The 238,761-nt window shown below is 33.2% G+C and overlaps 5 protein-coding genes and 3 long non-coding RNA genes across 10 annotated transcripts; 2 read left to right on the top strand and 6 right to left on the bottom strand.

Annotated features, from left to right (window-relative positions):
• Positions 1–3,294: 3,294 nt before the first annotated feature.
• LOC143052267 (L-amino-acid oxidase-like) lies at positions 3,295–29,993 on the bottom strand. The gene is made up of 7 exons (XM_076225255.1): positions 29,860–29,993; positions 23,204–23,401; positions 22,166–22,358; positions 16,361–16,465; positions 8,013–8,228; positions 6,476–6,590; positions 3,295–4,016 (listed from the first exon to the last, which is right to left on the bottom strand). The coding sequence occupies exons 1-7, from the start codon at positions 29,984–29,986 to the stop codon at positions 3,333–3,335; spliced, it is 1,638 nt and encodes a 545-aa protein (XP_076081370.1). The 5' UTR covers positions 29,987–29,993; the 3' UTR covers positions 3,295–3,332.
• On the top strand, positions 11,552–14,347 carry LOC143052268 (uncharacterized). Its single transcript, XR_012971058.1, has 3 exons — positions 11,552–11,614; positions 12,451–12,530; positions 13,896–14,347. It is a non-coding gene; the product is annotated as an uncharacterized LOC143052268 (long non-coding RNA).
• A 12,860-nt stretch (positions 29,994–42,853) lies between the features above and the next one.
• On the bottom strand, positions 42,854–54,960 carry LOC143052266 (organic cation transporter protein-like). Its single transcript, XM_076225254.1, has 10 exons — positions 53,390–54,960; positions 51,919–52,165; positions 50,422–50,525; positions 49,126–49,280; positions 47,470–47,638; positions 46,845–47,057; positions 46,118–46,344; positions 44,133–44,314; positions 43,448–43,599; positions 42,854–43,123 (listed from the first exon to the last, which is right to left on the bottom strand). Exons 1-10 carry the CDS (start codon positions 53,530–53,532, stop codon positions 43,060–43,062), a joined length of 1,656 nt encoding a protein of 551 aa, XP_076081369.1. The 5' UTR covers positions 53,533–54,960; the 3' UTR covers positions 42,854–43,059.
• A 6,453-nt stretch (positions 54,961–61,413) lies between these two features.
• Positions 61,414–80,470, bottom strand: LOC143052263 (organic cation transporter protein-like). The gene is made up of 10 exons (XM_076225252.1): positions 80,176–80,470; positions 73,047–73,293; positions 72,003–72,106; positions 71,448–71,602; positions 70,264–70,432; positions 68,614–68,826; positions 66,751–66,977; positions 65,684–65,865; positions 64,891–65,042; positions 61,414–61,720 (listed from the first exon to the last, which is right to left on the bottom strand). The coding sequence occupies exons 1-10, from the start codon at positions 80,316–80,318 to the stop codon at positions 61,651–61,653; spliced, it is 1,662 nt and encodes a 553-aa protein (XP_076081367.1). The 5' UTR covers positions 80,319–80,470; the 3' UTR covers positions 61,414–61,650.
• A 2,871-nt stretch (positions 80,471–83,341) lies between these two features.
• LOC143052264 (organic cation transporter protein-like) lies at positions 83,342–113,618 on the bottom strand. The gene is made up of 12 exons (XM_076225253.1): positions 113,380–113,618; positions 111,899–112,148; positions 110,359–110,462; positions 109,697–109,851; positions 108,863–109,031; positions 105,915–106,127; positions 104,085–104,311; positions 102,830–103,011; positions 102,365–102,516; positions 102,106–102,153; positions 101,437–101,892; positions 83,342–84,588 (listed from the first exon to the last, which is right to left on the bottom strand). The coding sequence occupies exons 1-11, from the start codon at positions 113,520–113,522 to the stop codon at positions 101,889–101,891; spliced, it is 1,647 nt and encodes a 548-aa protein (XP_076081368.1). The 5' UTR covers positions 113,523–113,618; the 3' UTR covers positions 83,342–84,588; positions 101,437–101,888.
• On the bottom strand, positions 86,719–95,511 carry LOC143052261 (uncharacterized). Of its 3 annotated transcripts, none has more exons than XR_012971057.1 (4): positions 95,428–95,511; positions 91,774–91,915; positions 87,886–88,005; positions 86,719–87,060 (listed from the first exon to the last, which is right to left on the bottom strand). It is a non-coding gene; the product is annotated as an uncharacterized LOC143052261 (long non-coding RNA). The 3 variants fall into 3 exon arrangements; XR_012971055.1 differs by having other exon boundaries at positions 87,886–87,989; XR_012971056.1 differs by lacking the exon at positions 95,428–95,511 and adding an exon at positions 94,635–95,375 and having other exon boundaries at positions 87,886–87,989.
• A 22,029-nt stretch (positions 113,619–135,647) lies between the features above and the next one.
• LOC143052262 (organic cation transporter protein-like) lies at positions 135,648–145,525 on the bottom strand. Its single transcript, XM_076225251.1, has 10 exons — positions 145,215–145,525; positions 143,679–143,925; positions 142,571–142,674; positions 141,214–141,368; positions 140,394–140,562; positions 139,342–139,554; positions 138,131–138,357; positions 137,396–137,577; positions 136,636–136,787; positions 135,648–135,977 (listed from the first exon to the last, which is right to left on the bottom strand). The coding sequence occupies exons 1-10, from the start codon at positions 145,355–145,357 to the stop codon at positions 135,899–135,901; spliced, it is 1,671 nt and encodes a 556-aa protein (XP_076081366.1). The 5' UTR covers positions 145,358–145,525; the 3' UTR covers positions 135,648–135,898.
• A 3,069-nt stretch (positions 145,526–148,594) lies between these two features.
• Positions 148,595–150,905, top strand: LOC143052260 (uncharacterized). The gene is made up of 3 exons (XR_012971054.1): positions 148,595–148,792; positions 149,640–150,037; positions 150,782–150,905. It is a non-coding gene; the product is annotated as an uncharacterized LOC143052260 (long non-coding RNA).
• Positions 150,906–238,761: the final 87,856 nt, after the last annotated feature.

Below are 238,761 nucleotides of genomic sequence, written 5' to 3'. Positions count from 1 at the left end.
TACATTTCTTTGTCCTTTATACTGTTCACCGTCATTTATATTTATCTTATATTTTAGGACCCAATTATTCTACATAATTATTATTTCTTACTTTTCTTTCTTCTAATTTTCTGTACAAATATTGTAAATTTGACAATAAATTTCTATCTGTAAGCTACATACAGACCCTAATGTTTTATTGTGTTAATTTTATTGATTGATATATTTACATGTAGGTTAAGAAATTACAAGAACGTGATTGATAGCTATCTTAACAAAGATGACTGCAGTTGTAATGTGTCGTTGCAGTACATTCTTCAGTAAAATGTGATTTAGATTTCTTTTTTAACAAGTGATTGTTATAGAACATAAAACCACAGTATAATGATAAATGACTTTTATGCTCTCAATCCTTCCATTTTTAAAATCTCCGGGAGTTTCATTGTCAAAATGAAAATAATTTCACGTCATTGGATAAATTTTCCTCGTTTATTACGTTTAAAAGTCAATCGCGACGTTTTTGTCAAAGCTTGTAAAGATATTACTCAGAATCAGTAGATTCTGAAAGATAGAATTCACATGCTTTGGCGATGCATACATTATTCCCTTACTCTTCCAATTCTAAACTTAAAAACTTCGTTTCAAGAATTAAATTTGACAATTTAAACATTTGAATTAAAGATGGAACGAACTGTTATGAGAAGTCTTTAATTTCTGTAATTTTAACTTATCTTTATTTTACCTTTCCTTATGCTCTACTTTTTATATTACAGATGCATAGCGTGTGTTTTTTTTAAATCTCTTTGCCTATTTTTCCTATTTTTTTTTTGGGGGGGGGGGGGGGGGGGCTTTATTCTGTAGTTTCTTACTATTGTAATTTCAGACCCTCTTACTATACTAATATTCGATACTAATTTATCAATATAAAACGTGCAACCTATTATACAATTTTGCAAGTTGTTGCTTACAGAAGATATGCAAATAATTTATCTAAAACAAGTTGTAAGTAAATAAACAAACACCTGGCATAAACGATTATGAGGTTAAAAGGAATTGACAATGAATACAAACGTATTTATTTGTATCCACAACATGATAGAATATTTCTATGTATACTGTAACTACCTGTGTTTATTTCCTAAATATAGTAACATAGCTATATTTTGTATAATGTCAATTTCATATTGAAACACTTTTTTACAAGCAGGGGTCCATTAAGGGATGAAAATAAGTTGACAAATGTGTTACGATGTAAAAAGCTATTAATGTATTGATTTAAGTTGCAGTATAAAAACAATATCAGGTTAATGTCATAAAAACATAAACTTTTTTGTAATCGGCGCAAAACTAGGGAAGGGCTCAGTTTTCTATCCCAAATTCATGTATTTGGTTTTGATGTTATATTTGTTATTCTTATCGGATTATGCTTAATGCTTAGTCCGTTTCTGTGTGCGTAACATTTTATTGTTGTGTCGTTGTTCTCCTCTTATATTTAATGCGTTTCTCTCACTTTTGGTTTGTTACCCCGATTTTGTTTTTTGTCCATGGATTTACGAGTTTTGAACAGCGGTATACTACTGTTGCCTTTATTTATCATTCTAATACAAAAAAGTTTATATTTCCTGACATTGACCTTATATTGTATATTTCCTTGACAATTAGGACAAACAACATGTATGTTAAAATTCTTTTTACTTCTGATTTCAAGTTTCATCATATGAACACTCTTCTATTTCCTACGTAAATGAATCGTGACATGTACTTCATTCACTTAGAATAAAATGTCACACAGTTGTAACTAATAACTTAGGAGTTATCTCGACTTTAATAGAAAATTAAAACTTTAAAGTTTACAGATTCACATTTTGAAATGATATACATATTTCATATCAATATAAAACAAAAATGTTAAACAGACAAATGACAGCAAACACGAAAGATTATAGAACACGAAAGTTAATAATTCTAAATGGTCTACAAATAATGATAACTTGGTACTTCTGAAGTTATAACGTGGATTGGTGATTGATTAAGGACAGGTTTAACGATTACAGTTCGTGTTGCATAGTCTTAAGTTTTCTATGTTGTGTCTTGAAAACCATTATTTGTCTGCTATTTTTTTAACAATGGCGTTGTTACTTTATGTTCTATCTATGAGTTTGACTGTATATTAAAACCCTTCCGGAGCACATTGTTCGGGTTGCGAGTCAAATGTAGTCTGTTTCTACGCTGAATTTGCACATGCGATTCAATTTGACGCCGGAACTCTTTTTGAACCGGCAACAACAAGAATACGTACTTAAAGGAGCTTCAGCAACACATTCAACCTACATTTCTGAAAGTGTGTATTGATAAAAAGTGAGTATACTTATGAAAAGCACTCATGACTGACATGGAAGATCGATTTTCTACTAAATGAAACCCAGTACACTATAACCTTGCAATATCACCAGGTCCTTTATTCTTCAGGTAATGTAGAATGTTTCACTTTGCCAAAATGTCCTTTGCCTCGTGGGCGTGTGTTTGGCTTTTCATATTGGAGGATTACTAGAGCAGAGTTCACTTGTTTTGTATTCCGAAGAACTATGAATTAACTTATCACAGATGACCATTTATATAATCTACATATCTATTTTTACTCTGATGCTCTACTAAGCAACACAATGTGTGCATTAGTAGAGCACCACATAGTTACCCTCTGGGACGCACGTGATCACTCCCTTTTGTTAGTGGGGTTAGTTTAAACATATTTATTTATAGTGGATTGGGAAACAAGTTTTGCAACTTATATTAATCCCTTTCCACTTTGCGGGTGCGAGTGCCGTCATGTAGCGGCATTAGCCTACTCTTTTTCGAAATCTACAAGGGTGTCTTTAACGTGCAAGAGATATGGCTCTCTCTTAACACGGGTCAGCCATTTATCGTCCCCTTCCGACGGACTATCATCGTTTCCTCAAGACCATACTCGCAGATGGTGTCAAGGGAGAGCCGAAAATTAAGTTCCTGAAATTTTCATCCCAAACGGGAATCGAACCAGGAACCCTTGTGTTAGTAGTGGGGTTCATAATGCTTTGTCTTATGTTTTCTTTTGTAGTGGTTTCTAGACTACTGATAGTTATTAAGTCTTCATCATTTTGGCAAACATATGATTTTGAGTTATCATCTAGGAATAAACTGCCATATTTGTCAACCTGTGTCAAAACTCATTCAATATCAATACTATATTTGTGTATTTAGGTTTATGGCGGCCAAAAATGGTCGGGTTGTAGTTTTTGATACATTTAAAGATGATCTAGGATGGTAACAATATAAAAAGACAGTTAATTATTTTTTTTATTTAATTTCTTATTATTCTATTTTTGTTTCAATCCAAAATATGGCATAGCAAGTTCAACTGCTTGTAGCGCTGCGTTAGACCAATATGAGAAAGAACGCGCATTGAAAGCGTTTGAAACCACAAAGACATCATCATTTGGCGACGGTTTTGTCATTTGCCTTTCAACCGACGGCCATATATATCCCGGCATCCAAATCTGCCATGCACCACCGTACGGATAATTTTCCCATAGATATGCAGCTGCTTTGGTTGGCTGAGGTATGTTTTCAACAGGTATTTTATATATTTCAGCCAAATATTTATGTGCAACCTGTTCAAATTCTTTTCCCATTAAGACAAAGTGACCATGAGGTTCATTTACATACCCTCTGGTGAATAATTCGTCCCAGTAAGGTATATCACTATCCGTGTACATAGCTTGTAGTACAGATTTCTGAGGGTTTGATTTGGATGTACCAAAATCGTACGTTTGCCTTAACGGACTGTCTGAAATCATATAGTCAGAATAAACCGGAGATTTCCTCCACCAGGGATAATCATAACTGAAATAAAGCTTTGCTGCGGGAATATCTTTTACTGCTTTTGTTAAATATTCTCTAATACGTGGTTGTTGAAGACCTTCCCAGTCCAGTTTTTCTAGTGAAAATCTATTGGTTGCCAGTATGATTTTTTTAGCACACTCCATCGTAAACGTTTCAGGCTAAAATAAAATAAAAAAACTAGTTTATTGCATGAATAATACACATGTTGTTTTAAACGTTATATATGATATGTTATGTGAATATTTATAGTGTTCGGGCAATGTTGAGCCAAGATGAATATTGCTATACCCTTCATTTAACCTTTGACCATATTTAGCTCCTAACATGTTTTATTTTACTTTTAGAAAAGTTGACGTTTTTGTTATTTTGATGATGTAAAATCAGGAAAAGGCGCTTTGAACGCAACACACGAAACAAGAAAAGTTTTATGTTCGCATATAGACGTTTTATTATTATTTGTGAACAGCTTCGCATAAAATACAATAGTAGCTGCTAAATCATGGTTAATAGATTAATTAAAAGGTGTCTTTCGGCAAATAGATGATTGGTTGATGGCTTTCATAATTTGGGGTATAAAAAAAATCAAAAACAACACGTTTAATAATTTATTGCGTCCGAAACGCTTTTCTGGATTTACCTTCATCAGGAACGCTAAACGCCAAACATTTGAAATCCGAAGATCGATAAGTATAGAAAATCGTTGAAGAGTTATGTGTCAAAAATACCTAAAATAAATAGCCAAATTCATCAAAAGCCAACTTTTCCTTAGGTAGTTGAAACCTTAGTGTTATAATAATTTCAAAATTTATAAACGGACAATTTTAGTAAAGTTTCTTAAATCTTGTCAGTACCGAAGCACTGACTACTGAGCTGATGATACCCTCATTGTTAATGATGAAGTTAAATAACACAAAAGTGTTTTGGAAGCAACACATGTATTAAGTTTTTATGCATTTTAGATTAACTGCTTCACAGCTGCGCAAATTGTATACATGTATCAGGGAAAAGAAAAACCCTATTGATTCAGCTCATGCCATTATACAATGGTTCGGCGAGTCTTCTTGGGATAGTATGTAGAATATTTGTAGGTCAAATTCAATACAACACACAATGTACTAGTATTCATATGGCATTAATATGAATTTACCGTGTAATAATTAGTTGATGTTGTTAAAACATTGAATTATATATAACGTGCGTCTTTTACGCTTTTCGTGTTTTAACTTCACCAAGAACTTTCAAACCCAAAATAATGAAATCAAAAAGGTAAAATAGAGGCGAATTATCCCAAAAGGATAATCAAACAAAACAATATCAGTTGATCCCGAAGGACAAGCAAGATTCTTGAATACCAATGATTTAATTGGGAACGTTATCCCAAACACACGTAGAACTACCCGAAACAAAACGATAACGCTTTCGCGAGGATACATATCATAGCAGAAAGTTCAGAAAGATACAATTTGAGATTGAGTCACAAAAGCAAGGGCCTGCGTTTATATTTAACCTGTGTTCATAGAATATGCATTTTCAATGCAATGTAAACTAAATTAAATAACCCAACGATGGCAGTAAACACGTAGATAAGATGCAATTTAACGTCCATATTTTCACCGGAAATAATGCTTTCTGCACAACCTAAAGAACACCCGCTTTACCATGAGTTTTAATATTGAGTGTTAGAAGACCAGTTCACCATATTTTTATACCGACGTAAACTCTTGGAGTACAATCAAAAACGACATCCAGCAAATTCATTCAGGATCTAAAGCGGATAGTTGATATGATCAGCCTACCCATCCGGAGCAACAGAGCGAAAGTCCGGTTCTCGTAGTTTTAAAGTTGATCACCTTTAGTTTATTTCTAATTTTTGTATAACTATGTTTGTTGGTTTTGTTTTAGTTTATTTCGATTTATGAGTCTGAATATCCCTTCGGTATCTTTTGTCTCACTTGTATGTGTTATGACAAGGACCTAATTCAGATTCATACATGCATATTGAATCGGGATAATAATTTCCCATTTAAAAAAGCCCCATATTTACCAATTGATTGGAAATTACAAATATATGTGTATTAAGGGTGTACTACGGTCAGGTTTAGGAATATTTGTCAATTTTCGGACTGCATGAGTTCTTGTTTACAATACAGAGTTGAATATCTTGCCTCGTATCACCGATATTTTTTTTTATAGATTTTTTTCCGTAGCTTATAAAAAGTTCATTTCAATATATAAACAGATGTTAGATTTTTTTCTGATAATTTCAGTCTCAAATCATGCCAATGAAAAATTAAAGTGACAGCCTTTTCCCTCCATTGAAAAAAATTAAAGATCTAAAACAAAAGTATCATAATTCTATTTATTTCGCTTGGGTTGCTTAGCTAATGCTCTTGTGATTGAAAGTATCAATTTGAAATGATAGATTTTTAATATCACCTAACTACATTATTAAAATTGAGAATGGAAATGAGGAATATGTCAAAGCGACAACAACCCGACCATAGAGCAGATAACAGCCGAACTCCACCAATGCGTCTTCAATGTGGCGAGAAACTCCCGCACCCGGAGGCGTCCGTCAGCTACATTATTATCATGATTAAGATATTATATAAATTACCTTTGGGGCCCAAGTGGTACTGCTTCTAGTGATTGTAGGTTGAAAAAAAAGGCTGTAATATCCATCTTGTCTTTTTCTGATAGCTTGAAGGTCATTATTCAGCTTGAGAGAATGCCTTCAATGATTATTGTAGTTTTATTTTAATGCGAGAAATGACAGATGAAAATGTAAAATATTAAGTACTGATCTAATGAATGTTAATTATTTTGTGCATTAGTACAACTGTACCCAGAAAAAAATTAGTTGATGAATTCTAATTGACAACGAGAATAATGTAACGTAAGAATGTTCTCTGTTAAGTTTTAAAATAACAAGCTTTTTAAAGGGGTGTAATAAATTGGTAATATATGAATCACGATGATATAGCACATTGGAATTTGGAAAAAAAAGAATATCTCGATTTTTTTTATACATTTAACACCTTTTTTCAGATCTAGTAAAAATGACGAGGATTCTTCAAGATTTTAAAGGATATTTTTTTTTAACTCTGTGTTATACAAATTATGAAAAAGGTACGAATCCTTAATTTTGAAAAGTAAGCCATTGAAATTTGGTGGATATAGATTTGCATACGTTGAACATTAAACTTATTTGTTATATTTAAACTAAAAAATACAATGATTTTGTAAGATCTAAACAATTTTGTTTTAAATTAAATTATTTGAAAACCAGTTTCGGCTTGGGGGCAAAACTTTTAATATAAAACAATAGGATTCATAATATCAAAGGAAAAATCAGCAAATATCGTCAAAAATATTTTGTGTTAAAAGAACAAGTGACAGTCATTCAGTTATAACTGCAGTTAAGACTGTAGATTAGAGAAAATGACAGGTCTACATCAATATGATATAAACACAATTTGAATGTGAAGAGTTACCATTGGCCATTTTTGCCACGATTATTTTGAACGTGTTCTAATGTCAGCAAAAATTATCAACTGATTAATTTTAAACAACTCGATAATATATCTAACAATTCATAGTGTTGGTATGATTTACGATATTTGAAAATAGGAATAAGCTCGTAATCCCCGAAAATATTGTACAAATTGCCTATGTGAAGGCGATTTTATGCTAAACTTCATAGTAATCTGGAGAAACATGACATCCCTGGATCCACCAATATGATTGCCAATAAAATACAAATTCATCAGTGACCACATGATGTGAATGTATGTGACCGTTTTAACACCTACCATTTGTGTCATCTTTTACCTTTTGTTCACCAATAATAATTAATGACAAAACGTAAAAACTAGCTACGTAAATCTTCTGTTTGATAAGTAATCTCCATTGGTACCATTAAACATATATTTATAAAAAAGAAGATGCGGTATTATTGCAAATTGGACTATTCACTGGAGACTGTTTCACGTGAACCGAATATACATGATCGTATGCTTATTTGTTTGGTAACATGATCAGATCTTGCTTAACAAATATGTCCCCGAATTGGATCCACATATAAGAAATTTTCTTTTTAACAAACTTATATCATCCCTCTGCGTTTTAAGTTAATTGGCCAAACTAAAACTCACCTTATACTTGCACGTAGAAATTCCTTAAGTAATTTAATTGGTATGGAGGCCATTCCTGTCGCTACAGTTAAAACTTCATCGCTAGAATTAGATGGCGGAGAGGTTTGAACTGCCGTTGATGCACTGATTTCGTTTAGTAATGAAGAAAAACCGTCAGTCTCTCTGATGTATTTTTGTGCCTCGGCGCTTAAATATTTATGAAAAAAAGACTTGACACTGAAAAAGAAACATTTAAGAGTGAAGTTAAGATTGTTTACAGTATTTGGTATTGACATAGCAAATTCAGCATTGATATAAACAGGTAAAATTGAGAATGGAAATGGGGGATATGTCAAAGAAACAACAACCCGGTCAAAGAGCAGACAACAACCGAAGTCCATTGAAAAAAAAATAGGAGATAGAATATGATTCTTTTTTTTCTGATGAACCAAAACTCTATAAAGCAATAATTTAATTTTGAATGTAACGCGTCTTCTGATTGGCTGACGTCGTTTTGTTTATCAGGCCATAGACGTAATTTAGTCATGTGACCGTGGCTCATCAACGTTTTTCCTGGTTTATTCGGGTTTAAAATAGAATTTAGAATCAAATTATAAGAAATGACTGTAATATTTTTTCTGTCTATTCGAAATAACATAAGAGCCATTCTCTGTAAGGACCAAAATTAGTGTTCACACCTATGTCACATATTTTTATCATTCTTTGTACAAATACTACATAACTAATATAATTAACAACTAACACTTTAGAAATTAATTTTGGGCTTTGTTACTATGGAAATGGCGGCCATTTTGATTTTGGGCTTTTTTTTCAATGAAAATTCTAAAAAATTTCCTAAATATCAATGCTTATTTTCCCTTAATCCTGACAGTAAATGATGCAGACAATTATCACATGTAAAAGCTGTTACCTTTGCCTTTCTAAAAATATATCACACATTTGGCTGACAATTGTGTACATATGCTTATTTTCTATTGGAGAAGGGGGTGATTCTGACATCTAAATGAAAACCAAATTTCACCAAAATTCATTGAAGCTTTGACAAAATTTCCGAGATAGTTTATAAAAAATATTGCTAAAATCATAAAGATAACCCCCCCATTTAAAAATTTAAAAAAAAATCAGGGATGTGTTTTTTTTATTTAAGAAAAATAATGTGGATTGAAAACTGAAAAAAATCAACTATGTGTCTATGAATTATCTCCCCTTATGGTTCTTCTTCATTGAAAACATAAAGGAACAACAGGAAGTACAAGGGTTAATGCCCAAAATAAAGTGCAGACGAAATGCAGACACTGATAAAACCATCATAATGTTGGTAAAAATAAGATATATCAAGGTAGATACTATGTAGTGCAGTTTCTCTCCAAAGTTTGTGGATCGTGATGAACTCACCAAGCTCTTGCCAAACACTGAAACAGTGAAACACAGGCAGTGCATACCAAATATTTGCTATTTTGTCTGAAAATGGTCTAAAACCACCAGTAGCTCTAGATCTTCACATCAATATTGTATTTTTACCAGCCGTTTCAATTAAATGAAAGAAAAAAAAAACAATTCAAATTGTGCACGTCGCATGTTATGCCAACAAAAAGTTTTCATCTAGATATTGACCACATCAAGGATTCTGGACTCAAGTCGTTACCACACAGACCTAGCCTTAAACTAGCAAGTAGCGGACCAAAGGAAAAGGATTTTATTCATCTTATTAACTAGACAGAATGTGAGTAATGGAAATAAAAAGAACTTGACATGACCTCCCCCTTTTTCCCCTTTTATTTTTTTGATTAGTTTATGTAATTTTTAAATTTTCATTATCATCATTCATCATTGATTATTTGTTAAACATTCTCAATCACTAAGACAATGCAAACATGTCTTTTAATGAAAAAAGGAGCACTTTCTATGTATTAAATTAGTTTCAAAACAGATATTTAATTTACCTCTTTCATGAGTGTAAGAATTGGGGTCATATAATATTTATGTATTATTTACTTTTTACACATTTTCTATATTTTTGAAACAAATAATTATTCTGTACAATTCTAAGGAAAATGATTTTATAATTAAATTTTAGATTTCTGTAATAATTTGATTTATTTTAATGTTTGTCCTCCATTCTGTGATTTATAATCTATATTGTATTACCTAATTATTTTGTTTTCCAAAGTTATTCTTCTTAATTTTGCATCCCATTATTCTCTATTTTAATTATGTGTGCTTACCTATCTCCAATCATAATGTTCATAATTATTTTTTAATTCAATAATTGGGCATTATATTAATTAGTCTTTGTTTGGTAAACCCTATTAAGCCCCTGAATGATGAGTGCATGGTTTTAATCGATTATTTTTACAATTTATAAATTATTTGATATTTATTTCAAAACAGTACTTTAGCTGTAAAATTGTCAAAACTTTAAAACTCCTATTTACATAACACCATGGTTGTGAATATAAATATTTGATTTGCATTCAATATCCCCCTTCCCCTCCTGACCAAAGATTAGATGTGTATTCAATATCCCTCCTCCCCCACCCTGAGATTTGATAGGGTTTTTAAAACATCCTAAATAAGGAGTATCTTTTAACAATGTTTTGAAGCTGTAAATAAAAAGCTTCCCAAAAAAAGTTAAATTGAAGAAAAAAAATATTCTAGAAAAAATTGTATAATGATAGAAAATAGATGAGTACTCTGTTGAACATCTATGTATGGTTTAGTACCTTTCACTTAAACAAATGTATAATTGGTATGCAATATTAATAAATCTTGAACAGCAATACATGTATAGATTAACACAGAACTTGTTTCAATGTTTTACTGTAGTTTTATAAATAATTGCTATAATTTTTTCCAGCATGTTGTACTTTGTTTCTGAAGAAAATAAGAATAGATGTCAATGATGCAGTACTTGAAGGATAAATGAGGTCATAATAATATATCGTTTAAAAGTAATCCTTGTATCTTCACACAAGGTTCAGCATGTGTTTAGAAATAATATTATGATATACATGTATGTCATACGAAGTCTTCACATACCAGAATAGAGACTAATTGCTACAGTCCCTGAGTCAGGAAGGCTAGAAAAAAATATATTGGAGAGTCTTATCCTTTTTACAAATTGCACCTAATTTATTTAACAAATGATACTATAACTGTATCATAATAATGTTTATTTGTCTATGAAAAAAATAAGCATTTTAACAAAAATTACAAAACTTATTTTCTGTTTATATTGCTGATTCTTATTTTTATTCTCCATATAAATAAGCTGAATCAATTTAATTGTTGTGTAAATAATTATTATTCTTACATAATCAAAAATATAAATTTACTTCCCCTATAGAAAATATTTTTGTTAAACTGCTAATGCCTTATATATTTAGTAAGATACAGTGATTGAATATGAAGGGAATTAATTGCTGTTTAAATTTATATTTTGCTATTTAATTTTTATTACAAACAAAAATTTCAGCTTATTATAGATGCTGTTAGTATTTAGATCCTGTTAGTATTAATTAAAATTTATTTTCAAGGTTAAATCAACAAGAAGAAAAGGGAATCTACCAACATATCCAGAAAAGATGGAAACAACAGAAGATGTATGTTAGTTATCAACCCACTTTAGTAATTGTTTTATTCTTCCAAAAATTTTTGGCAAATAATTTATCCCTGTATTTCCCCAAAACAATCCATTTAAGAAAATTCTATTTATACTATATGAACTATAATTAACTTTGTATTTTATGCAATTGCTGAGCAATGCTATCTAACATCAAGACAGATTCAGATTCAATATTTCATAATAGTCTCACTACTTGAAATTCATAAATATACAGTGCATACAGAGTATATACACAATATAAGACAGCCAATATACAAATATAAAACACAAGTACCAAGACATCTAACATAAGGGATATTTTCCAATTAACAAAGTTCCATAACTCATCAGTTGAAAGGTAAAATTTGTCACAATCAGAAGTGCTGACATCCATTATTCCTAAGGTTGTGTAATCATTGTAATAAATATTCCATTCTCAATTTTATTCATTTAAAGAATTTTATCAATGCAAACTGTTAATGAAAAGGTGTACAGAAAGCAAATGTTATATCAAAAATAATCATAAAGTTATTGCATAGAATTGAACCCCTAGAAACTATTACTTGTAATAATGAAATATTTTTTTGCTGTATTATTGCCAATGAATAATATCGCTACTAGAGATCAAAGAACATAGAAGTAAACAGTATAGGTCAGCCATGATCACTCAGAGTCAATATTTTATGTGCCCATAACTGAGTTGTATTGAAGTTACAAATGTTCCTCTGTTTTTTTTTAAACTTTTCAAAACCAGATTTATTTGACATATTCCTCAGAATTAACCAGGGGAAATAGCAATTTAACATGAATTCATCAGAAACCTTTTTTTTTCAGAGTGATGTAACACAGGCAAGAATTTAAGTGAATGAAACAACATCACTTTTATAAGTAGCATCATGGAATTTTTATCACAGGTATTACTTAGACAGACAGATTAAAAAGTGATTTTTAATTATGAGTCCTGTTTTCAAATTGATCTACAATTTGGGATCCAAGGGTCCAAAATTAAACTAAGTTTGATTTTATCAAAAATTTAATTCTTGAGGTTCATTGATAAGCCCAATTTAACTGTGTATTTCGATTTTTGATTTTGGGTCCCGTTTTCAAATAGGTCTACATTAAGGTCCAAAGGGTCCAAAATTAAACATAGTTTGATTTTTACAAAAAAATAATGTAAGGGGTTCTTTTACATGCTGAATCTAACCATGTATTGTGATTTTTGGGCCCTGTTATCAAATTTGTCCATAACTAAACTTTGTTTGATTTCATCAAACAATTGAATTACTGGGGTTCTTTGATATGCTCAATCAAACTGTGTATTTAGATTTTTGATTTTGGGTCTCATTTTCAAATTGGTCTACATTAAGTTCCAAAGGGTCCAAAATTAAACTTAGTTTGATTTTAACAAATATTGAATTCTTGGGGTTCTTAGATATGATGAATCTAAACATGTGTTTAGATCTTTGATAACATGTGTTAAGATTTTTGATAACATGTGTTTAGATTTTTGATAACATGTGTTTAGATTTTTGATAACATGTGTTTAGATTTTTGATTATGGGCCCAGTTTTCAAGTTGGTCCACATCAAGTTCCCAAATTTAACAAAAATTGAAATCTTGGGGATCTTTGACATGCTGAATCTATTTAGAGTTTGGATATTGAACCATAATAGCTTAATTGTCAAATATTTAATCACAATTCAAATTCAGAGCTGTATTAAGCTTGGTTCTATCTATGCAAATTGGTTAAAACATTTTTATATGCCCTGGACGTATTATGGTATACAAATGTCCTCCGTCTGTCCGTCTGTCTGTCTGGCGTTAACATGTCGCACTGTAACTTGAGAAGGACTTATCCAAATTTTTGGTGATGATTCAAAATGTTTATATTTAGAGTTAATGAGTTTTTTGGTATGAAATTTTTTTTTTCACATGTCTAGCTGTATCTCAGAAAATATTGATGATTATGGCATAAAACTTACACACAAGACGAAGAACGTATCATGCACTCATGGCGCAGCAGTTTATTGAGTTTATGTCCGACATGTTGATGACCGATAGACAAACGGACAATGGTATGCCATAATAGTCCTGTAAATGATGTATAAAAAGTGCATAAATAATGCACTCAAAAGTTAACCATGAGAAAAACAAAACTATCTTTTGAATTTTGTGTAAGCATCAATCATTATGAACAAATTATTTAAACTAGTAAAAATTGCTTAATACCTCATATTTGATTAAGTTTGTAAAATAAAATACTTTCTTTTTTTTTTTAGAAATAATCCAGCAGTTTCCAGATCATGAATTTCACCATGTTAATGAATTTTACAAGCAGTTAGGATGAGGTGTTTTTCAGAAGAAGAAAGGAGTTCCTAGAATATGTATTCTAAAAGTTCCAAATCTGTTTATTGTAATAGATTACTTGAAAGAATGAAGAAAATTATTACAACTGTTTTTCCACAAAATATAGAAGATGTCCTTTATTCACTAACAATGTAATAGAGTTTCAATAACCAGGAACAGAAACCTCAAGTATTACCAAAAGGTTCATTTGGTTCTTTTGTTGATTCATTGGAAAAGGCTGAATCTTAGCGCCACAAACAAAATATACTTTCATTCTAGACACAGACCATGTTGTATAATTAAGTTTCTCAGATGATTCCAGACATAACTGAGAATAAATATTATGTGACATCTAGCTGTAAAATAAAACTGAATTCAAGTTTTCTGTTAATCTCTTTTATTAATGCCAATTATTTTGTCATAGTCGCATCTCAAGTTGCGTGTTTTACCTGCAACCTCTAGAAATGTATCCAACTGTCATACAAGTGAGTGGTTTAGCATAAAACCAGGTTTAATCCACCATTTCTACATTAGAAAATATCTGTACCAACTCAGGAATATGACAGCTGTTATTCATTCTTTGGACGTGTTTTAGCTTTTGATTTTGCCATTTGATAAGGGATTTTCCATTGTGAATTTTACCTTACTTTCATTTTGACCAAATAACTACTTTCACTTTAAACAATATTTTTTCCCCATGTTTTACTTATTTCAATATATATATGCAACTGATATGACCAATTAGACAGTAAACATTTCAAAGAAAACAGTAGCCAGAATACTTAGGAAGAAATACCCCTTATGATAATTGGGAACTATATTCAAAGGCCATGGAAAAAGGGAATTAATCGGGTCTGAAGCCAACTGCAATGTTCTTTGTAATGTGTTTCCATAGCAATTGTTATTGATATTTATTTTGAATAATATTAGTTGTGTATCAAAACAATTCCTAATCAGTATGGTTTTACAAAGTTAAATAAGAAAAACTTTGAAATTGACGAATATAACCACTTACTTTCTTTTAATCTGCACAATGCAATTTCAAGTTTTGCCAAATTTCAGAAAATTTAAAACAATCTTTTTTTTAACAAAAAAAAAAAAAAAAACACACACCCAATTTTTTTCTTGGTAAAAGAGTGATATATGAAGATCATTTTGGAGGCATAACAATAAAATGTGACGTTGGGAAAAAAAATAAAATCATTTTGAAATTTACTAAAAAATGTCTTTTTCAGCAGTTTGAAAAAATGCAAAATCGGCACTTTTCAGATACAAGTTTTAATGTTTTGAATGGGTTCAAGACAATGTCTGTTTACTTTAATGTGTTATTCCAGACCTTTATTTGTTCAGTATACCTATGATTTAGGCTAAAAATGTATATTTGTAAAAAATAATGAAAGTTGAAAAATGATGCATTTTGAGATTTTGCTACTCTGTTACTGGGCTTATATATATGGGACCTGTAACCATGGCAACAGAAACCCCAAAAACAAAAATGAAAGTTATTTTTGTTATCAGGGCATCATATGGGCTTTTAAATATTGAAAAGATATTGAAAATCTGTGACATTGGTGTGAACAGTCTCATGAATTTCTTTGGTTTTTACAGAGAATGACTCATAAGAAAATGTTGTGCACACTGTTAAATAGCCAACTACGCGCGTTATTCAGTGTGCACCACATTTTTTATGTTATTTCTTCATACACAGAAAAAATATTGCAGTCATTCCTTAATTAAACAAAGAACTTATATGTAAACAAAAACTTTGCCACATTCATAACATGTGAAAATCAAGTGGATTAATAAATTTACAACAATTAAAATGTTTAAAAATGCAATTAAACTCAAAACACTACAGACACACGTTTACTATTTGTACCAACATTTATGTCCGAAAATATTTGATGTGTAGGTTTTAAAAAAATAAAATAGAGAAATATACCGAACTCCAAGAAAAATTTTCAATACATAATCAATTGGCAAAAAGTTAAACTGCTAATATAACAACTACATGGAGTCATTAAGGTTGAAATTTGCCACACACTTGTGACCACTATAACGATATCATATTTGTACTATGACATCATCGGTGGCCGAGTTTGTGGGTAATCAAACTACCGTGACAATAGCCTGTTGCTAGAAACTTGGCGCCAAAATTGATTGTTGATTGTCGGTGTTGACTGGCTATTGGTTACAGTAGTAGACCAACTTATACCACTTTGTATACAAATAATTTTACTGTTATACCATTATACAAGATATATCGAATTTTGTATTTACAGTTATAATGTAGGATTCAAAATAAAAAGCATTTATATATATATTTCGACGATCTATCACTTGATTATTGTGAAATCGATTTCCGAATAACAGTATTCAATCATATAGTAAAACATACCTTTGTTTATACATATATACTCCACTTTTATCTTTGACATAAAACTTTTTAGCAGCTTCTGGAACATTTGTTGTTAACACATCGGTGTTATTCCTAATTAACTCCCTTCAATGAACGATAAAACATAAAAATATAAAAAAATCAAATTTTATTTAAAAGGAGAAGATTAATTGTAAATGAAACATTTGTCTGTCAATGTAAGTTGTTCTATGTCACTTATGGAATTGGACTGACATGAGCAACACAACAAAATCAACAGGATCTGCTTACCCTCAGAAGCACATAATATGATTCCCATTTGAAGAGCGGTTTAATTTTTTTCTTGTTTTTCTTAAAGTTCTTTGTTTCCTTGTTTCCTCGTTGATTTGAGTTTTTTGCCGTGACTTTGTCAATTTTTCTTTCACTAAATGATTTGGATGTTGCGTTGTCCTTGTAAATTCTATTTTAGTTTTTAATTAACTAATATTTTGGCTTCGAGTATCACTATTTGTCTCCTAGCGAATCACCAACCTAATAGACAGTTTTGTCGGTCCTGGGATGGAGATACATTATTGTTTTGAATGAAATTTACTGTTAAAATTTCGGATTTTTTTTAAATAAGGAATATATCTTCCTCATTCAATGCTCTTTTTTCTAGATCTGGTCCGAATATGACTATACTGTGTGTCTTTTTATTTTTATTTTATCTGCTCAATGACGTTTGTTTTTCGGTTTCGGATGAACAAATATTTTGGCTTCGACCCTGCATCACTGATGAGACATCAATTTTTGTATTTTGTAAGTATACATCTGTTTCAGTTAAATTCACTACAAAAGTCAAAAAGTCTGAAAAGACCAGTTTTTGTCTGAATTTGCATGAATTTTTACTCGACATTCTTAATTTGTCGGAATAATTTTTAAAAATTCTTGACATAGTATTAATTTGTCTAATAAGCTTCTTGATTTTTCTTGACGAGTGTCTTGACAGTATGAACATTGTCTTAAAATTTCTCGACACTTCCTGTTTCATCTGATAAGAGTCTGGATCAGTCTCGACCAATTCTTGACTGTCTTAACTTTGTCTCGATCTGTCTTGACATATTCTTGACATTCTTAATAATGTGTGAATATGTCTTGACATATTCTTGACGTTCTAAATAATGTCTGAATATGTTTCGACACATTCTTGACAGTCTTAAATATGTCTTGACACTATCTCAACAGTATAAATTTCGCCTGAAATATGTACAGACTTATTCTGCATTGTTTGTGACATTCTATTGCTGTTTTATTATGGCTAAACTACACTTTGAAGAATCAAGGATAAATTTGGTATAGTAAGATACCTTTTTTGTGCACCAAAGTTGGAATACCCGTAATGATCCCCCATGTAGTTTAATTTTGATTGATTTTTATTAAACATTTAATTAATTGTTTTCACTTTTAATACAAGTCGAAGTAACTGACAAACAACATTTAGATATTTCGCCACTCGCAAAACTGCTAGTCAAATTTGCTTCACTACAATGTAAAATAGGTGTCTTGAAGGCAGTTTTAACATGTGACCATGTGTCCCTTTTGGACCCCACGATTCATCTTTAGGGTTTGAGTGGCTAAAAAAAGAAGGGGGGGGGGGCTTTCGTGTACGTCAAAGAATTTGTTCTCATCTTGATTCAAAAACCTTATCCATTTTTTTAGAACAACCCAAAAACATTTTTTATTCAAATTTGAGTGTTGAATTATATAATTTTATATAACAAAAATTGCGATAACTCCTTCCTGAAAAGAAAAAAAAAATGTTTAAATCTATATTGTGCATGTCTGTTTGAGATCCATTTCATAAGACCCCATTATGAATACATTTTTTTTTTTTATTATTCCGGGAGTAGATAATAATTTTCTTTTAATCTTTGGAATGGTCAACTGATAAGTTGTATGGCTGCTTACAGGTAAATCAGTAATTTCTATTTGACAGTTGCGTGTATTTTGGGTGTGGAATACCTTAATTTTATGGGAACATCCTGTCCATGTGTAATACTTAATATATATTCTAACAGATGACATTACACAAATTTTTCATCTATTAAATGAATGCTTTGTATATCATCATAATTTGTCATTTATATAAACTACATTTTTGTACAATAATTATTTACCATATTAACTTTGAATATTATGAATGTAGAATGATTGAAACATGTATACAGTATGATTGGTTTTAATTATTTAATTAATAAGATTTAGGAATCAAAATTTGAAATTATTTAAAAACCCACATTTAAATTGTTTTATATCAACACACTCACATTTAAATTATTTTGTACATTAGATTTCATAGCCATATTTGCATTTGTAAAAATATTTAGATACCCAAATTTTCAATTATTTTACATGCCTAACTTTCATATTTTTTGTAACGTAAAACAACAGTATATTATGTAAAGGGAAATATATCGTGAATATTGGTCATGATTGTAAAACTCAGAACTGTCAAGTAAATTTAAGACACAATTCAAAATGTTCAGAATATGTCAAGCCATACTGAGAAAAAATAAGAACATCGAGAATATGTCGAGAAATTTCAAGACAGTATTTAAATGTCAAGAATTTGTCAAGAAATTTTAAGACCATATTCAGAATGTCAAGAATATGTCGAGTAAATTTCATACAAATTTGATATAAATGAGAATTTGTCAAGAAAAATTAAAACACAAGTCATACTTTTGGAGAATGTCGAGTAAAAGTTCATGCAAATCAAGACAAAAACTGGTCTTTTCAGACTTTTTGACTTTTGTAGTGATTGTGACCGTTTATGTTATCAACAAGTCAATTAAATAATTGAATGCAACGCTGTATTTCTTAATTAAAAGTTACTAAAATACTTACCCGAACGCCCCCTATCCACGAAGTAAGATCCATAATTTATTTATTTGTTTATGCATTGGATTGTAACGTCTTTCTATTGACCAAAGCTTATGCGCAGGTTTTTCACCATTTTAAATTTTCTCTTGATTTTCTCATATGAACTTGTGTAATGATCTTTTCCTCCTAAATTTACTCTGCGGATTGTTTTCTAATTCTAATCCTAAACATTTTCCATGATTTCTGTTCATATCTTGTGTATTGGATTTACATTAATATCTTGTTCACTGTATTAACTTTAATTTTACCCTTATCTTTATAGTTATTTCTCAGTTATCATAAACCCTTATTGTCTCCCTTGTATTTCTACCTACTTAATGTTGTTTACCTTACTCACTGGTATTGTAATGTATTTATAATATCATAGGTAATCGCAATATTCGATTATAAAAAATAAGACTATGCGTGACCGAACAACGCATGCATTAGACAAGTGTAGAGTCTTCTGTGTGTATTGTTGTTTTTATTGTACTTGTTTGGCGTATGAATATATGTGTATTGCACACAGTTTTCAAACTGACATATCGTCACGATGAGAAGATTGATGTGCACCTTTGTAATGATAATAAAAAAATAAGACTATGCGTGACCGGACAATGCATGCATTAGACAAGTGTAGGGTTTTCGTTGTGTATTGTTGTTTTTATTGTACTTGTTTGGCGTATGAATATATGTGTATTGCACACAGTTTTCTAACTGACATATCGTCACGTTGAGAAGATTGATGTGCACCTTTGTAATTATGAAGAAGCCTAACATTATTTTAAATGAACCAGGTCTATGATTAATTGTTATATGTGACACAATAAATTAGTTATAAGTGACAATTTGAAGGCCAAAATCTGTAGTTTGCTTAATGCAGTGAACGCCCGGTGAGATTATAGAAATTCATGAAAACCGAAACTGGCCACAGACCACAATTAATTCCTATATTAGTTCTTTATAACGTTTTGTCATTTTAAAAACAATTCCCTGTTTTGTTTTGGGGTAAAATATTTTGTGTATGTAATATACAGTAAAAGTCTCAAAATATATCAAACTTTCAGAAAAATTGCATGTTTACCTCATACAAATTTGGCCAATACACACCCATACCTTTATAGACAAGTCAAAAGATGTTTCGAAAACTGTAAATATAACCTTTTTGCAGCTGGCCTAATCAATCTTTCTTTATCAAAATCAGTTCAAATAAAACATCCAAAACTTTATTTCAGCTCTCTTCTTTCATTTCCACCCCCTTTAAAACTAAGAAATGTATTAGAAAGGGAAAGAAACAAAGTAAGGAAAAAAATCATTTTAATAAAAGGGAACTTGATTGATCATTAATCAGTCAGGATTCTACTTCGTCAAAATTATCCCCCCATTACGCCAGTTTATGTTCACAATCGTAGAAATGGAAGCCATTGTAGGGATGACGCGCTGCCAATTTTGCTCTTGGAAACCGATCAATTTATCCACATTGCACCATTACGATCCTTATATGTCAGTTGTATTTTAAAAGACAAATGTATCAACTATCTAATGAGCATAAGTTAATGATCTTGTCTGCATTGATTCAATTCAAAACTATTGTCTGATCGGTTGCCAGGTGGAATGTTCGAAAATTTATAAACATTTAAAAAAATTCTAATTAAACATTTCGTGGAAGGGCAGACTAGATTTTTTTACTTGTTGAAGACTATTAACCCTAGCTATCACACACAAAAAAAGTCATAATTTTTCGAAGAAATGCATTTTTATCATCCAACTTGAAAGACTGTCGTCAAGTACTTTCAGTAAGAAAAATAGCTCTTCGAACACACCTACTCTGTTTTTGTGATTCATTAGATAGGTATTTCACTTGACCCATATATTTCATCTTTTAGTACTCTGATTTTTTTATGTTAAAAAGTCAACCTGTAGCTTTGATATATAAAAATGATAGAATATGAAGTGAGACGGTGTATGAAATATTCTTGCTTTGTGAGATATCCAGACAAAATATTCAACTCAAACACGCCCTTACATAAAAAAAGTGAACTCGATCTTCTCTTTTCGATAAAATTGTTACCCATTTTTTGGAATTTTTTCTTGAGTCACGTAATGGAAGGGCAGACACGAAAATTACTGAACTAATAGATTGATATGTTTTCCGTCCGTGGTAATTTTGTTTTTTTTAAATCGGAGGTTATGCATTTCCTACATCCAACTTGAAAGATACCCATGTCGTCGACTTGATATCTAATTGTTTTGCTTAACTATGTACTAAATAACTTGAAAACTTATGCAAATGGTGTTTTTAAAATAAAACACTTTGTAATTGAGAAGAAAGTTGTAATTTTGTTTGTTTCTATTAACTTTTAAAAATGTTGTCACTATAGTAAACATTACAGTAAGCATTTATCGCCTTCTCTAACAAAGAGCTTCGATTCTTTTGTTCTGTTTCAATCGGGTTTCCGACTGTAATATTGGTCTAGAGCCAACTCTTTTCCCCTTATTGAAAATCCCACTATATTGGAGGACACAGTGCTAACTGTTTTCCCTTTTTGGAATACCGAATAGTTGAAAATTAACATATCCACAGTAATATTATTCCAGAGGTAAAATGCTGAATACGTCCTTTGGAAAGCGCTGTATATGCACCAACACTTTTTACATATATTTACACGATTTGATTGAAAGGAATCTACTTTTACCACTAAGTAAAATTTATTAAAATACACCTAGAGTAAATACATGTTTTATATCTATTAACGTGTACTTACTATTTAAGTGCATTCCATTGATTAACGTCACACGCTGAGTTGACAATATAAAGTAGGTTTCACTTTTTTAAATGGGACAAGGGAAAAAACGACTGAGAAAGGATTTTCTGTCATTGCTTCAACCTCTGTCAACGTTTATCTTATTTGATAATTTAATTACCAGTTTAGTTGACTAACTGTTTTTTGCTCATTGGGTTGTAGTCTGTAGGGTGTTTTATTGCCGCCTAATTCGCTGTAACGCAAGTGGACTCCCCGTACATTGACAGTAGTGTCAGGTGATGGTCCAGAGCCTAAATCGAATCTTTTGATCGGAAGTCCCAACTGCTGTATTGTTTCATGTAGCAATGCATGTGCTAAAACGAATAGATTACTAGTTAAGAAAAAGTAACAATCATTATGTTCTAAACCATAAATACAGATCCCTTAACTATCGTATGGTTTATGTAGTAATGCATGCATGAGCTACGATTAATAGATTAACAACTAGAACAAGAAAAGTATTAGCCAGTAATGTTCTAAAATGTAAAGTTAGATCATGAACTGAAAAGTGTAATTATTTGTATAAGCAAATAATATACAATTACTGTCTTTTGAAGAGGCAAATCCAATCTTTTTATTGGAATCTCTGGCTGTCGTAGTATAGCATCGGTTGAAAAAAGATAACTTATAGACAAGGAAAATATTTAAAACTCATCTTAAAAATTGATGAAATGATAAGTGCCTGATGGTGGCACGGTAGTACTTTCCGGGAACGAGGTTGCTCTTTTGTGTATCCTACTTAGGTAAATAAATATGTACAATGTGAGTGAAAATAATACAGCATCATTCTATTAAATATATATTTCCAACCTGATAGAAAAAAAAATTGAAATAAGTTTACATACAGGTGAAATTTTGTATTCACTGCATCATGAAAGACGTGAAAGCATTAGTGTCGAAGGTTTATGAAGATAGCAGAAAAAGTAAACGGTAATCACATATACTCTCATGAATATCGTTATAAATATATCCAGTTATTGAATTAGGCTCTGTTAAAATTTCTTTGTTAAATAGTCGGTAATAATATATTCCTATGACCTTGAAAATACAACCGTACCACATTAAAGTTGGATTGTATGATGAAAACATTGCGGCACCATTTATGTTTTAAACTATATTCTGTTATTTTTTTTACACATTTAACATTATATAAACTTACCGTCACGGTAGAATCTCATAGCCCCCAATTCTACATTTATATCTGGAGTATTTGGGAACTGTACTGTGTACATTCTTCCTCCAACTCGATCTGAGAACTCGTATATAGATATCCGTTTATTTTGATGTCTCAGTCGCCATGCAGCATACGTACCGGCTATTCCGGCACCAATTATGGCTATGTCGTCACATTGGGGTTCTACAATATCAGTATTATATACTTAGTAGTATGACAAAACATTGTGTGTACTGTTTGTTTGTGAATATGCAATTTTGTTATATTTTTCTACGCAAAAGCTAGAACGCAGAATGTAGAAAAAAGGTTATAGAATACATTTGACGTGGTTCAAATGTTAATTCATAGGGGGGTTAGGGAACAGAAGTTTAATCACTCTTGTTCTTCTTCCCCTGGCAGTAAAAACTTTGCCAAATTTGTGCATTTGTTCAGATGTGCGGAATGTACAAATCACCAGCGACGACCGGACAGAAGTGGGATATGATGCCGCGTGTAGAGAGATAACTACGTTCTCTGCATATAAAGTATCCTTACGAAATCTCTTTGAAGGGTCCGTTCCTATTGTCACCTTAGTAGCAATATACCAACTTCACCTGCACAAAGGATAGACGTTTTCCAACTCTTATATTATTTAAGAGGTTGCAGCTGCTACATAGACTTTATAAAACTAGTGAGTTAGTTTTAAGTTAATAATTCAGGGTTATTACCAAGAGCGTCTCGGCATTTTTTAGAACAAAGTTCACAAGAAAGGTACCAAGACCTTATAGAGTATAGAATATTAAAGAATATTGCGTATCAACTTATCAAAAGATGATGGTCTTGAAGTATAGATTTTAGGTACCGACATTATTTATCCTCTTAATTACGCGTAGAAGTGTTTTTTAATTCGTCTTAGTAAATTATTAACCTTTACTGTTTAGTCTTTTAACGTAATATCATTTTGGCGTAGCTGGAGATTATTGCATCTCGCCAATGTCACGGCCGACACTCGGCTAACCGAGAGATTGGTCGGTTAATCTATATTGAGTATGCGGCTATATCGGCAGTGGGTCTGTTAATCGGGTTGGCTAAAGTCTGTTAATCAGGTGTTATCGAGAAAAATCATTAAAACTCAGAATGTTTCATTGTATAACCTTTTGAATATATGTTTATCATAAAAAATATTTATGTCTGACAAAACTATTCAATGTACTGAATCCAGTGGTGTAATTATTATTTTTCTAGCTTCTATGTACGATCTATAAAATGAAAAGGCAAATTACTCATCAGTAAATTTATACACATTTTACACACACAAAATGTACACAAAATGACACTTGGGTTGAATTTACTTGCATGCAATATTTTGAACATCGAAAAAAGACAGGCATTATGAGTGTTAACCAAATTGATATCATTTTGTGAAAAATCTACACGAAAATCTGTATTTTGGTGACATAAATCAATCTTTATTTAAAACCTGGTCTGTTAATGGGTCGGATGTATAAAACCCGGTCTGTTAATTGGTCTGTTAAGAGTTATGAATGACAATAAAAGTATAATTTTATTACTTTATGGTGTGTTCATTTGGTAGGCTTAAGACGAGCGGCTAAAATATACGGAAACAACACTTGAGCAATGGAACATAAAATATATACGGAAACAAAACATGAGCAATGGAATATAAAATATACGGAACAAAACACATGAACAATAACAATGTAGGCAATGGATATTGAAAATTGATAAAAATGATTTCAAAAAGTGTTAAATTAAAGTAAAATTGATTTTATCCGAGAATGGTCGCATATATTATGTGGATTCTGTTTAATTGTCATGAATGACACCAATTTTTCATCTACATTGGTAACCAGTATATAAATCAGAGATTAACGTCGTAATGTAACTAAACATCAGTATATCGGGATGCCTAAATATAAAGAATAGAGAAAGAATAATGGGTAAGATAAATAAAATGTAGAGAAAAGTAACATAACCATTTAAAGAATACAGAAATAACCCCCCCCCCAATCCGTACCCTCATGGTATACACGAGAATCTGGATGGAGATACAGAATATAAAATAAAAGATAAGGACAGTAGAGAGTGATGCATTGCTAAAAAAGAGAAGAAAACAAATTGTTTAAGAATAAAGACATGAAACCCCCTTGGGTGTTGAAACAGTAACGGATTGTGATGTACTCATATTGGTGACAAATGCTTGACATTTACATGTGGACACCTGCAGTTCTCCTCTGCACATATGTAGAAAAGGAACTAAACGGAATAAAATGAATTAAATTTTAATACAACCAAATGTAGCTGCATTCGCTCCTTTCCATTTACTTCTTTAGAATGATTTGTAAACAACAGATGATTAAGTAATAGAAGAAAAAAAAAACAATTGGATGATGCTGACGAATTAGGATTAAGGTTGTACCGAGCACTTTCACTAAAATCAATGTAGTTCGTTTAATTTGGATAAAATTTTGACAAAGTATTTAATTTGACAAAGTATTAAATTTAACAGAAATATAAAAATTTCAAAAAATTTGAACCAACCGTTTTTTCAGAAAAATTAACTGGTTATATAGCAGTTTGACAAACACCAATTTTGATCTTCGAGAAGCTTATTATTCCCTTTACAACACAACGTAATTAAAACGTATCACTGACTTTACAAAGTTATCTCCCTGTAGTGTTGGGTACCACCTAAACGTCCAGTGACAAATGTCATGGGCATATGAGAACGACAACACGTTATATATGTACCCTGTGTTGTATTAGAAAGACACGTTCAATCAGATTTGAGAACGTGCTACTTTGAGCAGACACAAAAATTAAGGCTGATTGAAATCGTTAATAATAAATTCATGCATATTCCAGTGACCAACCCAGATCACGCTATATTGAAGTGACACACTCTTGAATAAAATGCAAAGAAAGTCAAAATAAAAATGCTTTTCCTGGAAGGATAGTGTTGCATCGTATTATTATTTTTTGTCGAGCCTTCGACTTTAGTCGAAAAAGCGAGACTAAGCGATCCTACATTCTGTCGTCGTCGGTGTCGTCGTCGTCATTGAACTATACTGGATTTCTAACAACCTTGGACAGAAGCTTGTTTATGATCATAAGATAGTATCCAGAAGTAAATTTTGTAAAAATAAAATTCCATTTTTTCCGTATTTTACTTATAAATCATGGACTTAGTTTGTTCTGCGGGGAAACATTACATTCACTCTGTGGTTAAAGTTTTTAAAGTTTTAATAACTTTCTTAAACTATCCTTAGTTTGTACCAAACATGGACAGAAGTTTGTTTATGATCATAAGATAGTATCGAGAAGTAAATTTTGTAATTAAATAAATACATTTTTTTCCGTAGTTTACTTTTGAATGGACTTAGTTTTTCTGCGGGGAAACATTACATTCACTCTGTGGTTAAAGTTTTTAAAAATTTAATAACTTTCTTAAACTATCCTGGGTTTGTACCAAACTTGGACAGAAGCTTATTTATGATCATAAGATAGTATCCAGAAGTAAATATTGTAAAAAGATAACTCCATTTATTCTGTATTTTACTTTTAAATGGGCTTAGATTTTCTTCCAGTTACTATTACATACAGTCTGCAGTTAAAGTTTTCAAAACATTTATTAGATTCATTCACTATCCTAAATTTTTACTAAACTTGGACAGAAGCTTCTTACAATCATAAGATAGTATCAAGAGGAATATTTTTATTGATTTTTTTCCTCATTTTTCTTGAGCCTGCGATTTACAGCAAAAGTAGGCGAGACACTGGGTTCCACGGAACCCTTACAATATTTTTTTTTACTCAAGAACATCTCATTCTTAACATTTTCAAGGGGAAAATATAAAGGTATCACAACTATTTTCGTGGCTAAATAACTCTTAACTGACACAATTTCAATTGTCCAACCCATTAACAGACTTTATTCACATAATTTTCACTAAAACGTGGTATTACTCACGTTATATTACAATTATGAAATATTTACTAATGTCAATTTATATTTAAGAACCAAAGTAGTATTTTGTGTCTTTTAAATGATATCTAAAATTGTTTGTTTCGCCTTTTATTAAAAAATTGCTATGCGTGTAATCATAAATACTACATACTTGCGCGACGCCTTTTACTTTTACTGAAAACTGCGCAGACTATGAAATGTTTTTAAAGGTGCAAAATGTTCTTTGATAGATATCATTTTGTCAGACACTTTTCTGTTTTTGATTTAATTCTTATAATATGCCAAAAATCTGTATATTTGATAGAATTTAACATTAAATTGTGCGTTTTACTCTTAACAGACGTATAGCCAACCCGATTAACAGACCCACTGCCGATATAGCCGCATACTCAATATAGATTAACCGACCAATCTCTCGGTTAGCCGAGTGTCGGCCGTGAATGTGTTATTTGTAATATTTTGTATTCTTGCTTATGCTCTTTGTCTTTATGTCCTATTGTGCTTCTTTTCTGACATTTTTGTTTGTTTTTGTAATGATTAAGATTATAACACGATGTCTATACCCAAGTTTTGGACATTCTATGTCTGTTTGTTTAGTTCACTCAGTGTTGTCAAATATAATGGATTTCTTTGCGACTGTCATACAAGTGGGACGTTTAGCTACTTATATATAAAACCAGGTATAATCCACTATGTTTTACATAAGTAAATGTCTGTAGCAAATAATACATATGACATAAAATTGAGAATGGAAATGGGATATGTGTCAAAGAGACACCAACCTGACCAAAGTGCAGACAACAACCAAAAGCCACCAATGTGTCTTCAATGCAGCGAGAAATTCCCGTACGCGGATGCATGCTTCAGCTGGTCCCCAAACAAAAATGCATACTAGATCAGTGATAATGTACGTCATATTCAACTCCAAAATATACATAAGAAACCAAAATTAAAAACCATACAAGACTAACAAAGGTAATAGACTCCTGACTTGGGACTAGCGCAAAAATGCGGCGGGGTTAAAAATGTTTTTCTGAGATCTCAACCCTCCCCTATACCTCTAGCCAATGTAGAAATTTTTTTTCTGTTCATTTAATATGTTTGTGTTTTCGACTTTCCGATCTGAATATCCTAGGAGTTCTGCATTTTTGTAATCGCACTTTTTGCTTGGCTAAGTTCTATATTTTTCCAATATACCCTCATTAATAAATGTCAGACTAAAACTTCCAAAATCTTCAAACTGGACGACATCTAACAAATGATCTAATTATTTTTATTTGGAAATTCTGAAATAAATCTTGAATCTTGACTTAAAAATAGGCCATTGGCATAACCATAAATACATTCTATTTTTAATAGAGTAGTGTTCATTATGTTTATGGTTTCTTAAAACAATCAAATGTTGTACATCGGCATTAAAATACGGTTTTCAATCTGTAGATTTCTTTTTATGTTTTCCTTATAACTTTCGTTTTTAAATGTTCGTCCTTTAATCGTGTGACGTTTGTAATGGTCGTTTGTACATTGTATTTTATCTATAGTCTATGTTATTCTGTGTGACATCGAGTCGTTCATAATTTGAGATGGTTGCACAGAGCTTGTACTATTGCATATAATCCTGAATAATCGTTAGTATACTATGATTGCGATTATTTATTTCTCCTAGAATCATATAACTTTCGGTTGAATTGTGATATATTGAATTCCGAATATTTTGAAAAATTCATAACACCTGTAAGAATTGAATGATTTTGGTAGTCTAACGTTCGGCGATTATTGAGTATTGTAATTTCTCACTATATCAGTTTTAAGTGTCACTACAAAATTTTACATTTTGAAAGTTCTTCGTGTATTATTATATAGTCGACTACAGACCTTCCTTCCGCTGAAGTATATGTAAAGGTATATTTTATTCATCAGTATGTTGTCTTAGTGGTCTATGTCTAGAATTGTACCGCGGTCTTAATCACAAATAATAAAGAAATCGATCTTAAACGTCGTTTGGAGAACAAATGTTACGCATGCCGAATTTCTATATTTATTTAGGGTGTACACAATTATTAAATCGTCGTGTCATGCATTGATGTATAACTATATAAACGGGGATCTATAGAACTTTTTATACGCGAAAGAAAATATTTATAAAGCCTGACGCTAAGTTATAAATCATTACATCGGCAATAAAATCATCTAGAAAAATAGTACATTAACGATAAAAATGAATGATTCTTATATACAAAACCTATGACAGAAAAAAGTTCTCGCTTAATCCTAAAAGAGAGACTTAATAATGTTCGCAACTCTGTTTCAAAAGAACAAGCTTTGAAAAAGACTGTTATGAACTAATAGTATATAATTAAAAAAAAAAAAGAAAAAAAAGAAAATAAAGATGAATGGTTTTATTTTAAAGATATAAAGCATTCAGAATATAGCAGGAAACTTTTTCTAGATTTTTCCTATATTTAACATTGGCATATTTTTCTTCAAAAATTATTTATAAATAACAAAGATTACATAACATTTAAAAAACATTTATTTGTTAAACAATATGAAATAAAATGATGAAAAGTACAGTAAGTTTTATCGGGCACTAACATGGATAAAACCAGAGGATTTCGACTATCTGACAAAAAGTCATTAAGGAGAGTAGCGAACATTTTTAAACTTTACTTACCTGATCTTGTTGGATTAACTGCGTCATCGTCACCTTGCGATGCAGCAGGTTGAAGGGTCAACAGAAAGGCGATTAAATACTCCAAAACTACCACAACAGATATTATTTTTCTTTTCTGTTGGCTCATATTGAAGTTTAATCCACATTACATTCAACGAGTCTTGGTAGACTAAATGTATTAATTAGTATTAATTAATATTCTAGATGCATTTTGCTTGTAATTCGCGCTTATCATCTGTTAATTAAATATTAATTAATTATATACACTGGAGATTGATTTGTCATAAAAAAAATTATATCCTGGTTCATTTTTGAATATTAAAAAATATACATAAAATAATACATGATGTTTTGAATCAATGGATGTGTATGTAAAAAAAAAGATCACTTCGTTGTCAATTAACAATACTTTATTGACTATCACAACGATAACTTAATTATTACTTAAGTTTGTCGCATGACTCTTTTGTATGAAATCTCTCACACAAGATTAAGAATCATTGCATTTAGAGCAGTTGCTATCAAATTCGCATTTTTTTCTTCGCATATAATTGTCCAAGTTTAATAACTGTTTTGTATAAGATTAAAACCATACTGTAATGAAACCACAAAACGCGAATTGACCTCTTGAATTATCCGAGGATTGATATTCAAAATGTAACGATAATGAAAATTCAAGTTGTGGTGAAAACAATAACTCATGACAAAAGACGATGAACGATTGACTATTTTTGGGAAATCTAAAAAGCCAACAACTCTTAAGTCTTAGACACCCCAAGACAATATTCAATAGAGTTCTTTTTAGTCTTTTCTTTTCATCATACACAGCTAAAACTTTTATTATTTTTCGCTTCGGAAACTACATTTGTATTTGGTGGTTTTCTATTTCATGTTTTCAAGTTTTATCTGCGGTGAGGATTGACCTGAAATACTCGAAGACTTTGAGCAAGCTTCCAGTTTGAATGTTAGAAAATTATAAATTATAAAAGTGAAAACGCCAGCCATCGCAGGATTAAAAAAACAGAGAGGAAAAGAGGGAATTTATAAATTAATATATAATTAAAACATGTATTAACCAGGTATATTAGTACATCTTTAAACATTCTTCATATGAAATGACAAAAAAAGATGCAGAAGACACTAAGTGAAGCGAATATTCAAAACTCAAAAGATGAACAAAAACCGATAACGTAACGGCAAAAAAGACGAAAACACAAATTAAGGTGGTACCCAACACTTTAACTAAAATTAATTTGGCTCGTTTAATTTTCTTAAAATTTTGACAAAGTATTTACTTTGATCCTTTTACAAAAATATAATAATTCAAAAAATTTGAACCAACCGTTTTATCAGAAAAATTACACTGGTTATATAGCAGTTTGACAAACACTTATTTTGATCATTCAGAAGCTTAATATTCCCTTAACAACACAACGTAATTAAAACGTTTAGCTGATTTTACAGACTTATCTCCGTGTTGTGTTAGGTTCCACCTTAATCAAATATAAAGAACACCAGGAAGCCTAACAATAAAGCAGGTTTCATAAAAAATCTATTGACAAAATTTGCATCCTTAATTTAAAACTTTGTAAACTCGCAAGTGTTAACGGATGAAATCAGATTTTTGCTACTAAAACAATAATATTATTAACCCCTGGACTAGGATAGCACCTATATTCACAGATAGAGACAATATTGGAATATTTGTAAACTATTCTATTTCTATTACTATCTGAAGGTCTGGATAGAGGATTCTTCGTTTCCTTTTGAAATGTTAGGTTATTGCTCTCTTTGTTGTACAATTTTCATTAATTCTGTTCTATTTTCAAAACCCCTTTTCTCAATTTTTTATTTGTTTCCTTATATTCCTATATTATGCATTAGCCCTATTATTCTTTTTTCAAAGTAAACCCTTATGAACCATTCCTCTGTTGTTGTTAGGGTCTTGTTCTATTATAAAAGATATAATCTCATCTTGCAGAACAAATGTATCACTGTCAACACTTTATGTTTTTATGTATTGATGATGACCTTGTCTATCAATTAAATTGTAAATGTTCATGTCACTTATGAATAAAAACAAATGGTGATATACGATTGGCATTAAAATCAAATGAAAATGAAATTGCATCTATAATAAATTATATCTGTTGTTAACTGATACAAGGTTTTCCTATAGATGACAATTTCATTTAGACTCACGTATGCATCTGTGCACCATATAATACACATGTTTGAACATTCTGACATAAGGGGGTATTTCTGTATTCTTTATCTTGTTAAATTATCTATCTTTGTTTTCATATGATTTGTTCTTCTTTTCTTTATATTTAAGCATCCTAATATTTTCCATTTTGTATTTTTCCGGGAGGGGGTTGCCTTTTTTCGCTCTATTCTTAATATCGTGGCCAATTTCGTGTATATTCGACCATGTTATTTTTTTTGTGAAACCCATACTGACCCTTATTTAATATCTTAACATATATTGTTAGCACACAGTGCATATTAATAAGTAAACATTCTCTCAGGTAATTTTAAGACATATTATAATTACATACAGTTGTAGATTAAAATAAACATTTAAAGTATTTGACCTTTTTAAAGCTGAAAAAGAAATTATGTCGTCACTTCGGGGCTAATGTAATGCAAAATATCATGCTATAAAAAATTATCTTATAAGACAATATTTCTCTATTCTTAATATTGAATATGACAGTTGAGTCAGGATATATGACAGCTGTTTTCAATTTGATTGATGGGTTTGGCTCTTTGATTTTGCCATTTGATACGGGACTTTCCGATTTGAATTTTAATTGTTGTGTTATTTTACTTTTTTCATGACCTCTGTATCATGAAATTGTGTAAATATCTACGAATGTTTTTTTCAGATAAATATAAATTTCCACATGTGAAATTTTGTGCATATAAACATTATAGTTTTATGGTGAAAAGAAGAATATTTTTCTGTCTTTTTAAAGGGATGTTATCTAAATTGATATTTTGTGCACATTGAGACAATATTTCATTTGATATTTTGAATAACGATATCATTGAAAGGTTTTATTTGAGTGATAATAACAAACAAACTTTCTTTAGTAATCTATACAGCAAATTATGGTTATACTCATAATTTTCATAAAAAAATATTTAAAAGAAATTCAGAAACGCTCTCATTTATTTGGTAGATGAATATTTTTTTGATTTTAAAATATTTTCGTGGACAGTATTTCAATATAAAATTATGTAATGGGAAGGATATCACAGTGAAATATTGTCATGTATAGAATTTTATAGTTCTTTTATAGTTGATGTGTTTCCCTCGGTTTTAGTTAGTAACCAATATTTGTTTTGTTTTAATCGATTTATGACTTTTGAACAGCGATTTACAACTGTTGCCTTTATTTATAGTAAAATATATTGAAGGAGTTGATAAAATTTCATGGTGACTATTGCATAATGAAAATTTTTCCTGGTCTGTGTAACACAGACATACAATAAAATATTTGTTGTATATATTGTACCGTTTCGACGAAATTAACGGGTAATATAATTCTAAAACAAGATTGTGTCCATAGTACATGGATGCCCCAATCGCACTTTCATTTTTTATGTTCAGTGGACCGTGAATTTGGGGAAAAATCTCTTTTTGGGCATTAAAATTAGAAAGATCATATGATAGGGAGTATGTGTGCTAAACTACCTCTATCGAAAACTTTAGCCTGAAAAGTAAAATCACAAAAATACTGAACTCAGAGGAAAATCAATTCGGAATTCAATAATCACATGGCAAAATCAAATAACAAAACGCATCAAAAACGAATGGACAAGAACTGTCATATTCCTGACTTGGTACAGGCATTTTCAAAAAGCTGCACAGACGGACGAACGAACGGACGGACGGACGCACAGACCAGACAACATAAAGGTGGGGCATATAAATGAAAGACAAAGTGTTTATTTAATTATTATTTAATAGATGTTGATGTAATATAAATAATTAATTGGCATGTCCATTTGTGGTTTGTCGTGCATGTGAACTAACTGTTTACTTTAACTTGTATATGATTTATAAAACATAATGCATACAGATATCCGTGTTTACATATTTGACTTGGTAAGTGCAATAAGGTTATATTAGAGGGAGAGTTTACGATAGACACTATTCACATGGAAAACAAAGACGCCTTTTCAGTATGTTTAGATATTACAAAATAAGTCCAAGATTCTGCCTCACTGCTCGATAATAACACAACTTCCCGGTTTGGCAAGGATCCCATGCTATTATGAATATTCAACCGATTGTTTTGTTTTTTCAGTCACCATCTGAACATTTTCTGGTAATCTGTTTATAATAAGTCATATAGAGGTGTTTGGGATAAAGAGAATTTGATGTAGAAATTTTTGAGCTCGAAAAGACTAACTTCATGTGTCGTGTAATTGAAATTTACTACATATAACAATTTTAAAAAATGGGCAGAAAAATACCTGTAACGAACGAATGGGTTTTCTGTCGTGGCATCTTTGTTATCAATTGATTTCATTTCCTTTTCAAACGAATATTGCAAATGTGGCCTGAAAACATTATTGATGAAGTCGTCTCATCAGATAAAAAAAAAAAAAACAATGGATCTACACATAACTTGTGAGTCATCTTTATAAAAATAAAATTAATATGAGTGAGGTACCAATATAGATGCTTCATGAAACTAGTATTAATGTTCATGAACAAAATGTTTGTGTCAATCTCTGACACTTAATGGTGCTATTAAATATTAAAATCATAAGAAACAAGATTCTTGTCATTTGAATGTCATCGAAGTTATTGAATCAGTGCGTCCATTTATACTAAATTAAGTCTCTGTGCACGTTTTAATATCTATTTTTATGAATTTGTAATGTTTTACTTACAATAATATTTTATTCAGTGATTGTTGATTGCAGGCTTTTTAACATTTCGAGTCTGTTGTTGAAGTTTACCGGATAGTAACATTAATAAAAAATCAACACTGAGTACCTGGAGCTGGTGACAAGTGAGTGCATTATAAGCCATGATATTTATTGTTTTTGTCTTTTTTGATATTTTTTATCCTTTACCATTTTTTAATTGAATTTTCCCTGAACAGTTGTTAAATGGTTTGTTGTTTTGAATTTGTTCTTATTAGTTATCCCCGGTTCACGTTTGTATACGCTTTCCTTTTCGCACATGCGCTTTACTGTGGTCGAAGTTCTAACGACAGTTCTTGATGTTAAATTCTCTGTATACGGTAAAATATTGGCGAGTTATTAAATTGCAGCTAGGGCATTAATGAATTTTGATGGCACAAAGGATGATATTTTCTTGTAATCTCCTTTTAATTATACACTACGTATAACTAGATATTGATTCGGCGTTGCCATTGTGCCTTTTACACAATTGTAATTATATTTTTGTCGGTTTAGATTGATTTGATTCTTTTTGCATTCATTGAAGGCAAACAGTAAAATGATTATACACATACAGTTTATGATTGTTTTAAATGAAACGCTCTCGATTTCTTGGCAGATTGGTACTTTGAGGAGATATTAACTTGATTAAAAATATTTTCTTGGACCGTATATCACTCCTAAATAATGTAAAAGGCAGAATTTAACCTTTATATTTTCATGAACAGAATTTAATAGTAATGTACTGTCTAGAAGCAGGTGACAACGATTCAATGACACTATTTCATAATGAAATATAGTCCTGGACTGAAAAGCAATATAAACGCGGACTATATTGTATATGAAATTTTGTCTGACATTATATTATGTTTCACTAATACTTTTTTTCAAAATTTATAAACTATGGTTAATTGTTGGGATTTATAGGATCATTAATAGTTGTAAATGAGCCCTACAAAAAGTAACGACCTTTTTGTATTTTGTGAATACATGGAACATTGTTATTTCTTATTTATTCAAAAGAAAAGTGGATTGGGCTCAGAATCCATATCTTTTAATATATTCATAATTATCATGGTATATTTTTAAACCCAAATACTGATAATAAATGTCGCCTTATCCAAACACATTAACTGTCTCTGCATGATTATGAAACGTTAGAAAATAAATAGTCATTCTCGAAAAAAATGGGTTTAAGGCAAAAATGCTTATTGAAGCTAAACAGAAAAGGACCGATTGATTGACGATGATCCGATAACATCTCTGCAGCAAAAAGAACGATAACGAGGCGGTGAAATAAGGCGGAAGTAGTTAACCAATGTTGAAATATTGTAAATCGACTAAGAATAAACACATAAGGGTAAAAACAAAACCGATGGAACCGTATGGAGTGCAAACGAAAACATGTGTGAACTGATACCAGTAGATATAAAATATCTTAAACTAAAATGTACTAGGATTCATTTATTTTAATGGGCCTCAATTTTCGTGGATTGAGGAACACTAGCGCTTTCGTGAATATTTTATTTCGTGGTTTTGCCTATCTCTGCATACAAAGCCTATAGAAAATGTTTAATTCGTTGCCCTCGAATTTGAATTCGTGGTTCACCTGTACCCACGAAAGCCACGTAAATTAGTACACAACGAATAACACCGAATCCCAATTATTGAAATATTTTATTAAAAAAAAATCTCAACTGTACATAATCAATTGATATAACACAAAATACACAACAATGATTTATTTGTTGTAAATATTTTACCTTTCCCAAGAAATTCACTGTAAAGATAGTACTAAAAATTGAAACAAAGTATGCATGTTTTAGTTGATAGATGCATGTTGATGAAATACAATAACATAATTAACTTGTCGTTTTGGTGTTTATCGTACGTGACTAATTTATTTTTCGTTTTTTTTATCAATGATTTATATTGCATTTAATGCATACTGTGCAGATATTCTTATTCATCTAGTTTACTTGGTAAGTGCAAGGAGGTCATATTATATGAAATGATTGATTGACTGGTGTTTAACGCCATGTTCAACACTATTCTGGTATTTCGTGGGGTCAGATGTTATTGTTTTATTTATTGTTATTATTGGAGGAAGTGGATGTTTTATTAGAATGGGAGTGCATGATAGACGATAATAACGCATAAAACATTAAAGCCTTTATAGTAAGTTTAGATTTTACAAAATAAGCCTGGATCCCATGATAGACTGTTCGACAGTTATACAACTTAACCTGTTTTGCAAGGACCCCAGGCTATTATATATACCCATCAAATGTTGTTTTTTTTTTGTTTTCTCAGTCACCATTTTGGCGATCTGTTTGAAAGCCATATAGAGGTGTTTGGGTTCAGAAGAGATATAGATATACACATCTTCTACATCTGCAAGAATACTTGATTTGTCGTGTAATTGATCACATGGAGTTGCAATTTACCACATAAAACATTTGTAAAAATTGTGCAGGAAAAATACCTGTAACTATCGAATGAATATTGTTTTTTCTGTCGCGGCATCTTTGCTAACAATAAACATCTTTTCTATTGAAACGATTATTGAAATCGTGGCCTGAAAATATTACAGATCACTATATAGACAATAACTGTTTAGTGTCTTGAAATATTAGCTGTATTTGTACGAGGCTAGGAAACAAGGTGTATGCGAGCTTTTAGCGAGCTATTACACCGGTTTCGAGCCGAGTACACATACAGCTGATATTTCAAGACACTAAACAGTTATTGTCTTTATCCAGCAATTAATTCAGTATATTATTTGTGTTTTGAAAGATACAAAAACGCATGTTTTGCATTTATTTTCGATTTGAAATCCCTTGAGGCACGTGTAGTAATACGATACAGTAATCACACATTCAGCTGAAGACGGGTTCGCAAAAAAAAAGAATCTCGAATGGTCAACAATAATATATCGCCAAAGGTAAATAATTAACCATGTAACATCAGGCCACACCAATTTAATTTCTTGTTCTACGGACTCCAAAAATTGGGGCGAGCGAGCGATTTGATAATTTTAATAAAAAAATATTTAATTTGCAAATTTTTGAGGCGAAGTTTGAAAAGTAAAGGCGGTTTAACATTGTTATAAATACAGGTTAGACTGTGATTTTAAAAACAAATGTAGATATCTTTTTATAATATTTACAGAAAACGGTGCGGGATATAGACATGATTACATTTCCGGATGCAGGAAGCTGGACTATAAAAAAAATAAAAAAATTCTGTTTCGAAAAAAATAGGTGCGGGCTGGTCCGTCGAACAAGGAATTAAATTGGTGTGGCCTAACAACTAATTTCAACAGTAAAAACAAATAACAAAACATTGTCCAGTTTGAAACAGAAGTGTACGAGTTTTCCTACGCTTCAGACTCGACATTCACTAAACATGTATGCTGAAATTGACATGGTTGTTTCTGTTTCACAATCATACAACTTCAAGATTTGAAATCGATAGGTGTCATCGTAGAAAAGACTGCTGTTCATGTGTGTATGTTATCAGAAAATTGGTGTAATTCAATTGCTCTAAAAAAATGTTTGAAAAACAAACAGAACGTATAAAAGTAATCATTAATTCGCCATTAATACGTCATTGGAATGCGGCTGCAATACACATTATAAGGTAACGCAGGTTAATACAATACTCAGTCCGGCAGTGGGTGGAGCTTTAAAGCGATATTGTATAGTATACAGATACAGCATAGCGATATTTGTAGGGCTGTATCTGTATAATAGAACACCCAATTGCAGGATAAAAAATTGAAATTTACCAGATAAAACATTTGTCAAAATTGTGAAGGAAAAATACCTGTTACTATTGAATAATTATTGTTTTTTTCTGTCGCGGCATCTTTGCTATCAATAAACATCTTTCCTATTTTAACGATTATTGTGGCCTGAAAATATTACAGATGAGGAAGTCGTTTCTTCAATTATAAAAAACACAAAAGATCTACACATAACTTGTGATTCATCTTTGAAAAAAAAACATCACATGAGTGAGGTAACAATATAGATGCTTCATGATACTAGTATTGATGTACATGAACAAATATATTTGTCAATTTCTGACTCTTAATAGTGATATTAAAGTCATGTGAAACAAGCGTCTTGTCATTTTAATGATATCGAAATTATTTAATCAATGCATACATTTATACTTAATTTAGTCCTCTGTGAACGTTTTACTTTATATTTTTATGAATTTGTAATGTTTTATCGTCAAACATATTTTATTCATTGATTGTTGATTGCAAGCAACACGACGGGTGCCACATGTGGAGCAGGATCTGCTTACCCTTCCGGAGCACCTGATATCACCCCTAGTTTTTGGTGGGGTTCGTGTTGTTTATTCTTTAGTTTTCTATGTTGTGTCATGTGTACTATTGTTTTTCTGTTTGTCTTTTTCATTTTTAGCCATGGCGTTGTCAGTTTGTTTTAGATTTATGAGTTTGACTGTCCCTTTGGTATCTTTCGTCCCTCTTTTATCAAGTTCTGAGTCTATTGTTGAAGTTTACCGAGTTTATAAACAATCATCACAGAGTACATGAAGCTGGTGACAAGTGAGTGCATTGTAACCCATGATATTTATCGATTGTGTCTTTAATATATTTTATCCGTTCCCATTTGGCAATCATTTTCCCTGAACAGTGGTTAAATGATTTTTGTATTGAATTTGTTCTTTACAGTTATTACCGTTTCAAGTTTGTTTACAGTCTTTCAACACGTTCTTTCCCTATTTCATATGTGCTTTGCTTTGGTCGATCTTCTAACGTCAGATCTTGATCTTAAATTCTCTGTATACGGAAAACTTTTGGCGAGTTAGTGTACAAAAAGACAATAATTCAATCGCAAGGCATTTATGAAAATTTTTGATGGCATAAAGGATTTTCTCTTTTTTAAATTCACACACACTTGTTATCACACTTGTTATCGTAAACTTTAGGCATTTGTAACGGCGACCCTATGTTTTAGAACCGTATTATGTCCCTTTAAATGGACTGTTGTAAAATTAACATTTAATTACTATTGTTAATATGAATTATTGATAAAAATTGTTGTTTAACTAGTCAAAATATTTAGTTACATTATTGTGCTATAATTCATTGAATCTATTCTCAGATTTTGTTGAATTTGCAACTTATAATTTAAAAATAGAGTCTTTACATTTGAATAATATTTGTTAAATAATTGCTGATTTCACCGATTGTACTAGGGTTGTTTTCATAAGCCACTTTGGTTAATATGACAACCTCTTATTTTAGCTTATAAGTAAGAGCGTACCGGTCTTGCACAGGCTTTAGTCACTGTTTACATGAAAGGCCTAGCACAGAATTCAATGTCTAACTGGTCTGAAACAGACCTCAGTCACTGTCTACACGAAAGGTGTAATGCATTTCACTGCATCTAAAAACAATGTCGCTATTGTGTCTTGATTTATAATGCACCTAGACAAAGGTTAAAATGACAGATTGAGCTATGTCACTTTTATGTGAATTTTTACTTACTTTTCATATACATGTTTCGTGTTTTTATCTTTAAAAACTATGAAAACTTGCTGGTGTTAAGTTTTGCAAAGCCAAATATGAAGGATCAGAGACTCAGGATACCGACACCTACTCTTTATACGGTCTGTGGTAAATATGTAAAAGTTGACACAGAAAATACACCACGTAAAAACCCCTCCGGTTACAATACACATCCAAGTATATAAATCAAATCGACTCTTTTTTTTAAATTTGAAGTTTCATATTACTATTAGAGAATGTAATACTGCCTCCTCACCAAATTAAATTATACACCGATTACAACTAGGTATTGATTTGGCGAGGCCATAGTGACTTTTAAACAATTGTAATCATAATAATCGGATAAGATTGTGTTGTTTCCTTTGCATTTACTGATGGCACGTCGATTTAAAAAAAAAAAAAACATTATGGAATATAGGGAAAATAAGTTGAAATAATAAACGAATGATCTAATTTGGCACAAACAATACGGTATTAAAAAAGTGTCCTTGACCAGATAAACATTATATTCTGATAAAGTGGTGGTTCTCGATGAATTCCCCTTAGGTCAATAAATAAATCGGTCAAGTCGCTAAAGGTCAACGAAACAAAGGTATACAACAATAATCCTATACTCTCTTGAAGACATAAATTTTCATTTTCAGCTCCATGAACTTACTTAGACAGTAATTAAGTATTAAGTATTAATCGTTCACTATGTTTCAATTACAAACATTCGCTCTTGTCGCAACCGATCTTCGGTCTTTGCATAGGTTCCTTTGATTCCTGTATGATATTACTTGTCAATATTCATTTACCAGGACATTGTTGGAACAGGGAAGCAAAAACTTGTGTGTATGGCAATTAGGAATTGAACAGAAAAATATTATTTTTGGTGGTAAATGCTATTCAACTTTGTATGGCCTTTTATAAATTTCGAGCGTCGCTGATTAGTTTTCTCTTTAAACAAAACACAATTTTAAGCTGGTTTATATGATGAGTTTACTACAAAGATTGTTATGGAGATATTTGAATTGAGCAGTCAGGATTCTACTTCGTCAAAATTATCTCCCCATTACGCCAGTTCATTTTCACAATCGTAGAAATGGAAGCCATTGGATGAGGCTCTACCAATTTTGCTCTTGGAAACCGATAGATTTTACCACTACGATCCTTATATGTCATTTGTATTTTAAAAAGACCAATGCATCAACCAGCTAATGAACATCAGTTAATGATCTTGTCTGCATTGATTCAACTTAAAACTATTGTCTGATCGGTTGTCAGGTGGAATTTTCGAAAATTCATAAACATTTAAATAAACTCATCAACGCCAGACGCAAAATAAAACACTTCGTAATTGGGAAGAAAATTGTAATTTTGTTTGTTTATATTAACTTTTAAAATTTTTGTCATTATAGTAAACATTACAGTCAACATTTATCTAACAAAGAGCTTCGATTCTTTTGTTCTATTTCAACCGGGTTTCCGACTGTGAGTACTAGCATTATAGTAGCTTCTCAGACAATAGACCATTTTCGAGTTTGTCCTCCACAAGAAAAAACTCGTCAATTATTCGCGCCTTTATGACGTTATTTACCAGATAGAGGAGATTGCTTGTATCCCTGTACTGTTAACGTTCATCAAGCGTCTTGGTGATCGCCATTGTGCAGAATAAACTAGAAATAATGTTTGTTCTGTAGGTACTTAATCACAATTCCTTAATGACAGCCGTGAGGATTGTCAATTATGAGAATTTAATTTGCCGAATGATTAGAACAAATAGCATCATAGTTTTTCAACCACTTGCACAACATCGAAACGGAAGTGACGATGCCCTTAAACGCACGAATGATGTTCAATAAAACCAAGTTTTTAACGGAAATGCACCGAATTCGAAAGTTGTATATAATTATACAATACGTCATAATTTGTATACTAGTATTGAAAATCAATCATTTCCAAATGTAGACTTGACTCGTCAGTGCTATTCCAAGGGAACACCACATAGTGGTATAGTAGGGAAATAAGACATATCACGCTAGTTCTTTTATGCATTCTTGTAACGTTTTATATATACTTGTAGTCTTCAATGTTTTCCCTTTTATAGGTGCCCAATTGTTTATAAAATAATATTCAGCTATGAAATAGCTCAAATCATTTCTGTTCAGTGTAATTTCAGTGCAAGCCTGGTCGTATTCGTGTTGGTATTAATATACACTACATAATCGTTTTTGAGATGAGCGACATGAATGGGGTCACTGGTAACTACTGACCTTTGTCATGCAAGTTTGTCATTCCGATTGATAGGATTCTAATGGGCCTTGATCATAGCGAGAAAATCCCGCATCCGGAATAGAAATGAACGTCACACTAAACTTGGAAACACATGAATAATTCAAACTTATCAAAATATACCAGACTAAGAAAGGCCAGAGGCTCCTGACTTTGGACAGCGCATCAATGGCGCGGGGGTTTCACATGTTTTTTTTGAAATATCAACCCTCCCCATACCTCTAGCTAAATAAGAACAAACAAACACACAGCATGCTCATTTGTTTAATCATCAATACTTAACTAATGTGGCGTATTGAAGAAAATATCGATGTTAATTCAATTGAATAGAAGAAGAATAAGTTCAATTTATTTTTAAAGTGATTTTTATCGTGGAAAATTGTCTTGAAACTATTAAAACAAATGTCACAAATATGAACCTCTTAACTTGACGTTAAGACCGTCTCCGTACACGTTTACTGTGTCAAAGTTTCCTCTGTTTTCACGATAATTTCTTCTTGTATCTTCTTGTTTAATTCCCTAAAGAAGAAACAAATTCATTAAAAAATCTTGTTACAGACGCAAACAATGAACTATCAGTGCTATGGAATTAATGTCCCTCTTCTAACCGGAAAACATGCACCGTATGGCCGATTTTAAAAATATGACAGAATTCAATTGAGAAAACTAACGGCCTAATTCATAATAAAACAATTTATGAAAAACAAATAGGGCAGACATGAACGAACGACAACTACTGAACTAAATGCTCCTAACTTGGGACATGCATATAAAGAATGTAGCGGGGGTTAAACATGTTTATGAGCGCTCAACCCCCCCCCCCCCCCCCCCTATACAACTTACTTTCCAAAATTCTTCCCATCTTCTATGCTCTCTGGTAGATGTTGGTTTAGCGTCTCCGGAAGTAGTAACGTCATACCTGCTGCTACTAAACATGAACCTCCAAATATAACCAAAGGTATAGCAGTACCAGTGGTGCCACCTATGAGGCCAGCCTGAATAATGAAAAATTGACAAATTCAATGAATAAAGATTGTTGCATCGGCTTTGTGATATCGGTCAGGTCAGCATCCAGAGACTTCTTGGTCCACATAAGCTGCCAATGGCAGTCTCGTCACAACCGTGGGTTGATAACCGGGTCGATATTGAATTAATATTTAATCGTAGTCCTGTGACATGCGATTGATATACGATAGTAAAACGGGTGATAACACAATATCAACCCGACCATGTTGTATCAATCTGAACTTATATAAAATAAACAGCCTTGGGACGTTCGTAAATTTTGGTTGGCGTGTCTAAAGCTATTGATACATTGTATTTACATTGCATAATTGTACAGATTTTATTGGACGACGTTATGGTCTCAACAGATAGTTTTAAAAGTTTATGCTTACAAAAAGAAAAGAAACACCAGTGAAATTTCAATATAATTTGCATTCCCATGGTAATCTGATTATGCGGAAAAATATGTTATTGGTGGATAATACATGCAAGTATAATGAGAATATATGTATAAAGTACATACTGTATCAGCTATGAAAGGTGAGATCATTCCTCCAACACGTGCCCAACACGAGCTTAATCCCATTCCTGTATTACGTATGGCAGTGGGAAAAACTTCAGCGGAAATGACGTATATAGTTGCAAACGCTGCAGTTGAAAATAATTTTCCTACTAAAGCTAATGCTGTTGTTAAATATTGCAGTTCTGAAATAAAAAGATTGTTCATAATTTGAATTGTTCGTAATGTTCTACAAAAGTTGCATTTTATACACACATGAGTTTATAATATCAACGATTATGTTCAATTGTACTGCACAAGATGCTCATTTTGAAAATTAGTGTATCCTTAGTAATGCTCGAAGTCAAAATATTTGTAAATCATAAGCCTAGTTTAAAAAGGTACGAGAAGTAAAAGCCAAACACAGACAATAAACCATAAATACGACGAAGTAACTGAATTAATTCAGAATGACATAACACATTTTCTAACAGCAAATTTCAATTAGAAATACATGTATACGTAATACCATGGCCGAACTAAAGTACTGGGTACTTAACTGTATGAAAACATTGTTTAAATATTAAATCTTCTAAACTTGTAGAATGAATAGTAAGTAACCTTTCTAACTGCGACTTTTTATTCTTTATTGAAAGATGGTAGAGAGCAAAGGAGTATTTAAATTCATAAGTTGCAAACAAACAGATAACAAATACAAATACAAACTTTATTAATCAAACTCAGACGCAGTAACTGCGCTACAGGAGCATCATATATATATAGTATATTATAATTACAGGTGACAGAATGAGTATAGAAATTATCTTACATGTATATATTAAACTATATGATTTCAAGTCATTTGAACTTATACAAATGTATAACATATACAAAGTAAATATAGGTAGTAGCATTATCGTATATATATTATAATTATTAACACATATTCAAAGGTAATACACAAGTTCATGCTTCAACTATGTTTTGGGTGTACTCGATTCGGTTACAGTACGTCACGCCACCACGTGTAAATAGACTAGTAGTAAGAACGACGAAACTATAAACAACAAAATATCAAAACTAAAACAAACACTCAGATAGTCCTCCTTTGCTCATTAGTGATGAATATGTCTTGTTTCACATTGGTCAGCCATCGTGGTGTCCTTGTTAGAACAAGTTCGGTTCTATGTTTAATTCGGGGATGACACATTGGTCAACACGAAGAAGGGAAGGTGCTTTTTTTAGCGGAGAAAAAAATATTTACCGTATACATTTTTGAGTATACAAGTATCAAACCAGTCAGCCTTAATAAGAGCTTACAATAAATGTTTAAATAAACTATACCGTTCTTCACGTAGATTTGATACTGTAATGTATTCCATAATATGTATTTTTCTAAATTAATTGATTGGAAAATTTAAAAACAAATAATAAAAAAACAAACACTTTTCATTTTAACCCTTGTCATGATGGAAACCAAATATAAGAAGAGACAACACCAATAAGTTGATGTTTCCATGCAGGAGAAGCTGTACTTATTCCAACACCGCATCCATTTCTATCAGACGTTATGCACGTTTAAAAGAATCAAGAATTTAAAATTGATACTATAAGCCCGACTATAAGTCGGAAGACCATTAGTTAAAAAAACAAAATAGGATAGAAATATTGATAGGTAATGGAGCTCCTTTTCGAGATATTGATTTTTAAAATATGACGGGGAAAAAAGCTGACTCAGACTTTGACCTTTTATTTGCATTGGTATTGTTTGGGTCTTAAATCAAACGTAAAGAAATCAACATCTGCCTAAATTTTGGCAAATGACCTTTATGAGCTATTTAGTGTATGTGATCAGATAAATGGGTGTTATGGGGAAAAATATTTTACCTTCAAGTTGTTTTGAATGGAAAAAACATGGAGTTCGAACATGTGACACAAATTCCAAAACCTCACCTACATACATTGTACATCATTAAAATGACTTTGAACAGAAGCATTTCTAGTCTTACCTTTCCCGCCATAATTAACTGTGAATATTGTACTGAGGCAGGAAAACCCTCCTACAGTCATATAGATAATGTAACTCTTTTTTCTTCCAATTCTGTCTATCATGAAAATAGGCAAAGCACTCCCTGGGAATTCCATAAAAGTGGCCAACAGAAAATTAATGTAGTAGTTTCCGTACAATATTCCAGTATTGAGCGACAAACCAAAAAATACCATACTGACTACCATCCTTCAAAGAAAAGTAAGTATTTCTCGTTTTTCGTTTTTACATAGATTATACCGTTGCTTTTCCCCTTTGAAGGGTTTTACTCTCGTACTTTTTTGGGGCCCTTTGTAGCTTGCTGTTCGGTGTGAACCAAGGCTCCGTGTTGAAGTCCATACCTTGACCTATAATGGTTTATTTTCATATATTATTACTTGGATCGAGAGTTGTCTCATTGGCACTAATACCACATCTTCCTGGACATTTGCGTACATAATTTCGTATATTTAATTGCTTAAAATCTGTTTATCACACATGATGAACACGAAATAGGACTTTTGAAATAAAAAAGATTAAGGTTGTTTAAAAGTGTATATCATTTCAACTCGATTGCTTTTCTCACTTTCGCCGTACCGACTCAAGCGAGAAAAATCAATCACGTTGTAATTAGATGATCAACGATAATCTATAAATACATGTATTTAAAAAATCAAATTTTAACGAAAATGAAAAATAAAATATCCTACCAATTATAAAATATCACAACAGTACGACAACCCAAAGTTCTATTTGAAAACAGGAGCCATGGTTTTCCCGCTTCTTTTTTTTCTAATGGTATTTCTTCCATATGTTTTTCTATAAATTCTGTCCCGTTAATGAAAGCAGCGTGCTGAAGAAGAGCTGCTGCTTCCTTTTTTCTACCTTTTCCACACAACCATCTTGGAGACTCGGGTATAAACCTATCAAAGATAAATACTGCCAGTTTTATATTATCACACATTATCTAAATCCTTAGACAAAGTCGACTAATGGCATTGTTGAAGGCTGTACAGTGACCTACAGTTGTGTATTTCCGTGTCTTTTTGGTCTCTTGTGGAGAGTTGTCTCATTGGCAATCATACCACATCTTCATTTTTTTATATGTTGTAGTTTATTGTTTTTTAGTTTATTCTTTGGAAGTGGTTTTTTCCTAACTGTCCCAGGTTAGGGGCGTGTTGGGAGCCCGCTTACATCCTTAACTATATGCAAGCCATAATTCTGTATTCGCCTTTCCCGAAATGTTTCCTATCTATTTTTCTGTTGTTGATCCTTGACACATTCCCCATTTCCATTCTCAATTTATTAGTTCTCTATTTGAAAAACAAAACATACCAACACAAAGCGAGAAAGACACCAACAGGGGCCGCAAATGCAATAATGATCAAGTTCCATCGTCTAACGTAGTACGAAACCAGAATAAATATCAGAGTTCCTACTGTTCCAAGAAAGCCCATCATTAGTCCAGCAAACGTTCTTTTAGAAGGTCCAACCCATTTCATAGCTGTTCAAGAAAAAATTTTCAGTGTTATAATTTTAAAATTGTCACAATTTTTGATATATGTATATATGTGCGTGGATCTCTCTGTTATTTCTATCACCTCCCAAGAGATGCGAAGGTACAGTGGAATCCGTGTACACTCATTATCGGGATTAATTGAGATGGATCACTAACGTATTTACAACAATATTAACAAAGGCAATCCCCGCCCAAAAACTCTTAAAAATTAATGGTACGTTTGTGTCAAGCATTTTTTTTAATATATCCCGAGAGAGTAAGGAACTTCCTTTACACGAACTACTAAAGTGCAAAGTATAACCGATTTAAAGAGTTTAAGAGTTATCTCCCTGAATCAAGATTTATCATCTTAATGAGTCTGGATGGGGCATAGAAGAAAGTTAAACTAATATACAGAAAAACATATAAAAAATATAGAATACAGACTAATTGGCTGCTAAAATACAAATAAAGGTCAAACTAAATAAGAATAGAAAGTCTTTAAAATTACAGAAATGAACGACCCACATTGCTGGTGGAGTTTTTATTCCGCGAGGGTATCGCCAACCCAGTAGTCAGCACTTCTGGGTTGACTTGCGTTATCATTGATATGTTCATAATTATAAATTAAGGTAGATCACAAGTATATATTTTTTGAGACAGAATTTTTTCATAATTTGCCAAAATGAAGATTTTATTATGCTCTTTTCAAAAATTTAATAAAAAGTATGGGTCACCGTGATATTTTTCAAGCTATGGGTCGTTGAAAATTGCCAAAATTTGGTTAGTTTGTTCATGAAAAAACACATTAGTGTGCATAAAAAAAATTCTATGAAATAGAATTTTGAAATAAATTGTGAGAAGAAAGGTTTCATAATATGTTTTAAGAAAATAAAAAGAAAACATGGTGTCACCGAACTTGTTTTCTTGCTACAAGTAAAAATAAAAAATTTCCCTATTAGCCCAGTATAAATTTTGTACTAAAAGAGTTATTTCCCCTTAAATGGCTCATTTGAAAAAAATAATTTTTATACCAAAAAAATTGATATTTGTTAAAATATTTTGAATAATACGATTAATTAACAATTTGTCTTCAAATAGAAAAAAACAGTCTAACCATTGAATTGCAAATCTGTCTCCAAATTTGCAGATTTAGGCAAATAATTAGACTGATTTTGTACTGCGATTGTGCAATCCAAGATGGCGGTATACCATGAATCTACCTTAAGTGTTAACCAAACTTTGAATTTTTGAAACACTAATGATTTTCTACCTCAGGAATAGATTACCTTAGCTGTATTTAGCAAAACATTTAGGAATATTTGGTCATCAATACTCTTCAACTTCGTACTCTATTTGGCTTTTTAACATTTTTTTATTCGAGCGTCACTGATGAGTCTTTTGTAGACGAAACTGGCGTGAATACAAAATATTAATCCTGGTATCTATGATGAGTTTATTATCAGATCCTCCTTTATTTTTGATAGACTTACCGAGGACATAAACTGTGATAAAGACTCCAACAGTTGACATACCATTACAAAAGCGTAGAATAACGAACATCAGGTAGTTAATCGACCAGGCTAGAGACATTCCGGATGAAAACATAAGTAACACAGACACCAATACAGTTTTCTTCCTGCCTAAACTGACAAAAACATGCAAAATTTGGAAAGACAGATACAATGTATAGGGAAAGATTAAATATGATAACAAAGATTTAACAAAATGAATGAAGAAAAGCAATATTTTCTTTTCACCATTTTTCATCTTTTCATTAAAACGCAATAATAATAATGTATTTTTTTTTATATCTTGGCAAGCTTTACATTGCTTTTTTTTTCTAATTTCAAAATGTTTTTTAATTTATACGGCGATGGTGTCGTATCGCTGGTTTTGTTTTAGAGCATTTTACTTGTAGATTTCCAGGACGGACTCTAGCCTGCTTGCAGCTTTACTAATGGTGCAGACTGGTTTGTTGTTAAAACTTAGTATTGATCTTTATATATTTAATCTGATGTGTTGTGTTGTTAGGTTGCTGTTACGGTCACGGTTACATATTACCTGAATTTCGTTCTAATGTGAAGAAGCCATAAAGGAGCAGGTTCGATAAGATCCTAAAATGGCCTTCTATTTTACCTCAAATTTCAAATTAGGATTTATTGACCAATATCACAAGGAATCATAGCTAATATATTGACTAGATAGGAAATAAGCTTATTTGTTGAAAAATTACGTTCCTGCGTTCTACTGATGACGTCACAGACAGTACTCATTCTGAGTATTGGATTTTTTAAGTTTCCATTTTTTGACTGAACAAAGGTTGACCTTATGAGGCCTGTCTAAAATATTAGAGCTTTTAAACCTTTTGGTTATGAGTGTTACTGATGAAGGATGTCATGTGTGTAGAAACTAATCTACATGTGTTTATTAGCGTTGTTGGCTCCGAATGTCGCGCCATAGTTTTCATGTAAATTTTATCATGTATTTTGTATGTAGTGAATAAACTCATCAAAGATACCAGGACTAAATTTTGTATATACGCCAGACGCGCGTTTCGTCTACAAAAGACTCATCAGTGACGCTTGAATCCAAAACAGTTTAAAAGGGCCAAATAAAGTACGAAGTTGAAGAGCATTGAGGACCAAAATTCCTAAAAGTTTTGCCAAATACATTCAAAATTTTGTAAACAGTTAATTTATAAATATAACCATATCAATGATGAAATGGTTCACATTGTTGTTGATTTAAATATCTGTTCAAAAACTTAATGTTTACGGTTGACTTACGCATCAGAAATAACTCCAAACACTATAGATCCTAACAGGATTCCAGCAAAGAAAATAGTTTTTGACAAGGAAACTTTGTATTTGTTTTCACATACTAAATTTTCCTTAAATAGAAATATTACAAGGTGTCAGAAGTAAAACTTATTATTTATAGATATAAGAAGATGTGGTATAAGTGCCAATGAGACATATATCCATCTAAAGTCAGATTTTATAACAGTAAACCATTATAGGCCAAAGAACGGCATAAACATAGAGCCTTGACTTACACCAAACAGCAAGCCAAAAAGGGTGCCATAACAGACTAAGCATAAGTGTGAAACCATTCAAACAGGCAAACCACCGGCCCGTCTTATCTATCAATTTTGTTATATTGACATATTAGATGGTTAGTCGTAGTATTTCTAGACACTAACAACAATTCATGTATTCTAAAAATTTAAATCAACACATAAGTCAGAGAGAACATAATAAGATGGGAGATGTAGTACGATTGCCATTGAGACAATTACATGTATACAACCAAAGTTGGAATGCTGATTGATTTCAATTTACATTGTTTAGTTTATAATTTTTGTACTACTTAAGTCGTCAATTTTTTTCATGAATTTTACTTATATATTTCTTCTTTTAATCTGACAATTAATTCGATTTTTGCAATTTTGAAAAATCTGTAGTTTATGGCATTTGAAAACAAACAACGATGTTGTCAGTTTTATTTTCCAACTTATGCTTTTTGATCGAACGCAAAATTATTTGTGAATGTTGAAGTAATTAAATTTATGATTATAAAATCATTTTACATTCTAGCATAGATCACAATGCTCTCAATGAATTTCATTCACAAGGTCGAGATAAAAAAAAATGTCAAATATACATTACTTAAAACGAAATTCCCAACATAGAATAAAAAGAGAGACAGACTAATTCACAGACATTTTAGTAGATACAGAGCAATCAAAACGTGGTCTCCAAAATATATAACACAAACTTTCAATGACAGTTCCAACTGAATTAAACAAAACAAACAAACAAACAAAGGTGATCAATTAATATAACATACATAGTAAAATACCACACAGAGTAGACAAACAGATTAATCATTTTATTTGTCTCGAGTTAACCGCACAATAGGTATATCAGCATGTCAAAAGTCATACATTTAACTGTATATTTGTCAGAATTATGCTTGATAACATGCTTAAGGTGGTGCCTACATTTGTAACACTACTGGGAGATAACTCTGTAAAAATCAGATAAACGTTTTAATCACATAGCATTGTTAAGAAAATATTAAGCTTCTCAATAATCAAAATGAGGGTTTGTTAAATTGCTATATAACCAATGATTTTTTTCTGATAAAATGGTTCATTCAAATTTTTAAGGATAAAAGTAAATATTTTGTCAAAATTTAATGAAAATTAAACGAGCCAAATTAATATTAGTCAACGTATTGGGTACACTTTAAAAAGGATTACCGGTCACATAAATTCTTACTTTCATTACGAATGTGTCATCAAAGACTAGTTTACTGTACACCCATGATCTACATGTCGATATGGTAGCATTGATTGGATGACTACAGTTATCGTAAACTGTATTTGATTGGTTAACTTTGTACACGTGACACTGGTCATACACCTGGTTGTCATTTGTTGATGGTGGAATAAATTCATCAACCAGTCGTTGATGTTCGGGTCCTTGAATTGCATATGTATCGTTTTCGTAACCAGGTATTCTACATCTAAAATAAATATAGAAATATGTTTGATAAATATCTAAAAATGTTAGACAATACATAATCACTAGTCAATCTCTTTACCTTCTGCTGTTCTTTTACGATGGGCGCTTAGCATTCTTATGTAATGTTGATTGAGAATGGCTGAAAAATAAGTACCAAACACCTTGACTTAAATTAATTTGGCTCGTTCAATTTTCATAAAATGTTATCAAAATATTGACCTTCACCTTTTGAAAAAATATAGAAATTTCACAACACTTGAACTACACTTCCTCGGAAGAATTTCATTGGATAGTTAGCATTGTTTTCAAACATTATTTTGACCATTGAAAAACTTAAATATTTTCTTAACAATAGAACTTAAAGGTAGTATCTAACACCTTGACTAAAATTTATTTGGCTCGTTTAATTTTCATAAAATTTTGACAAAATATTTACTCTGACCCTTCGACAAAAATATAAAATTTCAAAAAAAAAAAAACCAACCAATTTATCAGAAAAATTTCTCTGGTTATATAGAAGTTTGATAAACACTAATTTTGATCTTTGAGAAGCTTAATATTCCCTTAACAACACAACGTAATTAAAACGTTTAACTGATTTTACAGAGTTGTCTACCTCTAGGTACCACCTTAAACGTTCAGCTGCTTTTTATAAAGTTATCTCCCTGTAATGTTATGTACCAACTCAATATGTGTGAAAATAGTTACGCAGTACTTCGATTTATAAATCTGTCTTTACAATGCCAAAATAGCTCAGAAAAAAAAGAGTTGTAAAATACTTCAATCAAAATGCATAAAAGCAAAGTTCTTAACACGGCGGCTGTAAAAAGTACAATCACAATAAATTGTCCGTTTTCTCAAGGAGTAAGTTTCTCTCATATATAAACTCCTTGGTTTGCTCTTTTTGAGATATACAAGTCCTTTGTTGTTGGAAAATCATATTATCGAGAAAATTAACATTAAAGTATGTATCGAAGCACGACATGTGGTTTATACATAGAGACATACTATTAAGGTCTGCTTTTAATTTATATATTTAAGATAAATATTTGTTTAACGAGATTACAACATTGTTAAATAGTGTTATATCTAAAATATTGTCAAGAATGAGCATACATTAAATATGATTTGTGGAAATAATCTAATTAATTATTATTGTTAAGTTTTCAGTGGGACAACATCTTCTTAGTATATACTTTGAATCAAGTCTAAAGCTATATTTTACCTATGATCAGGAACTCCACTTACAAATACAGAAAGCGTTATAAATGGTCCTGTAAGAGTCCAGCCAATCAGTAGGGGTATATAATTCCTCTTCTGGTACGGTCCAAATGCTCCAATTTGTGTTAAAATGTCGTCAAACTTCATATCAACTTTTCATGTTTAATAATAAACAGACTTTATCCTAATCACATGTGTTACATTGACCTAATACTAAAATGTCAATTTTATTTTAATGATAAACAATTACAATTTATACATAAATAGGATATATATATATACATGTATATGATGATACATAATTTGATCAAACTTAAATTTACGCAGTCAGTACACAATTATTGTACGCATAATTTGTTTTTCTTTCTTTTTTCTCAATCTCTTATCTTAATTTTTAAATTTCATGTCATTTGCTTTGTTATTGCACTACGATATAAATGCTGACAACTTCCACTGAAGATGATGACGATAAATGGCTGCTTAAGTTCCGCTGCAAATTAATATGCATAAATAAGGCCGTTAGTTTTCTCGTTTGAATTGTTTTACATTGTCATTTCGGGCCTTTAATAGCTGACTATGCGGTATGGGCTTTGCTCATTGTTGAAGCCCGTACAATGACATATTGTTGTTAATTTCTGTGCCATTTTGGTCTTTGTGGAAAGTTGTCTCATTGACATTCATACCACATCTTTTATATTCAGAACGAGAACATGTTGACGTAATTTGATTATAAACCCTGCTTTGTAAAAGACTCGTTTAGCCGGTTTATTTGACGTGCTTGTTCACAAGGTAACAGTTCGCCAGAAGTCATGTCACATTACCTGGGCACATTATTCTGACTCCGAAACAACCAGTCTTACTTCCTAATGCAGCGTGGTAAGCAGAGAAGCAGCAAATATAAATTTTGAAGTCCTTTTTTACCCTGTCGTCTATCGAACGCACGACCACCCGGACTCTTTTATGCGAACAAGCGACCCCAAGCCAACATATGCCGTTTGCACACTAAGTAGTTCTCATATTATAACAAACAAAACCATTCCGTGACTCCGAGACCGCTCATTATCTATACTTGTATATAATTTCCAATGAAAGAGAAGATAAACATGGTATAGGTATAGTGTCCGGTTAGGATCGTGTTTTTTCGAGTGATTATGATAAAAAATGTGACCAGCCACGACATATCCAGGCTTATGGAGGTAGAACGTCATTGTGAGAAAAACGCCGTTAACTATATGTGACTAGCCACTTCCAGGCTTAGGAGGGTACATTGTCTAAAATTTGCTTTTTGTATATTTATCTAGAATATTCCGAAACAAAACTCTCTGTCATGTTGTTATGACATATTTGTTGTAATAGCAATGAAACGAGTCATTTCGAATATCAGTATGAAAATGAGACTGTTCTATGACTGCTTTTATTTATTGAATGCACTAATTTATAGAATACAAAATCATTGTATGTATTGGCTCTTAGTAATGTTCAATAGCGTATTTGAATAAAATTTCAAAGACTTAAATTTACTACAATACAAACAATTCTTAGCTATATTTTAGAACCTGTAATTTAAACATGTTGAAATGAAGTTAGTTTAAAATTTGTCAAAGTAAGCTTAAAGAATTCCTTTTTTTTAAATTCGTCTTTTAATTAAGATTTATCATAAATGTCTCTATACTTAGTATGCGACGCGTAACAGTTTAAAAGTAGGTGTTCTCTTATATCTGTCACCGGGGAAACTTGGTGACTTGTTAGGATGTGTAACAAGAGCCTGACTGAATGGCCTCTTGTTACTGAAACTGTGTGATGCACCTGATCACACAACGAACGATTGCTGTGAATAGCAATGAGAACTATGAACTCTGAATACTGGTGAAACCTAACTTTTGAGACTCTGGAACTAGCGATGAATAAACCAATAATTCAGTATGGAATACTAATACTTTTATTACAGATGGACTGTGTTCAGTGTAAAGTCCTGAGTCCAAATCTTGCTTATTAAAATTATAAACAAGTATTTATACACAATTGAATAAACAAGTATAGACATAACAAATAACAATTAATTTGAGTGATATTGTTCACGGACAAAGATTAAACTATTTTTAGAACTTGAAGAATAAATATTAAATGATAATCTGATTAAGACAATTAAGAACATACATTGTGAATAAGGCAAAATGTCACTAATTAGCTAACAGATTGAAACATGTCACTCAATGTCCAAACTAAGAATTAAATTGCATAACAAAGCATGTTTAATTTAAGTCCTGGATATGAAATGTAAATAGAAACGAAATTATAAAATAAAATAAATTATATAACACAGAGAATTAAAGTCTGAAATATCAAAATTGAGAATTTTATATTAAAGTCCAAAATAATAAACGAAGCTGCTTTTTCCCTGGTCACATATGCATTTTATACGGTGCATTTTGGAGCAGGATCTGCTTACTCTTCTGGAGCACCTGAGATCACCCCTAGTTTTTTGGTGGAGTTCGTGTTGTTTATTCTTTAGTTTTCTATGTTGTGTCGTGTGTGCTGTTTTTTGTTTGTCTTTTTCATTTTTAGCCATGGCGTTGTCTCAGTTTGTTTTAGATTTATGAGTTTGACTGTCCCTTTGGTATCTTTCGTATACAATATATACAAGATGTGTTATAATGTAAGATAAAAAATATATTATCAATTCGATATTATTTTTATTAAAAAAAAAGTTGAATTTAGCCTTACAAATGAATGCTTTTATTCCAAAAATCAGAATAAAGCCAATTTTATACACTTTCCAATGCAAATGTCGATGGAAATGCATTAATAGAATCCTTATATCACTAGATATACAGGCACTTTACAAAAATTCTTGTTAGTGCATTGAAAACGACATTTTAAGACTAAATTCATTTCTATGTGTTCGGGTTTTTTTCGAGAGCAGACCGGGCTTTTTCGAGTGCGTCCGTGTTTTATCGAGTGATTATTCAAATTTTATATAGCTTAAAATGTTAAATGTCAGTGTATTTGCATTTAAAACAATAAAAAAGAGTTCAAATTATGCACTTTTTAAGGCACGAAACAAATGCATTCATCAGTTTGATGGTATACTACGATTAAATTTATAAACAAGTATCGTTCATTTGTAATCCCCAAGGGTGACTGGGGTATAGAAATATGGTCACTTGGTCTTCTCCCGACCGGCAGTAAAACGCTTGCTGAAGTGGGGCGTCCGTTTGGCTTGCGGGATGTATCAAGTTCGCAGTCGCGTCCGGTCAGAAGGGGACGTTAAATCCGATGCCTCGTGTAAAGACAGTACTTAAGAACCCTTGCAACAACTCTTTGAGGGGTCCGTAGGTGGCCTGTTGCAAGGCAAAATGTTTGTCCCTATCCAATGTACCCTCATTTTCCAGTGGCAGTCCAAATTTCCCCGACCATCATTCTAGATGGCCTCTATTAGAACAACCTACCTATTGTATTTATTGTGAACTTGTTCTCGTTCTGAATATGCATGAAATATTTGCCACTGGACGTTAAGCAACCAACAATCAATCAATCAATCAATCGTTCATTTGTATATATTGTTGTTGTTCACTTCTTATAAATTACATATAAAAAGAAGATGTGGTATGATTGCCAATGAGACAACTGTCCACAAGACACCAAAAAGACACAGACATTAGCAACTATATTCATTATAAATATATTCATGACGCCAATTATATAATGTAAGCATAGTCAATTTGGATTGAGACGTACGTACATATAATGTGTTTAGCTGACAAACTATTAATTTCATTGATAACTGCATGTCTATATAAAATTCTTTCTTTAAAATATTTCTCACTACATAGAATTTTTCTGATTCTTTTCTCCTGTTCAGTAGGTTTCTTACTGCGTTTTTGATAAACAGCTGCACCATACATGAGCGCATGCTACGTCCGTAGCGTTTTCAGGGAATAAAGTTCATTCTCTTATGGTTTTGGCTTATTATCTATATCTGAATAGACATTTCTCGTATCACACTGCACAGAGTGTGATACGAAAAAGTGATACGAAAATATGTGTGAATTTGATTTGCTTATCAAGAATGATAAGATGTTATTACGGAATCTCATTGGCTATTCGCCATGTCATTGATGACCTTAAAATCCGAAAAAAGAGGATACCTTAATAGATATAAACAATTCCCCGAAATTTCATGTAAATTGTTTCCAGCGTTTTGGGGTTATTTACCGACTTGCTGACGACGGACGGACAACGGTAGACATTTTTATAGACATCCGATAATTTCTAATTTAATACTGGAATGTTGTGGTAGAACGTTTTCCGAACAGAATTGAATTGAAAAGGGTTAATTTTGAACGCCGTAGTAATATGGCTTTGTGATTTTTTGATATGATATTGTTCTTCACTAGATTACAGTTATAAACTAGCAAAAGTCATTTTTTCAAGTCAGGAATATCTTTTTTTATCACAATTTTCTTTGAAAAAACCCGGACCATTCGTTAAAAAACCTGGACGATTTCACAGTTGCTCTCGTAAAAGCCCGGAGAATAATACATACTCATTATTTTGTTATATAAAAGGAAATTGTGCTACTTCGTTGATCAAACAATGTAAAGTAATAAAAATAAATTGGGTAGTCATAAAACTACTATATCTACGAATTAGCAGTTAATTGACATTATCAGATGTTTTTTTTTTTCACTCAAAAAAATCCCGAGCTACACTCGAAAAAACGGAACAAATCACTCGGAAAACCACGATCCTAGCTGGACACTATACCTACCGTGATAAATGTTACCTAAGTTAATGCTTACGATTATCGTAAAGATTGCAGTTCATTGTATATACGTATATAGTCTTACACATCTGATAGTTTATGTAAAATAATCAAACCTAAGCTTCAACGATTATTTAATTATATCTACAGTACGATTAAGATGTCCGTTAAAAATTGGAATACATGCGACTGTCGAGTAATACGGACGATTATTTTATTAAATATACATTTGTGTTGCTCAAACTTTTGTACAAACGCAACTAAACTACTGAACTTACAAAGCTACATGTATAATGGAGATATAGAATGTTCATCACATATACAGCAAGCCAACCACAAGAAAAGACATAAATACGGAAACAAACAAGTTGAAAGTAAAAAAAAAACAGAAAGTCCGAACTCCGGGGAAAAATCATATGGGAAGACCCTTATAAAATGACAAAAAGAAAAACTCAAATACATCAAACGAATATATAACAATCGTCATATTCCTGAATTGGTACTGGTATTTTTCTATGTAGGAAATGGTGGATTAAACCTGGTTTTATAGCTAGCTAAACCGTTCATCTAATTGATTGATTGCTGGTATTTTAACGCCACTTTTAAGCGCCACTTTTCAGCTATTTCGTAGCGGCCAGTTTTTATTAGTGGAGTGGCCGTAGTGACCAGAGAAAACCACCGGCAACATTCGATAGGGAAACTGACAAACCTAGTGAATAAAGATTGCAGACGAGTGCAACCACACGAGCGGGCTTCTACTCGCAACCTCAGTGTTGTATGGCTAGTGATTACATACATGTATGTAACTGCTTAGACCATTTGGTCACGGAGCCCCCCTCCCCCTCTCTCACAAGTTCTATGAAATATGTCAAGCTCCATAAAAGTAAAGTACATTAAACAAAAATGATTAAAGAGTTACCATTGAAAACTATTTCTCCAAAATAAGTAAAAACATTAAGAAATGACTTACGACACCAACTGACGAGGTTTTTTTTTTTTTAACTTGGCACAGATGCATACACATTTCGTGGGATTAAAACAGTTTTATGAGATCTCAAACTTTTCCCAATTTAATCTTGACCAGTAGATGAATAAAGCGTTCGTGAAATTACATACATAAAAATCAAGTACTAGAAAATCACTTAAATCTAGAATAACAGGCCAATAAGGTAACAAAGTTGAAAATACCAGGAAAATAGCAGATAAGTATTACATGTATAGGTAGAAAGGTTTTGAAATATTCTTTAAAGTAATAAAATGAAAATATGGTGTCAGCAAACTTGTTTTTTTTTGCTACAGAAAAAAAATACTACAAAATTTTCTATTTGAATTATCGCCCCTTTGAATGGCTTACATTATATATGTATGTGCCTGTCCCAAGTCAGGAGCCTGTAATTCAGTGGTTGTCGTTTGTTTATGTGTTACATATTTATTTTTAGATCATTTTCTTATATAGATAAGGCCGTTAGTTTTCTCGTTTGAATTGTTTTACATTGTCTTATCGGGGTCTTTAATAGCTGACTATGCGGTATGGGTTTTGCTCATTGTTGAAGGCCGTACGGTGACCTATAGTTGTTAATGTCTGTGTCATTTTGGTCTCTTGTGGACAGTTGTCTCATTGGCAATCATACCACATCTTATTTTTTATATTAATTAGACGACCATTTGATTTGAACAAACACAAGTATTTTTTATTTCATAAATCAATCTGCATAATAAAATAAATCGTTTAATTAGTCTGCGAAAATTGTAGATTTAGGCAAAGAACAAAATAATAGGGATAGTCAAAATCGGTACCTCCCATCCCCGGTCGTCGTCACATGGAGTACAGGAACTGCCATATGATCCTGAGAAATTTTTACCGATGTTTTGTGTAAACCATGATCGGTGCTGTCGCAACCAGTCACAGGTAGAGTCACCCGACCAGATTTACGTACCTTTGTGATTTTATAGCTTGTATAGTTAGATAGATTCATGTACGTTTTGTATGTAAAAATTATTCATTGACAATTATCTTAAAGGACAGTATGTTGAGAAACCCTAACAACAACTGTTTGAAGTTCTTAAGACGCCTGTTGCTTGACGTAACGTTTGTCCCTATACAACATAGTTTACCTTCTTTATCCAGCGATAGTAACATTTTTCGCCTTATTTCCTTTTTGTCCGCTTTTCATGACTTATGTTTTGGACCTTAAGATGGATGAACATTTTGCCACTGGTCCCTTAGCAAACAACTATTCAATAAGTCCATTAAAAAAAGACTTAGTTATTTACTAATACATGTAGTTGTTTAATGTTTAGATTTACGCATTTCTGAAGAATGTAATTCCAGAAAACGCTCCTGACGAATGAAATGTATAAATTGAAGTTTTTTTCATAAACACTATTTTAATAGTTTTAAATTTAAATTTGAAAGGTGGTTTTGGTACATCAAGATATTTTCACTTTTCCATTTGTTTTACTCCAAAGCGTGTATATGGCTTTGTACGTATTGTCTATGTGGCAGCCGGATAATGTACATGTACTACTTTTGTTTATTTTGTTATTAAAAATACATGGTCTCATGAAAAATGTATTTGAATTAGTGTTAAGAAAAAACATGTATTCTCGGCAGTCCCAGATCCGGTCCACATGCTACACTATGAAGTAAAGAAATCGATTACATTCTCTTATGTAGAGTTATCGGTCCTTGCTATCTCTCAAATGAGCATGGACCGATAACTCTGCATGGGAGATAGACAGGATCGATAACTCTGCATGGGAGATTGGAATCGATTAGTGTATATGATTGATTGATTGTTGGTTGCTTAACGTCCAGTGGCAAATATTTCATGCATATTCAGGACGAGAACAAGTTCACAATAAATACAATAGGTAGGTTGATACAAAAGAGGCCATCTGGGATGATGGTCAAGAAAAATTGGACTGCCACTTGAAAATGAGGGTATGTGGATAGGGACAGAAATTTTGCCTTGCAACAGGCCACCTACAGACCCCTCAAAGAGTTGTTGCAAGAGTTCTTAACGTGCAAAGAGCGTGGCACTTCCTTTACACGAGGCATCGGATTTAACGTCCCCTTCTGACCGGACGTGACTGCGAACTTGATACATCCCGCACAGCCAAACGGACGCCCCACTTCGGCAAGCGTTTTACGGCCGGTCGGGAGAAGACCAAATGACCATATTTCTATACCCCAGTCACCCTTGGGGGTATTTTTTTTAGTGTATATGAAGTTGCATCTTAATATAAATTATATACGGAAACAAATTGACATTTTTTATTCAAGCAAAACACAAAAACAAATACATTCCAGGCTAATTCGGTTTATTTTTTTTTATAGTGATATATACATGTAGGTAAAAAAATAAAACAATCAACAACGAAACAAATGAGCATACTTGACAATATAAAAAATTGTAATGTTTACTCCATAAATTAGTCTTAAGTATCCAATAATCTGACGTACATTTTACTGATATCTCATTTCAGACAAATACTGGTTAAAACTTTGTCATTAAGGCAGTGCCATTCTTTACTGTAAATTCCTCAGGATTCTTCTTATTCGATTTTCTAAAATAACAAATGAAATTTAGAGACTTAGTAAGCGCGCTCACATACCCCACGCCCCCACATTGTCACTGGCAAAATAAAATAACTCTCAAAAATATTGAATCATAATTTCCTGTCAATATGCACATCTACATAGTACAAATGTATGTCCTTATTATCTAAAAGTTTTCATGAAATTCAGTTGTGAGGTTTCAGAGGAGTTTTGATTACAAACTGTTGCAGTAGTATATTGAATCATTTAAGTATTTTTCAAAGGCTCGTAACTACTAGAATAAAAATTGAATCATAATTTCTTGTCGATGTGCACATCTACATAATATGCCCTTATTATCTAAAAGGTTTTATGATATTCTGTTGTGAGGATTAAGAGGAGTTTTGATTACAAACTGTTGCAGAAGTATATTGAATCAAAAAAGTTCAAACGGGCGTAATTTCTAGAATAAAAATTAAATCACAATTTCCTGTCGATATGCACATCTACATAATATGCCCTTATTAGGTCTTTCCACTTTTCTGTGGAAAGACCTATTGTTTTTCTTCTGATTATTTTTTTTTTTTCTTCCGCCTAATTTTGTTCTTGCGATAAACATTTGTTTCGCAATATGTCGCTTAGATATTTTGTATATGATATCGAACAGTTTATGCGCTTTTGAAATTTACCCTGCGTAAACAAATACTTTTCTTTGTAGGAGTTATCTCCCCAAACACTGTTTTCCTTGTTATCGCATCTCCTTCGCAACCGTAAAAGATTATGACAAATTTATTTTACAAAATTGCTCGTTATATCCTTCGCATGATTTGTCCTATTTTGACCGAAGCGATATGACCGCTCCATATGAGAGTAATTTCCCCTTATGCATCTGATATAAGTGATATGAATTTCTATCTTATAAACCATAAGTGATAGAGACCTAGGATCTTTTGATTTGAGGTCCTTGGTCCCAAAAAATGAAAATTAGGTCAAGGTCAAAGGTCAAGGTCATATTTTAATATTTGAATTTGGCTTATTTTCACTTATATCCAAAGACTGTATAAGATATCAACAAATTATTTTTACTAAATTGTTAGTTGCGACATGTCGTAAGATGTACATTTTGATTGCAAGCGTACGTTGAATGTAAAAGGGAATTTTCTCCCCTCTTGTATTAAAAAATACGCGTTTGGTGATATAACTCATTAACTAAATATAATTAAGACCTATGGTCTTTTGATTTGAGGTCCTTGGTTTATGACCTTGAAATTGATCTCAAGGTCATAGCTTGATTTGACGTTCTAGATTTTGACCTTTGCTTTTATTCTATATGTATACATGATAAAGATATACAACTTTTAGAAAAAGGTATCAAACCATTTAACCTTGAAAAAAACAACCGGAAGTGACCTTTTGTAAACCGGAAGTAGCTATTTTTTGTACTTTATTAATATCAAAGTATATAGAACCAGATATTTTTGCAATCGGTTTCAAGTAAATATTCAAATACAATCGGAAGTAACATTTTTCAAACCGGAAGTAACAAATTATCTCCCTTATTTAAAAAAAAATGTATGGAAACAATATATTTTTGGAATCAGCTTACTAGGAGCTATCATTTGACAATTGAAATGACATTTTAAACTTAGTTTCACAACTTTTCATATCAAAATACATTGTTTTGATGGAAAGACCTTCAATTGTTCTCTGAACAATTGGTTTTTAATTATCTAAAAGGTTTTATGATATTCTGTTGTGAGGTTTCAGAGAAGTTTTGATTACAAACTGTTGCAGAAGTATATTAAAGCAAAAAAGTTCAAACGGGCGTAATTTCTAGAATAAAAATCAAATCAAAATTTCCTGTCGATATGCTCATCTACATAGTATGTCCATATTCTCTAAAAGGTTTTATGATATTCTGTTGTGAGGTTTCAGAGGAGTTTTGATTACAAACTGTTGCATAAGTATATTGAAGCAAAAAAGTTCAAACGGGCGTAATTTCTAGAATAAAAATTAAATCACAATTTCCTGTCGATATGCACATCTACATAATATGCCCTTATTATCTAAAAGGTTTTATGATATTCTGTTGTGAGGATTAAGAGGAGTTTTGATTACAAACTGTTGCAGAAGTATATTTAATCATTTAAGTATTGTTCAAAGGCTCGTGACATCATGTACTAGAATAAAAATTGAATCACAATTTCCTGTCGATATGCACATCTGCATAGTATGTCCGTAATCTCAAAAAGGTTTTATGACAGTCTGTTGTGAGCTTTCAGAGGAGTTTTGATTACAAACTGTTGCAGAAGTATATTGAAGCAAAAAAGTTCAAACGGGCGTAATTTCTAGAATAAAAATTAAATCACAATTTCCTGTCGATATGCACATCTACATAATATGCCCTTATTATCTAAAAGGTTTTATGATATTCTGTTGTGAGGTTTCAGAGGAGTTTTTGTTGCAAACTGTTGCAGAAGTATATTGAAGCAAAAAGTTCAAAGGAGCGTAACTTCTAGAATAAAAATCAAATCATAATTTCCTGTCGATATGCAAATCTATATAGTATGTTCTAGATAACGTGCAGTGGCAAATATTACATCCATATCAGGACCGAAAACATGAAGATGTTGTATTAGTATGAAACCTACGCTATACTAGTTCGACATGTTGAGCTGGATTTAAACGTGTAAACAACTATTTAATGCCGCATGATAATACATCTGACGCGACAAATTACAATTTTTAAATAATGTCCTGCCGATGATTATACCTAAGACCTCCCACACGCAAGACGGGCATGCTCCCTACAGATCAAAGTGACAATTACTATAATGAAAAAAAAGGTGACAAAAGAGTCACTTGCACAGCGAATTCCAGTAAGTTACTGTGTTTGCATAAACGGACATAGTTTATGCATTAGACACGCACCATTTATCATCAATGTTTCAATTCTATCAATTGCTATCGATGATACAATGTACCAAGGATGTCTTTGGTCTGAAAACATATTTTTTTATATAATGAAAAAGTGCCTTATATAGTATGAATTGTATGAAAATTAATTTTAAAGAGATAAATATACGGACGTACATGTACGTACAGACAGACATTGGTAACATTAAACGCCCCTCCGTAGCGGCGGGGGCATAACAATAAATACTAGCATTTGTTCAATACCGTAGTTGACTAAACTCACTTTCCAAAATTCTTTCCATCTTCTATACTTTCAGGCAGATGTTGATTCAGTGTTTCCGGAAGAAGTAACGTCAATCCTGCAGCAATCAAGCAGGCCCCGCCAAATATAACCAATGGTACGGCTGTTCCAGTAGTGCCCCCAACTAAATCAGCCTGAAGTTGAAAAGTTCATTTCGAAATATTTTTGAAACTGATTATTTAAATTGGTATTGATAAGCGATTCATGTGACATGTATCATACATTAAATCGTGATCATATGGACTTTGCTACAAGATTTCATAAAACTCTGATTTGCAGTTTTGGGTAAAGGTGAACGGATCAATTAGCATCACGACGGGCACAGAGAGGTTAATATCCTTCTTCCCTTGGACACGAGCCACCCCCCCCCCCCCCCCCCCCCCGTCTTGTAAGTCAAGCATATCATAATATTTCCGCTGTTTTAAATGACATTTTATCATTTTGTTTTCTTTTTTTCTGCGACCTTGTAATAATCTTGTTTTAGGTTTAAAGAGATATGTACTGTTTTTGTTGGAATTGGTTTACATTTGTCATTGGTGGGCCTTCTATGATAGCTGACTATTCGGTATGGATTTTACTCTTTGCTGAAGCCTACGGTGACATTTAAGTGTTTCAGTGACATGAAACCATTTACGACATTCCTTTCTTGGGTTATTCTTGGAATCGATACATTGCATTTATAAGCACTGTTAAGCATCAAATAGCTTGTCTTTACGGGCTAAATGTATATGCCGATATTTTGACTGTTTCGTTAATGGTCGTATAAAGTACATACAGTATCGGCTATGAAAGGCGAAATCATTCCACCAACACGTGCCCAGCACGAGCTTGATCCCATTCCTGCGTTACGTATGGCTGTTGGAAATACTTCAGCAGATATGACGTATATTGTTGCAAAAGCTGCAGTTGAAAACAGTTTGCCTATCATAGCTAATGCTGTTGTCAATGGTTGCAGATCTGAAAATTAAAATAAACTATGCTGCAAAAAACAGTACTGGTTAGTTTAAAAAAAGCACCATTGAATATGGTGATTTTATATGTAAGAAGTTAGTGTTGGAATGTATTCAGTCTATTATACTGAAAATGAATCGAATTGTGTCTGAGAAAATAACCTCTTTGATTCAATTTAGACATTCATTATGAAATCGACACGATGATTTTGTAAGGCAGACAAGAACATTTGGTCCCATTTGAAAAGTCCTCCGTTATGTTAATAAATCTGTAGCGCCTTCTCTGGATGGTAAACATTTTCCAAATGAAAAAAAGTATACGCGCATTTAAAATTACCGTTTTTTGCACGTCATCTTTGTATATTTAATGACAAGGAAAACACGTCAATTGATATTTCGAAGGTAAAAGTATACAAATAAAATAACGCAGATAGATAGAACAATTTAAATCTTATTAAATAAAGTAATATTTAAGGTGGTACCTAACACTACAGGGAGATAACTCTGTAAAATCAGCAGAACGTTTTAATGACGTTGTGTTGTTAAGGGAATTTTAAGTATCTCAATGATCAAAATAAGTGTTTGTCAAACTGCTATATAACCAGTGTAAATTTTCTGATTAAACGGTTGGGTCAGATTATTTGATTTTTTTTTTATATTTTTGTTAAAGGGTCAAAGTAAATACTGTGTCAAAATTTTATTAAAATTAAACGAGCCAAATTAATTTTAGTGAAAGTGTTGGGTACCACCTTAAGTTATAAAAATTCAAGGTTTGATGAGAGGTTTATTCCTATTATCAGTCTATACTGGTTCTTTGTCCTCTACGTCTTTCTTCCAGATTCCATGAGTGACTCAGTTACCCGTATGTTGCAAGGGAGATAACCAGCCTTACCTTTCCCGCCATAATTAACAGTGAATATTGTGCTAAGACAAGATAACCCTCCAATAGTCATGTAAATAATATGACTCTTTTTCCGACCTATTCTATCGATCATGAAAATAGGTAAAGCATGTCCTGGAAATTCCATCAGAACACTAAGGAGAAAATTAATGTAGTAATCTCCATACAACATTCCTGTGTTCAGTGACAAACCATAAAACACCATACTGGCTACCATCCTGGAAAGGAAAGAGAGAACAATTAATGATACGCTCTTTTAAATTATGTACAAACTTAAACAGCCTTCACGTTTAACTTTTGAGTCCACCAGGTAGAAGCACAATTTTTGAAAATATTAGTTAGATTTTGTTGGCTTGTAGAGAGGAATTTTAAAAGCCCGAAAGCATTGCCGTAGGACTTAAGCGTGAAGACTGTGTACATGACCGATACACCTTTCTAGAAATGCAATCATCCGACAAAACTGACTTATACCCAAGAAGAGTGGGTTGAGGACGGCATGATAGTGCTAGCATAATACTTTGGTACGTGGTATAGTCGTAGTAGAAGTGTGGTTGGGTCGCGGTGAAAACGTGATGGTTGTAGTGAGGTCATAGCAACGTCGCTTTAAGATCGTAGCACAATCTCTCCGACTAGAATCGCGATTTAGCTACGCTCTCGCTACGATGGTACATCCATATTTGTGAGCTCACCACGACCTTACTACGCTTCTACTACGACCTGATGTCGCCACCACCGCACCACGATTGTTTTGGAAATGTTCCAAGTTTGCCACGCTCATCACGATCATAGAGACCTTACCACGACCATTCCACGACCGTACGACCATCTTACTGCGGTTTTTTTTTCTGAGATCGTAGTGCGATCGTGGCCTAGTGTGACTGTTGGTTTAAATGAGGATCTGAATAGGGTTTTTCAAATTCTTCAATTAATGTATTTTATTGATTTTTTTTAATGGTTGTCCTGTTTTCATTGTTTTCATTTCTCAATTAGTGTCTGACTTGGGATTTATGTTAGAAAAAAATATGTTTAAATCAACTTAAATATAAAGAAATAGGTAATAGAAATAAAGAAGATGATAATTACAGAAGTTAAGACTACCTCCAACCAATCAAATGAACTTTATTATTAATCACAAAATAATTAGATGAAAAGGTACATTAGATGCATTTTTTAATACTTTTATATGATCAATATAAAAATATAACCATGTATATAGAATTATCTATCAATAACTGCGAGTACTCTAAGATCTATGCATTGTGTCATTTAGGTTTTTGTGAGATTTTTTGTGCGTTGAATCAATCTAAAGAGTTAAGCCCTTTTCAATTAAATTGTGTTCTAACGTTGTGCTGTAAGACCACGGTGCTATGTTAGGGGTGGGTTAAGCGCCAAATACATGTTTAACCCCGCCCATTTTTTATGTCAATGTCAAACGCAGGCAGGTGCATGTAACTCAGTGTATCGTTTTATACATAAATCCGCCCAGGTAATTTGTCGTTTAAATTATTCTACATCAGTAGTTACGTGGCCTTTTATGGCTTGCTATGCGGTGGGAGTTTTGCACAAAATTGAAGACCGTACGGTGGCCTTCCTATGTTGTTTGATCGCTGGTTGTCTGTTGTCTCATTGGCAAGAGTACCACATCTTCTTATTGGTATGTTGTGCAATTAATGCGAGTAAAAATACACGAATGACTCATTTAAACAACATTTAAATTTAAAGAAGAATAATTCATTATAGATACCAGCATTAAAGTTTTGTACGACATTCGCGCGTTTCGTCTACAAAATACTCATCAGTAACGTTCGTATCCAAAAAGTAAAAAAAGGACAAATATAGTGGCACACATCCTACCAATTATAAAATATCACAACAGTACGACAACCCAAAGTTCTGTCTGAAAACAACAGCCACACTTTTCCCGCTTCTTTCTTTTCTGGTGCTAATTCTTCCATAACTTTTTCTGAGAATTCTGTTTTGTTGATGTAAGCAGCATGTTTAAGTAGAGCGGCTGCCTCTTTTTTTCTGCCTTTTCCACTCAACCATCTGGGAGATTCTGGTACAAACCTAATAAATAATTCTACGTTTATATACTTAAACAAGAATGTGCCCTTAAAACATGAATGCTCCATTCGCACTTTCTTTTTCTATGTTCAGTGGACCGTGACATTGCGGATAAAAACTCTGATTTGGCATTAAAATAAAAAAGATCACATCATAGGAATATCTGGAACATGTGTAATAAGTTTCAAGTTGATTGGACTTCAACTTTATCAAAAACTACACTGACCAAAAACTTTAACCTTGAAGCGGAACATACGGACGGAAAAGCGGATGCATATACTACAAAACACAATTCCCCATGACGGGCATAAAACAGTGAAAACATCATAATATTTAATTTATCGTATGGAAGATCAGTAAATTGCAGTGTGAATTCTTTATAATTTAATTCAAGTTTTATTTCATTCTCAAAAAAGAAAGTAAAAATATAGTAAAATGGTTATAACTCTAATTGAAAAATTATAAAAAAGTGATGTCTTCGGCTAAATTCATTTTTAGAACAGTTGTCAATGACCCCATATAGGGGCATCATATTTGTGTTGAGTGTGAATTCAATAAACAAGCGTTTTTATATCTTACATGTATAGAGTCTGTAAACAGTTCAGTGCTGATATTTACGATGATTATGAACACACAACAGCTATATTAACTTTGTTGCACACGGTAAGAGTTTGACAATTGAAGGCCAAATAGACAATCAATGCCGAGTAAAGACAGAAAGTATAGCCAGCAATTTTTCATCTAATGCACTGCGTGACTTAAAGAGTTGTTAATAAAAATACTAAAAATCCAAGCTTAAATAAACGTCCTTATGTAATTCTGTCAGAGAACCGCAATATTGCTGGTTCGTTCTAGTATATACATTTATAATAAGACAAGGCTACATACCACCAGAGAGCAAGGAACAGACCAATAGGGATGGTTAAGTATTTATATAATAAGACAAGGCTACATACCACCAGAGAGCAAGAAACAGACCATTAGGGATGGTTAAGTATTCATATAATAAGATAAGTCTACATACCACCAGATAGCAAGGAAAAGACCAATAGGGACGGTTAAGTATTTATATAATAAGACAAGGCTACATACATTGTACCACCAGAGAGCAAGGAACAGACCAATAGGGATGGTTAAGTATTCATATAATAAGATAAGTCTACATACCACCAGATACATGTAGCAAGGAACAGACCAATAGGGATGGTTAAGTATTTATATAATAAGACAAGGCTACATACCACCAGAAAGCAAGGAACAGATCAATAGGGATGGTTAAGTATTTATATAATAAGACAAGGCTACATACCAGCAGAAAGCAAGGAACAGATCAATAGGGATGGTTAAGTATTTATATAATAAGACAGGGCTACATACTACCAGAGTGCAAGGAATAGACCAATAGGGATGGTTAAGTATTTATAAGACAAGGCTACATACCACCAGAGAGCAAGGAAAAGACCAATAGGTAAGGTTAAAGCAATAATTATCCAGTTCCACTGTCTGACGTAGTACGATATCAAGATGTAAAATAGACTTCCTACTGGCCCAATTAATGCTATCACCAGTCCAACGAATGTTCTTCTTGATGGTCCAACCCATTCCATTCCTGGTACAAACACAATAAAATATACTCTTTTTTAAGAGAGGTATGTTAATTGTGTAAATTTGGAAAAGTTAAGTATATAGTACAAAATTAAGGACGTTCACCATTTATGTCCAGTTTTGTCTTTTTTGTTTGTTTTCCTCGTACGTTCAAGATCAGAAGGTTATTGGACACTCCTATTATATGTTAAAAAAAGCTAGTATGTTTGAAAAACGTTAAGTACATGAATTACCAACTCTTACGAAACATCACTGATAAATTGATTTTAGTGTTTTTTCTTTCTTTCTACGTGTATGGCTGTCTCTCATTCTATGTTCTTTGATTTTTTTTTGGTAAGAAATAAGTGCAGACTAGTATTCTTTATTGTAATATGTCCCAAAGTAAGAAGTCTATGTATCATAGGTGTCATGACTGGTTTCAAGTTTGTTATGTCTTGGTTAAGGTGGCACGGTAGTATTTGCATTCCAGAATTTAGGTTGCTCTTTTGTGTACCCTACTTAGGTTAATGTATCTAAACAGTGTGATTGGACAAAATATACAGTATCAACTGAACATACTTTCCCAAACTGAGGGATGAATCAGGTGTAGAAAAATATGAAATAATTTTACATACAGATGAAAATGAATTTTTGAGAATTTTTTTTAAAATTTGTATTCACTGCACCATAAAAGACCTAAAAGTACTAGTGGCCTTAGGTTTTCAAAAATAGCAAAAAAAGTAAACGGTCATGATACATATTCAAATTCATTTCTGAATAGTAAAATGATAGTAATTCAGTTAAATGTGAATGTAGAATTTTTTTGCAGTGTTAGAAAGTGTTGAAAATTCTAAAAAGGGTTTCATTATCCCTATGGGCCAGGAAATAATACCGTGCCACCTATAGTTGAAACTTAAAAATAACAAAAACGTTATTGTTAAATAAGATACTAATTGCCGGAATGTTCGGTGGGGCAAGGAACCGATTAATTACGAAAGTGACAATAAGACTTGTATAAAAATATAAAAAGAGTTACTTACCAATTACATACACTGTCATAAACATTCCCACAGCACAAAAACCGGTACAAAAGCGGAGAATGACAAACATCGTGTAGTTAACAGAAAAGGATAGAGATATTCCGGATGCCAACATGAGAATCGATGCCATTAGTAAGGTTTTCTTTCTTCCTATACTGACAAGAAATGTAAAAGAAATATATTTTTATTCTTTCGATCGTTCATCTGATAATTTGCGACAGATTTGTACTGGTAGTTTTCTTAAATGTAACTCAAAACTCAATTTTTAAGGAAATATGGAAGTATGAAAAAAAGAACAAAAACATAAGATTTTGTGATACTTTTCAAAAATGAAGTTAACATCTTTCTCTTGCTAAAAAAAGTACAGATACTGTGCTTGTTCTCTAACAAAAAGATTTAAACAATTCTCATTCTTTGTGAGGATTATTTAATTTTTTTTTTTATATAAACGAAAATCATTTTATTGCGAAAATATAAATGAAATATATTATGCATGTGTTTTAAAATCCATTTACACAAAAATAGTTTTAACACAGTAAATATTCACACACTTACGTATCGGAAATAACTCCGAACATAAAAGATCCCAACAGAACACCACCAAAGAATATTGTCTTTGACAAGGAAACTTTGTACTTATCGTCACATACTAAATTTTCCTAAAATGAACAGAGACATATCTACATAAAACAATTCAGAGACATAGTATAAACACAACAACTAATATCATGCAGTACTTAAATCGCGGGCATTTGAATGAATGAATATTTTTAATAAAAAAAATTCACAAGTCATTTGCGAAAGTATATGTAATAATTAATGCTGGGTAAGTGTGAATAACTGCATCATTTTCGATCATTTATTTTTTTTTTAATTTAATTTTGCAACGTCATGACTAATTTAATGTCCAATTTATAATTGTTTATTGTTATGCATTGTTGTTCTTGGTTGTTTTTGTACCAACATTGATGCATTTAATTTCGTTGTGGTGCATTTTCAAGTGAATATGCTGTTATAATTTGATTAAATCTTCTCAAACAATGTACATGCTAACATGGTTATCCGATATATTGACCCAAATCAGATTGAATGGCAGTGAACAGTTTGTTCTATTGTGTTGAATAAAATTTGAATAAGTAGAGAGAAACTTGAAACAGCAAACATTATACTCAAGATCCAATCTACACATAAGTCAAATAATCGACTTTTTCGACTATTTCATTTATTAAAACTCATCTGTATAAAATCATGTAGAAGTGCAACCAAACACGAACACTCAATTTAAAACATCGGTATAAAGGATAGAAAAATACCCCCTCCAGTGGCGGATCCAGCCATTTAAAAAAAAGGGGGGTTCCCAACCCAGAACAAAAAAAGGGGGGGGGGTTCCAACCCCCGAAACCCCACCCCCTGGATCCGCCACTGCCCTCCCAACCAATGAAAAAATAAATATGTATAAAAAAAATTAACAAAAAACGGACTAAACAAAACAATAAATCTCTAACAGAAAAACATAGATAGAAATGTGTTAATTTGGTATTAAAGAAACATTCTTTAGTATAAAGATAAAAAAAAAAAAGAACAAAGATTAAATCTTACTTTCGTAACAAATGTGTTATCAAATAGCTTTTTGCTGTAAACCCATGAACTGCATTTGGATTGTGTAGCATTGATTGGATGACTGTCATTATCAAATACTGTCTGTGATTGGTCAATCTGATATACGTTACATTGTTCGTAAATTTTGTTGTCATGTTTTGACAATGGAATATATGCATCAATTAGTCGTTGATGTACAGATCCTTGGATCTCATACGTGTCGTTCTCTAGGCCAGGAATTCGACACCTAAAAATATGAAAAACAAGAAGTTTACTCTCTCCATAGTTTATCATTATGTTTTTCTTATATTTTGAATATTATGTATGCAATACAATACAATACATACTTTCAAACTCTCTTTCTCTCTCTCAACCTGCCGATATTCTTACTGCTCTTTCTTTATCAACACAGTAGTAATTGTACAGAAAAGAGCATTTCATTGTATTCATAATTAGTCCTTTAAGTTTGGGAACACCACATGAAACACTCCGAGTAAAACGATATTTCCATGGTGGCACACAGATCCGAGATGAAAAAGAAATAAAAGGAAAGAAGTCGGAAATGGACATTGCGGACTTACTGCGAGCACCATAACTGTAAGAGATGGACGAAGTATAATAAATTTTGCTGAAATATTAAGTTATATACTTTAAAAAGGTTATTGTTATTAAATTGAGGCGTGTTTAGCAACAGCGAGCGACAATGTTCATAAATAAAATAGCGATAACCGATTTAGTAGCCAAACATGGGTATCAATAAAGCTAGAACTACATGTATCGATATTAATCACAATGTACTTAAACCTGCGTACAAAACACTTAAGAATTGAATGCTGCTTTTTGTAAATTTATTGGGGTGTAAAAGCGTTGACCGAAGTACATTTTGTATGAAGCGCGGTTTTTATCTAGTTTTCATTTAATTTACCTGTGCACTTTTTTGTGGGACCTCGTGTCATCATGAATGATAAATGTTATTGTCTAATACAATTGTTTCAGGAATAGCACGTGATGTGCAGTTAGCCAATCAGAATAACGTATTATAATGAAACATACATCTAATGTAATTATTTGTTGATAATAAAGTTGAAAAAATAAGTGCATGATATGTTATGATGGTCTGGATGGGTTCCCTCTTGTTCTTTATTCTTAGAATGTTTATACCGTGCTAAATTTGATTTCCCTGTTATTCTTTTTCTGTAGCTTTTTTGCCTATAATTGTCTTCTCTTTTGTTTCTGCGTCTATTTTCCACTTTATCCACACATAGACCCTAACATATTTGATTTATTGAATACAATTTGTTCAAAGAAAGACATATTCAAAAAAGATTTGATTTTATCACTGAAATTCTTCCAATAACGGTCAAAATGACATTAAGTTGGGTTACTTACCAAGTAAATCTTAGTATAGTCTTATCATTTACATTTCTAAACAAACAATTGGCTCGTTTGTCGACCAGTTTTGTATAGACCTGAATTTATATTGATTTGGTTATATATTTTGGCAATGTTTATATGGGGACGAAGTCCCCAATAACAGTAGAAAATTCAATAAAAAAACAAGAAGTAATTGTAACAGGATGCTGTTACGAAGTCTCCCAAACAAAGCTCCCATATTAATTTGACTTGTTTAATTACAAGAATGTATATGGTTTAGGGGTGGGGATCTTGACCGTTTACAAGTTTTCAAACAAGAGGGGGTGGGGTGACCCCCTAGGGACTTCCGTTTTATTTCATTTTATTTATCTTATTGTCCCCTACAAGAATATATATGGTTTAGGGGTGGGGATCTGGACCGTTTACAAGATATTAGCACATTCTCAAATTGAGCGGGGTAGGGGTAACCCCCATGGACTCCCCCTATATTTCAGTTGATGTGTTTTATTGTTCCATACAAGAATATACATGGTTTAGGGGTGGGGATATGGACCGTTTACAAGTTTTCAAACACGAGGGGTGGGGTGACCCCTAAGGGACTTCCTTTTGATTTCTTTTCATTAGTTTTATTGTCCCTTACAAGAATATATATGGTTTAGGGGTGGGGATCTGGACCGTTTACAAGATAATATCACATTCTCAAATTGAACGGGGTGGGGCGACCCCCAGGGACTCCTCTTTAACATCATTAAATTTGTTTTATTGTCCCCTACAAGAATATATATGGTTTAGGGGTGGGGATCTGGACCGTTTACAAGATATTAGCACATTCTCAAATTGAGCGGGGTAGGGGTAACCCCCATGGACTCCCCCTATATTTCAGTTGATGTGTTTTATTGTTCCATACAAGAATATACATGGTTTAGGGGTGGGGATATGGACCGTTTACAAGTTTTCAAACACGAGGGGTGGGGTGACCCCTAAGGGACTTCCTTTTGATTTCTTTTCATTAGTTTTATTGTCCCTTACAAGAATATATATGGTTTAGGGGTGGGGATCTGGACCGTTCACAAGATAATAGCACATTCTCAAATTGAATGGGGTGGGGGTGACCCCCCAGGGACTTCCATTTAATTTCATTCGATTTGTTTTATTGTCCCCTACAAGAATATATATGGTTTAGGGGTGGGGATCTGGACCGTTTACAAGATAATATCACATTCTCAAATTGAACGGGGTGGGGCGACCCCCAGGGACTCCTCTTTAACATCATTAAATTTGTTTTATCGTCCCATTCAAGAATATATATGGTTTAGGGGTGGAGATTTGGACTGTTTACAAGATAATAGCATATTCTCAAATTTAAGGGGGTGGGGATGACCCTCCAGAGATTCCCCCTTTATTTCAGGTGATTTGTTTTATTGTCACTTGATCATTTCCGAAGACTGTGTGTGTTTATCACTTAAAGTTTTCAAGTTATATTCATTTGAAAATTTTCGAAAATAAAATCCCATAGGATTCTATAGTAAACCCCTCCCTTCTTTCAGCCCCCTAAAATACCCCTTAATAGACCCCAATGCACAAACGAACGATTGATGGCTCACCTAGACATGTTAGTCTAACATTTAATGAAATCCTATGTAAATCTGACAAGTGGTTTTGGAGAAACGCTGCGGACAAGTTCATTTTTTTAAAGTGGCGGAAAAAGAAAAAGAAAAAGAAAAGGAAAAAGAAGAATAATAAAAATAATAAGAACTGAGCAAAAACAATAAGTCTCCAAACTTTGTTTGGGAGACTTAAAAATACGGGAAAATTTCCCGAATTTTTCATTGTACTAATGAACTCAAAATCGTTCAAATTTTTTTTGTCGTGTTTTGAAATCCCGGACCTGCGCAGAAATGTACAATGTACTTCCTTTTTCCGGTCTCGTTTGTATGAAACTTTGAGTAAAATATATATTTATCAGTCTAGTATAAAATAGGAAGGAACGCGCATTACCAATTTCATTTTTAATAATTCCTTGATATGAAAAAACGTTACCTGATGATAGCGTTTCTTTGTTTACATTGCATATGACGTCATAATTTAAATAACGTCACAACTAAATCACTAACAACAGAACCAAAATCGGAAACGTTACGGTATTTCCGTTTCTTTTTTTTTAAACAAATATTTAAGTTACAAAAAAATAATTCATACAGACTTCGTCCCCATTTACAGGTAATGCCTGCCTCATATTACTTTCGAAAAACTATTACGATGAAAGAATAATAAAATGACGGCTATTTTCCATTTTTACAGAGGATGACCTTGAGGTCACTCCGATGTATTGTTATCGCTTAAATTTCCGTCATGCATAAATAAGTCAAATTAGTTTTGGGTTTTCAACACCAGTGAAAAAAGTGCATTTTCATACCTGCGATTTCTGTTCTCCGGTTGTACGATGTTTCAACAAAATATGGAATCATTTCAGTTGTTGATTTAGTGGTGAAAATTTGACTGAATTATATCTTAATAAATACGGTTTTATATGTTTAATTGGTGTTCAAGAAAGAGGTCAGGTGCTCTTGTTCATTCATAAAATTATCGTTCATTCATAAATTTATCGTAAAACAAAAATCATTACACAGGGTTATACGTGTAGTGTAAATGACCACCTGTAATCTAAAAATAGCGGTCTCACTAATAACGACAAGAAGAATTTTAGCGACAGGAAGCGTCAAGAACGGACAAGAAGAATAAATTTAGCGACAAGAAGACTATTTAGCGACAAGAAGACTATTTAGCGACATCAAAACTTCTCGTATCGCATGAGGATGACACATATCAAATGAACAATTATGTGTGTGACTTAGTTTTAAGAAATTATGTCAAAGTAACACTATGAAAATATTAGTAAGCTGAAATATATATTTATTTTTTACATGTTTATTTCTTGGGGGATATTTTATTTCTGTCCCATTTTTCAACATTAGCGTCTCGAAAGGTGAAATGTTTTAACTGAATGGTTAATTTAAATTAATTATGAAAATTGTTAAAATTAAATCAATAAAAATAATTATTGCCCAGTTACAAACACTACCAGGGGATAATCCATAGTTATCCCCAACTTTAGCCTGGTAAACTTGTCTCCTTGTGAAATATAAAACATATCAAAAATGATTTCCTGCTTAAGTCTTTAATTTATTGATATAAAGTCAAAACTGTCAGGTTTAATTCTTATATATGTAGATGAAAAATAAAAGTCCCCAAAACATTTAAAACATGGCAGCAATCGCTTTTACAGCCTTTAAGGCTTTGATTGATTTACAGAAGAGTGTCCACCATGCACTTGCACTTCACTATAATAATAGTAGAATAGAATAATCATATACAAGTAGATGAAAATTATATAAACATGCAATCGTAATATTAATAATAATATATATGACAACAAACCAGTGTATTCTCTACGACTATTATTATATAAGTATAATAGTCCAAGGTATACTGATTTCTTGCACTACAATATAATAGTTATTACGGTGAGGTTGAATTTCCTGTCATTTATTCATCATCCAAGCACGAACTTGTATCAGAAAAAATATCTCTGTAAATTAACCCCAGTTTCAGGTATAGAGATGTGATCTGTTTCTGTGACATGTGCTTTTGACCATCCACAAGAACCTGCAGTCATCCGATGTTCAGTACTTCAGTACTTTGATTTTTATTCTAAAGGCTAGCATTTAATTACATTTACTCTCATACTAGTGTTTAATTCATTTGATATACACCATTAAAAAAGGTAGATATCTTGTCATAACATATGACGCCAATGGAAGAAATACGGAAAATTAAACAGTCATACGTATCAGATAAATGACTGGACGAACTACAAGTAGAGTTGAACTGTTAAGTCAAGGTCACAACCAAAAAGTAGTTGAATAAGTAAAACAAAATGGTAACAAAACGACGTTACTATTACATTTTTAAAACTCATGGATTGAATCTGTGGGAGGGGCAGCAATACAATGAAACTATTAGCAAAAATACAAACCATATGTCAAAAAGACGTTAGATATGACAAAAAAAAAACAACAAAAAAACTAAAACATACAGGTATTGAAAATGAAGCATATACATGAAACATATTAAAATAATGTCTATGGAACAGAAACTCGATACCCTGCATGATACCTGAGTTTATTACAAGTTTAAAGTTCATCCAAGATGCCAAAACATTTGTTTTGTGTCAGTGATCTGCTTTTGTCTATATAAAAAAGGATGTGGTTTTTATTGCCAATGAGATTGGTTGATTGTTGTTTGCTTAAGGTGGTACGTAACACTACAGGGAGATAACTTTGTAAAGTCAGCTTAACGTTTTAATTACGTTGTGTTGTAAAGGGAACATAAAGTTTCTCATTGATCAAAATTGGCATTTGTCAAACTGCTATATAACCAGTGTAAAATGGTTGGTTCAAAATCTTTTATATTTTTATATTTTTGTTAAATGGTCAAAGTAAATACTTTGTCAAAATTTTATGAAAATTAAACGAGCCAAATTAATTTTAGTGAAAGTGTAAGTTACCGCCTTAACGTCTTGTGGCATATATTTCATGTTTTTTTTTCCGAACGATTGTCAATGAGGCAACTATATCCAGTCTGGTAAAAAAATGTGAAGACAACGGCAATCACATAAGGTCGTGATTTCTCAATTTAACTTTATCAGGCCTAAATTTACTCCTAAATATGCTATTTCGAAAAGGACCTTGAAATTCACAATTAAACCAAAGGTACAAAAGTGTTATTAATTTTATATACGTCTACGATACTAGTTCTTGCTTTTATTCAACGGGAAAGAGACTTAAAATTGTGGAATTTTGAGCAACATCTAAACTACAATATTCATATAAGAGTAGTAATCCTATTTTGTGCAATTTGGCAAAAAAGGGTAACAATAAAAATAGAACTGTTTGTATCGATATTTATCACAACGTGATTAAAACTGGATACAAAATATTTGTTGATAATATAGTTGAGAAACTATAACTAAGTACATGGTACATGATGGTCTATATGGTGTTGATTAAATATATTTTGCCTTTGAATATTAAAACATTTGGTCAAGATTTCTGTTCTTAAATTTTATTAGGTCCAAATATACCCCTAAATATGCTACTTCGAAACGGACATTGGAATTTACAATTAAACCAATAGATACAAACATTTGTAATAAAAACATATTTTTAGAGTTTGAAATAATGATAAAAAATTATGGTAAGTTGCATCAAATTAATTTCATCTTTAGCATGACTGATTTTATCAGTTTGCAGACATTAACGGTTCACATTAATTAAAGCCTGACCACGATAGAGGATGAACCTATTTGTCGAAACTTTGTTAGTCATGCAGTTTTTTTTTAATCTCAATTAAGCATTAAACATTTTCAACTGGACACAATGCAAATAAAAATCTTTCAATCAAAACTAATACTATTGCTTTTAAAGGAAGCTACTATTCTCAATATTAAAGACCAACAAATAAATCTAAGTTTTGCAAATATCTATCGAAAATTATGATCTTATACTTATAAGTTAATAAGGGAATAAGGATGGACGCAGAATAAAGAATACATTACATGTCTTGTATAAAAATAAGAAGATGCGATATGATTGTCAGTGAGATAACTCTTTACAAGAAACCAAATCACAAAAAAATTAACAACGATTGGTGACAGTACAGCCTTCAACAATGAGTAAAACTAAATTTTTATTACCTGTGTTCCGGAATTCCATTGATAAAGACTGAAAGTCCCATAAAAGGTCCTGTGAGAATCCAACCTATCATTAACAAAACATAGTTCCTCTTTTGGTAGGGTCCAAAAGACCCAATTTGTGTTAAAATGTCGTCAAACTTCATGTTAATTACTAGTGTTGTCCTTAGAATTTAACTTAATGAATAGATATAAAAACAAATTGCATACATGTACACTGATTTGAACTTCCTGTAAAGAGGATAAAGTATCTTAGTGATTGGTAAATGCATGGTAAATATCAACACCAGCTTTAAGCGGTCATCAAAGATACAGATTCATGAAAGATATACACATTTATATATTTATCTAACATAAGTTATAAGTTTTATAGCTGGAAACGTTAAAACTTGTCTACTTTATAGGAAAAACGAATACAAAGAAACAAGAAGTTTTTTGAATAATAAATTAAGATAAGACTACAATTTCAAATGCCAATTGATCATTTACTTTTATCTGTGTAACGTTTTTGCAAATTTATGAGAATGTCACAGTGAATGTAGGTTAAACGACTTTAAAGCTTGAAAAGAAAACGATTACAATTGAGTGCGAATTTATATTTATTCCAAATCTTTATCCAAATTAAACCTATAGATGTAAGGTGTTTCAACTGATTTGGTATAACCGAGCATGTCCATTTTATGTTACGAAACTATGTATTTATTTCTGAAAAAACAAAATAAAATAAAAATCACAAAGAGTAGCGCTAGAAAACCGACGCACAAAATGAGTTACACGCCAGCAGCCTGTTCGTAATAATAATAACATTAGATGTATGTTTCATTATAATACGTTATTCTGATTGGCTAACTAGCAATCTCGTGATATTCCTTAATCAATTGCATTACACAAATGCAACTTTTCATTCGTGATGACACGAGGTCCCACAATAAAGTGCACAGGTAAATGAAATAAAAACTTGATAAATAGCGTGTTTTCATGATCCTATAGGTAAAAATGTAATTATAAGCATTGAATGCCTTTTTTTGTAACTTTATAGGGTTGTAAAAGCGTTGACCGTGCGCACATTTTTAGTATGCGCTTCATACAAAATGTACTTCGGTCAACGCTTTTACACCCCAATAAATTTACAAAAAAGAGCATTCAATTCTTAAATATAAGGGTGTGGATTGTGGTGTACAGAATAGAAGTAAATTGGCAAAAAATCATTAAAGAAATAGAGAAACGCAGACAACAACAAGTAAGAAGAGAGAGAGTAATGAGGTACTGAACTATGAAGAATATAGAATAATGGGCAACAGTATTATGAATAGAGAATAATGGGCAAAAAGTATGAAAAAAATATAGAGAAAATGGAATAAAAAATGAAGAATATAAAAATAAAGGACCCCTCATCCAGACCCTCATATACATGAATCAGAGAGGTTGAAGATCCTAACATGTACTACTTTTGGGTACGAGCGTACTGAAAAAAATATACATTGCTGTATTACCCAGCAACGAGTAGACACACTTGCTGATGGACTATCAATTCGGGGCAGAAATACGTGCATGTCCATGAGAAACATATCGCATCTGTTTAGACTATAGGAATGAATTACTCGTTGTTAATGCTAGTTGTCTTAATTCACCAGCCGTCACGAAGCTCCAATTTTCCAACAGCCTTTAAAAGTTTGTATATATAAAAAGTAATTATATTATACAAAAATACATAACAATATAAAAGAAAGACAGCAAATAGTGCAGAACTCACTTTCCCTTTTTTGTTGAGGTCGCAATTCTTAATATTTAGTCTAATGTATGAAGTCATTCAAACTAGTAAAAAATTGTCTTTTTTTATTCGTTTTTATTCATAGCGTTTTGAGCCCAACTGACCTATAGGACAAAAACTAAACGAAGATAACGAGAATTTATGAACAGAAAAGAAAGATCAGCAGTAGAAAGATCAACAAAAAAGAAATTTGTGTGATGAATTGTATTACACACTTTAATGTTGGAGAACGTTCATTGTTACTATGTACATAGGGCCTCTAGTTTACCTTCTTTCAATTTCTACCCATCTTTGTATCGTTTTCCGTTTAATGTTATTAATGTATGGCAATCGATTATTACGCCGAGTGTTACAAGACTTTAATGTTAGCCAATCAGTCTTCTTTCATACTTCTAAATATAGCGTATTTAAATTTTTTGTAATAAAAAAAACCAGCAAAAAATCAAAAACATCAAGTGTTCTTGTTTGTCCCGGTTGAACCTCCCGTATTGGAGGCAAACATGCACTTATAGAAAACACTTAAGCGGGCTGCGATTTAAAGTATGTATTTTGAAGATTGTATATATAATGAATAGTACATGTATAATACTTATATTGAATAAAAGAATAATCTTGATGTTATATAATTATCCTTATAAGTTATTATTGTTTTGAATTAATTTAACTTTTCTATTCTTATTAAGATATTTTGTTATAAATTTGTAGGTAGATTTATATAAACACTTTTCAGGATGATATGTACCTATGAACCCAATTTAAAATTACGACCTACAGTGCATTTATAAGATATCTTGTTAATATTTACATAATCGTCAAAGGGAAGTCCCTATGTATAAAAACATCATTATATCTTGGTAACTAAAACATTTATTTACACAAGTTTAAAAAGTGTGTACGACTAGTACATCATATGTAAACAATAGTAAATTGGAATGTTATTTACAAACAAGTTTCGATATTTTGAATACAGTCTGCTTTTATCAAAAAAATAATTTGAGCATCATTTTAGAACCAAGTTGCAACTATTGTTCCATTGATGTTCATACATTATATCTTCTAATAAATAATATACAATTCGCCTGTCAAGAATAGATAGTGTTCATTGTTGCAATTCTATGTTGCAAAATGTGTGAAATTGATTCAAAAGCATTCTTACGATATATAATGTATCGTCTAGATACATAGGTACTTTTATTAAAAAAAAAAGGAGACCTGATGCACATTTAGTAAGGTGCATTTAAACTATAGATCGTTTAGGATGCATATACACATTTAATACTGCTTGCTTCCGGATTTCAGTTGTATTAATATGTGAATGTGTAACCATATTATTTAACTTGAATTTTATTAATTAAAAACATATTTTTTGCACAAACTGTATGGCCATTAATAAACAAATCTGTGATCGTTTTTATTCATAATAATACAAATACGTTGATTTATTTTGAATATCATGGTTTCACCAATGTTGTGCACATTTGCATTACAAAAATCGCATAATAAATATGAATGACGAGAATGGAATATATTATATATCGTCTAAGCCACACGCATACTAAAAAACTCATATATATTTATAAAGTAAAATAACAAAAATACTGAACTCCGAGTAAAATTCAAAATTGAAAGTCCCTAATCAAATAGCAAAATCAACAGCTCAAACACATCAAACCAATCGATTACAACTGTCATAATCTTGACTTGGTACAGACTTCTTACAGCTTAAATGATAGAATTATGAGAAAACGAAGGTTTTAACTCCCTCAGACAAAGATGGCCTTAGATTGATTTGGCTATTTTTAAGGTACTTTTTAGATGTATTTAAGTAGTTTTTCAACAGTGTCGGTTTTTATACATCTTCGGATTTCAAATATTTGGCTTTGAGCGTTCCCGACGAAGATAAATCTAGAAAAGCGATTCGGACGCATGCAATGGATAACGTGTTGTTTGCATTTTTTCCAAGTATAACTTGTCAGAACTTGTAGAATCTGCAATACAGTTATAAATGTTTACCAATTATATATTACCTACATTATATTAAATAAAAATGAAAATTCATTCTGGCAGCTGCTTCTTGTACATGGAAAACAAATATAACCCTTACTATTCAGACCAAAAGTCGACCAGCCACGGGCCCAAACATAAACGATTTTGGCCCAATATAAATGTTACACCAACAAGTATAAAGTTAGTGTCCTTTATTTATCATCCTAATATGACGTGCTTCTTTCGCTTTGTGAACAAACCCATGCTCTTAACCCAATAAAATTTGTTTGCACATGCGTATATTGAACTTTTCAGAATAATGAATTTGATCAAATTATCATGCACTTAATATATTTCCTTAACTTTAAAACACTTTCAAACTCTTAATTGATGCACATGATTTTACTAATTCATTTATTATGACTGTAATGTGTTGCATTCCGAAATTGACATATTTGACCTAAATACGACAGCCGTTCATGCTGGCTGTTCAAACTCCTCCCTATGAAAAATCACAGTGCCAGCCGTGTGCTTCTTTACAAACAAAAAAGTGAGGTTCATTGAAGATCCTACACAATCGCTTTTAAACTTATACTCATAGGACATAGAAATTACCTTAGTTGTCCTATTCAGGATCGAAATATTTGATGCAAGATATACTTAAGGTCAAGTAACAGTAAATGAACGCCGTCTAGCGGATTCCGCGAGATATTGCGACGTTTTGTACGAATTACGTCCCTTTGACCAGATTTTGCAATGTTAAAATTGCACCCGGCGACTTTTCGATGGGACAACGTCAACGGTAAATTTGACGGAAAGTATGTTACTTCTAGGAGAATGAACTTGTTTTTCTAAAAATTAAAAATTGAAAATGAATATGAAAACAGTCCTGAAGACGATGTTCAAAATGAAAATCAGGACGTAGGGTGGTAGAGTTTGTATATCTGCCGACCAGTTAAAACAAGTGTAAAAACTGTTGCTCACTACTATTTCTACATAATTGTGATGAGAAAAAAACAGTGTGGTCTCAGAAGTATTCAATATGTAGTATGTCAATTGACAAAACTGTCCTTTCAAAAACCCTATATTCACTGGGAAAAGACATCGTCTAGCAGACAATATAAGCAGAAGGGGTGCAAGTTTGGGACATTAATTAATATTAAAGTCAAAACTTAGTATTGTACGGTAAGACTATATACATGTATCTCCCATATTTTGAAAATTATCACACCAGTCGGAACAAGTAAAAATATTTTCAAATAGAGAAAAGGAAATGAACCACATAAAATATACTGGTCATAAATTCGCCGCTGCTGTCAGTCAGTCATAGATGGCACTAAACTATAACACACTTAAATTAATTAACCTTGTACACGGTTGGAACAATAGTTTAATATTCATACACAGATTTTAGACTATAACAAGTTAAAAATAAGCAAAAATGATGTTTCACGATCATTAATCCGTCGTTACATTTTGTAATCGTTGTTTTTGTTTGTTTGTAATAGTGCTTTCTTTCACGTCCGCAATTTCGATGTTAAAAATAGAACACAAATCTTTAAATAGATACATGTATAAATAGTATATGGTTTGAAGATTTATACAGGGCTTAGTACACAGGCAAATTTTGTTCACGTAAATATCACGTGAAATTCACGTGAATTTCACATGAAATTTTTCACGTGAGATTCACCTCAAACGAGCTTATACATGAAACTCACGTGAAATTTTTCACGTGAATTTCACGTGAATCTGATGTGAAATTCATGTGAATTGAGATTTTACGTGAAATTCACGTGAAATTTTACATGTGAAATTCACGTGAATTGAGCCTTCACGTGAAATTCACGTGAACTTTTCACGTGAAATTAACGTGAATCGAGCTTCTTTTAAAAAAAATGAAATTAAAGTGAATTCAGCCTCAATCACACAAATTTCACAGGATTTGAGCTAATTTAACATTATTCTTAGTCTTCACCATGTGTTCATACTTCCATCCTATTTCTACTTTCTTTGTTTCCAAATGTTTTTGGTCTTAAACAAAGAAAGCAATAAAATCATCACAGGTTATAAATAATATCCAGGGCACCTTAATTCACTCCTAGAACTATTTTGGTTGTGTTGGAGTCTCAATCCTTATTTGTAAATGATTTATGGACTTTATAGAAGATGTTTGCACTGATGTATATTTCATTTCAGTTGATTTTTATTATGTATGTATGAATAAGTCATATTGTGTGGTCATCAGTTTTGATACAAACCAATCACATAATATGGAAAAGTACCTGCACAAGATGCCAATTCTTTTTAAGAAGGTTTTAAAGAAGAAAAAACAGTTCACCTCGCAACATATGCATGTACCCATTTAAACCCAGAAAGCGTTTCAGTGGTTGTATTAAATTTCATCTTAACTAAAAGCAAATATTCAAAGAATTTGATGTTGATGGCTATTCTCGATTCATAGATCGTGGCATATCTTTAAGACACCGGTCTTTTGTTGAGGACTGCATGTTAGAACCTAAATGCCTTCAGGTGTTTTTGTTGTAGTATTCATTGCTGTCTGATTGATGTTTACCTCATATCTATTGTACTAATAAACTAAAATAGAAAGTTATGTGAAATATAGCTGATATACAAATGTACCATATTGAAAGTCTCTCTGTAATTTACAATCATTTACTTCTTATTTCATATATGCAAAAATAGTTTGTTTTTCTCATTTTAACCCTGATCTTAACGTTAATGCATGTTGATCTCAAAGCTTGGCTGCACAATAAGCTAAAAAAAAATGTTATTTCATTTTTTTATATAAAATTCATTTTAAAACATTTTCATTTTTTACTGTAACATGTATGTTGACACAATAATTTGAATTGTATTATAATTCTGAAAGTACTTGAGGTTGAAAAAATATACACAATAGTTAATTCCAGTTGGTTTACACTTCTTGAATACACCACTACTTTTGACTCTGTTAATAATGTTTAAGACTCCTCTTCTGCATATAATTGCTTTTTGTTCCCAAGGATTCCTTCATACATTTGCACTTATCCTCCTAAGATGTTGCTCCAATAATAAAATCCTGTAATGCATACTTAGCAATCAGACTCTTGGAATACTTCCTACAGTTCCTGTAATATAACAAAATCAGCATGTTTGTATTTGTAGTTAAGCAAAAAAGATTACATCAATTTAACATGTTTAATCTCCAATGATTTATCAAACTTATAAAAGGAGATAACTGTATTGTATTTTAAGCTTTGACATGATCAATTGGTGATTTGATGGTGATTATTATTTACCCAGTTAACATAACCAATCATGACCCATAAAACAAATACTGTCAAGCAAATAATACCAAGTTCAAGGTCAGAAAAACCAAGCAAGACAGACATGTGCACCTTGCAATAATTACCTACACCAAATATAGTTGATCTCTTAATTAATTATAGCTTGTATATAGTATACAACAAACAGACCAAAATATGAAACTTATTATTGACCAATGAACCATGAATATCAGGTAATGGTAAGATGAACCCTGCCCAGACAGACATGTACACTATACAATCAGTTGCAGAGTCAGACAAGACAAAAATGGCATGATTCATGATACCAGTAATTGTTTAATCTTGGTCAAGCTCTTCTGATAATTTTCCTCAAACAACAAGCTTAATACATGGGAATATCAATATGAAATAAGAATTGAAATCCTAGGAAATACAGATAATAAAATTATATTCTCATAAATTTATATGGACTGAAAAATGGTAACTAAATGCCTTATTCCATACATGTATATAGCAGATTAACTTTACCATTGATCTGTTGATTGATAGTATTTTTTTTATTTTGTCAGTTTGAGTCGACTCCTTTTTAAATTTGCACAGGCATGACAGGATTCTGCATCTTTGTTATATACCATTTTGACTACAAATACTGTAACAAATACATACCAGTTTAAGTTACATGTACTGTTGATCTAGGGTCTCCTCTACATGTATATCTAATCAATTCATTCATTTATTGTATAGCTTCACTTCCACTTACATCTTGGGAGCTACAAATATGTAATTCTGAAAATTTAAATTCCATTTTAAAACATGATTAATTATTATAAATATTAATTACACCTTATGTAAGAATCCGGGGTTTTGATTGGTTAATAGCCAGTGTATTTTTCACCAATTTACTGTTATCAAATGAATATCGCTCATTTTTAACGCCGCCGGGGTATTTGCTAAAAGGATATGCCTTTTTTACCCTCTCTGCCGTGGTATTTGCCAAAAAATACTCTATCCGACTGGACGCTTGTAACGTCACGATCATCAATGCGTTTTAGTACATTAACATTCGGTGTAATTAAACAGATATATCATGTTATTGAGGGGTATTTGCGAAAAATACCAGTCTTGAGAATGAATTTCCCTTGCCTTACGGCTCGTGAAATTTAACATTCTCTCGACTGGTATTTTTCGCAAATACCCCTCCTTAACATGATGTATCTGTTCAATAAGCCCTGAACCTGATAAATGTTTTCCAAATAAAAAAATAGGAATACAACTGAAAATTCATTTACCTTAGATATATGTCAAATTCACACAACCAACTGTTGTAAAAAAATATTTGCCAAGAGCAGTGAATCGGATAATTAGGTCAGACACTCACAGAAATTTTTAGATTTTTTGGTTGACATACAGACATAATAGAGAAAAAAAATCAAATTTCTCTTTCGGTCAGACAAACCCTAGTCAGTTTGGCACAGACTGCAACGTTAACAGAGAAAACAATTGATTTTTTTTTACAACCAATAAGTGAACATCACTAGCAAAATGACTAGTACTAGTTTTCTAGATTGAACTGTTGCACATTTTGTCAGGATCATTAACAGCTGTATTGTTCTGTTCATTGTTGAAGGTCATAATAAAAGTGGCCTAAAAGTGCTTGCATCCCCTTCATGTTGAACGTGGCTGATCATGATCATTTTCTTATTGGCAATCCTACCACATCTCCTTATTTTTAATTTACTAAAAATTTTCAATCTTCAACAATTAAATTCTATTCATATACAAAAAAAATGTACACCTCTACTTTTGCAGACTGCTAGGTACTATTTCTGAGACTGTACCAAAAATATGTATTACTGGAAATCCACTTTTAATATTCAGTACTATTTTGTAACTTTAAAATTATTGTAATTTTAGGTACTGTATTTTTGTACTAAAATAATTGGTATAGAAATAACTAGATATCATTGAGATGGACGCAAATCTCTGTGGGCCCCGCTGTGAATAATGTGCATTAAAAAATTGTATCTTTACCATAGGACATGGGTTTGTCAACTGAAATCAAAGTTTTTGATCTTGACCTTTGACCTAGGAAGTTGTAAATAAATTATGACACACCCTTTGGTGTTGGTTTATAAACATGTCAAGTATAAACTATGAAATGATAACGGTTCTCAAGATATAGAGCGGACACAATCTTTACCATAGGACATGGGGTTGTCAACTGAAACCAAAGTTTTTGACCTTGACCTTTGACCTAGGAAGTTGCACATAAATTATGACTCACCCTTTGGTGTTGGTTTATATACATGTCAAGTATAAACTTTGAAATGATAACGGTTCTCAAGATATAGAGCGGACAAGATCTTTACCATAGGACATAGGTTTGTCAACTGAAATCAAAGTTTTTGACCTTGACCTTGACCTAGGAAGTTGTAAATAAATTATGACACACCCTTTGGTGTTGGTTTATAAACATGTCAAGTATAAACTTTGAAATGATAACGGTTCTTAAGATATAGAGCGGACACAATCTTTACCATAGAACATGGGGTTGTCAACTGAAACCAAAGTTTTTGACCTTGAACTTTGCCCTAGGCAGTCGTTCATAAATTATGACACACCCTCTGGTGTTGGTTCATATACATGTCAAGTATAAACTTTGAAATCATAACGGTTCTCAAGATATAGAGCGGACACGATCTTCACCACAGGACACAGGGTTGTCAACTGAAACCAAAGTTTTTTTACCTTGACCTTTGACCTAGGAAGTTGTACATACATCATGACACGCCCTCTGGTGGTGGTTAATAAACATGTAAAGTATAAAGTATGAAATCATAATGGTTCTCTAGATATGGAGCGGACACAAAGTTAAAGTGTTACGGACGGACGGACAGACAAACTGAGCCCTAATGAAAAATATTGAATAACAAATATTATTAGATATCTGTTGATATAAGTATTTGAGGAAAATTAGAAGAAGGAAACAAATTCATCTACAGTTAAATGGCTATAAAGATGAATATACTGCGGACGGATGGACAGACTGATCACTATAGGGCGACCTGCCTAAAGGCGGGGCCCTAATAAAATTTGGTATAGAAATAATACCCACAGTGATCACAATATTCCATGTTGGAAAATCATAATTTATAGAAATTTGAAATAGACAAGTACTGTAAAATACATGTACAGAATGTCCAGTACTATAATTTTTTAGAACAGAAATAGTACCTGCAAAAGTAGCAGTGAACATGTACATGTACATTGTATATACCTGTAATCAATTAAAGGTAATCTGATCAGCACTATGAAGCAATGTCATTAATATTCAAAACACTCTGCCATTATCAGAAATCAAATTAATCTAAACTCCAATGACATTCTATATATATATGTGCTAAACACTCAAAACTTTTTTAATACCACAATCTGACAGAATTCATAGATATACATGTACACAATCATCATCAAGTATAAAAAAGAAGATGTGGTATGATTGCCAATGAGACAACTGTCCACAAGAGACCAAAATGACACAGACATTAACAACTATAGGTCACCGTACAGCCTTCACAAATGTGCAAAGTCCATACTTAATAGTCAGCATACAAGGTAACTAGAGGCTCTTAAGAGCCTGTGTCGCTCACCTTGGTCTATGTGCATATTAAACAAAGGACACAGATGGATTGATGACAAAATTGTGTTTTGGTGATTGTAATGTGTTTGTAGATCTTACATGTACTTTACTGAACATTCTTGCTACTTACAATTTTCTCTATTCATAATAAACTTGGTCCTTTAGAAATGTTTAGTTACAGAGGAAAATATTTTTAAAAAATTTACACAAGTTTACCAAATTAATGTAAATTGTTAAAAATTGACTATAAAGGGCAATAACTCCTTAAGGAGTCAATTGATGGTCATTTTTGTCATGTTGACTTATTTGTATTATTAATGTATATCTTACTTTGCTGAACATTATTGCTGTTTACAGTTTATCACTATATACTAGATATCAGCCAAAATCTACCTTTTACCCCCATGTTCTATTTTTAGCCATGGTGGCCATCTTGGTTGGTTGGCTGGGTCATTGGGCACATTTTTTAAACTAGATACCCCAATGATAATTGTGGTCAAGTTTGGTTAAATTTGGCCCAGTAGTTTCAGAGGAGAAGATTTTTGTAAAAGTTTACAGACGACGGACGCCAAGTGATGAGAAAAGCTCACTTTTTGTTGGATGCTGCATCATAATTATTGCAAGTTAAATGAATGCAAGTCATTAAGTACATATATGTAGTTACTACACAGCTACTTTTGCATAAATACTAATTAAAGTAAATTTCCAGTACTACATATTTTAGTACAGATATAGTACCTATGCAAAAGTAGGTGTGTAGTACATAATATTTGAAGATAAAATAAAGGATAATCTAATTATTATCAGTCTCTGGTCAGAAATGAAGCCACACAACAGCGAAATGTAAGTCTCAGAGATGCACATACAATCATTGTATATACATTTGTACATGTATGATGAAGATTAATACTTACCATTGGCTGTCAACATACATTTTATGTACATATAAAAATGGACTGTCAGGCATGGAATCATTTGACACTGCATATAGGTTCCTTTATTCCAGTATCAGTCATTATCCATAGTCAACTCCTCTGTCCATTCCTTGTTATATTGCTGAAAGGGAGAAAACAGTATTTAGCATGTGGACACAATACTATTCAAAGAGTTTTGCAAACAATTAGCTTATAATATCCATGAATTTCTTTCTGTTTGTATTAGACTTGGAATTGTACAGTGGTCACACTACTAATTATCTACATGTATCAAATATCATGATCATGAGCCTGTGTCGAGCCTGCGTCGCTCACCTGTCTTCACTGTTTTAAAAATCACAATTAATAGCATTAGATACCCTTTAAATGATTGAGGCAAAGTTTGATTAAATTTGGCACAATAACTAAAAGCAGGTCATCCCATTCATTGTCATGATTGTAGTCTTACAATAGTAACTGAAGACCCTCTCCCTTTTTGTCATTATTAAATTGTTACCATTTGAAATTGATTTTTATACAATTTTCCCTTACACTTCAATAATAAACCCCTTTGATCTTATATTTTTACCACTTTGGTATCGAACCTTGAGGCTCAATTTCATAGAGATCCATAGAAAGGTACACTGTATGGGATTTGCTCATTGTTGGAGGATGTACTGTGACCTGTAGTTTTATAATATGTTAACCTCTATGTCAATTAATCTTGGGTGAAGGGAAATAATATGATATCTTCTTATATCTATATATTCGTTCAGATGTATGAACTTATACAAATGATGCACAATGTACATGTATATTATTCAAGGGTTTAATGTTTGGATACCAGAAATCCTTGTTTTTTACCCATAATTATAAAAAGGTTTAGTCCATTACCCCAACAAGTAATCCAAATCTTCCTTTTGAGGTATGGAACTTACAATGCTACATGTACAAAGTGGTACAATTTTATAGAGATCCTACACATGTACATACACAATTTATTGCCATGAAACATGAAAAATGCTTGTTTTGGACCATAATTCCAGATCAGTTTCTGCTAAAATAAAATAGTCTGAACTGAAACAAATGTTACACTTGATATGCAACTTGTCATGGAAAAATTATACAATAATCATGATAATCATAATAATCAGATCAATATCTTCAAGCATATATACATGTAACCCCCAAAAAAAGAAATAAACTGATTATTTGCATGAACTTAGTACATAGCTCTGCAAAAATAAAACATCTGAAGTTATTTATTCTGAACAGAGTATTTAGAGCTTCATTTGTAAACTTGTTACTGCTTGTCATAATCTAAAATAAAAATATCTATAATAAGAGTGAGGGTTCGCCAATGATGTTTAACCCTCCCCCTCCCACTTTCTGTATATGTACAAAATGTATGTGCCAGTCCCAGGTCAGGAGCCTGTAATTCAGTGGTTCTTCTTTGTTGCTTTGTTTGTTACATAATGATATAACTTTGTTTTTTGTTCATTTTTTTGTTTATTAATTCAGCCATTAGTTTTCTTGTTTTAATTTTTTACATGTACATTTGTGATTTTTGGGACCTCCCAATTCAGGATTGGAAAAAACCCAGGTTTTATGAGTATTGCCCAGCCCAGTGGGAAATACTGGGAAAACCCGGGTTTTACTGGGTAATACTGGGCAACACTTGGTAATATAGAATACTGGCCTGAATTTTAAAGAGGATTCATTTATAAAACACAAAGTCAAATGCAATACATTTAAGATATATATAAAACCGATTTTTATTTATAACTACATGTACGTTTACTTGTTTGAGAGTCCTATAAGACATACATGTACAAGCGTATACTATACATTTGAGAAATAATTATTCTAACAACTCTGAGATTTTTGTTTTCAACTATATAGCTAATATAAAGAATTGACCAATTACATGTAATAAAAATTACTCTGAAATAATTTATATGTACAAATGTACATAACTAATTAATAAGACAAGTAATTATTCAGATAAGAACAAAGATATGTTTATATAACAATAATCAGCCTTTTCATTTCTATAAGAGTTAATGACAAGACCCTGTAGGGTGTTTATTTAGCAATCATGATTGCATATACATGTATAGCAATTTAATTTACAATCCACATAAACACTGCAATAAAATGTTTAGATTATTGAAACAATGCTTGGAAATCAAATTAACAAAGAATCCTAAAATGTGTAAGTCTTGTGTTTTGCCTACATGAAAGTTAAGTAGAGAAGAGAATGATATTGAATTTTTTAAATGACTCTCAATGGTTATCTGTATCAAATGTATATATTTAGCTATAATACTATGAAACTACAACAAGTCTTTACTATTTATTGTTGAAAAAGCTTGAAAAATCATATTGCCCAGTATTGCCCATTTTTGGGAGTATTGCCCAGCCCGGGAATACCCGGGTTTTCGCGCCACAGTAAAACCCGGGTGGGTTATACTTTGCCAACCCTGCCTCCCATACATGTAAATGTAGCTGAGTATGTGATATTGGCTTTGCTTATTGTTGAAGGCTGTACAGTGACCTTAAGCTGTTAATTTCTGTGTCATTTGGTGTCTTGTGGAGAGTTGTCTCATTGACAATCAATTCCATATCTTTTTTATATTGTATCATCTTGTTGTAGTTATCATGGTTATTGATTCATACCATTTTGCCAGTTCAAGACTTACAAAAATGTATGGGAACATTTCCCTCCCCTAACTGAAAATCCCCTGGCCCTTGTGGTAGTTTTCTATAAATTGTTATCCAAATATGTTTGATTAAGAGAAATCAACACAATTGTTTTCCTTATGATATGACGTTAAATGGTATCTAATGTAAAAAGCCACCTGCAGAATAAGAGTGTACGCCAGATTAGGTATTTGTGCTGGATTTCAGTTACTGCTAGCAACTAAGTCTTGAAACTTGTCAGTGATTGTCCTGTGTCATGTACAAATGTATGTGATATTAAACTGCACGTGTTTTGTTATCTATATGACTTGAGTTAATCATAGATAAGATACATGTAGTACAACATGTACAATGTAGTATCGGTTTGAATCGTAAACAAATATTCTTCTTGTCGCTAATTAGTGAGACCGTAAATTACGTTTTGTTTTGATAAACTAGTCAAAAATGAGTAAAAACAATGATGTACATTTTTTGTACATACAATGTATACGAATTGTAAAACATGAAAAGTATTTTGATAAAATTGAGAATAGAAATGTGGAATGATGTCAAAGAGACAACAAACAGACAGTTTATTTATTATATATGTCTCTGTTATAATACTGCATGAATTGTAACAGTAAACAAATATCAATAAAGATATTAAAGTACTTAAACAAAATTAAAGGGAAAATAATTTTTTGTTTGCAGCAATACACATATTCGCCGAATTTTTCAACATTCTTTGCCATACTCTGTTCAAATAATAAACATTATGCAAGTAGACAACATATAAAAAAAAATCAGGGCGAATCGATCATGGGCAAACAGGTACTTGGGCGAACGTGAATCATGTCGAACGGACACTACATGTATTGATGTAAGTCACTATACCAAACTCGAAGATGAAAACATTCAGTCATTGCAGATTTCTGTTTATTCCTGCACTATTAAATCATTTGTTTGAGTTACCTGTAGTATATCCTCGAGTATTTATTACTATTCATAGCTCCTTGATATTGGTTGTCTTGTTAAATTAGCTAAAACAAGTACTATATGTATTTTATTTCGTTTGAAATAGGGTTTTTCCCGTTTGCTATTTGTAGTTAATATTTACAGATGGGAACTAGTATAACTAGTTCGGATACTGGTTTTGTAACAGTATGTACTATTTATAAGTTTGACGTTAGGTGCAGGAGGCACGAGGAAAGTTTTGGCGGTTTTTATGGGTGGGGTTTAAAGGTACTATATAAAGTTTGGGATTTAAATGTATTAGTATCGAAGGTGCTCGCAGTTACGTCGGATTGAAGTTGGTATATGTGCAGTTGCTGCTATGTTTATTGTACGTACAGGCGTTGGAGGCATTAGCCGGGGGAAAAGAAACGATGCGAAAGAGGAACAATGTTATATGTCATGTGTTTATATAATGTTTCGATTGAAGAAATATGTACAATTCAGTAAAATAAAATATTGTATCGCAAGAGAAAATAAGATGTTACTGCGAGCAACTAATCCTATATCTGTGTTTGTCTTGTTTATAGCCTATTGAATTAGAAATTAAATGCTTTAAATTCGGACGAGCAGGGCGAGGGAGAATTTAATGTTGTTGACAATCGGCTGCGTCCTTCTCTTCAAAACGCGTCATAATCTGTATCTTTCAAGCGTTTTAAAAAAATCCGAATCCGGACTAGAGATTGGCGGATATTTTACTGATGGTCAAAGCATTTCTCCATATAAAAAAAAGGTATCCCCATTCTTTTAATATATACTATACAAATTCTTGGAACATATAAATAATTATTTTGTTTATAAGCATCCTTTACAAAGGAGCACCTCCACATGGACACCCCTAAAAACCATTTAATTTATAAAATATAATAACTTATTTAACTATAATTTCAATTAATGACTAAGGGACTGTTATATTAGTTAGCATAATTACAGATTATGACTGTGATTTCATTATGTAAAATAATATATATATAAAGATAAATGTTTAACTTTAATTCAATGAGAAATAACCCAGCCTTGTCTAATTCGCAATTCATTTACCACACATTTAGCTTTCAAATACAAGGGCAGATCCAGAAATTTTCATAAGTGGGGGGACCACTGACTGCCTAAGAGGTGGCCCACCCAAGCCACGCTTCATTGATTCCCTATATAAGCAACCAATTTTTTTCCCCAAAAAGGGGGGGGGACAGGTCCCCCCCTAAATCCGCCTCTGAAATAATATTTTACTGTCAGTCAATTAGTTTTCATAACATACATAAAACTTAGAATGGAAAACAATTGTCAAAGAGACAACAACCTGTCAAAATAGCAGACAATAAACAGCCTACTAAATCCATCTAAGGCACTACCTATATTAAAGACCATAAATTTATTCATTATAAATAAAGTTAAAAAGAGAATTAAAAATTTGAAATCAGTTCTAAAGCAGATTTTATTGGAAAAAGGGGGGGGATTTACCACATTCCCACGGTACCTTTTCTTTTTACAAGTCTTCTCACACTTTTTCAATATCCTGGACCCATATCAGTCAATTATTGCAACTTTACTTACTTTGCCTTTTTTTCTGTAACTATTTTCCTACATTGATTGGAAAACAACTCAAAATTTTACATTAACTTTTTTCCAGAGTTAATAAGGACAATCCTAAATAAACTATTTAAAATATACCTAATACAAATGTATTTAAAATACCAAAAATTATAAAAACTAAATAAAGATAAAGCTTTTTACATTTTTTAGTTTAAATTTTCCCAATTAATTGACAAACCCGGACAACTAATCAACTCTTAATGAAAATTAAGAAATCTTTTACAGTATTAAAAACAGTATGGAATATTTGTAAAGTGTACAATTTAAACAAATAAATTGCTATCTAGTCAATACACATATAATCCCTGATATAATATTTTACTTCCTTAATTTGGGTGAGGGATCAAGTTATTAACATTCACCACTTTTATAATGCATGTTGTCAATGAAACATTTTTGATATTTGTAAAAGCATAGCAGTTTTATACTGCACTTTAAATATACTCTTAAGAAATTAATAAACATTTAAATTTACATTTATTAACAAAGTATAGTACAGATAAAATTCTTTTCTGTATACTAACTGTTTTTATTCACATGTCCTACTAATAGTTATGTGCAATTCAAATTGCTCACAAATTTTCTTGACATTTATTAGTTTGAGGAAAAGTTTTATGCACAGTCAAAAAGGGAGATAACTCATGTTTGGAAGTAAATGATATATATATTACCCTTTTTTTTTCTTTGCAATTATGGGAAGTAAAGAATCTATGACTGTAACTGTGAGTGAGTAATCTATTTAATCATAAGTTGGAGTCACCTTCAACATTTTTTAAAAGTATAAAAGTAAAAAAGACATAAGATGTGTAAAAGTAATTAAATTTACTAATTAATAATTATAGTAATATTACTAGTAAATCAATTAGTTCATCAATATAATATATGCATCTATGAATTTGAAATTCAAATAAAAGATACACATGTATACAAAATTCCAATTTAATGACTCTACTAGAGATATATATATATAAACAGTGATAGAAAATATAATTCAAAACCAACATGTTTTTGTAGTTGCATCTAACCCATTATCAAGGGAGGTAATTCATGCTTAAGAAAGGATAAATATTAATTATTTACATTGATGTACTTCTTGAGACACAAAGAATAACTGCTTTGAAATGATTCAATTTAGCAAAAAGGAAATTGGAATGAATAATAGTATGTGTAAAATTCAGGTGAATTTGTTTCTCATATTGCATAAATTTGACTCGATAAATTTAAATTTGTCTTATTAACTCATGGTTTAATTCAGATAAAATGAAACATAACTTTCACAGGGGTTTTGATTCATGTTAATTTCATGTGAAATTTTTCAATTAAATTTAACGTGAAATTTTTCACGTGAATATAACATGAATATTTTCACATGAATTTCACGTGAAATATTCATGTGAATTTCACGTGAAATTAGAATTTTTAAAATTAAATAGATTCCCAGGGAATATATGATACATATAATACAAGGTATGAGATATATAGATGTTGAGAAAATTTTTGATTTTCAGTTAATTTTTTATAACTTAGACACCATTTATTTTTTTTCACGTGAAATTCACGTGAAATATTTACGTGAAATTCATGTGAAATAATTTCACGTGAAATTCACGTGAAAATTTAATGTGAATTTCACGTGAAATCTCTTCACGTGAAATTCACGTAAAAAGTTAACGTGAATTTCACGTGAAATCACTTCACGTGAAATTCATGTGAAATTCACGTGAAATTCACGTGAAATTCACGTGAAATTTATGTGAAATTCACGTGAAATGAGATTCACGTGAAATTCACGTGAGCAAAATTTGCCTGTGTATAACTAATAGTTTTGATTCGTATGGTTGTCTCCTCAAAGTAAATTGTTATATATATGGGTAAAAATTAACCGAATAAAAAAAAATGTACCCTAGCTGAAAGTAGCATCTCAAATATACAATAGAACTGTTCTCAATTCTATTTCACTCATAAAACTTAAAAGTTGAGAACAAAATTATATCGATCACCTCTATATCATAGTACTACTATATATACCTACTGAAAAATATGCACAGTGTTACAGACTTTCAGTACCTAAAGTTAAATGTAAATCCCGTAAGTAGTTAGTACTTCAATAAGACAGCAACCAGACAATAACACAAGGCCAAAAGAAAAGGAAAAGACATCTTATGATATATGCATTTGACGGATCTTTGGGGGGGGGGGGGGGGGGGGGGGGGGGGGTGCAGTGGTCCTGATTCTGAAATCCCGGACTTAAAACATGAAATCCCGAGGTCCCGAATTTATAGAAATGTCAATCCCGCCATACCGAAATTTTCGAAAAAAGAATTATAGCTGGATCCATAAAGGATCAATCCCGAAATCCCATGCTTAAAAACACCCGATCCCGGAGTCCCGTTTAAGGTCCCCCTCATTTGTGTAGATGGACTAAATAACAAAACACAATATAACCAGTCTCAGCCTGTGTGCGATTGTCTTTTTCTTGGGTTTTATTTTCGGTTTTGAAGGCATATTAAACATAAATATGTACATCTGTTTTTATGTCATATCTCAACCTCCGTATATTTGGTTTCCTCGTAAATATATACTTCATATAGACCCTTAAAAATCGTTGGATTATCTCGGTGTTGCTGGTAAGTAATGAATAAAAAATCACTGGTCAATTTAAAGGTTGTTGTAAGTGATGCAATATATTCTTATTTTTCTGTTCCCCCTTATGTAACTTCCAGTTTTATCAAAGTTTACATTCAACAAAGCCTTAGTTTAATTTAGTTTTAGTTTAGTTTCCTGTCATTACTACCTCCCCCCCCCCTTTTTATTTGTCGCATGTTGTGTATCATGTACTGATTCTATATATACTTCGAGCATACATATGTACACTTATGATTTCACTTATGGAACAATAACCATTTAGTTAACTTTTTAAAACGTTTTTGTAGACTTGTATACAATAAATTTTATACAGAACAAAAAAGATATTACCAAAGATGTCAGTTTGTCTGTATGTTTTACTTGTTAACTTGAAGATGTATAAATAACCACACAACACTCTTTCAAGAATTTGTAGAATCATTGATATAACGTTTGCTTATGCGATGTTAAGCAGCAGTATATGGACAGAACACGTTCTGTCGTGATCCCGATGATAGTACCAAAACACAAGCTATTACATGTTGCGCTGCTAAAAAAAGCGGCCAAATCATGATATATCGGAACGGAGAAAAAGTGTAAACAGATATGACTTACAAGATAGTCTAAGAGATTTATGAATTGGTTACTCAAAAATGACAAAGTTCAACTATCTCTCATTAGACCAAATATTAATAAAGATCAAAACCCTGACCACATGCAAACAGACAGAAAAGTACGTTCTAGGATTCAAAGTGTAGATGTTTTGCGGAATAACTATAAACTATAAAGGGGGACGGACGGGCGGCCAGACGGAATGACGGACAGACAGACGTACAGGGGTAGTTGAGTTGGGGGGGGGGGGGTGGGGTGGGGGGCTTGGGCATTAAAAAATATAGCTTCAATTACATCTTTTATTGCGTCAACTTGTAGACAGTAACCCTGATGATTTCTTAAGTTTTTACCATTTTTGCGTTCATGTACTTACAACGTATTTTTGTCTGAAATAGTAATTGTTTTAGATATCGTATATTGATAATGAACATACCGTGGTATCACATTTTTTACAACATATGATTTCTTTTTAAAATGTTCCATAAAAGAGGGTCTGATTGGGGTTTACGGAATACAGAATAATGAGCAAAAATTGCAGAATAAAATGCAAAAAAGAAAAAATAAAAAAAAGTGTATAATGGGGTGCTAAAATAAAGAAGAAAGAAGATTGGTAATACTAAATAAAATTTTATGATAATTATCCAGACTGTTGTGATAAAAAGAATCTATCAATACGAAACACATAATCAACACGAAGAACGTTGGAAATTATTAGCATGATAACTTGACGTTATGTAATAAAAATTACGACGTCACGAATTTTGATGGTTTTTTTTGCCAAAATGTTGGGTTTGCGTCGCTTCTACAGGGAAAACGAAGTCGGTGACCATATTTTTTTTTTTAATATCATCTAATTCCTAAGACAAAGAGAAAAAAATATTAATTTAAAAAAAAATTCTATGGAGCGGTTCTCGTGATTTATACCAGAAACCGAAAATTGTAAAAGAAAAATTTAGATTTACCCTATATATGCAATGTAATTTAGTACCCTCTCGGACCATTTTAAAAATGGATTTTTCTTGAAAACGAAGTCGGTGACATATATTTTTTTTTACATTTTCTGATGTATATTTTCAATATCTAATTGAGTTCTAAATTTAAAAAAAAATCTATGGACTAGTTTATTTACTGATCCTTGACCTTAATTGTAGTTTTAACATGGGTAGGCATTATATCGTGTTATTTTAGCCCCCACTATCGCTGGGGCATAAATGATCACGAATTTAATGCCTACTCATATTAAAACTACAATAAAGTATAGCTTGCATCAATTATTTCTTACACACTTGTCTGTTATTGATAATTGATAGTTGAACCCTAGAAGTCTCTTTGTTTTGTGTGTGTTATCGGTGATAGCCTAGTTTATTTTTTAAGGAAAACAATAAATTTGATCACAGATATTTTTTTTGTAGATCATTATGGTCCGCTGCAGGTCACATTACGAGTTTAAAGATTTGTTCATCAGTTGAAATGGAATTAAAATACCTCTTGATGAAAACATATTTGAAAAACATAAACTTATACAATCTTTATATAGATTAGTTCAGGTTGAACTAGAAATTGGCTTCCTCAGTTTGAATTTACTCAGACCATTAAGGGGGTAGACCTTGGTTCAGGGAGATAACTCTTTAAATCAGTTATGCGTTTGTAAAAGTAAAGTTTCGTCAATGAATTTTAAGCATTTACCTGAAACAGATTTAAAATAATCTATGTAACCTAGAAGCTTAGAATATATTTTTGAAAATGGTTGACACAAACGTACTAATGATTTTAAGAGTTATTTCCCTTAACCTAGGTCTACCTCCTTAAAGTCTAGTCTGTTCTTTTGATTCCGCCTGCTTCTTCTTGTCTATGTTTCTGAAATATATAAATATTAATAAATTGAAAAAGGATTTATCTCTCAAAAGGAAATTCAAAGAGGCAATTAGTTTAATAATTTAGGAATAAATCTTTTGATTTTGTGAAATTATTTCGTTAGGAACTCAACCTATTGCATAACTGGCAAGTGATTGTAAAATACGAAATATAAACAAACAAGGTTATCAACAAAACACATTTGTTTACATACCTTGAGAAGTGCTTTCCGTCTTCAATTGTCTCCGGAAGTTGTCTATTTAAAGTTTCAGGTAATATAAGTGTTAAAAGTGCAGCCAGTACACATGCACCCCCGAAAATAACTAACGGAACAGCCTTGCCTGTTGTACCACCAACTAAATCTGCCTACAATACCACACATAACATATTAAAATTGGTACACAATATTTTAAGCCATTTGTTTTACATAGTTACATTACATTTGCATGTTTCATGTGAATATATTTATTTGTTTGCATACAAAAATCGCGAGGCATTCCAAAATAATATTTTATTTCAATAAAAAATTTAATGTTCATGCTTATACGTGCAATTCATGACAAATGTCAAGAAACAGAACGCTGAAACATAACTCAGCTTTTAAGAATTCAATCGTTCGTTTAAAATTTTAAAGTATTGTGAAAGATATGACCATGCGCAGAAGAAAATAGACACTTACAGTATCTGCTATGTATGGGGAAACCATTCCACCAACACGTGCCCAAACGGAACTTGACCCCATGCCAGCATTACGGATCACGGTAGGGAACACTTCTGCTGAGATAATGTAGATGGTGGCAAATCCTGCTGTCGAAAATAATTTTCCAAGCAAGGCTAGAGTCGTAGTTAATGGCTGAAGATCTTTAAAGAAGCAAACAAGCACTATATTTACACTTAATCCACTGGATGTGTACGCAATGATTAATAATACCTCTGTATTAAGATCAGCTCATTGTTCTATTGCTCGAAGCCAACGGTTGAGGGAAATAGAACAATGAGCTGATCTTCATACAGAGGGAAATATATTTTGATCTATTGCACTGTTACACATTCAATAACTCTTTTATTACCTAATACATACTGAGTCAGTTCTAACAAATTCATAGAACGTTTAAAAGACCCAATACATTGGACAACATGAATACCTCTCAACTAATCAGATTTCCGAATAAAAGGTCATAACAGGTCAATGCAATAGACCTCACACAGGCGCAATAGAACGATAATTTCCAGTGCAATAGACCATGGAACAAAAATGGCAGAAAAATAGCAAATAATATAGAAATATTTATAAAACAGTAACATACTCTTTATTTGGTAATAATGTTGTTTGGTATATCATGTTTTCTTATTGTTTGAAATTTGATCTTTAAATATTTTTTAACTGCGGGTACTCTTAAATTGGAACTTTGATATTTTGTTTCTCTTTGATTTGTTTTCTGTTATGCTTTTTGTGCTGATCAAACTCTTTCAAATTAATTTTTACATTTTGTTTGTTGTGTGACTGTCTGCATCATTGCATTTTTGTTATTGCTGAATAGTGTCTCCCTTGCAAAAAATCTGTATGTACATGGAGTTTATAAACTTACGAACAGAAGAAAATCAGTTAAAAAGAAATGTCGATATCGTATGGATATTATCGAAATGTAGAAACATATGGACCAGAAAAAAAATATATGGTTTACAGAATAGAAGATAATGAGAAAAAAAAATACAGCATAAAAGACCATCAAATAAAGGATAGAGAAAAATAGGTCAAAATAAAGATAAGAAATAATTTAGTTCTAAGATAGAAAGAATATTGATTAATATGCCCCCAAAAAATAGAATAACAAAAATGGCAAACAAATATTTATGAGTTTACAATCAAAAGATCCCATCAAGACCCTCATAAATAGCAGACATACACGTCGAGACATCAAACCAATGTATACCTTTTCCTGCATAGTTTGCTGTAAATATAGTACTTAGGCAAGCCAACCCACCAACACCCATATAAATGAAATGACTCCTTCTACGACCAATTCTTCCCAACATCAACAGTGGTAGAAATTGACCTGGATATTCTACGAGTACACTCAGCATAAAATTGATATAATAATCTCCGTACAAGATTCCAGTGTTTAGTGACAATCCATAGAATACCATAGACACTACCATCCTATCAGGACAAAAAAATTAAGTAAGGCAATATACAAAATAGTAAAAGTTGTCATTACCTTATACTTGTGTGGCAGAGTCATATTTGATCGATATATTAAAATATGATGGTGAACCTCTTTTCTTTCATATCATTTTGGAGGGAAAATTCTAACCTTTTGATTGGTCAATTTTTAGGCCATAGGCCTTAATATAGGTTTTCATTGTTTCTGGTAGATTTAGACTGTAGACATATTGGAATGCAGTGAAAATTACCTGCTTGATATATTCAACTCTGACATTCATAAGATTTATCTAATACTTCTTGGATTTTCAATATTCTTATATTCAGGTCAGTTGATTAACCTTATTTCTAATTAACAAACTAATAGTATGTCATTTTAATACTTTGTGAAAGGATTGATTGTATGTATTGAATGGAGGAATATTTGGAGTATGAAAGAGTAAAAGATTAAATCATTTTATAAAAACACAGAGTCATATTAAACATTTTAATATAAAACATTCTAGTACTTTAAATATTATAAAGTTACAATAAAAGTAAAAGACAGATAACTTTGGTATTTGAATAATACAGAATTCTGAAACTACATATTTTAGATGTAGTTGTGTATTTTATCTAATTGGTGAAATAGTCCTGTCACTGGACTTATGAATGTTATATTTTTATTTATTCAGGATATGGATTAAATACCTTGTCAAATTGTCATATGAGTAGTGCTCAGATTTTATATACACGTACAGCACTGTGATGCTTCCAGATATTACACAGACCTATGTACCATATACATGGTAAGCATTGTGTTCTATGTTGTCTATGTGTAATGTCTGTGTTGTCTATGTTTTATTTAAGTAATTGTCTGTTTATGTGAAGTGTAGTTTATGTGATATATTTATGTTGGTCAGAATTTGTATACTTTGTATACAAATCTATTTATAAAATGGACAACTCATTAAGAGATTTGATATGTATTCTTATGAGATACATATTAATTATATTGTATTGGAAAGTTAACTAAAGAGTTAGATTTGTGCGTTTAAAGTACTTATTGTAATATATAGATATTTAAGGAATAAGTATGAATTGTAGTTATTCCCCTTTGCCCATATGTTACATGTACTGTCTTGTCATGTGAATATTTATTATTTGTTATTATATGTTGTAGGATCTAAATATTGTGTATTAAAGAAAAGATCCCTAGAACATCGTTAATGTTGTATTTGCCTAGAAAATACCCCGTTACATTTGTTCTTATAAACTGATTAATAAGGCATATACAAGTAACAGTTGTATCGACCGATATTATGACATTTGTACCTGAGCCATCTAAGCATGCTACAAATTTGTTCTACACAGTGTTATCGTAAAATATCAGCAACGGGTCAAAATGTGAGCGTTTTTGGTGAGTGAATGATACATTTGTACCGGTATTTTATCAATAATAAATCTATTTAACCGTGTGCTAATAATACAAGTATGTTTTTGTACTTGTTTGGCTTTATAATATTTTGATATGAGCGTCACTGATGAGTCTTATGTAGACGAAACGCGCGTCTGGCGTACTAAATTATAATCCTGGTACTTTTGATAACTTTTTACCTACCAGTTAAAAAAGATGATTACTGTCCTGCAGGCTAGAGTCTTGTCTGAAAATAATAGCCAGACTCTTCCTGATTCTCTATTATCAGGTGTCAATTCATCTAACATTTTGTCTGGAAAGGTTGTTTTATTTACCATTGCAGCATGTTGAAGTAAAGCTTTTGCCTCCGCCATCCTTCCCTTACTGCACAGCCATCTTGGAGACTCAGGAATAAACCTGACGAAATTTTTATAGAAATAAGAAGATGTGGTACAAGTGCCAATGGGATAAATAGTAATAATATAATTTTAGTGTATGGATGGTTTGTGGTTTGATGATGAATGACATTTAAGATAGATATTTCATGGTAATGACCTGAATGTAACAGTCACTAGTTCCACACAAAAATCTTTTATTACAAATTACACCTTCTTTAGGTTGAAAAAAGTATGTCTATATTTCTAAACCGAACCTATTGCAGAAAACGGAAAGTTATAAGTGATGTTTAAGAGTCCTCCACCCCCAACAACAACAAAAAAAGGAACTAATTACCAACCATTATTCATAAATAGAACTTTCGAGGACTGAAAAGCTCAATAGAGTATCCTCTAACATATTCTTGAATTATTTTTTTTGTGAGTAAACCGTACGGTGACCTCACATCCATGTCCTTCGGTCTCTGGTGGATTTATGTCTCATCGGTAATCATACCGTGTCTCCTGATTTGTATATTTATGTAGAAATAGATGCGAGTGACAAGCTTATCGAAATTTATTACATGGGTGACTATTTAAATGACAGTTTAATACAGTCATTTAAATCGTATTTAATAATTATTTTTATATTAATTCTCAATACAAATATTTTGTTTTTTCAAACTTAGAAATCAACAACATTCTAACAGGAAACCGATTAGTCGAGTATCATTTTGGTTATCGATACTCGGTTCTATCGAGCGATACTCGAGTACTTGATTACTCATTGACATCCCAACTACTTGTAGATAATTCCAATATCAACCGTACTAATTTTTCTGCACTAGATGAACATTTCGACAATCAATGTCTCTTCAGTGATGTTAAAAGACAAAATTTTGAAAATCTAAAGCTTATAAACCAAAACTGGATCTTTCATCACTGTATTGGATACCTAAACTACATAAGTGTCCCTACAAACAACGGTATATTGCTGGGTCTTCCAAGTTTTCCACGAAAGCTCTTTCTAAATTATAAACATCCATTTTATCAACAATCAAAGACGGGCTTCAAAGTTATTGTGAAACTGCCTATTATAGAGGTGGCGTGAATCAGTTGTGGATACTTAAAATTTCCAAAGATCTTTTAGAGTACATACAATCTAACTCTCTTTCATCTTGTAATAGTAATAAAACATTTAACTTTTCTACACTTTACACAAGTATTCCACATTCCAAACTAAAAGACAAATTGAAAGAGTTGGTATTGATTTGTTTCATAAAAAAGAATGGCCAAAGTAGATACAAGTATCTTGTCTTAGGGAGGGATACATCCTAATTTGTAAAGGATCACTCTGATTCCAACAAAAAGTTCTCTGAAACTGACATTATCAAGATGCTTGATTTCTTGATTGACAACATATTTGTTACGATCGGAGGACGCGTTTTTCGACAGACTGTCGGCATTGAAATTGTGCCCCTCTTCTCGTTTCTTTATTATTATGAGGCTGACTTCATACAGGAACTTCTGAGGAAGAAATATAAAAAGTTAGCAATATCCTTTAACTCTACTTTCCGCTATATAGATGATGGTCTTTCACTAAATAATTCAAAATTTGGTGACTATGTTGAAAGCATCTATCCTATCGAACTGGAGATAAAGGATACTACAGATACAGTTACGTCGGCCTCATATCTTGTCTTACATCTAGAAATTGACAATGAGGGTCGGTTGAAAACAAAACTTAAGAACAAAAGAGATGATTTCAGCTTTCCAATTGTGAACTTTCCATTTCTAAGTAGCAACATTCCAGCAGCACATGCATACGGGGTATATATCTCCCAATTGATACGTTATTCTCGTGCATGGATTTCCTATCATGATTTTCTTATTAGAGGGTTGTTGCTCACAAGGAAGCTATTAAACCAAGAGTTCCAAATGGTGAAGTTGAAATCATCCCTTCGTAAATTTTACGGACGCCATCACAAGTTGGTTGACCGTTATGGAATAACCGTTTCACAAATGATATCGGATATGTTCCTTACGTCGTACATGTAACTACAATCCCTTTCCCTTTCATGAATGTAACCTACCGAATTAGACTATTTACCGGATTGGTTATCACATAAGCAACTCGACGAGTGCCATATGTGGAGCAGGATCTGCTTAACCTTATGGAGATCACCCCTAGTTTTTGGTGGGGTTCGTGTTGCTTATTCTTTGGTTTTCTATATTGTGTCATACGTACTATTGTTTGTCTGTTTTTCTTTTTCATTTTTAGCCATGGCGTTGTCAGTTTATTTTCGATTTATGAGTTTGACTGTCCCCCTGGTATCTTTCGTCCCTCTTTTAATCAGAGCTTTGTATGAGGGAGATAAATTCCTTTATTTTAAAACTTTCCAACATTTTGTTACAGTAAATTTTAAAAACAAAAAATCAAACTTTTCATGCTTATACCGAAGTAACGGCTACTGAGCTGGTGATACACTTGGAAAATATCAATCCACCAGCAGAGGCATCAACCCAATGATGGAATAACATAAATGGTACATTTTATCTGTAACAAAAATTAAGCGTGTTGCCTTTATCTCTTTATAGTTATTTTGTTTTACAACAAGAAACCCCTATATATGATTTGTTATCCCTTGATCTATCTGCAAAATCAACTTAAAAAAAATATGAACGTATCTACATATAAATCTGTACATAACATTTTTTTCCCCCAAAAGGAACAGATGACATTAACAAGGATCTGATATTCTAGTTTGATACACATACCACCATAGAATCAAATATAGACCAGTAGGTATCGCAGTTGCAATTATAATCCAGTTCCATGTTCTTATAAAATAGGACTCGAGAATGTAAAGCAGAACTCCTCCTGGTGTAAATGTTGCTATGAAAATGCCAACAAATGTCCTCTTTGAAGGTCCTGTCCACTCCATGCCTACAACATTAATTTAAATGTAATTACTAATTTTATAAACAAAAAATGTTTTATACCGACTTTCTCTGGCGATATATATAAATAACGGGTCGTTAGTTTTCTCGTTTAAATTGTTTTACATTGTCATTTCGGGGCCTTTTAAAGGTAATTATGCGGTAAGGGCTTTGCTTATTATTGCCGAGTCAATTTGGTCTCTTGTAGAGAGTTGTCTTATTGGCAATCATACCACGTATTCTCTCTTTTTTTTTTAATAGATATACACATGTATTTAGAAATCTAACCGTAATCTATTTATCATTTTTCCTTTTTCTTTTCTTCGAAGTATTGTGTATTCGATTTTTTTTTATTAATTGTGTGTCCATGACGTCAGTGGCACATAGTCCATGCATGTTCAGGACGAGAACACATTAAGCAGTCGAAGGTCCTTTAATATGGGTTGACCGAGATGAAGTGAAACATTTCGGACTCCTGCAATTTATACAGTTTTTTTTATTGTTCGTTGTTTATTTAAAAGCGATTGCTGTGCTTATTTGATTATAATCATGTAATTGGTTGTTTTCCATACTTTACAATTTCATTGGTTTCGGGGTATTCTTTCACTCACATTAGAAAATAATGTTATCCTACATGTAGGATATACAATGTCAGTAAATTCAATCACGTACCTATAACAAACGTTGTTATATACATTCCAACGACGCCGACGCCGGTAAAGAATCTTACAATTATAAACATTGTATAATTTACAGACCATGCTAAAGTCATACAGGAACAAAACAGTGTCAACACAGCCAACAACAATGTTTTTCGTCTACCAATTCTAAAATTACATATCTCACTATAGTAGAGCATTGGAAAAACAAATATAGACAGTTAGTCATTTATTACAATGGTACAAAAAGGTTTGTTTGCTACGTTATTAGTGCATTGCAAATAACACATTGATGATCAATATTTTTACGAAAAGACGAAATATATCAGTGTAAATAAACTTTGTATGTTTTATGCATGTGAGATACATTAACTGTTTTGTAAGATTATATACTCTATATAGATGTGCTATTCGAAACAGGACTCAATCTGATCGATATACAGAAAAATTATCATGTATAAACAAAAGGTGCATCGGTTAATATTTTAAAGAATTCGTTAATATTGACTTTAATAATAATAAGTGAAATCATACCATACCACACACGCCTTGTATGACCCCGAAACAGAATATGACAGATGTCTAAACTAAACCTCATCAGTGTAGACTGAATGAAATAAAGATTAAAACCAGATACATTCAAATTTAAATATTTAAACAAGTTAATATGCTTACAAATCCGACAACAGTCCAAACGTGAATGACCCAACAAGAGTTCCTGCAAACAAGACCGTCTTTGAAACTGACACTTTATATTTGTTGTCACATACCAAGTTTTCCTGTAAAACCCATAGAACATGACCAATTAGAACAAATGTATGGAACAGTTTTGCATAATAAACTTTCGTTACATCAATAATACTTCTGTTGGGTCATCAATGCTCTTTATCTTTATTGGCTTTATTTAGTATTTTGACCTGATCGTCACTGATGATTCTGTGTAGCCGAAACGCGCGTCTGGCGGATTAAATTATAAGCCTGGTAAATCTAATATGTATGAGGAAGTCGTTATGTTCTACTGTATTGGTAATTTGTGTATTTCATTGTCCTGAATGTTCTTCTATTTATTAGTATTGTAGTCCTGTCATGTAATGTTGTTATCTAAGTGTTATATTTAACGTTGCCATTAAAGCGAGATGTTTAGCTAGCCACAAAACCAGGATCAATCCAACATTTTTTCTTAAAATGTTCTGTACTAAGTCAGGAAAATTGCGATTGTTATCTTTTAGTTCGTTTCTGTGTGTGTTGCATTGTCCTAGTTTTCTTTGTGTCGCACTTTAGTATTTTTGTTGTTTCGTTGTTTTCCTCTTATACTTGATGTTTCTAGCAGTTTTTGCTTGTAACCCGGATTTGATTTTTCTCATTCGATTTATGACTTTTGAACAGCGGTATACTACTGTAGCCTTTATTTAAGCCGTAAAATATTTAGTTAAATTCCCATTTTCAGAGCAGCAAACATTATCGTTACACGACTAGTCGTAGGGCAAGGTATGTACCAGGGTAACGAGTGTTTAACGAATCGTCGGTATATTTTCAAATAAAATCGATATTACTCACATTTTGTGTGTGGCTGTGTGTTTTAAAAGAGCACCTGAAGTTAGTAAATAATTAAACATGGTTTGTATACAGCCATGCGACTAAAGCAGAACAACCTGGTTTGTATACAGCCATGCGACTAAAGCAGAACAACATGGTTATACATGTACGGTTAACGGGTTCAGCAATATAACAGGACAAGTCGTTATGAGTTTATTGAAATCTTTTCAGAATGTTAAGGTAGGAATATAACAATTAAGATCATCTTACTTTTACAACAAAGGTGTAATCAACCACATCGTTACTGTAGACCCAAGACGAACATTTTGTTAGACTGGCATTGATTGGTTGGCTGCTATAGTCATCCAACGCAGAGTTTGATTGGTCTATAGGCAAATCAAACATTCGATAATTTAATAGTACTTCTGAAATCAAGATTACTCGCATCATTTTAAAGATATTATCATTTGCATTTTAATCAATCACCGAGCACCAGACAGTTAGTGACTATTTGTTTTACATAGTTTGTCTTCAGCTAGCAGACAAAAACAGAAAAAGCTGATTATCCAAAGAAAGGCGGGTTCAGCGTAATCACAATTTAAGCCGTTAGGCCCTTGTGGACTTATTGCGTATACTGAAGGTAGATTACAATTAGAAATAAAAATACACTGGATCTTACTTTTACAACAAAAGTGTAATCAAAGACATCGTTACTGTATACCCACGACGAACATTTCACTAAACTGGCATTGATTGAATGGCTGTTATTTTCATCGAACACAGTATTTGATTGGTCAATTTGGTAAACATGGCACTGGTCGTACTTTTTGTCGTCTTCATTGGATAAAGGTATGTACATCTGAATCATATTATGATGTAATGTTCCTTGTACATTGTACGTATCATTTGCAAATCCTGGAATTCTGCATCTGCATGTGAGAAATAAAACCGTAACTATGTTTCTTTTAATTGCATTTCCAGACCATGCAACAATAAAAGTTCGGAATAATTGGTCGACATTTCAATTTACTACAAATCAGTTTGTTTGCATCTGGAATTATTGAACTCTTTTGGATGACATATGTTTTTCTTTTCGTTTTCTATAGATCTAAGTCGTTAATCGATCAGAATTCATTATTACGATATATTATTCTAATTTCACCAGAACATAATAAAGAAGTATTTCTATCCGCCTGTAGTGCATTTGTTTTCTAGATACTTTTTTAAAACTTTTAGTCTGTTCATGACGTCTTCACAATAAATCCTTTTGATGTGTATTAACTGATATTCTAGTCACTTATGAGTGTGGGTTTAAACTAGGTTACAAAAACAGCGGGACTCTCAGACTGTTACTACGTATCTTTTACCTCTGTTTAATATAAAAAAGAAGATGTGGTGTGATTGCCAATGAGACAACTATTCAGAAAAGACCAAAATGACACAGACATTAACAACTATAGGTCACCGTACAACCTTCAACAATGAGCAAAGCCCATACCGCATAGTCAGCTATAAAATCAACAATTGAAACGAGAAAACTAACGGCCTTATTTATACAAAAAAATGAACGAAAAACAAATATGTAAAATATATCGTGTTGGTGTTAGATTATTGTTCAAAGTTATGGAGAGGGTTCATTGCTTTCAAATTATTCAACGTCGTCACATCTTAATATGTCTAGCTTGAGTCAGGAGAATGTAATTCAGTGATAATTATTGGTTGCTGTCTGTCATAACATTGGGGTTTCCTTTTTTGATGTCAAACAAATCAGGCAGTTCGGTTATCCGTTGACATGTAAACACTTTGTCATGTCGGAGTCATTTATATCTACTATATCATGCTTGTGGTATATGTCCTTATATTTTTCAATGATGGATTGTTTGCCTGCGAGAGAGCTCTTCACATATTTATTATATAGCTTTCTGTTCGATGTGATCCAAGGCCCTGTTTTGAAGTCCGTTCTTTGACCTATAATGGACTACTTTTACCAATTTTGACATGGATAGATAGTTGTCCCATTTGCATTCATACCATGTTCTTATATCTATATACGGTATGACTATGTTACTAATAATGCACAAGTAGAATTATTATTATATTTCAAATTATTTGCCCTAAATAATATTGTTTATATTATATGCTCCAATGCGTTTATCTTACCTGTGGTCAGGAATTCCTAAAATAAACACAGAGAAAGCCGTAACAGCTGGTGTTAACATCCAGGCTACTGTTAACAAAACAAATTTCTTTTTCTGGTATGTGCCAAAATCTCCAATTTCAGACAATATATCATCGAACTTCATTTTGAATATAGATTTTAAATCAACATAACAATGAATATTCCTTCTAAACTTTACCTAGTTAAATAACCACAAAACTTAGTGTTTGTGAAATGTTTTTGATAACCTGAACCTATATATGATGTAACTTCTAGTGCATCTGTTAAAGTGATCAATAAATTGCATATCTTAAACACTATAAGTAGTGACAACAGAGACACAAACTACCTTTTAGTTAGGTAGAACCGGAGAAAACGTATTTAATTATATGTGTTCACTATATGATGTAAGTTCTAGTACAACTGTTAAAGTGATCAATAAATTATATTTTTAAACTGTTGGTAGTGTCAATTCGGAGACGTAAACCACCTTTGCATTGGAATAGACCAGAGAACGAGATTGGGTAAAATAATTGTTATGCCCCATTTATGGGCATTATGTTTTTTGGTCTGTGCGTTCGATCGTTAGTTTGTTCGTCCGTCTATCCCACTCCAGGATAATGTTTTTTGGTCGAGGTAGTTTTTGATGAAGTCGAAGTCCAATAAACTTGAAAGTTCGTAAACATGTTCCCTTTGATATAATCTTTCTAATTTAATGCCAAATTAGACATTTTATCCCATTTTCACAGTCCACTAAATACACTAAATGATAGTGCGGCTGGGGCATTCGTGAACTTGGGACACATTCTTGTTTTCTTTTTATGTTACACTAATATATAGCTTAGACTGAAATCAAAGTTACATCTGTGATTTGCTATATAATTAGGTGAATAGTATTGAAACAGACGGTGTCTATTATACTGTGATCTTTATTTGTGGATGTGTTATGTACTTATTTGGATAAGTCAATAATAGCAGAAACATAAAACAAATCAGTAAAAACTAGATAGACCGACTTTGAGCACTTTATGTTAAAGAAAATTGAAGAAAAAAAATTAAGAACACGAAATGTTTCATGTGTGTCGTCAAGTGATAGAAATTCAATAAACCTGCTTCGAGTTCAACCACACAATCGAAATGAATTCAAAAGAATCCACATCTTGTTGTTATTGATTAGATATATACTAAAGCCGATGTACCGATTTGGAGGACATTTGATTTCACTGATAAAGGAGATAGGTAGTCAATCTTTTAAAGTTATTTTTTATCATTAAGGTGAAATTCAAATAAATTTGCCAAATGCGCAAAAACATATATATTGCAAACCGATTGTGGCGCAAATGAATGTAAGTTTTGAACAACCGTAAATCGGTCATGGAAACTTGGGAAAGCATCTTGACACTTGGGTTCCCTCAAGGACTAAGACGTTCAAAAAATTAGCAGTGACCTCATAAGCCAGGTCAAGAAGAATATTATATGTATCAAACAATTTACATAAGAAAATGTCTGTACCAAGTCAAGAAAAACACAGTCTTTGCCCATTCGTTTGATGTGTTTTATCTTTTGATTTTGCCATTTGATAAGGGACTTTTCGTTTTAATTTTCCTTTGAGTTCATTATTTCAATGATTTTACCTTTCAGTATCGTAAACATGAATAGTAGTTTATAATTCATAAATAACGAAAAAGTAATATGATTTACATTTCACTCATAGTTCACCAAAAGTAGAGTACAAACATGATCGACATATCACAAGCAGACGTGTACATAATGCTAATTTCCTACCACCAATCTATCAAATCTATCAAGCAATAAAGTAACGTTATTTTTGAATGCATATCTTAAATATGTTAAAGGAAATGCCAAACCATTAGGTTACGTCTTTACACAATATTTACAAATAACTGTGCTGCAAAAGTTAAAAGATGAACAGCATTTACATTCTATTTCTGTCTATGCGAACATAAACAAATCATATAGTCCAATCTATGATCATCTCTGATTACGTTTAAGACATTTTGTAAACAACTGTTTATACAGTTTTGACTTTTTATTCGAGCGTCACTGATAAGCCTTTTTCTAGACGAAATGCGTATCTAAGGTTCACAATTTTTATCCTAATATTTTAAAAGTAATATCACAAAAAACAAATACCTAACTTCGAGGAAAATTTAAAACGAGAAGTCCATAATGAATTAATTTTTTACTGATCTTGGTCCATCTGCATTGATTTTTTTAATAATTTTAATCAATATTTTTCTCATTTTATCCCTTTTTCATTTCATTTTATACTATGATTTCTCGTTTATGTCTATGCATTTGATCTTGCTCTTTTTGTAGGTAATTCACTCAGATTTTCTTTTTTTTTAAACGATTCATAAGATTTGATTTCCAAGACAGGGTTATTGTGCCAAAAAAATAGAGAGAAAAAATAAAAATATTCTAGTCTTGACAGATGACTAAAAATAATGTACATAAATACTTGTAAGCAACAAAAGCTTTTTACAGTTTCAATATATATTGAGTTTATTTTTGCTCACAAAATACCATGGCCATCACAAAACCAATTCTATCTATGATTATATATGTCAATAGGGAATAGCTGAAAACAGAGAAAAAAAACCAATAGATTGTCACCAGTTTCAGATAATCTATCTATTACAAGTATCTGCTACAATGTAATCTATTGATACATAAGGAGTAAGTGCTAAAGTTTCATAATATAAAAAGCAGCATGATGTATTAATCTGCAATGACAATATATAAGTTGCTACGGCAATATGTAGTACAGAAGATATTCATAGCTACATGTATATGACAATAATGGTTATAAAATATTGAAAAATAAATAGTAACTGTTTTAGTTTATTGATAAAAAAATCCATGTTAGTACCGATTCAAAACAATATACAAATATCTTATTACAGTGTTATTAGACATGTTCAATTAATGTTTACAATAAGAAATTAAAATTTGAAAGTTCAGAATTGCGAACTTTAATAAGGGATCATCACAAAACATATAACAAGTCTCAATTGACCAATAAATTCTGTTTCTGTTATAAAAGTATAAAAAGTAACAATATCATGCAGTCATGGAAACACAAATGAAAAATATACTGTATATGTTATTATTTAAACCCCGTAAAGATAATATCATGATTTTCTATGGCCTTAGTTTAAACATATTTAATTATAGTGGATTGGGAAACAAGTTTGCAACTTATATTAATCCCTTTCCACTTTGCGGGTGCGAGTGATGCCTTGAAGCAGCTTTAGCCTGCTCTTTTTCGAAATCTACAAGGGTGTCTTTAACTTGCAGGAGATATGGCTCTCTCTTGCCTTGGCGTGTATTGTTCGTCTAGGTTCGACTAGTACCAATTGAATAAACAGTTATACAACACTCGCTGTAGCAAATTAACAGTTTGCCAGTTTTCTTGTTGAAATTGATGACGTTTATAGATTCCATACTTTCGAAATTAGATGTTATATACGTATAATTGGAACCACCTGGAGCAATGTGAAGAACATGGTTACTTGAACAAACTGCATACAAACCGCCATCTTTGGCAATTGTACAGGAGCACACAACTTCGGGCAGTGCTAATTTATTAACATTAACGCCTTTAAAGTTAAACACACTAAGTCCCCTAATATCACCGTGAACAACATAAATATATTCTTTTGTTGCACGTAGAAAACTACATTTACTAACATCCACCTGTATGTATTTCAGTTTCTGCCCATCTAAATCCTGTAATATTACATTTGGGTATTTGTATAATAACAAATTATAGTCTAAATTTGTGACAGCTTGGATATCTGGTAAAATGTCCATACTCTTATTTCTTTTGTCATCAGAACGACAATTATATACTATTTTCAACTGATTCGATTTGTGAACAGCGAAGCCAGATTCTTTTATAGGAATAATGAATTTAAGATCGCAATATTTGGATATGGTTGTGATAAAAGATAAATATTTGTCGAAGATCGTTATTTCAATGATACTTTTAGCGTTTTTTGTACATGTTGTAAGTAAAACAATATTCCCATTATTCATAGCCAAACCATCAAAAATTTGCGGCTGACTCTTTTCCGACTTCAGGTTTATCTTTAACCTCCTTATTTCTACAAAATATGAATGTAAAACATAACAAAGTTGAATAAAAAAAAATATTAAGAATCATCAAAATATATTTTTAAAAATGAAAAACAAATATTACAACAAAAGCATTTTTCAAAGTTTTAAATTTTTTTTTTGTCTGTATGTCAACTGTTGAAATATATGATAAAAAGACCATAACATGTAATTTTCCATACCAGACCCCTCATCAGCCCATGTTCAAAATCATCCCTCGAGCCTGTCGGCTCTCGAACTGATACCATGACCTAAAGCTGATAAGGAGTCTAATATGAAAAATGCCATGTTATAATCTATATTTATTTTACGTGTATATGGGTTCTATTTAGTTATTAAACTTATACAAGACCTGTTGGTGACCTTCTGCTGTTGTCTGTTCTATGGTAGGGTTGTTGTCTCTTTGACACATTCCCCATTTCCATTCTCCATTTTACATTCTAGTAGACATGTTACGAAAAGGTATATTCACGACGCTGAGGTTGACAAATTACACTTTAAATGTGGGAACTGTGTCACAACACCAAATATATTACCTGTGTATACATAAGATTTTATTTAAAAACTGCATTGATCCTTTCGCAGGCAATTCCGTATGGAACGAATAATCAATAACATTTATACGATAAGAAATATACGCAATAGATATTAATAATTTCCACTATAGTTTTAAGGAACTATAATAATACTGCAAAAAAATGGGGGACGTTCATGTTAATGCAGTAGAAGTGCGGGTCAACGGAGACACGGGGTACACACGTGTGTGAATTCTTTGGCGAGCCCTTACATTTATATCTTAAAACCACCTTATGCAGATATTTTGTATTTCATAAATTCCTGAAACATTTGTGGAAATTCGTCAACCGTTTCATAAGAAAAAAAATCCTAAAATTTAACTTGCTTACTATGTATTATATATGATTATCAATCTAGAATTGAATGAACTTGTATAACCCCAGCCCCCCTTTTTCTAGACCACCCACTCCTACGCGCGTACACCTTTTATGTCTTATGCCAGGTTTTAGCCAGCAATGATATCACAAAAGCAATTTGATTTAAATTTTACCTATTTAAATCCATAATCAATGTTTTGACACCGTCCCAAAATTTAAAGTCTAATTTGTCAACCTCAGCGTCGAGAATATACCTTTCCGTAACATGTCTAGTAACATGCTGATTAATTTGATATAATGTTTACATATCTTTTTCATTTCGAATTTTATGAAATATGATTTCAAACACACGGTACATCGGGGAAAAGTGAATTAAACAAATCGTGTATATGTTCCAGACCGTATGAGTATTTGGACCGTACGCGTACGGTCTGGACCGTATGCGTACTTTTTCAAACTTCGCATACGGTCGGACCGGACCGTACACGTACGGTCTGACCAATATAAAGAAGTTGGTCAAGTTAATTAAATACAAATGTATAAAACAGATAAACATAACTTCTATCTCAAATTAATATAAAAAGTTCAATAGTAATTGAAAAACAACTTTTAATATTCTGACTATTTAAAACAAATCACGCTTATTTAATCTGTTAATCTCCTGTATTTAGTATGTCAGTAAATCATTAATTGCAGCCCATTATGCTCATTAAAATTGAAGTTATCAGAAGTAAACATAATGTTGGGAGAAATACATGTAGTTTTAGAATATTTATGAACTTTACAAAAAAATCATATACAAAGGAACATGTATGAACAAAACATGTTAATGTAAAAACAAAATGACGTTCTTTATGGAAGCCAGTGTCACCTTGGGGCTTGGGCTAGAGTAACGAAATAAGATTCACGGGGATACAAATAAACAAATATTTAATTTCAATTTTTTGCTTATTGAAATTCAGAAAAAAAAACCGAAGAATTCTATGTATCTGGGTCGAATAGGCTTTCGAAAACTAAATTTTATGTTAACTTTTAATTGGCATTTCATCCTTTTTAACCTTTTTAGAAGATATTTGAGCTTCACACGAAGCAGATATAAGCAATTATAGGCAGCCGTATTTGTTATATTAGTTCAACAATTACTTTTGGGGAAATGTTGTCATCATTAATAAACTGAACAATTAAAACATGATATTTAGCCCAATACATCTGCTTTCAAATTGTTTAATCTACTGTAATTAAAAGTATGTTTGGAATCAAAAAGACATTTTAAGCGTTTCATAAAAAATAAAAAGATATACTAACCATACATTTTCGTAGACAAGGAGAGATTTACATCTTTTGTATTTGTCGTATTTTCTTCTGACGTCGTATTAACTTCTCCTGTCGTATAAGATTCTGGCGCCGTATTTATTTTAGACTTTGAATTTACCTCTGACGTCGTACATGTATATAATTCTGTCATCGTATTCTCTTTTGGTGTCGTCTTTACTTCTGACATAAGTAATATTTCAGTCATCAAATTGGAAATTTCTGAACGAAGGAACTTTTCATTTCGAATTAAGGACTTCAGTATGTCAGCTAGGAAAGCCAGGTCACCTGTTGAACATGCTTTTATTCTGATTGTACCAAATTGTGTTGTCATCTCTTGTCTTATATTTTCTATTGCTTCTTTAATTGACAACAAGTTCCAATTATCCGGGACATCTAAATGTATTAGAACAGGGACTGTTTCAAATTCTTAAATAAAAAAAGCATTGTTTATTAATATATAGAATAAATAGCATGTTTCTATTTTTATGATATTATATTAAATTCACAATGCACAAAATGATCACTAACTTTTTAGATTTTATCATTACCCGTTCTTTCGGTTCCCAAGCAAGTATGATAACATGAAAAATGTCATTAAAAAATCTTTAATCAACAATATTTATATATATATATACAACTCGTCTAAACATCAACCCAACAATGTAAGATCTGTAAATAATAATACAGAATAATTTGAAATTTTATATTAATAACGAAGAGATAGAAATTGTTAAGAACTATAAATACCTTGGTGTTATATTCTCTAGAAATGCATCTTTTTTGCGACTAGAAATATCTTAGAGATCAAGCTACTAGAGCTATGTATTGTGTCATTAAGAAGTGTAGACCAAACCATCTATCTATAGAATGCCAGCTCGATATGTTTGACAAAGCTATTTTACCTATACTCTTATATGGGGCCGAAATCTGGGGATACGAAAATCTTGACATTTTGGAAAGGGTACAATTGAGTTTTTGTAAGCATGTTTTATGGTTAAAAAGATCGACTCCAAATTTTATGGTTTACGGGGAATTGGGAAGATATCCGATTTCTTTATACGTTAAATTACGGATGATCAAATGTCGGTGCAATCTTCTTGATAACACACTTGATAACAAGATTTCGTCATTGTTATACAAGTTGACATATATTAATTATAATAAGTATGGACCCAAAAGTATAACTTAAATGCAAATCTTGGAAAGTTGTAAAAGGTCATTTGAATCCCGAGCTTCTTTTTAGACGTGCACTATCTGTAACTAAATGTAGATGACGTATATGTGGAAACTGTTTTGTCCTTTCCAATTTGTCCCATTCCCACTGCATTATTTAATGACGATGGAACTATAAGGAAGACACATAAGTCTGATCTTGTCCATAAATTGGAAAATTTGGTAGGATCAGTCCTTAACATTCCTCCATTCGACCACAGTGCCACCGTACTAATAAGAGATGGCATGAACTTAGTTCAGTCATTTGATGTTAAAGGGATGTCCACATTTGGAGACTTGGCCAAATCTTATATTATGCAGGTACAATCATGCTTCCGATCGCTATGACACTGAACATTCCATAAAATCTGCAGAGCGATATAGACGATCGGCAACAACAACTACGCAAAACGTTTATCATATCGCTGAAGGCCGAACTGTTCCAGACTGGAAAAAATTTCTATCAAGTAACCAAAAGAAGCAAGCTCTGATTACTTTCCTTGGTGATTATCTGAGCAGCACTTTGTCTAATATGTTCCAGGAGGAAAAGAAAAGTTTATTTCTTGCCGGTGCATTTTCCAATCCAGAGATAGTGCGACAAATCTTTAATGAGCATGTAATCATCTACCAGACCTTTTCTGTTCGCACGTAGAAGCAGATACAAGAAGCTTGCTTCATGTTATACACTCTGATAAAATCTTTCAGCAGTTGAATAGAAGGGGACGAATCATAGTAAAGTGTTCCGATACAGATGTTTTTGTGCTCTGTGTTCATTATTTCGTGGTTCCTGTGTCGACTGAACAAATGTGGTTTTTGACGGGGTCAACTAATTCTCTTAGGGACTATAGAAGGTACATACCAATCCATGAGTTAAGTACATCTCTTTCACCTTTACTAGCTAACATTATCCCTGCAGTTCATGCTTTAACTGGTTGTGATACCACTTCCGCTATATTTGGGTTTGGCAAAAAGACTGTATTCAAGTTGATAGGAAAATCTCCGAGTAAGTTTAAAAATCTCCAAAACTTTGACACGATTGATTTTTCCACATCGTTGTCAGTAGCCAGAGAGCTTATTTCAAGCTTGCATGACCCAGAAGACAAATTCGCTTCATCTCATGTTGACTTAAACAAGTTACTTAAAACATGTCATGACACAAGTTTGTTGCGGTTGCCACCAAGCGAACCTGTATTCAACGAACATGTTTTGCGGTCATTTCTTCAAATGAAGTCTACTTTTTAGGTATGATGAGACGTCCGATTTCCTGCAAGATTTAATATGTTTTTGCAAGGGGAAATATATATGTAGCAAGTAATGTATTTGCCGAAAACAGTAGATGTCTAGCACTGAGCTTTGTCCATAACAGGGTAGTGATACCTGCCAAAATATATATTCTAAAGAGGACATGACCTCGAATATCAAATGAATGACGAAAATGAAGACGAAAACGATACCATTGACTAATAGCGAAAGAGCATTTGAGCAAAGGGGCAACGTAAAGTTTCATTTGCTTCACTGTTATTCAATGTAAATATGTATATTATTATTAATTTTGTGTTTTTGTAATAACTCTACCATCTGAAATAAATGGTTCTGTACGTTAGTTCCGTATGATAGTGGTAGTTAAAAATTAAGGCTCTTCTACTTTGACGTGGTTGGCAAGCTTAAGACAATTAAATCATATTGTATTTATAACTGTCCAACTAACATGAGACTAAATTAACATATATTTTTAACTGTGCTGTAAACATGGTAAATATGCGCTTTAAAGCAGTTTTACGATATGTTTAAAAAAGTAAAATCACAAAAATACTGAACTTAGAGGAAAATCAATTCGGAAAGTCCATAATTACATGGCAACATCAAATAACAAAACGCATCAAAAACGAATGGACATGAACTGTCATATTCATGACTTGGTACAGGCATTTTCAAATTTTCAAATGTAGAAAATGGTGGATTAAACCTGGTTCTATAGCGCCAACCCTCTCACTTTGATGACAGTCTCGTCAAATTTCGTTATATTTACATTGATGCGTTAACTAAACAGATACAATAAATAAAATAGTCTTAATATGGGTACATCAGTCATCATCGTATAACAACAGTATCAATATTTTGTCAGTTTAAAAACATGTTAGGCGAGACATTAGAACCTAAAAAACTAGTTATATATGTTATTAATATAAAACCAATAGAATTTGTGTGTTTTCGATGCAAAATTAAATATTACCGAACGTTTTGCGTCAATACCCGTAAAAATTATGATTTTCACAAAAATACGAGATTTTTTCATTTTAACCACTTTTTTTTTAATTTTTATTTCAGAAACAAAAATAAGTTAGACTATAGTTTATCAAATGATATATTTCATATTATATTGCAGATGCATTTGTTTTTAAACTGCATTTTTCGAACAATATCGTCAAATTATGACTTATATTTTCCCCCCTTTTTTGCCGTTTTTAGAAAAATGTGACCATTTCCCAATTTGACGACCAGGCAATTCTGAATGTACAATAAACGACCTTTCAAATGATATATCATATAGCCGTGTGTTAGGTAGGTGCATTAAAAACCTCCGAATCCTTGTTTTGGCGCTCGCCTATATGTATACTTCACACATGCAAAATATGTTGTATTGTTTATATTATCATCTCTGTAACTATGTTATTTAGTTACTGAGAATAAAGATATATCAAAATTCATTGTTGAAGACTGTACGGTGACATATAGTTGTTAATTTCTGTGTCATTTGGTCCCTTGTGGAGAGTTGTCTAATTGGTAATCACATCACATTTTCTTTTTTATAATTTATAAGTTTAATACTTCGGATGCGCCTTTCTGGATTTACTTCCGTTATGAACTCCCAAACTTTAACGTTTATAACCCGAGAATATGTCATCACGCTGCAATGTTAGAAGCTACATTACTAAAAGGGACCCACACAGAATATCCAAATTCCTGAAAAATTGACATTGAGTGTGGGAGGTTTGGACGAATTTTTGTAAAAAAGTTAAACGTGTTTGTAAAGTAGGTCACACTCCGGGTCTGGAAAAGTTTGAATAATCTTGAAAAAAGGTCCCCAAGTACTAATACTTACAACAAATGTAATTAGTTAAAATACTTATACATGTATGCCATGTCGATACTCTTAACTTACTGTCTTCTGAAAGGTCATCTTCATTATCACTTTCTAAAATCTGTAGAAATGCATCATTTCCAAAAACGTTGACTGTGATGTCATCAATACGGCTGGACAATTGAACTGTGATAAAATAACAACACAAAGCATATACCAAATATTTCAGAAGCTGAGTAAGCTAATGTTGAACTAGTTTTTACGTTAAAAACAAATATGTTGTTGTGTTACCTTAAAACACTGAAAATTGAAGTATAATTCATCTTCAGATTTAGAAGTCAGTTTGGTTGTTTTTTGGTTATAAACGGTATCGCAGTTGAAACACTTTTGTGTTGTACGATAACATTCGCCATGCATTATTTTAACATAAATATATGCGTCCTATGATTTCACTTCAGGCATACTGTCAGTTGGATTTGATTTGGTTTAAAATTATCATTCATTAAAAAAATGTTCATTTGAAAAATTAATCGAGAGATAACGAATATTAAAAACGTTTTCATTGAATGATTCGACCAAACAAAACCCATTCATATTCAGGTTTAAAGTAAAGCGGTGATATACATTTTTTTCATTCTATAATATGGAACAATATATTTTTCTGACTACATTTGAGTCGGCATTATGCTGGGTCATGTCAACAATTAATTAGAAGAGAGTCGGTAGATACCAAATTAAAATTATAATTCGTTAGTCAAAAACAAAATGCAAGTGACATGGCAAAAAAATAAAAACGATCAAAAGACAGAAAAGTATGCGAAATACCATTCTTATACAGGTTAAACGATAATAAACTTATATTTTCAACTTTAAATTTAAGTATAATTTGAAATTAATAATTTGTCGAGCAACCCCCAATACGTTTGCCAATCACTTAAGACTACTTGTTCCTCTTGTAGCTGCGGTCACACCTTCTCGGATAGCGCGAACGGACGCTAAACGGATACTATTTTTCAATCTGTTAATGTTCGACGTCCGTTCTTATCAGTTAGACGTCCGTCCATATCCGTTTCATGTTCCTTTAAGTGTCATACCACCAATTACTCCCTCAAATTTAGAACGTGAAAGTAGGCCTACTCTGACAAAAAAAAGTGTATTTGATGTCATTGTTCACCTAAACTAACCAACAAATTTGCAGAAATGAAAGTTTGGTTGAAAGAGAAATATATTAAGACCATTTTGAGCCAAAATTTACCTGTCTATGAGTTTGCATTAAAAATTGAGGATAAATGCGCTCCATAGTATACTAATTTTAGATTTCCAGAAAACCAGGGGTTATTTTTAGTAATACCTCCGTTCGGAAGCTCTCTGCTTTCTTATATGATTTTGAATGTATGTTGAAAATTGGCATGCAGAAAGGTGACACCTGTACAATTCAGGATATACCTAGTTTCTATGAAGTTAAACTTAAGGTAAAATATTTAGAAAGCTGTGAAAATTGCAAAATTTGGTTGAACAGATAGGGACTTTTAATTGGTGGTATGACACCTTTAGCGTCCGTTTTATCCGTCGACGTCCGTTCTGTCCGTTGAAAATGTTTGGAGGTCCGGTAGATCAATTCACCAACAGACTTCGTACGGACGTATAACGGATAAAACGGATTTGAGACGAACACAAACGGAAGGTAAACGGACAAAACGGATACGTACATGTAGAGTGATGCCTTCACATTGGTTTTCAGAAGCGTCGGATTCTGTATTTGGTTAATTTTCTGACCCATGGTCAGGCGGCGTTAATGGCATTTTTTTCTCTGACACTTCATTCCTCGTCCTTTTCCATCCATATCCTATGGTGGCATTTTGAAGAATAAAATAAATAAATACTGTGCATTTATTTATTTTCGTGGGTATCATTTTTCGTGGTTTGAAGAAAACTTGCATTTTCGAGGTTTTTCCAATTTCTGCATACAAAGCCTATATAAAATTTGAAATCTGTGGAACATTTGAATTCATGGTTCACATGTTCCCACGAAACCCACGAAAATTGCTATCCAACGAATAATAATGAACCCACAGTACACGGAAACTTTTTAATTATTATAAGGTCACGTGTATGTGATTTACATGTATTATTAGCTTTCTAACCAGGTGCGATTTTCTCATCTAGTGGCGTCCTTCGTCCGTCGTCGTATACAAAATCTTCTCCTCTGGGCCAAATTTAACTTAACTTTTCCACAATCATCATTAGGGTATCTAGTTTTTAAAATGTTTCGGATGACCCCACCTGCTTTGCTAAGATGGTCCACCTGCTGTACTAAGGTGGTCGAAATGGCAAAACATAGAATGAAGAGATAAATCGCATTTGTCAAACAGTTTGAAACGTTTTCAATAGAAAAAAATGTTCAGAATGGTGAGCTCTACTCATGGATCATATACATCAAAACTGTTAAACGACTTTTTATATGAGCTATTGTCCCTAATTCACAATTATTACCTTTTTTTTCGATTTTCGCCTATTATCTTGAAAACTATAATAGATACTTATAAATACTAAAAGAATCAGCAAGACAAGTTGATCAAAAAAATCAAACGGTCGAAATCAGTCGACTCCTTATTAATGTAATGCCCTTTGATGGCGTTTTTTATCATTATAAACTTAAATAAGCAAAAATGATTAGCAAGAAAAGCCTATGGCCTTTGTTAGTCTTGTTTGTTTTTAATTTTAGTTAATTTATATGTTTTGTCAAGTGTGACGATCATTTCACTGAACTAGTACACACTTTTATTTAGGGGCAAGCAGAGACCAAATCCGGGTGCAGATTTTTTTCGCTGCGCTGAAGACCTATTGGTGGTCGTTGGATGTTGTCTGCTTTTTGGTCGGGTTGTTGTTTCTGACATATTCTGCATTTCCTTAATTTCTCAATTTGTTTTTTTTTAAGATATACATTAAAGACGAATAGGAGGAAATCGTCAATGAGTCCTTAGTTTTTTAATATTGATTTCCGTTGTCTATTAAATTTTACAAAAGTCTTTTCTGAAAGTACGCAAAATTTATCCACAGTTCGCCACACTCATCAATGGCTTATCTAGTTTTAAAAATGTACCATCTTTACCCTCCTGCCAACCAACACGGCTAAAAACAGTACAAAGGATAAAATGCAAAATTAGTCTATTATTTTGAAAACTGTAACAGATATAAATAGAAATATCTGGCAGGAGTAATATCAATGTTGGAGAGTGTCTTTTCTTGAATATGCACTTAGACAAAGATGAGCGACAGACTCTTGAGTGCGTATAGGTATTACCACCTTAAATTTTGAGCTGATCTCGGACATTCGTTTCATCCGGTTCGCTTCCGTTAGATGTACGTTGTATGTGGACATTACCGTTTCTCGCACGGTGCATATCCTGTGTGCGTCCGTTAGTCATTTGTTAAGTGTTAGTTTAAATTTGGTCTGTACACTAACGGACTCGCAACGGATAATATTGTGAACGGAAAACTTTTATCCGTTAGGCGTTCTTTCGAACTGTTCAGTAAGGTGTAACCACAGCTTTCCAATTCGAATGTAAGCTGAAGAAAATAGCATTAATCAATGCTTAAATTGGTTGCCTAACGTTCGATTGCAAATGGTACATGAATGTTCAGAACAAACAAAATAACAAACCATACAATAAGTAGATGACATAGATGACGACTTGGTTGAAGTTCTGCGATATTTGTACTGTCACTGGAAAGTAAGGGTACTTTCGGAAGGGATAGAAATTTTGGATTGCTAAAGGCCATCTTCGGACCCCTTAAGCATATATAAACTCATGATAGATACCAGGACTAAATTTTGTATATGCAAGTGAGCGTTGCACACTATCTCTTCCCGAGGTAAATGGTTTTACGTCCCTATTATAGCTGGACGTTGTTGCGTACTAGCACATAACACAGTCAAACAGAAGCCCCATGTTGGCGAGGGTTTAATATCGGTCGGGAAAAAGACCTTTAGTGACGATATTTCGTGACAATTAATAATAAAACACATATTATATTTTAAAGATAGTATATCAGAAATAAATGAAACTGAACTCTTATTCATTTATTTATTTATTTATTTATTTATTTATTTATTTATCTAAATGAAATAATACGCTAATGATACCTATTTTTGCTAATGTGGAAACGCCAATGTTGTCAGTATTTAACACAGGAATCTTCGAAACCTCTTCTTGGAAATCTTCGAATTCTTTGATGCGCTGAATCTAAAAATAGTTTGTTCTAACACTTCAAATGACAAAAAAGACTGTTTAAAAATGTTAAGATTATTGATGTCATTGAAAGATTTGGGCAACATTTGGTACATAATTTGATATAGCATGTTTTTAATTGCTGTTGACATATGTACCGTCGCACTGACTTTTTTACATGTCGTACTTTATGATGATATACTTTAAACCTTTAACCATCACGAGTTGGTTGACCGTTATGGAATAACTGTTTCACAAATGATATCGGATATGTTCCTTACGTCGTAACTACAATCCCCTTCCCTTTCATGGATGTGACCTACCGAATTAGACTATTTACCGGATTTGTTATCACATAAGCAACACGACAGGTGTCACATGTAGTGCAGGATCTGCGTACCCTTCCGGAGCACCTGAGATCACCCCTAGTTTTTGGTGGGGTTCGTGTTGTTTATTCTTTAGTTTTCTATGTTGTGTCATGTGTACTGTTGTTTGTTTGTTTGTCTTTTTCATTTTTAGCCATGGCGTTGTCAGTTTATTTTCGATTTATTAGTTTGACTGTCCCTTTGGTATCTTTCGTCCCTCTTTTAAGCCCATCTAGTGGACTTCATCTAATAAGGTTAAGTACCTTTTAAATAAAACAAGCATTTAACATTAATAAATAACAATCAAAGCATAAGAGACGTCGTTCCACAAAATGACACACATGGGAAAGGTAATGGTCGGATCTATAAACTATGAGCGAACCAAATCCCGTACATAAATATAAAAAAGAAGATGTGGTATGATTGTCAATGAGACAACTCTCCACAAGAGATCAAAATGACACAGAAATTAACAACTGTAGGTAGCCTTCAACAATGAGTCCATTACAAAATATGAAACAAAATTAAATATACCGCCTGATATTGCATACCACACTGCACGAAAAACAAATATGACATCAATCAATGACATCCACAGGACTAAGGCTTTTCGACTTAAAAAAATTTGAATGGGTTTTCAAATGTCCTCATCCGCCCTATGGAACAGTGGTTAAACAACACACCATAAGAACATCATGTTAAAAGAAGTTGGACAATGCTCGGCTTATTTGATCTCTTTCAAGCTCAAAAATATATCTCCAAATCAGAAGAGAAAAAAAAAAACCAAGATCTTATGTTCTAGCAATTACTGAAAGGAACGTGTAAACTTTATCCATGTGGAATGCATGAAACATTTTAATATCAACAGGATGTAGAATAATTACTGTTTATACCTGGTTAATATAACATTGAATGTTAGGTTATGTCTTAAACTATTAAAAGTTATACCAATGCTAGATCCGATAAATGCCATATTGTTTTTTTTATAAAATTTGTTTTAACTTTTAGAATGCGTTTTCTAAATGGACAATAAGTTCATATCGATCGTATCTCATTTTGCGCGCGTTAAATATAATATGTATTTGCATCCTGACTTTTCGTTGGAATATAAAAATCAACACGAAGAATTTATGTTTGTTAACAATGCGTTGATATATAGTTTAGAATCGAAAACTCATTCGAAAGTGTGGGTCCTTAATACTCTTCCCTTTTCGTACCTTATTTGACCTTGCATTTTTTTTCTTCAAGCCTACATGATGAGACTTTTGTAATCCAAACGTGCGTCTGGATATTTATGATGGTTTTACCACGAGGTAAGTGTTGCCTACTGTTAAAATTATAGTTCGGTATTCAGGGAACAAATAAGTTTGATAGGTAAACGTTGCAAATTAGGTTGACCAGAGGTAAAAAATTGTACTGAAAAACGATTTGTTAGTAAGAAAGATTTAACGAATAAGTTGTTTGAAATCAATATTACGTAAAAAATTATTTTTACTGAAGATACCTCAAACTCTGCACATTTCTGTTTCCAATATTCCCGACATAAATCTTCAAGTTGTAACATTTCCCTTCTAACAATAACTCGATCTTGAAGATTTCTTTCTTCACTCTTTATGCTTTCATGATAATCTTGGCTTATTAGATTGGTTAGTCCTCCAACCGATCCTGATAATGTTGACCACATATTTTCATAATCTTTTTTTGAAATCACCTTGATATCAGATTTATGGAATATTTCATTCCTAATGTCAACTATATGGCGTAACCAATCTTCAGCTCCTTGTTGCATGTTTGCGCAGTTTTTCATTAATGTATTTGCAAGGGATATGTCTAAAACTGTCATGTCTATATTGGAATGAGGATCCCATGAACACATACAGAGTTGTTCAATTCGTCCATTGTTCTTTCTCACATGAGAATATACAATTTTTGATTGGTCGTGTTTATACAAAACTGAAAACATTTGTTTTGACATATGCTTTGAGTGTCTAGAATATAAGGTAGATACACATTGGCAACATTTTAATGTTTCATATGTATGAAATAGAATATGCCTGTTTTCTTCAAGAAATATTTTAAATGTTTTACCCTGCAAACATGTTTTTTCAAAATACTTTCTTACAACTCTTGGTGTCACCTCAACAAGAAAACCAACTAAGCGATAATAATAGTTCGCATCAATGTCTGCATCTGGAAACAAAAGTACAAATAACATAAATGAAAGTGATACATATATTTTAATCTGAGTGTAATATCAAGTAATCAACTCAATTCTTATAGATATTAACCCTGCTTCGTATCAATTAAATATGCGGGAATTTATCTCGAGACATGACAAGAAATGAAAAAGCTATTGCTAACAGATTCAGTTTCTAAATGTTAAGAATACTGCGACGTAAATGTTTAACTCAATACAGTTAATTCAGTTCTAACAGCAAAGAAAATCATACGTGCAAGATATTTGATCATGCATAACTAGTGATGTAACCACCTATATTTAATTGAATGCATCCTCATTATATACAATGTACGAATATCATTCGAAACCATCTATGCAATATATTCGCTTACCAGAAATATCGTAGGTGTCAGTTTGAACTTCAACATGTTTAACTGATGTGTACTTCTTTTCCTGTCCTGATTTATGTGCACTGGAACGTTCTGTATTTCCTGATGATATGCTTGCCGTCATTAATGAATGTTTGGGCCTTTGGAGTCGAGGTGTTTGTGCTGAATGTATCTTGTTGGGATTTGGCTCTCGTGGGGATTTAGGTCTTACTGCAGCAGTAGTTATGGGTTGTTCTTCTTCAATATTTTGTTCTCCAATACCCGATGAGTCATGTTCATCGATTTTCGTTGAATCTTTTGTTTCTTTCCCTTTTCGTCGTTTTTGTTTTGGTTTATGAGATGGCTGTGGTTTTCGTCTGCTACCTCTACTATCTCGGTTCATATCTGTAGACAAGGATTCACCTCTGTTAAAAATTGTGTTAACATAGAAATCTTGCTAATCTCATTATATTTCGATTATGCATCTAATGTTTATTTGCTAGAATAAAACAATTTAAAACACTAAATACAGTCCGACTTGAAGAGTATTGAGTCCCCCAACAAGTAACAATGCGAAGTTTCTGTTATGAGACCCGGAAACAGTATCTTAATATTTCAACCTCAAAGACTGAGCTTAATAAACTGATTCCGTAAAATAAAGAATCTTCTGGTTTACTATCGATTTTCAATACTTTCTATCTCGATCTAATACTTCCAACCTCAGCTCATAAATTAAGGGACGGCTTTTAAACCCTTTGCAAGATAGGGGTAAAAAAATTCGCTACAACTCTTACCAATCCTCTTTAGTTTGTTTTCATTCGTATTTGTGTCTAGATGTTTAGGTGATCGGGTTTTTTTCTTTTACTTTTGTTTTTTAAAACAGATGAAAGAGCTACATGTACGGTATGATGTACGAATTATTCAATATTAGTAATTCTCCTTCCGGTGGTCTGAGATTGTTTTAAAATACCTGCTTGACTTTCACACATACGGCGGATTTTATGAAAATCCTATTCAAAAATTTGAAGGATACTAAAAATCATATTCAAAATCATTATTTAAAAACAAACTGACAATGCCCTGGCAAAAACCGACGAAAACAGTACTAATAACAAGATAACATAAAAAACTAAAGACTGAGCAACACGAACCCCAACAAAAACACGTCGTGTTGCTCATATTGATATAAACACCGAGATACCTGTTTTTGTCGATAAGTTACATTCGAGGAAAATACGGTAGTATGGTGGTTACGAAAATATCTGTCGTCATCTGAGAAACACAAATTCGATAACTGTCAACTCATAATGACGTCGACCATTTCTGCAGAGATGATTTCCACTTTAACACTTGGAATTCCTTGTGCGCAGAAATCCTCTATAAATAAAGCATGAAAAGAAATGCAAGCTCTGGAATATTTTATCGAATGGGAGATAAATACTCCATGCCGTAAAGTTTTTCACTCATTTCTGAAAGGAGTTTCTGTTAATTTACATTCCAAGGGTCTCCGTCTGGCATTTGGTTGTGAATACTCTGATTTGAACGGCAGTGTGTCATGCAATTCAGATAGTAAAACATTAATATATAAGTCAGAAATAACTTCTGCTTCTAATTATGTAATGGTTTAAAAAAAAAATGTAAAAAGAAAAGATTCATACCCTACCTTAATATTCAATTCTGTTGAGTTGCGTGTATAGCCTTTTATCATGTATAGAAACAGTACTGCATAGACAGGATTAACGCACGGTTTATTATAATAAAATATTCCATCTTGATTTGATAATTGAGAAGTTGTGAACACCTTATTATGTGAAACTGTGTACAGGTGTTGTGATAATGATCTGATATGTGGTTTATTAAATAATTTGACAATACGTTAATTATATCGATTATAATCAATTAGAGGTAATACAAAGCAGTTCAAAAATTCATATCAATTCCTATTGGTATTTAATACTATGCCAACTTATAAAGGTGTTGAGATATATGTTTTATTCATATTAAGCTGTTAAGATATAATGTTCGATGGACAGATGACGAAGATCATAGACGAAACGTGTTCTATATAATGTCTGGAAATAAAGTTCCTGCTTTTGCATATAATTTTGTTCTATTTCTTTCATAGCTATACAAATTTATATGTTTTCCTAGACATTTATCAGTAATATGCTTATCTTAATATGCCTTTGTATCAACAACTCATTTATATAAAAATGGAAACAAAGGAAAAAAGAGAATAAGAGGTACCAGGAAAATGTGTGACCGGCTGATTGAAGGAAAATTTTCACTTAATCATAAATTTATGAAACAAAATATATTTAAAACACCATGTATCGGTTTTACGGTTTTAATGCACTTTAAAATATTTTTTATAAGGACGCCTCCGGGTGCGGGAATTTCTCGCTACACTGAAGACCTGTTGGTGACCTTCTGATGCTGTCTGCTCTATGGTCGGGTTGTTGTCTCTTTGACACATTCCCCATTTCCATTCTCAATTTTATTTATAATTCTGCTTTTAGTTAACACTAGATAAGTGAGGATTTATGGATTTTTAGCAGTAGTTCAAATGGAACCCTTGTGTGCGTGTGATAAAATCAATCTTCAATATGTTCAATGCCCTTTCGTAGATTTTTTCCCCCGGTCTTGGTTAAAATTAATAAAATATTAGCAACCATTTCCCCATTATTGCACTTATTTTATCTGTTTAAGGGCATATACATATATATAAATAATATTTCCATGGGCAAAGCTCTCTTCAAAATATTTTATCGGCACTTATTTTTAAAGTTGTCCGAGAGATTAATCTATAATACAAGTTTCATTAAAACCTGGCAAAAATTGTACACATGAAAGTGCTATCAAAACCAGAGACAAACAATCAATAAAAAATTCATTGAAAATGGTCACTTAGTTGTCAATCCAATGATACATGGTTACAGACATGTCTAATGTTTTCTTGAAACAAGTTATTTACAAACTGTTCTTCATCCCATCAAAGCAAATTAATGTATTCTTTTTAGCAAAATAGCGGACTGTGGTATGGGAGTTACTCATTGTTGAAAGCCGTACGGTTACCTAGTGTTGATAATTTCTTTGTCATTTGGTCTCTTGTAGAGAGTTGCCTAATTAGCAATCATAACACATTTTGTTTTTTATTTGACCTCCTCCTTTATCCGAGCATTTTGCCATCAATTTACATTTTTGGAGTTCAAGTCCTTTCAGTAGCATTTTTCAAATATTAAACTATATACACTCATGGTTCATGTCTGTAATAAAAAAAGTTCATACATTGCTTTGTTATAAATTGTTTCATTGTTGTCATGTCGGGCCCTTTTATAGCCGACTTTATGCGATGGGCTTTTCTCATTGTTGAAGTCCGTATAGATGCCTACAATTTCTAACAGCCAATTCATTTGAACTTTTGTGGATAATTTCCGCGTTCGCAATCATATCACATCTCCTTGAATTTGTTTTAATAATCAAATTAAAGGCTAAAAATTGACACATGTGACACAAACATAAGCTCTATACCACCGAGTTCTACCCTTGTATAATGCTTATTGTTTATAACGGCAAATGTTTCCTCTTCGAACAGCCGCTGTCTGTGTATTGCGCTATAAAATGTACATTGTAGGTAGATCTAGTAGCTATATATTTGAAAATGTTGTCCAAAGTAAAAACATGGATGGATGTAATGAATAAATTAGTTTATTGTGCAGATTATGAAGTGCATCTGGCCTTTGGTTAGTGCGTCTCGCAGTTTATGGAGTTTCAGTCCATAATGATTATGGACACTGCAAAGACTTTTCCTAACTAATATTTCTTTTCATGAAGGAGTTTTCATAATTAGTGTTCCGCGTTTATTTTATGTACATTTTTTTAGTTACTACAAATCAGTGTTGCGAATAATACATCTCAACAAATGTTGAAAAAGAAATGCTGCAATTTGTTTCATTGCTATTAATAGCATGATACCCTCTTTGGAGAAAATAAGGTTGAAATAATATGCATTGATGGGAAATATTCTTACCGGGTAGTGAGAGAGACACCAAGACGGCAATCAAAAATCATGGTCGAGAAAAATCCGAAAACAATGGTCAAAACGAAAAAGAAAAACGACGAACAGATAAAATTGAGCTAAATAGACTTGGTCTTATAATTTCACAGGTCAACATTGTTTTGGCCTACAATTGGCTATTATGACCTAATCTTTATCAACTGGAATGAAATATTATTTTTCTTGAAGGACTTTATATACACATACAAGGTCCACCATTGTTCAAGGTATATATTTGAACAGTGAAACGTAAACAGATAGACCGACGAATGACGTCAAATGGTGGTGATATTACCACGAACAGGTATTATTACATAAATAAGATAAAACAAGTAGTCATTCGGTGGTTATGGGCACTATGTCCCCCTCTTTTCTGATGTTTTCGAGTGGTGATAGTAGTTAGTAAAAGATAGAAGTTAAGTGCACTATGAAATCAATATGTTTTATTTTATGTACATGTTGATTAGCAACGAACTACCGTTTCTGTGTTATCGTAGTGCAGTCTATAAGTTGTTGTCACGAATAATAGCACACTATACTAGTACTAACTTTTAAAGCATCAATAATCCATTCAACAAATTATAACTGGTAATTGCTGCTAATCTTCGTTTGACATTTTCAGATGTTTTCTATTCACTGTGTGACATTTGAAAGAGGCAAAATATCCTGTGATCAATTATTATAATTTTGTTATTATTGAAATTTGCGGTTCCTTGATAATAAGTTCATGTGCTTTTTCTTTCTCTTTATATGCTTTTCTGAAATAAAAATTTGGTTTACAATGATTTGTAAGGTAGCAGTATATAACAAATAAATAACATTATTAAAGTAGGAAGATACAGATCAAAGTAAAACAAAAACGGAATCGTATACTACCCCTCCATCTAAAAAATGGAGAATGTGTTCATTCGACACAGATTATGCATTACACGTTATAATTGGTACTAACTCAAGCACGGAAAAAGTGACGTTCCCAAATTCAAACTTGATCAGCGTTTTGTAGTAATACGCATTGTGTATAAGCTCGAAGACGATAACATTTGGTGAAGGCAAACTAAACTTATTTAATGGAAACGAAAATTCTGCATTTTTTTTTCTATTTGCGAAGGAGCATACTAGTAGCTCTAAAACAGAAAATGCGATAACACCCAAATTCACAACTTCTCTGAGTTTGTGGAAGTTATTGTTATGTTGATGCAAAGTAAAGTTTAAAGGCAAAAAAAGAGTTTTAGGGGATGTAAGTTTTCCAGTGAATCATAAATTATTCTCCCTCTGCATAGATTACACCATCGAGTATGAAAAATCCAGCTGATAATAATTTGATGATCAATTTAGCGACTACATTCCACTCCTAAACACATGCAATCTGTTTAATTTTATTACTGTACCTGTAAATCAATTGATACTTATACTTACTTTGTGAAATTTTTACCGTCCTCTATTGTTTCTGGTAATTGTCTGTTTAAGGTTTCAGGCAGAGTTAGCGTCAAACCCGCCGCTACTAAGGAAGCGGCACCAAAAATAACCAATGGGATAGCTTTACCGGAAGTTCCTCCAATCAAATCTGCCTAAAAAATCAAGTCATAAAAAAGTAATAAAAGGTATGTTCACATCTGTCTTTAACTACACTATGCAACTGCTATGCTGGTTCTAACAATAACACGTCCAATGTTTAATAAATTCAAATTCAAATTATTTATTCAAGAAAACTCACAAAGAGCATAAAATGAACAATATAAATACATATGTACATAAATATTGAAAAAGAGTTATAGCTGACAAAGAGATCTAATACACACATAAAAAAGGAAATATTATATTATATGGTATGATAAATATCAAGGGAGACAACCCTGTTCTTATGTAAATACTCTATTAAGTTACCATATCCATACAACATAATATTGGACAGACCTGTGAATAATTTTACTATAAAATAAATTAAACAATTTAAAAACTAAGTTACACAGTAAAGAAATTATGAAATACAATAAAATAATCTCGTTTGTAAATGATTTTATATTTAAAAAGGCTTTCAAGAGCCCATATACTATACATGATCAGATGATTAATGTGGAAGAATTAATAAATAAAATGTTCATTTGAAAACAATAAAAACTTCAGTTATTTATAATAACGATTATATCAATTACAAAAAAATACTGGTTTAACCTACAGTGTCAGCTATGAATGGCGAAATCATTCCGCCAACACGAGCCCACAATGAACTAGATCCCATGCCTGCATTACGAATAGCTGTTGGAAACAACTCCGCCGATATAATATAGATCGTTGCAAAGGCTGCAGTGGCAAACAGTTTTCCCAACATTGCTAGTGCTGTAGTTAAAGACTGCAGATCTGTAAATAAAAATAGATGTCATATTATTGGAAAAGGGAGTGATTAGTCCATAATTTTATTAATTTTCATATGTTTGTTATGCAGAGATTTAGTTTAATGATAGATTGATTACTTAACGTCCAGTGACTAATTTTAAAATATCGCATATTTTGATCAGTAACACATAAATTTTAGGTTTTGCCAAATTGGCCGATCGGAATAAATGGCACGGAATGTGGTCTACACTGGACAAAGAAGCTGTAGATTGGACAAATAGTCAATTAATATACCAACTTCAATCCGTGGGATCAGTTTTAAATATATTTGTAAATTAAAATATAAGACTAGTTAAATCTTTAAGGTGTGAGCCAAGGCTTCATATTGTTACCTATAATGGTTTACTTTTTACATTGTGACTTGGATGGAGGGTTGTCTCATTGGCACTCCTATCACATTTTCTTATATCTATATAAGCACGATCGATTATTTGAAAACATATTAACAAGCAGAAACATACGTGCATATATTCAAAGCATGACGTGCATTGAGTATTAAATATATACAAATATCTACCTTTTCCGCCAAAAGTAACAGTAAATATCGTACTGAGACACGAGACTCCTCCAACAAGCATATAAATAAAGTGGCTCTTTCTACGTCCGTATCTATCAACCATCAATAAGGTCAGTATATGTCCCGGATATTCCACCAAAACTACCAACATGTAGTTAATGTAATAATCCCCATATAACATACCAGTGTTCAGTGTTAGTCCGTAAAACACCATACTAGCGACCATCCTAACAAAAACCAAACAAATGAGTTAATGTAATAATCCCCATACAACATACCAGTGTTCAGTGTTAGTCCATAAAACACCATACTAGCGACCATCCTAACAAAACCCAAACAAATGAGTTAATGTAATAATCCCCATACAACATACCAGTGTTCAGTGTTAGTCCGTAAAACACCATACTAGCGACCATCCTAACAAAAACCAAACAAATGAGTTAATGTAATAATCCCCATACAACATACCAGTGTTCAGTGATAGTCCGTAATACACCAGACTAGCGACCATCCTAACAAAAACCAAACAAATGAGTTAATGTAATAATCCTCATACAACATACCGGTGTTTAGTGTGAGTCCATAAAGCACCATACTAGCGATCATCCTAATAGAAATAACCGATTAGTTGATGGCTGTATAGTCTAACGACAAATATTAAATGCATACCGGCAACACATAGAAGACAGTATAGTATTTAATTTCAGTGTTAACTATTAAAATTATAAAACGCTATGTTATTCCTTTAATTTTAAAAGTTTCCATTGTGATTTTTCATGTGTTGCTGAATGACAAGATATTCGCAATTCTTCTTTGAAATTATCTAGAACAAGACATAGTGAATGAAATGAAAATGGAAAGTTGTAGCTTCTTGAGACAATTGTAAGGTCAAGTGGTCAAGTTATGCAATACAAGCAATAATATCCTCCTTACTTTTACAAAACAAAAATGAGTTCACTACTGTACACAAACATTATTTTAAGGCATACGGCAAAGAATAGGATGTCCATTGCAGAAACATGTTAATTTTCAATAAAATGCTTGTGTGGCATAATTTACGGTGCATGTTATGTACATTTTATACACATTTTACTAGATTATATGTCAAGAAGTATGAATGCTACACATTTTTACCTTTTCCCTTATTCAAATACAGGTCTAAATGCTAAAACAAAATCAGAAAAAAGTCTAATTATGTATACTTGTGTTACCAGTTGTAGAAAATTACAAGAGTACGACATCCTAGGGTTCTATCTGTAAACAACAACCAAACTTTTCCAGCTTCTTTCTTTTCGACGGGCAAGTTATCAACCATTTTCTCAGAGAAGGTTGTTTTGTTGACTTTTGCAGCACACCGAAGTAAATTCTTCGCCTCTTTTAGTTTTCCTTTTCCACAAAGCCATCTCGGAGACTCGGGGATGAACCTTAAAAAGAAAGAGTTTGTCATATAAATCCATTTAGAGTAAAAGATGGCTGAAATACCAAAAGGATAGTCAAACAAAATTAAAGCCGTATAACAAAACGAAAAAGAGACACAAAAAAAACCTCAACATTAAAAGTAAAGACAGCTACACGAACCCCACCGAAACCGGAGTGTTGTAAGTTGAATGGCTAATTATGTGGTGTGGGGTTTCTTATCGTCGAATGCTAAACGGTGACCTATAATTGCTTTCATTCACGTCATTTGAACTCCAATGAATAGTTGTTTCATTTGCAATCATACCACTTCTCCTTATTTATATATACATATATATCGAGTGCGCCTGCATAACAATGATTAAGAAATACTATTTGGTATTAATTGATTGATCGTTGCGTAACTTCAAGTGGCAAACATTTGATGCATGTTCATGACGAAAACTTATAATTAATACAATAAGTAAGTCCAGTGATAGAGACCGTCTGTGATCTTGGTCGGGGACATTTAGACTGTCACTGGTAAACTGAGGATAAATTGTATTTGGACAGAAGTTGTGCTTTGCGACATGTTTTACGGACCCCTCAAATCGTCATTAAAAGATTCTTAGCGTGCATAGGCATCGGATGTTGCGTTCTTTTTCTAACTGTACTTGAACATTCCACACAGACAAACGGACGCCCATCTTCGGCGAAGGTTTTAATACCGGTGGGAAGAAGACCTATATTAACCATATTTTTATTCCCCAGCCACCTGTGAGGCTCATTTCGTACTGGTTCAGTCTCATCGCTGAGATAGATAGAAAAGTTACAAACCGCGAAATATTCAATTGTATCGAAAACATACCACCACAAAACTGTAAAGAGTCCAATGGGAACCACCATGGCGATTATAATCCAATTCCAAGTCCTTACAAAATAGGCTACTGCCAGCATGTAGAGTTCACCTGTTGGTCCAACAAGATGTATTACTAGTCCAACCAACATACGTTTAGATGGACCAACCCATTCCATAGCTGAGGAAAATATACAAATGATAAGATGATGGATAACACACAAGTCAAACTTTCATGACTTTATGTTAACTGTGTAATGACTTGTTTTCGTGTTTGGTCATAGTATACCTGTTCTGCTTCTTTTGATTTTATTCTATTGTCTTTTATCCACAATACAACACGATATAGCTAGTTACAATAGTTTTATTCATAGTAAAATATTTCTTTATATTACCATTCAACACATCCCAAATAAGATTTAACAATAAATAACAAGTGTGATGTTATTTTTTTATTTCAATTCTTTTTATTGTCAACAATATTGTCGTAAATTTACAAAGAAGGTTTTGTGCGCACGTGTCCTACGTCAGATATCTGATGTTCAGTAGTTGTCGTTTGTTGATATGGTTCAAAAGTATATTTCGTTTTTTTATAAAGATTAGACCGTTAGTTTTTCCGCTTGAATGGTTTCACAGTCAATTTTGGGCCCTTTATAGCTTGGTGTTCGGTGTGAGCATAGACTCGGTGTTGAAGACCGTACTCTGACCTATTTTGGTTTACTTTTATAAGTTGTTTATAAGTTGTGACTTTGATGGCGAGTTGTCTCATTGGCACTCATACCACATCTTCCTATCTCTATATAATTCATTTACTTCAATACCAGATCCTTACCAATAACGTATATTGTGATAAACATTCCGACATTACAAAAGCCAGTACAGAATCTTAAGATGACAAACATTGTGTAGCTCTGGGACCAGGCTAACGTTAAACCAGAGGCAAATAAGAACAAGGTAGCTATCAGCAACGTCTTTCTTCTTCCTATACTAAACAATACAATCGCCAGAATGAGAAAACATTGTTGACAAAAAGTAAGGTCTTATCATATTCATATCCATATACTAAACAAATAATCGGTAAGAACATGAAGAATAAGAACAAAATGTTTATTAAAAGTACGGTGTTTCTATATACCAAAATTCATAATTGATAAGAATTAGAATGCAATTTTAACTATAAGCAGGATACGTAAGATATTTCATGTCCCTTTACTGAACACTATTATCGGTAATTATGAGGGAAAAAATATTTTCTTTTCCCCTTTTCAATACTAAAATATAATCGGATAAAATCAGAATAAAATATCGTTATTTTTATATTGAATATAAGTAAAGCGACCTCTTTTTATTCCAACTCTAGTAAGGCAGTAAATAAAGGCAACAGTAGTATACCGATGTTCAAAACTCATAAATCCATAGAAAAAAACCCAAACAAATCCGGGTCACAAACCAAAACCGAGGGAAACGCATTAAATATAAGAGGAGAATGACGACACAACATCAAAATGTAACACACACAGAAACGAACTAAATGTAAGCATTAGACAAAATCCGATGACTCAGATTGGTATGACCTAAACTTTTTCTTTTCTTTTCGTCTAATAAAGACATTAGAAACCTGGTGTGCAGTAGTTGCCGTTTATTGATTCACAAGTGTTTCTCGTTTTTTATACAGAGTAGACCGTTGGTTTTCCGTTTGAATGGTTTTACACTGTTCATTTAATGGGTCCTTTGTTGCTGCTTCCTGTTCGGTGTGAGCCCAGGCTCCGTGTTGAAGACTGTACTTTTAACCTATAATGGTTTTTCTTTTACAAATTTTGACTTGAATGGAGAGTTGTGTCATTGGCACTTATACCACTTCTCCATGTATCTATTTTTTAGAAAGGGTTCAACAAAGTACTTACTTTATAGCTCTGTCGTAGCACCATTTATTAACCTAATCATATATTTGTATTTCTATAAAATATTTGGTTCTAACTTTAAACATGTGGATAAAATACACAGTGTATATTAAGAGTACCTCTTTCCATTTACGTAAGAGTTGAACATTCAAATCTTTTAATATTGTTAATGGTATTTTCCGCCCATCCCCCTTCATTTATTTTTGTTTTACGATATTATATAACTGATGAAAACAATCTGATATTGGGTTCCCATTTTTTTTGGTTTTTCAATATTTTTTTACTTACGTATCAGAAATAATGCCGAACATAAAAGAGCCTACAAGTACTCCACCAAAGAATATAGTCTTTGATAAGGAAATTTTGTATTTGTTGTCACATACCAAATTTTCCTAAAAGAAACACACATTAAAAAAATATAAAATGCAAAATTTCATATAAGAGAAAATATATTAAGCTTTTTACTTTAATCTTAATTGATTTGATTTTAATCAATACACAAGTTCTATTAATAGTGGTACGCATGCATCATGATAGATGTCGTTTTAACGTCCTATGGCATTTTTAATGTATTTTCATGACGGGTGCATGTGAAAATGGTAAAATTATAATCCCTACTATTAGAAGACTGTCACCCTACCTGGAAGCATTATTATGACTCTAGGCCGACCAAGCATCTCCTTTTTGCGAGGCCCGTGCTTAGAGGTAACTTAAATACAAATTTCTTGGTCTCTGATGTGATCTGACTAGAGACAAAACTTTAGATTCCAAGTTAACATTCACCAAAGACACCAAGATTACAATCTGGCACACAAAACGCTCACCTCGTTCACATTAAAAACGCAACAACTCGCCTAGTGGCGTCTCCCATGATGATCAGGGGATGTCTTTTCGTATAATGTCTGACTATGTAGTCTTAGAAGATGTTAATCTACAGGGTAGTCTCATGATTAATAATGCCACAGCTTCTTTTCTTTTCAAAATAAAGGTTTATGCAAGCAGGCCATTTACTTGAACCCATTCAAAAATACTGACATTTGGGATCAACTTACATATTTAACCCCGCCACATTCTGTATGGATGTGCATGTCCCAAGTCAGGAGCCTGTAATGCAGTGGTCATCGTTTGTTGATGTTTTGCATATTTGTTTTTCGTTCAATGCATATTGAACAATAGTTAGGCCGTTATTGTTCTTGTTTGAATTGTTTTTCATTTGTCATTTCGGGGACTTTTATAGCTTACTATGAGGATTGGGCTGTATGCATTTTTGAAGACCGTACGGTTATTTTATAGGTGTTAATTTCTGTGTCATTTGGTCTTTTGTAGGGAGTTGTCTAAATGGCAATCATACCACATGTTCTTATCTTTATTTACTTGTATACATGTATAGTTTTACCTTCATAACAAATGTATAATCGAACAGCTCACTACTGTACACCCATTCGGAACATTTTAAAATACTGGAGTTTACTGGATGACTATGATTGTCAAACACAGTATTGTATTGGTCTATTTGGTACACGTGACACTGGTCATACAAGTGTTCACTGTCGGATGAAAGTGGAATGTACTCGTCAAGCAATAGCTGATGGGTATCGCTTTGTATTGCATATGTATCGTTGTCGTATCCAGGTAATTTGCACCTGTAAAGGATTTCAGAGAGAAACACACTGTGATTAATAGAAAAATTATAAAATGGTTTTGCATTTCATTGCTTTAGTTAATTGATTATATAAGTCTGATTGTGTTAAATGTAGCAAGTAAAGAACACTATTGATTGCCAATTTGAAGTTAAGAGCCTCTATCACTGACACCAAGTATACTTATATCCAAAGAATAGATTCTTGACGATGAATGTACTGAGTATGAAATTTGGTAGTATGAGATATCGACACATGAAACATTTTATGAATGTTTTAAAGTAGGGTTATCTCACTCAGATTATTTATCTTTTCAGATGATATGTAAACACTTGGTACAGTATTAAGATACTAGCTTGCTGTGACTTGAAGTAATTTTATATGACAGAAGCATCCTATTTATTCATGTCAATCATTTAAAATAAAATATCGTATATTTTAAATTTCGAGCAAGTGTATACTTTAAATTATTTATTTTTTATAATTATTTCTGAAAAAAAAAATATATATATTATTAAGTGTTCAAGAGAATCACTCAAGCCCATAGGGAATACATATATAAATTGCGAATTGCTACACTAGTGAATAAGCTAAGTATTGTTGAAAAGTTGCATTGATACACATACATAGAGCTTCGATTGTTGGAAAACATAACGCAAGACTGATCAACTCTCTGTATGGGAAGAGTCAGGGAATATATAATGATGGTGCACCTTAAAGAATTGCAAAAAGAAAAAAAAAAAGAAAAACAGCATAAAACAAGTGAGCAATATACAACAGTCATGAAAGGCGAGCTTAATTCTATAGATAATAAGAAATATAGGCGAGCGTAGCAAGACGCTATACACCTGAGACGATTTCATGCAAAAACAATAATATATTTTCTGATCAATGGGGACGGGGCGTACGCACTTTACGACCCCCTGATTCCGCCACTGCTAAGTGTTTACATGACACCTATTCTAGACAGAGGTCAGAGGCAGATTACCCGTACCGTTGTAGAGAAAAGCAACAGCCTGAAATAGCTATTAGATCTACAAAACTAGTCAGGTGTGAACTGATTAAAAATGGAATAACGTGCCTGAATAGTTTGGTTATAGCCGTATATCGCGAAAGCGCAAGGAATGGCCTTTTTCCAGAGATGAACTCTTTGGATGACAAGTATAATTCAACATGTTTACCTGTAAAATGAATGCTCGCAATTAAGGTAATGATTTTTACGCGTAATTGTAATATGCATGGTAATGTGCACACATGTATTGTATAGATGTATTACACTAATTACATTTTACCTGTGTTCTGGCATTGCAAGAACGAACACTGAGAGAACCATGAATGGTGCCGTTAAAGTCCAACCTATAATCAAAAGAATGAAATTCCGCTTCTGGTACCATCCAAAGTCGCCAACATCCGACAAAATGTCATCAAATTTCATATTTAGGATTTTTTCTCCTTAAATTGAAGGCAAGATATTTAAATTGAAAAGATAAATGTTGATGATCAATTCAGTATCCCTTTTGTCATTGTTATACATGTATGGTCATATTTGAAAAACAACTTCAAAAGCTATGAAAACTTCTATGACCTATGTTAGTATGTCTGGACCAAGTATAATGACCTTTTGTGATAAACAAATATTACACATAATCTTCAGATACAAAAAGATAACCTGCACTTTAAGTGTTATACATTTGGTTGAAATAAAGGCAAATTTATAGTAAATTGTTGTACTATTTTAATTAAATATTAAATAGATGTATTTTTAATTTATTATATAAAGTAATATATGTATATATGTGTATTGAATATGCAAAATTTTAATTCCTAGCTACATGGCAAACGTGCATAGTGTGTAGCACTCATCCTCTGTTTCTCTCTCTACACGACGCATCATATTTAACGTTCCCATTCTGACCGGTCGTTGCTGCGTATTTATACACCCCGGGAAGCAAGTGGACTCCCTACTAAGACATGGGTTTGATTGTCTTTAAAGTGACCACATTACTATATCCCGCCGTCCTGTATATAGAATAGAAATATTGATTGATTATTGGTTGTTTAACGTCCAGTGGCAAATATTTCATGCCTATTCAGGACGAGAACAAGTTCACAATAAATACAATAGGTCGGTCTTATCATAATAGAGGTCATCCGGGATGATAGTCGGGGAATTTGGACTGCCACTGTCAAGTGAGTTCATATTGGATAGGGACAGTAATTTTGCCTTACAAAAGGCCACCAACGGACCCATCAAAGAGTTGTTGCAAGGGTTCTTAACGTGCAAAGAGAAAATGAAAAGAAACAGGAACAGTATATTGGTCAGATATATTATGTTATAATACAAGTGTGGACACAGATGAGTGTGGACAGTATGTTTGGATGTTTGACAGTGTCTTATGACAAAAGGAGATTAAGTTTTTTCCGATATGGTGTTAGTAACTGTCTTGCACGGTGACAACAGAACTGAGCTTTAGGAGTGTTATTTAATATTTTTGTTATGTTCAAGACGGGCATGGAGGAGAATTAACATAAATAAGGCCATTAGTTTTCTCGTTTGAATTGTTTTACATTGTCATTTCGGGGCCTTTTATAGCTGATTATGCGGTATTGACTTTGCTCATTGTTTATGGCCGTACTGTGACCTGTAGTTGTTAATTTCTGTGTCGATTCGGTCTCTTGTAGAGAATTGTCTCATTGGCAATCATACACATATTTTTTTATATGTATTTGCTTACTATTGGTATGGTTCTATTTATATTACTTTGTGGTGGATCATCAGTATCATTAGTAAAATTTTTTGTTAAAATGTTCCTCAGATTAGAATACATTTATTGTATGTTATAATACAATGCACCAGCATTTTAAAACGTTGATGCTTATGTACATTCCAATACATTTAATGAAGGTACTACATATGTACATGAGTGTTATCACTAAACTAGCACTAACTTGTAAACTTTGACCAATCACAGTGATCTCGTCGTGCATACCGAACGTTTATTAGGAAGAGCTAATAAATATTCCCAATTCTATAATTTACTACTACGCTTAATCTTATCTTTCAAACGTTATTATTACGTTAGTATATGAATGCGATTTCTCAACTTGTTTATTTCACTCAGCGGTAAATGAAGGTTAAAAAGTGTTAACATAAAATTTAACAATATTTTTATGAAAATTAACCCATTTGTGTTAGATCTGCTAAATCGGCAGTAACAAAATATTTCCTTATTATATAGTACATTATTATTCGCAACTATTAACATGTATAGAATAATGGGCAATGCATTGAGATCAGGGACATATAGATGTATTTGCATGTTGTCCCTCAACTTGTAGAAACTTGTAAACTTTGACATTGTCCCTCAACTTGTAAAAACTTGTAAACTTTGACAAACAGTAGTAATCTCGTTATATCGAATGTTCATATATAGGACAAAAGGTCAAGTAAATATTCATTATGCTAAGTTGCACGGCTATGTTTAAAATTTATCTTCCGTTCGTAATTATTATGTAAATACATGTATGATTAAAGATGCCTTATGGTACACTTATGTATAAAATGATTGTCCTTTAAGATATAGTTTTAATTTTATTATATTAAGATGCATATATGTGTTAATCGTTATACTATGTATCAGTGATCAATTTCAATTGTCCACACAAAAGTCGGTACTAGACACGGGACTTCTAAAAAATCGTGTTGATTATTAATATAAACCAATTGAAAAAAAGGTTCCTTTATAAAACAGTCTTTAGAGCTGAGGACAAGGGACTCTCAGTTAGTTTTACTTGTATATATATAGATATGTGTGTGTTTAACTCAGTTATTTTATTGTTGTTGTTACTTTTGTTTAAGTCACGAGTATAATGTTACTTGTATGACAAATAAAGACTATAATTATTAATATCAATGTCAACCAAATAATTTAGTCGATTATTACAATCCTTGATGGATCTATTGCAAAAAATAAAAGTTTGATTTCGAAATAAACATTGGCCGCTATCGTATTTCTTTTTTTTTACAAAATAACTATCACAATGTATGAACATCATTAAGAGAACTGAATAAGTGCTTTATACGGAGTAAATTCATATGAGAATGAAAATCAACTTTCCGTCATCAAAATTTGTCTCCAAAACTTTATTTCATTGACCTACTTCGATTCGTCCGACTCGGGTAACCCGAGTTTAATCATTTTAAAACCCTCGGTTAACAGGATATCAACCCTGCCCCTGACTAGGTTTACTCGAGTCGAGTTAAACGGTTAAATGGTGACGAAAGAGACGCGAATGCTTTTCGAAATTATATTTTTTTTACGATTTAAACGGATTTTAGCCATCTTTTATGACGAAATAGAAGTTAAGTGTTCAATTACAATAGTCACATTAAAACACCACACTGTATATCTATTGCATTACATCAGTGTACATCAATTGTAAATTTTCGCTACAATAAACACATTTGCTTCTCCGTTATACTTTTTAGAGGGGGACAAGGTGACGTTATTTTTTTAGCATGTTATTTTCTTATTGTGAAGTCCGACTTAAACTGTTATATTGTATAATTTCTTCCAACCATCAAAATTGTTAATGGCATCTTTTGTGTGTTCTTTCCACCCCACTGAAAAAAATACCTAGTCAAAATGACTAGTCTGTCTAGTAATCTCAGTTAGATGTCTAGTAGATAAAATCGCTACTGTTTAACCTAGTAACTTTACTCAGCATGCATAGTGAAATTTGATGATGCCCGCTATGACGTCTTATCTTATACATCTGGATAGCCGACGCACATCTTCTCGCGCCTCAACACGTGCTTTCATAACAAAGAAAAGGGACAAGAAGTTCACATCGTTTCCTTAGAAAAAAGGTAAATATTTCTTATGTTCTGCAAAGTTTGTAATTTTTTAATTAACACCTATTTTTTTTTAAGAAATCGTAAACAGGTAAACATGGTAAATATAACTATAAAGACAACATTGCTCATGTGCTGGCAAACGGTTACAATGAGGATACACTGAAATAAACATGGCTGCGCCCGTTCAATCCATTTATTTTCACAAGAAAATGACACACAGCTATATCATTCGTTATTTGTTTTTTGTCTAAATTAAATCGGTATGAATTTAAATTAAATTAAATATCTGAATTATACTTTTCAACAACATGTCGATATCAAATGTATACATGATTGCGGACTATTGGAGGTATTAATTAACATAGGGGGGTCCAGAGGGGGAAAAGGGGGGGGGGGGGGGGCTTTGTGGGAAATGTAATAAATTATATTGGTTGCTTATATAGGGAATCACTGAACAAAACTGTAGCGTCCCCCTTTAGGTCAGTAAGTGAGCCCCCTTACATAACGTTCTTGATCTGCCACTGATTAATGATTTGTTTTTGGGGGAGGTACCCCTGAATTCCCCCTTACCCTATGGCTATATTGATTCTAGCAGCTACACCTATTTGTTCTCTTCTTTAAAGTCGCTTGGTTTAGATGTAAAAGCTTTGTTCAAGATTGACAGGACTTGAGTATAATTTTTTTTCTGTGTTACAAATATTTTAAGCTGCATACATATATCTCTTTTCTTTTCCTAATTCTTACAGTTGCTATATAAACTATAATAAAGTCTCCAGGTGTTTGGTACATTAAGAAAACTTAAAGGAGTTAAAATTTAAGGGTTATATATGCTTAATCAATTATATTATTTTATTTACAGCAATTATATGGGTAGACATTCCTTAAATTCAAAGCTAAAATACAAAAGAAAGAAGAGAGAACAAAATCGACAAAAGAAAAAGGAATCTGTGAATATTTCAGGCTATTGTTTATGTGCAAGGTCATCCTACTGCTTTGCCCCAAGTTCGTCTTCAGAAACTGACAGTACAGTTGACACCTGTTCGCAGACAACCATGACAATTAGCAACCCACCTCAGAAAAGTGTTTATTCTCACGATTCTGAAAAATCCTCTGCTAACCAAGTTATTTAGTCAGTAAACAAAAAAATTGAAAAACCTGACCTGGAGACAAAGTTAACCTATATCAATTGTACATAAGATTTCAAGAATATCAGTTACCTAAAAATAGAAAGAAACAGACTGATATGGCAAAATTTTGGTAAGTGTATTACTATAAGTATGAAAAAGAAGATGTGGTATATTTGCCAATGAGACAACTCTCCACATGAGACCAAATGACACAGAAATTAACAACTATAGGTCACCATACAGCCTTCAACAATAAGCAAAGCCCATACCGCATAGTCAGCTGTAAAGGGCCCCGAAATGACAAATGTAAAACAATTCAAACGAGAAAACTAACGGCCTTATTTATGTACAAAAAATGAATGAAAAAGTGTATGGTCAAAGAACAGAAAATATTGAAAACAAAACTGAAGTAAAATTAAATGGACATTTGTACATTTAAGAATAAAGAACCGAAAAATGAATTCAGTTAACCTTTACTTTTTTAAATGCAAAATTCAAACTGAAACAACTCATATTTTTACGACACAAGGAATCTTCGTTCCTTTAGGATTGGAAAGATGCATCTGCTGTCTTGAGCCAGTTCTTCTGCTGAGAAGTGAACTTGTGTTGTATATTTCAAAAAAATCCATAATAATTATTTGTTGTACATGTATATGTGTACATGCATGTACTTTAAAAGAAACAACCAAAAAGTTAAATATTTCAGAATATGTGAACATGGGACATGTATAACAAACAAGTGTGTTTGGTTCAAGGTCAGAGTATATAGGCAAAATTTTCCAAATGAATCTGTGAAACTAAAGTTTCATTACACACTTCACTATCGGTTATTCTATTCTATTCACATCTTATGTTCTATCTCTGTATTTTGCAGATCTGGGAAGAAGAACCAGGGAACAGGGATGCATTCCGAACAGTCCAAGAAGTATTGATGGGACCAAGAACAACTGATGACCGAGTTCGGACCAGAATTATCAAAATAAATGATATTAAATGTTTTGCTTTGTTGATAGTATTTTTAGTTACTATTCTTAATTTTAGTGTTCTAAAATAACACAAAAAAACAAAAAAATACACAAATGTTAACAGGTTTATAAAATCAACAAGAAGTACATAATTGAGAAATGTGGTATAATATATATGAGACAATTATCCACCAAAGGACATGTTTTCTTTAATGGGGTTTATTGTCAGTCGTTTCCTGAAGTTTGTTTCTGATTGATTTCGTTAAGCCTATGTTTAGATTTTGCAGTCAATTTTTTTTTCTCTTCACTGGACGCTCTTGAGAATGAGGAAATGCATGTGGAACATGCATTATCTTAGGGACTGGCTAGTCAGTCTGCGTGCGCAGCAAGAGATAACTTGACTAGAATGATAAGTAGACTTGACTATTGGTCTAGTACAAATACTATTTTAACAAAGTCGGGGTGACTAGAAAAGCTAGTTGATTTACAAAAATAATAAGTCAATTGACTTTTGACATAGTCATCCTGTGGACAGTCAGTTTGACTAGGTAAGCTAGTCAGTTTGACTAGTGTATTTTTTCAGTGCCTGTTCATAATTGGGTTGATGCTAGATTTGAGTTACCACAGCATGCGCACATGTCCTGGATCTCTGACATGTGCGCATGATATGGTAACTCAAACCTATCAATCCAGTGTGTGACGGGGTTATGGATGCATTCGAAAGGGGGAGGTGTTTCTTACTAATTTCATTGTTTTTAATTGTATGATGGTGTTGATGCCTTTTTACAATTATACTCTAATTAACATGATCAAAATAGAAATCATTTCTGAAGTCATTTTAAAAGTTAAATTAAGAATGGAAATGAGGAATGTGCCAAAGAGACAACAACCCGACCATAGACCAACAAATCTCCAATGCAACGAGGAATTCCCACACCCGGAGGCGTCCTTCAGCTGGCCCCTAAACAAATATATATTAGTTCAGTGATAATGAACGCCATACTAAACTCCAAATTGTACACAAGAAACTAAAAGTCAAAATAATACAAGACTAACAAAGGCCAGAGGCTCCTGACTTGGAACAGGCGCAAAAATGCGGCGGGGTTAAACATGTTTATGAGATCTCAACCCTCCCCCTATACCTCTAGCCAATGTTGAAAAGTAAACGCATATCAATACGCACATTAAATTTCAGTTCAAGAGAAGTCCAAGTCTGATGTCAGAAGATGTAACTTTGCTTGTAATGGTCCATAGAACACCTTGGTTTACTTCTTTGAAATAGAGTGAATTTATTTTGGACAATAGTTTTGGTTTTTAAACGTAATAACACGTTGAGTTCGATGTTAAAGCGGTTATTTTTCAAAGTTAAGCACACACGAAGAAAGCGGGTAACTGAATTTTCTGAATGACTATTTTAAGATTTTTTTTTTATTTTACCGAAAAAATATGGAAATAAATGTATGGAGAAAAAATATGCAAATACATTGTTTTTTGTAAATGTATGGAAGACACAACTAAAGACCAGGCAGTAGTATGGACGAGGTGACTTGCATCGTTTGTAATAGACATTATTTCTTTTTATTTCCAGATATCGAATTTGCCTGAAGAAAGCATGGTAATTTTTGTTTCTTGATGTTCAAAGTCTATTGTGTAGCACACTTTCGGCGGTATCGTAAACAGTGCCACACTATGACGAGAATTCAAATGTATGGTAAATAAATGTAGGAATAAACAAAAATGTATTATAAAATGTGGAGAGAAACATGAAAACGAGCAATGTACCGCAATAGACTTAAACTGTAAAGGTAAACATATGTCGAATGACAAAGAATGTCCCCAAAGGACTCGAACAAAAAATGGTCCTTAATCTGGTGAAATCAAAAACACATTTCACTATAACAAGCCACGAACCAGCTGAACAACAATGAGCAACATAAAGAAAGATTGAAAGGATCCAGCAAAACCGCCAAAGGTCAGAAATTAAAACTTCTTAAAAATATAGATGTACCATCCAAGACTTGGTAACTGTAGTTAGTGTTGTTATACACGAGACAATGAGCTCTCCTACTAAACCCATAGACTTTATTTTACTGTAGGAATAGTTGTAAAACACATGTTTGCATCAAATTTTGATCTTTCATTAGGTTTGGAAATGGCTAGTAGAGTAACAACTGACATGATATAATATATATGTATTGCCAAGTATTAAAGTATTAAGAACACACCATTAGAAATGGCTACAAAATATACAATTTATTTATCATGTTTATTACTATATAACATAAATGTTCGGTATTGTTCATTGGAACTGTCGTGGCATTAACAATAATGCTGCAGAGTATATAGCTATGTCACAAATAAAGCCCGATATAATTTCACTAATTCCAGGAAACATGGTGTAAAATCGAACAAGACCATCCACATGTAATAGACTATAAAATAGCTAATTTTTCTGTACCTAATACAAAATCTCATTCCGGTAGAGCAAATTATGTCGCAGAAAACCTTCCATATCTGAAAAAGAATATTAATAGTGATTAAGAAATATGATGTATTGAATTGAATTTTGATAATAAAAATAATAATATTACACTGGTTAATCCTCAAATACCAAATAACCGCATTATAACAATATATTTGACCAAATGGAAGGACAATTTTAATTATGTTGGGATTTAAATGCCTACCACATTATGTGGGGTGGTAAACATACAGATACTAATGGATACTTATTGATGGTACAGGTACAAGGTGTAACCCTCGTACATTAGAGCTGGCACCGATTGATTTGTCTCTCTGTAGTTTTAGTTTAGCTAGTAAAATAACTTGGTCAGTTGACTTCATTATTTCTTATGGCAGTGATCATCATGTTGTTAATATAAATTTTAACCATAAACGAATGCAAACTGATGAAACAGAATCAGTATATAACTATAAGAAAGCAGGCATTCTCCAGCAAGTGTAATGAACATTTGAGTCCTGATATGATTTCGGACAATATAAAAGAAACATGTTCAAGACGAACTAACAAATTACTCCAAATAGCTGGAGAGAGCATCCCAGTCAAATTAAAAAAAATATAAATCTAAAAAAAAAAAAAAACACCAGTAACATGGTGGACACCTGAATGTACTAAATTTGTAAAAGAAAGGAATACTTGTAAAAACCTTGCCCAACATACAGGTCTTGGAATGGATTTCACTACTTATAGAGAAAAAGAAAAAACGTGCAGAAAAAATATTAAAACTGCACAAGCTACTGTAACTCGTTCAATTATGATACTAAACTAACAGATGTCTGCAAAAAAAGTACAATTGATGTTGGGTAAATCATTTAAAAAAAATTACATTCCTGCTATATAACAACACTAAATATGAATATACCCAAGACAAAGCTGATATACTTCCTACACATAATGCTCAAGTCAGTAGTGACGATAATTACTCTGAAAATTTTAAAAGTCAGAAACAAAATATGAGTACTGTAAATTATTACACCATTATAAGGATTAAACTAATAGTTACAATGAACCCTATTCTACGTAAGAATTAGAAGATACAATCATTTATACATCTGATACCTAAAAGTTCTTATGTCTTAAAAATGCATTTCATGGCGAGGTACAGAAAATATACTGTAAACAGTAGACTATACATGTAGATATAGGTGAACTAGGTACAAGAGAACTCTAAATCTTAAATACTACAAACCACCTCTGTTCTATGAAAGATAATGATATAACTGGACTAGAAATACACACAACCTGTAATTAACTGCCTTTACAATTAGAAAAGATAGAATTACATATTCCATGTTTAAGTAATTTACTGACAAATCTCTGTCTGTGTTAATACAATTTTTTTTACTAGAGTATGATTTCTACAAAAAAAAACTTCCATGTAAATGGAAGCATTCTATTATATCAAAAGTACTTAAAGCTGAAGAAAAAAAACCAGACTAACAGCCCTTACATCGAATTACCGCAAGGGAACTCGGTCATAACACTCTATTTAGTAGTAGAGTGGATGTACTCACTGGATTTTTGAGGTGCCAGTCAGAAGGCTGATTAGTATGTCGTATGGAGTAAGAAGATAAACAACCAGCTGGTAAAGGCATTTAACAGTTTGATATAACAACATTAGTATATGACAACATAAACCTTGTGAGACGTCAATAGGGCAGCCGTAACCTACCCGTTATGTTGGGACACTTTTGATGACGAAGCATTTTTTTCCATAGCATTTCAACAGTTAAATTTCAACATTTATCAGTATACATAATTCTAAAATTGTACTATATTAAATTGTTAATTGTAAGTATTTTACAAGTTTATATTTTTTCTAAGCCAGCACTCGTCTATTTGTGACAGAGACCAACAATGAGATCCCATGCTTTCCCTGTATCACTTCAAATAATGGTTGCATTATTTTAGTATGCAACAGGGAGTTTTTATCTAGTAAATGTAGATGTTCATAGTGTATCTAGGTCTAGTATTTCAAACATTACTCGTGATGTGTCAGAATGTTGAGTGAGTGTTTGTCAGCCAACAGACGTAGCTATTCTGAAAATTACATTGCAAGATTTCAATAATGATACAAACTTACCCGACCAGTGTTAGTGCCGTAGCTTGGACAAACATAAGAATCAGAGCTCCGTCATCGGATGAACATTTATATGTTAATCGCAAGAATTATCATTCCAACACGTGCAAAATGTGTAATGCAAATATGAAATTTCTGAAGAAGGTGGTACCCATAACGCATTTATTTGGGCAAACTAAAATATAATTGCACTGTTTGAAACAGTACTATTCTACAAGGTTGGCTACTATGTGATAGTGGGTACCGACTAAGGCCATGACTTCTCATTCGTATCAACAATGCTACATCCCATCCTCAACAAAGATGTAATGCTGCACATATGAGGACACTGAGCATTGTTTAAAGAAGTTTTGGTGTTAAAGTCACGCTTTCGCTGCATAGAAACAAGTGACGGAACACTTTTGTATGGAACCAGGAAATTCTGTGACATTCTTATAGCTGTCGTGGTGTTACACAACATGTGTATTGATAATGGATTTATACCATTACTAGATGGAAATGATCGCCAAGACCAAGGATATAGACAGACAGCTTTATAAAGGAAATCCGAATGACGGAGACTGAGTGCGAGCTTTACTTGTAACTGAATGCTTTTCAAACTAAATAAGTTGTATAACTATTGCCGTTAACCGGTTTGGCGGTCAGTATAAATGTAAATTGCACGGGTTTTTAGTTATCGGGGACTGGGTAGTGACCACATAATCGCACGTCATATATACTAATATACGTAGAAGTTTATTTTTTTTGTATATAAAATATTTGTATTCAAGTTTTATATAGAACAATATTTAAATGTGTTGTATTTATTTGGTAGATTATTTTGTGGCAGATTCTGTCTTGTGTTTTTGATGGACTTTATAATTTTAGTTTTACGGACTTAACCAGATCAGATACATATTGTATTAGGAATTTAAGGTGGTCACTGCGCCATTCAGTATCCACACTTGTGTTTGATCTATTGTATTTAGAAATTAAAGGCTAATGTTGAAGTGTACATACTTGGATGTGCTCAATTATTTCACAGATGTTCAAAATAAATGAACAATCCCAATCGGGGTATTGTATTCTAATTGAAGTATCTATGCATATCCTAATTGGCGTATCAAACCACCCTTTCCAAGTTCACGGTCTCAAATGAAATTCGCGCACTTTTTTACAACCCCAGTATAGATGTACTTTTATTATCGATTATAGTAACGTACTTACATATAAATTCGAAAAGTTGCATTGAGGAATAATTTTAAACTTACTGTGCAATATCAAATTGTTTTCTCTATCTGATTGCAACACAAAGATAGGTTGTATTTTCTTTCCCTTTCCAAAGTCATGGCCGTTCTCGGAATCAGTATTGTATGCTTTCACGTTTTCCATGCGTTCAAGCTGAAATTGACCAAGTCATAGTTTATTTATTCACCATTGATGTTTGTGATGAATATTTATTCTATAAAAAGTAGTTCGTAATAAGTAACGTTGTGACACATTTTTTACGCTTCTTTAAAAAAAAACTTAGTACTATGATTTGCAGGCAATTGAATTTCTGTAAGCTGAACTAAAGTAGATAGAATATTAAGAGTTTGAACAGTGCATCGGTGTATTACTATTCCGCTTTTGAATATTTGTTTTCTAAATATGAGTGGCATGGCATTATCAAGACTGCGAATTCTGCATCTACACTGAAATATTTCCTCCGTCAGATCATATATTATGATGGATGTCGTTTTTCATCTGAAATTAATTGATCTTTATATAGTATGCATTGAAATTCGTAAAATAACCTATTAATAATGATAATAATCCTTACTTGAATATAGGTAGAAGAGCCGCATGTGTCTGCTGGCAGTGATGTCTTCCTTGTAGTAAGACCAAAAATTTCACAGCCGATGCATTTCAAGACAAAGTTATACAATGTATGAGTGATGTCTTCCTTGTGGCAAGACCAAAAATCTCACAGCAGATGCATTTCAAGACAAAGTTATACAATGTATGTGCAATTACGTTTTAGGATTAGGTTAGTATTGCTTAGTCTTTAGTTTTCATGCATGAAATGTTCACACCATTAAAAAAGGAGGATCTAACTCAATATCCAATTAGTTTAGCCAATGCGTTCTGTATGTTGTGTATTGGTATTGTAGAATATAACAATGGTTTGTCTTTAGATCGTTTTTTAATTCATCTGAAGAAATCAGATATGTCTGTTTTATTCAGTAATAAGAATTAGATAACAAAGATTCTGTCGCGTTTTCCTAATGTTTAAATACTATTATATATGTATTGCAAGGATTACAAAATCAAGAAATATGATTCAGACGATGAAAACAACAAAAGCAAGAACAGTCTTAATCTTGAAGGTACATGGTAGTGAACTTGATAGTATTATACTGATGTTGGCAGCAGCCTAAATACAAGCGATTGTAGTACCAGCACCAATAGTAACAGCAAAACATACAGCAGTCCCATAAAAAGAAAGAGTACCAATGAAAAATGACATTGGAAAGAAAAAAATACAATTTGTTAATAAAGCAGTGCAGACAAGAGGGTTTGATTTGGGAGCGAATGAAAATAAACAGCATACATGTAGGATGCGTGGGATAGAGCATAACAGTGAAGAGGATATAGGAATAGACTCGACGTGGATTGGATGAGACTTTGTAAGTAGTAGTAAGGGAGAACATAGTGAATGTGGTTATTGGCTGCTTGAGAAATGTGTAGGTTTAAATGCAGTGAGTGGGAGGACGTGTAAGAAAAAGAAGGGAAGGGGTAAAAGTAGGCGTAGAAAAAGTGATGATGTGAGTATGAATCGTTTGTATCATTGTCCAAACCATAGAAAATAAAGAAAATGTTAAATGATCTTATCCAGTGCATGTTATTTTGGATAACCTGCATCTTAATACCTTTTCAAGTCGGTCTTGGTTACTGCACACTCTATAGCATCTGTCCTCAGATGGAATCTCCTATTATTAGCCTCAAGGATAAAGTCCCCTCCTTCTCCTTTGCTATGCTGTCCACACAGTATTGTTGAAAATTTTCTACAAGAAGTGAAATTTCTATAGTAGTTTTGTTATACAGCCATGAAGAAGGACTGAGCTCCGGGGGATTTTGGAAAGTTGTCGGTGAATTTGGAAATATATGGAAAAGATTTGTAATTACACTAGCTGTACTCTTGTAGTAAAAATGTACATGCCAATTTCTTTGTAAAACTTGATTATAATAGAAAATGTGAAAAGATCATTGTTTTCAAATATTGCTTCGATTTTTTAACCATCTGAGGATTTAAGAATAGCTATCACTGGGAGAAACGACGTTGTGAATGTCGAAAACAGTCTTACTTCCAGTTTTAAAAAAATCTTCAAATTCTGAATAGGTCAATTAAGGTAATGTCTATGTCCGATAAGTATAAGTGTAAAATGGTTTGTGTAGGCTCTTCCGTGAACCTCCCTTTTTGTTTGTAAAGAAGCAAACGGCTGGCACTGTGATTTTTCAGAGGAAGAAGTTTTAACAGCCAGCATAAACGGTTGTCGAATCTAAGTGACATATGTCAATTTTGGAATACAACACATATAAGTCATAATAAATGATTTAGTAACATCATTTGCATCATCTAAGAGTTGGGAAGTGTTTTAAAGTTAAGAAAATAAATATCAATTATGCATCAATTGTTGAAAAGTTGATGAAGAAAATTACATGCATGAAGATTTGCCCTGGAAACAATGACTTTTCTGATATTCGTCGTTATCGGTACCCTAACACATTAGCAGAATTTGGAAACACATAATATATATTATTAGCATCTAAAGAAAGTTTAGCACATGAAACAACAATACGAACAGTTGCTTATGGTATGTTATGTGATAGCCCACAAGAAAGATGTTCAAATTGTCAAGTTTTTTGGCCAAACCTCCTCATACAACGTAGTAGAACGAAAACGAAAACAGAGACAAAGCTAACGCATAGACTTGATTACATGACAACTGGTCAGTTGAAAGAGAGAGTATTGCACTTAAAAAATGGACACTCTAAAAGAATAGTTATCTACATACTAGGAAAAGTTCGGAGTAAAATTGGACGTTGGAATTTCAGAGTCTTTTGTAAGCATAATGAAAAAAAATGACATTGCATTATCAAAATTCTAACGAAAATAGTCCACAATACATTCTTTGGAAACAATAACTAGAATTGCAACAAATTCAAATCTGAAGCAAATGAGATGGTATCCAACTTTGTTAAGGTGGTACATAGCTTTGCATGCAAAATATCCATCTGCTTACAGAATGGCTAAGAACAGCAACGGACTAACACTTCGACATGCATATACACTACGGGATTATACAAAGTTTACAAGGAAAGGAAGTAGCTGGAATACTGACGTGTTCGACGGAGCTTTACGAGACTATAGCATCTTAGATCATGTAGATGACACCCTGAAACAGAATATTTAGTTGCTGTTTGATGAAGTGAAAGTGAAGTCAGGACTTGTATACTGTGATTTGGGGTCTGTGAATAACTTTTGCATAACTGAATTAGAAACGTCAGTGCCCGGCATTGCAATTCATATCATGTCAATAATGATATGAGGCATATTTTCTAATCTAGTGTGTCATTGCACATTACCCCTGCAAAGGATGCACTAGTAATCAGTTATTTTGGATAACTTAGTACTGCATTAATGGGCATTTTGGTTTTATTGTAAGAGCTCCGGTGTGCGATGGTGCTACTCCTAAAAGGATTCATTGACAAAACCAAGATATATGCTACTTTTCAAACAATGAATATGGAGACGAAATAAATCTAAACTTCATCTGTGATGCCCCTAATTTAATGAAAACAACCCGAAATAACTTCGAGAATTCTGGACGGAACAATAAAACCAGAAATTTAATGGTAAGTAATGTGTCATGTTTGGTTATTCTGCGTGAGCTAAGGCTCAAAGGCCGTACTTTGACCTTTAATTGTTTACTTTTTACACCTTGTGACTTGGACGGACAATAGTCTAATTGGCACTCATACCACATCTTAATTCCATTAGATCATGTAGATACAAATGAAACATCTTAGGAAAATCGTATATTTTATTTTTAAGTCAAATGTATGGGTTTTATATATTCTAAACACTCCTGCAGTTCTTTCAATTAGAAAAGGAATATTCTAACGAACCTTTATTCAAAGACATGAAGAGGGCTAATGTCACACTATTCATTTTTTTCTTTTCTTTCTTTTCAGTTGAATGGAAAGCCTATAAAATGGTCACAAATAGAAACACTGGTGGAAGGCGATATCCATGGAATGGGTTAGTGGCTTCTTCCAATGAAGACGAAGAAGAGATAGCCATCGACAGAACTGTTTTCGCCGACTATGTCACAGAGTACTGGGTAGAAGGAAACAACCGCCAACACTGGAACCATTGCATCAACGAAGAACCACACAATACAACCATTTTGAGGGATGGCACAGCACACTCAAGGAGCATGTCAACCATGCGCACCCGAACATCTACATCCTGGTTAAAATCCCACAGAAGACTCAAGCCAACCAGAACTAGGTAGCAACAGGCCGGACCCAGCGACCAACATCTTTGAAATATCACGTAGATACTAAAGATAGTTAATAATTCTGTTCACAAAATTATTGCTGCCTATAAGGAACTACCGGGTAATTGTTACTATCAAATCTTATTCATTCAGTATTAAGATTTTTATTTCTTCAATTCTGCCAAGGCCTGTTAATTTTTCATATACAGGTAATAAGTGTAAAAGAGTTAATTTAGAATTGAGCAAGATGTGCTCCCAGAGTAATTAGTTATATTAGGTCTTTTAAAAGATTTTTTCATAAAGGCATTCCAGTTAGGTCATTATTTGCCTTTAAAGATGGTGGGATTCATCTTAATGATTGATTGTTGGTTGCTTAACGTCCAGTGGTAAATATTTCATGCATATTCAGGACGAGAACAAGTTCACAATAAATACAATAGGTAGGTTGATACAAGAGGCCATCTGGAGAAATTTGGACTGCCACCGGAAAAGGAGGGTATATTGGATAGGGACAGAAATTTTGCCCCTCAAAGAGTTGTTGCAAGGGTTCTTAACGTGCAAAGAGCGTGGCACTCTCTTTACACGAGGCATCGGATTTAACGTCCCCCTTCTGACCGGACGTGACTGCGAACTTGATACATCCCGCACAGCCAAACGGACGCCCCACTTCGGCAAGCGTTTTACTGCCGGTCGGGAGAAGACCAAGTGACCATATTTCTATACCCCAGTCACCCTTGGGGATTTCATCTTAATGAAGCTGGGCAATACGAGTTGCGCCAGTGTTTTCAGCATGCTATTAATCATACGTAAATAGTTTAGTATTGTATAATTTTGTCTTTATGTATGTCATAATTATTATTTAGTTTTTATAGGCTACCATAAAGGAAGTGTTTCATCCTTTGGATTCATTAATGTATGTCTCTTTAATGTATATACTCTATTTTTAGGAGAGATTTCCGTGAGCATCACCTAAGTAGATATAGCAGCTGAAGAAGTGGTTTATTTTTCCTGCTTAGAGTTTAACTTTCAAGAGAGTGTTACATCTCTTGGGTTTATCCGCTCCTGTCACTTATTTGTTTTTGTTTGGCGGATGTTTAATTTGTGTGGCCCCCATTTTCTTTATATTATTGTAATGACATGTATGTGAAGATTTATGTTTTTCGGCCGAATAAATTTATATTATTATTTCAGTCTTTTATGAAGCCAAAAGTAATTGAACGCTTTTGTATGGACACAGGAAATGCTATGACATTCTCATAGCTTTCGTGGTGTTGCACAACATGTGTACTGACAATGTTTAACCGTTACTAGATGGAAATGATCGCCCAGACCGAAAATATGTAGGCAGACAGCTTTACAATTGAAATTTGAATGACGGGGCTGGTGTGCGAACTAGACTCAGAAATGGGTGGTTTTCAAATTAATAAATAAATTATGATAAGTATAGAATACTGCATCAAGTGTTGTTATTTTAAATAAGAAACATCTTCGTAAACAAAATACAGACAGATGGTAACGACAGACGGACAACGGATGGCAAGCGATGAGAAAAATGATTACCACCAACAAAAAAAAGTTCTGTTCTTGACATTATAGAGAAGATATCTGCTTATAGGAAGAACAACTCGTGCCAATGGGAGATAATCATGTATTCGACAAATGTTTTTATTACCTTAGTTTTGAAGTATCGAGTATGATAGTAATTTCCTTCTTATAGCATTTATTTTAACGTTGTTGCCCTCGTAAAACGTAATTACATAAGAACAATGCATAACACAACACACAACACGTATGAATACATATTTTATCAGTTGCAGAGTCCTTCGATTCTTCATTGCTCGAAGATTGCACGAAGGTGTATTGATTTTTGTCATTTATAGTTGGTGCTTCGGCTGCTTTTAAACAAAAGTTGCATGATCGATATCTACTTCGTTTTTTTTTTTTCTTTGTCCCATCTCTCCCTGTTCTACCTGTAGCCGCTGCTTTTCCAAAGCGAGCATTTCCCTTTTTATGCCTGCACTTTGACATCTTCATCGGGTGATTTAGATAAGGTGCATTGTATACGTAATTGTTTTTATTTTCAAATTGAAATTAAATGATTTCTACATGTAAAAAAATATTTTTCAACTCACAATTTCTCTAAAAGAGATAGATTCCATCTACTCATCTTGTAAGGATGTATCAAATGCTGGACAAGTATCTTTCCCTTCACCAATTTCATCAAAAGGTGTATTTTTTTTTATTTCTTTAAAATACATTTTTTTTGTAAAAAAGCACAATGATAAGAAACTTGACATAAAAACATCAGCATCGACCCTGATATAGATGATCGAAGTGATGTTAAATGTGTTGTTTTTTTTCTGAAGGATTTCATTTCATTTAAGTTTTAATCTATTTTTTACTATTTTTAGACTTCCCTATTGGCATATGTAATCACAAATAAACTTAACTGAAACCTTTTATAACTGGCTACATTTTATACTTTCTTTGTTAAATTGTTTCTTTTTGTTTTACATATTTAAACATGTTATATATTATAGTTTTTTTTCTCTCTAAAGTCAACAATTTGAGTACTATTTAAAGAAAAGAAAAATTCGTGTGTTTTTTTGCACCGCACTGTACTTATTTATTGTTCATTATCTGAATAATTAATAACTTTATTTTGTTGTATACTAGTATGATTATTATGATCTTTACCATATATAATACTAATTTATTTGTTTAAACTGCTTTACAGTACTTATAGAGTTAACTAACAAGTTTGTCTTTGTTTACCTTTTTCTAGTCCGCCATCATGAACGAGGCAGAAAATTGTCAGTTCGACACCGAGGATAATTAAAATGCATTTAGAAGTAGTCAACCTAGATACAACTTATAATTTAAGTAAACACCAAGGGTCAACCCAAGTAAAAAATGTAAGAGAGTAGCAACAGGTTCGTCCGCTACCACTAAGAACACTACAGTTATCAGAGTACTCTTCCTCTTAAAATTCCACAACAAATACTTTCTCATAATAGCCATATAAATCCATCTATTTAAATTGGAAGAGAAAACAAAAGGCTCTATCGGACTGGGTTGGACTTGCAAAATTTAAAGCAACTCGCAATTTACTTAATGAGTGCCAAGATAAACATCAATGTAAAACCATCCAACAAAGAACCTCTCTTGGTGAATGATCGATTAGGACAAGTTTGCCCAAATCGAATACAGTATCAGCACGTAGAAGATACAAATTTGAAATCGGTCATGAAGACTCAAAAGTTAGTCTTACATACTATGACAAACCAGCAACTCCAGAAAAAAGTCAAGATCAGTTAAGGGCGTTTTTCAATAAAAACGTATTTTCTTGTCCTAGCCACTTTAAAAAAAATGTGTTTGATCTTTGCAAGTAATTTTTTGTGCAGTCAGTACATTGAATTAGATTTAACATTTTTAAGCAAAGAAACAGTTTGTTTTTTAGAGGGATTTATAAGATATTGACTCCTGAATGGTCCAAAAACAACCAAAATGGCATGTCCCTAGACCGCCTGTCCAACATTCATACGCTAAAATATTGTAAAAAAATGAAGAAATTAATGGGTTTTTTACTTTACATAAGTTCTTTAATAATTCAAAAGTATGTTCAGAGCCAACATATTCTAATAAACAGCTTTCAATATAGGTTTTTTAATTTCAGAAGGTGTGTCCCTCACAAATTGTCCACTACGAAACGAAGTCATTAAAATTTGCCAATAAACAGTTTTATAAAATCAATGTAATTTTTGTTTGCAAGAGATATAAACATTAGGGTCTTACAAAAGAAGTGATGCTTTTATAACGGCAATTAAATTGTTGGTAAGAAAAATTGAGCACATCAAATGGACCAGAGTGATACCGTATTTTTGATAATGTCCCCTACGAAACGGGTCAAATATCCTTCAGTATCTGGTTTTAAAATTATGTAAAAAATATCAGTGTACAGCTTGATAAATGCTTTGATGAATACAATCAGTCTTGTTACTATTACAATATAGGGATTGTGGGGAAAAAATAAAGCATGCGAATACGTCCCTTACGAAACGGTCCCCTACGAAACAAGTATGGGAGAAAAACGTTTCGTAGTGGACACTACCACTACCATGGAGTCTTTTTTTAAAAATTTTTCAATTATATTCGTGCAAAACAAATAACAAGGGTTAGTTTAATGTAATTGTTATTATGTTTTTATTAACATATAATAGGGTTGATGTCAACTACGAAACTTTTTGTCCACTACGAAACGCATCAAAATGTCCACTACGTAACATGAGTTGAACCTTCATATGTGAAGTACTGTCTAATCTTTATCGATAAAAATGATTTTCTAATTCAGAAAAAAATGATATTTTTCTAGTATTTAAAGTAAACAAACTGGAATGTCTATAGGAGACATTTAAAATTGCAAAAAATATGTGTGTTTCGAAGAAGTTTCGTAGGGGACTTTTGTCCCCTACGAAACAGTACACAAATTATGAAAATAATATCATTTTAAAGAATATTTAAGATTGCACTTTTTGTTTACAAACAGGTCTATTATAGAGGTATTCAAAATAACTCTTGAAATTAAATTTTAGACAAGTTGATTTTCTATTTTTTTTTTAGGTCTGAAATGTACGCTTTTATTGAAAAACGCCTTAAACTGATCTTTGATGTATTAATTATGCCGCAAAAATATTGGATTTAATACACACATATATATATATATATAAATTTATCCTGCAATTGGATGTTCTACTATACAGATACAGCCCTACAGATATCGCTATGCTGTATCTATACTATACAGATATCGCTTAAAAGTTCCGCCCACTGCCGGACTGAGTATTGTATAAACCTGCGTGCCCTCAGAATGTGTATTGCAATCACATTCCAAAGACGTATCAATTCCGATTAACGATTTATACGTTCTGTTTGTTTTCAAAGCAATAAGAATCACACAAATTTTCTGATAACATACACACAAGAACAATAGTCTTTTCTTCGATGACAACTATCGATTTCAAAACTTGAATGTGTATGATTGTGTAACAAAAACAACCATGTCAATTTCAGCATGCCTGTTTAGTGTATGTCGAGTCTGAAGCGTAGGACAACTCGTACAATCCTGTTTCAAATTGGACAATGTTTTGTATTTTATTGTTATTGTTGAATTTAGTTATATAAATAAATGCTAAACCTGTGTTCAGTGTCTTTAAAACATAAATAATATACAGAACTAATTGCAGGATAAAGACAATAACTGTTTATTGTCTTTAAATATCAGCTGTATTTGTACTCGGCTCGAAACAGGTGTAATAGCTCGCTAAAAATTCGAATACACCTTGTTTCCTAGCCTCGTACAAATACAGCTGATATTTAAAGACACTAAACAGTTATTGTCTATGTATTCGCACCTAGCAAGTACTATCAGAGTAAATGTTGAGGCAGTACTGAATATAATGAGATAACGCTGAATGTAAGAAACCACATCAATACCAACAATTTATGAGGAGAAAAGGGTCAAGTTACGCAGCTTAGATTATATGGAAGTCAATACAGATCATGATGATGTCTACGTACCACGATAAAAACATTTGTTTTACTGCATTAGAAGACGAAGAGGAAATCGCCATCGACAGAACCGCTTTCGCCGACTATGTCACAGAGTACTAGGAAGAGGGGAAACAACCAACAACACTAAAATCACTTCAGCAACGAAGGACCACACATCAACAACCATTTAGAGGGATGGTACCGCAACCTCAAAAAGCACGTCAATCATACGCACCAAAACATCTACATCATGAGTAAAACCTTTAAGAAGACACGAGCCAACCAGAGCCAAGTAGCAACAGGCGGGACATATAAGTGCTTTCATTTTGGTTATAAAATGATTCTGTTGTATGTATGATTTGAATGACCTTTGATACAATAAATATAAAAAGTTGGAGAAACGTGACCACACCCCCTCAGTTGAGTTTTGTTCTAAATTTGCTCCTAATATACCCGGTATACATAGGTGTACTTCTTATGATGGTCTTAGGATATTTCTAAAAGTTACGATGTCTTAATTTTCACTTAAAGCAACAAATGTGGCCGCTGTGTATGTTCACGTCAAACGAGGAGCAAATGAAATAAGACGAAACAGGGTGTTTAGGGACAGATACAATCCATTAGATAATTCGGGTTATTGATAACGTTCGTAAATATACTTTCTACTCGAACGATTCTGTAACGTTGTTGAATGTCTCAATATGAGCTCGCTAGGTTGACTCAAAGGTCCCATGAAATGCATGTCCCATTACAAATAACGGTAGCCTTGAGGTTTTAAACGACTGAGCTTTTCAACCAGGTAATGCAAATGTCCATCACTATATTTCAAGAGCAAGTGTTTCGTATATTACACGTGCGTAACACAATGTTAAAAGAATGTTTGCAATCAATACAATTCGATGCCTGAAGATCACGCACTTCGTCATGTTATAAAGCAAGGATTTTATTACCTTTACCAAATATGATTGGTGCTATAGGTGTAATACCACCATTGATTTTCCCCTATTAGTCTTTGTTAAATTTGCACTTTTCAAAAAATTGTGCAGACTTTATCTTTGTTTCAAATAAAGAAATACTTGGTATGAGTAAAGTTTTATCCTGTCCAGTTCTATAGAAAAAAATTCACATAACATTTCATTGCATATAAGAAAATAACCATCATTGGAAGTTAACCAATCAAATGTCTCCCCTTATTCTATCTGTGTACAAGGTTTAGTCACCATGTGACCTCAAGATTACAAAATTTTCTATAGAAATCACAAATAAAAAATAATGGTGTTTTGAAATACCCAAGACAAATGTTTATGACACAGAAATAGTTTTACTGCAATAAAATGTAGGATTAATTACCTACAACGGTCAAATTCAAGGGAATATTTTTTTAGACCTACTTTCGTATGCAACCGGATGTGACGTACCATGATTTGGTGGTATTACACCTATAGATGGTACTCATGTGCGTATCAAAAGCCGAGCTAGTGATGAACAATTATACGTTCACAGAAAGAATTACCATTCGGTGAATGTGACTTGTCATATGAGTCTCTGACTCAAACTTGAAGTGCTTAAACATAGTTGGTAAACATGACTCACTTGCGTTGCCCAATTCAAGGCTCAATAATAAATGAATTGGAAAACGTGAATGCAATTTGATAAAAAGTATGAATTTAAATGTCTTGGACAATGCACTACCATTTGATTTTCCGAAGATGTATTTAATATTTCTAATCCTTTTAAACAAGGCATGGACATTTGTATTACACAATTATGTTTACAATATTTATTTTATGTTATGAAGTTTATTAAACTTATTTCTAGGTCAGAAGGAACTTCCAAGTATTTATGATTACTATACGAAGTTTGTTGTTGGAGCTAAGTAAAGTGTCAGAAGATCAGTTTGAGGGTAAAATGGAATGTTTAATTATCAAGCATATGACAATATGTGCCACCTTGATTGCATCAAAACAGCTAAAGATGACTTGCCATTTTCCGCTCCTATGAACAAGCTATGGAAGACCATTCAAAAGATTGTTCACCGGTTACATCTCCAAAATCACAAGGATGCCCGGTGTAAAGTTACGTATGATCCATCAACAATCCCAGAAAGCTACATTACCATGAAAGCAGATCAGAATTTTCCCTGGTTTTCTAGGTTTAAAAAAATCGCCAGTTCTATGACACAAACCCACCATCTGTTCTATATTCACAGACAAATACAGAGGCGTAATAAGTACTATGTATCATGTCGTCTCCGTGGTAAGGCACCACTCTTATCATGGATCAATATTGCATTGCAGAAAAAAGCTATTAAAGACTGAACTGTGTTAATGAATACAAATTATTATGTATCTCAACATCAAAGCGAGACCAATGACGTACCAGTAAATGGCGTTTCTGTACAAACTGGAAGTAATAATTTTTACACACGAGAAGTTTGTAAACAATTACAAACTCAACAGTCGGTGCCTTGAGCGGATTAATCAAATACTACAAACATTAGCAAGGATGTGCAAGGACACATTTCTAGTTTAGGAAATTCTGGGCAAGCAGGTACCAATGACCTTGACTCTGTTAATGATATTGTTTCGTGGAAAGACCCACATATATTTTTGAAATCTCATTTTACTGATGTGTCCATTATTTATCATGATATTGTTTATTTTGTTCAAATGCATATGTCGTGGACGGGTATGTCTGGGGTAAAGCTTTTGTCAGATGCTTCTTGGGGGGGGGGGGGGGGGGGGACTTGTTATTAATTCCGGCCCTTCCAAGCCAAAATTAGAGTCATTGAACTTATGTCAATGGTCTAAAGCCAACTTGTCTATTATGTTCAAGCTTTTATCTTCAGGCGAATTGCCGCATGACCAGATTTTGGATTATTTGTCATATACTGTAAGGATATTAGATCTTATATTCGCATGGCAGATGGTTTCTGTTTTCTATTTTTTTAGGCAGTACAGACAACTGCAACTGTTTCGTTGGGTGACAGATGTACCTCATTTACAATCAGTGTATTTGAGACCAAAAAATTTAGCTAAACCTCAGACATCCGCCCCAAAACCTTTTGTTAAGCATGATATACAGTATGCATCACATACATCAGGGGGTAGGGAAATTTGTACGCGGTGTAATAGCAGAAAAGGGTGTTTCATGTCTGCTTTTAGGTTTGAGCATGTATGCGCTGTACCTGGTCGTGCGCACAAACATCCTGCCCACACACTTATTCTTCCGGAAACCTTGCAAATAAACAGATAAAGTGGTAAAGTATTTGCGTGACCTGAATCTGTCAGTATGAGAAAAAGAAATTTAAGATGATTTTGATAAAGATATCATTTTACATGTCATTTAATTTGGATTCGATATATATTAGAGTCTTTAGACATTCCTCCCAAAGTTCAGGCAAAAAATCATACATCAGCTATGCCTTCAAGTCCTCTTTATAGTAAAGCTCATGATCAAATTTTGGTAGAAATTGAAAATGGCAACTATTTTTTGGCAACAACCACCCCAAAAATAATTAGTCCACTTTGTGTAATTTCCAAACCAGAGGGGGTGTTAGGCTTATTCATGATTGTAGTAGGCCTTCAGGCAGAGCAGTAAATGATTTTGCGGGGGAAATTTTCAGAATTTTCAAAAATTTCAGACTATTGAGGGTGCTATTTAACTTGTAACCCCAACTGTTACATGTCAAAATTGGACTTGAAGCCCGCGTATAGATCTGTTAAAATAAGTGAAGCTAGTCTAAAAGCTTCCGGCTTTCATTGGACTTTTCCTTTTGGCAAAGAATACACATTATTCTACCCGTTTGGCTCAAAATTAGCCACTAGTATCTTTCATCGTTTGTCTCTTTGTCTCAGGCTGTAAGACGTGTGATAACACGCAAGGGTTTTACCACTGTTGCTTATTTAGATATTTTTTTCATCTGCGAGAAAACTAAATCACGCTGCAGGGAAGGTATGAATTTTCTTATTACCTTGCTTAGGGTATTATAGTTTTCTATAAGTTGGTCAAAAGTTGTTGACCTATAACAGCTTACTTTTCTGGGTGTTGAAATAAATTCATCCAAAATAGAAGTTCGACTTCCAAGCAAAAAGCTAGCAGAGCAAACAGCGGATTTAGCTGACTTTTCAAAGCGTGTGCATGCGACAAAAAAGCAATTGCAATCCCTGGCAGGGAAATTGGGCGTCTTGCGGATGACATTCTTTGGTGGCGTAATTTTATGTCCAATTTTTACGGAAAATCTCTTATTTTAGACCGCTTATCACTGACCTCTGTTGCAATAGATCCTTGTAGATCAGGAGCTGGGGGTTTTATGTTTCTTACAGTGGCTGTATAGGATCTGATCTTGCTTCCAACCGTGTGATTGATTGTTGGTTGCTTAACGTCCAGTGGCAAATATGCCATGCATATTCAGGACGAGAACAAGTTAAAAATAAATACAATAGGTAGGTTGTTCTAATAGAGCATGATGGTCTGGGAAATTTGGACTGCCACTGGAAAATGAGGGTATATTGGATAGAGACAGAAATTTTGCCTTGCAACAGGCCACCTACGACCCCTCATAGAGTTGTTGCAAGGGTTCTTAACGTGCAAAGAGCGTCCAACCGTGTGATAGCACCCCATCATGTATGATATCACATTGGTTGTCACGCATACACACTACACTTATATAAGCCTAAGGTATACATGGGAATAAAAGTGGAGGGGTCCGCTTCCATAGTGTACACACATTATTGAAATGATTATTCTGTTTTATAAGGTCTCCAATTGGCCAATAGAGTACCGTTATGACCTATAATAAATATGCATTACGACACCATCACCTCAAAATCCAAACAATCATTCTCTCCCCGAAGGTACCATTAGGGTAAAATCTGAGGCAGTGCTTAAAATAATGGGATAATTCTGTATTTTAGAAACCACACCTCCACCGACAATTTACGAGGAAAGGGTCATTTTACGCAGATGAGAGTATATGAGAGTCAACCTAGATCATGATGTGTACGCACTACGAGAAACACATGTCACTTTTAAAGAGCACGCAGAAGGGAAGCTCCATTATAACCAATCAACCGTATTGATGTTAACCTTGACGGAAAATGGACACAAACCTCGCGTCAACACCACATCCTCCGACTAGCACCATGGATACTCTTCTATGACTTTGAGATAGCTATTCGGAATTACACCGAACATAACGTTTCTGAATAATAAATTCTTTGACAATATATACAAATATAATTTATAAAGAGAAACTTGACCACACTCCTAAGTTGAGGTATGTCCTTAAGATCGGATATATATAAAGATGAAGATGTTTCAAGTTATAATAAAAACAACAAATTTAGCCGCTGTGTATGCTCAAGACAGACGAGGAGTAAATAACATTCGCAAATACAGGGTGTTCAGTGACAAGAGACAATCCATTATTTTTTTCGGACGATTGTTGATATTGTTCGTAAATAAATATAGACTTTCTAGACCTATGGTAATAAAACGTTTTAGACTTATTCAAAAAGAGCTTGCTAGGTTAACTAACAGGTCCCACGCAATGCCTGTCTCATTACAAATACCGGTAACATTTAGGTTTATGTGACTTGGAGCTTTCAGCCAGCTGATAAAGATGTCCATTATATTTCAAGAGTATAGTGTTTCGGAAGGACGAAAATCGCCGTAACGAGAGAAGACGGAGCATTTATTTATTTAATAATTTTGGTTTTTCGGCTGTGCATATCCGCTAGAATGTCTTTAAGATAAACTATATTGCTGGGTTCTTTATTTTAGGAAACAGCATTTACCCAAAAACTCCTCTAACCGTTCCATAGAAGGCCGCCGAGATTGTTCGAGCATATGCAAGAGAAAAAACTTTGATCGGTGCTTCAGTTTAGAGACAGCATTTACCCAAAACTCCTCTAACCGTTCCATAGAAGGCCGCCGAGATTGTTCGAGCATATGCAAGAGAAAAAACTTTGATCGGTGCTTCAGTTTAGGAGACAGCATTTACCCAAACACACCTCTAACCGTTCCATATAAGGCCGCCGAGATCGTTCGATCATATGCAAGAGAACAAACTTTGATCGGTGCCTCAGTTTAGGAGACAGCATTTACCCAAACACTCCTCCTCCCATCGTTCCATATTAGGCCGCCGAGATCGTTAGAGCATATGCAAGAGAAAAAAGGAGGATGGGGAAATTTAACTGACTGCACAACAGCAGGCGTGTGTATGTAAAACATGTTATAAAATAATTGAAAACAGTTAGAATCATTGGTACCGTCACCCAAGATTGTTTATAATTACTGCTCCTTTTCGGTACGTTCGTCGAGTTTCGTCCGTTTGTAAGATGTTGAGAAAGCTCTATTACGTGTAACGTGACACAATTTTTAAAGAATGTTTGCAATCAGTATACCCACATATCGAGCATTTTAAAGTAAGGTTTTATGACATTTTCCAAACATCACAGGTGCTGTATATGGTACTTATGTGCGTATTAAAAGCCGAGATGTTGATGATCATTTATACGGTACCAGAAAGAATTGCCACTCGCTTAATGTAATAGGAGTCTGGGACTCAAACCTGAAGTGTTTCAAAATGTGTACGAGATGTAACGCAGCGATCAATGTATGCAATTAAAGCATCATTATGCCTACAAACGCAGCTAGCTTAGAAATTGTAAAGCGTGGGTTCTACGAAATTTCAGGCTTTCATAATGTACTAGACGCCGTTGATGGAACCCATTTACTGATCAAATCTCCATCAGATGATAATCATATTTTTGTAAACCGCAAACATTTCCATTCTAGTTATGAGCAGGGAGTTTGTTACAGAATGAACTCATCTATGTAAATAATTAAAAAAACTACCATTCTATTAAGGTGGAAGCAGTTAGTGATTCTAGTTTTATATATTGTCGCAAAATACCCTGATTCTTTTAAAAAAAATCAACTATTCAACGCAGAGAGATAGACCTTGGACGATTTTCGGCGATATTGGCTATCCATTACGACCATGGTTAATGACTGACCTCTGTTCTGAATCCGCGGAACGCAATAGTAGAGGACATATGGAGCAAGAGTTGTTGACGTAAGAAGCTTTGGATTGTTGAAGTCCATGTTCAAATGCATTGGCAATAGTGCTGGAACACTTCTGTACGGAGATGCACAAATAATGTGACGTAACCGTTGGTGTAGTTCTGCACAATATGTGGATCAACAACTGCACTACCTTCAGATAAAAATCATTGTGACCGTGGACATTTAGAAAGACAACAGGACTGTGATCAATTGACAATTTCACAAGAATTTCCAGATAATTTATGAAGGGGCTCGCTGTGCTCAGGCAAGCATGACATCATGCGTTGCCAATGACATAAAGTGTTCAAAATGTTTGAAAATTGGTCAGTTTGCAGGGATGTGCAGAAGCATACACAATACTAATGGAGAAAAAGTTGGTTATAAGGGACGCGCGCTCAATTTTTAGGCGGGGTCTCGGAATGGGCATAGTGGCAATGAAAACGATGAGTACATTAATTTGATAACTCCCACGGATAAGAATACACATGATAGGTCATTGACGGTAGATATCATAGAAACAGGATCAGGATTATCTTGCATATCAAAAAGTTTGGTTGGGAAATTTAAACAGAAACTTGAAACTATAGAGTCAATATTCTAATCGTTTATGGAGTAGGTGGGAAAAGGCATAACGTTAAGGGATAGAGTAGGTATTTTATTAAACTTTATGGGGCTTGTTATTGGTAATTCGTTTTAAATCATAGATTATAAAATGTGTCAGAAATTGCTTAGGTACAAAGGCAATGTTCCGAATTTGTCAAATTTACAGGTATAATGTATTATGAATTGAGAAAGTACTTGCTTAGAACAATAATAGCTAGTATTTTTCTAATGTTTTTAATCGAGAAAGAAAAATAAATATTTTGCGACCGACTACCGTAATGAATGTGACTATTCGACGCAACGAGCGCGAAAGCCCCCTTAAGACAATAGATGTATTGGATGACATACTGAAAACAACAGTTATCACATTCTTAGTTGTGATACAATTTTAAGAATATAGTGATGTTGTGTAAAGCAAACTATCTTTTCCCCCTACACTACCAACAGTTCATGAAAAAGGCAAATATAAGACAAATGAACAGCAATACAAGAACAATAACCGAAAAGAAGAAGATAGGCACCCAACACCGATACCAGGCATTCTACTGCCCGTATGAAATATGTTATGGATTCGAAGCTATGATGACTGAAAACGAATTAACTAAGTTCCATTCACAATATTCAAAATTAGATTCCACAAAGCACCAGATATTATAATATACGACAACGTTTGCAATTTTCACAAGTACTGTTATAGAACCAGATTATTTTAAAAACACAAGATTCCATGTTGACAAGTTTAACTGGAAAAGTCATATTGCTTTTAAAGAATGATACGACATGGAGAGATACTAAGACTATCAATTCTCAAATAAACGATCAAGCAAATGCAAGACTGAGGAATTGTGCATGCTGTACAGATTGTATATCCATTGTAAAACAATGCACAACCAGTTCATCAAACCTTTGGTAAAACTGCGCATTCCATAAATAAAAATAAATGCACAGTTTTACAATTGTGTGAATAATCCGGTTGCATGACAAAATTGACGAACCAATAAAGTATTATATTTTAAACTGTATTTTTTTCAGTCAACCAGTCAGAGTCATTGGTTCAGTCATTATATCAGTCAGACAGCAATTGGTCGCTCACATTGCATCTGCAGATTTGCAAGTAGTTTACACACGCAATCATACACACTAAGACAACACGACAAGTCTAAAGCTCACAGATTGGTGGACGTGTCACAGTGGAAAATGGACAAATAGTTATCAAAGGTACCAGGATTATAATTGAGTACGCCAGACGCGCGTTTCGTCTACATAAGACTCATCAGTGACGCTCATATCAAAACATTTATAAAGCCAAACAAGTACGAAGTTGAAGAGCATTGAGGATCCAAAATTCCAAAAAGTTGTGCCAAATACGGCTAAGGTAATCTATTCCTGGGATAAGAAAATCCTTATTTTATTTCAAAAATTCAAAGTTTTATATTCAGGAAATTTATAAAAATAACCACATAATTGATATTCATGTCAACACCGAAGTGCTGACTACTGGGCTGGTGATACCCTTGGGGACGAAACGTCCACCAGCAGTGGCATCGACCAAATTGATTTTGAGACTTTTTGGACATTTTGTTAAATATTTTATAAAACTATATTTTGTAAAACCAATGTTTTTGTTATATTTGCAATATTTCACCAGGGATTTCGTTTTTTTATATTGTGCAAGATTTAAGTCAAGGTTAGAAGATTAAGCTAATCTAATTTCATGTTTTAATTTGTTTTTTTAATTAGCGACATTTTACTTCAAATTATCTATTATTCGTATTTGACAAGCCAAGACTTTAATTCCAGAAATAAGTCTGCATGTTCTATTGTTAATTATTGTCTATGTGTTAATTTTTCTGTAATCCCTTAACTGAATTTTCTCACTCATTTAGAGAAATATTTCTCAAGTCTATACAAGAAGTTTTGGTTTGTTATAAAAACTATGTTGTTATTTTGAGACAGATTGGATTTAGTATTACACTGAGCAGTTTGTATTCCATGCTGAACTTGTTAAATAATAGATCGCGCTAACCAGAGTTGTCTTTTGTTACAAGAGCTAGTCCAAGAGTTAGAGTCCATGCAGACTTATCGTGCTGTTTATTGTGTGTGTGTGGTTCCAGGAAAACACATTTCCCAGTCACAGATACATCCAGAATCTATTTGTGACATTTGGTGCCAGGTCCGGGTCGTGTTGACTTTTCAGCTCAACACGCTTTCCTAAAACCTCAAAGCAGCAAGCGAGTTACCAGTTCCCCAGAGATGTAAATATTCATGTAGCAGAGTAGCAGTGATGGAAAACAACTTCAGGCCACAGTGGAGACCATGGTTTTTCCAGATGCGTCAGATTCCAGCGTGCGACAGATGTGGAAATTAGCATAGACAAACATTTTGTTATGCTGCAAGTAAGAATGTTTAAGTGTCATCACGTAGGACACTACACCCGAATGTGTGTCTCTCGTCCTCATCAGGAAATTCAAAAGTGCAAAGATATGCCGCAGATAAAAACAAAATCAAAATCGCAAAAGGATACAGATTCAAAACGGATATAGGAATATTTGGATTCTAAATCATTAACCCGAAGTTTAACATTTGCTAATCTTCGTGATTCAGCATTCCGAAGTTGTTTGGACTCCTATAGTATTATCAAACGGGATTAACGTGTGTGAAAGAGAAACTTTCAACAATACAGAAAAAAAAAATACAAATTGAAAATGAAAAGTTACGTGCAGATGTTCTCAGTTTACAAGACAACCAGAAAAGACAATCCATTAATGAAGACAACTGTCAGATGTACGTAAAACGCATTAATGATTTTGAAATATACCTACAAAGAAAAAGTGATTTTATTTTCAACATCCAGCAAAAATACAAAGAAATATCCACCGAAAAGAGACAGTTCTTTAATGAAAACTTTTACATTTCAAAGTGGACGAGTATTACAAACAAATAAGATTGATTGATTGATTGTTGGTTGCTTAACGTCCAGTGGCAAATATTTCATGCATATTCAGGACGAGAACAAGTTCACAATAAATACAATAGGTAGGTTGTTGTAATAGAGGCCATCTAGGATGATGGTCGGGGAAATTTGGACTGCCACTGGAAAATGAGGGTATATTGGATAGGGACAGAAATTTTGCCTTGCAACAGGCCACCTACGGACCCTTGAAAGAGTTGTTGCAAGGGTTCTTATTGTGCAAAGAGCGTGGCACTCTCTTTACACGAGGCATCGGATTTAACGTCCCCTTCTGACGGACGTGACTGCGAACTTGATACATCCCGCACAGCCAAACGGACGCCCCACTTCAGCAAGCGTTTTACTGCCGGTCGGGAGAAGACCAAGTGACCATATTTCTATACCCCAGTCACCCTTGGGGTGCAAACAAATAAGAGAATTGAATATTAAATTAAAAGAATCTGAAAGTGAAAAAGAACAATTGCGATCCACGCTTAACCAAAGGACCATACACATGTACCAGAACCAACCTAGACCTTTTCTTCCACAATTTGGACATTTTCGTTAAATCTATTCGAGGCACGCGGTCGTGCTTCAGTGGGAGAAGAAGCATGTTGTCACAGTGGAAAATGGACAAAATTGTTTTTAAGACTTTTTGGACACATTTTGTTAAATAGGTGTCCCCACTTATATGTTTGAATGATACACAGGTATCCCCCCGTATATGTTGGAGTGATATACAGGTATTCCCCCTTTATATTTCAAGTAATACACAGATATCCCCCTCACATGTTAAGTGATACACACTTATCTACCCACTGTATGTTCATTGATATCCTTGGATAGTTTATTTACCTACTTTGTAATCTCACCTAAACAAACTTGACTCAATGCCTTATGGTAAATGTTGGATGAAGAAAAAACACCGGTGTACAGTAAAGTTCTTATTTGTTCAGAGTTTCATTATCCTAGATAAGTGGTTACAATGTATTGAGTTTTCGAAATTTGGATGAGCAGTTGTCATATTTTTATAATTCAGTAGTTCATAGTGCTAGATTGTATGTTTAGAGCTCAAATATGCAGTCAAATTAGACCAAGGCCCATCTAACTTTCCGTTTCAATATCGTTGTAGGCTATTCTCTGATGAATTGGAACAGTCTGCTTATCTCAACCTTCATACTCCTTATATATGATTGTGTGTCATCGTTGAAAAAACAAATCAAGAAGATATCATTCAATGTTTGAAAAATGGTGCAGAGCGATCGACACGTATCTAGACTATTTTTAGCCAAATATTGTTGGCTCCAGACTTTTAGAGATCATATATTATGTAGTTATATGGCTATTTTTGTTCTTTTAGCTGGCAGATTTATGTATTGTAAAGTACCTAGAATTGCAATGGTTATGTCAGTCATGTAATTTTTCTCTTGTGTAGAATCTCAAACTCCCCCATCATCTTATATCGTAGACCCACTGAAGAACCACAGAAGGATTTTTCAGCAAAAGTTCAGCAATTTATTTCAGAATTTTCATGGGTACGCGCATCAGTTATTTTGAGTATAATTGTCTTATTGATTTTGATATTTTTAATTTGCTATTTGTACAAATCTAAACATAACCGGTGTACGACTTAGGTTTTAAAAATTACCTCAAGTGACGATTGTGTTATTGTACACTTTTTTAAACCTGTCTTTGTGCCCATCTTAGTATAAAATTTCCAAACCATCTGTTTAAGATTAATGAGCCCTTCTGTAGCCATTTTTGTACGAACTTTTCAAACATCAATTGTATCAAAACTACAGATATAATGAATAATAGAGACAGGCCATTTTGTACATATCCTAGGGGGAAACTTGATGGAAAGCGTTATAATTTACTGTGTCAATTAGGAAAAAGAGTACTGTGGCAAATAAACCAAGATTTTTATTAAAAAATCCACAGCCTATAATACAGAGATTCATGTTATATAATTTGAAACAGAGATTACTCGCTTGCTTTTCTTTGATGTGCTAATGATCATTTTTTCCAAAAAGTTCTAACCAACCTGTAAATTCAAAAATACCTCTTACTGAGTCACTAAAGTCGAGCGCACCCTAAAAGGTGTACTTGATTTTGTCCATATTTTTATTTGTTTTAAACATTAATAAACTTGTTTTTAGGAAATCAATGCTACCACTGCATGCAATTATCTTATATCTATCAGTCATCAAACTGCCAAATATGATAGTGCAAGGATAAAGGCTGTGGATTTTCTTTAAAATGTCCATATGTTTACCATTGGATCAACAGAAGGGTACATAGTCCTTAACAATTGACTTGCCGCATTTCCCTCATGTAAATTATTTGCCCCATGGTCATCATTTCAAGTAACTAATTTGTTAACTCAACAAAGTATTCAGATTTTCACTACAATTTCACTTATCTTAAGGAATTGTTATAAGCTCCCATATATTTTAAATCAACCTTTCAATACGTCTATGTGACACACCAAAGATTTGCTAATATTCTTAATCCGCCAGCAGATTCTTCAAATAAAACTAAAATAACACCTGGAGCTGATTTGAACTCATTTGTATAAACATTTTTATAAAACCATTATTTTTTTGGATAATTATCTTATTTTTTTGGTTTTGAGTGGCCGTCACCACCTGATTGAATTAAAAGGATTTAAAGACGGAGATAATTTTGTTTTATATTGTAATGTTTCCATTTGGGTTTAACTTTTGAAGAACACTTTGTACAAAGATGTAAATTCACTCCCGACAAGATGATTCCCGCAAAGTCCATCTAAACACGCATATTATCGCGACGGGGAAATTCAATTTTTACTGATATTATGCCGCGAAATGTAAATTATGGTCGCGGACAAGTCAATTAATTATCGTGGACCATGGTGGAAATCAATAAAATATATAAAATTGAGAATGGAAATGGGGAATGTGTCAAAGAGACAACAACCCGACCAAATAAAAAAACAACAGCAAACGCAGAATTTGATGTTATCAAAAAGTTTAATTTTTGTTACAATGGATGTGCTTGAGAATTAATTGTGGCGGTAAAAGCTTGTAGCGAAAATTTGTCAGTTAATTAGGTTGTGTATTGTTATTTAAAATCACATTGACCCGTAATTACTCCTCTTGTCCTCTTGTTAGTTCTATTCAAGCTCAGGTAAAGGTTGATTGACATTGGGCGGTCTTTCGTTTGTACTTTTGTCTGAAAGGTAATGCATACCAGGAAAATACTAAAAAAAGCCAATGAACGTGCGATCAGGTAATTATCGATTTTGGAAGGAGGAGCTACATTTATTTGTGTGGGTGTCATTGTACGCCAGAGAGTCCACATAGTAACAGAAGACAGAATAAGAGTAAATGAAATTTACCGGGTTAAGTGGAACAGTAAAGAGTACGCTAGTGCCATCATTCTTGGTGCTGGTGACTACGCGGCAATGTCAGCCCTAGTAGAAAAGGCAAAGCAGGACAGACGGTTTTTCTAGCAGCCGAGAGTGATGATCCTTCAAGCCCACTTGTCGAGAGAACTCAACCCAAAAAGAAAAGACAGACCAAAAAACCAGCAGTTAAACCATCAGGTCCAATACGTCAAACACAAAGCAGACCAAAGTCTTCCAGATCCAAAACTGAACGACCCCTTACCAAAAGTGGTAAACCGACAGCAAGAGTGATTAGGGTTGTCACGCCCCCAGGATTTTATGACCCTTTACCAGCCATCAGACCACCTAGACGTAGCATTGCCACTACTCAACAACCAGCATCTGCTAAAAGTTCGAATCAGATTCAACGAGCAGCCCCTACCTGTACCAACTCCTAGTACACCAATTGCCATCCGTGGGCCAAATCCGACAGCACCAACTCCACCGCTAGTATCGCCCTTTACACCAGCCAGACCAACCCATTCTTCTAGTCATCTCGGTCCTGTAATGTCTGCACTAGCAGCAATAGGTTCTGCAGTAACATAAATCCAGAAAAACCTTGATACTATGAACAGAAAATAATTATACATTTCTCCGTAGGTTAACATACCTGGAAGTCATGCATACAAGACTGGCGAGGCAACAAGACCAGATTTTAGCCGGACAACATATGCCCACCATTCCAGCAGCAGTTGTAGATCACCAACAGGTACCTGCCATACCAGACTTGTACAACATTCCAAATGAAGAGCTGACATTCTGACATTGATTGATTGTTGGTTGCTTAACGTCCAGTGGCAAATATTTCATGCATATTCAGAACGAGAACAAGTTCACAATAAATACAATAGGTAGGTTGATATAATAGAGGCCATCTGGGATGATGGTCGGGGAAATTTGGACTGCCACTGAAAAATGAGGGTATATTGGGTAGGAACAGACATTTTGCCTCGCAACAGGCCACCTACGGACCCCTCAAAGAGTTGTTGCAAGGGTTCTTAACGTGCAAAGAGCGTGGCAATCTCTTTACACGAGACATCGGATTGAACGTCCCACTTCTGACTGGACGTGACTGCGAACTTGATACATCCCGCACAGCCAAACGGACGCCCCACTCTGGCAAGCGTTTTACTGCCGGTCGGGAGAAGACCAAGTGACCATATTTCTATTCCCCAGTCACCTTTGGGGAAGAGGAGCTGACAAGAATCAAGGTTTCCGCAAAGAGCTCTGGTAATTTTGCAGCTGCCTTAACATAAAGATTTTTTCATGAATTGTACGGCATGGACAACCTGCGCTACTTCTACAAATGGAATGGTGGTTGGAAGCATGGCAAGCGTGAACTGGCCCCAACTAGGCGAGAAATAATTCGTCAATTCACAGTTCGGATGTATCCTGATGTCCGTCAGGAAGACATCTTCCAGACGAATGTCATCAATGCTATCAATGAGATGCTGCGTCGGCAGCCAAAGAAGCAAAGACCTGCACTTGCTGCTGTCCAGATTGAGAACAATCAACCAGAAGCTGACACCCATTATCAAGAGACTGACTTCAACGCCCTTTGAGATGTATACAGTTTAAACAAAGATTACAACGGTCCTTTTAAGGACCACACAAATCTTTCAAAAAGATATTTGTAATTGTTGCATTAAATTCAATACAATAAACTTAGCTCTTCCGTTAGTCCATCTTCTGTCTTTTTGTTTGCCCAGCATTTTCAATATACCCCACTAAGTTTGATAAAGCTTAGTTTTTTGGCAAATCATACGACAAACATGTTTTCAACCATTTTTTTTCTTATTATTTACATTATGTTCCAACCGTTATCTTCCAAATTGACATTCACTTATTAATGCAGAAAATAGGCATCTGAGTTTACAGTCTGTCTTTTGCATCATATAAGTTCGTGTATAAACCCCGGGTCTTAACCATGTCTTGTAGTGCTCAATGTTGAATGTATACTAAATGCCATTAATTTCTATTTGACAACTGTCCTGTTGTCTAACCATCCCAGGGTTTTAAAGACGGGTATATTGACTGGGGAATTAATAAAATAAACGTGCTAACGTGCAACATTTCTTAAAGAAATTGCACAATATACGAGATATTCGTCACTGGACATTTTACAAACCACTTCCAACCATTCAAAAATGAGTAAAAAAGATTGTGTTTAACAATTTGGTCATATTTTTATGATTATAGATTTAAAAAGCTGAACAGTTTATTACAATGAAAACAAGCATTTGTTTTTTATTGCAAAAAGATTAAAAGTGTTCATGGATTAACTTTTGTACTTTATTCAACGGAAATCAAAGATAACCAAACAATCCAAGTGACGTATTATCCTCCTGAAATAAATGTTTGCATAAAAGACTCAATTACGAACATGTGAAGCTTAGTTTAAACTATCATTCAACACCAGACAGCTTACATTGTATCAGCTACAAAATGTAGCATCACTAAAGCAATTGTTTTATCATGGAAATCAACCGTCATCGACTTCGTGGACCAGATTTGGATATTATTTAGGTAAAAGGTCGCGATCTTTTAAATGCGTCCATCACGGAAATCCACGAACTTTAATTAATTTCCATCGTGGAATCGCGTGATTTGGTGAATCAGCGATAGCTGGACTGTTCTAAGTTTTTTCGTATTTCGATTAATATTCATGACATATCTGTATTATCTCTCCTTAGTTTAATATGACCGATCCAATCAACAAGGACATTTAGGTAGAAGTAAGGTACACGTCATTACATTTTAACGGTAACATGGATGCTGCACAGTGGTAGGCTACGTAAATGTCATTTATTACCCTTCAAAGATATGAAGAATGGTAAGCAATATAATGCTTTCCATTTTACTTAGATGGTATTGCTAACCAGTGGTCGCACATGCTAGACACTTCAGTAAACAGTTCATTGAACCATATAAAAACTGCTTTTTTAAATGGATTAAGGCAGTTAGAAGACGACGGTGTAGGCTTAACAAATCTTCGCCAATTAGAGCATGAATATGTTACTGAATACATTCATAGGGCGTTAGGTTATAACAAAGATAAAAGTGTTATAGACAAATATTTGATAAAATTAACATATAGGGGAATGAAAGAACAAATTCAGAAAATAGTTGTTCCTCAAAACCCAACCTCTATGACTGATTTACTAAAAAAAAAAGCTGTCACCGCCGAAATGACAGTCAATATGAGAAAAACTAACAACGCTTCAGTTGAAGATACAATACACAAAGCAATTTCATAACTGGAGAACACTATGACAGACAGATTGGCAAATCACTTTCAATCTGTTGCAGCTATTTCGACACCTTCATGAAATAAACAACAGACAGATAATTCAACAAGTGCTTATAATAATCAACAAAATGTGTTTTAATCCATTTCAAATACCTATATGTATCAACCAGTACAGCAGCCATCGGTGCAGTATCCACAAGCAGCTTAATACCCTCAGCAAAACAAGCAACCACAGAACAGCAGACCAAATTATGCTAATAAACAGAATGAACCCTGTAAAGGCTGTGGTAAGTCTTGTAAGTCAAGGTCATTATGCCCTGCTTTCAAAAAGATATGCCATTATTGTAAGACCCAAGGACATTTTATTTCTGTATGCACTGAGCGAATTATGGCGATGGGACAAGGCTATAGGCAATACCAATAGGGATACGGGCCTGTCTTAAGGCAACATTCTGAAGGTAGGCACAAAGATAAGGAAATAGTAAAAACAAATCAATCTGACACTATTTTTACTATAACCTCTCTTGACTCTGAAAAATGTCACAAATAGATTCTGAGTGTATCTGTGACTGGGAAATGTGTTGGCCTGGAACCACACAAACACAATAAACAGTACGACAAGTCTGCACGGACTCTAACTCTGGAATTAGCTCTTGTAACACAAGACGACTCTGGTTAGCGCGATGTATAATTTAATAAGTTCAGCATGGAATACAAATGTACAGAGTTGGAACTGCTCAGTGTAATACTAAATCCAATCTGTCACATCAAAATAACAACATAGTTTATATAACAAACCAAAACTACTTGAATAGACTTGACAAATATTTCTTTAAATGAGCGAGAAAATTCAATTAAGGGATTACATAAAAATTAACACATAATTAAAAATAAACAATAGAACATACTTATTTATGAAATTAAAGTCTTGGCTTGTGAAATACGAATGATAGATAATTTTGAAGTAAAATGTCGCTAATTAAAAAAAAATAATTAAAACATGAAATTAGATTAGCTTAATCTTCTAAGCTTGACTTAAATCTTGCACAATTAAAATATCAAAATCCCTAGTGAAATATTGCAAATATAACAAAAACATGGGAGGATCTAAAACGCCGAAACTTTGAACTAAAATTCACGAAAAAATGAAGATCCCTGTCAAAATCAAGAACATGATTCTTAAAGACAAATCAATAACAATTAATATGATATAAAGAAAAATATATTTACATTACTATAAATGGTAAAACTGATGACCGGAAGTCATCCTTGTATACAAATGATGAAGTGAAATTTTCACTTTGATACTAAAATTCACAAAAATATAAAAAGTCTGGTCAAAACCCTGAAAATTATTCAGAAAGACAATTCATGGACAAATAATATGATATAGAAATATATAAATAAAATATTTTAAGTAAAGAAAGGCAAGGACGTATATTGGAACTTGACAAGAGTATTAAAGGAACTGAACAATCAGACATAGCCAAGTACATGCTTGTTGTAATGGTGAGGGGTGCAATTTGCGACCTACGGTTCCCATTGGCCGGTTTTCCGACAAATAGTATAACAGCAGATTTTTTGTACCCTGTTATTTGGAAGGCAGTACGCATCCTAGAGACCAGCCTTGTTGACCTAAGGGTTCTATTTATTACTTGCGATGGTGCGTCATCTAACTGAAGATTTTTAAAACTTCACGGTGAGGACAATGACTTTGTGCATTATGCAGATAACCCATACTCATCTGACAACAGAGTCATATATTTTATTTCGGATGTACCCCATCTTATCAAAACAACACGCAACTGTTTTTGCAATTCATTCTCGCATAAGAATACTCGTAAAATGTGGAAAGACGGTAAAGATATTTCTTGGCTTCATTTTCTGAATTTATTTGAACAACATTGTGAACTTTCATTATATAGCCCATGTCCAAAACTAACAAGAAAGCATATATACATGTCTACATTTGGGTGCATGAAAGTGAATTTCGCAGCACAGGTACTAAGTTCAACTGTAGCGAGTGCGTCGGAAATGCTTTATGGAGACAATGTCACAGAAACTGTTAACTTTATAAGGGTAATAAACCGCTTTTTTGACTGTTTGAATGTGAGAAGCCTGTACGAAGGTCGTAACAAAAGAAATCCTGACTTAAACCCATACAATTCTCCAAATGATGATAGACTGAGGTGGTTGAAAGTGGATTTCCTTAATTACTTTAGTGAATGGGAGCAAGCCGTCATGAATCGAGTTGGAAATTTCACTTTGAAAGAACGAAAGGGGATGCAGCTTAGCCATCAGACTATAACTGGACTTAAAATAAGTGTACATTCTATTGTTGCTAGCGTAAATTTTTTATTAAACAGTGGTGCTAAGTTTGTGCTCACTCACTCCTTCAATCAGGATCCACTTGAACAGGAGTTTGGACATTACCGTCATAGAGTTGGTGACAACAGTAACCCAACAGTATATGAGGTTCGGCACATGATGAACCAAATGCGTGCCGTAGGAGCAGTTGCTTTAGCTCTAAAGAGAGGGAATATCCACCGACAGAATGACGAAAACCGTTTTGTAATCGACAATTCAAAGTTACCAAAGAGATAAACAAAGAGAATAGATAAAAAAACAAATTCCTTTTGTCATTGACCAAGAACAAGGTTTAAAAAGAGCTATTCGAGATACTTTTCCAAATTGTCCGATTATGTTTTGTTGGAATCATATAAAAGAAGATTTTGAATTCTGGTTAAAAGGCAAAGTTGATATTTATATAGATCATTTGAATCAGATGTTGTATTCTGATAATGAAGAAGAATTTTTAGGCACAAAATTGAAATTAACATCAAAATGGACTCCCGTAGTTTTAGAACATTTCAATAAACATATATTTCCGGAAATTCAAAATCACTCTGGTAAATGGTTTATTGAAAAATATCCCGGCATGTTTGACCCTTATTCTGGAATAACAAACAATTTTTCCGACAGTATGAATGCCGTTTTAAAAAGAGAAAATGATAGGAAAGAGCTACCAGTAGGTTTACTGGCTTTGGGTTTTAAATACATACAACATTTTGAGAATTATGAAACTTTACGTGGCCGTTCTGGTTTAGGAAATTATCATTTGAAAAAAGAGTTTAGTAGAGCATTTATTTTACCATCAGATGTTATTTTTCCAAAAAGAATTGTAAGTCCTGATAAAGTATTTGAATATTTAAAAAAAACGACAAGCCACTTTTTCAGTCTAATTCTTTCCAATCTGACACTGATCCTTTAGGCAATTTAAATTCACAGGAAATCATAAAACAAACAAACTCTGATGAGAACACTAGTACTACTCAGGTCAAATTAGAAAATAATGAGGTAATAGTTAATCAACAACCTGTCATAGAATACCCGACTGATAGCAGTCAACAAAATTTGGCACGGTTTATTGTTGACAATAATTTAATTACTTTGGTTCCACAACAAGGTGCGTTTATTGTAAATGGCAGGAAAGGGAAATACTGTGTAACTCTTTTTCCAAAAGAAACATGTCAATGTGAATTGATGACAACACCTTCAACGAATGGTAGCATAAAACCTAATAAAACGCCTAAAATATCAACCGAATTTTCAACTCCTAAATCGAAAAAAACAACTTGAACTAAGTGTAATCGAAGAAGATGCGGGGGAAACACATATTATAGATGAGAAAAAAAATTCGAACGAAATTAATAAATCACTCCCTGTGAAAAAAAGAAAGATAGACGATATCAACTTAGATGAAATGGAAACCCCCACTAAAAAAACAAAAACTCTATCAGATCTTTTGTCAAACTGGGTTTAAAGGAGGTACTCATATCACATATGAACAAAAATATATGAGAGAACATTTAATTCATTGTCTTGTAAATGTTAAATTCACACATTTTCCAAAAAATTTCCCGGTAAAACTCCTAAAAATCTGAAAACTAAACCCCACATTATCTCAATAAACTGTGACTGTGGAAAACCCGATACAATAGAGGATATGGTAGGTTGGGAAGGAAAAACAGGGCGTAAAATGTGTGATGTCTGGACACATCGGTCTTGTGCTAAAAAATATGAGAGGAAACAGCTGGTTCTGCGAAGTACATAGATAGTTTAACTGAAATTTTTTAGCAATTTACAGGCCACGATTTACAGTTTTGATAAATTTGAAAGAAAAAAAAAACAAAAAAACAATAACTCCGCCAACGCCGGTCCCAAGCCCGAGTGAAAAAGGAGGAGGGTTGTTAATATCTAAATGAAACATATGAAATATCAGAAATGATAAGTATGTTGATACTATTGAAATTTGATTAAATGAAATAAAAATGGCAAGTACTTTATATCTAGTTTTATTCATTATTTTTTTTCAGAAAAGGGGATCAAGATTAAAACACAAGCTAGGCCAGAGGTCAAGTTTTTGCAATTTTAGTTTGATATTTTTTATTGTTATTTATATCAAATCATTTGTTATTAAATGACTTTTAGAATCTTGTTCTCGATTTTGACCGGGCTTTTTATATTTTTGTGAATTTTAATTCCAGTTGAAAATTTCGCTTCAATATTTGTATACAGGGATGACGTCCGGTCAACTTTTTGCCCTTTTATAGTAATATACTTATTTTTTTCTTTATATCATATTATTTGTCATTAAAATGTCTTTACGAATCAATTTACAGACTTTGACCGGGATTTTTATTTTTTGGGGAATTTTAGTTCAAAGTTGAAAGTTTGACTTCAATTTGTATATAAGGGTGACTTCCGGTCAACTTTTTGCCCATTTATAGTAATATATTTATTTTTTTCTTTGTATCATATTATTTGTCATTTAAATGTCTTTAAGAATCAATTTACAGACTTTGACCGGTATTTTTATTTTTTTTAGGAATTTTAGTTCAAAGTTGAAAATTTGACTTCATCATTTATATACAAGGGTTACTTCCGGTCAACTTTTTGCCCTTTTATAGTAATATATTTATTATTTTCTTTATATCATATTATTTGTCATTTAAATATCTGTAAGAATCAATTTACAGACTTTGACCGGGTTATATGCTTTTTCGTGAATTTAATTTTTAATGTTCAATAATGTGTTGCCAGAGTCACACTTAGAAAGACTTTCGGTCAACTTTTCGGTAAAAAAGCATATTCAAATAAATATTTCTTTTATTTAATCTTATGATTTACAATAGCTTTCAGAATCACTTTTATTTATCGATTTAGCTTAAGCGGTTCTAGAGATATTAGTTATAATACATCTATTTTTCACTTCCCCGTTTTAGACCCTCCCCAAAAACATTGGTTTTACAAAATATTTAACAAAATGTCAAAAAACGTCTCAAAATCAATTTTTGTCAATTTGCCACTGTGCCAGACGACCCAAAGTGATCTTGCTCTACATCAATGATCAACAGTCAATACCGTTAGGGACAAACCAGACAGGTGCTCAGCCAAACAACAACCCAAATATCAGATAAAAAAAACAAATCAGCACAGAGGAGGACCTTGCCAGAGCAGAATACTAGTCAAATGGAATTTTCAGACGAAGAATTTTTATTAGATGTGGGTAAGTTGGTATCGGGTTGTCCTGTAAATAACACACAAGAACCTGAAATTAACCACGTTTTACCTCCAGGTGAAATTTTGGCAGATACAGATTTTAGTTGTTTCAAAATGTCAAATTAAATTCATGTGCCAACATTTTCTGATGAGTCATCACTAGTACCAATTCAATGGTGGAAACTTTTTGAGTCATTCCAAAAATCATTTGGTATTATAAGATTGCTAAAAATGGAACTGGACAAAATTTTCCAAAAAATGCGTATGAGAAAGATATAGGTCAAAACTGAGGACAAAGTCTTACTGGAACATTGGAAACCAAGCCATTTGAAACATTATGTGTAACTTCTGCAACTCGTCACTTTTTGTAAGCCAATTCTTCCACTGTGTGTTTATTGAACTGGTCATTGTACATACTTTAGCAGCTTTGAAGTTTCTTGATAAAATCGTGAACATGTCCGAACACATATCACCTTACCAGAAATTTAAATTCCTTAGCACTATACTTTGGACTCGAACTGCAGATATATTCCGATAGGAGGTTCCGCCAAGGTCTCCCCCTCGTTGGTAGCTGGAATTCATGCACTAAATATTCGAATGTGCTCTATCAGGACTAACATTTGTTTACATGTTAATGTTTTACATTGTCTTATCGGGGCCTTTTATTGCCGTACGGTGACCTATAGTTGTTAATGTTTGTGTCATTTTGGTCTTTTGTGGATAGTTGTCTCATTGGCAATCATACCACATCTTTTTTATAAACAGTAATACCACTATACAATCAAGTGCTCGTGTTATGATTTGTTGAACATTCGAACAATTCCACGTTACAGACAGTTTGTGAACATTCGAACAATTCCACGTTACAGACAGTTTGTGCACATTCGAACAATTCCACGTTACAGACAGTTTGTGCACATTCGAACAATTCCACGTTACAGACAGTTTGTGCACATTGGAACAATTCCACGTTACAGACAGTTTGTGCACATTCGAACAATTCCACGTTACAGACAGTTTGTGCACATTCGAACAATTCCACGTTACAGACAGTTTGTGCACATTCGAACAATTCCACGTTACAGACAGTTTGTGCACATTCGAACAATTCCACGTTACAGACAGTTTGTGAACATTCGAACAATTCCACGTTAAAGACAGTTTGTGAACATTCGAACAATTCCACGTTAAAGACAGTTTGTGAACATTCGAACATTTAAACTTTATAATCCTTCTTAATTTTGTAATTACATAAAAGTAAAACTATTTAATCAACCACTGACTTCATTACAACTTCACAAAGAGATATTCACAAAAAAATCTGTTTTAATGATAAGTGTATGTTATATTTGAAAGTAAATGATGAAGATTATATTTGTATTAAGGTAAACTACTGCCTTTAACTAAATGTTCTATTTACCCGCGCGATAAATCGTCGTCTATAGAATACTGCGCCAAAAGAGTGAAAATGTTTCAAACATACATATCAAATTACCGGTGAAAACGTTGAAGCTATGAAAAACTCGGAAGTACAGAATTACCAGGACACTTAAAAGAGTAAAAAAGTGCTGTGGTTTGCAGATTCTTGCGATTTGCGTCAAACGACTGTCAAACTATAAAATTCTGATGGTGATCCAGTAAGCGTCCTCCTTGGCAATTCTCTACCTTCTGATGATATATAGAAAGAATGAACGAAATCTAATTCTTTCTTGACAAGTTTAAAATAAGTGACAACGCTCATTAAGAAATAGTTATGAAAACAGTAGATCTACCAAATCTTCACTCAGATACCACAGTGTAATTAAGCATAAAAATTCTTATTTGAATTTTATTAAGAAAAGCCTTTTTTTAATATTTGAATTTTAATTTAGCAATAATTGTATGTTCAACTAAAAACATTTGAAGTTTTGTTACAAATAGACACTTTATTTATTCTTTGTTATATTTAGAATTCTTAACTTTTTTTATTCCTTCTCACATTTAGAAATTATTAAGGACACAAGAAACATGTTTAATTAAGTATTAACTTTTCTTTTTGTCAAAGTTAAGTGACAGATTTTATTATATAAGATCCTCTTACACTCTTTTGTTCAAAAAGATGTAAAGTCTTTGTTAATCAGAATGTCTACATTTGTTTCAATTAAGCTCTTACGTAAAGCTTCTCCGAGCGATATAGGGGATAATCGTAACACGTGGTAACTCTAATTTTTGTGTTGCCAGGGATTAAAAAGTAGAAACGAAGTCCGATTGGTTAAACCTGCCAAATTGTCCAAATCTGTGAATGGTCTTTATTCACTGGAAAGCGTCACTTTTTAATTGCACGTAGTAAATAAAGATTATTTCTCAGAAATCAGATTTGACTATTTTCAGGCCTGTCAGAAGACTCACGTCAACAAGATAATTTTATCTTGTCACAAATCAAGAAGAAACACACACAAACCTTAAGTTTGAAAGTTGGCGGAGGACCCAAAGTTCCCAGCAAGAGACAGCTGACCACAACTTCAAAACCAAGAATTTTTGAGTTACTGGTTAAGATCAGCAGACATGCAGCCCAAGAATGCAGTAATCATGGACCTATCCATAGTGGAAGAAATACATGTACAGCCAGAGAATCAACCACCTCCACCAGCACCTGTTCAGAACCAACCACCACCATCTCCACCTGTTGAGAATCAGCCACCAGTTTTACATTTCAAACCACTAGTTCCAGTGCAACCACGACCAGTTCAGTGCAGGGTAATAATAGACCCGCGCCCCAAGGTTTTACTAATTCTAAGATAATGATACTTAAAACATAATAATGGCGACACTGATGCGGTTCAATTGTGGGCATGCTTTCTTGCCTACATTACCCTTCAGAGGATGGCAGAATGGGAAGCAATGTGTCAGAACAGTTTTTAGTAAACTTGCATACAGAGGTTTAAAACCACAGATTCAACAAATAGTTGTACCACAAAATCCGGTGTCAATGTCCGACTTACTCAGCAAGTCGATTACAGCTGAAATGACCATCAATATAGTACAACCTCAACAATCGAGTGTTGAAAATTCTATCCTTAAAGCTGCTTCATCTATTGAAGACAAATTTCTCAAAGATTAGACTATAGCCGCAATAAGTTCCAACAAACAACAGTCTGATTATGTGCCTTATAATCCAAGAAATAATCATGTTTATAACTATCAAAATCACAAACTTCTCAAGTGCCTACTTACAATGACCGCCAACCAATGATGCCAGTTCAAAGACAAAGACCAGTAAGGAATAACGGTCCACCTGGATCCTGTATTAGCAATCCCAGATTGTTCTTTTTTATAACCATAGTATGTCAAAGATTTTAGCAGCAGACACAAAGACTCGCATAGGTTAAAAACCTATGTTTAAAGAAAATAACTGCTGCTGCTAAAAAAAGGATAAAATGATTTTTAAAACTTTAACTGAACCATGTTGTCTGGAGATATAAACTTCCAGTCTTCTTGGCTGGGTACAAATACTATTGTAAGTTTTTGTTCACTAGGCATTGCTATTCTGTCATTTTTCGCTTTCACCTTTTTATTTGTAAAACAAGAAAGATAGCAATGACCATGACAAATGTCGCACACCAAGTCTAAGAGTGTATTTATTTGTGTTAAACCAACTCAGCCTCCTGAAATGGAGCCTGATGATATTATGGATAGAGCTAAGTCATTTTTCTCATCAGAATTTTCTCAGAAATCAGATTTGACTATTTTCAAACCTGTCAAAAGACTCGCGTCAACAAGATAATTTTATCTTGTCACAACAGCAGTCAAAATCACCCTGCATCTGCACGTCACACTCTTGTTAAAAAATCTCTACCATAAATCAAGAACAAACACACACAAAACTCAAGTTTGACAGTATTGCCAGCATTAGGGAAAAACAAATAATACGTTTTTAATCAATCGAACTTCTGGATACACTCCCGGTGCTCATGTAAGTCTGATCTGATCAATATTATAAAGACCATGGCGTTTGACCAACAAGACGAAATACAAATAAAATGTCTGGAGATGGTTCAAAAGTTACAAGCATATCAAACTTTATCATCCTTCCGTAAGCAGTTAAGTCAGAGGAAAAATTATCTGCTGAAGAACTTGTAAAACCTGCCACCGTTCGATCTTCTGATTATTCCCTAAGATAATTGAACTGTAGTCATGTAAACACGTAGAAGTTGACAGCAAACTATACAAGCTAGAAATTTTCTTCGGCGGCGACATAAAATTTATTCAAATTTGCTGAGGTCGATTACACCTATTATTATAGTCTACGCTGTGTTTTTGTGTAGATATAGCTCCCTTCTTATCAGTAAGAGTTATCTCGCTTATATGAAACAAACACTGCCGTATGATATTTTTTTAACTCTGTCGCAAGCAATTTATAATGAAGTATTTTATTTATAACATACTGATCATGCACAGTTATTGTATGCCATAAATAATTCTGTCTTGTATGATACTTTGAATTTTCCAATTTCTACATTTTCATCGCCTCTTGCTTTGAATAGAGTGAATTCATTTAAGAACCTATTTATTCGTCAAATAATCATGGAACCAAAATCGTGGAATTTCTTGTATATTTTACTTGAACAAACAAAGGTCAATATTTTAATCATATTTCTTATTCGAGAATAATTTCTTATACAATAATAACATCATAATAATGCTCATATAGTTTTTCACTAGTGTCAGCAGTTTCAACAATTTGCATTTCTTCCTTGTTTTTCAATTCAAAACAAGATGTGCTTGATAATTGTGATATTATTTTGTCGAAAAGTACATTTTTTGAAACAAATACATGTTTTCCCAAACAAAAGAGGAGGGTGACAGCAAATAATGTCTTAATGCCCGCCTTGTAATATAAAGAACTATTAAGTTATACCCATTTAAAAATAAGTGGAATAAATGTTGCATAGACTGTAAAATCTAAGACAAAATGTTTAACAATCTCTGAATTGAACAGTGACTTTCAATACAGATAAATACGTTTAAGCCACATTTTCCCTACTCTTGACCAAGGCACGCGAGTTAGAGGGGTTAAGTTAATTTCAGGGTTTTGGGAGAAAAGTTTTAAAAAAATCCCTTATTGTATATCTGATTCATGAATTACCCTAGCCTTAAAATGCTCTTAATAATGGAAGCCTTTCAATCATTGTTTCTTCAATGTTTGCTTACAACCTGAATAGGCGATATGAGATTGATTGATTGTTGTTTGCTTAGCGTCCAGTGGCAAATATTTCATGCTTGTTCAGGATTGATTGATTGTTGATTGCTTAACGTCTAGTGGCAAATATGTCATGCATATCAGGACGAGAACAAGTTAACAATAAATACAATAGGTAGGTTGTTGTAATAGAGGCCATTTAGGATGATGGTCGGAGAAATTTTGACTGTCACTGGAAAATGAGGGTATATAGTTGTTCAGGATTGATTGATTGTTGATTGCTTAACGTCTAGTGGCAAATATGTCATGCATATCAGGACGAGAACAAGTTAACAATAAATACAATAGGTAGGTTGTTGTAATAGAGGCCATTTATGATGATGGTCGGAGAAATTTTGACTGCCACTGGAAAATGAGGGTATTTAGGATAGGGACCGAAATTTTGCCTTGTAACAGGCCACGTCCGGTCAGCGTGACTGCGAACTTGATACATCCCGCACATCCAAACGGACGCCCCACTTCGGCAAGCGTTTTACTGCCGGTCGGGAGAAGACGAAGTGACCATATTTCTATACCCCAGTCACCCTTGGGGTGGCTTGTTCAGGACGAGAACAAGCTAACAAAAATATAATAGTTAGGTATTGGTTGGGAAAATTTGGACTGCCACTGGAAAAGAGGGTATATTGGAGAAAAACAGACATTTTGCCTTCCAATAGGTCACCTACGGACCCATCAAAGAAGAAAATATATAGATGTTCTGTTTATCGTTTTACTTGATTTTGAGTTATTGGTGATTTGTTCCAGAATATTGAATTCCCATGTCACCCTTTGAAAGTTCTACCCAAAGAAAAATCAGATATTTCTTAGAAAATTCAGTATTAATTTCCTTTTCTTTTAGGAATGACTTTGAATTTTTCGGTTTTTCGAACTTCAAATAAAAACTGTTTGAATAAGAAAATCCATGTTTGCCTTCAAGTTAACAGTTAGACTGGTATAATTTGTCAATCAAACCTATTTGCCCAGTTTCATTTAAATTCACGAAATACATGCAATTCGGTCATTATTGTAATAAAAGTTGTTAAATTGCGGTTGTAAAATTAATGACAACAAATTTATTTGTTTGGTTCTATATTATGATGCATGAAATAAATAAGTTATGTTTATATCGATTCGTTAGAGAAATAGTATAAAAACACGAACAACTGAAGATAAAATTGACATATACACGACTTCCTACATGTGTATGTTAAATTAAACTCCTTAAAAAGTAATCTTGAAAGTTATTTACTTTTTAAACTGTCGCAAGTTCGAGCATATGTATAATATTTCGTACCGTCAAACCTTTGATGGCGAACATAACAAATGCAGGGCTTCGCACAGGTATGTGAAATATTAATCTCCTCCTTCAGGCAATTTTAGATTAAAAATAAATATAGAAATCCTGAACTTCATACATTACATGTAATTTGAAATTAGGCAACACAAGTTCAAAGTCTCACTCAAATATTTACTGCAAACAATTGTCGATCTGTAGACAATACGCAATAATTACCAATTTAAATCCAAATGATAGTAAAAAAAGTATGTTATCAAACTTTTGTAGAACCTGCAAGTGATGCAATTGCTATAGAAACTATGCTAATTAAAAGTGCTATGCACAATCTTAAAGTTTAATTGAAATTTCGTTATTGGCCAATATCCTACTTCACACAATTGTCAGAAGATTAGTTACAATCTAATAAATGCCATTTTGGAAAACAATATATTAATTTTGGAAAACAATGTATTAATGAATTGTTCTGTGTATGAATATTAGCGTTGTTATTTGTTTTATGAAGCATCGCTATTTATGGTTAATTTTATGCAATTGTCTGATGACGATAAATTTATATTTTATTCACAGATGAAACTATGTAATTTTATACTGCCAAAATCAGCAATGACATTTAATTGAAAAGAAAATGTATTTTATATGGCTAATGTTAATGTAAATAATGTATAAACATTTTAAACAGTCTCTCATAACTCTTTTTTGAAGTGGCTTTGTATGTTTTATACAAAGACTTAAAAAAATATTGTCTTGTCTTGTAATTTCGGACGCTGATGAAATCTATTTTATTGTTTCGCGGTGTATTTATTATAGAGAGATTTTCATTCAATATTCTTATCATAGAGAGATTTTCATTCAATATTCTTATAGAGAGATTTTCATTAAATATTTGAAATTTAATGTAATCATAGTGTAGTTGCACTTGTCCAGATAAATGACCATGAACAAATTTAGCCAGTGGGGTTAATATTCTTCAAAGTTTGAAGTTTAATGTAATCATAGTTTAGTTGCACTTGTCCAAATGACCATGTTCAAATTTAGCCAGTGGGGTTTATGATGTGAATAACACTCCATTCAGATATGAATGACCATGTTACATACACACCATTACTCATGTTACTTGTAAAGTGTATTTGGTGAGTTAAGAGTTTAAATAAGGGTAATTCATCGGTCACTTCAAAGATGCAGAAGTTAAGTACCGACATTTGTGACTTTATTTTTAATTTCCCCGGGTACTATATAAGTAAGTTTGTTCAGTTGGTGTACTATCTATTCCAACTGAACAGATCTTGGTGTATTTATTTAAAGGTAACCGGACAATTTCTGAAACCCTAGCGGTATGATCAAGTCCTAAAAACACGAACAGCCTACCCATTACTTATTATCTGCCTATCATACTAGTTTCATCCAACCTCTTGCTCAACCAAGTTGAGTCAGTCTAACCCAAAAACAACACCAAAACCAACTATAAAAAGTGGTGGAGGAAAAGAAAACGATTTCCGGTGGATGAAGCTAAGAAGTGGCAAAACAATCAGAAGAACAAGGAGCTTAAACATGAATAACCTCCAAGGATTTCACCCGTTATCACCAGTACCCGGAACCAAAGTTGGAGAAGGGACGATAGCGAAGGACCTGAAAAGTATACCAGAAGAAGCAACGGAGGAAAAACATTTAGATAACAGTGACAACCTGGACAAACCATAAGACCAGGGAGCTGCAGAGCCAATGCCGAAAGCAAAGTAAACAGAATTAGGAGGAGTGGAGTTTGGAAGCAAGACTCAAGGTAAATATAAATTAAACTTTGTACCTAATGTTTCTGATGTACCACCAAAATTAAATTATAACTTTCCGCCAACAACGTCTAATGCTCATTATTCATATTTTCAACATCCGGCTGATAATAATCAACCATTGGTACAGGCTGCGAGAATGTCTAATGTGATTTCACTAACAAAAATTACAGAAAAACAACCAGCCAAGCAATGGTGTACATTGTTTACGCAATGGGATTGATTGATTGTTGGTTGCTTATAGTCCAGTGGTAAATATTTCATGGTAGATATACAAGTAGTAGAAAATTCTCCTTCCAGTTATGACGTCTCGGACATTGATGATGGCATGTCTAGCACTCATTCTTCGTCTGTTACATCTTAAATTTACGACATGGAAGATAACATGTCTGTGAATAGGGTTAAAATAAAAAATAATCAGAAACCTACTGATATTGGGCTAACGAAACAGAATTGGTATCTCATGAAAATGTTCAAAATTTATCGAGGGCTTCAATAGGTATTATGTAGGTATCAATTAGCTTTATATGTAGAAGATAGGATGCAAATCATTTAAGAATTTCTAAAACTTATAAAATATGTATTAAAACTAGTATTTATTCTCATTTTATAGAATGGCAGACAATGAAGAAATTTATGCCCAGCTAGAACCCCTTTCTATGTGGAAATAATTACCTAGTTTAGCAGTGTGGCACATATATAAATATTTTCAGACCAATTTTTGGAGGGAAATACTAGAACGAAAGAGAAAGGATGAAGGGAACCTCTATTTAAAGAATTCCACGCAATACAAAAGCTGATAAACATGTCGGATCCAATTATTATCGACAATTTTTGTGGTTTACCCAAAAAATTCGCAGAGATAATTGGACGCCGGAAACAATTTGCCGAAATTCATAATCTATCATATCAGGAACATCTGAAGAAATGGACGGTGGAGAATTTCAAAGCCATTGGATGGTTAAAACGATCCAATCGCTTTGGGGTTTACCACCAAGAAGTAATCTTGAACAATGCAAGGAAAAATGCACCGGATACGAATTTTCGACTTGATAATTAAATTCGAAACTATAGTAGAAAACAAAAAAACATTCTATTCAGGACTGTCGTACGAATTTCAGAAATTCAAAAATTCGTAGAGATAATTGGACGCCGGAAACAATTTGCCGAAATTCATAATCTATCATATCAGGAACATCTGAAGAAATGGACGGTGGAGAATTTCAAAGCCATTGGATGGTTAAAACGATCCAATCGCTTTGGGGTTTACCACCAAGAAGTAATCTTGAACAATGCAAGGAAAAATGCACCGGATACGAATTTTCGACTTGATAATTAAATTCGAAACTATAATAGAAAACAAAAAAACATTCTATTCAGGACTGTCGTACGAATTTCAGAAATTCAAAAATTCGCAGAGATAATTGGACGCCGGAAACAATTTGCCGAAATTCATAATCTATCTCATCAGGAACATCTGAAGAAATGGACGGTGGAGAATTTCAAAGCCATTGGATGGTTAAAACGATCCAATCGCTTTGGGGTTTACCACCAAGAAGTAATCTTGAACAATGCAAGGAAAAATGCACCGGATACGAATTTTCGACTTGATAATTAAATTCGAAACTATAATAGAAAACAAAAAAACATTCTATTCAGGACTGTCGTACGAATTTCAGAAATTCAAAAATTCGTAGAGATAATTGGACGCCGGAAACAATTTGCCGAAATTCATAATCTATCATATCAGGAACATCTGAAGAAATGGACGGTGGAGAATTTCAAAGCCATTGGATGGTTAAAACGATCCAATCGCTTTGGGGTTTACCACCAAGAAGTAATCTTGAACAATGCAAGGAAAAATGCACCGGATACGAATTTTCGACTTGATAATTAAATTCGAAACTATAATAGAAAACAAAAAAACATTCTATTCAGGACTGTCGTACGAATTTCAGAAATTCAAAAATTCGCAGAGATAATTGGACGCCGGAAACAATTTGCCGAAATTCATAATCTATCTCATCAGGAACATCTGAAGAAATGGACGGTGGAGAATTTCAAAGCCATTGGATGGTTAAAACGATCCAATCGCTTTGGGGTTTACCACCAAGAAGTAATCTTGAACAATGCAAGGAAAAATGCACCGGATACGAATTTTCGACTTGATAATTAAATTCGAAACTATAATAGAAAACAAAAAAACATTCTATTCAGGACTGTCGTACGAATTTCAGAAATTCAAAAATTCGTAGAGATAATTGGACGCCGGAAACAATTTGCCGAAATTCATAATCTATCATATCAGGAACATCTGAAGAAATGGACGGTGGAGAATTTCAAAGCCATTGGATGGTTAAAACGATCCAATCGCTTTGGGGTTTACCACCAAGAAGAAATCTTGAACAATGCAAGGAAAAATGCACCGGATACGAATTTTCGACTTGATAATTAAATTCGAAACTATAATAGAAAACAAAAAAACATTCTATTCAGGACTGTCGTACGAATTTCAGAAATTCAAAAATTCGTAGAGATAATTGGACGCCGGAAACAATTTGCCGAAATTCATAATCTATCATATCAGGAACATCTGAAGAAATGGACGGTGGAGAATTTCAAAGCCATTGGATGGTTAAAACGATCCAATCGCTTTGGGGTTTACCACCAAGAAGTAATCTTGAACAATGCAAGGAAAAATGCACCGGATACGAATTTTCGACTTGATAATTAAATTCGAAACTATAATAGAAAACAAAAAAACATTCTATTCAGGACTGTCGTACGAATTTCAGAAATTCAAAAATTCGCAGAGATAATTGGACGCCGGAAACAATTTGCCGAAATTCATAATCTATCTCATCAGGAACATCTGAAGAAATGGACGGTGGAGAATTTCAAAGCCATTGGATGGTTAAAACGATCCAATCGCTTTGGGGTTTACCACCAAGAAGTAATCTAGAACAATGCAAGGAAAAATGCACCGGATACGAATTTTCGACTTGATAATTAAATTCGAAACTATAATAGAAAACAAAAAAAACATTCTATTCAGGACTGTCGTACGAATTTCAGAAATTCAAAAATTCGTAGAGATAATTGGACGCCGGAAACAATTTGCCGAAATTCATAATCTATCATATCAGGAACATCTGAAGAAATGGACGGTGGAGAATTTCAAAGCCATTGGATGGTTAAAACGATCCAATCGCTTTGGGGTTTACCACCAAGAAGAAATCTTGAACAATGCAAGGAAAAATGCACCGGATACGAATTTTCGACTTGATAATTAAATTCGAAACTATAATAGAAAACAAAAAAACATTCTATTCAGGACTGTCGTACGAATTTCAGAAATTCAAAAATTCGTAGAGATAATTGGACGCCGGAAACAACTTGCCGAAATTCATAATCTATCATATCAGGAACATCTGAAGAAATGGACGGTGGAGAATTTCAAAGCCATTGGATGGTTAAAACGATCCAATCGCTTTGGGGTTTACCACCAAGAAGTAATCTTGAACAATGCAAGGAAAAATGCACCGGATACGAATTTTCGACTTGATAATTAAATTCGAAACTATAATAGAAAACACAAAAACATTCTATTCAGGACTGTCGTACGAGTTTCAGAATTGATAAAGGTCAGATAAAAAAAAAATAAAAAAATATTATGATAATTTATATGTGTATTATTATTTTTTTTAGGAAAAACTAGTGATGAAGTGGTGGTGGTTCTCACTTGTTCTTTTTGGCTTAACCAGCCAATTCATTGTCAAGGAAAATGGCATGTTCCAGAAAATCAAGGAAATAGCAACTACAAGGTCAAATTGGCTCATTACTTTTGTCGTAGACTTGGATCCTCTTGAATTATTTCTTAATAAAATAGAACAAGACTTGGGCAAAGCTTTTCTTGCTATACAAAAAGTTCACACAACTTCTATGTTTTACAACCCAGAAAAAAAAACCATTTTGGCTACTATCTTAAGTTTACAAAGGGAGGTTGAAGGATTAAATCGGACTAAAGGTTATCTACAATCCCAATTCAATGATTACAAATCTTTATATTACGACGAAACGGCAAAGTTTAGAACTAAACGTAGCTTATTTCCTATTATAGGCAAGCATTAAGTTTTCTATTTGATACTGTATCAGACAGCGACCTGTCAAAAATTCGAAGAAATATCAAAACCTTGGCACAAAATCAAGATGCAATTCGTCATATTGTTCAAGATAGGTTAACTATTTTGAACACTACACAAACACATGTTTCTGAAAATAGACACAAGGTTAATGAGCTGATTGAAAGTGTTGAAGAACTGGGAAGTAGGCTACAAACTTTTGCCACAGATATAGAAAAACAAATTGAAGTTATGGGGAGTTATTTACAAGCTTATTTGCAAATGGACATGATAATAGGTGAAATAAAGGACCTTCTGAATATAGCAGGGGGTTATTTAAACCATCTGCAATTACAACTAAACATGTTGTCCTTAGGACACATGTCACCCAGTCTTATCTCACCCTGTAATTTACGAGTACTATTGACTGACATAAAACGACGACTACCGGCTACATTAAAAATACCTAGTGACGAAGTAAGATATTTGGAATTTTTATAAATTTTGGACCTGTAGTACAGTTTTGGACGAAAACAAAATAATCATAATCATTACGTTACAATTACTAGATTACAAAATTGACTTAAGGATTTGAATACTTTCAATTTCATTGATATTAAGCAGCATATATTTAGTTTATTCTTGATTTGCAGCAATATAACGTAACTACTGCTTCAAATTCATACTGAGCAAATTTGGTGGAGGCCCGAAAGTCCCGAAATTTTCAACAAAAACCAATAAAGATGTCAACTCCTATTAATTACAAAAACAAAGATACAATGAACGACTATCTTCTTAGGAGTAAGGGAACTGAAAAAGATTTGTCCAAAATCCCAGTAACACCGGTGAAATCAACGATACCGGAGTCTATAAACTTGATGCCAACCAACCCTAGTCCGTTATCGGCGGCAAAACCATGGAAAATGAAGCTTCAAAAGAGGGGGGAACTACACCTGACACAGGCACGTCCCTGACTAATATTGATTGATTGATTGTTGGTTGCTTAACGTCCAGTGGCAAATAGTTCATGCATATTCAGGACGAGAACAAGTTCACAATAAATACAATAGGTAGGCTGATACAATAGAGGCCATCTGGGTCGGAGAAATTTGGACTGCCACCGGAAAAGGAGGGTATATTGGATAGGGACAGAAATTTTGCCTTGCAACAGGCCACCTACGGACCCCTCAGAGAGTTGTTGTAAGGGTTCTTTACGTGCAAAGAGCGTGGCACTCTCTTTACACGAGGCAGCGGATTTAACGTCCCCATTCTGACCGGACGTGACTGCGAACTTGATACATCCCGTACAGCCAAACGGACGCCCCACTTCGGCAAGCGTTTTACTGCCGGTCGGGAGAAGACCAAGTGACCATATTTCTATACCCCAGTCACTCTTGGGGATCCCTGACTAATAAAACCCATACATTAACGGAAAGGTTGTTTGGTCATATCAAATGCACACATAATTTAATTCACCGAAAGATAGATCCCCTATATTAATTCTCTTTGATAAACGTAATCAATCTGTTATCTAATTTCTGTTGACGAAATGACCATTACAAACTTTGCTGTCAGCAACGCAATTTGGTATTTAAAAAAAGATAAATTTATATACAGGGACTCAGTTTGGATATGCCAACGAGAGCACATGAACTGCGCTCGGATATTCCATCGCGATCATAAACATTAGCTAAATTGTAACACAGCTATTTTATATTTGGATTTATAAAATGAATTTGGGCTTACCAATTTGTTTATGTTTACTGTATTGAACTGACGACTTGTGTGTGAATAAAAGCTAGTACCCCGCATTGTGAATCGTTCCAAAAACGGAATCCCACTCGAAGCCGTTCTGGCAATATTTATTGTGGAAAGGTACAGAATCTTTCTTCATACTTATATATTTAAGATTTAGTCCGTATTTGCTCATATATTTGAATGCTAAATTAGCCTTTACTTATAAGAAATATTATGAGCAAACGTGTTCGTCAGTTTAAATGCATATTCTTATGGATTTATGTAAAATAAGTATACTATGGATATTACGTGATCATTTATATTGGTAAATTATATGAATTGTGTTTCTATTTGCAATATATACTATTATTTTTTTGTTAATTATATGACTTTCGTATGAGCGTTAGAAGATATATATTTTGTACGACCAAATTCACTGTTTGTTATGGATATAAGTCCGTAAGTTGTGTTTTTGGTAAAGTCCAACCATAACAGGCAAACGACAGACCATACAACCCAGAATTCCAAATTATGTTAACTGGTGGAGACCCTAAAGATCATTAATACGGTACCTCATTAATATATGTATTGGTTGAGATCGCAGATAATCGTAGAAAGATACATGCCAGCCCATAAAATGCCGCAGGTCAGCAGGAGGCCGAAATTATCCAAGCACCGGGCAACGCTCCAGCAGAGATTGTAGCACCACTCAATGTACCAGTCGTTTCAACCCCTCCTGCTTTCCCTGCTAAAAGATATAAGGTTAACATAGAATTGTTTACATGAAAAGGTAATGTTACCGCTTTAAAATGGTGGACAATGTGTGTGACCTTTGTCACAATTCAAAGGATGCCAGAAGCAGATGTACTTCTGGTTTCCTCTTTCCATTTAGCAGGGGTAGCTAAAGCATGGTTTAATATCCTCGACACACGAACACAAACCACGTTAAATAATAAAAAAAGTTAGCCTTTTTACAATGATTTAAACCTACATTGAATGCAGGAATTAAGATAACCGAATTAAGACAAAATGCCTGTAAAACTCGATGAATTTAACAACAGGGCTTGATGTTTTAATTCAAATAACTTTGTGTCTGAAGAATTTCTAATTTTAGTGACCAAGAAGGGTTTCAAGAAAAGTATGAAACATATCATACTCCCCATTTGGCCAAAGACCATGCAAGCGCTCAGAGAAATTACAAACGTTGCTGAAAAGACTGTTGTTGTGTCAGGTCACCCATATAACATCCACCATCAACCAAGCTGTATGTTCTGCAGTCAAGTCGGTCGAAGCCAATATGCTAGCCTAATGACAAGGATGGACACAACATTTTCGGCCATGGACCGACCAGACCGTAGACCAAAACAGCACAAAGTCAAATTAACACTAATCAAAACCTCCATTTCAACAGTACATATCCATAGGAGTGTGGTTACTGTGGGGGCAATTGTTGGCTTGGTCAGCAAGTGTTGGTATACACTCTTATGATGGTCATTTGTTGTGGTGTATTAGTTAGTGCCATGACAGCCAAAGAAACAGACATAACACAAAGAATAAAGTATGGTGTGCTTTTTAAAGAAGAGGCAAACTTGTATTTAGCTAAGGAGTCATGGTTACACACATTCAATGTGTCATTGAACATTTCAGTTTACCAAACATTAGTTTTTTGTAATGAAAACTCTACTCAATGGTGTAATTATTTCAACTCTATTATCAGCTTTGTTCACCATTTGCATGACACTACAAAACACATATTCGATAGTCAATTAGGAGTATTAAAACACTAATTCCCTAAAATTAAACAAAAGCGAAATGCACGCTCATTTTTACCATTGAAAGGCTCATTAGTTAAAGTTTTGTTTGGTACTTCAACCATGGGAGATGTAAATTTACTTGCTAGTCATATACATCAAATAAATAAGAGAACAAGATTAATGGCTAGGGCTTTAGAGCAACATGGAGACTATTTGTCGTTTATGTCACTGGTTGACAAAAATAACAACCAACTGAAGTAGAGGGGAGTTGTCATGTATTCTTTTATATTTGTAAATATTTAATTTTCAGCAACAAGAAAAAGTTAGTTTAGCGTAATTTGTGCAATGTTATTTGATTTATTTTCAACTTTTTTGTAATAGTGACTTATTTCTATTTAAATCCGATGTTTAGTATTATACTGTAATAAACAAAAGCAAATCTGTGTATTCCAATTGAACAGAACGTTGTGGTTTTTTTTATTTTTAAGGTTACCTTATAACACGACAATTTCAGAAACCCTAGCAGTAGGATATAAGTCCTAAAACACGAATCGAAAACAGTTACGTGTCATCAACATGCAACTAAAGTTTTATCCAACCAACACCAAATGAAATATAAAAAGTGGTTGAGGGAAAAGACCTCCGGCGGATGACGCTGATAATTGGTAGACATGTGAGGAAATAAATTTTACTTTATTTTTGGTAAAACGGACAATCCATAATTTGAGAATATTTTACATTAAAGCGACTTTAAATTAAAGTTGTAAAGAATTGATTAAATTCATTTTGCAAATATGCTTAATAAAGTTAGTTACGTTATAACGGTCACTATAGATACTAAAGTACACGTTGTAAAAGGTCAATATTACATGTCAATCCTCAAGCTAAGTTAAACACTTTACAAGTTCGTTATGGAACTTTTCTTCGGTCATATCGAATACACAGATAAATCAATTGATATATGGATTGAACCTTATCCAGTTACGAATAATTAAATAATACATCAAACAACATATGTGATGTCCATGTATATTAAATAGCGGTCAGTTGGGTGTTTCCAACAACAAAAAAGTGAGGAGAAAAGAAGGAAATTTATCAAGAAATTATTATAAGCTTTTAGCAAAAGTATTAAACAAATAACTTAAATGGACCTCAGTTTATTGCTTACGAAAGTACTATATAAACCTGTTTCGCCCAACGCTAGGCACTTCGGTGTTGTGGCATATTAAAATATTAGAAACTTCATTTCTATTATTCACAGGTTAGTATACCTATTTTATTTAAATTTTAAGTAGTAAACTGAGTACTCGATAAAGATAAAGTATTTTTATATTATTATTTATTCAAAAGCAAAGTTATTTTCAAATTATTAAATTACTTGGTTTAAATGTTTATGCAAAGTTGTGTCAATATCAGATAAACAATTAATGCAATATCTAATTAAATAAACTAAAACATATTTCTATTATCGGGTTTAAATGTACAACTTATTTACATAATTTAAGATAAAACCTCACAAAGTCAACCGCTTATTTATATACATATAATGGAAACTTCAATTATTCTTTTATCTATATTTGTTATGTTTGTATATATATTATTATGTATAGTTAATTGTAATAATATGACTTCGGTGTTGCGGCATATTAAAATATTAGAAACTTCATTTCTATTATTCACAGCCAAAACGTCCCACCCAAAGCCAAACTACGGCAAAGTTACAGGTCCGTCTTAACAACTACGAGACATTTAGAAAAGTCCTGATAGACTAACCAGAAGATGATTCCTAGCGGACTAGTCTTCTTGACGTTAGAAAGGTAAATAATTGCGTAAAATATATTCTGAAGGAGAAGGAACAACAACATGAATAACCTACAAGGATTTCACCCGTTATCACTAGCACCCGGAACCAACGATAGCGAAGGGCCTGAAAGGTATACCAGAAGAAGCAACGGATAATAAATGGCAATGACATTAAAAAGCAAAGGTGGGGTTAAGAAAATGCCTACTGAAATTTTCTTACTGACGAATCTTAAATTGCTATGACGGAAAGAATCTATAGGCACCAAGGGTATGACAGTAAGTCTAAAAGTAGCAAATGGAATGAATTTTGCTATCCGTTTTTCAGATATTTCAATATATATATACTTTGTTTTGGTGACAATATGTTAAGAGCAGCAAATGGTTTTGCGATACCAAAAGTTAAACGTCTCACCAAGAAACCTGGTCAACGTCACCGGCCTAGAACACCTGCAGTGAGGACAAAACCAAAGTTGTAAATGTTACTGGTTTTTGGTGGGGTTCGTGTTGTTTATTCTTTAGTTTTCTATGTTGTGTCATGTGTACTATTGTTTTTCTGTTTGTCTTTTTCATTTTTAGCCATGGCGTTGTCACTTTGTTTTAGATTTACGATTTGACTGTCCCTTTGGTATCTTTCGTCCCTCTTTTACTGTTAAATCATATGTATTTATTTATCATGCTTATTTGTTCAATCGTAATAAATCATAATTGGAAATATTTTTTTTACTTTTTTTGTTATAATTCAAGTATTCTTACTTCACTTAAACTTGAATGAATGACTCTTCTTGAGAGCAAGATAACTGAAAAAGATTTGTCAAAAATCCCAGTAACACCGGTGAAATCAACAATACCTGAGTCTATAAACTTGATGCCAAACACCAGTCACAAGATGACCCGGAAAAGCAGCAGTTAAAGTTGCATGTTCAAAACTTGGAACGGCAGCTTCAGCTGCAAATGCAGCTTAACCAGTTACAGCCGCAAGTACCACAGGCGTCCCAACCTGAATCTCGGGGACCAAAACATATGGGAAACGTGACCCTGCAGAGGTTCGAGGGAAGAGGCGAAAATCCTATCAAGTTTTGGAGTCTCTTCATACAATATTGCACTTTGTTCAGGTTCACAGAGAGCGACACAGTTGGCGTGTTCCCATTGCATGTGTCCAGCACTGTGCAAGACTGGTTCTATTCGCTGGAGGAAGGCGTTCGTAGCAACCTGCAGCGTCTGAAGGAGGCTTTTTTGGAGCGATCCCAGAGACAAAACCTCGAATACAGCCTCCAGCACATAAAGCAAAATCAGTCTGAATCGGTCGATGACTACATAAATAGAATTATGGCGCAAACTTCCGACAGCAACGTTCCAGAAGCCATCCTGGTGAGCATGCTAGTTGGAGGATTGAGGGCAGATCTCGCAGCAATAGTAATGCCTCAGGTACCAAAGACCCGTCAACAGGTTATAACTGCAGCCTCGATTGCAGAGAAAACGGACTAGATGACGACGCAGGTAGCCAACATAGCCAGTATGGAGGACAGACTGTTGGCCATGTTGACGGACAAACTTAGCAGTAGCGTCGCCGAAATGTCAGCCATACAGGCCCGCAACAATAACCAGTCAAATGGACCGTACCAAAGGCAAAACTATCAACAACGACCGAAAACCAATTGCGAGCAACGGAACTACCAACGTCCATCGAGTTCATCTTGTCAAGGATGTGGTAGGAACTGTTTAAATAGACAATCATGCCCTGCACAAAATTCAATTTGTCGGTTTTGTAAAGTTAATGGTCATTTGGATCAAGTGTGTAGAAAAGCTAAGAGATGCAATCAATATTCACAAAATCGCAACATCAAAATCAACAAAATAATTATACTCAAAATCAGTATCCCCATAGATAGGAATTCGCGCCTGTCCAAGCTTTCCCAAGGATAGGCACAATGGAAATTCGGTTAACATCAACTTAACGACAATATTACATAAAAAAAATACTGAACTCCGAGGAAAATTCAAAGTCAAAAGTCCAAACACATCAAACGAATGGATAACAACTCGTGTTTTAGTAAATAGTATACCAACAAATGCTTTGGTTGACACCAGTGCAGACATGCATATCACAATCATTTTTAAATAAGATTTTCTTGGGTAAACCAAATTTAAAGAAAACACATGTATATTCAGTTTTAGGTATAGGACAACAAAAATTGAGAGTGCTAGGAAAAGTATTTTTGACTATTAAGATAAAGGACAAATGTTTTGAGTTTGATTTTCATGTCATTGACACTTTAATAACCACATTCACTCATCATAGGTGTAAATTTGTTAGAGACAAACAATGTTACTATTAATTTATCTAGAAAGTTTCAAAAACTTTCTTCATAATTTGGTGGAGTATCGAATCGATCTAAGGAACCTCTTGCAATACAACAAGCGAGTGGCATAGTAGGTTCGGGCGCCTACTCTTTGTAACATTGGATTTAGTATATCAAACGAAGATATCAAGACATTCACACAAGATACATGAGTCGGCATGCAACTGGAACATGCCACCTACTGACCCCTCAAAGTGTTGTTGTAATGGTTCTTAACGAAGAAAGGTGCCCCAGGCGGAGCTTTATTTTGGACGTTAATGCTTAACAGTGGATTTCCAAATTATATATTGTTTCACACTTTCTGTATAGACATTCTATGGATTGTAATGAATAACAAGTAAGTCAAAGTTAATGTTAAATATGTCTTAAATAGCAAAACAAGTTAGTGTTAAGGGAGATTAAAAAAAAAATTGATAATTGCCTAAAACTTGCTGCAAGGTTGAATAGGTAAAGTCTTTTGTTCAGTTTGATTCTAAGTCACACAAATGTACAATAAATATGTCAAACTGTAATAAAAGTCAATACATTCTGGTTATTACACGAACATTTAAAAAATAAGAAGTTTCAACTGATTTGTTAGTGAAAAGGTTCGTAAAACGCTTGTATGTATCAACTGACATGATCGACCGGATAATAAGTGACATGTTCACGACTTTGCACAGGTATATGTATAATTATATTCCTTCGAGCAGTTCTAAATTTAAAAATACAGGAATCTTGAATATCATATATAAATATTCACACAGCCAGGAGTTCAGAATGATTTTATTTAGACTTTTTATATTTTTTCCTTACTGCCATAAATCCCAAAATATTGGGAATAAGAAGGTTTTAAAAGCCTGAATCGATCAATCGACAAGAACGACTTGGGACAGTTGAAAATTTTATGACTTTGAACATATATATATATATATTATATATTGTATGTTATACCTTCAGACTGTAAATTTAAAATAGTTGTAAATTTAAAATAAAGGAATCTTGAATGTCATATATTTATATGAAACTAATCATCTGGAAAACGATGGATAAAATTTTAGATTAAATAAATAAACATGCATGTATGTATAAATGATCATGAAATGACTTTCAAAGGGATTAAAAAAAAGTTAGAGAATTGTACGAGTACCAAGACGGTTATCTTCAAAAATCATATACCAAAAACGATCATCTTCTCAAAAACAAAATTAATCCGGAAGTATACTATGTTTACGAGAACTTAAAAGTTAAGCTCTCTCTTACAGGCTGCTCTGTATTAAAGAAGATAGCAGACAATGATGTATAAATGTCGTTAATACTCAGCACAGATGACATGTACGTATTATTCCAATTAGAGTTATCGATACCACTGCTGATGTACGTTTGGGTCACCGAGGGTTTCATCAACATCGGTGGCGTTGTCATGGATATCAATAATTTGGTCATTTTTATAAATTCCGGTTTACAAAACTTTGAATTTTTCGAAAAAATAAGTATTTTCTTATCCCAATGATAGATTACCGTAGCCGTATTTGGCACAACTTTTTGGAAATTTGCATCCTCTGAATGCTCTTTAACATTGTTTTTGTTCGCCTTTAAAACTATTTTGATATGCGCGTCACTGGTGAGTCTTATGTAGACGAAACGCGCTTCATGCGTACTTAATTATATATCTAGTACCTTTGATTACTATATACGAAAACCAAATACCAAAAAAAAAGCTTAGTTATAGAGACAACTAAACCAATTTAGGGCTCAATTCAGTGATGCAATCACCTATTAAACTATTTAAAGACAACAAGCAAAATTGTATTCCTCCTAGTAGGCTTCTGCAACTTTCGGTGTATGTAAATGACAGCACCACAGTAAAACAACAATGTATTAATTGATTGTTGGTTGCTTAACGTCCAGTGGCAAATATTTCATGCATATTCAGGATGAGAACAAGTTCACAATAAATACAATAGGTAGGTTGATACGATAGAGGCCATATGGGATGATGGTCGGGGAAATTTGGACTGCCACTGAAAAATGAGGGTATATTGGATATGGACAGAAATTTTGCCTTGCAGCAAACAGGACACATACGGACCCCTCAAAAGAGTTGTTGCAAGTGTTCTTAACGTGCAAAGAGCGTGGCACTCTCTTTACACGAAGCATCGGATTTAACGTCCCCCTTCTGATCAGACGTGACAGCAAACTTGATACATCCCGCACAGCCAAACGGACGTCCCACTTCGGCAAGCGTTTTACTGCCGGTCGGGAGAAGACCAAGAGACCATATTTCCTAACCCCAGTCACCCAGTTCAAGATAATCCGTAAGATATTACCTACATACATGTATGTATGTTGAACATTTGTATAATAGAAATATATGTAGATATATTTTATCAGTCACCTGGTAATATAACGGTATCTGATTTCGTATGGCAATTCATTAATACAATTTCCTTAAATACGTTTTTTAAAATATATAATAAGAACTGCACAACTTCATATAGATGTGCACTTTGAAACACGTCACGTAGATATTTTAACTATTTGGAATTATCTCAAATAAAACATGACAGGTCATGTCATACAGGTAACTAAATATAAACACAGGTAACTAGAAATAACTTTGACGTTTTCAGTACATAGTGTTTCATTATTTGAAAGGTATATTTAATTCTTTTCCGCACATTATTGAAAGTGTTCACGTTCTACTGAAAAACATATGCTAATTAGTCAATCAACGAGTTGACTCATATGCGTCTTTAATTGATAATGAAATATTTTTTTTTATTTATTTCTACCTATCCATACAGGTAAAAAAAAATTGACGTTGGTTGTTCATTACTTTAAAAGTATCTTAACTTTCGTTCACGAGCATTATAAGTTGGAAATGTTTGATAAATAAGTTGGACATGTTGAAGTCCTACTGAAAAATATATGGCAATCAGTCAATCATCGAATTAATTCATAATATTCCTATGGTACTCGATGATACAGGTTAAAAAAAGTTGACGTTGCTTGTACTGATACTGAAATTTCAATTGGAAAATGTTCTCTGGATGCAATGCAATTTTTTGGTACCACTTACAACTATAATAGAGAATATGCAATTTTCTGGAATAAATTTCACAACCTATTTAAAAGGTTGCATTCAAAGCATCCTGCCTTTCAACTCGAGCACATGGTTTAGACTTAGTCGAGAATATAAATTCCAACGGACGATGATCTTTTAGCAACTCAAAATCCTGACCCAGTAAATACATATGGAATCTTTAACAGGCCCATACTAACCCTAACGCCTCTTATTCTGTTTCTGAATACTTCCTTTCGATAGTTGTGAGACTTCTGCTTGCATAGCATATGACTTTGTACTCATATATTCTGTTTCTGTACTAGAACAGCACCTAAGCCTACAGGGCTGGCATCTGGAATTGAGTTTTCAATAGCAAAGATCGACTGTACTATAAATAAATTTAAAGCTATTTTTAGAATGACATCATTGATAAAAATGCCCGTATGTCATTCAAGCGGAAATCGTTATCGTTGTAAACAATAACGTGCATGAGGTTATAAATACTGTATTTTAAAACAAAACCATGGCTAGTTCAACAGAAAAAAGAAAATAGGAAGGCAGTAAACATTGTGTTAATGTCACATGTAACATTGATTCAAGATATGTCTCGTAAGGAGATGGAAGGCGTTTTTTTATACCACGTTATTGAAATGTCACATTTCAGTACGTTATTGTTTAACTTGTTGTCTTTTCTGTATTTATTCTCTATTCATATGAATTGTTTGAATTTATTGAAATTACTTTAATGTCACAGTGAATTCATTACAAAATTCAAATTTAATATTAGGCATTTCAGAAAAATGTCGACGTTTCGTGAGATCGACATGAAAAAGGAACGGCTGCTGACAGGTGTTACAAACGCTCTAAATGACTTCCCTTCTAAAAGTCGAGTGGCAGTAATGACTTCATATTCATGTACACTATAATTAAGTGGTCAGATACTTAAGTGACAATAACCAGGAATATTATACCATACTAGGGCCAGCGTTAACTTATTGGTCCTCGTCATTAAAAATTTCTCCGAAAACATGTAAAAATCGGCTTACGTGCAAACAGCATTCATGTGCAGATCCAGGAGTGCCGGGCCCCCTTTTGTTGGAAAATTTTGTTGATTAGAATGGGAACCACTTAAGCATGTATGGAGCGCCCCCCCCCCCCACCCCCTGATAAAAACTTGTGAATCTGGCACCGAGGTATGTGGCATTTGAGCCTTTTAGTAACCCTTTTGACGTTTAAAAAAATATTTCCAAAGATATTCCCAGTAAAATTATATTCGACAAAAAACAAAGAAACATTGACAGTAACTGGTACTGATCAACCAGTATTTATAACTCATTTCAAAAAGTTCTGGTCCAATTACCCTTGTCAACTAATGTGTTCCCCTACGTAAAAACCACATTTGAACCATTCTAATGACTTTTATATTTTTTGTTCATGTATGTTTCGGAGTTAAGTGTGCAGTTTATTTTTTTTAACTAGTAAACATTTTTGTTAAGGGGTCAACTGCAGCCGACCTCTGCGTGCGTGATTTTCTCGTTGTATTGAACCCATTTTTAGTGGCTACAGCTTTGGTTGGGTTGTTGTCTTTTTCACAAATTCCCTGTTTCCATAATTAATTCTATTAATACTGTAAAAATGAAAACTTGTGGCCAGGGATACCTGATGAGGATAAACCTAGGTCCATAGGTCAGACCGTAATCGAAACTCCTTTTAATATTACAAGGAACACAGATGCAGCACTGTGATTTTTTTCTAAGAATACTATTCGAGTAACAAGCACATGTGGGTTTCTTTGAAAATACAAAAATAAATACGGACACGTTTTCATTATCAAACAAAAAAAATATTCTTACATTGAGTATGTAGAAGCATAGAGATGTGGTATGATTATTAATTTATTTATTAATGAAATGCACATTTATACCCCTGGGGGTTGAAGGCATATACTAAGACAACTTTCACCAAAGTTCAAACGAAGTGGATGTAAGTAATTAAAGGCAACTGTACATGTATACTTTATCAATGAGAAAATCCCATACTGTATAGTCGGCTATAAAAGGCCCTGGCATGTACCAATTCTAGATAACTCTAAATACATATTGTTATAAATATATACACTTTCATGGACTACTGTATCTTGGTATTGCGCAAGGTCATATTTTTCTCTCAGTTTGTGACGTATTTATTGGATGTTGAATGTTTACGATTGATAATTTAGTCTTAGATGCATATGATATTTTTTTTTTATTCGTTATTGGCTTTGAACTAGCTGTCAGTAATCGCGAGTACTATCATATCTGTGTCTTTTTGTTGTTGGGATGTACACTTCCCCGTTTATATCCGCTCTGTATTTTTTATACCCGGGCCGCTTTTAAAAGAAATGGGGTATACCGGTTTACATCTGTCTGTCCGTTCATCCGTCAGTAACGTTTGTATTTATGTCCCAGGTCAGTGGTTGCTGTGTAACTTGTTTGTTTTTTCGTACATAGGAATCGAATTGGTATGATTTTTTTTGTTTCTAGGCCAAAACGGGGGGAAGTGCAAGGTTTTCTTTTTCTGTATCATACCATTAACGACCATCGACGCTGATTTCAATATGGTGTGCCATTCCGCTAGCTGGACAACAATAGCTTCACTTATATGTTTTTTTTTGGACAATTTGCTGACTACAGACTCTATGATCTTTATATTGTCAAAAATATATCAGAAGGATAAGAGTTACGATTCCACAGCTGATCATAGCTATACCTTAAACCGTGTAAAATCTGTCTATATCTTTAAATCTTTTAAATACATGTATATAAATAAGAATATGTTGTGTGTTTCTCCAGAGAAAAATGTATTTGAGTGCACTGTTCAGTGTGCCATAATATGTTTACCTTTTGGATAGATCGAGATCTAGAGTTGCCTTATTGGCAGTCTGTTTCTGGTAAAATAGTAGTTATTTTCCTTATATTCATAGATTTCATATTATTCAATTAATTTAATTTAGATGAATGAATATTCCTTTGTTTTTACCTATCGAGAAATTTAAGTTAACATGGTTAACACCCCACACGTGCGTAAATGCGTAAATGTAAACAGAGAATTGTGTGTATTATTGCATATAAATTCCATAATTGTCACCGTGTCAATTGAAAAGGTGTGTCATAGCATGTCAACTTCCAATCAAAGCCTGATGACAAAGTTCACCTTCCGATATTTAAAGGACCGACAATTTGTAGCTCAGGTAAAACATGTCAACAAAAGAAATAGGCGTATCGTAACGAGGTCACTCGTTTTTCTAGAAGTTTCTGATAGTTTTCCAAAGTTTTAATACCACGGTTCTTATTCCATCTCTTCAGTTGGGTATTTCCACAGTTTTAAATCATTTAAATGTATTTTTGCTCGATTAGTATCTTCATTAGTTTAATTTATTTACATAAAATCTTGAATGGATGCCATTGTTATTATCGATTTGTTTGCATGAGGTGCGGTCATGTGACTGATTAATGAATATTCATTACTAATTTGTGACGTATCTTCCGATCTTTGCTATTTCAAGTTGAAATAGCTTAATTTAGACGCATCCACCAGACCTTTCTTCAATTTTTCGAAAGAATCATTTTGTTCTGGTCCCCATTGAAATTTTGTCTCTTTGTGGAGCAAGCGGTGTAGTGGTTCTGCTATAGTTTGCTAGATTTGGTATGAAACTACCAACAAAATTAACTAACCCTAGAAAACTTCGGATCTCAGAATTTGATAAGTTGAGTTCTCTGCAAACTTTGTTTGTTTATTTGTCAAAATATCATAGTCCAACTTTCTTTTGTTGGTTTTGTGAAATTCAGGTAACACATCTTCCAATTGACCCCTTTGCTCTTTTCTTTTCTCACGTTCTTTTTCTAGACCTCGTCTAAAAACACCATCATCAGAAAGCCTTAAATAAAGTACCTTAGCTTAGATATCATTTAAATTATTTATGCCTGCATCTGTTGCAGCACATTTCCTTTTAATCATATGATGAAAGACTCCAGCTCTACCCACTTGTTCAAGAGATTTGGTTGACATAGCAAATAAATCCTTAACTAATTGACAATTTCCTTCACTAAATTTCCCAACAAAGTGCCTAAAGCTTGTTGCATAAACGAAATAGAAGTAATTGCCATTCTGGAAGTTACCTGTTCAGAATAGGATAGGTTCTCGATTTGTTTCACAGATTGAGAAAATAACTGTTTTTGTTTGTCCCAAGATTTCAGTTTTATTTGTATGCACAAATTTAATCATAGGTTCAAGCATATCGTCTAAATTTGGTACTTGTAAGGGACGACATCAAAAGTTCAATGTAGGATAAAAAACTAAATTCACATACGTTTTTTCACTGACACCCACACCCCCTTTTTAACTTAATTTGAGAAAAATTGATTTACCAATAGGAATATATGTAAAAATTGATTTTAGATAAACAAAATTTGCAGAATGTTAACCCACCCCAAACTATTGGATTTTTTTTATCCTACATCGATCTTTTGATGTCTTCCCTAATACAGGTACAGATTTTTCGTGCACTGGAAAACATGATCTATATTCATCCTTGTAATGAGACAGACGTTCAGGATGTTGAGTTCCCAAAGAATAAGATGAAATCTTAACTAGGGAATCATCTAAAATTAAACCTCATCACTCATCACTATTGTCACTTGGTAAATCATCTTTAAAAATGTTAACTAGTCTATCAACTGTATTGACATTATTGCATTAGTGTTAATATTACCTGAATAATTTTAATCAACAGTATATATATTTTGTACACTTGTATTTAAGTATTTACTTACCATGTCAGTTTTCTGAGAATTGTTGTTTGTTTATCAAGGTAATGACTACTCATTGATTGAGTATCACTCTCTCCATGATCTGAAATCCGACCCAACAGATATCGTCTCTCTCGACGGTCTACTTGTAAAGATATTTCTGAGCGTTTATCAAAATGTCTTATAATTCTTGGTTTATCTCAATCTTCATTAAAGTAAGGTTCCAGAGGAATTAATGGTCTACGTTCCCTCTGTAACCTCTGTAAATTAAATAGTAAATTATGTTTATTGTTTTCAAATGGCTGAATACTTGAATTGGTCAGGATAAGCCTTCATTAAATTTATAGAAAACCAGTGTACTATTAGATTTAAACTATAGATTAACTATCAGTTTCTAAACAGTCAAAACCTTTATCTTAATTAAGATCAATATATGATATAGTGTTGTCATCAGCATAAATATAAATGGTGCTTTTTTTTGTAAAAATTGAAATATGCCATGTATGATGACATTGAAAAGAACTGGACCAAGAATTGACCCTTGGGGTACGCCTTTAAACACATGATCCCATTTACTGCAAGAACTTGTGATTTTAATTGTACTATTAAAAGAGACTTACCTTAAGTCAAAATTTGATTGTAATTTTGTTGAACCTATTTATGCTGAGAGTTAACAGAGAGTGCGCATGCCGGTCATAGAGGTCACTTTTCAGAGAATGTAGCAGAACAGCTACTACACACGAAAAGAAAATAAAATTGAAGATGTTCTAAGTAAATATTCCTTAAAAACAGTAACTATATAAAGTCTATCATCATCAATAAAAGCTGGCAACTCTATTGGTTGTAAATTCGATTCAGGCTTCGAACATTTTAATAAAAGTTCTTACATCTATATATATGCTACTATCTGTAACATTTATGTCATCCAAATCAATACAATGAATAGTTTGTAACCTTTGACCTGTTTATAATATACGAAATGTATCTAACTTATACGATAAAACACGCAAAGACAACATGTGAACTGGTGTTAATGTCATAAGATATTGTAACACTATAACATTGCATCTCTTTTGATATCTGGGTAATGATGGTTTAAGATTAAAAATACCTTTTAAAAATCGCTTCACTAGTGGCCATTGGCCAACCGTTATTTCTTTATTTACTGACAAAAAAGAAGATAAAATACTTCTTGCATTGTTAATAGCACTATAACCTAAACCTTGTTTATAAGGTAATGTTAAAAATTCTAAAACATTTAACTCAATGGCTTTAAATATATCGATGTCCCGTTTACTGCAAAATAACAACCATCTTTTGCAATATGTCCAGTATTGTTGTTTGGTAGCTGGTTTCCACGATGATGCAATAATGTCGGAAGCTTCTTTTGATAGTCCATAACTTTGGAACAGTTCCCCGATATCATGAAACTGCAAATTTTAACGGTACTCTCAGCATATAGGTTCAATAAATCGCGTTGTTTTCTGTTGTCTAAATAGCTAAATAATTTTAGAGACTTTTTTTAGACAGACCGTATGCTTCCAATATAAGTAAAAGGAAATCGTGCTGTAAACAATCAAATGCTTTAGATATATTCATCAAAATTGCAGCAATAATTTTTTTCTCGTCCAGAGCATGCATGAAATATATGCCACTGGACGTTAAGCAACCAATCAATCAAATCTGGTCTATCTGCATGTGAAGTGACATAAGCTACAGCTTCTTTTAATGTATAAACTCATCATAAATACCAGGATAAAAATGAATATTGCTCCAGACGTGTTTCTTCTACAAAAGACTCATCAGTGACGCTGGAATAAAACAAATGTTTGGAAAGCCCTAAAAAGTACGAAGTTGGAGAGCATTGAGGACCAAACCTTTTTAAAAAGTTTTACCAAATACAGCTAAGGTAATCTATTCCTGAAGCAGAAAAGCCTTACTTCAAAAATTTAAAGTTTTGTTAACAGTTAATTTATAATTATTAACATATCAATGATAAAATTAAGTCAACACAGAAGTGCTGACTATTGGGCTGGTGATACCCTCGGGGAAATAAATGTCCACCAGCAGTGGCATCGATCAAGTGGTTGCAAATAATCTCATCATAGATACCAGGATTACAATTTTATATCACGCCAGACGTATATTTCACTATCTTTTCCACAGGAGTCAGCTTAGCCTCGTTTATGGCTTTAATGTCTGATGTTCCTAGAAAAAGATCGGCTTGCTGTGTGTACTATATGTATGTTGCTGCCTTATCAGTAACATATGTCTTCTTTGCCATGTTAGCATCAAGCTGGGAAGTAATATGAAGTATATGATTGATTACTTCATCCTGGTCTGTGTCCAGATTTTTTTCTTCATCTTTTGTATAATTTGTGTTAGTTGCTGTATTTCGTCATGTTTCACATTTAGGTGTACTGATTAAATTCATATTGAGAAGTTTCACAATATTGCTTTAATTGGTTCCTTGTTTCATCAAGCAGTGATTGTAAGATTTGATGTTAACTTCATTATTTAATCTTTTTATTTGAATATCACCATCCTGAATTTTTAGTTGGTTCTATAGATGTAAATGCCTATCTCTTAAGTGTAAATACTGTTTTTTTGTATATTTTTTTTCACACACAGCCTCATGTTCCAAAGTAAAGGATTTAATTGTTAATGTTAAATGTTTCACCCTGCTATACGTTCCCACATATATGATTTGACATAATATAAATACCACCTAAGCATACAATATCAATAATGATGTCACACTATACGGTTTTAGCGCGAAACTTTCAAGTATAAATTTTAGGGAAAATTAATCGAAACATCGAGTCCGGTGTTACCCCGGAAAAGATAACTCTTCTTTTTATATTTCTGGGAATAAACAAAATCTATTATATTAAACACATGTTTTTCGACCTTGCAATTATGAAAGCATACAACTCACACAAGTCAATAGCAATAGATTGTCTAACATTGTCGGCATTCTTAATATCACAAGGAAGTTCCTGGCGTTTATTTAACGTGTTTCACAGTTTAAACATATTTATTTATAGTGGATTGGGAAACAAGTTTTGCAACTTATATTAATCCCTTTCCACTTTGCGGGTACGAGTGCTGCCTTGTAGCGGCATTAGCCTACTCTTTTTCGAAATCTACAAGGGTGTCTTTAACGTGCAAGAGATATGGCTCTCTCTTAACACCGGTCAGCCATGTATCGTCCCCTTCCGATGGACTATCATCGTTTCCTCAAGACCATACTCGCAGATCGTGTCAAGGGAGAGCCGAAAATTGAGTTCCTGAAATTTTTATCTCAAACGGGAATCGAACCAGGAACCTTTGTGTTAGTAGTCCGATGCACTAACCACTACACCACGACGTGTTTCATAGATATCTTTATGCCACTAGTCTGATTGTTTGTCTCTTAGACTGACCTTTCTTCTCTTGATGGGCATACTTTAAACGTGTTGCACCATCGGACTTTATAGACTTCCTTTGATGTATCATATTAACGACATCATTGGTTGTTTATTTCTCTACACTTTACCCAGAACACTTTTGAAGACAACCATATATTGTTATGAAGCTTGGAATATGATATGCCGAACAATGCACATAGGTACCCAATTTTTTCTGACCTAGACTTAGCAAAAGTCTAGCAACCATAATTTTATCTTTTCAAATATTTCTAACCCCAAGGGTGACTGGGGAATAGAAATATGGTCACTTGGTCTTCTCCCGACCGGCAGTAAAACGCTTGCTGAAGTGGGGCGTCCGTTTGGCTGTGCGGGATGTATCAAGTTCGCAGTCACGTCCGTCAGAAGGGGACGTTAAATCCGATGCCTCGTGTAAAGAGAGTGCCACGCTCTTTGCACGTTAAGAACCCTTGCAACAACTCTTTGAGGGGTCCGTAGGTGGCCTGTTGTAAGGCTAAATTTCTGTCCCTATCCAATATACCCTCATTTTCCAGTGGCAGTCCAAATTTCCCCCGACCATCATCCTAGATGGCCTCTATTACAACAACCTAAATATTGTATTTATTGTGAACTTGTTCTCGTCCTGAATATGCATGAAATATTTGCCACTGGACGTTAAGCAACCAACAATCAATCAACCAATCAATCAAATATGTCTACACCAGTACAATTTACACTGTCGTCACTATTAACAAACTTAAATACACTATGACAATTTATCCATAACCTTCAGAAAATACTGACACTAGGAAAGTTGTTGTTAAGTTTCACTTTCTAAAAGTTTCTGGCAAAGATTTCAATCTTTTGTCTTGTCGAGACCTGTCAAACTTGACTATTCTATCACATTGCTCCACTTGTCTAAATTAGTGTTTGGTAAAACCTGCTTTTGTTTGCTTGATCATCTTTATCTTAAGACACAAAAAATACATTCCGGAATAACTTGTAATTCTTAGCTTGAGATGCAACTCATCTGGCAAACAATGGTCAACTTCTATATTTAGTGAGGGTTTGTGTTTAACACCAAACTTTTTTTTATGTTGACAAATTGACATGAAAAACTCTAAAAAGAGTAAAACAATTCAAATCGTTTGACATATACGGGTCACTCTTGTAGACCTTACATCAAGGACCTAAACCTAACAAAAACGGCAAAATGTCATGTCACCACTTACAAACAGATCAATTTCAAAAGATCTATCCCCTATTTGATTTTGTTTTACTTGACGAAAAATAGGCTTTTTGACCAAAGAGTAGTTAACATGATCTGCATTACATTGAACAGCTGCAAATATTGTTAACTGGTTATATGATAAATTTATAGACTCTTAAAGAGAAAAAAATCAGTACTTGAAATTCTGTTTACACTTGCACCATCACCAGACAATTTAATTTGAAATTTATTAGCAAGAAATTTAGGTAAATTTTTCAGCAAGAAATTTTAGGGAAAATTTATCGAAACATGGAGTCTGATATTACTCTGAAAAAGATAACTATGCGTTTTAGATTTCTCTGAATAAACAAAATCTATTCGATTTGAGACGTGTTCTTCAACCTTGCAATTATGGAAGCATATCACGCAAATCTCAATCGGATAAATTACACAAGTCAATAGCTTTAGATTGTTTTCCTCCTTTATTTCGTTGATAATTTTCCTTGTGTTTTTCGTTACGTGTTTCATAGATATCTTTATCCCATCAGTCTGATTGTTTGGTATATTGTTTCTTACAACGACCGATATTCTCTTGATGAGTATTCTCTAAGAGTATTCGCATCTTTAAAGCTTCCATGGGACCATCCAACTTTGAAGACTTCCTTTGACGTATCATTTTAATGAGATCATTGTTTTTTTCTACACTTTGCTCAGAAAACGTTTTAAGACAACCATACATTGTTGTGACGGATGGGTTAACTTAAAGTCTGGACAGGCAGTAAAACAACGTCTGGTTCGTTTGATCGTATAATCTCAACTCAATATAGTAACATGATACATAACAATAGAACAACGTTAACAGAAGATATGATGACGTTAACAATGTGAATGGAAACGGCGTTAAAAGTAGTGTTAACGTTTGACGCGTAAGTTAAACTGTCTCTAAATCACCGACATACTCGAGGCCACCAGATGCAATGTCCATTAGCTGTGATATATAGTGGCATGCGGAAAGAACAAAAAATAGATTGATCTCATAAATAATTAGAAAAATATTAAATTATTAGATTACGTAAAAAACTCTTTGAATTTGACAGTCTTTTCACAAATAAGAAAAATTAACAAGTCTGTTCACACACGTTAGTTTCTTCGTTCACTTCGTCTCAGATAACATTCCATGCTGTTGACTTCTAATGGGTAGAGTTTCGTCACGGGTCGATTTGTAACTCCTGAATTGGTACGCACCATAGCAACGCGAACTAAACCGTCCTTGCCTTTAATAGTGTCCTGCACAACTCCAAGTTTCCAATGCACGCGCTTCGATTCGTCGTGTATCTGAACGACATCGCCTTCTTTAATCTTCCGAACGTCGACTCCAGCTCTTTGGTGATATTCTCGCAATGAAGTAAGATATTCTCCTTTCCATCTTGTCCAGAAGTTCTCAATCAATTGTCTCTGTCGTATCGCTTGATTGTTCAAGTTTGTGTGTGTTAATTCACATACATTTAGATTGTCAATAGCACTATTTGACGATACATACGGTAAAGTTGTTATCCTACGTCCATGTATAAGATGGGATGGTGTAAGCGGCTCCGGATCTGTGATATCTGTTGAAATATACGTCACTGGTCGATCGTTGAGTGTGGCTTCGATCTCTGTTTATACAGTCCTTAGAGTCTCATCGTTGACATGTGCACGTCCTAATACTTTCTTAAGTGATGTTTTTGTTAAGCCAATCATTCTTTCCCACATGCCCCCGAACCATGGAGCTCTATTTGGGATGAATTTCCATTCAATGCCATAATTCTGAATATTTTCTTTAACTTTTCTAGAATTGCAAAGTCGTGAAATTTCGTTTGAAGCAGCTTTAAATGTTAGCGCATTGTCTGACATCATTATTTTCGGCACTGATCGTCGACTTACAAATCTCCGGAAACACAATAAAAAAGATTCTTCGCTGAGATCGTAAACTAATTCCAAGTGTACTGCTCGAGTGACAGCACATGTAAATAGGCAAATGTAAGCCTTCGATTCTTCGTTGTGTCTGTTCCTTATCGTTAGCGCTCCTGTGAAGTCTACACCGGTTATGCTAAAGGGTGTAGCATCTTGAACTCTCTCCTTTGGTAATGGTGGAATTTCTGGTGCGGGATAAGATTTTCCGATTACTTTTTCGGCACGTTACACATTTCATCAATATAGATTTCACGCACTGTCTTAATTTCGGAATCCAAAATGTTTGTTGTATGTATGCTAGAGTGATATTTATACCTGAATGTAGTGTGTTCTCATGTGCTTCTAACACTATCAAATGTGTAAGACGGTCCTTTGCCGGTAACAGATATGGAAACTTGACTGTTTCTCCTACTGTCGCATTGTCTATTCGGCGACCACCACAACGTAATAATTGCTTTTCGTCTAGAAAGAGCTTTAATTGTCGCACAAGTGTTTTACGTTTTGTAGAATTATCTATACAATTTATTTCGTCACTAAATATTTTACCTTGTTTATATCTTATCCATAGGAATTTTGCATTTTCAATTTCATCAATACGTAATAAATCTTTCTTTCGTTCAGTTTCCTTTGCTCTGCAGTTTGTTGCGAATCTCATTACATATGCGGTAATTCGGGTTAATTTTCTATAAGAATTGTACCGTTCGATATCTATGATTTCTCCTATACCAATACATACATTTTGATTATTCTCCATTGTTTCAATTTTGTCATCGTTCTCCGACATTGTTGTACATACACTAGACGTTACATTGTTTCCGTTCCATGTCGGCCAATCGTCTTTGCTGTTTAACCATTTAGGTCCACTAAACCATATTTCGTTCTGTTGCAATTCTTCAGATGTTATACCACGTGTAAGCAGATCTGCGGGATTGTCTTTCGTAGGGCAATATCTCCATACATTATCTCCACACAAACTTTTAATTTCTTCAATTCTATTTTTGATAAATTGTCTCTGTGGTTTTACGGATGCAAGCCAACTAAGTACGATTTGACTATCACTCCAAAATTGTATTTCACTGAAAGTTTCCGGAAAGTTTTTGCAAATATGATCAGCAAGTCTTGCTCCAATTACAGCCCCCATGAGCTCTAGTTTTGGTAAAGTTATAGTCTTGATAGGCGCAACTCTATTCTTTGCCATTACTATTGTTGGTTTTCTGTCATACATGATGTACGCGCATGCGCCGTATGCATGAGTTGAAGCATCGGTAAATACATGAAGAGTTGGTAAATTTGTGTTATTCTTGTTTTGTGTCTGAGTACTTCGATGAATCTCTGTTTCTAAGCTCGATGCCAGATCTCGTGAAATTAATATCCATTTTGATTGGATATCTTCCGGTAATATTTCGTCCCACTCCAAATTAAGCTTCCAAAGTGATTGCATAAAGATTTTCGCTTTTACAGTAACTGGGCTTAATAGTCCTAACGGATCGAAAATCTTGGATGATTGCCGTAAAATATATCGTTTAGTTAGTTTTCCTTTTTTGTCCATCTCGAACGTGTTACTTTGATAAAACAACTTGTCCGATTTAGCGTTCCATTGCATACCAAGAATTTTAGTAAGCTCATCTTTGTCTAAGGTTTGTTCTTTGCTAGCGATTTCTTGTAATTTTGGACTGTTTGAATTCCAAGAGCGTAGGTTGAATCCGCCTTTCGTAAGTAATTCTCTCGATCTCCTGTAATAATCTATTACGCTATTTTCGTTATCAAAACTAGTTAAAATGTTATCCACATATAAACCATTTTCAAGTGTATCTGAAAGTTTCCCCGGATTTTCTTTAAAGTGCTTGAGAAGTGTGGCGCTCAAAATGAATGGCGAACATGTAGCTCCGAATAGTACGGACTTGAAGCGATATGTTATTAGCGGACTTGATGTGTTTGAAGGATCGCTAAGCCATAAGAATCTCGTTGCATCTCGTTCGTTGCATCTCGGTCTTTCTCGTCGAGCTGTATTTGTAGAAATGCCTTTTCTAAATCTGAAGTTGTAGCATATTTCTTAGCGCGAAATCTCATAAGTATTCCCGTAATGTCATTCATAACAGGTGGGTGTGATTCTAAGCATTCATTTAGACTTGGATTACCTCTTCCATCTTTGTAGCTACAATCATAAACAATGCGTATTGGCGTAGTAGATGATTCCTTGGCAACAGGGTGATGTGGGATATAATGTACGGGTCGATCGGTAGGAAGTTTTGTTTCCTCAACCTTTTCAATAAAATGTCTTCTCTCCTGCTCCATTATGATATCTCCATACATTTTAAGTAAATCAGGTTTGTCTGCTAAACGCCTAATAACGCTACCTGTCCTCTGTTTAACCAGTTCCATGTTATGCGGCAGCGGAAGGAAATCTGATTTCCATGGTAACTTAGCCGTGTACTTTCCATTTTCTAGTAGACCCCAAGGGTGACTGGGGTATAGAAATATGGTCACTTGGTCTTCTCCCGACCGGCAGTAAAACGCTTGCTAAAGTGGGGCGTCCGTTTGGCTGTGCGGGATGTATCAAGTTCGCAGTCACGTCCGTCAGAAGGGGACGTTAAATCCGATGCCTCGTGTAAAGAGAGTGCCACGCTCTTTGCACGTTAAGAACCCTTGCAACAACTCTTTGAGGGGTCCGTAGGTGGCCTGTTGCAAGGCAAAATTTCTGTCCCTATCCAATATACCCTCATTTTCCAGTGGCAGTCCAAATTTCCCCGACCATTATCCTAGATGGCCTCTATAACAACAACCTACCTATTGTATTTATTGTGAACTTGTTCTCGTCCTGAATATGCATGAAATATTTGCCACTGGACGTTAAGCAACCAACAATCAATCAATCAAATCCATTTTCTAGTATAATAGACTTTTCTCCGTATTCTTTTACAACTTCAGACTGACTTTTAATATTATCGCTTCCTGAAACCCCCAACGATTCTAAGTTCCAAAACTTTTCCAAGTCGCAAACAACGGCTCTGTGATCAGTCAAAATATTCATCATTGCCGATTGTTTTGAAGTACTTCCGTTCTTAGTTAGTACGGGTCCTGACAAGAGATAACCAATTTTCGACTTAACTGCGGTCGGTCCATTTCCTCTTATTATTTCATCTTCAACTATTGACCAGTAATAGTCTGCGCCAATCAATAAAGATATGTTAAACTTGTCTTCTGCGCATATCGGATGTGCGAGTCGTAAACCATGTAAGTATGGCAGTGCTTTGATTTCCCTTTGGGATTTTGTCTGAATAGGAGCGGCAATTTTTGGTACAATTATTACTTCTATTTCTATTCTTTGATTATCAACTGTTTCGATAGCTATGTTTGCTTTGTCAAGATGACGAACTTGTCCTTCGTTTCCTCCAAATCCAGATATTTTCAGTGCAATCTTTTCGGTGGACTCAATTTCTATTTTTTTAGCTAAATCTTCAGTTATGAATGAGTTCTGTGCTCCCTCGTCAAGTAAAATATTTGACATTATCGATCGATTTTCGGACCAAACTGGAGTTACGGCAGTTTTCAGTAAGACATCTGTATGTGCAGTTACAGTAGAATGTAAGGATGTGGTTAGCTCCAGTGGCGTTTCCTCTACGGCGGTATGTGCTACGGTCTTTTGTGTACTATGCTGGTTTTCGGTCAAGCTCTTTGGTTCTGTGGTATGTACTTGGACATGTCGTGTGATGTCTCTTTCCGCACTGGCGGCATTTAAATTCAGACTTACATTCAGCTACTCTATGACTTCCGAAACAGTTAAAACATACCTTTTTTCGCTTCACCATTTCTATTCGTTTCTCAACATCTTTCACGTTTTTGCATGTATTTGGATGGTGGGATTCTTCACAAAATAAACATTTCTTACGTGACTGTTTTCTGTTCTTTCCGGGAAATGTTTCGGCAATAAACGAAGCGGTCGGTAAAATTTCTAAATCTTCATTACTTGTACCTGTAGATTGTCCTGCGACCTGTACGCATACTTCCCTCTTTATGGCTGTTCTCAATGATTCGATGTCCCAGTCGTCGTTTCCGCGGTCTCGGGTTATGTTTTTTCGTACATCGGACGGCAACTTATTGTATATAATAGGCGTAAGAATGGCTCCAAATGTACTCTCGTTTGTTCCTAACGATTCTAATCCGCGTATGCTACACTCAATTCTGTCGGAAAAATTTCTCAAACTGTCTGCGTTTGACCTCGGTGCGGGTAAATCAATTAAATTTTGAATATATGCGTTCGTGATTTTGTGGTTCTGACCAAACCTCTCTCTCAGTATTGATACGGCTTGATAGTAATTTGCACTTGTGAGTGGTAAACCGGCGATACATTGCGCGGCTATTCCCTGATTTGATTTTGCAAATACGTAAATTTCTGCACGTCTGTCAATGTTTGGTTATCGTGTATTGTTGATTGATACGCATCCCAGAAAGGTTGCCAGTTTAACAAATTGCCATTAAAATATGGTAGATTCAATTTTGGTAGCTTGTGGTAGATGCTAGAATTTGTTGCGCTCATTGACGATCTGTATTGCATATCATTATTCTGCATGGGATGTGGAGTATTACATGTAGATGTGGAGTTGATAAAAACAAAATCTGCTGCATTTGGATTTAAGTTCTGATTAGAGCTAGTTTCATTTGATTTGTTTTTCTGTTTTGAACTTGATGAATTGCGTACTTTTGTCAAAATTCGTTCTATATCTAAAACATACCGATCTGAGTCTTCTATCTCTGCTTCCATGTTTTCCTCTGCAATCTCCTCTAATATTTCATTAACAAGTTCCGAAAGAATATCCCTCTTCTTCTTCTTCTTCAAAGTTTCACATAGGCTTTCTATTTCGTCGCGTTGTGTTGTTTCTTTCTCTAATTCCTCTTCAATCTTTGAAATTAATCTCCGTGCGGCTCCTCGATGACCCACTCTAATGGCTTTCTTTTTCGTCATTATCCTCTGGTCACGACACCAATGTGACGGATGGGTTAACTTGAAGTCTGGACAGGCAGTAAAACAACGTCTGGTTCGTTTGATCGTATAATCTCAACTCAATATAGTAACATGATACATAACAATAGAACAACGTTAACAGAAGATATGATGACGTTAACAATGTGAATGGAAACGGCGTTAAAAGTAGTGTTAACGTTTGACGCGTAAGTTAAACTGTCTCTAAATCACCGACAATTGTAATAAAGCTTGGAATATGATATGCCAAACACGCATATAGGGTGCAACATTGAAATGGGCAAATGTTCAAATACCTATTTATTTATGTTCTTACATTCACTGCAAAAGTCGTAACATCCATAATTTAATCTTTTCAAACACTTTTACACCAGTACAATTTACACTGTCGTCAATACTTACAAACTAAAATACACTGTGAAAATCTATCCATAACTTACAGTAAATACTGACACTAGGAAAGATGTTGTTAAGTTTCACTTTATTATAGTTTCTGGCAAATATTTCAATCTTTAGTCTCGTCGAGACCTGTTATTTTGTCTATTCTATTTCAGTGCTCCACTAAAGAGTCAATACATAGAATGACACACCACAACTGTTTAGAAGTGTAACAAACCATCTAAATTAGTGCTTGGTAAACCCCTTTTCTTGCTATATCATCTTAATCAACAAAAAAATACATTTCGCCATAATCTGTAATTCCTAACTTGAGATGCAACTCATTTGGGAAACAATGGTCAACTTCTATATTTAGTCAGGATTTGTGTTCAACGCCAAACTTTTTTAATGTTGACAGGCAAAAACATATTTCTTCTCTTGAACCTAATAAAAATTGCAAAAATGTCATGTCGCCACCTACAAACAGACCAGTTTCAAAAGATTTTTTATTTACTTTTAGAAAAATAGTCTAATTGATTTAAGATTGGTTTACACCCAAAGGATGACTGGGGTATAGAAATATGGTCACTTGGTCTTCTCCCGACCGGCAGTAAAACGCTTGCCGAAGTGGGGCGTCCGTTTGGCTGTCAAGGATGTATCAAGTTTGCAGTCACGTCCGGTCAGAAGGGGGACGTTAAATCCGATGCCTCGTGTAAAGAAAGTGCCACGCTCCTTGCACGTTAAGGACCCTTGCGAAAGGTCTTTGAGGGGTTAGGTGGCCTGTTGCAAGGCAAAATTTCTGTCCCTATCCAATTTACCCTCATTTTCCAGTGGCAGTCCAAATTTTCCCGACCATCATCCCAGATGGCCTCTATTGTATCAACCTACCTATTGTAATAATTGTGAACATGTTCTCGTGCTGAATATTCATGAAATATTTGCCACTGGACGTTAAGCAACCAATCAATCAATCTTTTAAGTTTACGTAGTCTTCATTACATTGAACAATTACAAATGTTTTTCACTGATTATTTGATAAATTTATAGAATCATAAGTTTAAATTGAAACAGAAAAAATACAAAATTTGAAATCCTGTTTACCCTTGCACCATAACTAGAAAATACTTTTGAAATTTATCAGCAGTTGGATTTTGCTTATTTGAGAGTTAACATTCTTCTTTCTATTTCTGAATTTAAATTTATCAGAGCTCCTGCCTTGATGCCTGTTAACCTTTAAATACGTTATATCTTATCTATGTAATCTCTTTACTGAACGTTTATTTATTTTCTTGGCATACCATTCACGTATGGACAGTTCATGAAGAGCACACCAGAAATACGAAACTTACCTAGAAGTGTATCTGTTATAAGACTTTATCTGCCGTTTCAATTTATTTAAAACTATGAATAGGTACCTTGTTTTTTCCAAGTTTAAATGAAACATTTAATTCAGATCCAGATTTACACTTTACTTTTTACGGGTTAAAATCCATAAATTTCAGTAAACGATAGAGCGTTTTGAACATAAGTTTCTTAACGTTACTTTTTTTCCTTTAAGGAAAAATTATCTTCATAGTATGATAAACGTTCATTTCAGGCCTTTAAATAATCATTTTCTTGTTTTTAACTAAATTTTGCTCATATTGTTCTTATTTGGGTCATTATATTTCTAACTTCGTTGTTGGCTCCAGTTTTGTGTCGTAAATGATCAAAATGTTGCTCGCGAGGTCCTGATTGAAATTGTGTGGGAGTACAAATGGATCACCTTCATTCAGGTGGAATTCTGTACATTCTGTCATTTGGTTCACACTTATTTGCAACCCTTGCAATTTCTGGTAACTTAACTACATTCCAGCTTGTTGTGATTTGATGAAATTATCTTAACGATTTACCACAGAATCTTTCCATGTGCTCAAATAGTTCATGAAGTCTGTCTTCAGCCAGTGTAAACGCACATCTTGTAGGTTTCGGTATGGATTTTGGATTGGGTTCCTTTTATAGCGACCCTGAAATAGACTAGGGACATTCATACAATAAAAAAAATGTTCATGTTCCCGACACTTAAATGTGAACTTCTAAATTAAAATTCGTGTAGCTAAAAGCTTTCATGTCAATATGACCTCGAGTCAACTTTGGACACGGATTGTACAAATCCAATTCACAAAGTTCCTCAAACAATATAACCAAATGTAACCAGGAAATATCGTTTCAATCTTTCCAAAGAAGTCTTGTAATTTTGTTCGACTGTTAATTAATGAAGCAATTCCTGGTAGTTTTCAGTAGATGGGGAACATCAGACACAAAGTATAAATTTCTACTGGTATCGTGCGGATTAACAGTGTAGTACACCAGTTCATCATTTAATCTATGTAAATTAAAACAATCTTCTGTTTGATGAAGGACCGTCACATGTGAGGAAAAGTACTTTTAATTTAACAAAACATTCCAATATTTGTACTGCTTTCCATATAATTGGATATAGGAAGTCTGCTGTAATGCTGATCGTTGCAAAAGCAGCAAAGGGAAACTTGAGAGAAGTTGTCACAGCCCTTATCATTAATACCACCATAAACTTAGCAAGTTTTGATGACGTATTGTTTGTTAAATATTCAATTTCTAGAATTTGGTTGCCCACAGAATCAATGTCTACATAGCCAACAAGTTCGCATGTATTCTCGTCACATACAAGGTATTCTTTAACTTTGACTTCGTCATAAAACAAACCAACATACGATTTCCACTTTCATTAAACAGTCCCGTATTGGCTGCCTCCTCCTTCAGCATCTTTACAACATCTGTGAAACCAGTAGCATTTTTAATATACTGGGAGTAATCAAATAATGTTCGGGTGCTACGCAAATGTATCAAGCCTGCCTTTGTTACTGCATCGTATGCCTTACTTGACTATTGTGGCATTAAAAGACACAAGTGAATAATCATTGGATGCCATCGCATTCCATTACCAGACCCTTTAAACTTCATCTGTTGCTCCCAAAATAGTCTTTGAAGGGAATACGCATCTGTATATGCCTTGTATACCTCTTCCTGACAAGTAGTTATCAAACCTTTAACTTCGTTGTTTTGAATATCACCAAGTGTGACACCTTTATGAAGAATGTACCTTTCAACTGTTCTTTTCATCTTAGAAATTTTACTGTCTAGTGTCTGAATGTGTTTCTTCTGTTGCTGCAGTTTAGTGGTTAACATTTCCCTTGACATGTCATTGTGTGTATACTTCGAATGCATACAATTTGTACCTTGGTTTTGTCTGTTTTTGTGTCTGTTCGTCGAGACGTTGCTTTCTTAATTTTCTTTAAGTTTTATTACCATAATCAAGAATTTTGAATTGCCAGCATTGAAACCCGAATGGAGCTTAACAACATGAACATTAGCATGTGTTTAGTAATCTAATTATCATTGCTTTAATTTTCAAGTGAAAGAATATTATGAATCTGATTATGTCAATATTTTAAAATTTAAAACAATGTGAAAATGTTCGTAAATATTCATTTAATGAATAAATAGACATTGTGTAATCTTGACCAGACAACAACTAAGAACACAATAATTTATTTATTGCTACAAAACAAACATAATGTATGTCGGTGCCTGTCACAAGTTAGGAGCCTTTAATTCTGAGGTTGTCGTTTGTTGATGGGTTACAACTTTTTTTTAATTCATCAATTAGGCCGTAAGTTGCTTGTTTGAATTGTTTACATTTGTTATTTCGAGGCCGTCAAGTTATAGTTGACTATTCTGTGTTGAAGACCATTCAGTGACCTATAGTAGTTAAATTTTGTGTTATTTGGTCTCTTGTGGAGATTTGATTCATTGGTAATCCTACCAAATCTTCCTCTATTATAAAAATGTATACAGATAAATCCCACGCTTTCACGAGAGTGGCAGTTACAAAAAAATATAAGGTCAAAACAATATGGCCAATCTGATAAAAAAGAAAATATCACAGAACTAACTTTGATCACCTGACAAGCAGTTTTGTATTTAAAAAAAGTTATATTTAAAATTTTTCTTCTGTATGTGACCTGCTTTAAAAAGCAAGTTATGTGCATTTGTATAAATATTTTCAAATGCTTGCTTTTAGTGTCTAGTGGTTAATTCTGCGCATGCATGTTCAGGACAAAATCAAATTAAAAAAGATACAATAGACAGGATATGTAATAGAGCTCCAGAAGAATTGAAAATTTGGACAGACAATGTAAATTCATATTATATGAGGTTAAAGATAGAAACATAATTTCAGCCTTGAAACTGGTCACTTACCTAATCTGACCCTTTACAATGTAAATGAAAGCTTAAGGGATATATACTTAAAGAAATGTTTAATTTCTTTTACTAGAGTAGTCAGTTCTTTAAGTTAAGTTAATATGTTTGTTCACATACATGTACATGCATGTTTATATTTTCTCTAACTTATGTAGGTAATTTTCCAAAAATGTGGATATTTCAGTTGTGAAATAACAATACAAAAAATATTAAATTTTCAACTTTAATAAATGAAATTGAATACTTTAACAACAATACAACATGAAATAAAAATATACAATCTTAAATGCTACTACAAACATATTTTAAAAAATAAAACAGAAATAAGTATGGGACAAATGTCAACTACATAACGGATTTAGTTTCGGTCCCTAATTTTTTATTAATAATATTTACATTTTGCTTTATATATTTCCATAAAAACATCACACTTTTTTTCAAAACAGTTATACTAACACTTTTTAGAAACATCTTTTTAATATTATGCAGATTTTTGACGGAAGTGTCAGAATACTTGTGTAAATCAACTATAAAACTCAGGATAGATTGCACGAAAATAATATTTTATAATTGAATTACCATAAAATTGAAATATATGACAATTGTAATATTGACAACTATCAACAATAGATTAAATCAAGTATTATAAGGCACAAACACAAACATTTGACAAGTGTTATGTAGTTGAAATCATCGTTATGTGGTTTACAAAAAAGCATTTCTTGCTGTTAATTGACTAGAAAATAAAAAAATAACAATGAACATTGAACTCCATTTCGAATCGAATCTCAGATTAAGAAGAACACAAATTGACCTTGAAAAGAATCAGATAGCAAACACATGTGTCATATATAGGACAGTATTATCAAGAGAAAAGTAAACTTGAAACTTCTGGCAATGGAACTGACGCCTGATAACAACATATATTCAAACAACAACAAAAGTTAATAAAAGTGTCCATCTTCAGAGGGTCGAGTAATTAAACAAAGTCCTTAATACCCAGCTGTACCATGACTTCTCTCCAGTCTGAATCATTGACTTTGAAATGTGAATCATTCCCTTTCACAGCTTCGGGAATTGGAATTGTTCTGAGAATGTCGTCAATATCATACCATTTTCTATCACGCATCTTTCGTGGCCACGAAAAGCAGCTGTGATTTTTTCCCAACTGTGTGCATGCATTCTACGAAAACCATCTGAGACTCCATGTCAACATTTTCAACCAGACCAGGATATGCCTCACCATAATACAATACAGGCATCAATGGTTACTGCATTCTTTTCTGTCCTGCTGCTATCTTTGTTCTGTTGCTTTTGAGATCTCGAAATTAACAGTTCTTTGTTCGCATTTTTTATTCCAACATTTTCAAATGTAATAGGATTAGACGATTTCTTTGGCAAGACTGGTACGAAATGATTGGGCACCCAGTTATTGTTATTCATATCAAGCCTAGTTGTGGTCCACATTATTTGGGCTGGCATTGATGAACGTACCTCTCTTGAATATATATGTCTATAGAGATGCTTTCTGACTGACTGATTGCCTTTCTCAGGATAGATAGAATCATCATCCCAATGACTGAAGAAAGACTATGGATCTGCCATATGCCCATATATGTTCTTGCTTTTGTTTTTTTAGAACTTCTTTAGAATAGATTTCCTTTGTCACTGTCTCTGTGATGTGATTGCCATGCATGTATTCGTGTGAGTACATGGTGTATCCTTTTATCAATGTGCTTGTTTTGAAATTGGTTCTATCATAGCCTTTCAAAAGATTATCTTCATTTAGATAGAACTTTGTATTCATCACCTGTTCTATGATAATTCGGGTTCTAATTTATGGTGGGTGTTGGTCATGACCAAAAACAAACATACTGCCAGAGGCTGGTAAACAATCATCATCTGCTCTCACTGTCACGGGACATCCCCTTTGTTTCGTAACCTGTGGTGAGAAGTGCAACAGACAAAATATCTGTCGAATAATATTCATTGTTTCTTGCAGACCCACTCAACAATTTTATAGTCATATTAACCATTTAAAAATTTTCTCCATATAGGAATGTTCATTGTTGAAGGAACATTTATTTGTGATCCAAGATAATTTGGAATCCCTGATTTAAAAACAATATGATGAAGAACCGTAGGATTTTGACACACCTGATTAATATCATAATTAACATTATTATCTACCTGTGTAGTCATTTACAATATTTCTACAAACCTTTTAATAATTTTATGTGCAGAAAAGATCAGTGTGTTATTACTAGATGTCGTATTGGTCATACTAGAATAACACACGAGTATCTTTTAAAAAATGAAGATGAACCACAATGTGTACCTTGCAACTGCAAGTATACTATTAAACATGTTTTAATTAATTGTATTGACTTTGCTGATATTCGTAAGAAGCATTTCAATGTCAATAATATGTGACTTATTCAATTATGTTCCATTTACAAATATTGTTGCATTTTTAAAAAAGAAATTGGAATTTATTATAGAAGATAAAAAATGTTATTATATTTAAATCGTAAAATTAATTTTTATCACGTTGTCTAACTGTTGATTTTTATTTGTAAATAATCAATTTGCTTTAGTCTAGGATTTTAGTATATTGAAGGACTTTTTTGTCTTATTTTAAAAATATGCTTTTTAAAAATTGTAAAAATATTTGAATAAGCTCTCGCCGCGATAAAGCCTTTTTGTGCTAATGCGGCATAAAGCAACCAACAATCAATCAACATTTCTACATGTATGGTCTACACTACCAATAAAAGTACTTTTAAAACATTTATTTACATTTGATCGACCCCAAGGGTCACTGCGGTATAGAAATATGGACAGTATGCACACAAATAGATAGATACTAAAAACATACACAATTTTCAATATTATATGCAAATAATTAGCCATTTTCTCAATGGACACAAGCTAAATATTTTATTGACATTGTATAATATTTGTATATAATTTTTGTTATACATGTAATTGTCACACGGTTTAGATCATTGTGAAAATTGTCTTCTATAATATTAATATACATGCGCATTATTAAGAATGTACATGAATAGGTCCATGGAACACCCATTATGATTTTTTTCGTATACAACGTCCTTTGTAGCGAAGTCATGCATTAAAAAAATGTTGTCATACATTTACATGTACATGATGTATGTGGTATAAAATTTACCTTATACTGCAAAAGCTGTGCATCCTCCAGATTTTTACAAAAATATGAGTACATCTTCCCAATATCACTCTCTTTTATGGAAGAGTGGTGTTTAATTGCAGCTAACCCAAGGCGCTTAAGTTCCTTTGACATACCCTTGTAGGATTTACAGGATTTTTTGAATATATCTTCATTGCAAATGTCTATGTCCCTACACTTCTGGATATATCTGTTTAAACCTTGTCTATAGGCCTGCATAGTTGTCTTTTTATAAAGTTTCCCCTCCTTACTTCTCATTTCCAAATAAAATGAGGCCAATGTATTGTCCAGTTGCTCCACAGTGTATTGTTCGAATTCTATCGGCTTACTTTTCTCGGTCAAATATTCCCTGAATAGTTTGTTTGCTGTGGTTTTCTGCTTTTTTCTGCTTTTTTGTGTTTTTTGTTTCTATATTTTTCATTATATCGTCCTTTCATTTGATTCAGGGACACGAATCTCTAAGGATGACGGGGTATAGAAATATGGTCACTTGTTCTCCTGACCGTCAGTAAAACGCTTGCCGAAGTGGGGCGTCCGTTTACTTGTGCGGGATGTATCAAGTTCGCAGTCACGTCCGGTCAGAAGGGGGACGTTAAATCCGATGCCTCGTGTAAAGAGAGTGCTACGCTCTTTGCACGTTAGGAACCCTTGCAACAACTCTTTGAGGGGTCCTTAGGTGGCCTGTTGCAAGGCAACATTTTTGTCCCTATCCAACATACCCTTATTTTCCAGTGGCAGTCCAAATTTCCCCATCATCCTAGATGGCCTCTATTATAACAACCTACCTATTGCATTTATTGGTTACTTGTTCTCGTCCTGAATATGCATGCAATATTTGCCACTGGACGTTAAGCAACCAACAATCAATCAATCAACATTTGATCCGCTTTGAAATTTTGAAGGTGTAATTATAGGTTTTGGTTTTAAATTGTTTTCATTATGTGTACAAGAATTGTCAGTTTGTGCTGATACATCAATAGTTTTAGCTGGAATACCACATACGTTTCCTTGTCATCTGTGTGCAGGAAAGTCATGTTGCCAATTTTGGACATAGTCTGAACCTCGACCTGCATTACCCTGGAACTGTTTTTGACTTTGACAATCTTTTGCAGCGCGATTCATTATAGTTTTTCGTTTAATCCAGCATGAACTACAGAAATGTTTCTCTAATATACCCAGATTATATTTGAGTAATTCTTTTTTGCTGCATGAGCCTATGTTGTAAGATGAACAATAAAACCTTGGATATGACTGATGCAAGCGACGTGCTTTGCAAAATTAAAAATTGTCATTCCACGAAGCACGACCATTTTTATTTTTGGAAGTACATCTTTGTGAAATGCAAGCACATCAGACCATATAAATTATTCACTATAAAACATTAGCTGTGTCAGATGTTCAGCACGTTTGTCTCTATATTCTGCGGGTTCAATGTTATGTATAATGTAATTTTCTCTCTGACAAGAGCAGGCATACTTAAGGAGATGATTTCGATAACGTCACTCCCAGCAGTCATGAGGCCATGCATGAAAAATAGCCTTATCACTAGATTTTCTAGATGAACCAGATTTTGAAAGGTTTTTTTTTTTTTTAGTTTGAACTTAGGATAGTTGAGTGTTTTGAATGTTTGTGTGAAATGAATCTCACCATCTGATTCTGTATCACTATCGATATGAATAATTAGCTCACTAATCCTTTTATTTTTCTGGTATGTTCTGTTTCAAGTCTTCGTCTTTTCTCAAGTATTCTAAATTAATTTTGTTAGTTTGGTCATGTTTTTGTTTCAGGTTAAAGTCCGTTTGCTTAAGTTTCCTTTTCACAGTTTTGTTCTTTTCGACAAGTTCACGCAATTTAATTTCTTCTAAAAGTTTTCATTGTCTTGCTCTAGAGCAAACAAAGTCTCGTCAAGGCTTTGTTTTGGGTTTATGGCTACATTACCCGCCATGATTTCCAGCGCGACATTTTCGCGGTTATCGGGGGTGGAAGAAAGATTTTCTAAAGACATAGCATTATCATGCTGTC

Source organism: Mytilus galloprovincialis, chromosome 11, assembly GCF_965363235.1.
Source record: "Mytilus galloprovincialis chromosome 11, xbMytGall1.hap1.1, whole genome shotgun sequence".
NCBI lineage: Eukaryota > Metazoa > Mollusca > Bivalvia > Mytilida > Mytilidae > Mytilus > Mytilus galloprovincialis.
Note: the sequence above shows the minus strand (reverse complement) of the source record. Positions and strands in the feature narration are given on the sequence as shown.

Bases quoted from the DNA above. Each gene is read 5' to 3' on its own strand.
- LOC143052266 (XM_076225254.1), bottom strand. From the start codon at position 53,532: ATGAAGTTTGACGACATTTTAACACAAATTGGAGCATTTGGACCGTAC. The intron at 47,639-49,125 runs GTAAGTCTATCA...TTTCTTGAACAG, and splicing joins TATCACAGTTTATGTCCTCG to CTATGAAATGGGTTGGACCT. The intron at 47,058-47,469 runs GTATGTTTTGTT...TATCTTTGATAG, and splicing joins GTCTTTCTCGCTTTGTGTTG to GTTTATACCCGAGTCTCCAA.
- LOC143052267 (XM_076225255.1), bottom strand. From the start codon at position 29,986: ATGAGCCAACAGAAAAGAAAAATAATATCTGTTGTGGTAGTTTTGGAG. The intron at 8,229-16,360 runs GTATGTTTTACT...TTTCTTTTTCAG, and splicing joins GTATATATGTATAAACAAAG to TGTCAAGTCTTTTTTTCATA. The intron at 4,017-6,475 runs GTAATTTATATA...ATTTTATTTTAG, and splicing joins GTACCACTTGGGCCCCAAAG to CCTGAAACGTTTACGATGGA.
- LOC143052264 (XM_076225253.1), bottom strand. From the start codon at position 113,522: ATGAAGTTCGATGATATATTGTCTGAAATTGGAGATTTTGGCACATAC. The intron at 106,128-108,862 runs GTATGTGTATCA...AAATTTCGTCAG, and splicing joins CTATATTTGATTCTATGGTG to GTTTATTCCTGAGTCTCCAA. The intron at 104,312-105,914 runs GTAGGTAAAAAG...TTGTCCTGATAG, and splicing joins GTAATCATCTTTTTTAACTG to GATGGTAGTGTCTATGGTAT.
- LOC143052263 (XM_076225252.1), bottom strand. From the start codon at position 80,318: ATGAAGTTTGACGACATTTTAACACAAATTGGGTCTTTTGGACCCTAC. The intron at 73,294-80,175 runs GTAATAAAAATT...TCATATTTTTAG, and splicing joins AATGGAATTCCGGAACACAG to GTGTCGAATTCCTGGCCTAG. The intron at 65,043-65,683 runs GTATGTACTTTA...TTTCAACTTCAG, and splicing joins CGCCTTTCATAGCCGATACT to GCTGATTTAGTTGGGGGCAC.
- LOC143052262 (XM_076225251.1), bottom strand. From the start codon at position 145,357: ATGAAATTTGATGACATTTTGTCGGATGTTGGCGACTTTGGATGGTAC. The intron at 143,926-145,214 runs GTAAAATGTAAT...AATCCTTTACAG, and splicing joins CTTGCAATGCCAGAACACAG to GTGCAAATTACCTGGATACG. The intron at 139,555-140,393 runs GTATGTTTTCGA...TTTCTTTTTAAG, and splicing joins CTCTTTACAGTTTTGTGGTG to GTTCATCCCCGAGTCTCCGA.